This window comes from Euleptes europaea, chromosome 5 (genome assembly GCF_029931775.1).
Source record: "Euleptes europaea isolate rEulEur1 chromosome 5, rEulEur1.hap1, whole genome shotgun sequence".
Lineage (NCBI taxonomy): Eukaryota > Metazoa > Chordata > Lepidosauria > Squamata > Sphaerodactylidae > Euleptes > Euleptes europaea.
This window is the reverse complement of record NC_079316.1, coordinates 38,277,137-38,565,494: the sequence shown is the minus strand read 5'-3', so window position 1 is coordinate 38,565,494 and position 288,358 is coordinate 38,277,137. Positions and strand designations below refer to the sequence as shown.

Genomic DNA, 288,358 nt, shown 5'->3' with positions numbered 1-288,358 from the left:
AACCAAAGGTTGGGGTCTCGGATGAGCCAATTGCCACAAATGCTTCCGGATGTGAGCAGGGAAGCATTTGGGGAAAACATCGGTAAACGATGATACAGCTGTTGTGTGGTAGAGTTCATGAGATGGAGATTGGGTTTAAAGGAAGAGTTAAAAGTACCCCAAAGGTAAAAATGGTCAGAACAAGCAGTATAATTGGCTGCAGTATTTCCCCACATCTGATCAGCAGCAGTCTTAAATGTCCAGTGGGAAAACAGAGGATTGCTAGCATAACAACAGAAACACAACCCAGGTAGGTAGCGATGAAAGCGAAACCTTTGGAAAGGAGTACTGTTCCAGTGCGGGTCAGTGGTGGAAGCAAATAGCATGGAGTGGTTCAAATGTTGGAGTTCAGACAGAACCAGTTCAGGAGAGTTAAAGGGAGTAGGCAAAAAGGACATAGCAGAGGCAGAGAGAGGAGGCTCATAAATCAGAGAAACATTCTTGCCATGAAAAGCAAACATGTAAGAAGCATGACGAACCCATAAGTTCGGAGTAGAGGACTCATGCTTGACCCCCTGCACCCCAGAGCTCAGGAGACAAAAACATAAGACGATCAGAACTGAGTTCACAGTCAGCTGGGCAAACACAGCAGCCAGAAAGTTCTCTGGGGTCATGGGCAGGTGCTGCTTAGCCAACTCCAGTTGAGCTTGCTCAGACAAGCGTTTGATGGCCCCCCAAGTTACTGGAGGGCTCGCTCTGCGACGACCACGACGCCTCTCGGCCATGGGCTCAGGGTCCACCAACTGAAGGCGGAAGCCAGGAATCGGGTTGGCTGGAGGACTCGGGTCGGGGGGAATCAGGTTGGCTGGAGGACTCAGGTTGGGGAGATCCTGCTGCCACGCCATGAAGATCAGGGCGAACACACCGTGCAGGCACCCACAACGGTCCAGTAGATGTTTGGACTGCGGCGTAGCCCCGGCCCCACGTGATGAGAGGCACCGGCCCGTGCCAAAGGGGGTCGGGGAGACGGCGGTAGCGCACCAGGGGCTGTGGCAGCGGCTTGTCGGCCTGGAAATGCCGCTGAGTCCTAGTAACAAATTTTGAGTTAAAAGAGAGAAGGTTAAGATGGTTGAGGGTAAAGAGAGCCTGAGCAAGTAGGCCCTCTTTGTCCAAGAGGGAGAGGCCAACTCCCCCTTGTGTTTTCAATTTTTCAAGCATCCGCTTGAGAGTGCCATTGGCACGTTCCACGATGGCTTGGCCCGTGGAATTATATGGGATGCCAAAGGTATGGCGCACTTGCCACCGGGCACAAAAGGCAGCAAATGTGGAGGAACAATAGGCAGGGCCATTGTCCGTTTTCAGAGCAGTTGGCACACCCATAACCGAAAAGGCACGAATTAAATGGGTACAGACGTGCTTTACTTTCTCTCCTTTTTGGGGAGTAGCAAACAGGTAACCAGAATAGGTATCCACAACCACGTGGAGATATTTCCAGGGAGCAAATGGAGGAAAGTGAGTCACATCCATTTGCCACAATTGATTGGCACCAAAACCTCGGGGGTTGACACCAGTGGAAGGAAAGGAAGCCTGTCCAGAACACTGAGGACATTGCCGAATGATGGCAGAGGCTTCTGCAAGGGGCAAGTGAAATTGTTTCGCCAAGGCCTTGGCATTTTGGTGATGCATGGCATGGCTCTCAATGGGGGAGAGAGCTGCATAGGAAACAAGGGAGTCAGCCCGTGCATTACCCTCAGAAATAATGCCAGGAAAGGGCTGATGACTGCGGATATGAGCAACAAACAGCAATCCAGTGCGCTTTGCCAATTGAGAGCGCAAAGCAATGAACAAACTTAAGAGATTGTCATCACAGGAAGGAGACACGTAGCTTCCTTCTACCTGAGAAATAACATTACACACATACAAACTATCGGAGATGAGATTGACTGCATCATGAAGGAAAAGACCAATGGCAAGAACAGCAGCCGCCAGCTCAGAACGTTGGGGCGACTGCTGGGGAGGAGTAAAACGACTGTTCCACTGGCCTGTGGAGTCTTGCCATGTGACAACTCCCCGGGAGGGGGAGCCATCTGTAAAAAGGGTGAGCCCAGTGACAGGGGCAACGGATAGGATGCTTCGCAGCGGTAAAGGAAGCTGGGCTTGAATTTGAATTCTGGGATCTCGGGGTAAGTGGAAAAGCACTTGGCCATAAAATCCTGCCATGGCCATTTGAAGCTGATCATCTTGGGCTAGTGTCTGCTCCCAGGTAAGAGCAGTAAAAGGAACAACAACACCATGAGGCTCAGAGCCAAATAGAGCCTTACAACGCAAACGACCTTTGGCAAGTAAGCGGGCAATCATCATAGGAACCGTAGAGATGGTTGCACCTGCCGCATGAGCAAGGTACAGCCACTCCACGATGACCACTTCCCTCTCCTTTTGTTGATAGAGAATGGCACAGCACTGCCTCTGAGGCCTCCAGAGAGCCAAAAGCGGAGGACAATCAGGCAATTGCCTATCCACCCAGCGCTGTGCCATGCGCTCTCTCAACAACTGGAGCACTTGAAGCTCGGTAGCAGAGAGGGTGATGAGATCAGAAGGACCCCGGCCTCGTTTCAAAGCCGAAAACAACGGTGCCATATCATCAGTTGTGATTTTGTAATATGGACGGATCCAGTTGATGCTTCCTAAATACTGTTGCAGCTGAACATAAGTAAGGACAGGGGGCAGTGTCAATGTAGGAAAACAAGGGGCAGCATATGCAGAAAGGACTTTGTGACCCAAATACTTAAACGGGGCAGAAAGCTGAATTTTTTCTGGGGCGATCACAAGGCCAAACAGAGCAAGATCAGCTGCAAGCTCCTGTTGCCAGTTTTCAGGCAACTGGGGAGCTGTTAAGGCAATGTCATCCATATAATGCCAAACTCGACAATGGGGAAACCGTTTTCGAAAAGGGTCGAGGGCCTGGGCCACAAAAAGTTGGCACAGGGTGGGGGAATTTAACATCCCCTGGGGGAGGACAGACCACTGATATCGATGAGTGGGTTGTTCACAGTTCAGAGTTGGGACCGTGAAGGCAAAGTATTTTTGATCCTGAGGCTGTAATGAAATCGTGAAGAAGCAATCTGCCAGGTCAATGATAGCCATTTCCCAATTACGAGGGATCATGTTTGGGTTGGGCAAGCCACACTGTAAGGCACCCATAGGTTCAATAATTTTATTGATGGCTCGCAAATCATGCAGTAAACGCCATTTACCAGATTTCTTTTTGATAACGAACACAGGAGTATTGTAGGGACTAGTGGAAGGAACCAAATGGCCCTGTTGTAGCTGCTCTGCAACCAGGTGTTGCAGAGCCTCCAATTTTTCACCAGGTAGTGGCCATTGGTCGATCCAGACATAGTCTGTTGAAAGCCATGACAAAGCAAGGGCACGAGGCTTAGTCATTAGTGACTAAAGTAGCCCCCAACTGAGACAAAAGGTCTCGTCCCCAAAGATTGACTTTAAGTGGGACGACAATTGGAGTCACGTACCCCACCTGCTGGTCAGTTGTGGTAGTGACAAGGAGAGGCCGAGCACTTTGTTGTGCCGGCGTGGAACCCCCCACCCCCCAGACAGCAGCTGACTGTTCTAGAGGCCAGGAGGGGTCCCAATCCTGAGGGGTGATCACAGAAACATCAGCTCCAGTATCAAGAAGACCCCGCAATTTTTTACCTTGCACCTTATACTCACGGATTGGCTTCTGGTGCCAGATGTTCTCGGTGACCAAGGCAATCTGTAAGGAATCAGAAGAAAAATCCCCCTTGTCCACCTCCGAGTGCGGGAGGGGAACAAGGTGCGCACAGGAAGCACCCTCCTGCAAATTCAAAGGAAGAGTGCCCCAGCACTGCAAAACAATAGGCAAGTTGTCCTGGACCACAACCTTGTCCGGCTGCACATTGATCCCCTGTTGCTGGGCTGCACAGGTAGGTAAGGCCAGGTATGTGCCAGGAGGAGCCTCAGCACGCATGGAAACAAGGGCAACCTCACCAGGGAGGGTTTGTTGAAGTGCTTGTGCAACATAGAGGCGGAAGCCAGGCGACTCCTTAGTTCCAGGGCTGGAGTGACGCCCGGGATTCAGTTTCCCTGAACCGCAGCAGAGTCAGTAGTTTCACGACAGTGCTTAGCCCAATGGTAGCCTTTGTTGCATTTGGGCATTTTTGTGAGGGCTTGCGCCGTTTAGTAGCAGCAGAAGTGGCGGCGTCGCCCCCCCGGTAGGCTCCCCCACCGGGGGCGCGGCACTCATTCCGAAAGTGACCGGGCTTTTGGCAATTAAAACAGTTCCCGGTGGGACGGGGGCGCGCTCCACCAGACCCTCCGCCTCCACCCTTCCCACGAAGAGCGGCGGCCAGAAGATTCATTTCATACGTTTTGGTGCCTACTTCAGCGCAGGCTTGAAGCATTTCAGCAAGGGTATAACCAGGTCTATGAACGACTTGTTGCAGAATCTTTTTGCAATCACCATTGGCATTTTCAAAAGCAAGTTTTACCAGAAGTTCAGTTTGTGCTGTAGGATTGTCCAATTGACGGGAGATGGCAGTCTTGAGCCGGTCTACAAATCCCGCATAGGATTCATTGGGACCCTGTTTAACAGCCGAAAAAGATTTACTAGGCGTCCCAGTAGTTGGAACTCGCCGAAGGGCACGACGAACGCAAGCACTAGCTGCTGCAAGGTGAGCATCTGTCAGCTGTGCCTGCGCTTGCAGGTCCTCAAACGGTCCCGACCCATAAGCCTGGTCAGCAGTGACCTCAGCAGTGGCACCGAGCTGGGCAGCAGCACGGTACTCACTATCCCAGACCACATACTGTGAAGGACTAAGAATCATTCGCATCAGATCTTTCCAGTCTCTAGGCAACATATTATAACCAGAACAAAGTCCCTCAATCATTCCTTGAAAGTAGGTTGACTGAAGGCCATTCTCCTTAACTGCTTTATTCAATTCCCGAAGAAGTGAATAAGGCAAAGGAGCCCATTGCATCGTGACAACCCCCTGAGCGTCTTGCTCACGCGTCAATGGAAAAAATGCAGGGGTTTCCCCCTCCCACTCTTCGGAAAGATCCAGGTCCCCTTTGCAACGGGCTGCCTGGATTGCCAGCGCCACTTGTGATCGAGGCGGTGGACAAGCAGGAGAAAGGGGCAAGGGAGAAGGAGGTATGGGCGATGGAAGGACAGGAGCCGAAGCAGCTACAAGAGCCACAGATGCGGCTGCAGGGAGGAGAGCAGGATAGGGGGGCGGTATCACCTCCGTAGCAGGTCTCACGAGCGAGGTGTCCACAGCGGTCAACGCGCAGACAGCTCGATAAACCTTTTGCCAGGCAAGAATATATTGTACTGGAGCACGGGGCGCACCCTTCAAGTCCCTTCCTATCTGCTCCCAGTCCCCTGGTTTGAGAGTGCCTTCCTGGGGATACCAGGGACACTGACAATCAATCTCCCGTAGGAGATCCTTAAGGTCTGCTGTCGACACTGAGTCCCCGTTATGTCTCACCAATTGATAAAGTTCTTCAGCATGCTTTACCTGCTCTGAAGATAATGTTTCACCCATACTTACCAATGGGGGCCGAAGCCGAGGGGGCCGATGAGCCGTGGGAGCCAAAGAGCTGAGAGTACTCGTAAACCTTTTCCAGTCGTGGTAAGCAGGCGAGACCCAGTGAATCACGTCGAATCACGTCGGCGGCACCAGATGTGGGAATTGAGAGAATGAAGACAAAGGACTCGGTGTCAAGGAAAACAGACCTCTGGTCTCAGAGCTGCGTTTTATTTATAGGAAGCAGTAAATACTAACTTGTAAGTTGCAACTGTTGTGAGTAACCATGGTAGCGGCAGAGATAGCAGACTAGGTCATACAAGCCTTTGTCTATTGTTCTACCCCCCCCTCTACAGAGGAGGGGCAGTCTTCAGTGACGTGGTCTGCCAGCCATCACCTGACTGCCCCTTCAAGGCCGGGCATGGTATAGCGGCAGTTTGCCAACTCGCTAAACACGGCCTAGTGGTCATAGCGGTGGTCTGCCAGCGTCGCCAGAGGGCCACAACCCTACAGTTGGCAACCCTACCGATGAGTGAGGTGATGGAAAGAGAAGACCAGCAACTCTTTTATGTGACCATTAGATCTGCAGTCATCACTGGCGCTAAATAAAGTTTACAAGGAGTCAAGATGTGCTTCCTCTGGCGGAGATGTAATGTGGAAGGAAAGAAAAAGACAGCTGTGAAACAAGAGAAAAGTGAAAGGGGGAGTCTTAGGGCACCTTGAGCCCCAAGGCCTATAGATACCTTGTGAGTTTAAATTTTAAGGTATCATTACACTTTTGAAAAGCGATATTGTTGGTGAAACACTATCTTCTGGTAGGAATCCATTTCTTGACTCAAAATAATTGAATTAGAAATGGAATTATCCTGATGGTTTCGAACCAGTCATGTTCAACCTCAAATGTGGAATTGTTGATCAGTTAACAAAAATATGCCGTTTGTCACTAAAATAAGCCTCCATAGCAGTGGATTGGAAAGTAACAAACATAATACCAATTTTAAAATGAAAGCAAGGAGTCAGTCAGGAAATTATAGACCCAACAGCCAGACATTTCTCCCAGGTCAACAGATAAAAAGCATTACTTAAGCTAGAATTATTAAATATATAGACTAATAATCTTAATGATTTTGCAATGTGAAGCGTTGCTGCACCAATCTTTTGGACTTCATCGGTAGTGTCAACACGTGTACAGTTTGGGATGACCCAGTAGATATTGAACTTCCAAAACAGCTTTTGACAAAATCCCTCTCAAAGTTTCCTGAGTAAATTGAGCAATCATTGGATATTTATGGTTTAGCAGATGGTTAAAAAACAGGAAACAAAGAAGAGAATAGAGAGAAGTAAGCAGGGGGTCTCACAAGATATGTGTTAGAATTCATGTTATTTTATTCATAAATTATTTCTAATTGGGGGTAAAAAAGGAGTAGCCAAGTTTGCAGATGACACCAAATAATTCAGTGAGATGAAAGCCAAGAAGATTGTGAAGAACAAAACAAAAATGCAGGTGCTAACTAAAGTACTTATGGTACATAGTTACAACTGATCTTTGTTTGTTGCAAGATGCCCCCATCCCTGGTGCATCTGCAACCTCTTTAGCATAATTCTCCTCTGTCTTCTATCATCCTTCATGGTAAAACACATACTCCAAAGAGTTGTCAAACAAAGGAACCGCTCCCTTTTTCAGACCCACCCCATGTGTGCTGTGAGACCTTCAGCCCATCTGGATGCAATCCTCGGGGCTACAGCCTACCAGACCTGGACCTTCCAATCAAGAGATGTTAACACATCAAAGGACTAGAGCAGGGGTGTCGAACTCATTTGTTACGAGAGCCGGATATGACATAAATGTCACTTGGTCGGGCCAGGCCATGCATACCACAAAATTTGTCAGCTATTGGAGATGCAAACTTTATGGAAGACACAGGCAAAGCATCTCTCTTTTATGATTAGCCTCCCAGTTCAAGGTGAGGGCAAATGTACTTTTAGAGCATGCTTTGAAAGGGCAATTTAAAGTAGAGAAATAGTGGCCAGGGAAATGGTTAAGCACACCTCCATCCCATGCCACTCCTCTGGTCTAAATTCTCCTGCTAAGCCTGTTTTTCATTTTTTTAAAAAAAACAACAACATATAAAAGCTTTACATATGATATGCAGCTTGCCTTATATGGGGTATAGTCTCTTTCTATATTTTTACTTGTAGTAGGAATCTCAACTTGAAGATGAGTTTGCAGAATGTTAATTCTGGTTCTCTAAATATGTGGATCATGAGGAATGAGATGAAGGTTATGAAGGAAAGGAGCTTGATGCACAGAGAAAGGGAAGGAGATGTGCTCTCCCAGGTATAGCAAATAGCATGGTTGAAGGCACACAGACAAACTTGGGAGAAAATGGCAAACATGGCCCAACAGAAGGTTCAATTGAAAGTATTTATTACACAGTTGCAGGCTAAAGTGCAAAATAGAATAGACAGCAGAGACACATTCTGTCCAAGCTAAACAAAAGATGGAAGAGGCAGAATGAGAGCTTCTTCATTCTGTCATCCTCCTCCGAATCTGATGAAACAAAGCCTTGTGAAGGTAAGCCAAAGAAAAAAGGATTGCAGCTTCATTGCAAATATAAGATAGAACCATCACTGGAGTTGGGAGGGGGGAGGAGAGAATCTAATAATGCCATTTGCTCACAACTCCCACTGTCACAGCTACAGTGAAAAGACTGTCAGCATTTCTATTACAGTGCCATATTTCAGGGGCTTATAAGCAGGCCACGAAAAGATGCTCTCTGAAAATTGAATCCAGAACACAGGCTGTCTTTAGCTGCAACTTATATATTACTCTCAGACCTGCAAGGTTGGGTGCCGTGAACATGAAATACGAATCGTAAACAACACATAGCTAAATCATAACAGGTGCACTGATGTGATATTAAGTTAGGGTTGTCACATGCCTGGATGGCTGATCTTTCATTCATGGCCTATTTTTCTCCCCTTTTAATAACAGGACATTGAAAGACTGAGGAAAATGCACAAAAGATTTGAAATATCATCTGGGGTCAAATTTATCACACTTAACAGTGCACTTCAGAACGTAAATGAAAAACCATGCTGTTGTTATCTGAATACAAAAATATAAATTGTTCAGGTTTAATGAAATGCCAGTTTCCAACATTCCGGCACACACTGCCAAACCAAGGAACTGCGTGGGGCTATGCGGAGAGGGACTTGCTTCATTCTCCTTCGGTCCAACTGCATTCCATGGGACTACTGTAGGTTTGTGATGTAATTCCTGTAAATAGGTCTATCGTTCTGGCTTAGCCTAAAACAGGGGTGTCAAATCTAAGGCATGCGAGCCAAATCCAGCCCATTGAGAGCTCTTGTCCAGCCCACAAGTCAGCTGAGGCAGCCACCCTGTGCTATATAGCAATTCTGTGCTATATTGCCAGCATTCAGATGCTTGCTGAATGCTGGTAATACAGCACTAAATTGCTATATTGGTCTACCACTATAGCCCAAAAGTTAGAACAATTTAAAAAAAGACAGGCAGACAAGAACATGCCATTAAAAACCCAGGGAAAAGTGGCATGGTTTGAAATTACCTGAGTACTTCAGACCCAGCTCATTAATGGATTTAAATATACTGTATAAAACCTCCATCCAAATGATACCTTACTTAGAATCGGGCCAACAGCAGATAACAATTGGTTTAGAATGGCAATGTGAAAGGGGCCTTATATTCTGTTTGAATATTTGTAAATAAAGCACTACTGATATGTGTTCCTTTGGATAAGAGAGTACTATGCATCTATGTATCTTAGTAATATTTGTTTTACTCATAAATATACATGCAGAGCATATTGGAAGAAAATAGGCACTCCTCCAGTGGACAATACTCCTATAACAAATACTCTAAATGAGTGAGCACACAACAAGAATGCTTCACTTCAGTCCCCTCACAGGTCTTCCTCATCTCCCATTGTTGTAACCTCTGATGCTTTTCACATATTTTTCTCTGTCACATTACACATAGTTTGTAACACATAGTTTGACTATGGCTTCTTTCCATACACACACAAAGCTAAGTCCAGCCTCTTAGTTGTTTGAATGAATGTAAATAATAAATATGAGAATACTAATATTAAGAATTATGACATTAGTAATAGATAGAGGTAAAACAGAAATATAATACTCTAAAATGAATATCATATTATGAAAATGAGAATTTATTAAGTGGTAAAGGGGATATATGACTTAAGCAAAGATAGGTAATTGAATTTAAATAATGTATGAGACATATCTAACAGTAGCTTAGGACTATGTGCTTTTCCTGCCAGATTCATGTGCAAGGGCTAAGGCTGTTGAAAAAAAAAATCAGTAAAATTCAGATTTGGCAAAATTCGGCCCGTTTTGATTTGGGAAATGCTGAAGTCCAAACTCCCCCGATTCGGATCCATGGAATTCGGTGCCAAGTTCCGAGTTTGGGGAAAAATTTGACCTAATAAAGCCATTAAAAACACATTTGCACCTTTCCGCAGCTCCGGGGGGCATTTTTGGAGGTAGAGGTCCCAAAATTTCAGCGTAGCTTGAGGGTCCCTTCTTGCAAGAACCCCCAGGTTTTGTAAAGATTGGGTCAGGGGGTCCTGAGATATGGGGCCCAGAAGGGGTCCCCCCATCTGCCCATCTGCCCAATAAAGCCATTAAAAGGGATGTACTAAAAGGAATGACAAGTGAGCCCATTGGAAGCAATGGGAGAGGCTGCCCAGCCCATTGAAGATAATGGGAGAGGGGAATGTCGGTTGACTTGCATTGACTCCACTGAAATACATTACAGGGGATTTACTAAAACGAATGACAGGCTAGCCCATTCGAAACAACAGGAGCGGCTCCACAGCCCTTTGGAAATAATAGGAACCAGCCTGAGAGAGACTCACTGACCCACAGTTTACTCCACACAAAGTTGGCAACCGGTGAAAACAGTAGAAAGCACAGTCCCACACAGAGGCACAGTCCCACACAGAGGCAATAAAGCCCACCCCCAGCAGAACAGGTAAACCTACCCCCCTTTGGCTTCCCCCCTCTCTCTCACACACACACATACACAGAATCTCCCCCCCACATACACACACCCACAGGAAAAAATTATAGAGAATTATAGAGAAAAGCTCCCAAATGGGTCTTACTGTGGATAACTTCTTCTCTTCTATCAGGAGCAGCGACTGGGAGGACTCAGGAGTAATCCAATACGATTCTAGCAGACTCACACACACATACTCTGGCACGAGAGGTTTTGCCTTGGATTTGCCGGTCTCTAGATGCACATTAAGGATTGCCTGCTCCCATTCATTCCAATGGGTGGATGGTGGGGGGGACCTCATGGCTCGGGATTAATTGCCTTTTAGTCAGACCCCCGAGCTAGGGTAATGGTATGGCCCAACTGCCAAGGCAAACAGACCCCCAGGCTGGGGTAATGGTACAGCCCAATTGCCAAAGCAACCACCAGACCAGACCCCCGAGCCGGGGTAATGGTACGGCCCAACACGAATGTGTTTTTAAAGGCTGTAATGGGCAGATGGTAGGGGGGACCCCTTCCAGGCCCCATAACTCGGGATCCCCTGCCCCAATCGTCACCAAACTTGGGGGTTCTTGCAAGAAGGGTCACCTCAAGCTACACTGAAAGTTTGGGGCCTCTACCTCCAAAAATGCCCCCCCAGAGCCACAGAAAGGCACAAATGTGTTTTTACTGCCTTTATGGTTATGCTGCTGATTTGGAGCCCCCGAATTTGCTGAATTTATTCGGCGATCGCCCTGAACTCACAGAATTCAGCTCGTTGTTTTCCCTTTTTTTATATTTGGTACCATCCGAACTAGAAACCGCCGAATCGGGGAAAATTCGGCTGTTTTTCGGTTCAAGACAAACCGAATCGACAGCCCTAGCAAGGGCATAGGTCTTTAGGATTGCAGCTCCAGTTTGATGTAAATGTCTTACAGAGAATGCATTGGAGGGTACATGCATTGCTGGTGTTTTGCAGGCCTTGCAAAATTGTCCTTTTCCACATGACTTTTTTTTAAACAAAGATGTAATTACAAGGAACTTTATTCCAATATTCAAGCAACATTTAAAACAGCTTCAAATACATACTGAACAGCAGCATCCTACAGACTTGGTTTAAATAAGCTTTTCAGCTTAAAAAAAAACTCCACCCTGTTTGTTCCCAGCAAAACTTGTTGAATCAACGAGGTCTGAAACGGTCATGGGCTAAAAACAATACGGTTTCCACTGGGCGGGTTTTTACTTGCGCTGTCCACATGACTTTTTAAAGAGCAATGTTCTTTGTCCTAATTGTCAGTTTTTATGGGGCATTTGGATCTTTTTTATTTGTGATCTTTGACCTTTTGAGACCCAGGACCCACATTTAACCCCCAGGTAGCAGCATGGCATCCACTGAGCTACAAACATATGACAGGAAGCCATGTGACTTCACAACCACAAAATATAAAGAGGTGGGGTTATTGTCTTATCTGTGTCAAGGTCAGGATTGTAGACAGCACATCAAGAGAGTCAGGGGCAAGAAACACACATTGAGCACCAAGTATACCATAGAGAGAAGGGTCAGACCCATGAAGGAATTCTCTCTGTCATTAAGTGACCTCACTTCATCCCCCTGCCGCTCCTCTCAGCAAGTGGGAAAGGTAGGAAATCTTGAACTCTTGCCTCTATACATAAGAAAGGCCATGCTGGATCAGACTAAGGTTCATCAAGTCCAGTAGTCTGTTCACCCAGTGGTGAACCAGGTGCCTCTAAGAAGCCCACAAACAAGACAACTGCAGCAGCATTGTCCTGGCTGTGTTCCAAAGCACCTAATATAATAGGCATGCTCCTCTGATCCTGGAGAGAATAGGTATACATACACTAGCAGCAGGTCCTTTCAAAAAGCAAAAATAACAACAATAGCTACTTCTATAGGGGTTTATAATCCAGCAGTTGAGGTTCTGCAGCCCACCCAAGGGCCTTGACTCTTGGACAGAATACCACTGTGATTGTATTTTTACTCTTTTCCTTGTTACTGATTGTGAGCTACCTTGAACCTTGGATAAGGCAGAGTGTTGGTGTTTTAAATGAACAAATAAATATAGTCACTTGTAAGAATATTGATGTCATGACTTCAGGTGCTCTCTCTCTCACTTTAACTCTAATCTTGGCTCAGATAACCTTGGCTGCTTAATATGTTTTGGGAAACTGTTGCCTCAAATATTTTTGTTTTCCAGATTGCCATGAATAATTCTAGACAGATCATGAGCGATCACAGCTCAGCACACTAACAGCATAGACTATTAAAGAATCCTCCATTTCCCCCTAACATATAAGTAGGAAAATGAGTTCACATTAGCATGCATTACCCCCCCCCCAAATTACATATTTTTAAATTCTAATGAACTAGATCCAATATCAAGTTAATGATCAAGACTGAGTGACTGAAATTCCATGAAATGGTTTTTACTGACATAATGGAGACTGATAATTTTCTATATAATGTGAACTATCAGGGGAATTCTATGACTTGCACATTATTCAGAAGATGATAACTGAAGACTATGATGGTCCCATCCTATTTCAATGTAACTAAAACCAGAGGTTCTTTTATTTCCACACACATGGGTCTTGATGATTCTTGTTAAATGCATAAATGCCAAACTTTTAATTAAAACTAAAAATTACAGGGAAATTATATTTACATCCAACAGAAAGTTCAAAAGTCAAGACCAGTTGTGATTGCCAGCACAAGGGAAACCCCTTATTATATCAGTAGTTCCACACACATGCAATGTGTACACGTTAAAGATGTGTGAGGCCGATAATGGGACTGTGATGGCAAACTCCACAGGTCAACTCTGTTTTTGACAAGGACATAGACATATACAAACTGTATGCACATACATCTGACCACAGAGAAGGAAACCCTACTTTTTTGCATGTTTCCCATAGCCTAGGCAGATACAGTTAATATGCACATAGGATCAGTTTAGATAGTGGCTTGGATCCCACAGTAAATTTCCGCTAACAGAAGGCATTTCTGTCAGTGGAACAGTTTCATCACACCCCCAGGTAGCCCAAAATGCTTTCTGAAATGCTGCTATGAGTGGCCAAGAGACACAGTGTAAGTGGCCAATTGGGAGTCTGTAGTGGGAAGGGGAATTGGTGAAAAACAACACCTCCCACACTTCTAATTAACCCACATTTACCATGGAGCATTTACTATGGAGAGCCCTGGGCTAGCCTGATCTCACCAGATCTCAGAAGCTAAGCAGGGCTATTATTTGGATGGGAGACCTCCAAGGAATACCAGGGCCATGACCGGGAGGCAAGCAATGGCAAACCACCTCTGAATGTTTCTTGCCTTGAAAACCCTATGGGAATGCCATACGTCAGCTGTGACTTGATGGGGGGGGGGGAAGATGCAGGTGTTAGCCCGCCCAATGGACTAGCCACCAAAGGCAAGAGTCTGGCTTGCCATCCATTGAGGGGTCCCTGGCATGGTGAAAAACCATGCGTGTGCAATATATATATTGAGACAGGCACACAGGAGACCTATATGGCAGAGGTTTTGTCCCTGGGAGGGAGGGACAAGCTGACTACGGTTCCTTCTAGCCCATGCCAGTTGGAACAGCACTCCCACCCAAGGGGAGAGGTTCAGTTCTTACATGAATTAGTCTGGGACTACAGGGGAACAGCAGAAAAGGTAGAAGAAAAGATGGACAGCACGACTGGCAAGTAGCAGAGGAGGAAGCAGTTCCACCAGTGAGTGTGGGATGGGCAGGTAGACTGAGCCTGGCCCAAAGCCTTCATAGTGGAGAAAGGATGGAACAGTGGTACTAAAATATCAAAGACAGGAATAATGCTTGTTTTAATTTTAGCCACCCCGGTGGCTCTAATGGGGCAAAAAAGGAAGGCGTGCAAATTTTGTAAATAAATGACTTCACATTTAATCCCAGTTGATCCATTAGAATGATGGGGTAGTCATCTACTCCTCCCTGTCCAGTCCTATAAGCATGTTCAGCAGCTTGAGTATTAGGAGATGCACATAAAGCTATTGTTCATGTATCCCCTCCTGGTTCCTGGCATTCACCAATCTCAGGATGCAACATGATAAATAGAGCCTTGCTCAGCTAGCTGTTGGCATCGAAGATGTCTTGGACCGGCAGTGTAAACTTCTGAGACTCTCAGCTCCTATACTCACAAGATTGAGTCTTTTGATTATGGTACTGTATGAATAGAAATACACTTCACAGGCTATGGGTTTCTATTCTAAATGTTTTAAATAAGAAATACAAAATCATAGATGTGCAGGACTCCATATAATGCAGTATTTATATGTTAATGCAAGAAAGCAAAATGATGATTGCCCCAAGAAAATGTTTATAGTGCTACAAAGAAAGCAATAACTGCTTAGTATTGAAATTTAGGGAGAAATTCAATGTGCTCTAGTCGATTGGTATTCCAATCCCTTATCGTTTTTGTTTTTTTAAAAAATGGATATTTCTTTTTAATCTTTATTATAAGCCATCTTGCCAAAAGTTTAAATGATAGTAATTTTTTCCACTTTCTACTGCATTCTAATTGCATGGAGTATAAACTCTGGTGCACAAGCAACTGAATATTGTTTAATCTGTTAAATTATATAATGAAACAGAAATGAGAAACTAAGAGGCCATAATAAGCAATCTGTTTAATAGCATGTACAAACGGAATGCTTGTAGTAAATTCTTCAAAATGTGACAGTTCCAGTTTGAACAATATTATTAATGGTTGCACTTCTATGGCTACTGCCCAGGTCTCAACTGATTTGTGACATAAACTGGCCAATATAATGGTGGAGTAATGGCCCATGGGTTTATTTGAATGTTTATCCCTTCCATTCCTAGGGTTGCCAACCTCCAGGTGGTGGCTGCAGATCTCCCGCTATTACAAGTGATCTCCAGCTGATAGCGATCAGTCCCTCCCCTCTCCAAACCCCGCCCTCCTCAGGCTCCGCCCCCAAAATCTCCAGGTATTTCCTAACCCGGAGCTGGCAACCCTATCCATTCCTCAAAGTGGGTAACAATAGATTTAAAAAACCTATTTAAACCAGGATAGTCACATGTGACCAATAGGGCTGTTGAAAAAAAATTCGGTAAAATTCGGATTTGGCAAAATTCGGCCCGTTTTTATTCAGGAAATGCCGAAGTCCAAACTCCCCTGATTCGGATCCGTGGAATTCGGCAGAAAGTTCAGAGTTCGTGAATAAATTCGGCCATATAAAGCAATTAAAAACACATTCGCGGCTTTCCGCAGCTCCAGGAGGGCATTTTTGGAGGTAGAGGTCCCAAACGTTCAGTGTAGCTTGAGGGGACCGTTCTTGCAAGAACCCCCAAGTTTTGTAAAGATTGGGTCAGGGGGTCCCGAGATATGGGGCCCGGAAAGGGTCCCCCCAAAAATCGCCAATTGGAATAAAGGCATTAAAAACACATTCACGGCTTTCCACGGCTCTGGGGGGGCAAGCAACCCCTCCAAATCACACTCCACAGAGGCAATCAACCCCCCAGCAGAACAGCCCCCCCCGAACCCCCCCCCCCGAATTCCAAACAAGGGAGAAGAACGGGCCAGACAGAGAGAGACTCACTGACATGGGATGTACTAAAACGAATGACAGGCTAGCCCATTATAAACAACAGGAGCGGGTGCACAGTCCATTGGAAACAATAGGAGCCAGCCAGAGAGAGACTCTGTTAAACCACAGTTAACTCCAGACAAAGTTGGCAACCAGTGAAAACAGCAGAAAACACAGTCCCACACAGAGGCAATTGAGCCCACCCCCCAGCAGAACAGGTAAATCCACCCCCCTTTGGCTTCCCCTTTCTCTCTCACATACACACACACACAGAATCTCCCCCCCCTACATACACACACACAGGGGAAAAGTTATAGAGAGAAGCCCCAAAACGGGTCTTACTGTGGATGTCTTCTTCTCCTCCATCAGGAGCAGGGACTGGGAGGACTCAGGAGTAATCCAATACGATTCTAGCAGACTCACACACAGAGACTCTCTCTGTGGCCATTTATGCACGAGAGGTTTTGCCTTGGATTTGCCGCTCTCTAGATGCACATTAAGGATCGCCTGCTCCCAATCATTCCAATGGGTGGATGGGGGAACAGCATAACTCGGGGGGCCCTGTGTGTGATATTCACACAATGCCAAGAGAAGAAGCCACACTATATTGCTTTCACAGCACCAGTATAATAAAGTATCTCACTGGGGCACAGCTAATGACGATACCCCCAGGGTTGCAGAAAAATTACCCCGTCCCCCGAATGGACTGTTTGTCTGCATTCTGGAGCCTTGTTCAGAATCATATAAAGACTGTAGTTCTAATAATTTATCTATGCCCAAATATCTTCCAGCTACCTATAACTAACTCTTTTATTCCCAGCTATAGAGCATAACTCACACTGTACATTGATGCAAAATTCATCAGAAGATGATGGATAAAGACCATAAAAGGAAAGAAAACTAAAGGGGGGGATACAACAGAGGAGATAGGAAATGAGTGGGGAGCCTTGAAACACAGTAGGTTTTTTTATTAAATACTTAACATGTCAGTCCTTGTGGCGAAAATATGTTCCTACCATACTTCAATACATGATGACTTTTTCTACAGAGCGATTATTTCTGTGGAAGTACAATGGATGTATGAAGCAGCCTCATTTTGATGGGATTTTTATAGGTGAACTACCCAGGAATAGTATCCTATGGCATTTTGCAGATTCGCCAGATAAATTGTGAAAGTTAGAGTATATAAATATAGCCACACTGTTTTTTCAATAGAAAATGTATTGTTTTCCATGTCCAGCAGTGTACATTTGAAAGGTAGTTTAAATATATATATATATATATATTTGGTTTGCTCAAACTGTACTACTTCAAAGCTTTTTCATTTGATTTAAATTTAAAATCCATTACTAGATGTACAACAGCTAAGGGGAAAATGCAGTCTTGCAGTGCCACCTAGTTCTTAAATGTGGATATATACAATACCAAACATTTCTGCTTTTTTACAAAATTAGATATTCACAAGAACTGTAGGGAGTTACTATAATAATACAGACTGGAATAGCTCTAGATGATTTAAGACACAACCTAACAGCCCAGTCATAACTACATGTGTTCACAAGCAGGTACAACTGAGTTCCATGGGATCTACTTTCTAAAAAGGACACAGAAATGCAGCTTTAGTGCAAGGAAAGACAAATTTCAGAACCACTAGTTAGTCTGAGACACTGGGAAAGAACAGTGTCCTTGTCTCAGATGTGGCCCGCAGTGGTGCTGGATGAGGCCCGTGCTGACCATATCCACGGACTAAATTTCAGCTGAGTGGACCACTCCACTCAGCATGCTTCAAGGCAGTTTAAACAGCCCAATCAACCCCATATCCTAGGATTTTAAGGACAGGATTTCCTGGGGGGGGGTCTTTAAAAAGTTAATTAACGGTGCCTCCCAGCTGACTTGAAGACTGAAGGTAAGTGACTGGGAAAGAGCTCATTTAACTCTTTCCTTCCATACCCTTTCTACAATTTAAAGCACCCCTCTGAAGTTGCAGTTAGCCCCGGGGCAAGAGAAAAGTCAGGCCCAAGACATTCCCTCGGCTTTCGATCTTGATCCTTTGCATTGAATGCTCATCAGTGGATCACTCCATCCATCGGCTCACTGTGTGCAACTGTTATTTAAATCTTTTCAACAATGCTTGTACAAAAAAGCTAATATTACAGCATGTGTCACAGTACCATGGTAATTTCCATTGCTCTGAAAGACATTTAGAACAATTGGCTTTAAATGTGATCACAGGTGGGCTAGACTTTGATTACTTTATTTGTATTTGGGAACATCTCACTCCGGTAATCATCCTGCTTCCATCCAAAGATATGCTAGGAGAATAGGCTGGTATTCATATTCATGATGGCTTTATGATAATGCAATTGAACTCTTTGAATCTGGCTCTTTGAATCAAGGTTATACCACTAATACCTCAGATGATTTTCCTGCTCTGAAGCATTATGAGTCTCAAAACAATTAATACAACTGATCTGACTGCTATTTATTTATGTTGTTTTTTAACAAAATTTGGACCTTGCCTTTCTGCCCTCATAAGGGCCACCAAGGCAGCTAACAAATTAAAACATATATATTAAAATCATACCTTAAAAGCCATTAATACAAACATATCATCAAAACAATTAAAACCAGAGCTAAAAATGTGTGTATGTGCGAATTGCCATCAAACAGCCAACTTATGGTCATCCCATAGGTTTTTAAGGCAAGTGAGAAGCAGAGGTGGTTTGCCATTGCCTTCCTCAGCAAAGTCTTCCATGGTGGTCTCCCATCCAAGTACTGACTCTGCTTAGCTTTTGAGATCTGAAGAGACCAGGCTATACTATACCATTGCACATCCCTGTGAAAAAAAACATACAAAAACATAAAAAGCAACAATGAAAGCATTAGGAAGGAAGCATCACTGAGGGAATGCCAAACCAATCAGTCTTCACCCACTGGTGGAAGATGGCAAAGAAAGGGACAGCTACATCTCCCTGAGGAGAGAATTCCACAGTTTTGGTGCCATGACTGAGTTGCCACCTGCCTAATTTCAGGAGTCGGGGCACCTGAAGCAGGGCCTCCAAACATGACCATAGTGGTTGGGTAGGTTCATAGGGGAGTAGATAAGCAGTCCTTCAGGTATGTTGGTTCCAAGTCATATAAAGCTTTAAAAGTCAACCCCATCACTTTTAATTGTACCCAGAAACAGACTGGGAGCCAGCGTGGATGGGCACCTGGAACAAAATACAAGACTAGAGTGATATGGTCCCTATGGCCCACTCAAGTCAACATACTGGTTGCAGCATTATGAACTGTCATGGTTTGCCTTCCTGTGGCTGAGTGGTAGAGCATCTGCTTGGCATGCAGAAGGTCCCAGGTTCAATCCCTGGCATCTCCAGTTAAAGGAACTAGGGAAGTAGGTGAAGTGAAAGACCTCTATCTGAGACCCTGGAGAGCCACTGCCAATTTGAGTAGACAATACTGACTTTGATGGACCAAAGGTCTATTTCAGTATAAGGTAGCTTTATGTGTTCATGTGTGTATCTTGTCCCCAGGAAGGGCCACTGTGGTGACGCCCTACTTAGAGTCTCCCTTAGGCCTCAGAATGAGAGGGGAGGGGTTGTGCCACCTCGTTCCTCCTCCTCCTCCTCCTCCTCCTCCTAGCCCAGGGGTCGGCAAACTCATTAGTCAAAAAAGCCAAATGTCAACAGTACAACCATTGAGATTTCTTTTGAGAGCCAAATTTCTTAAACTTAAACTATATAGGTAGGTACACTGTTTATTAACTTAATAAACTTTAATTAAAGTTTTAAGTCTTAATTAAACTATAGGTACACTGAATAAAACTTGATATCATACTTAATAGTGATCTTATTTATTGATAAAAATTAAATTGTAAGTCCCTGCCATTTTCCCCTCCCCGTCCAGAGTCCTCGTCTGGAGGCCTGGTCTACCACCATAAAAGCCTATTGGTAGACCTGGCCTCCGGCTGAGTCCCATTGGGAGGCCAGGTCTACCCATTGGCTTTCTTGGCAGTAGACGTTGCCTCCAGAGGCCCATAAAAGCCAATTGGTAGACCTGGCCTCTGAAGGGGGACTTTTTTCCCCTCCTTGGAGTCCAGGTCTACCGCCAAGAAAGCCAGTGGGTAGACATGGCCTCTGAGGAGGGAAAAAAGTAAGGTATCCATAAAATTAAATCATGATAATGACTGACAAACACTTAATGTGAACAATGTGGGTAAACTTTTCTCTAGATTCACAGACGCAGTAAACGCATGAGAACATAAGAAAGGCCGTGCTGGAACAGACCAAGGCCCTTCAAGTCCAGTAGTCTGTTCCCACAGTGGCCAACCAGATGCCTCCAGGAAACCCACCAGCAAGACCAGTGCAGCATCATTGTCCTGCCTGCGATCCATAGCACCTGATATAATAGGCCTGCTCCTCTGATCCTGGAGAGAATAGGCATGCATCATGACTAGTATCCATTTTGATTAGTAGCCATGGATAGCCCTCTCCTCCATGAACAGGTCCACTCCCCTCTTAAAGCCCTCCAAGTTGGCAGCCATCACCACTTCCTGGGGCAGGGAGTCCCACCATTTAACCACGCGTTGTGTGAAGAACTATATAGGTAGGTACACTGTTTATTAGCTTAATATACATTGACTGGATAAACATGTGCTTGGGTTGTGCTATAGTAATGAAATTCCTAGACAGTGCCAACTAGAGGGGATAGTGATCTTGTACTTGGTTCTGAGTGGAGCTCAGGACCTGGTGAGAGATGAAGAGACTGTTGCATCAGCTGGGAACAGTGATCACAATGCTATTAAATTCAGCATTCATGTCAATAAAAAGTTACCTCTAAAGTCTAAAACTGCAACATTTCAAAAGAGGGAACTTTACAAAAATGATGAGAATAGGTAAAAGGAAGATGATAGAGAAACACAAGAGAGTCAAATCCCTAGAGGATGCTTGGGAGCTATTTAAAACCACACTAATTGAACCTCAGACAGAATGTATTCCACAGGTTAGGAAAGGCACTGCCAAGTATAAAACAATGCCTACATGATTAACAACGCAAGTCAAGGAAGCTATAAAAAGTTTGTCTATTTTTTATATGAATTCTTGGATTTTTATCCTATCTCCCATGCCTGAGGTTTGCTTTTATTTGTTACCACAGCAGATCCTAATCATAGTTCTTCAAGGTTCCATCTCATATGACTCACCGGGAACCAAAATAGCATTTCTAGCAGTGTTGTGCATGATATTTGTTTCTCCTGGGACAACATGAATGAGATCCCAGATCTTGAAAGAGAGACCATTGAATCATTTAATGCCAGGATTTCCATTTTAACCATTGATGAACTGTTCTTGCCCCTTGTGCAAACCCACTGAAGCTATTAAGAACATAAGAAAAGTCATGCTGGATCAGACCAAGGCCCATCAAGTCCAGCAGTCTGTCACATAGTGGCCAACCGGGTGCCTCCACGAAGTCCACAGACAAGGTAACTGCAGCAGCACCATCCTGCCTGTGTTCCACAGCACCTAATATATTTGGCGTGCTCCTCTGATCCTGCATCATGACTAGTATCCATTATAACTAGTAGCCATGAATACCCCTCTCCTCCATGAGCATGTCCACTTCCCTTCTTAAAGCCTTCCAAGTTGGCAGCCAACACCACATCCTGGGGCAGGGAGTTCCACAATTTATCTATGCATTGTGTGAAGAAATACTTCCTTTTATCAGTTTTGAATCTCTCACCCTCCAGCTTCAGCAGTTGACCCCACGTTCTAGTATTATGAGAGAGGGAGAAAAGCTTCTCCCTAGCCACTCTCTCCAAACCATGCACAATTTTATAGACCTCTATCATGTCTCCCCTTATGTCAGCCCTTGGCCCACAGAACCAGAAATCACCACAAAGTCGTATAGAGTCCAAACAGATGGATTTTACTGATCAAATAGGCATACAGTGCAAACGAATAAAATGACAGCTATGAAAGGCTCACTAGCTGGGAGATATTATAAGGCAGGAAAGGCGGGAGATTACACGCAGGAATACAGTTTCCCAGGAGCTGAGTTCCCAGGCTTAGGCTTAGGCATGCGACCTTGGGGGGCAGACAATACAGCACAGAGACAGAGGCAATAACGAAACCGAGATAGCAGCCTGACATTCTGCTCCCCTCAAGGCCCCCTCCCAGTTCGCAAGGGGGCTGGCCTGTTCGGGTAAGCAATGTGAAAGGCGTCGACGAGGTCGGGGGCGGAGACATCCCGTGCGCGCACCCATTCGTCATAGGCAGGGGGGAAATGTTTCCAACGAACTAGATACTGGAGAGTACCATGGTGAATACGGGAGTCAAGGATCTTGGAGACTTCGAAGTGTTCTTCCCCCCCCACCATGATGGGTTGCGCAGGCGGTGGGTCCGGATGCCACCGTGGAGAAGCAACATGGGGTTTGAGGAGGCTTATGTGGAAAACAGGATGCACACGCCTCAAAGATTTGGGGAGAGCCAGTTCCACTGTGACAGGGTTTATGACCCGAGTAATGGGGAAAGGGCCAATGAATTTGGCGCTGAGTTTATGGCACGGTTGGGTGGACCGGAGGTTTTTGGTGGAAAGGTAAACCAAAGCACCCACTTGCAGATCACCCCCGGGGGAGCGATGTTTGTCAGCTTGCGCTTTGTATTTACGTTTGGCCCGGTCGAGGTTGCTAACGAGCCAGGGCCAAGTGGTACGGAGGGCGTGTGCCCAGGAGGCAATGTCGGGGTTCCCCTCCCCCTCTACATCATCTGTAGGAACGATGGGACTGAAATCTTGTCCATACACAGCGAAAAACGGGCTAAAACCTGTGGATTGATGCATGGCATTATTGTAGGCATATTCTGCTAAAGGTAACAGTTCTACCCAGTTATCCTGGTGGTAGTTAACATAACAACGCAAATAACATTCGAGTACAGCATTGACACGTTCAGTTTGACCATCAGTTTGAGGATGGTATGCACTAGACATTCCCTGTTCCACCCCCACCAACTTGAGGAAAGCTTTCCAAAACTTAGAAACGAAACCACTTCCGCGGTCACAAATTATTTTACGCGGAAACGAATGTAAACGAAATATATGCGTTACGAAGAGGCGGGCCAGTTTCTGAGCAGAGGGGATCCCTGCACATGGAATCAAATGTATTTGCTTAGAAAACAAATCAGTAACAACCCACAACACAGTTTTACCCCCACTGAGAGGGAGATCAGTCATGAAGTCCATAGCAATCACTTCCCAAGGTCTGCTGGGCGTTTCAAGAGGTTGTAGCAATCCCGGGGGTTTGCCCTGCGATCGTTTCGCAGCGGCACAAACGGGACAGCTGCGGATGAAGGAGTCAATGTCGGAACGCATTCCCCCCCACCAGAACTGTCTGCGCAATAAGTGAAGGGTCTTCAGAAACCCAAAGTGCCCAGCTGTTTTGGCTCCATGAGCTAAATGTAAAACGTCCTTCCGGAGAGCTTTGGGTACATACAATTTTGAGTCTTTGTACCAGGACCCCCCTTGTTCCAAAACACCAGGAGGTAGGGTATGAGCGGAACGTTCTAAAAGGCACTGGTCCCGAAGGACCGTCAAAAAGGATTCGGAGATGGGGAGCTTGGAGGGAGCCCCCCCGTCGGTCCCGGAGATTTGAGAAATAGTTATAGGGTTATTGCTTACGTGCGGCGGCGCGCAGACTGCAGGCGGCTGAGCGGTCGGAGGGGTAGGAGGGGCGGGAACTCCGGTCTGTTGTGGTGGCGGCTGGGCAGCCGGTTGGGCTGGCGGAGCTCGCGAGTTAGGGAAGGTGTGTTGATGCTGGGATCGGGTTTGCACAGCCAGCATAGGTAGGGCCCCACGTTGCATAGGGGTGAACAGAGAGTTGGTGGGTCTTTCGAGTTTTACCGGATATTGTGGTAAACGGGAGAGGGCATCCGCGAGAACGTTCTGCTTCCCAGGGACGTGCTTCAGGGTGAAACGGAACTGAGCAAAGAACTCCGCCCACCGTTGTTGTTTCGCCGATAGTTTATGGGACCCCGTGAGGGCAGCTAGATTTTTGTGATCGGTCCAAACTTCAAAGGGTACTTTAGACCCTTCCAAGAATTGCCGCCATAAAGTCAGTGCATGATGAACTGCAGAGGCCTCTTTCTCCCAGATGGGCCAGTTTAATTGAGCGTGCGCAAATTTTTTTGAAAAGTAAGCGCAAGGGTGAAGAAGACCGTCCGGTCCTTGTTGGAGGAGAGCCCCTCCCATGGCTACATCGGAAGCATCGACTTGTACAATGAACATTTGATTTGGGTCTGGGTGCCGTAGCACCGGCTCCGAAGTGAAGAGGCGTTTGAGGGCCAGAAAGGCGGCTTGGCATTGCTCAGTCCATAGGATTTTTGCGGAGGGCAAGGCAGCCGAGCTTACTTTTCCCTTAGTTTTCAGTAGGTCCGTAATGGGTAGAGCCACTTGGGCGAAGTTAGGGATGAATCCCCGATAGAAGTTTGCAAATCCCAGAAATTGCTGTACTTGCTTACGGTTGGTGGGGGGAGTCCAATCGAGGACGGCTTGGACTTTGGCGGGGTCCATGCGAAGACCTTGGTGGGAGATGATGTATCCCAAAAACGTGAGTTTGCTTTGGTGAAATTCACACTTAGCTAGTTTAGCGAACAGTTGATGGTTACGCAGGCGTTGTAGAACTTCTCTGACCAGAGTCACATGCTCGTCCATAGTTTTCGAATAAATGAGAATGTCATCTAAGTAGACCACCACCCCACGATATAGAAGGTCATGTAGGATTTCATTGATGAGTTGCATGAAGACCCCCGGGGCCCCTTTTAATCCGAACGGCATTACAAGGAATTCATACATTCCGAAACAGCTAGAGAAGGCAGTGAGGTGTTCATCTCCTTCGCGGATACGGACTCGGTAGTAGGCTTCCACCAAGTCTAATTTAGAGAATACACGGCCTTCCTGTAATTGTCCCAAAATATCCGATATTAATGGGATAGGATAGGCGTTGGTCTGGGTAACCGCATTGAGCTTTCTGAAGTCAATGCACAGGCGAAGGTCGCCCTCTTTTTTCCGGACGAAAAACGCGGGGGCCGAGTTTGGGGCATTCGAAGGGCGAATGAACCCTCTGGCGAGGTTTTTGTCCAAAAAGTCCCGGAGGACAGTGCGCTCGGAAGCGCTCATAGGGTAAATCTTACTTTTGGTTAATGTGCAGTCCTTTACTACTTCAATCGCACAGTCTGAGGCCCGGTGGGGGGGTAAGGCATCACATTCCTTAAGGTCGAAGACATCTTCAAAGTCCCGGTATACAGCGGGTAGAGCCGGTGGTACTGGAGCAGTAGAGGTTAACGCTGGAACGGGCGGAAATGGCAGAGCAAAGTTTTGCCGATGCTGGTCGCAGGTGGGACTAGCGAAAGAAATAGTGTTTGTTTCCCAATCAATACTGGGACTATGTCCTTTAATCCAGTTAATTCCCAAGACTACGTCAAATCGGATAGGGGCTATAGTGAAGTCTATTTGTTCCCAGTGGGAACCAATTCCCATTGCCACCCCTATGGTGCGATGATCAACTGGACCCCCCTGGAATTGGCTCCCGTCCATTTGAGCAAATTGGACGGGGGCGGGTAAAGCCTCTGAGTCGGCTCTGAGGGCAGCAAACGTGGCTTCGTTTATGAGAGTGCGACAGCAACCGGAGTCAATTAGTGCTTTGACGGGGATTCGTGGACCTCCGTTAAGTTGTTGTAAAACTGCATCTACGTAGACGGTGGAGTCCACTTCTTTGATTTTGGTAGGAGCATTCGGTTTGATAGGAAGATCCTGAGAGGTCTGTGGAGATGCTCCATTCACCACAGACCGGAGCCGTTTTTTGACAAGTCGAGGGGAGATTCCAGGTTTAAGGCTGGAGAAATCCAAGGGTTTTCCTCATCCGAAGAGGGAAAGCTGTCCCCCAATGGGGCACTTGTAATCCGAGACCCGGCGGGGTCGTTGGAAGCAGGCAGGGAGGCTGGGTCCCCGGCATGGAGTGCAGAGGGTGTGGGCCTTCCCGGAGCTGCGCTGCGGGTGGCCGCGGTGCCTCTGCGTGGTGGACGACCTCGGGCGCGGGTTGTCGTGCTGGGACGAAATAATTCCTGGCGGCGTGGGCAAACGGCTGCAAAGTGGCCCATTTCTCCGCATGTGAGACAGGCACCCCTCTGAAATCGGGCTTCACGTTCCTGGAGCGGACGTGGGGGATTTCGCGGGACGAGCAGTGGTGCCTTGGGTTGAGGCTTTTGGGTGCCCTTCTCCTTGTGTTTTTGACGGACGAGAGAAATAAAGCGGCGGCGGCTTTCCACTTCCTCGGCTAATAGGATCCAGCCTTCGAGGGTATCGGGATCGCCCCGCATGTAAGACCAGTTCAGAATGTCAGGATGCAAGGCTTCCCTGAAATGATGGATTAGGGTGGTCTCGGGCCAACCTACAATTTTACTTGCCAGTCGCTGAAATTCATCGGCAAATTCCCGAACTGTAGCAGAGCCTTGTTTTAATTGTAAAAGTTCCGTTTTGGCTCTTTCTCCCAGGAAGGGGTCCTCAAACCTCCTTCTCAGGGCAGTCATGAAGTTGTTGAGGGAACGAATCGCACGAGAGCGGGTGTCAAACTGGAGGACCATCCAGTCAGCCGCTTTGCCTGTCAGGAGGGAAGCTACGTACCGCACCCGGCTATCTTCCGTGGGGAAAAGTTGACCTTGTTCTCGCATATAACTGTCCACTTGATGCAAGAAACAAGGCAAAGTCTCAAGAGATCCGTCATACGTAGTCCTCAATTTGAGTTGCTTCCAAGGGCCGGGCGCGGGCTGACCCGGTTGCACGGGTGGTCCGGGCGGAGGAGCAACAGGAGCTCCAGGAGGCAAGGGTGGAGCAGGCACATTAGCAGGTGGTTGCACGGGTGGTCGGAGCGGAGGAGCAACAGGAGCTCCAGGAGGTAAGGGTGGAGCAGGCACATTAGCGGGTGGTTGTACGGGTACCGCCTGACCCGGTATCGGAACGGGCTGTCTCTGAGCTATCAGGGTTTGTTGTAATTGCCTGTTCTCGTGAAGCATAAGTTCCATTACTTCTTGGAGTTGATCCACACGGTCGGAGAGCTCCCGATTCTGGGCTCGTAAAAGATGAACCTCCTCACTTGGGCCCCCAGTAAGATGAGGCTTACTGGTTCGGAAGCTCGTGGCCCATTGAGAGCTATCCCCATATAAATCCTCGTCTTCAGACTCATCTGAGTCTCGACGTCGGTCAGCCAAACGGCGTGCGCGTTGGGTCGCACGCGACGGGACAAACGCCGGGGAAAAGGTTAGACCTGATAGTCCCAGTACATAGTCCTTGGGGCGCGTGTCCACGTTCGCCTGATTCCTAATCCTTGCTGCAGCCGCCCTGGCTGCTTCCGCCGCCTCTCTCTCTCTTGCGACCCTAGCCGCTTCGGCGGCTTGCTGATCCGCAAGAACTTTGGCGTTCTCAAGTCTTAGGGCAGTCTCTGCCGTAATGCGCGGCAAAAGTTCTGTCTCGAGGAGCAAGAGTATGGGGTCAGGTTCCCCGCCCAGCAGAGGTTGTACTCGAACCGCCAGTGCGGATGCCTCGGCTCCAAACGTCGGGGTCAAAACTTGAGCCAAGGTGGCTACCGGGGTGTCCTTTGTACATTCCACAAGGAGAAGAGCGGTGCTAATAGCGACTCGCTTGGCCTCAGCCTGGCAGCTGGCCGCATCCGGGATCAGGGAAAAACCCTCCGGTGGGGCCCCCGCCATGGTAGAAAGAGTTTGTCGAGAAATAAGATTATCCAGAAGTCCAGTTAATATTTGTAAATCCTCAGTCGCCAATCGGGCATCGTCCAGTAATTGATCCAAGTCCTGAAGATCTAAACGAGCATCAGTATCCTCCGATGTTAACATCCAGAGACGTCCTGTAAGAGATTGCCACTGCGCGTGTACCAGTCCCCTCAAGCGGCAAACCTCTCGGTTCGTCCGGAAAAGTTCAGCGATTAAGTCCTGTAACAGAGTAGGGTCCTCTGAGAAGGGCTCCAGGGTAGTAGATCACCTGGAGAGCTGCACAGCTCCCATCCAAGTGGCAGGCGAACCCCCCTGGGCTCCAGCCTGGCTAGGAGAACGGTGAAGATGTATGATAGCTGTCATAATGTCAGCCCTTGGCCCACAGAACCAGAAATCACCACAAAGTCGTATAGAGTCCAAACAGATGGATTTTACTGATCAAATAGGCATACAGTGCAAACGAATAAAATGACAGCTATGAAAGGCTCACTAGCTGGGAGATATTATAAGGCAGGAAAGGCGGGAGATTACACGCAGGAATACAGTTTCCCAGGAGCTGAGTTCCCAGGCTTAGGCTTAGGCATGCGACCTTGGGGGGCAGACAATACAGCACAGAGACAGAGGCAATAACGAAACCGAGATAGCAGCCTGACACCTTAACCGCCTTCTTTCCAGAGATTCAGTTCTTCTAAAAAGCTAAAATAGCCTTTATCATGCTGCTCTCTACTGGTGGAATATTTGAAGATTTTTACTGCCATTATAAGGAAATATTAACAGAGATAAAGTAATCCACCATGAAAAGGTGATACTGTTCTTTTATTGAAAAATTACTATTAAACGTTTCACACAAAAGGTTCTCATTTCCTAACCAAAGACAATGATTATGATAAAGAACATAGAGAAAGAGGAGCTTTTACATACATAATCCAGTGATCAACACAGGACTGTGGCTGGTATGTATTTCAAAGGTGCGTATGTGTGTTTTCTAAGGTTATCTGGATGGAAACAAAACCAAATACTTTGGAAGGAAATATAATTACCGTATCTAGCACAAAACAGCACATGTCTTCAACCTAACGCTTTACTCTTATATTTTGTGCTTCTGCACACTGTCATATGGCTCTTTCTATTGGGTTTCCCTTTCTATACTCACACATTCTCTAAAATGGCAGCACAGTGCTTCATCTTTAGCAAGTGTAGGTTCTTCACAGGTGTTCATTAAAGTGGATTCAATTGTAATGCTCTTAGTATTTAAACAGGCATCTTTTAAAGAAAAAATAAGAAGGCCTCGCATTGGCAAAGTCTTCAGTGTTTAAGACAATTGAAGAACTTTTTTTTAAAGACCACACACACACGCACACATTGCTTGTTATAATGTTCCACTGAAAGGCTTTCGAAACCTACATTTTCTCTTTGAGGTTTCCGAGAGAAAGTGGCATCACAGGAAAACATTCAATTTAACTGTTCCCAATTGTTGGAGACAATGATCTGTCTCAAGAAAAGATAAAAACACCACAGTCTGTAATTTATAAGGATAGGAAGGTGCTATTGTTAATGCCATGCAAGCCTCTTAAACATTGGATATTGAAGGGATATTAAATAACCAGCATTTTAGATACTTGTTAAAATTTAAACAACCCCTTTTATTGAACAACTGAGCCCAGGAATTCATGAAAATAGCAGGCAGATGAAAATCCTATTATCCTGATGGAATGACTAAATGGATGCTGGAAGAGAAAACTCCAAATCCTGCCTGCATTTACTTAAAATCAAGTTCTGTTAACCTCAAAGGTGCTTACTTTCAGGTAATTGATGCCATTAGTATCTTTCATTTTCTCATTTCATTTGGTCAATACTAAAAACAATACAGTCTCATAGAAGTCTGTATTTTTGGTGTCAAGGATTACAAGAAGCAGACTTTGAAGTTGCCGAACCACTGCTGTAAAGTAAGCAGATAAGAAAATGGTTCTCATGCATGTGGCAGCTCAAGAAAGCACAGTGGTAGTGATAACAAATAATAAAGCTCTTGGATAGTTACATGGGTCTGCCTATTCATTAGGGCTGTCAAAAAAAATTCGGTACAGTTCGGATTCGGCCGAATTTGGCCCTTGTGGGTTCGGTACGTGCCGAAGTCCGAACTCCCCCACTTCGGATCCGTTCAATTCGGCGGGAATTCAAAGTTCGGGGGAAAAATTCGGCCGAATAAAGCCATTAAAAACACAATCGCGCCTTTCCGCGGCTCTGGGGGGGCATTTTTGGGCTTAGAGGTCCCAAACTTTCAGCAGAGCTTCAAAGGACGTATATTGAAAGACTCCCCAAGTTTTGTAAAGATTGGGTCAGGGGGGGCTGAGATATAGGCCCTGAAAGGGGTCCCCCCACCCTTAATGTGTATCTCTCAGCAGAGCTTGCCGCCCACGCACAAAGCTCCCAGCCCTGACAAACAGCTGATGAGAGCAAGGGCGGGGCAGGTGCGAAGAACTTTGCAAAGCAACACAACTGAAAAGCAACACCTTTGCAAACATGCAAAGGGCGGGGCAGGTGTGAAGAATTTTGCAAAACAATACAACTGCAAAGCAACACAAGCACGCAATGCAACACCTTTGCAACAGTGCAAAGCAACACCTGACACCTGGGAGTTTGCATACCATGGAAAGGGACAGAGGCAGCTAGCTATGCATAATGAGCAGGAGGGGGTGGAATTTCTCCTTTTGCACATGACTTGGGACCAGGCAGATGCATTCTTTAAGTCACCATTTGAAAACCAGTTTTGAGCAAGCATCAAAATAACCTAACTGATCTTATGAATGAGGAAAAACCTGAAGAATAAAAATGAAGCCCCCCCTCAAACCAGGGAGAGAGAGACTGGAGGGGGAACACACACCCCAGGCAGAACCGGCAAAAGCCCCCTTTGGCTTCCCCCCCCACCCACAGAAACTGCTCCCTCCCCACAAACACACACAGACTCTGCTTTCCCCCACACACACACACAGAAAAGAAAAATTATAGATTAAAGCCCCCAAAGGGGTCTTACTGTGGCTGTCTTCTGTTCCAGCAGGAGGGGCTGGGAGGCTGGGTAATCCATTTGTATCCAATATAAGATCCATATGTATGCATCTCTCGAGGGTGATCCATTCATCCCAATAGGGAAAAGGGGAAAGCCCATATCTCGGGACCCCCTGACCCAATGTTTACAAAACTTGGGTGGTCTCTTAAAAAGCCTTGACTGAAGCTCCGCTGAAAGTTTGGGGTCGGCACACCCAAAAATGCGCCCCCTGCAGCCACGGAAAGAGAAAAGTGGGGAGCCGATATTTCAGCCCCCACTGAACCCATCTTTACAAAACTTGGGTGGTCTCTTAAGAGGGATTCTCTGAAGCTATGATAAAAGTTTGGGGGCTGCACCCCCAAAAAAGCGCCCCCTGCAGCCACGAAAATGGAAAAGGGGGGAGAGGAAAAAAAGGTGGAGCCCATATCTCGGGACCCCCTGACCCAATGTTTACAAAACTTGGGGGGTATCTTAAGAAGCCTTGTCTGATGCTCCGCTGAAAGTTTGGGGTCGGCACACCCAAAAATGCGCCCTCTGCAGCCATGGAAAGAAAAAGGGGGGAGCCCATATCTGGGGACCCCCTGACCCAATGTTTACAAAACTTGGGTGGTCTCTTAAGAAAACTTGTCTGAATATCCCCTGAAAGTTTGGGGTCTGTACCCCAAAAAATGCGCCCCCTGCAGCCACGGAAAGGAGTGAATGTGCACAAGCACCCCCTCACACACACATGAGGATTTCCCTCTCTCTCTCTCTTTCCCGGGCCGGCCGCACATCAGCTGATTCCTCCAGTACTCAATCCTGACTGATTGGCGAGAAGAAGACCCAGCTTGGCCACCGATTGGCCGGGGGAGGAGAATGCTGCTTACTGAAGGTTATGCTGCTTACTGACGGCCCCGAATTGGCCGAATTTATTCGCGAACTCCCGAACTCGCTGAATTCGCCCCCCCCCCGGTTGCCCGCCAGTTTTGAGTTCGGTTCCTCCCGAACTAAAAACTGCCGAATCAAGGGAAATTCGGCTGATTTTCAGTTCGGGCCGAACCGAATTGACAGCCCTACTATTCATATGTAAAAGAAGTTTATTTTAAAACGCAAACAAAGAAGCAGGCTAGCAGAGTCAAGCCTGGTTCCTCCTTTATAGAATCATAGAGTTGGAAGGGACCACCGGGGTCATCCAGTCCAACCCCCTGCACAATGCAGGAAATTCCAAACTACCTCCCCCCACAACCCCAGTGACCCCTACTCCATGCCCAGAAGATGGCAAAGATGCCGTCCCTCTTATGATCTGCCTAAAGACATAGAATCAGCATTGCTGACAGATGGCCATCTATCCTCTGCTTAAAAACCTCCAGGGAAGGAGCACTTACTACCTCTTGAGGAAACCTGTTCCACTGAGGAACCGCTCTAACTGTTAGAAAATTCTTCCTAATGTCTAGATGGAAACTCTTTTGACTTAATTTCAACCCATTGGTTCTGGTCCGACCTTCTTACTTACCTTGCAGTGTGAGAATGTTTGAAGCCTTTTTTTCTACTAGCCAAGTTCCAATCCAAAAGGTGAGCCAAACTGGGAAGAAAATTAAGGTTTCCAGCTGGCCTGAGGGGGAAATGTCCTGCTCTTTTAATATGTAGAAATCTGCAGTTGATGCTTTTCATAGCATGGAGGAAAATAGCATCACCTGATAATCATGACAGATCAAACTGATATTAAAAGTCGGCAGCTCTATGGAAAATGCGGGAAGAAACAGAGTCTAGCAAGATCAAGCCCAAGAGGAAGAAGGGTTTTGTCCATGCAATCCATTTTTTCTTAGAATAGATTCCCATCCATCTTCTGCTTTCTTGACACCTATAAATACACACGGATTTCCCAACCTATCTAATTGGACATTTAATTAAATTTAAAAAAGGTTGTATGTTTTTTTTTATCCTGTTTTTATTCCTGTTTGCATAGCCATTAGCAACCGCTGTGTGCATAGCTAACGCGCGGCTGTAATTTTGCATGGTTCTTTGAGGGGATTCTTCGTGGCGGGGGCGGAGCAAAGACAAAAGGTCGCATTAAAGAGGCTCTTAAGAAATGTGAAGCAGGTATGCGCCAGCTTCGTAGTCACTTCCTGAATGATGGTTCAGCGTGAAAAACTCAAAACAATGTGCAGTGCAATTCAGCCTAGAACGCGCTGCTAATTACCAAGCATAAATGGCCATAGAGAAAGTCGGCATATAACCAACTCTTCTTCTTTTTCTTTTCCCTCTTCTCTCCCACTTAGGCTCAGTCAGTGTCCACCTACAAAACTATTAGTTTGCTGATATACCAGAGTGATTTAGATTCTTACGCTCCCTGCATTTGTACATCCCTCAGCTATTTTAACTAGGCTCTGCATCATCAAGCCTCATGGCTCTTTTAAATCTCTAGAAAATTACTTAAATTTTAATAGCTAGCCTGACCTTTTAAATTTAAACTGTACATAAAAAGCCACACATCTAATGGGACAGGGATTCTTACACTACCAAAGTGATTAAAGCCGCTCCCGAATAAACTAGAAACCAGATATTTGTCAGCCTTTTTAAATAATGAGCTCAGTTATATGATGAATGTGCCAATAATGCATTTTCCGAAACAATGTATTTCAAATTGTGAGATCACAGCAGGGATTTGTATTTGTGCACAAATTACTCCGAGCGCTGAAAAGCATCTAAAATTAATTTCCCTCATTAGCACAGGGCTGTTAATCATTTAAGTGAGGGTGCTGCTGTTCGACATACATAACATTTTATTTAAATTTGCAGTTTAAATAAAAGGGCTTAACAAAACCATGACGCTTTTCTACTTTGGGAGTCACCCACCAATCGTTTGTCCAACTAAGGCCTTAATAATTCATTTAGTGGGGCATGCACAGGGAGAGTATCCTTTTTTTGCATTTTGCTCTGCTAGCAAACTTGGTCAGGGAAGCCTCTGTTCCTGGGAAGAATTAAACAACTGGTGCAAACTGGAGGAATTGCCTCAAAATTACAAACCATTTGAATCCTAATAAATTTATTGTGGCATGAGCTTTGCTGAGAAAGAGCACTCTTCTTCAGAAGCATGCACAGCAGCCGCTCACATTGCTGCGCAGTAGTCACAAGAGGGCAGTCTTCTTCCAGATTATCACAAAAAGCAAACCTATGGGTCTTTTGCAGGACTTCCAGGGTAATCCTAAACAGTTTTATACCATTTTAAAAGCCCTGAAGTCAACAGGCATGGAAGAGTGTAACGCTGCTTAGGACTGCACTATAAATTAGAAAACAAACGCTTATCTGAAAATTTCTGGTGCTGTCTAAATAGACAGAGCAGCAATCGTTCTGGTGAACTAAGAAGTATATTATAGTATTGGGAAAGGTGCAAAAAAAGACAACCAGGGCGTTGGAGCATTTTCACCACAAGTAAAGTGTGAATGCCATTTTGGGTGAGAGAAAAATACAACTGGGGGGACGACACATAACATGATAGAGCTATATAGAATGATCCATGGTTTAAGAAACAGGTGGAATTTCTCCACAAATACTTAACCCTGGAGTACCAAAAGGGCCATTGATTCAGAACAGACAAAAAGAAAGCACGTCTTTACACGATGCATTAACTTGTGGGACTCACTGACACTTGATATAATGATGGCTACTAGTTTTGTGTGTGTAAAGGGCTGTAAAGTCACAAATGACTTATGGTAACCCCATATGTTTTCAAGGCAAGAGATGAACGGAGGTACTAGATAGCTTTAAAGAGTGATGGAGAATAGGTCCATCAGTATCTGTTATCTGTGAGGGTTAAATCCTTTGTTTGGAGACAGGATTCCTCTCTGTTGCATGTTTATCCTGAACTTTCTACAAAAAGTGGGAAAGAAAAACAAAGAGGGGGAATGCTTTGGCTTCTGTACTCCTCCTGGTCCTTCCAAGGGCATCTGGTGGTCCATTGTGGATTCTAGATTTGAGATATGATTGATCTGATCCAGCTTGGTTCTCTTACCTGTAGTGGTGCAAAGCAGAATATTCACGGCATCTGTTTTAAAAGCCATCTTTTAAAAAAGCATTTCTGATGTCACTAAAATTCAAGTGAAAAGGCAATTCTGCATTGGATCCAAGGACTTCCTTGGATGAATCAAGAACAGAATAAATCGCCTAAACATATATAATAATTATAACAAAGAAAAGGAATAAACTTATTAACAACATGAATGGATTCTATGCACAACTCTTCACTTACTGCCAGTCTATAGCTAGAGGAAGGGGACTTTCCAGCAGATGACAGAAGCATATCTATGCATGCAGAATGCAATCTGTGTGACAATCTTAGATAGGAGATCTGGACGGTTTAAACCTTGGAAAAAGTTCAAGCCAAAAGAAAAAAGTTCAAGCCAAAAGAAAAAGACTTTGTCTGTGCTTTGGGCTGCTCCTTGCTTTTTTTCTTTTGGCTTGAACTTTTTCCAAGGGTTAAACTGGGGAGATACAAGCTGAGGAATGGTTTGATTAAACAATCTAGGCCTAGAGTGAATTCAGGGAGTGCAAAATATAACCTTCAAGTCAATTATAGAGCAGCTCTGGACTAGCCAATCAGAAAAATGTCAACAGGACAGTTACCTATCTATTACATTTTTATCCAGCCCTTTATCCAAGTTGTCCAGGGCAGCACCCTCTTTACCTACCTCATTTATTTCTGCTGTATAAACTCAGTCTTCTGTTCTCCTGCTAGGACTGTTACAGACAGAAGCCCATGTAGAACCTCTCTAAAGGCACAGGAATCTTTGTTGCGGCACAGCTTTCAAATATACCGCTGACAGATATTGACCTACCGGCTCCATAATTACTATAATGTAAACAGTATGATTTTTGTGAGGGGGGAAAATTAAACACAAACAACATGCTGTGCAAGATACAATTACCAAAGGGAGAAAAATTCTTCATTCTCTTAAGACCCCGATCTCCAATCTAGACTGTGCTGGGATCATCTCTAATTGAAATGTTACTTTAAAAATGTAAAACAGACTCCAGGAACAGAGTATTGGGGAAGCTCATGATGTCTCTCAGATAAACCGCTTACTCATAGCAGAGCCATTATAACTCATTCCATTCAAAAGAAGGTTATAGAACTGTCAAAATGTCCATATTCCTATTTTTTCCAATACAAAGGCCTGTGGGAAGGAAGTGTATATCTAATTTACATAATTCCAGCTAATTATTACAAGAGAAACTGTTTACTCATGGACCTGTGTCTATTGAAATATGGACAGGGAAGATAAAAACAGAACATAAGGAAAACATGGGGGGAAAGAAACTGCAAATGTTTAAATTTTCTGTCAGAAACATTTACTCACTGAAATTTGTCAGTAAAACATCATCAGATTAGAGAAGCTTCCAGTTAAAATAAAATTTCACATTTATTTTTACAACTGCACTGTCAGAAGCTATTTTAAGGAAATTCATTTTGCCATTACTTTTTGTGACAAGCCCAGCCAATGCATCGTTTATGATGCCTTATATTTTCCTTTCAGATGCCCATAAATGACACCGAATGAAATTAACAAACACCTCCTTTCCTCTACGTACACATCTGTCCATGTTTGAGGGTCACCCTTGCCTTCTCCAGGACTCAGTGAACGAGGCAAAGGGTTGTTTCGTTCAGCCCATTGCCCCTTCTCCACTCTGCTCCTGGCTAATGCTGCTTCTCCTCATTCCATTCCACTACCCCTCTTAATACAGCATGATTTATTCATGCTCCCTTCATTTTCCATCGCCTCATGAGGATTCCATCTCTTACAAGAGGATAGGACATGATGGGTAGCCATGTTAGTCTGTCATGAGAAGTAGAAAAGAGCAAGGGTCCAGTAGCACCTTAAAGGATTTCTGGCAGGTGAGCCACAGCTCACTTCTTTAAAGGGTAGGAGAGAGATCACAATGGGTAGCTGTGTTTGTCTGTAGCAGTAGAAAAGAGCAAGAGTCCAGCAGCATCTGAAAAACTAACAAAATTTCTGGGAGGGTATAAGCTTTTGTGGGTCACAGATCACTTCTTCGGAGGGTAGGAGAAAGGCAGCCATGGTTGGTATTGTAGCCAGATCACTGCAGCCACCAGAGCCACCACCTGGTTCCCTTTCACCTAGCTTGGTTCCCGCCCCCCAATCTCATGCATATGCTGGAGCTCACTTCACATCATGAATATTGCCTGGGCCTCCAGACACATACACACCATAGAGAGTTGGTCAGCTGTGAAAGGTATTGCTTTTCAACATACTGGAAATGTAGCCAGAATTCATGCTTGTTTGTTTCCATTTACAGAATCACCTTTCTAACTGGGATACAAGGCAGATTACATGTATGATAGACCTATTCAGTCGATCAGTAAGCTGATGACAAAATATGACAACAGTTGAATGATAAAATTTGAATCTAACAGCAAACTACATCATGCAGTAGGGCTGGGACTGAAGGACTGGGACAAAAAAATCCACATTATCCGTACACAGGTCACCTCCCAATTGGATCTATTACATCATAGCTATACTCTCTCTACAAGAACGATCTCCCAAACAATTTGATATTGTCCGTTTTGTGAAACAATAGCAGTGTGGGGTCTTCCAGGTCCCCTGCCCACTTTACAGCTGTGTGTGTGTGTAAAGTGCCGTCAAGTCGCAGCCGACTCATGGCGACCCCTTTTTGGGGTTTTCATGGCAAGAGACTAGCAGAGGTGGTTTGCCAGTGCCTTCCTCTGCACAGCAACCCTGGTATTCCTTGATGCTCCCCCATCCTTTCCTTCCTTTTATCCCTTAGAAGCTCCTTGATCAATTGATCTTGAGCAGCATATATCTAGTGTTGGAGGGATATAAGGACTGAAACAAATCTTGCCACTGACAATGTAGCCTTGGGGTCCCTATCACTTAGTGAAAAAAGGCATTATGTCAGTCACAGAGGCATTGGATTTGTATATTAAAAGGGGGAAATATAGTGCGATCGAAGTTCCTCGTAAAAGCGGCATTCCAAAAGGGCATGGGCTAATGAGTCAATAGAGCCAGAAGAGCAAGGGCAGATCCTGTCTGAGTATGGTATATTCAGAATTCTGCTCTGCATTACCATAGAAGGGGCTCCCCCATCCAAATACTAACCAGAACTGACCCTGCTTAGCTTCTGAGATCTGATGAGATCAGGCTAGCCTGAGCCATCCAGGTCAGGGCACTTTACAGCTAGAGCTACCATTTCTGCTACAGAATAGCCACAACTACTGAAGGCCCAGCGAGAATGTAGCAGCTATTCGTATCATTACCTGACCACCACCACCCCAGCCAGCTATAGTGATGTTACTGTGGAGCAGAAATCAGATGATCAGACCCTCTAGTTGCATTAGGTACTAGCTGCAGATCTCCTGCTATTACAACTGATCTCCAGCGGATAGAGATCAGTTCATCTGGAGAAAATGGCTGCTTTGGCAATTGGACTCTATGGCATTGAAGTCCCTCCCCTCCCCAAACCCTCCCCTCCTCAGGCTCCACTCAAAAAATATCCCTCCGGTTGTGAAGAGGGACCTGGCAACCCTAAATTGTATGCTGCTCAATCATGAAGGAAGCAAGATGATTAGGGGACTAGAGCAACTGTCCTATGGGGAGCGGTTAAGACGCTTACGGCTGTTTAGCTTGGAAAGAAGGCGGCTAAGGGGTGACATGATAGAGGTCTATAAAATTATGCATGGTTTGGAGAGAGTGGGCAGGGAGATTTTCTCCCTCTCCCATAATACTAGAACTCGAGGTCATCTGTTGAAGCTGGAGGGTGACAGATTCAAAGCAGATAAAAGGAAGTATTTTTTTCACACAACGCATAGTTAAATTGTGGAACTCCCTGCCCCAGGATGTGGCTGCCAGCTTGGAGGGCTTTAAGAGGGGAGTGGGCATGTTCATGGAGGAGAGAGCTATTCATGGCTACTAGTCAAAATGGATACTAGTCATGATGCATACCTATTCTCTCCAGGATCAGAGGAGCATGCTTAATATATTAGGTGCTGTGGAACACAGGCAGGATGGTGCTGCTGCAGTTGCCTTGTTTGTGGGCTTCCTAGAGGCATCACTCAGCATTAACTGCTGAGTGATCTAGGGATCTTTGAGCTTTTGTAATGGGCTTATTGTCATCAGATGTCTTAGGCCAATAACTGTGGTATAAATAAATGTTTGCACTTCTCACTTGTAAGTCAAATGTAACGGCTACATTTAGTTTTTGAGGAGCTCGGTTATGCTTTCTAGCTAGCAGCATGGTGTAGGAATTAGAGAAAGACACAGGTTTGGATCTTCCCTCTGCCATGGAAGCTTGATGGGTGAACTTGGACCACTCGCACGGGATTTGACTCTCTTGTGTTTCCCTATCATCTTCCTTTTACCTATTCTCATCATTTTTGTAAAGTTCCTTCTTTTGAAATGTTGCAGTTTTAGACTTTGGAGGTAACTTTTCATTGACATGAATGCTGAATTTAATAGCATTGTGATCACTGTTCCCAGCTGGTGCAATGGTCTCTTCATCTCTCACCAGGTCCTGAGCCCCACTCAGAACCAAGTCCAAGATCACTACCCCCTCTAGTTGGCACTGTCTAGGAATTTCATTTCTATAGCACAACTCAAGCACATGTTTATCCAGTCAATGTGAGGGTAGTTGAAGTCACCCAGTATCATAACATTATATGCCTAAGTCACCTCCCTTACTTCCTTCTCCATCTCATAGGGTTGTTGTGAGGATAAAGTGGAGGACAGGAGAATGATGTAAGCTGCTTTGGGTCCCCACTGAGGAGAAAGGTGAGGTATAAATGAAGTAAGATTCAGATTCAGACACCTTTACTGGCATAGTAAAAGAGCAACGAGGGAGCATAAATACCCGCACCCGCAAGGATTCACATACAACATGACCAAAACTCAGCCATATAAATGAAGTAAATAAACAAATAAACAGTGACATGTGTGAACCAGTGTAGTATCATGGGTTAGTGTTGGATGGGGGAGATCCAGGTTCAAATCTCAGCTGTGCCATGAAGAAGATGGTAGTGGATTGCTCGATGAAGATGTCAACGCAGTGCGTGGCTACTGTGAAAAAGACAAATTCCATGCTGGCCATAATTAGATGAGGAATAGAGACTAAAACAGCTGATATACGGCTCTTGTACAAATCTATGGTGAGACCTCACTTGGAATACTGTGTACAGTTCTGGTCACCACATCTAAGAAAGAACATTGCAGAGCTTGAGAAAGGGCAGAAAAGAGCAACCAAAGTGATCAGGGGACCAGAGCAACTGCCCTATGAGGAGCGGTTAAGACGCTTAGGGCTGTGTAGCTTGGAAAGAAGGTGGTTAAGGGGAGACATCATAGAAGTCTAAAAATTATGCATAGTATGGATATTGGACAAGGAGAAGCTTTTCTCCCTCTCTCATAATACTAGAACATGGGGTCATCTGCTGAAGCTGGAGGATGACAGATTCAAAACTGATAAAAGGAAATATTTCTTCACACAATGCATAGCTAAATTGTGGAACTCCCTGCCCCAGGATATGGTGATGGCTGCCAACCTGGAAGGCTTCAAGAGGGGAGTGGACATGTTCATGGAGGAGAGAGCTATTCATGGCTACTAGTCAAAATGGATACTAGTCATGATGCATACCTATTCTCTCCAGGATCAGAGGAGCATGCTTAATATATTAGGTGCTGTGGAACACAGGCAGGATGGTGCTGCTGCAGTTGTCTTGTTTGTGGGCTTCCTAGAGGCATCCGGTTGGCCACTGTGTGAACAGACAGCTGGACTTGATGGGCCTTGGTCTGATCCAGCTTGGCTTTTCTTATGTTCTTATAAGATGCTAAATGGATGAACTTATACCTAGGGCTGTCGATTCGGTTCGTCCCGAACCGAAAAACAGCAGAATTCGGCGGTTTTTAGTTCGGGATAAATCGAACTCAAAAAAAGGCAGGAAACGGGGGAGCCGAATTAGCCGATTCGGGGTATTCGGTGAATAAATTCAGCAGATTCAGGGTTCGCCCCCCGCGCGCGCCTTCACGGGGCTTCCATGAAGGCGCGCGGGGGGCTCTTTAAACAGATCTGCCCCTCCCAGCCGGGAGGCACAGATCTGTTTAAAGAGCACCCCCCCCACACCTTCATGGAAGCCCCATGAAGGCGTGTGGGTCCGAATTTTCCCCCGAACTCCAGATCTCTCGCCGAATTTCACGGATCCGAAGTGGGGGAATTCGGACTTCAACACATTCCGAATTTAAAAGGCCAAATTTTGCCGAAGCCGAACTTTACCGAATTTTTTTTAACAGCCCTACTTATACCACACTACAAAATGCAAAAAAGCAGGAGAGCGGGAATTGTGGGAAGATTGTTTTTCTCTCTCTCTGGTTGCAGATACTGAAAGTGTGGGTGTGGCTGGGGGTGCAAGTCAAAGGGCTCTTTGCTCTTGGGTCTTAGCCTGCTGCCTGATAGACCAACCCAGACCAGGATGTTTTGTGTACCTTTGGGTTTTTCATAAGCCACTTTGTATCCCCCATTCAGGAGAAAAGTGGGATCAAAATACATTAAATAAATGCATCAAAATCAGACGTCAACTCAGATTTCAACTGACAGTGAAATGCCCTAGGCCTATATATTTTTGGAACGGTATTCTGTAAGGTACTTCACCTTTCTAGACAAAAGAGCTGTCCTAAATGTATTACAACAGCTTGTTTCAGACAGTGAAAAGGAAAAGACTGAGAGCGCAACTTGACTGGAATGCTGTTGGCCTCTACTATGTCTTGCAACACTCTGCCTGAAACAGCCTGTTTTTGTCATCACATTAACAACTTTTTCTAATCAAAAGTTAATCCAGCTCAGAACAGGATTAGTGAGGAGGACAGCACTTTTCTTACATTTAATTATGTCATAAATATTCCTTATTTGGAAATCTTGAATCCTGGCTATCTGCATGTATCTAGAGCTGCCTACGTGCATCCATGCCCATCTGATCAGATCACATTACACTTTTTCCTAAGAAGGAGCTTTGCTTTGAGACTTATGGACTATAGTTACTGAAGAATTCAGGTCTGACAAGCATGACATTTCTACAGGGCTGGATGGAGAGCTTCCCTTGAATTCCTGTGCATATTATTTCTATCCTTCATAAATTAAATCCATCCATTGTGGATATTAGGGTTGTGCAAAAAAGAAATTTCAGTAAATTTCAGGTTCAGGTTTTTTCAGCCCAATTTTTTTCAGTAAACCGGAAATAATCTAAATACCCATACTGGTAAATATGGGTATTTGGCTTATTTTCAGGTTTCCTGAAAAATTCGGACCCATTATAGTCTATGGGGATTTTTTCAAAGCTCCTGGGGGGGCATTTTTGGAGGTAGACTCCCCAAATTTGCAGCCTGGGTGCAAGGGTCCTTCGACAGTCCTTCGACTGTCACCAAAATTTGGTGAAATTTGGGACAGGGGGTCCAATTTTATGGGCCCACAAAGGGGTTGCCCCCATTCTCCAAGCATTTCCAAGCCGAGCTGTCCATCAGGTTCAAAAGTTCAGTGTTGCTAAGGACTAGTTGAAAGAAGCGATTCCAGGCTGGCACCTCAAAGTCTGGGGTCTGCCTTCTTTTCTGTGTTGCTTTGCATGATGTCCATGCAAATGAACTTCCAAACGGAGGAAAAAGTCTTAAATGGAAGAGTAATAAGGTATGGAAAACATTTCTTTTGGTGGCAAATGACATGCTGTGAGCAGTCCTTTATTGTGATCATGAAAAATCAGATTCCAAGAGATGGTCACAGTGTGGGGAAATGAAGCCTCTACTCAGGGCAACCTTCTTTTGGTAAGCAGGTTTTCATGAGGGGGGGTGATAACGGAGCAGACTGAAGTCATGACCACAGGGGCTGCCCAATGGAGATTGCTCATCCACGTGGATGAAGAAATCTCCTTCGGAAGCCTGGTGGTTTTCAGCTGTCTTGCTCTTTTTATTTGGGGGATTTATCCCCCCATCTTTTAAATAACCTTATCTCAAAAGGGCCCCAACTATGGGGCTCTAACAAAACCAGTCCAAAAAAGGAAGAAAAGGGGGAGAAAGCACAGAGTCATGTCTCTGAGCAAAGGCAAATAGCCGAACCCGAAAAGCCAAATATCTATTTGGCTTTTCCGGGAATCGCCTATTCAGCTTTGGCTTAATTCCCAGGTTTTGGAGTTTGGTAAACCCAAATCACGGAATTTACTGAAATGGCTAATTTCGGATTTATTTTGGGTTCGGCTTTATCGATATGCACAACCCTAGTGGATATAGTCAAGGAATTAGGCAGATATATCCTTAATACTCCACAGATCTGCCTTTCTCCTCCTGGACCACCATTACTATCTAAAAACAGCTCTTCCTCACAACTCCCAGCCATAGGCTAGTTTTTATGCTCGCCAGGCTGAATGTCCTTCCATCAGCTGAATCGAGCAGTCGGTTTGATAAAGCCACATTTTCAGATAGGCTATGTGTCTGTGCATCAGGAGCGATTGAGACAATAGAACACCTTCTGTTATTCTGTGATCTATGGGCTATACCCAGGGCCATCTCAGGAGAAGAGAGACTTTCTGGATTTATACCATCTGGACTGCACCCATTTTATCAAGACATCATCTTCCTGCTGACTCTTGGGTGGTCCCATTTCTGTTGGGTGATGTTGTCCCAGAAATAACCAAATGTGTCGCGAAATATCTGGTAACAGTAGTTTTGTGAAAGGCACGATAAGGTTAAACTATTGTTAACTAGAGATGTTATTATTATTGTACTTACTGTTATGCTTGAAGTAACTCAATTTTTGGTTATTGTGATTTTTATTTTAATGTCTTTCAAGCATTTTAATAATTTAAAGTCATTTCTGTTGTACATTTTAATAATTTATAATGTTAAAAGTATTTTATCCCATGCATGTTTTGCTCAAGACCTCTGGTCAGATGAGCCTGAAATAAAAAGAAAGGAAAAACAGCTCAGTTTTTTAAAACAATAAAACAGCTGCTAAGTGGAGTGTGTCTATAGATAGTGATTCCCCTAAATTGAAGGGATTTGATGGGCCTCTGTCTGGTTGAGAGGCAAATTTCTCTCCATCCATCTGTAAGTCTGGATGGTATCTACTGTTGCCCAGTGGCACTAGGATTGGGGAGTATCAGGACGTCTCTGAACTGGATGACTACAAAATCTTTCTTGTAGATGAATGAAATCAATGAAGAGTCCAGTTCTCTTCTTCTATATGTGAAGCATTTTTCTTAAAGTGTGTTTTCTTGCTTAACCAAAGAATATAGCATAAGGGAGCTCTGACTGGAATAAACGGTAGTCTTTAAGGTGCCTTCTGCTTTATTTTGCAAAAATCAAACAGCCACATTTATGAAGCTGTTTAATGACACCAGACAAATATTTTCTAGCCCATGTTTTTGTTTTTGTTTTAAAAAAACATATAAACTTAAATACGACATCAGAAAGAATGGGGATGGACAGCTCTGCTTGATTTTGCTTGACTACTCAAGGCGAGTTCACATGTGCATGTTCAACCATTGGAGATCTCAAGGGCAGCTTTGACTATAAGCAACAACAGCCATCACAGGCCAAATATTAAAAAGGGTGGACCAGCCATTCAATTTATAGGGAAAGTTCCTGGTGGGCTTCTGCCCTGGAGGGGACACTGGTAGCCAGGAGTAAGCAGGTTCAAGCCTCATTAGCTGTGCCAGTACTGCAGGGGGTTCTTGGCTTCGACCATTCAGCAGCAACTCTGATCAGTGTGGGTTTACCAACTGCCTCCTCCCAGTTTATGGGAGGAGGTAATAAGCCAAAGTCCATTGTTGCAGGTGCTGATCAGTTTAGCTAGTTCCTGAACTGTTTTAATCTGCCTGTCCATCCCTGAATCCTACAGAGCTTTTGGATCATCTGACAACATCCCTGATATGGTATTTTCCACTGGAGACAAATGGTTAAGTGTTGAGCAGTCAATTAATAAAATACTGGGTTGCACATCCATCTGTGAATCACTGCTAAATTAAACAATCTGATGTTCAGTATGGAAATACTGAATGATGACACTGGTTGAGCTTAATCCAAATTTGTACTGATTCACTATATCAACATATTATCAGGACACAGGTTGGAACCCACATGGAAGAAGAAATGGTTATAATTGCACCCCCAGGGGCAGGGGATGCTAACAATTGACAGTCTGCAGGTTATTTGGCATTTTAATTTCTGACATTTAAACGTGTAATCTGATTTTCAATGAAGTAATCGCCCAGCGAGTGTGAATAAATGGCAGGTTACAACACAGAGAACAAGATGCCACACCTGAGCGAGCTAATGTTACTAAAGAACTATTATCTATAATCAGAAGAATATACTGAAATGGTTATTTACATGTAAGATTAAGCCACCTGCCCTAAAACTGCTTTGTAGGAACTTGTTCACTGATTCTTTTTTCCTTGCCTTGGACAGATTGTGTAATTATTTTCGGTCATACTGAAAATGATGGGTGAAACTCAAAGCTCAGGGATAGGATATTTGTGTAGGCTGAAAGACTGACATCTTAATTGAACAGTTCACACCTCTGGTGAGGTTTGGCACATTATTAGTGCCAATGAGCATGGAAACCCACAATGCTAATATTTCAAGTTCTCCTAAGCAGAATAAGCATTTTAAAATAATTTCTCCCTATTTAATGTATTGCACGTACATTCATAGCAAAAAATCTCAAGAAGTGGAAATGTTACAGTTCTCCTCTCTACATATGAAACACTTTTCATGTCCTCACAGAATGTCCTTTCCCTTCTCTCTCCCTTTTATATTATGTGAACCTACAGACATGACCAAATCTCCCGAGGATGAGCCCTCTCATTCCAGAGTAGTAGGAAATGAACATCAAAATGCTCTTTAAATTTAAAGTATATTTTTTTCAGGTTAGTAGGAGTGATTTTGTAAGTTTCACCTTTACACCTCTGAAACTAACTGTATTTATTTATTTGTTAAAAGCATTTTTATGCCACCTTTCCACCCAATCAGGGTCTGCAAGGCAGTAAATATACAAACATTATAACATTTAAACAATTACAGTAAAATATAAAATTTGATTAAAACACATAAACAAACAATACTAGAAGGAGGGCCATATACCATTATTTACATATGACAGATCTGTTCACTTTTACCTATTTATAGTGACAATGTCTTCATACTGTAGACCAACATCTTCATACATCTTTGTTACTTCCCAGATCTCCAGTTCTGTATGAAATGATCATGGGTATCAAACAGTTGCATTTTCATACCTCACTAATCAATGAGAAATCACTGGGCCATGTACAGCACGCACACTCCTTACCAAAGTACCCTCTGGTATCTGAAGAAGTGAGCTGTTACTCACAAAAACTCATACCCTGCCAGAAATCTTGTTAGTCTTTAAGGTGCTACTAGTCTCTTGCTCTTTTCTATAAAGTACCCTCAAGAGACTCTCCCTCAGGCAACACTCACTATCTGGCCATCAATGAACCGTGGCAAAACTCAACTTTTCCCAGCCCAGCACTGTAGTAAATAGTGTATTTTACTACACAATCTGATTCAGCTGCAGTACTAAAGAAGGCGGCATTAAAAATCAAATGTTTCTCCTAGCTATTCAATCAAGAAAGGTAGGTCTTATAAGCAACCTTTCGCTCTATTTCCCAAGTTCCATTCTTTGCGCACCACCACATTGAGCTAGATTCAAAATTCATCCTATCTACTCATGGCGAGAACCCCCCTTGTGATGAATCACAGATTGAGAGCAATGGCCTCAAATACTAATAAATAATTTGTCATTTACAAATGCTCAGAACTTCTGTAAATTGAATTGTAAAATGTTGGGTGCAGTGCCTTTTTGCCTTGCGTTCCCATGGCTGTCTCTGTCCACCTACTCCATCCATGGCCTGCTTAATCCATCCAACAAGAAAAACAAACAAGTTACAAAAAAGGAGTTTTCATTGGCTATCTTGAACCTGCTGGAGAAGGATGACAGAGGGCGGAAGCTGTGCTGCTTCTCTCTCTAATATTCTAGCCTTGCCATTTTGCTTGCCTGCCTCCCAAAGCAAAGAGTGTTACCATTCTAAACTGCATCACATATACTTAATATGTACTCATATTGTCACCTGAAAACAGTAGTTAAGTCCACTGTATTCTGAGCATGCCGTAACATAATGGATGCTTCCAGCTGATTAATATCCTTGACTACACAGGTCCAAAAGCAAAAGCAACATGTACATTTGAAAGGGAGCTGATGTTAAAGTATCCATGACCTGCCCATGATGACATTATATGTATATATATATATATATATATATATATATATATATATATATATATATACACACACACACACACACACACACACACACACACACACACACACATATATATGCAATATAAACCCCCAGCAAGCCAGTAAATCAGTTGCCATGCTGAATGTCACCACTGTAGAAAAAAACTACTCAAACAACTGCTCATTTCAAATTGCAAATGAATCATCAATGAGCTGCCAAACTTAACAAGCAACAGGCCTTGACTTGGATCCAGCCATGCATGAGCAGAAAGGAAAATGTATTTAGCACAGTTCCACTTGTGCAAGCAATAGTACAAGGACTGCAGAGCCACTTAGCGCTTCAACATAATTTTAAACAAAATAACAGATGTGCATCCCATTGCTCCAGACACATAACAGAAGATTTGTATGCTGTGATTTGTTTTTCAAATTGTATCAGAAGAAATACCTTGTACTAAGTCCTGTGGTCTGCCCTGACCTTATTGGCCCAGGCTAGCCTGATTTTGTCAGATCTTGGAAGGGCCCTGGTTAGTATTTGGATGGGAGACTACCAAGAAATACCAGAGTCGCTACGCAGTGGAAGGCAATGGCGACTCACTTCCAAAACAACTCTTGCCTTGAAAACCCTACGGGGTTGACATAAGTTGGCTGCGACTTGATGGCAATAACAAAAAGTTCTGTGGGAAAGCCACTAAATAGGGCTACAATTTCATTCGTTTAACATAGAAAGCAGGGAGAAATGTTTAGCCCTTTCGCATGTACAAGAACTGCACACCGTCTTTAATGGGATCCAACCCACTGTGAACGAGTTAAGTTTCATTTCAAACATCTTATGTATGAAAACTGAATGATCTAGTCTGGCCTAGTTCTTGGATGTTTCCAAATAGAGTAGGGGGAAATGAACCCAGCCTATGACGAAAACCTTAATTGTATAGCCAGTTAAAAATAAAGTTCAAACAATAACAAAAATTCCTTCAAAGCTCTGCAGTGAAGCAGAGACAAGGAATTATCTCTGCAATGATATAATAAAAGCTATCGAATAACCAAAAAAAATAAAAAAAAACCAGATGGAAAGCTACAACCTGTCTGTTCAGTGTTCTCATGGAATGTAGCAACATTTCTTCACACAATTCACTTTGCCTCTTGCTGATTTGCAAAGTTGGGGAGCAGTTTCTAAATGTGTCTTACTTTGTCAGATCTAACCCTCCTTTATAATAACCAAATATTTAAGAAAAAATATTATCCTTCCCACGTTCATCTTTGAAACAATGCAGGTGTCATCCTGCAACATGAAAGCATTTTAATAAGTCATTCAGAAGGAGCCAGAGTTTCTCACCAGAATGTTTTGGCCTTCTTTAACTATCATGGAATGCTGCAGTGCCAATGACTGAACAATGTCAGGCTTCTTAGACCTACTTCAGATTTTACATATTAAAGTGTACACCACAGGACCAAACTACACATTACAAGCTGAGAATTTCTTTTTGCTAACACTTGGTAAACAAACAAACAAACAAACTGAAAAGCACCTTCCAAAGTACCACCCGTTCATCATTTTATTTTTCATGTATTTTGCATGTGCATACAGCTTGGTAGAGATAAACGAACCCTGAAAAATCCTGTGTTCTGTCTGCACATACCAATGTTGTACATGCATCCAAAAAATGCACATTGTCCCCTGTTCAAACAACATGGTAGTCATGCATATCAAAAGGAATTATATGCTTTGGGGAAGCTCCCAGCACACCCAGTTATAATATTTGAAAAGGATGACACTCCTCACTGAATCAGCTCTCTGCTGTCAATACAGTCTATGTAGTGTGTGAAATGGCCCCTAGGGCATGGAGTAGGGTAAGAAGCACGGGTTGGCATCTGCATATCCCTTTGGCTAAGTGGGAAGCCTTTATCCAGCAGGGGAATCCGCTTGCTCTAACAGCAGAAGTAGCTCATCAGTCTGGGTTCAAAATGCTAAATCCAGACAAAAAATATTGTGCACTGATTGATCAGAAAATATTGGAAAATATTTTGTGTCACAATATTTTGTTATATCCCCATTTCCAAATTTAAAGCTTTCTTGCACTATCAGTGTTTAGTGTGATAAACATAATTGTTATTCCTTTGATACATATGGTCCACACAACAGCCCTCAAAGCTGCCAAACAGCCCTATGAGGTAGGCTAGGCCATGTGAGAGAAGGAAAGAAAGTAGCTTGAAGTCACCCAGAAAGTGTCAAAGGTTGAGTAGGGATTAGAGTCCAAATCTTCCCACTCCTGTTCTTCAAGCTAACTAACTAACAAATAAGCTGACTCTTATCTGATAGCTGTGCAGTCCTTTTCCCTTGTGCTGAAGCATACATCGATCCATATAAAATTAGAAGAAAGGGTGAAGAGTAGCATGGCTACAACAAGGATATCTTTTAGTTCAATTGGTGGCATTGGTGGAGATCCAACTAAAGCTAGTAAAAGGCACTGCTTCAGTTTGAACACTTGATGGCACTGGCTGTTCAAGCATTACTCTCTCCTCAGGACTTCATTGCATTGTAGAAAGTCAAAGACAAAACGAGTTAAGGTTGCTCTTCTCTATGGTCATCTTAGAGTATGCACTGCAGAATTTCCCTGCTTGCACGATCTCTCCAGTTGGGTCCCTGATCCTGGGGCTGAGACCAACGACAGGGGAAGCTAAGCAAGCTCTTGGTAAAAGACAGCAACTGTCTGAGAACCGTAACATGAAAACACAAGGCTTGTACAGTTAGAAACGTGCATCCAGCTTGTCCGAGTAATTTGGTATGGCACATAATGACTTGGGGTAGCAAGTCCATTATTTCAGAATGTCCGTCTGAGGGCAGATTTAAGAACTGCCAAATAGCTTTGCAGATGGGCAGTAGCTACGGTGGCAGGCAGCACAGTTTCATTTCCTTCTGCCCTGCAGTCATTTTTCCACCTCCACAGTAGGTGACATGAATTCTTTCCCCAGGGTCATGGAGGGCTTGGTCAAGTAATGACATCGAGGAGAGGGGAGTACAATTTTCAGAAGGCTGTACATGCACAAAATAGCACGGATATCACAGAGTTAATAAGTTGGAGAAAAAGAAACTGTAAAACTTCTTCTGTAGTTCTGTAATCACTATGGGAAACTCTGGACCAAGCAGGGATTTTGGCCGATCTCCTATTGCTGCAACCCCAGGTGGTTCCACTTAAATATTTAAAACAGCACAAAAAATACCACAATTTAAAGTCCATAATAATAACATAATTAATATTTCTCTTTCTGTCTTCTGGGTATTCAAAAATACCTCATTTTCTCCTGTAAACTATATGGATAGGTACAGAGAAGCTAGAGCCAAATTAGGATGATTTTAAAAAATAGAGTAAATCTTGAGAAATGAGATCATGGAGACCTGAAAGCATAAAAGAAGGCACTTTTAAAGCTCTATAGTTCATAACGGTAGTGCCCATATTCATATAATTTTGAACCAAAAGGCCTAGAAAGGAGACTTCCTCTTTTGCCATCAAGCTCTTATTGACAGAGAAAAAAGAACGAAGTCTATTGACACAAAAAACACTGAGTTCTGAAGCTTAGATACTATAGATGTGCTTTCTGTATGATAACAGCCTGTCCCTGAAGGGTGGGGGGGGGGTAAATTCACAGTGGCCAGGAGCGGCGCAACTCTGCCACCTCCACAGAGGCTTCCTGACTGCTGAAAATTTTTTTTAAAAGTTTAAAAAGAGATTTAAAGAAAATGGCCCCATTGGAAAGAGCAAGGTTGTGCCACCAAAAAAGGTGGTGTGGCAACACCACAGCACGAGGGGGTGTTCCCGGGGTGAAAGGGGTTAGGAAGCTGCCTAAAGGCAATTCCACCCCCATGTACGCCCCGGGAACACGCACACACCCCACACTGGTGCGGGCTTTCGCTAATTCCATGCTGACGTGGCTGCATTGGTTGGGGGGGGGGCTGGCAGAGCTCTGAGGCCCCCCAGTGCCAGCAATTTTGCCCCGAGATGGTGTAAGTGTCCATTATCCCAGGATAAATAAGCACATACACCACCACGGGGTCACGCCAGCTCCTAAGGAGCTTCATCCCCCTCCTTCGGGATTGCAGCCTGAAAGTTTGAAGTATGTTTTATTTTATGTATATTTAAATGTATAACCCATTTTTCCACCAATGCATGTTTAAAGCAGATTACGACAGAACAAACTAGTTAAGCTAAGCATTTCACCCCAATACAATTAAGGATAAAATGGCTCTCCACAAGACTGGCTTAACTAATTTGTCCATTAGGCTGCAGATCCAAGATGACTACCCAGAAACACATGTCAGTAAAGAAAGCCATAGACATCCTTATTAGCCTTATAATTTGTGATGTGCATCAAACTATTTTAATTCTTGGATCCACATGAACATCTGGTGTGAACTTGGGCTAGTTTCAGAGGAGCATTTTATGGCACGGTCTTAGCAAAGATCCCTGCTATATAAACAGAAACAGCAGGACAAAACCATGGATGCTACTTTGTTTGAAAGCACAGATACAAGCAATGGCAGTCTTGTGGTGAGCCAATAGTCTTGTTGGACACCATTGTATGACCAACCAATCTCACTAAAAATCTCGATAACTTGCTGCCCGCAGTGGAAACCTCAAAGACATCCCCGTGGGACAAAATCAAAAATTCCTAATCAGCTTGAAGCACATGCCAAAAAAACTGTGCTTGCTGCATAATGGAATTGTTCTTGGAAGGGTATATGCCAACAAAGTTTTCTATGGATGTTATCTTATAAAGGACTAGGCAGTCACTACGCACTATGGACATGTAATCAAACTCTACCCACAAGACCATTGCTTCAAACAATGCTCATGCTTCAATAACTGTAAATCCACAAACTCAGGGGCAGCTTCAGAGTACTGTGGTACTGTTAGTGAATCTGTGATGATGTCTTGGTCCAACATATTGCATTTATACAGTTACCCTATATACAGATATTTGTAATATTTTACCATTTTGTTTTTGAATGGGTTTTTAGATAGTTTACAAGTCATCTTGAAAGTTACAGCTGAAAGGTTGGATATAAATATTTTAAATAAATATTTGTTAACAGAAGTTGCTGGAATCTCCTGCCCTTCTCCTCATGGAGATACAATGGATAAGCAAATTATTTCTCTGGATTGCCTCCTTGAAAGGGATACATCGGTTATATTGGGGGCACCTAACCCTTCTTACCTAGATAACCAGTTTCAGAAGGTGGTATTGAGGACAGCTGCTCGACATATGGCTTTTAAAATATGGGATACAGCATGATTCTCTTTTATCCCCCATGCTATTTAACATCTATGTGGAACTGCTGAGGGAATTCATCCAGAGATTTGTACAGAGGTTTCATCAACATCACATGCACCTCTATTTCTCCTTCTTCAGTCAGGCAACACAGAAAATGTCCTGAATAAGCGGGTTGGAGCTCACTAGTATTTCTGCACCCAATTATTCTCCTCAGTGCAGTTCCTGACCCATGGGGCTTGCGTCAATCCCAGGTTTAGCCTTTATGGTGGTCAAAAGGCTCCTCCCTTTTTCATTAGATGAAAAGTTGATTAGATCCGACCCAGTGCTTGGAAGCAGTATTGGGTGAGATGAGGCAAATAAACTGAACTTGACCCGGGTAAGATTGAGATATTGCTGATAATAAGCCAGTTGAGGTTTGCAGATATTTTCCTGGATGGAGCTAGAATTCCCCTCTTAAGAAACAGGTACACAGCTTGGGAGTGCTTTTAGCTGTGGGGTTACAGATGGGCTGTTTACTAGCTTTGGCCACATCACTGCATGTGACGGACAGTGTAGGTTCTGCCTCTCCTTAAGAGCAACCAATGAGAGCTCATGAAATGTTGGGAGAGTTGAAAAATAGTAGCTGGGGAGTTGAGAGAGGAAAGGAGGATGTCTGACTGAGTGATACTGCACAGAAGAGCTGCTTAAAGCAGGCTGAAAAGAGTCAGTTTGTAACCAAAGGATCTCACTTGCGGGAATAAGACCACAGATAGAAAGATCAATGAAAGTGAAGTTTTGCAATGTCAACCTTTCTTGAATGTTATGTTAATACCATAAATAAAGGTTAATTTCTTGTTTTGTTTAACTCTATGGAGTGCACGTCTAAGGTAAACAGCAATTTTTTGGTGTACATTTTCAGTTGGGGAGTTCCATTATGCACACCTCTACTTGACGAATGAAGACCAGGTAGGTCACACCATCCAGAGAATTTATATTTCATAGGAACTTGAACAGAGCCATCTTCTCTCTGTTCATCTATTAAGCAGAAATATTTATACTCAAAGCTTCAAACAATGGGAGAGGATGTTAGAAAAATAGGCCAGAATATCCAATCAGAACAGTAATCAATCTACTTGTGTGACCCAGTGACCTCGAGGGAAGAGAATTAAATTCTGTTGAAGTAGATGAATAGACAACCATGTCCACAGCATATCATGCACAGTTCTTTGTGTGTGCTAAAATTACAGTGCAATCCTCTTTAGAGTTACTCCTATCTCAGCCTATTGAAATCAAAGGGCTTAGACTGAAGCAACTAATGGTTTTCAATGGCTTTTGGTTCTCCCCTCTTCATTATTTAAATAATATAGGGGAAGGACATACTATATTGTCTTTAATTTTTTACAAACATTATTCCAATAGAATAATTTTGTTTTAAAAATTTGAATGTAACATTTTAAATCACACTAGATTGTTTTCCCCCTAATCATATATTTTAGTTCAAGCATTTGTTCCTAATGGAACATAAAATATGGGGCACCTCTAAAGTTTAGTTTACTCAATTCAAGACAAAATCATATATCTAATCCTGAACTAGGCCATTAGAGTGTGGATTAATAGATTCAGAAAGTCAAAGTAGGGACAAATAGGAGGGATTTCTCAACAAACCGGAATGAAGTCCCAAGTTTGCAGACAAATCTGAAATCTTTTACAAAATACAGTGGGGATTAAAACTCCCCAAAATAATAGAAACAATACTCATAGCTTTAAGAAAAGAAAGCACACAAGCTGTCATTGGTAATTTTGGAGGTTGTTAGGAAACAATATTGCTGATCCTTCCAAGGCTTGGTTTCTGTAAAGTCAAGCCATGCGGGGCGGGGAAGGACTTGGAGGCCAAAACAGCCCTGGAAAGTGTTCATTCCCCTCCCTTGTCATGTCTCCTGATGGAGAACGACTCACTGAAGATACAGGGCCAGCAGCAACCACTAGAGACTCACTCTCCATACCACTCAACCCGGCCCAGTGCTAGTGGCCACTGCACAACACAATTTTCCCAAAGAAAGGCTGCCAGGGGGAGGAAAGGAAGGAAAACTTAAGACAGAGGAGCAGATAAAAGTAGGTTGGCTGCTGGGTGGGAAGAAGACAAGGAAGCAGGAAATGGGAATGGCTATGGGGACTGCCAGGGAATAATGATGGAGGGGACAAAGGGTAAAATGAGATGCCCCCACAATTCCTTTTGGGGGCCCTGCTCATTAAATGCTGCCATTCTCCTGGTTTTCCACAAACTCTGCAAAACTATTCAAGAGGGCTTTTCTACACAGGTAATAGGGTTGCAATGTACAAAATGGTTTTACAAACTTGCTTGGATAAATTATTAGGGATTGTGTATAGCTTATTGTAAGTAAGATCCTATTCATGTAATTTCTGTACTGCTTAATTTTTCATGTGAATACTTATGCTATGCTTCACTTCTTTCTGGTAGTTCCAGACCTCTAAAATTCTGATGCATTGGTTATTGAATATCCTATTTTGTTGATTGTACTGACTCACTATGAGTAATCCATTTTAAGTCCCTGTGAGAAGGGTAGACTATAAATAATGTGAATAAAATAAAATGAATATGCTAAATCAGAACACAGTCTATTCACCACATTGGGAATTTTTTCCAGAAAACCCACATCACTGGTTTTATGTTTCAGAAGTGCAAAATTGTTCACATAGTGTTACAATGGACAGACATAACTTCTCTAGAAGTGGATTATTGGGAAATGGTCATCCCACAATCTAGCCCCAAAATTATTGCAATGCAGCATTCACCTAGGACTGGAGAGATACAGGTTCAAATCCCCCCAGCGTAGCCTATGTAGCATGGTTGTTCTGAGAATAAAATAGAGGACAGGGGAACCAAATACACCAGCCTAAGTTTCTTGGAGGAAGAACAGTATAGAAATGTAAAATGTGGGTTGACAGACCTTGGGCATCTGGCACTTCAAATTGCAATTTAATTTAAATCACTACACAAGGAAACTTTAAGATATTGGCTTATATTTATATCTTGCAGTTTCAAATGGACTTAAAATGCAGGTGTCTCCTTCCAGATCTAGCTTTGCTTCAGAGAACCAAATAATGTTGGGAGCTGAAATGCAATCCTTTTTGCTTTCAGTAAGCTACAGAACTGTGCAGCTGAGAAACCTGCTGAGACTCCTAGAGGACTGTGCCTGGGGCACTACCAATGAGAAGACAGATACTCATCACACAGCCACTTGCTCTATTCCCTATACTTTATTTTTTTTCTTTTACTTTTTATCTAAAGCACTTCCTTTTCATATTGCCTAAGTGCTTATGTTAAGCCTTTCAAACAAATACGATTAACTTCCAAGTATGATTAAGATCCCATTGCAGGGCTGCAGCATGAAAAATGGAAATGTTAAGTGCCCCCCAATTTTGTTGTGTGAAAATAGTGTAAGACTCCAACTAACACATGGTTGTTAGATTTGGAAAATGCATAGATTACCAAATAATATCACAATCACAGTCTCAATATAAATAGCTCACAGTGGGTAGCCGTGTTAGTCTGTCTGCAGTAGTAGAAAAGGGCAAGAGTCCAGTAACACCTTAAAGACTAACAAAAATATTTTCTGGTAGGGTATGAGCTTTCGTGAGCCACAGCTCACTTCTTCAGATATCAGATATCTGAAGAAGTGAGCTGTGGCTCACGAAAGCTCATACCCTACCAGAAAATATTTTTGTTAGTCTTTAAGGTGCTACTGGACTCTTGCCCTTCAATATAAATAGGGTTGCCAGCTCTGGGTTGGGAAATACCTGGAGATATTGGGGGTGGAGCCTGAGGAGGGTGGGGTTTGGGGAGGGGAAGGACTTCAGTGGGGTATAATGTCATAGAGTCCACCTTTCAAAGGGGCCATTTTCTCCAGGTGAACTGATCTCTGTCTCCCTGAGATCCGTTGTAATAGCGGGAGATCTCCAGCTACCACCCTAAATATAAAGCATTTTCTTAATTAAATGCAGGACAGAAAATGTGAGATATTGCACTTGCTTTGCCTTCCTTGAATATATTTTAGCAGGGTCATTTTGCATTACCAGCAGGCGCCTATGCATACTGGCTGAAGGAGTACATGAGTTAGTTACTGCGAGCGAAAAGCAAATTCGGACCACTGGGCTTTTGCATCTATTACTCTTCACAGTCCAGGCAAGCTCGGTTCTTTGAGAGCACACCTGTGAGTTCATATTTGTTTTGAAGTTTAGTCTTCCCATGGTGTTGTCAGTTAAAAGCCAGTTCGACCTGGCAGATATATTGGACGACAACAAGTTTGCTAGAGGCCTGGCAAAGTGGTGCAGCAACTGCAAGGTGCCAACTGTGAAGGTGCCATGACTGTGCATATGTTAGCATTCGTACTTGTATTACAGAGGTCAGACAGGGTCACTACGAAGACCAGAAGACATTTATAGACTTCCATTTTTCCATGTTCCTAAATATATTGCCCGTGGCAAGCATGGTTTTCTCCTGTGCATGTCAGTGTGCTGGGGAATGCTTTTAAAAAGTTACCAGAATCAGCAGCATTGATCTATCCTCGCTGTTTTTATGGACACCATGAGGATAACTCTGCACAGACCGGACCCTGTTGAGCAGAAGCAAGTCACTGACTGGGCCTCTCCACCATAACATGAATCATGTCACACATCTTTGATTTTACCGACAGCTGAGTTCTCAGCAGCATCATACATCATTACATTTTATAGCATCACTGGGCAGGCAAAGACCAAAGGGGAATATGTGATACCTTTTACTAGACCAGCATTTCCATTGTAACGACACTCTTTTTGTACACACATACACAACACACAGAAGTTGGCCTCAACAACTAGTAGCAGGTCTACTTGGTATACCCACAAAGTATGGTCTTACATGATCAAGAGAAAAATATTTCTGTATTTTAACACAGTCTGGATTTCAGTTCTTTCATCCCCAAAGGATAGTGGGTTACACCAGGGCACCGGCTTCCAGAGCTAGTAGAGAGTGGCTCTTCTAGATTTGTGTGATTTTTTACGCAGAGTATAAGGGACCCATGGGCGTAAGACTCATATGATCGGATAATGAAAATAGATGGCTCTTATTGGAATCCCTATAGCGGTAGCGTACTGATAGCTGGGGCAAGCAACCAGACATGTTCTTCATAAGAATAAGATTTTATTTACAGGGTAATAAGCTTTGACGAGCTAGAGTCCACTTCATCAGGCAAGAAAGTGACTGCACAAAAGGGAAGAATGGATATTATTCTTTAAGTGAGAACAAAAGGTCAAGAAACACAAGATATAGCTGCAGGCGAATCACACGACTGTGCAACCCAAAGAAATGATATCCAGTCAGCATGGCTGTGAGCTAACATCTTTTGGCAACGTCTATATATACGTGGCACAATGTATTCATTACATGTTAAATTATAACAAGACTATTGTTTCTGCTGTATCACACAAATGGGGCTATGCCTCTGAGAGAGCTTAACCTTTCTCTTCCACTTGCAGTCCAAATTCCCCCCCCCCAAAAAAAAATGCTGAACAGGGAAGACAGGGGACCCTAGAAACAGCATGAGGGGAGAGTGACAGGTCTGTAACAGGAAGGTGGAGATGCTGGAAATCAGCCCCCTTCCATCCATGGAAGTCCTCCAGTGGAACCAAGTCAATAGTTAGACCATTTTCCTTTATCAGGACACAAAAGTATTTACCGTTCTCCTAAAAGTTGTAATAGAATTTTGAAGGTTGTCCAGACCTTTGTCAAATCAAAAGTTATAAGGAAAAACAGGCTCGAAGGTTTGCATTACATTGCACTGCTGTTGTGTGAAAAACTTGAAGATAAGAAAGATGAATATCAGGACCAAGATGCTGACATTTGCCCAGCTGCCGTAACTTGGTGGATGCAATTATCTCTGGTTGCTAGGCGAGAAGACCACATTGTACATTTATAGTCTCCAGAGCTGGCCAAGCTAAAAAAGAGACCTCTCCTAGAGTGTGGTTGGAAAAAAGTATACAATATTTCTATTCTTTTCTCTAAAGGCATACAGTAGATTTTTCAAGGAGATAGTCATTTTGCATTGGATCATAAATTAACTCAGTGGACATGCCAAATGTCCTGAAGCATGGCTTTTCAAATGGGGGGTCTTCCGGTCTCTTGAGGTTTAGTGGGGTCTGGCAAAGACATGTGAGATATTATGATAGGTGGAAACTTTAACCCTTGCTTTGAGCAACTTAGCTGTAAAAGTCCAAATGGCAGAGGTACCTCTGTCTTTATCAAAACCTTCTTGGTGAGGAATAGGCAATCGTGGCGCCAGATATTTTCCCCTGTAAATTGGTTAAGTGGAGGGAAGGATTTCTCAGCGGCCTTTAGGACATTGCACTGGCTACTGGGATGCAATCAGGGCTGATCCACAAAGTCCATGTAATGGACGTATGGACTGGCAGTAGGTGTGCACCTGAAGTTCTATGCTGGGAACTCACTTCCAGGCACACAGGGGCCTGCTTTAGATCAGGACCATGGCACATAGGAAGGAGGGCCACAGGTGCCATTCTTCCACAGTCCTGCAATAAAAAGTTAAATTTCTACATACCGAAATACATTTTTAGGTATGTGAGCACCCAAGAATTTTCTAGTACTACTAACCTACACAAAGTACCACACTGATAAAGTTGTAGCCATACAGCATTTTAACAAGACAATTTCCCCAAACACTTGCAATGTTTCCCTTATCAGTTGACATGTAGCTCAGGCCACTATTAATGCCATTAAAGGTGACCTTGAAATACATTTGTAAGTTTTGGAACAATGTGTTTACATCTTTGTTAGGTCACGAATGTTATTTATGAGTTCATTTTTTTTTAAAAGCAATTAAAAGCAACATGTCTGTGTTTAATATGATGGAAAACCCAAGACAAATCCCTCACGGCTATTGAATTGGTCAAAAGTTGTGTCCTTGGATGTGCATGCACAGTAAACATTAAAGTCAATGGGAGCCATATGTGTCCATCTGCATGTGACTTGCAAAGTATCTTGGTCATTGCTGAGATCAAAACAACCAAACTGGTTTGAATTTGTCATACATCTGTTTCCAACCGTTCTAAAATAGGGGAAAGTGTCTGATAAAACATCTACTCGGCTAGAATTAGATGGAACATTGCTAGCTCAGTCTTCAGTGATGATTAAAAATCAGTTATTTCTCTTTTGGACTAGTTTATATGCCATTTTTAAATGTTCCATTTTCTAGCAACAGGTGTCTTAAACCTTTGCCTGAATCCTGGGATTTTCACAATTAGCAGGATGATTGAGTCGCCAGTTCATGGCTATATTTTAGCTTATTGAAGAAAGGATGTTATAACATTTGTTATTTTTGTACTTTCATAAAAGAGTATAATCAGCTTTGACATCAGCTCCTCTTCCTTGCAGCAAATTAGGACAATTCTATTGTTTGTTGTTATTTGCCATTGTAGTTTTTCCTAAATATCTCTAAACAGTATTTTGTAAGCTTTTTAAATGCAAAATTTGACCAAGATGATCATAAAGCATACTGGGTAAAAACGTGTTCCATAAAAATTCTGCATTTCAGCCACCGTATAAGTAATATTCTACAAAACTGCATTATTCCTGCTGTTCAAAATCATATGTTATTGATTCTTGTGATAAATTTAGCTTTTGACTGACAAAAATAACAATTAGGAATTGGAAATATCTAGAGCGCAGTCTACTGGAAACTCCTCTGGTGAAAGGCCCAATGAAGAGAATGGAATCTGCACAAGAGCCCCACTGTGAGTCTTGTAGCAGTGGTGGTAGGAACAGTACTAATCTAAGCAGCAGTCATATTAATGTCTCCCATTTTCCAAGCAATGTTTCAGTCCCATGGGCTGCATGACACAGACATCAGCCAAAGTCTGCAAAGGCTTGCAGGCGACTTGTTACCTATCCAGCGATCAGCAATGTCAATGAGCTCATTTAGACATATAATATAACCTAAATTGTGAAATTTATATGTTTGGGTTATAGATCAAATCAAGCCTGAACTGACCCCAGAAGCTAAAATGACTAAACTGAGACAGTCGTACTTTGGACATATTATGAGAAGACAAGAGTCCCTGAAAAAGGCAATCATGCTTGGAAAAGTTGGAGGCAATAGGAAAAGAGGAAGACCTAACAAGAGATGGATTGACTCTATAAAGGAAGCCACGGCCCTCAGTTTGCAAGATCTGAGCAAGGCTGTTAAGGATAGGACACTTTGGAGGACATTGATTCATAGGGTTGCCATGAGTCGGAAGCGACTTGACAGCACTTAACACACATATACACAAATTGTGAAAAGGGAATGGAAAACCTGTTCAGGTTGGCCATTCTCTGAGTAGGAAGCACTGCCCCTCCCCTTTGAATCCACACTTATGAGAGCTGGCATGTTGTACAAAAGAGGCACTCTGCATATGCTGTCCTTTACTGTAATTCAACTGTTCAGTGGTTGAGCCTTGTAAATCTGGATCCTGGTATTATGAGTCAAGAAGAACCCCAACCCCAACTGGGGGCCAACCTGGGGCAAGGCAGCTGAGGGGCTGCCCCTTTAAGCAATCACTGCCTGAGCTTCAGCTGACCAGCAGCATCTCCCGATTGGGTCTGGAGGAGTGGGGCCAGAGACCCCAACCAAAGGGCCGCTTCCTTCTTGCAAGGACAGCTCTTCTTGTATGATGCAGAGACTGGCCAGGGAAGTATGAACGAGTTGCAACACTACCTTCAAAGGGGCTTGGAAAGGGGTTACTGCAGAGTTCCCTACTAACCCTCTACAGGCTTTAGAAGAAGGGAGCCAGCAAGATGCAGAGAGACCAGGTCACTTAAACCCTCTCTTCTCTCTCTTTGGTCTTTTATGCATGGGCACTTTGACTTACTTTCTCCATCAGTCTGACTTGGTTTCTCATTGGGGTTCTGCATGTGTTTTTCATCCCTTAGAGATGACCTCGCACCCAGCCCATGCAATGTCCGGGTATTCCCAATCCTGCTGTAACACAATTCTTTGATCTCCCATGAGATCAGACCAGGTCAAATCATCCCCATTTCCATGCATAAGCCAAGGCACAGGAGAGAGGAGTGGGGGATGACATTTTTCTCACAGTAAGATGGGGTTTTTAATGGTGCTTGGGTTTCTCCCACCACCACCACCACCCTGTTCCTTTTAAAGAGCTCCATTTTGTAAAATGGGTTTTAAAACAGCACTTGGGTTTCTGCCAGAGGGAGGGGGAGCTGGGGGGTGATGTTTTTCTCACAGTAAGCACTACAGCCAATTACAAAGCAGCATTTTTAAGAGGCGGGGACTCAGACACTTCCAGATTTTTGTTGGTTATTCTGCACTACTCCGAAAACCCCAGGACTTTCTCTAGGGCAAACAACAACATGCATAGCATTTTTAGGATTTGGAACAGAAAAGTGTGGGTCAAGAGAGCCTTGAACCCCAGGTAAAATGCTCATGCAAAAAAGACCCCTCCCTCTCTTTCTGAGGCCACCTGGCCCAAAGCAACCAGCTGGGTGGGACTGGGATACACCCTCCAGCCTACCCCACACCTGGGTCAAACAGAGCCCTTCATCTACTTATCAGCTGAGATACGACAAAGTATATGAAATTTCATCAATTATCTTGTTCTGAGAAATATATCACAGGCAGGAAGGAAGAGTTGTCACTAAGAGCCAGCCTTGCTGAAGGAATTGGCCTGCGATTTACCAGAAACAAAGATGAAAAACACTGTCTTACAAGCTGAAATTGGGGTCTGCCAAGGAATCAGAAATGGCTCCTGCTTAGGGCTTAACAATTAAACTCAAGAGTGAGACAGTTTTCCAGGTAAACATGCTCCAGTGAGTCTAGCCTAGGAAAGCAACTTTTTATTTTGGACTGGAAGCGCCAAAGTTGTCGGAATACTGGAAGTATACCAAGTACTGCAGCTGCCACCTGGATGCCCGCCAGCCCCTCCAAAGCTGACACCAGAAACGTGCCTAACTCTCCTAGATGAGCTTAGGGCATCAGCTGGGGGCACCTAGTTGGAATCTCAGCAATCTTTGCCATTGGCTACACACAAATACGAAGATAGGCGTACATTGACTGAAATCTTATTGACGACCAATAAGCGGCTTATATTGTTTTGTTAAAACATTCTTTCAGCTACACGCAGACAAATTCAACTGTTCCCTCTATTTTAGTTCCCAGATTCTTCCTTTGCCTTTATTAGGTTTCGCTGTGCTTAGGAAAGAAAATAAGTTTAAAGCAGTGAACTCTACAGGGCCATGACAGAGAGCTAAACATATCAGCTCTGCTGATTACATCATGAATCTATTTCCTTTTCTCAAGGCTAGGCTACTCTCTGTTGTTGGGAGTTTGATGTGCCAGGAGCAGAAATTGGAAAACACATCAAACCAAATGTCTGGGGTGGGGGGACAAAGTATGCAGCATAGCTCTGAGATGTGATTGCTTATTGTATAAACAACTATGCAAATATAAAACAGGTTGGCTGGAATATTACAAGTTTGACACATAGCAATGGCTAGAGTAAAGACAGGGTGCTATTTTACAGAATAGGGGGAAAGTATGCTTATTGCAGTGTAGGAAGAAGAGACAGAGCTTCACTAGTGTTATTGGACTTACAGCCAACCTCAGGGAACAATCCTAGGCAGATCTACTCAGAAGAAAGTCCCAGTTTAGTCAACAGGTCATACCCTCAGGAAAGTGTTCTGAGAATTGCATATTCAGATTGTTTATTCTCCACTGGATATTACTGTAAGCAACTGGCCACAATAAGACATGGGAAAGAGGGCTGGGATAAAGGTATTCAACAACAACAACAACAATCAGTGAGAACCCGAGAAAAACTTTCAGTAAAGGTATATATTAGTATTGATGGCCAAAAATCTTGTCTTAAATACATAGTACAAATAAAAGAATTCAAACAAACTGCAGGTGCTTGTGAGTTTCCCATAAAACAATAACAGAATGCCATACAGTCTATCCTCAAAAGCTGCCATTTTATCCCAAAAAAGTCATCTCTGTAGCCTGGAGATTAGTTGTAATTCAAAGACATCTCCAGGCCTCAGAGGGAGGCTGGCAAACCTAATTGTGTTACAAGGTTCCAGGTACTTGAGCCTGGCCTCCAAGAATATAGGCAAACATAATGTGATGTTAACAATTCACATAGTAACTAACTATACTCATAATGGCCAGGAGGGGAATCAGACACCACTAGGGTTGCCAACCTCCAGGTACTGGAATTCAAAATATGGCACAAGACAAAAATTTCCAATTTAGGAAAACAACAACAATGCAAATCTTGCTTTTAGGAAAATATATTGAGAACAAATTACATACAGTCACACTTCTAGAGCAACAACATATGTGACAATGGGTCAAAACATGATCCCAAAATTAACACAAAATAGTGTGAAAATATACAGGCACAAAGGCTCAGTTCTTATCAGATTCCTTTCAATAGAGTTCATAGATATTGCATCACATGAGCAACGGAAACAACACGTAATGCAATGGAGATCCGGTATAATTCCATTTCGTGTGAACTTTCTCAAGCCTTCAGTCTTTCCGTGCACAATTCATTCAACGCATAAAGGAGTGTACCTTTCCTATGTATTTGGACGGCAAAGGTAAGGTTGGCAACCCTATCTGCCCCAAAAACCTCCCACCGGTAGCGAAGAGGGACCTGGCAACCCTAGGCACCACACAGAGGCCATTTTCAACAGAATGTGTTCCAGTCCTCACTTTTGCGACAGGTTTGTTGCCTTTCTTTCTGTGGGCATGATTTACACATACCTGATGATCTACTGTCGAAAGTCTCCGCCCAGTTGAAATGTTGGGCACCTGTGCATACCTACTTTCCCTTTTCCTGTTCCATACACCAACTCATGAAAAGAATTGTGCTGGCCTTGCGCTCCTGACACATACGACTGTGTGGGAGATTGTCACTGTACTATGAGCCAGTGGGTTGTTGTTGTTGTTTAATTTAATTTGTGCAAACTTAAGAGAGGTCGGTAAAATGAGTACCCAGCTTGCTGGGGGTAAAGGGAAGACGACTGGGGAAGGCACTGGCAAACCACCCCACAAACAAAGTCTGCCTAGTAAACATCGGGATGTGACATCACCCCATGGGTCAGAAATGACCCGGTGCTTGCACAGGGGACCTTTACCTTTTAAGAGGCTGTACCTTGGAAGAAACCAATGGACTAAGCTGTGCCATTAGGCTGACATTTATTTATTTCTAGGGTCACCAAACCATGAAACAAATTGTCACAAGCAGGAATAAAAATAAAGAAGGTTGTTAAGTTCAAAGGGGTAGTAGGCCAGTGTTTGTGGAAGGAACTGAAGCCTACAGCCACTGCCTGAACTTTCAAGTTACCAGTGATGATAGATTGGTTGATTAGATCTCTCAGGGGTTAATCAGGGCAAGTCTCAGTGGGACAATGATCCTTTCCCTGCACTGTATATGTTCTCGCAGTAGATACACAAACAACATTAGATTATCAAAGGAACTTTTTCTTTTAACCGAAGCTTCTTTGGCTGGAGCAGGGCTGCTTTCCTTTGCATCTTTGCAGAGAAGGGCTACGACATGAGCTATGAGCTCTCGAAGGGAAAAAGAAAAACACTCGAGGACGCTGCGTTGAGTTTCAGCCCTAGCGTGGCTGGGTGGTTTCGCGGCCTACCGATGAAAGACAAGACATAAAGGGTAAAATGAAAGGTTAGGAGAGGAGTGGAAAATATTAGAGCCCAGGGTCTTCACCTTCTTCCCCTGTGTCAGCATCTCTGAGAACAAACAGCCTCCAGAACATGATGCTGCTCATCAGAAACATGCCCCACAGACAGCGGTTCTCAGGGGAGCCATCTCATTTCGCTCGGCTATTGCCTGCCTATAAATGGACAGAGTGTGAAATCAAAACAGAGGCCCCAGCAAGAGAGCCTTGAAGAAGAGTGGGCAGCCAGTTATGTGCTATGGTTGTTCATCTGAGACTGATCAAACAAAACAGTTATCAGCTCAGAAACAGAGAAAACAGATCTTCCTGAATACACAGCTACACAGGGGGAAAATAACTCTGTTGCTGCAAACAGCCTTATGCTTCTCTAGTTTGAAGCAAATTATCAGGAAGCTGCAATATCAGTGGAACAGACTTCCTCGAGAGGTGGTAAGCTCTCCTTCCCTGGAGGTTTTTAAGCAGAGGCTAGTTGGCCATCTGTTAGCAATGCTGATTCTATGACTTTGGGAAGTTCACGGGAGGGAGGGCATCTTGGCCATCTTCTAGGCACGGAATAGGGGTCACTGGGGTGTGTGGGGGAGGTACTTGTGAGTTTCCTGCATTGTGCAGGGGGTTGGACTAGATGACCCTGGTAGTCCCTTCCAACTCTATGATTCTATGATTCTATGATTCTATGAATATAAATACTTCTGTTTAGGCCAACTTAAATGCTAGAAGCAAGATTTCAAATCATAGAGTACTCGTCCTCTGGCTTAGCCATTCAGAATATGTAACATGGGCAAGTGGGAGAAAGTAAATCAATAAATACGCTTGCATAGATTTAAAGAGGCCTTCAAGAACTAGCTTCTGATTCCCCCTCAAAGCCTGTATAGGAGGGGCCTCAAATGTGACAAATGAACAGAGTTAGCAAAGCCTAGGGTTGTCAACCTCAAGGTACTAGCAGAAGACTTCCATCTGTTACAACTGATCTCCTGACAATAGAGATCAGTTCACCTAGAGAAAATGGCTGCTTTGGCAATTGGACTCTATGGCATTGAAGTGTCTCTCCTCTCCAAACCCCACCCTTCTCAGGCTCCACCCCAAAAACCTCCTGTTGGTGGTGAAGAAGGACCTGGCAACCCTAGTGAAGCCACTCCTATACAGGGTTTGAGGGGGAAGTGGAAACTAGTTCTTGAAGACTTCTTCAAAACTACTAGCTCTGTTCAGTTGTTACATTTGACCATGCATTCAGGACAAATACTCTACACATTATCCTTCGGATAATTGCCATTGATTGCCATTTCTTCTGAAAGGACAGCATGTGTATCAGACCCCTCAGCACCAGGAAAGGGTGGGGTAGGGAGGGGGGAAAGGCATCATGGCATCCAATGCAATGTCATTTCTGATGATAATCTCACAATTCCTTGTCGGAGTGATGCTCTAAGGCCCCCTGAAAAAACGTGGTTTTACCATTGAGATTGGGGGGGGGTGTCCTATAACCTTATACTTATGCAGTGACATCATTTCTGGGGTTTTGCCAAAAATGACTCCCCTTCCCCTTTTTCTCTGCCACCCTGCAAGCAACAGTGGAGACAACAGGGGGGATTGCAGGCTGATACGCCTACTGCCAGGAGTGTAACAACTGAAAAGGACTACTTGCCTTGAAAGCCCCTTGCTGAGGTCTCCCTAAATCGGTTGTGACTTGATGGCATTTAAGTATGTACATACCAGCCAGGAGATAATCCACAATGAAATGGTAGCTTGGAAATTTTCTAAAGGCACCACTATTTAGCAAGGGCTCATAGATTTGTAATAGTGAGAACTTGGAATGGTCAAAGAAAGTAAGTTTACAGGACGTGAATAGAAGGACATTGCAGTCCCAGTACAATCCTGTGCAAAGTTAATCTATTGATTTCAGTGGGCTTAGATGGGAGTAGCTTTGCACAAAACTGCATTGATGGTAGCTTTGGAAGAACCTTCCAGTGTCTTTTTCATATAACCCCATAAACTTCAGAATATAATCCAATCGCATGAATAATATTTTTTCCAAATTCAGCATTTCTTTGTGTGTGTTTTTTAATTTTTAGAAGTATCTTTCATAACAGCTACTCTTAGTTACTGCTTGTCATGGTTGATTCCCATTTTCTTTAACGAGGAAAGTATTGTCAGGAACATTGTTCTTTTACAAGAGTTTTATGAGCTATAGAAGCAAAACCAATTAATTCCAGAAAGGAAACATCACCACACAGAAGCACTTGGAGATGACACTTTTTAAAACAAAATTAATGCTAAAAGGCTATGTGTAGCTACATTTATAATAAATTAAACTCAAATCACAGCACCATGAGGAAAAGCAGGGTATTAGTATTCTAATTAATAAATAAAAATAAACAGGATAAGAAAACAATTCCTTTGTTCAAAAGGATGATTTTTAGTTTATTAATTTTAATTAATTTAGTCTCAGTGTCATCACATTCCATTTATGCCTCAGATGCTGTTATCTGGAATTCTGGAGATACACACAAACACTTGTTCACAAACATACCTCCAAATTTGCAGGTCAAGAGATCTTTAGTCTGTGTTGGAATGGCACAGACATAGGCAGTACCTCAGGTAGAGATTTGGAAAAGCAGACAGCGAGAGAGATAGTACTTGAGTGTTAATCTTTTCTGAATATTAAAATAACAGGTGAGAAGCAGGAAAATGCAGATAGATTGAAAGAGAAGAAGAAGAGGAAGACCCATATTTTCTCTACTTTTAAGGCGTCTCAAACCAGCTTAAGGGAATTGCCTTCCCTTCCTCTCCCCACAACAGACCCCTTGTGAGGTAGGCGGGGCTGAGAGTTCGGAGAGAATTGTGACTAGCCCATGGTCACCCAGCAGGCTTCATGTGGAGGAATGAGGACACAAACCCAGTTCACCAGATTAGAGTCCACCGCTCATGTGGAGGAGGTAGGAATCAAACCTGGTTCTCTGCTGCTCTTAACCACTACACCTTGCTTGCTCTCGAGAGCAATCTAAATTACTAAATTTGGGGATTTACTGAGCTGCGAGTAACTAGAGAGGATGCCAGCAGCTAGAAAGTAAGTAAAGATGCCTTCCTGTTCTTTTTCATTCAATGCAAATGGAAGGCAGGCTTAATGCCTGGTGCCATGCAATGACCATGGCCCAACCCTGTCTGTAAATGACGCATACCACAGTGCCTTGGTTTTAATTGTGCTCTGATGGGCAATTCCAGGGGAGTTATTACAATGACAGCAGGAATCCTCCCTTCATTCTAACAACAAGACCATCGGGCGTAAAGGCTACCTGATATAACAGTGGTTTGTACCCTGCTCTTCCCCCGCACTTTAGCAACCCTTCTCTGTAATTTCACACCATAGGCTCCTATTAAAGGGTTAAAAATTGACAAAAGAGCTGATGGTTCAATGAAGAAAAGTACTTATTGTTCAGGTTTAAAAAAATCCCTACGCATTTCACATAGAGCTGCTTTATGGGACTCTGTAATACAATACACAATTCTACGGGTTGAGTTCCCATAAAAGCTATTACATTATCAAATGCAAAATGTATTTAAAAACAAGTGTAAGGTAACAGGGATTAAAAAGCAATCAGTAAGAAAGAGCAGCTACCGGTACTTAAAACAATTAGAACGTATTCCATTCTTATCATTGTAAATAAAGCAGAGAAAGAGTCTGGAGATCAATTATAATTCCAGAAGACCTCTAGCTATGACCTGGATGTTGGCAACCCTATTTTCCCAAGCACACCAGGAAGCTTGAAGCTAGGAGTCACAAGATGTCATGCACTACCTGTCTCTTTCTTCTTCATTTTTTGCCATCAAGTCACAGCTGACTTATGGTGACTCTGTAGGGTTTTCAAGGCAAGAGACATTCAGAGTTGGTTTGGCATTGCCTGCTTCTACGTAGTGACTGTGGTATTATTTGGTGGTCTCCCATCCAAATACTAACCAGAGCCGATCCTGCTTAGCTTCTGAGATCTAAAGAGATCAGGCTAGCCTGGGCCATCCAGGTCAGGGCACCACCTGTTAACTCACTCTCATAACCCAGGTTTGGGTAGTAAGCAAGTGGCAAGTTGACCTTGAGGTTAGAGGAGCAGGCATGAACAGTGTGATCTGACTAAGTTGCTTCCCAAAAATGTCACACCAACACAACTCTGCAAACCATCATGAACACACTCCCATGCTGTCTGCCAGCCTGGGTAGGGCAACAAAAGCCGGTGTTAAGGTTGAAAAAAGTAAAAAAAAAGAAAGCCCATTACCCCATTAGTCTACCTCAGTGGTTCCCAAACTTTTCAGGCCACCGCCCCCTTCGTTCCACAAACTAAACCCCAGTGCCCCCACCCTATCCAACAACACAGTTGAAGGGGCCCGCCTCTAGAGCCCACTACTGCCCCCTTGCCTCTTAGTGCCCCCTAGGTAATCCCCCCAAGGAGGTGCTACTGCCCACTTTGGGAACAACTGCCCAGCTGAAGCCATGCACTTCAGGCAGGCATACAGCCACACAGCTAAAGTCTCTGAGTTGAGGGCCAGCTTAAAAATTCTTTCTCTGAGGCTTGTCTCCAATGGTGATTGGATGGAAGTGCTATCCTGATCTTTTGCAAGGACCCAATGGAAAGGGAAAAATGCTGTTGCCCAAGAAATCAGAAGAATCAATGAAAAACTAGATGCTGCCAACAACAATTAAACATCTAAACACACAAAAAAAAATGCATGGATTATTTTGGGGAGGGAGTGTTTTCAGTAATGCTTTACTCAAAGTAATGCTTCAGTAATGTTTGTGTGTGTGTGTAAAGTGCCGTCAAGTCGCAGCCGACTTACGGTGACCCCTTTTGGGGTTTTCATAGCAAGAAACTAACAGAGGTGCCAGTGCCTTCCTCTGCACAGCAACTCTGGTATTCCTTGGTGGTCTCCCATCCAAATACTAACCAGGGCTGACCCTGCTTAGCTTCTGAGATCTGACGAGATCAGGCTAGCCTGGGCCATCCAGGTCAGGGCTCAGTAATGTTTACTATACTGGAAATCATGGTAATGATCTGCAACAGCAATTTCTGTGTACTTTGGGGGATCAGGAATTTTGGGATGGATACCCCTATGAGATTTTATTTGCACACAAAGTGACTATGCCATGCCAAGAAATATTTTGCTGTGAAAACATCTAAAAATGAATGGAATCTATCAAAGCTGTATAAGTAGCAAGACATAAAATCAAATAATCAAAGTTTTAGAAAGATGTTACACAAAGCTCACAAAACAGAAGCCACAATTATGAGTACCGTATTTTCCGGCGTACAAGACGACTGGGCGTATAAGACGACCCCCGATTTTTACAGTTAAAATATAGAGTTTGGGATTGTCCCGAGTCCGCAGCCTGGGGCCGGCCCTCGGGACTGCGCCCCAACCCCACGGCCACCCCCGGTCCTCCTGGGGCGGGGAAGAAGAGGGGGACGGGGGCGAGAGTAAGGGCCCTCGAGAAGGGCGAGGCTAAAGGCAAGGGGAGGACTGAGCCGACGGCCCGTGGAGGGCGGGGCTAAAGGAGGGTTTGGAGGGGAGGGAAGCCCATAAAGACGGAAGCTGAAGCGGAGGCCGGGGAGGAAAGGGGGCATGTTGGGTGTGCTAGGCGGCAGCCAAAACACCCTGTGCCGGGAGAAGAGAGTGGCCACCCCAGCCCCGGCCAGCCAGCCGCATGCCTGCCTTGCGCTGCCGCTGGAGCACAGCCGAGCACTTCCCTCCGTGCACCCCAGCGCACCTGGCTCCGACTCCGAGCTGGGCAGTGAGCGCCCTCGCCGGGCTCGCCTCCCCTCCCTCCTCTGCCGGACATGGACAGAGCGGAGGTGGCTCCCCAGGCAGATTCTCCACTCCGGCTCGGAATTCAGCATCCGGCGTATAAGACGACCCCCGACTTTTGAGAAGATTTTCCTGGGTTAAAAAGTAGTCTTAAACGCCAGAAAATACAGTATGTTTGGTTCATTTTTTTAAAAAAAACACAGTTCATCAGTAGTGTAGCAGCTAGTTGTATTAAAGGCACTCATAAAAATTTTATGAGACCTCATAATTTTCCTGGACCATTTTTTAAAATGAGAAACAACTAAAAAACAATCCGGCACAAATGAATATGATAATAAATTCATCTTGTCTCTATATTTTGTTTGGCTTCTTTCTGGTCTCATATTTTTGCTCCAATGTTTCCAACCCAATTGATTGTCAGCAGATGATATCATTCAATAAAACAGGTTCTAATAATAGTGCAGTAAACATGCCTTCATTATCAGACATGATCTAATATGTTAATACCAAGAGGAGTAATTTACTAAGCACTACAACTATGCGGGTTCTTAATGTTTCATTGGGACCTACAGCAGAATATGATTTGGCAGGGGTAAGTGCATGATTATGAAGTCACAGCAAATTGTTTTAAAGAGGGATGAGGCCAATTTTCTACCAGAAAAGCAGAACACATTCGAGGATACAGAAATCTCTGCCTGCTGCTCCCAATCCATAGGGCTGCCAGGTCCCCCCTCTTTTCCGGTGGGAGGCTATGGGGCTGAGGTCAGGATTGCGCATGCGTGTCACTTCCGGTTTACAACTAAGAGTTTGAGTGATATAAGGCCCCTTGCGAGGCGGCACTTCCGGTTGTAAACCGGAAGTGATGTGCACGCGGTGTGTACAAGTGCGTGCACATTTGCCCACTGACCCTCAGGTGGTCGGCGGGCAGAGGGGCGAATTGCCGGGGGGTTGCCCACCACCACTGGGCACCTGGCAACCCTACCAATCCACCACCCCAACCTGGTAACTCCTCTCCTCAATTATTTCCCCTAGCTATGGAGCAGAATGATTTTGTGCTTACACAATCTGACTGTGCTGTTGTCTTACACTGACCTATTTTCATATCATCCTATTTTATGTTCCCAGACATAAAATCCACAGCTTTCCTGTGTTTTTTTAAATCATGTGGGAGATATCTTGATGGACACAATTTTAAAACATAACCATCCAGATACAGAAAATTCATGAAGACTAATAGGTTTGTTATGGAAAATGTTTACTGTTAACTCAAAACTAAATGAAAGAGCACCATTAAAGTATTTCAAACAAATGAAATACTTGCTCCTTCATAATGAGTGTAAATACCAACAGTAAGCATGAAAATAATCTGTTCTACTTTGGGTGGTGTACAAATCTCTGGAGCTCCAAGCAGTTTATGACCAGCCTTTCTGTAAATTATATAAACTCGGCAGCTAGTCAGATGACAGCTGTCCTGTTTACTGACTACTTTGAAAATGGATTTGGCAGTAATCTTTTTCAAGAAGATGGCACAAGGAAAAAAATGTCTCCATTAACAGTGTAGTTTGAAACTGGAAGTGAAAATGTTATTTCTAGTTCAATGCTATTTCCAAAGAACCTACATTGTGAATTTATGCCACAAAATAGGATATCAGTTTAGCTATTTAGGGTTCCAATAGAGAATTTCACACAAGCCTGCTCATCATAATCATCCATTAGCTTCTTTAAAAATCTCCCCCTTTCTCCAAGGAGCTCAGAGTGGTATAATCCTTCTACCCTCCCATTTTAGCCTTAGAACAACTTTATGAGATCATTTCAGGTGAGTAGCAATGTTGAGTCCAGTAGCACCTTACATACCAATAAGATTTCCAGGATATAAGCTTTCGAGAGTCAAAAAGCTCTCTTCGCCAGATAGCTGAGGAAGGGAACTTTGGCTCTCAAAAGCTTATATCCTGGAAATCTTGTTGGTCTGTAAAGTGTTACTGGACTTGAAACTTGCTATTTATGAGACAGGTTAGTCTGAGAGAAGTTGACTGGCTCCAGGTTTCCTACTGACCTTCCTGGCAGAGATCTGAGGGATCTGAACATGGGTTTCCCCAGTCATAGTTTGACACTCTAGCCACTATTCTATGATAAACCCAAGGATTAAGTGACTCTCTCCTCAGCAAAACACATGAACAACAGATCTGGGATACAGCTCTTCAGGCTGATTGAACTTGGGCACACTTCTATCTGGTGGTAGGGAATCATCGCCAAAACTTTGTGCCAGCAAACTATCTTTACGCTTTAGAATTCCCCGAATACCACAGAGCTTTCACCCTGGCCTGTTTTACCTGCCTGCCCTCAGCACTACTAGAAGGGAGATACTTGTGTATTCCCTGTTCTCAAAGTCTGTGTTCCTGCCAATTGAACACAGCTGAAGCAGTGGAACATGTTATTATACTATCCATTTTATAAGTACATCCATTCCACATATCTCCTCCCTTCTCTAAATTCCCAGGAAGATCTGGAAAAAATTTTTTGTGTATCTCCTCCTTGCAGACCGCTCCAATGAGACCACTTCTAAGTGGCCAAATTCTGTGCTGAGACCTTGTCCATAAGAAAGCAGATATTCCAAACGATTTAATAACTTCGATGTATAATTAATTTCAGCAAAATGTTATGAATTTTAATCTCTATATTGATTTTATATGTGTATGTAAATTGCTGTTAAACTGATGTTGATCTTTTGCTCATAATAGATGTTGATTGATAAATGAAGTAAATAAATCATAAATGAAGCAAGTAAATAAATACATTCAGTTTGTGAGCTTATTTTTCTTCCACAGAATGCTGGATTTCCAAATCTTTTTGTCTGCATATGGAACACGCTAATTCTGAATCATCTTTTATTTATTTTATTTCACTGGTTTAAATTCCATGCTACCTTCATTTAGAAAGTCATTGTTTAAACCTCATTAGTTATTGCTTATGGGTTCCAACAGAGAAAACCAGGAGTCTTTTTCTCGAGTACACTGAGTAACCCTATTGAAATGTCTGTCTATTTCACAGTCCTCCTTGCCCCATTGCTATGCTTATATGAATACTAACACTTTGACAGCCAAACAGCCTTCATAGCAGGTTACAACAGACACATAAAACTTAGGTTGAACAAAAGGCCCCAGATCTTCTCCAGCCATGAAACCACACAGTCATCACACAAAATTGTAAGTATATGAGTAACTTTCATTATCCTTTTTCAAATATCACATGCAGTATGTGGGGACGTGGACTTGGAGCATTTGGATCTTTCTAGCAAAGACATCTGATTCTGCCAATATATAGGGTTGCCAACCGCTAGGTAGTAGCTGGAGATCTCCCGCTATTACAACCGAACTCCAACCAACAGAGAGATCAGTTCCCCTGGAGAAAATGGCTGCTTTGGCAATTGGACTCTATTGCACTGAAGTCCCTCCCCTCCCCAAATCCCACCCTCCTCAGGCTCCGCCCCCAGAATCCCCAGGTATTTCCCAACCTGGAGCTGGCAACTTTACCAATAGAACTGGCTGTTGTATCCAGAAGACCAGGGTTCTTAAGCACAAGAATCAGGAGGCTGCAGATATAGAATGTCACAGGAAGATTCCTTCTCTGTAGCAACAACTGAAGGAACCTGTGACATTTTATCCTTGAGGGTGCCCCAGCAAAGCCTTTTCAGGGGGCATATGCAGGTGCTATGTTAAACGGAAGATGGGAAGGTGCTCATGGTTCAGAGCATACAACCCATTGTTCCCATTGTACTTGTATTTGCTGGCAAAGGAAACTTTCAGCATACCTAACTGCAGACAGAAGCAGAGTTGCTTGTGGGCTTCCGCTGCTTGTGGTTTTCCTGGAGGCATCTATATGATTATTGTAGGAAGCAGGATGACTATGAGATGGACTCGTGATCTGATCATCCAGCATTGCTCATCAGATCTTAAGAGGAGGTTATCAAGTGTGTACAGCATCAAGGCTGCAGTGACTCTCGCTCACTTAATTTATCTGGAATATAGCAATGGTAATTACCATGAAATTCTGCAAGCATGTGTAATTATCCCAGTAATGCCCTTTAACATCTGCAGAGGCTCGAATATTTCAGGATCAGCATCTCCAGGCAAGATGAACTAGAACTTTTAAGGGCAAACAAAATCACTCATTCGAACTGTGTATGCTTTTAATGCCCTGTTATTTCTAGCGTAAAGAACACCGACAACACCTACAAGTCGAAAACCCTAAATCTGAAAGGCTATTGTGCCGTGAATATGCAATAAGTGAAGCACCTTTTTTCTTTTCATTTTAAAATGTCTCATTTGCTGAAAATGCAAGCATACATAAAATTAAGCAGGTTTCTTGTGATATTTTCCACTGCCCAACAATATGTCATTTTAATCAAAAAGCTAATTGTCTTAACTTTCCTAAACTAATTGACAGAAGGCGGAGTATCCTATCCTTTTCTGCAGTAAGCAAACAAATAAATAGGGTTGCCAGGTCCCTCTCTATTTTTGGGACAGAGCCTGAGGAAGGCAGGGTTTGGGGAGTGGAGGAACTTCAATGCCACAGAGTTCAATTGCCAATGCGGCCCTTTTCTCTCTTGTGGAGATATAACGAAAAAGGCATAGCTCCATGAGGGAAGAGGGAAGAGATTTACTTTAAATGAAAACTGGGCATTCAGACAACCTGCTTAAGCTGTCATCACAACACTACAGTTTTATATTAATATTTTACTGCCATTTAAAAAAATAAGGTGGATGCTCTGACAACACAGAATGCACCAATGATGACAGTACCTTTCCTTGAAAATCCTCATTATTTAAGCCACATGCAGAAGAAAATATAAACTGACTCCACAACTGTAAAAATGCACAAGGAGGGCAGATGTACTACAGAAGAACCCTGTCCAAACTGATTTCAGTATTTGTGGATTGACTCCCAATATAATCAGGAGCAACTCCAGTGTGCGGAAATGGTCTCGTACTGAGTATCCAGTATATGAGTGGTGTAGTTGTTAGAATGTTGGAGTAAGATTGGAAAGAGTTCAAATCCCCACTTAGCCTTGAAGCACACTATGGGGCCTTGGGCCAGTCACACATAATCAGCCTAAGTTGTGAGGAAAAGAGAGGAAAAGGTAAGTATTTCTTTTCATACAAGAATAAAGTATTTACTCAGATTTCTCAGTGAAGAAGTTCATGACATCTTTCCTGTCCTTTAAAGACTCCTCTTTCTTTGACTAGGACTGAGACTATTACTATTGGGGGGGGGGAATGTAACACCACATGATTAATTGTTGATGGCATATGGCTGTTGAAAACATGAATAATTTCATATTTACATAATTTAATATAGAGTACGACATATAGGCCTGGACCAGGTGCAGTTCTATGTCCCCTCCCCCAGAAATTGAAAAGTCCATGTCCCTGTATTTAACTATCACAAAGAAGTGTCCTGACCTGGGTAGCCCAGGCTAGCCTGATCTCTTCAGATCTCAGAAGCTAAGTAGGGTCAGCCTTGGTTAGTATTTGGATGGGAGACAACCAAGTAATACCAGGGTCATGTTGCAGAGGCAGGCAATAGCAAGCCATCTCCCAACATCTCTTGCTTTGAAAACTTTATGGGGTCGCCATAAGTCGGCTGTGACTTGTCGGCCAAAAAAGAGGAGTAGGATTGCCAATCTTCAGGTAGGCCTGGAGTTCTCCTGAAATTATAACTCACCTGCAGACTAAGAAAATAAGTTTTCTAGGTGAAAATGGCAACTTTGGAGGGTGGACTGTATGGCATCACATCCCTACTGAGCACACTCCTTTCCCCAGCCTATACCCTCCCTAGGCTCTGCCCCCAAAACTCCAGGAATTTCCCAGCCAGGAGCTGGCAATTCTATTTTAGGTGAATATACCATGTGAAAACAAGAAGTGTGGGTAGCAATTATATTCTGAAAAGAACAGAACAGAGGTAAGGAAAAGAAAAATAACTTCTTTTTACTAACTAGCAGGCACCAGATGGCCTCAGCAACAATAGTGTATCAGCAACAGATCTTACCACAAAAAAGGAAAAAAAACCTTGATTGAATTACAAAATTAGGGCATGAAGAGAAAGTGGTAGATGTAACATATTTAGATTTGAGTCAAACCTTTGATGCAGTGTTTCATAAAATCTTACTCTTGAAATGAATTCAAATTGGGTTGAACAGGAACACACTCATGTGGCCTAAAAACTGGCAGGAGGATCCTAAACCATGGGTAATCATAAACAGCCAAACATGGGAGGAAGGGTCTTAAAACAGGGACTAGTTGGGTTCCATTTCTTTACTGATAGCTTAAAAAGAGACAATTTCTTAAACCGAGCAAGATATTAGATACTGGAATGGAGACAATAAGTCAGCACGGTGTAGTGGCTAGGGTGTCAAACTAGAATGTGGAACGTTGTAATCATCGCTCCTCCATGGAAGCTTGCTGGGTGACCTTTGGCGGCTTGGCCAGTTACACACTCAAGCCTAAACAACCTCACATGATTATTGTCAGGATAAAATGGAGATAGGGAGAATGTTGTAAGCCACTTTTTGTCTCCCTTGGGGAGGAAAGTGCGGTATAAATGAAGTAAATACATAAATACATTAGATGTTTACATAGTTGTGCTAAACTTTACACTGTGGTAGAATAGCACTACCCTCTACTACAAGGTATGATGAAGCCAGATCTGCACAGAGGCCCAGACTATAGGGTTGCCAGCTCTGGGTTGGGAAATACCTGGAGATTTTGGGGGTGGTGACTGGAGACAGTGGGGTTGGAAGGGGGGAGTGACCACAGCAGTGTACAATGCCATAGAGTCCACTCTTCAAATGAGCCATTTTCTCCAAGGGAATTAAATTATACCTGTTAAACTAGGGGTGCCAGTGAAATAAGAAATATTGAGGTGGATCCATCCATGCTACTTATCCAATTTTAAAACTGTCCTCCAATCTAAGGAGCCTTCCTCAAACTTAAGTGGCTCTTTAAGTTGTAGGAAGACTCCTTAGGTTGGAGGAAAGCTTTCATCTTGGATGAGTAGACAACTGGACCCACTCCATTGCATAGCTATGACATCCTTCTGTTGAATTTTAATGTTCTGAAGGATCCTTATTTCTGTCGCATCATGGGCCCCAACCTTTTTGAGCCTGAGAGCACCTTTGAAATTCAGGCACAGTGTGTTGGTCGCAGCCACAATATAGGTGCCGCCGGAGGCAGAGCCAGCCACAAAATGGCTGCTGCATAGTCATACAGCGACTATGGTGGCAGCTGCTGCCAAAGCAACATTTAAAAAAAAAATCTGCACAGGCAAACAAAACTCCAGTGGCCAATGAGAAGACTTGCTGGGATAAAACCCTCTGGCCTCACCCACTTCCTAAAAAACTGTTGGTGGGCACCAGGAAGGGTGTCGTCAGACACCATGGCACCCACGGGTACCACATTGGGGGCCACTCAACTAGAATGTTCATTAATTTTATTAGTTTCATACCAGGGCAATCCTGAGGGGTGTGTGAAAGTGCTCAGGGACCTGACTAGCCAATGCACTGCTGTATCTCAGAGATAGGAGGAGGAGGAGGAGGAGGAGGAGGAGGAGGAGGAGGAGGAGGAGGAGGAGGAGGAGGAGGAGGAGAAGAAGAAGAAGAAGAAGAAGAAGAAGAAGAAGAAGAAGAAGAAGAAGAAGAAGGGCTTTAAGAGGGGAGTGGACAAATTCATGGAGGAGAAGGGTATTCATTGCTATTAGTTAGAATGGATACTAGTCATGCTGCATACCTATTCTCTCTAGTATCAGAGGAGCATGCCTATTATTTTGGGTGCGGTGGAACACAGGCAGGATGGTGCTGCTGCACTCGTCTTGTTAGTGGCTTCCTAGAGGCACCTGGTTGGCCACTGTGTGAACAGACTGCTGGACTTGATGGGCCTTGGTCTGATCCAGCAGGGCCTTTCTTATGTTCTTATGTTCTGTAGAAGAAGAAGAAGAAGAAGAAGAAGAAGAAGAAGAAGAAGAAGAAGAAGAAGAAGAAGAAGAAGAAGAAGAAGAAGAAGAAGAAGAAGAGTTGGTTTTTATATGCTGACTTTCTCTGCCACTTAAGGGAGAATCAAACCGGCTCACAATCACCTTCCCTTCCCCTCCCCACAACAGACACCCTGTGAGGTAGGTGGGGCTGAGAGAGCATGACTTGCCCAAGGTCACCCAGCTGGCTTCGTGTGTAGGAGTGGGAAAACAAATCCAGTTCACCAGATTAGCCTCCGCCGCTCATGTAGAGGACTGGGGAATCAAACCCGATTCTCCAGATCCGACTCCACTGCTCCAAACTACCGTTCTTAACCACTACACCACGCTGGCTCTCTTCTGTGCTGTGGCAGGGCCCCACCAGAGCCCTGCCAATGCAACCTTCTGCACTGGCAGGGGAAGAGGCAGGCCTGGGTGTGTGACAGAAGTTAGTCAGCTCTTTAAGCCATCCCAGCCTGGGAATGTCCCACAGAATCAGCATAAAGTTATGTCAGGGGAAAAACGCAGTGTAGTATATAGGCACTCATACAACAGAAAAGGCAAAATACCCCCCCACACACACACACACACACACACATGACCAGTACTGCCTGGTATAGCATAGGATGCCATCTATTGCCAGAGCCAGTCATAACCCTCTCCAGTGGCAGCAAACCCTTACCCCTAAACCCAATCACATCACACACACCCCAGCACGCCCCATAACTCAGATTACAGGGAGGGGGGCATGAGACTCTTCCTCTAAGGTCTCTGACATACGCACCTAAAGTGCACAATGTTTCATCCTGGGGGCAGCAAGTGCATGGATAGTGCACTGAGGTACCACAAGGGGGCGCTTAGCATTTACACCCAAGGGGGAGAGCAAACCTCCTTGCTGTGTGACTAACATATCTCATTTCAGAACCCAATCAGTCACGGTTGAGTGTGTGAGCCCAGCTGCTGTGCGGCCCGGGAAGAGAAAGAGAGAGTGTCTGTTTGTGTGTGAGAGAGATCCCCATGGGGGGGGGGGTGTGCATGTGCACATTCGCGCCTTTCCACGGCTCTGGGGGGGCATGTTTGGAGGTAGAGGTCCCACACTTTCAGTGTAGCTTGAGGCCTGGAAGGGGGTCCCCCACCCATCTGCCCGGCCGGGGGTCTGGCTGCCTCGGCAGTTGGGCCGTACCATTACCCTGGCCCGGGGGTCTGGTTGCCTCGGCAGTTGGGCCGTACCATTACCCCGGCCTGGGGGTCTGACTAAAAGGCAATTAATCCCGAGTTATGGGGTCCCCCCCACCCACCCATTGGAATGAATGGGAGCAGGCAATCCTTAATGTGCATCTAGAGAGCGGCAAATCCAAGGCAAAACCTCCCGTGCATAAATGGCCAGAGAGAGTCTGTGTGTGTGAGTCTGCTAGAATCGTATTGGATTACTCCTGAGTCCTGACTCCCAGTCCCTGCTCCTGATGGAGGAGGAGAAGACATCCACAGTAAGACCCATTTTGGGGCTTCTCTCTATAACTTTTCCCCTGTGTGTGTGTATGTAGGGGGGGGGGATTCTGTGTGTGTGTGTGTGTGTGTGTGTGTGTGTGTGTGTGTGTGAGGGGGGAAGCCAAAGGGGGGTGGATTTACCTGTTCTGCTGGGGGGTGGGCTCAATTGCCTCTGTGTGGGACTGTGCTTTCTGCTGTTTTCACTGGTTGCCAACTTCGTGTGGAGTTAACTGTGGGTTAACAGTCTCTCTCTCTGGCTGGCTCCTATTGTTTCCAATGGACTGTGAAGCCGCTCCTGTTGTTTTGAATGGGCTAGCCTGTCATTCGTTTTAGTACATCCCCTGTAATGTATTTCAATGGAGTCAATGCAAGTCAACCGACATTCCCCTCTCCCATTATCTTCAATGGGCTGGGCAGCCTCTTCCATTGCTTCCAATGGGCTGACTTGTCATTTGTTTTAGTACATCCCTTTTAATGGCTTTATTCCAATGGGCAGATGGGGGGGATCCCAGGGCCGGGGTAATGGTATGGCCCAACTGCCGAGGCAGCCAGAACCTCGGGCCGGGCAGATGGGTGGGGGGACCCCTTCCGGGCCCCATAATTCAGGACCCCCTGACCCAATCTTTACAAAACTTGGGGGTTCTTGCAAGAAGGGTCCCCTCAAGCTACACTGAAAGTTGGGACCTCTACCTCCAAAAATGCCCCCCCTGGAGCCACGGAAAGCAGCGAATGTGTTTTTAATGGCTAAGCTTTATTGCAATGGGCAAATGGGGGGACCCCTTCTGGGTCTCATAACTCGGGACCCCCTGACCCAATCTTCACAAAACATGGGGGTTCTTGCAAGAAGGGCCCCCTCAAGCTACACTGAAAGTTTGGGACCTCTACCTCCAAACATGCCCCTCCCCGGAGCCACGGAAAGGCGCGAATGTGTTTTTAATGGCTTTAAATGGCCAAATTTATTCATGAACTCTGAACTTAGTGCCAAATTCCACGGATCTGAATCGGGGGAGTTCGAACTTCGGCATTTCCTGAATAAAAATGGGCCAAATTTTGCCGAATCTGAATTTTACTGAATTCTTTTTTTTTTCAACAGCCCTATGTGGGAGTGAGGGGCCCTCAGTTCATGTGTATCTCTTGGGGATGCACTGTTTCTGGGTCTTTCCTCCCTGTCCTCTGCCCTTCCATGGTGGGGTGAGTAGCATTGAGGGCTGGTGGCTGCATCAGCAGGTGGTGATTGCCTGTGCCTATGTGCACCACTCAGAGGGATGTCATCAAGTGCCACTACCTGACTGGTGGGTGTTGCTGGGTTGCTATGGGATCCAGCACACAAATCTAGTCCTTCAAGCAGTGAAGATGGAGAGTCTGCATAGAGCAGTGAAGCTCACTGGATGATCTTAGACCAGTTACTTTCTCTCATCAAAGCCTTCCTCACAGTGTTGTCGTGAGGATGGGAAAATCTTGTGTATGGCATCCTGAGCTCCTTGAAAGAACGGTAGGGTACAAAAATGATAAATGATAAGCTTGAAAGTATATGGGCAGCGCCTTGCATATTCTCAGAAGCCAGAAAAAGTAGCTGAGCAGAACATCCCGTGGTCAGTAGACACAAGTCTGTGTGTGTGTGTGTGTGTGTGTGTGTGTGTGTGTGTGTGTGTGTGTGTGTGTGTAAAGTGAGGTCAAGTCACAGCCAACTTATAGCGACCCCCTGGTGGGGCTTTCAAGATAAGTCATTAAACAGAGGTGGTTTGCCATCACCTTCCTCTGCAGAGCCTTTCTTGGAGGTCTCCCTTCCAAGTACTGATCCAGTTTAGCTTCCTAGATTTGCTCAGGTCTCCCTTCCAAGTACTGATCAGTCTCCCTTCCAAGTACTGATCCAGTTTAGCTTCCTAGATTTGCTCAGGAGTGCAGACCTATACTATACCATTCCACATTAATACCATTGACTTCAGCCAGATCTAAGCATATCCAGCTATGAACAGATCGTAGGCTAAAAACTTTGCTTCCACTAACTCCACTGATATTAGAAAAAGTATATTTTCTATAAACATGAATTATCCCTCCACCTTTCCATGAATGATCACTTATATTTGATTAATGATGCTTTTCTAGTTGTTAACTAATGCATTCTTTTTTACTGGCATGAATATTTGCAGAAAAACAGAAGGGAAGATGATTTTTTTAAAAGAAAAAGCCCAACACAGTTTGATTAACTGCCCTTTATCAGTTTCAAAAATGTGAAATTTTTCTGCTGTCCTACACATTCTTTGTTCTTTATCGAGGGAACTACACAATAGAAATACAAGCAGATTCGTAACAATTGTGTGACTATTCCAATTGTCTATTTCATTTTTAAAAGATCCATTTTTACAGCACCTTAAGACATTTTCTTATTATTATTTTAGGTTCCAAGGATTGTTGGACCTTTCTTTGTTTCCCGATGAATGTTTCGTGGGACATCTATTTCAAGGTTACACATGTAATCGTTTACTTCTTTGCATCTTTAAAGTCACTTTCAGTTAAAAAACCAGAAACAATATCTTGCACACTAGTTGTCTAGACCGTGTAGTCTAACTGGCAAATCAAAAAGAAACAAGAAAGCTCATATGCTAACTGTCATATTAACCTGCTCTGAAAAAGTGATCCAGAGCACAGACTTGGAAATAAACTCTGTTCAGATCACTGGGACTTGCTCCACATAAATGTCATGTCAATAGTTTGGATTATAATTCAACTGAACAAAATGTCTTAATTTTTGAAATAGTTCAGTTAAAAAAATGGAACATATATCTAGATAAAATGATAGCTATATGAATACAGCATTAAACTACATTTAACTTTATAGGAAATGTGTGTTCTAGAATCTTCTCTTTGACTGTGTACGAATTGTATGAAAATGCTGACCTATTTCCTCCTCTAAACATAACGCAAAACAAAAACAGAGAGATTTTTTGCAATGTGACCGACATACATCATGAGATCCAAACAAAGTGTCTGTGTGTGTGTGTGTGTGTGTGTGTGTGTGTGTGCAGAAATGATTACATATCAACTCTTGTTTTCACAGCACAAAAACAATGAACTATCATGCAGATCTGTGTACTCTCTTGGCATGCTAATAAGCAACATGTTCACTACAGTAAATCTGAATAAGTAATTGTATTATATTTATTAATATGTGCAGTCAATCTTAAAAGGAAACAGCACACTGGTTTTCCAGAAAGTTAAACAATATTTTGGCTGAATTGGACTTCAGAGAGACATTTTCTGCCTTACATATGATCAGATATATTGACCACCAATTAAGGCTAGAAAAGAATGAGGCAGAACAATCATAACAACAGACAGCTGTTTCCACCAAATGTTTCTTTCATTATATTTTGTAAACACGCTTTGGAAATATTTGCCGTGGTATGTAAAAATTAAAATGTGAAGATCGAAGAGGTGTTAAGTACATAGCTAACAAAATTAGGAAAGTCAAATATGCCCTTCTGATCAGATGGCAGTCCCAACAAGAAAGATTCCCACATGCTAAAAATCCTTTGGAAGATGTCTCCTCTTTTGTGAGTGTGATGTGTGTGTGATGTGATGCAGATGAGTACAAATCCTTTCTCCTTCCTCAGCTGCAGTCATAAAGGCAGTCATAGAACAGGATGGATTTTAGAGATTGTTTCTTCAACTATAATCGCAAGCTGTGCAGCAAACAGCAACGTCTCCCTTTCATTGTACAAAATAAAAGCAAGTACATACAGACTCCATTATCTCTGGGGGGGAAATGGCATTCCACAAAACAAACACATTTCCATTGCTGGGGAACTTTTTTGTTCCATTACCTACTTCTAGCCAGTGGTTTCACTTATGTGCTGGACGTCATCGAAAGAGATGTGTTCAGACCTTCTTTTGACATGTAGACGACACAGACAGTCCAGTATAGTTTGCAAAGTATTTTGGTTTTCAGTACTTCAAAGAATGCTCTCCTCTTCAAAGTCAAATTTCACCACCACTGGCCGGCTCGTGTTCCACTTCTTGCTTCGATCCTTATCCTCAATGAACTCCTGGTAAGGATCTTTCTTTGAAATGGCTTTCTTGGAGCGGACATAACCGAAAAAGACAGTCAACGCCAGGAAAGAGTAAAACAACATGACAAAGAGAATGAAGAAATAGGCGTTGTCATATGGTTTGTGTTTGGGTGTTTTCTCCTTCGTAGCATTTTTCCCTACATCCAGGTTTCTTTCCAGAATCTGTAGGACACACTGAGAGATGAGAGATGCTAAAGCTGTCCGGTTCATCTTGCCGTTGTTTTCCTTCAGGAATTAAAAGTGTGCATTGTAAAAAGGCAATGAGTGACTAGGGACCTGATCCCATACGTGTTGCTGCTCAGGAGAACTTTTCCCTATTGCCCTGTCTGGAACTTGGATCCATCCCTTGCTTGTTTCCTGTTTTAGCAAGGAATGCTGTGAAGCACTTAGTAGGTCTCAGTCACCTGATAATGAGGCATTTTTCAAGATAGGCAAGAATCCAAAGTAAAGTGGCCAGTATAGAGAATCACCATCCTAGTCAAACTGACCTCCAATGTCTTTGTCACAGATGGTACTTGCATTTGAGACTATTTAGACTCAATAGGCTGAATTCAGTTTACACACAAATAGGAGATTTTTGACAAGGTGTCCTGAAAATGCATTTCTGACATATGTTGAGGTCACAGCATACCACAGCCTATAAAGTAATCCCTATAAAGTGAGCTGAGACAGAATGTGGTGAGTTGAGATCTTGATACTGGCCGGCGCATTCTCAGACAAGTTCACCCTGGCAACATCCAATCTTCATCCTGCAGTTACTGGAAATTTCACTCAGAATAGTCATATGCACTGGTTTTTCACCTTACCTTGGTCATAAAAAGGAACCATGACATGACATCTAGGGTTGCCAGCTCCAGGATGGGAAATATCTGGAGATTTGGGGGGTGGGGCCTGAAGAGAGCATGGTTTGGAGAGGGGAGGGATAATGCCATAGAGTCCACCTTCCAAAGTAGCCATTTTCTTCAGGTCAACTGATCTCTGTCGCCTGGAGATCAGTTGTAATAGCAGGAAATCTCCAGCCACCACCTGGAGGTCGGCAACCCTAATGACATTGCATATGAATGTATATAATAAAACTCCACTGACTGATTTTAAAAAAAATGAAGAACAGCATTGGAAAGGCAACTTGGAGTGCAGATGCAATGACAGGAAGGCTACAAGCCTTCTTCTGCGCATCATTTTTCCCTTCAAGCACATGTCTGGAAGCTGAAATCTCTATGTGAGAAAAGTGGGAAATGGCCAGCAGATGAAGAGTTAAACACATTTCCCACCATCCCTTGCCTGCCACTGCTCCATTCATAACAGCATCTTTTAAATATGCTTTTATTTATTTATTTTAAATGACCAACAGAGCTTTGTTACATGGCCTTGTATGTAACATGTAAATTGTCCCTGAGTTGCATGGAAATTTTTGTAAAAGAAACCTATGAGTATGGAACTCTAAACCTTGATTTAAGAAAATAGGACTGTTACACTTAGGGTCTCAGTCCTAAGCATGTGTACTTGGCAGTAAGCTGCTTTGAAATCAACAGGATATATTTGCAAATTATCATGTTCAAGACTGAACGGTATATATATTGACTATTTTATTGTTTTCAATACAATTATTCACATGCTAAAATTGAAAGCAGTTTCACACATGTGTTCCAGATGTGGTGGTTGCTGTTATTCCCTTGGCATGATGATCCCCACTGTTCAGAGCTCTGCTGTAATGCAATGGTTGGACCATTGCACTGGGATGGGAGAAACCCAGGTTGAAAATCCATAAACAGCTCTGGAACTTATTGGATGATCTTGAACAAGCAGTTATTTCCCAACCTTACCTCTTTTAATTCATTCATTCATTCATTCATTCATTCATTCATTCATTCAAACATGTATATCCTACCTTTCCTCTTGGTTCAGGGTGGCTTATAATAATAGTTAAAACATCCTCAGCTAAAACCAAAGATGAAATAAGAAACTTCAAATCTCCCCCACTTAATAGATATCTGCTATTCAAACCCTCTCAAAAGGTCTGGCAAACAGGCAGGCCTTGCAGCATTTCCTGAAGAACTCCAAGGAAGGAGCCCCTCTCATCTGTTCAGGGAGCCCATTTTACAGAGCTAGAGCCACAATGGAAAAGGCCCAGGCCCTGGCCAATACCAAATGGGCTACCCTAAGTGGTGAGATAGCCAACAGGCAGCTGCCTGATTACTATAGTTGTTGCATAGGGACATATTGAAAGAGACAGTCCTTCAAATATGTAGGTCCTCGGTCATGAAGTGCTTTAAAGATCATAACCAGCACCTTGAATTGAACTCAGAAACAGACTGGCAGCCAATGAAGTTGTTTCAAGATAGGCAACATATGGTCCCAGCGGCTAGCCCCAGACAGAAATCAGGCTGCGATCTTCTGGACCAGTTGTAGTTTCCAGGTAGTCTTCATGGATAGCCCCACAAAGAGAGCATTGCCAGGTCCCTCTTCGTCACCAGCGGGATGTTTTGGGGGTGGAGCCTGAGGAGGGCAGGGTTTGGAGAGGGAAGAGACTTCAATGCCATAGAGTCCAATTGACAAAGGGGCCATTTTCTCCAGGGGAACTGATTTCTGTTGCCTGGAGATGAGTTGTAATAGCAGGAGATCTCCAGCTAGTACCTGGAGGTTGGCAACCCTAGTAGTAATCCAACCATGAGGTTACAGAAACATAGATCAGCATGGCGAGATCAGCTGAGTCTACGTACCGAGAAAGTTGGCAAATCAGATGCAGCTGATAGAAGGCGCTCCTGGCCACCATGCTACCCTATTTTTCAAACAGCAAGGTAGAGTCCATGAGCACCCCAAGCTCTTAAAGTGCTCTGAAAAAGCCATTGTTACTCCATCTAGGACAAGTGGGGTGAGTACCTCTAGAATATCAGCCTTCCTGACCAGCATTACCCCTGTCTTGTCTGGTTTCAGCTTCAGTTTGTTGTGCCTTAGCCACCTGACCACAGCCTCAAAGCACTAGTTCAGAACCTAGACAGACACATCTGGAGGCTTGGATAATGAAATATAGGTGGATAAGAATTGTGTTGCCAGCTCCAGGTTGGGAAATACCTGAAGATTTGGGGGATGAAGCCTGAGGAGGGCAGGGTTTGGAGTGAGGAGGGACTTCAATGCCATAGAGTCCAATTGCCAAAGGGGCCATTTTATCCAAGTGAACTGATCTTTATCGGCTGGAGATCAGTTGTAATAGCAGGAGATATCCAGCCACCACCTGGAGGTTGGCAACCATAATAAGAATGGAGTGGTGCTAGAAGTCATCTTAGGTACTAGATTCTCCCCACCACCACCACCACCACCACTAAGAGCATTAGGCTATGCTGATAACCTCCTGGCAGTCCCTGGTCTGAGAAATATCTGGCTGTCCCTGACCAGCCTGGTGGAACATATATATAGTTTTAATATATACATTAATGTATAAATATAGATATTGTTTGAATGTATAAATTATGGTATTACAGTTGATGTGAGCTGCCCTGAGCCCAGGAAAGGACAGGGTAGAAACGTAATAAAATGAAAAGTAAAAATAAATCTGCCCTAGTCAGAATGGGAGAGAGAGATTTTGTCAGCAAATAACATTTCAGAAATATCAAAGGTGGGGGCCAAATTTTGATGGCCTGTAGAGTTGGACTTAGGTGTTATGAAGTCATGAATCACTTTAAACTGTTGAGCTGGGCAAGATTCTGCTGACACAATGATGGCAGAGAAGAATGTTTTCGCTGCTTTCACTACCAACTAGGTTTGCCAGAACCCCCATTGCCACCAGTGGAAGCTTTGTTGTGGTGGGGCTGGGTAGACGATCTCCACTCATGCAGCATGTGCACTGCGATAACATCACTTTCAGGTTTCAGATGGTTTCCATAGAGTTTTTGGAGAAACGCGCTAGAGCATCTCTGTCGCTTCCAGGGAAATGACATTATTGCGGCACATCCCCACACACGCACATGTGCATGGATCACCACCCCTTTACCTGGCCTGCTTCTGCCCGCCAGCCATCTGAGGGGTGAAAGGCAGGCCCATTAATTGGCAGGCAATTGCCCGCCATTACTGGGTATCTGGGAACCTTACTGCCACCTCATAAGCCTGCAAATGGGCTTTTTGATGTGCTCTGTCTGATTCATCCCAAGTCTTCCACCATTGTTGCTCTCGTCATCTTCCAGTCCTCTTCATGTCACCTAGCTCCCTGGTAAACGAAGGAGCTGGGGGCTTCACAGAGAGTGGGAAAGGATGTTAAGGAGCAACTGTGCCCCAGTCAGCCCATCATTCCATGCAGCTGCATGGGGCTCCGCAGATATATCAGTGAGGCTCCCAACATCCCCCAATCTCCTAGGGTGGTCCATCTAAATTGGCCTACTGCCCCTGCAGGAAGGAGGCAGCAAGCTCAGCCATGCCTTCAGAAGATACTTATCCAACTGCTACAAGGGCCAAACCTCCAGCCCCCTAATCAGATCAACAACAAGCTGCTCAGCACAAAAAAGAATATCCAACATATGCCCTTTTTCATGTGTTGGGCCTATTACAGTCTGAAACAGACTCATGGTTTTCATAACGACCATGAGATCCTAAGCCCTACCTGACAAGGAAGCTTGGCAGGTAAGCTGAAATCCCCAAGGACAATCATCCTCAGAGTTCTCAGCACCAAGTCCAACACCACCTCCATCAGCTCTTTCATTTTATTGTGGACATAAAATGTCATTCTGAGATCCTTAGAGAATGGGAAGGATTCAAATGTAACAATTTGTAGTAAAAAATAATTAGAAAAATGGGAATATCATTCTCCAGATATGCTTTCCTCTACACATGTTGAAATTAATCAATTCTAGGTTAAGGTTTTGCAAAATAATGATGAAATGATAGGTAGCTGAGTTGGTCCATAGAAAAATAATCCAAAAATAACAATTATATAACACCTTTTTATTAGGCCCAACCAAAATATCACAAAATAGAGAGCATAAGATTTCAAGTTTTGTAGAATTCTTCATCAGTTTGTTAAGCCTAAAACAGCAAAAAGAAAAGGGGTGAGGAGAAAAAGCTATTTAGTGTGAGATGGAAAAACCCAAAGAGTGTCTACCATGTCTTCTGGTCTCCATTTTAAGAAAGTTACAAACTTCACACGGACGTTCAGCTTTTACACTATTCCCTAAACAGCTTTTTCTTCTCACCCAACTCTTATAATTTTTTGTGCTTAATATCCAACAAGATAACAATGTTCTTGGAAACCCAAAACCTTATGTTCACTTTTTTGTGTTATTTCAATTGCTCCTAATTAAAAGGTATTACATTACTGTTGTTTTCAAAATAATCTGTGACATGTTAATGTCCATGCCAACCCTAAACTGGCACTATTGTTCAGCATTTTCACTGACTAGTAAAGCATAGTAAAGGTGAGGCCCATGGAAAATCTTTGGCCACTGCCTGAACTGCTAGCTACTGCAAATCACCCAAAAAAATATCAGTTGTAAGGTGAGTTACAAAGGCACTGGAGGCAGTGGAAGTGGAAAAACCAACTAATGTCAACATTTTTAGCTAGACAGTAGTGAGTCCCTATTAAAAGGTAAAGGTCCCCTGTGCAAGCACCGGGTCATTCCTGACCCATGGGGTGACATCATATCCCAATGTTTCCTAGGCAGACTTTGTTTAAGAGGTGGTTTGCCAGTGCCTTCCCCAGTCATCTTCCCTTTACCCCCAGCAAGCTGGGTACTCATTTTACCGACCTCAGAAGGATGGAAGGCTGAGTCAACCACGAGCCGGCTACCTGAAACCAACTTCCGTTGGGATTGAACTCAGGTCGTGAGCAGAGCTTGGACTGCAGTTCACCACTCTGCACCACAGGACTCCTGAGTCCCTATTAGGCAGGGTTTTTAAACATTTCTTCTTGGAATTAATTAGTAAAGAAAGAGGTACCTGGGGAAAACATTTTCTCAGTTGTGTTTTTAAAAGTGGGGTTTAAAAATCATATAGTGAATTAAAATTTACAGCTCATTCCTGAGCTGGGAGGCCGAAAGTCTGTAGGAGGTGGGCAAGGACCCACAATGGTGTCCAAACCACGTGCACCAGTGCCCGGGCCACGTGCGGTGCCGTGGCAGTGCAATCCTGGGGTGGTGGTGCATCCTCCCACCGGTGTCCTGAAGGCACACCTCCATTGTCCCAGGTGCACTGTCATCCCAGGGAACATTCCTGGAGCATTCTGGAGGCAGAGCTGCCTTTAGGTGGTTTCATAACCCCCCTTCAGGCCGTGAATGCCCCCTTTGCCCTTACCTGCAGTTACGCCTCCTTTTTAGGTGGCATAGCCCCATGAAATGCTATGGAGCATTCCATGGGGCTTGCAGGTAAGGGCAAGGTGTTGGCTTCGGTGAGGGGGAGGAGGCAAATCCTCCTTTGGAGGCTGTGCAGCCTCCAGTCGACAGCTCAGCCCTCCCCCTCAGGAATGGGCTGCCCTTGTTTGGTGTTATATAATTCCACTGATTTATTCCTTTATATATGTCCATATGCTTATCTATAATTTCTAAAACAATTAATATGATAAAATATTGTATTACACCATGAACATTAAATAAACTATGGCCTTAGTGCTTGGAATAGATAGTAGACTTAACTGTATCCCCAAAACCAGCAGTACTTTTGTAAGAGGGAAAAATATATTTTCTCAAAGGGGTCCTCTTCCATACTATCCTTTCTAGTTTCTTTGGAATGGAAACTTTAGCATGTTCCTGTGTCAATAATTAGACAGTCTTTGAAAATATCCTACAACATGGGCATAATTCTGGCCCACGACACAAGAAGCCTTCAGGTGTGGGCAATCGTCCCTAAAAATTATGAATGACTTTGTGCATTTAAAACCTGAGAACCCCACAGATGAGAAGGACTGCATGTTCATTTTGCATATTAGGAATGAGGGTTTATAGCTGTGCTCTGGAGTGCCTTGGGAATATTTAAGGAAGAAATAACCTCCGGGAGAAACGCCGGTAAATATTTCTTGGGAAATTAAATCCATGACTGTCAGCGACAAGTGGGTTATATGGAGCGTTTTGAGAGCGAGAGCACGGGGTTAAGTTTTCCTCACTGCGGGTTGTCACAGGTCATGGCTACTTGCATGATAATAGCCAAGCATGGGAGGCTGTGTGGATTCCTGCTCTCTATTGTGTTTTACAGGCTTAAGTCATTCTAAAGTAAATTGTTGTTTTACAAAGAAGTGTAACCTTATCTGCCTGGGGTGGGGGGATGAGTTTGGCTGCCACAAATGACAATGGCAGCTGTTCCTTCCTGTGATCTGAATTCTAGGGAGCCAGCCCAAAGACTTTGAAGTGGAGAGCACCTCAGCCGGCTAGCACTTGGCCAACCACGCACTGTTTCTCTAAGCCTGACCCCTGAACTGATTGTATGATGACTAATTCACATGCTAAGATCGCTGGTATATCGGTATCACTTATACGGCCTGCATTTGTCATTAGGGGCTTGTTGTAAAAAGGGAGATGAAAGTGAAGCATGTAATGTTATATGAGCAGACTGTACAATTTATAGAAGAAATGCACCGCCTTACATTTTAACTATTTGTTTTAAAATTAGCCTTTTAAAATGATGTAAAATCCCTATAAAGAACAAATATCCCCCCCAAAAAGAGACCCTCTCGAGAAGGCAATGCCAAACTTTGTTCTCTTCTAGGACAATGTTCATCACACTTTACTCATGAATGGTGCCTCTTTTGTAGTGAGTGGGACAAGGAGAAATGAATGGTTTTCCCTAGGACAAATCAAATCTAAGATTCAAATTATTTCATAATTACATGGGCTTTAACTGAAATCTGAGTCTTGTTTTAAGATTTATGCTTTCCAAAGTTTTGCTAGATTATTTTAAAAAATCACAACTCCTTTCTACAGAAAATATATGGCTTTCCTTGGGGATCACCATCCAGGGATAGCAGGGGAGTTTCGTAGCAATACAGCTATGGAGTTTGGTAGGCTTTTATAACTCTTGCTAGAGTATAGGCAAGGTATTTTTTTTCCACATCGAGAATGGAACTGTATGGCAGCACAGGCATAATGTTTTTCAGGATGCCTGAATGCAGGCATCATGATAAACCATGGTTTGCTTGAGATGTGGCTTGTACAAATAAGTCTCTCAGAGGTAGATTACAAATCCCAGTTTCTGCATAAACCCCCCTTTGTCTGCTGCTTCTTCTTTTTCCCTTTCTGCCTCCCATTTGGGACAACGTTCTCCCAATCTGGCCATCCCAGTGGCTAGGTGGCCATGCGGAATGGTGCTACTCAATAAACTGTGAATTCAGACACCACAACATACCACAATTTATACAAATTATAGCTAACAAGTCTACTACAGACTCTAGTGTGAAATCCTGATTCGGTGCCAGCCAACAACCTCTGATTTGATGGACTGTCTCCATCACAAGCAGGCTGGGTTTGATTATAACATGGTTTATTAATCAGGGCTTATTACAATGTCTTGAATGCATCCTCAGCCTTAGCAGTTCCAGATAAAAGTTTGTAGTTTGGATAACAAACTTGCTTGCTTGCTGTGCAGTGTGCAATCAATAACTTGTAAATAATTGGCCCAATCAAGGCTCATTGCATTAGCAAATGAATTTTTGGGGATGGAGTAGACCAATGTAGTAATGCAAAGGATGGTGCTAAAAGGAAATTGGAGAAACATACGCTAGTGCAAATTTGTTTGGCTTTGGGTGCAAATTCCATAGAGAGGAGGCACAATTCCTGTCACATGTACATCACTAGTGGATCAGTGGTTTGTGTTTAGGGCACGATATGGCTTCAGGGATTGGATGCTCAAAGCTACACATTTGGAAATGAAAAATAAGGCTTAGGATAATACCCCCCATTGGAGTTTCCATAGGATGCTTAAGGGATAAGAAATTCCTCCAGTGATGGCAGGGATAATGAATGAAGATTAAAAAGAGAGTATAAGATTAAAAGAGAAATGAACATTCAGCAGAGGGAACCAAGATCAAACAGTGGATTAACCATGTTACTTGTTGTTCCCCAGAAATTAAATAAATATGGGGGACAAAGAATTTGTTTCTTTTGGTCCTCGAAAAATGCCAATTATGGAAGCTCAACTGCTGGGATCACATATCAGTCTGCTTTGGAAATGTGAGAAATGGATGGGAAATGTAAACACAAGGCAATAGCTTACAGTTGTGTTATGAATTAAGCTTGAAAATGTATCAAGATTTAGTCACTGAATAAACTGTCATAGCTAATCTCCCCTGATGTATATGAGCAAAATCAGAATAGAAGCAATAGTCCTGTCATTTGGTGGATTATCATTCCCATGAGCTGAAGCTCCTGAGCCTTACTATCCGTGAGTCTATTACAGACGTTAAAGCAGAGATGGGTACACCAGGAGCCAGCTGAGGTCCTGTCAGTATGGTGGACTATGTGTGAAAACCCTTCCTTGGCTCTCCCCCTTCCTCCACCAGCTTCTGTTCTGTCTGATTGCCCCAACTGCTCTCAAGAGGTCTCATCACTGTTGAAATCTCTTCATATATCCCTGTACCAATGGTGGTCTTATGGCTGAAATCTACAAGAGGCAAAGGAACCTTTGTAGTAACCAAGGGATCATGCAACAATGTGGCAAACGATCATTGTTGGTGTGTGGGGTAGGGTTGCCAACCTCCAGGTGGTAGTAGTCAAAAATAACAGCACTCAGCTCATACATTATTCAAAATTATATTCAAAGCTAGACCACAAATTCTTAGCCACAAAAATAAATGAAACACCAACTGAGTCAACAGTAGCACAACAACAGTATTCTAAATAGTAAATACTATATAACCTCCAGGTGGTGGCAGGAGATCTCCTGCTATTACACCTGATCTCCAGCTGATAGAGATCAGTTCACCATGAGAAAATGACCGCTTTGCAAATTGGACTCTATGGCATTGAAGTCCCTCCCCTCTCCAAACCCCACCTTTCTTAGGCTCCACCTCAAAAACCTCCCAGTGGCGAAGAGGTACTTGGCAACCCTAGTGTAAAGTGATGCATATTGCAACAAAAATCCTAATTTTAAATTTATGCTGATGTGGCCTGAACAAAGAGACTGAACAAGATCTTGAGATTGCTGTGAAAAGCTGTTGACCCAGTGTATGGCAGTAGTGAAAAAGAAAAACTCCATGCTAGGAATTATTAGGAAAGGGACTGCAAATAAAAGAGCCAATATTGTAATGCTGTTGTATAAAGCTATGGTGCAGCCTCATTTGGAATACTTTGGGCGGAGCTGGAAAAAATACAAATGAGAGTAACAAAGATGGTTAAAGGGTTGGAGCACCTTTCCTACAATGAAAGGCTGGAGAGTCTGAGCCTTTTCAGTTTAGAAAAAAGATGGCTAAGAGGAGACACGTTTGTAAAAATTATCACAGGCTAGAAAAAGTGGGTAGAAGGAGCCTTTTCTCCTTCTCCCATAATACTAGAACTTGGGGGCATCCAATCAAATTGTAGGCAAATAGGTTCAGGACAGACAAAAGGAAAAACTTCTTCCTCAATAGATAATTAAGCTGTGGAATTCACTGCCAGTGGAGGTAATTATGGCCATGAGCATAGATAGCTTTTGAAATGGTAACACCAGATGCATGGAGGAGAGGTCCATCAATGGCTACTAGCCATGGTTACTGAAGGGAGTCCCCATCTACAGACAAAGCAAACCAATGAATGGCTGGGCTGGGCTGGGAGGCAGGAACCAGAGAAGGCCTCAACCTCTGTGCCATGTTTATTTGGCCTTCCAGGGCAACTGGTTGGCCTCTGCTCTAAACAGTATGTTGGACTAGATGGGCCACTGGTCTGATCCAACAGACTCTATTTCAATTCTTATATGTCCTTGTACCAATTATAGTCCTCTGGTTTCTACCTTCTGGCCATCTACCTGCTCAAGAACGCCCACCTGGCACCTATTAGAGCCTGTTCCTTCTCAATGGCATCTCCTACTTTATGGAATGGGCTGCTGAGGAGACGAAGGGTTTTTAGATGGTGTTGCACTGCAATTTTGATTGATTGGTTGGTTGATTGATTGATTGCTAGGCTGTTTAAGGGGATTTGAGCTACATATGTTGAGCTACATAAAAGCTTTTTATTGAGCTTTGTTGCTGTTTTACTTATGAATTGTAAGCCACCTTGAGCTACAAAGGGAAAGATGGTGTATAAATAAACATCATGTCTCCTTTGTGGTATGTTGTGAGTTTAGAACTTAGTTCTTCTGAACTATAAATGGCCTTTGATGAAACTGCAGTACATAACCAAGTCCCTAAAGTCAAGAAAACTTATCAAAAATAACCCGCTATTTCAGTTCGCTTCAGACCTGCAACAGACTCTCTGATCTCACAGTAGGTCTTTGTTACCCTTGAAAGAGTGTCACACCCTCTGGCTGCCATTGGCTCAGTAGCTCTGATGACACAGCTTAAATGAACTCAGCAGCCTTGAGCTATATAGCTGATTACTTCAGAGAAATGGGAAGTCCTTTGATTCTGAATCTTGAGGTTTGTCAGTAATTCTTGGGCACTTTGTTGGGATAAATCAGTTGACTGTTCTCACAGCATCTCATCATAGTCTTCACTTGCTGTCTATAGAGCAGCATGATACCTGGTTGGACATTTTCCTCTGAAGAGACCAAAAAAGGTTATTTTTTGCTATCACAGGGGTATCTAAGAGCAACGTTTAATTTCCAAAATGTGACACCACAATCAAAGTATGTCTTCTCCCCTTGAGTCTTTCTTGTTAAATCTTGTTAAATTGACCCAGTATGCAGCTGCTGTGAAAAAGATAAATTCTGTGCTGGCCAGAATTAGAACAGGAATAGAGAATAAAACTGCCACCATCATACTGCACTTATACAAATCTATGGCGAGACCACACTTAGAGTATTGTGTGCAGTTCTGATCACTGCACCTGAAAAAGAATATTGAAGAGCTTGAAAAGGTGCAGGAAAAAGCAACCAAAATGATCAGGGGGCTAGAGCAGCTGCCCTATGAGGATCGATTAAAACATTTGAGTAAGGGAAGACATGTCTATAAAATTATCCATGGTGTGGAGAGAGTGGACAGGGAGAAGCTTTTCTCCTCCGATAATACTAGAACCCAGGGTATTCCACTGTAGCTGAAGGGTAGGAGATTCAGGACAGACAAAAGGAAGTACTTCTTCCCAAAGCATATAGTTAAATTGTGGGACTCATTGCCACAGGATGTGGTGATGGCTGCCAACTTGGAAGGCTTTAAAAAGGGGATGGACAAATAAAAAGGGGATGAGACTATCAATAGCTACTTGTCATGATGGATATCCACTCCCTCTGGTACCAAAGACAGTATGCCTCTTGATAGCAGTTGCCTAAGATCCCAGGTTTGAGGATGCTGTTTCAGCCATCCTGTTTTTGAGCTACATGAAGCTGGTTGTGTGAGAAGAATTCTGGACTTGATGGCCTTTGACCTGATCCAGAATGGCTCCTCTTATGTTCTTATGGCCTTATGTGTGAGGGCTCCTTTCAAGAAAAAAATACCACTGATATGCTCAAAACTGTGTTCTTTCATACATCTTATGTCAGACCACTACAGTTAAAACATGAGTTATCACATGGAGAGCCCTGAATCCCTTGAATCCCTAAAGCCCTGTTCAAGCAGCAATTTTGTACTTTGTGGTTAATCTGTGTTCAATTTTTGGGGAGTGCTGACAGGATATAGGAAAGCTGAGATTTGATTCACCTGACACTTGGGCCAACTGAAATTGCTACAAATGTCAGTTACTAGACCTTGACCATCTAACAAGACAGTGTTATGTATCCCACTGCATACCCAAAATCGCAAGAAAATCATGCACACACAAAAAAAAACCTTTAATCGTGTGTGGCCTTTGGGCATGAGGCCTCACAACTGCTTGGGGAGCAAATAAAAAAGCACGGTTGAAACAGGGTTCTTTAAGCTAAATAACATGCTGCTGACCCAACTTATTCTTTGACTATTTTCCAAGAGGAAGTAAACCATAATACAGACCTGTGTAAAGACAGTCATTAAGAAAAGTTCATCATATAAAAATCCTCTCGGAGGTCAATCAAGAAAAAAAAAGTTGTGTGCATCAGCCCTAAATTTCTCTGATTTTCCCATTCCCATATCCCTGGGGCTGGGGTTTTATATATACTATCATGATTAACGCTCACATTCTTGACCATGAATCATAAGGGCTGTTTTTAAAAAAATACAATTCCTAAACCATATGATTCCACCCTGCTAAACTAAACAGCCTTCCTCAACCAGTGGCACTCTCAGAGCTATGTTTATTTATGTATTTAGAACATTTACATACCCACCATTCTCCCAAGCAACTCCAGGCAGATATTAGGGTAACACTGTAGAATTCCATTGAATTATTACCTTGTTTTGCAAACCAGCACAATTTTGCATTCAAACCGGAGTTGTGAATTAGATTAATCAGACAATTAATATTCTGAAACAAGCTTATGTTCTAGAGGTGCACCTCTCCTTCCACATCATAAGGGGATATGGGTTGCCAACTAACCAGAAGAACTGGCTTCCCCTACTTTTGCACGGTTAGCTGCAGACAGCAGCTGCTAAAGCTTTTCATGCTCATTGAGCTGGCTTGTTGCCCATGTAACTCAAAGGGCTGCTTGGGGTGTCCAACTGGTTTGGGGTATGAGCGTGGCATGGAAAGAGGAAATGAGTGGGGCTTGTATTGATTGTCACCTCTCACAAGACTCACACCACTGCCCTATGGGTCCAAAGCCATGCCTGCCTTGGACCTGAGGAGAGCTGCATGGCAGGAGGCACCCCATCAGCCACTTGAGTCAACCCTGAACTGTAAGACCAGCTGAAGAGTACCTCTGCAGCAGACCTCGAAGTCCACAAGGGCTGAATAGTAGGATTCATGCCCCTCCATGTGTTCCCATAGGCTAGTAGGCCCAAAGGAGGCACAAGTGTTGGTGTGTGTCCCCTACTTCTGCACAACAACTTGAGTTCAAAGACTTGGAGCAAGAGGGGACAACACTGAGACTTGGGGCTGCACAATATGTTGAGATGGCCTGGCATGCATGGAGTTAGGCATTATCACCTACTGGTATATTCAGATCAAGCTGCACAGGTGGATGGGCCCATAAAAAATTGGGCTATACTTAGGGTTGCCAGATCCCTCTTCATCACTGGCGGAAGATTTTTTGGGTGGAGCCTGAGGAGGGGAGGGGAGGGGGAGGGGAGGGACCTCAATGCCATAGAGTCCAATTGCCAAAGCAGCCATTTTCTCCAGGTGAACTGATCTCTATTGGCTAGAGATCAGTTGTAATAGCAGGAGATCTCCAACTTGTACCTGGAGGTTGGCAACACTAGCTATACTGGATGTGAAATCAGAAATTTCATACACGTGAACCAGGAAGTCTTATCTATTTCTAACTGGCAAACTGGTTCCAAGGAACCGTAAAAATTGTGAGGAAGCTGATAACTGCTAGTCCTGTTACAGATGTATGGTTCCGAGAATTACCTGGGTTACAGCAAAGGTAAATAAATCAGTACAATTTTGTTGTGTGGGGTGTCCTGAACCCCCACAAGCTGCAATACTAGGCTTCCAATTTTCATTCACCGTTAAATCATAAATGGCTTCCTGTTTCATGCACCTCAGGTAGGAATGTGAATGGGATCTAAACCATGGAGCATAATGGCTTATAAAAGATTTTGCAGCGTGACAACTGAAGAGTGATGCTTAAGTTATTATTAGGATAAATGATGTATATTTTTATTTGAAAAGAGAAATAGTAAGATCATACATCCATGCGCACTGTGTACACTCATAATGCCACATGGATTTCAGTCAAGGTGATTTATATTATTATTCAAATCACCAGAAGAAAAGGCCTCCCATTTTGTAAAGCATGCACAAAATTAAAATATACTAGCTTGCAACTAATGAAATAATGCCTTTTACTGTGTAGGAGCATAATTCACAACCTCTGGGCATGCAGCCTACCTGACAAGCTGTATTATATTCCGATTCCATTGTAAACCAAGCTGTTTTTTTTTAATAGTGTCATCTAATATTACTGAAAATGTAAAATATTTATGACTCCTATTTAATTTTTTTAATTTGAAATATCTTATTTATATACAAAAATGTATCGACTATGTTTATGTGAGCCTTTACTGTAACTAAACTGATGGGAATTATTCCAGAATCTTTGCCTCTGTGCAAAGAAGATAGGAATTGTGATAATTCAATAAATAAGAATACTAAGCATGTAAATAATGTTAGGTCTTATTTTTTTTCTATTTGTGTACAAATACGTTTTTCAAGCAAAGGAAGCAAAGTTACAGGAACAAAACAAATGAAAATGGTCTAAGGATACTGAATAGTTAACAAAGACTCTGAGCTTGTTCCAAAGCCAAGACAAGGAAGCTTTAGTTCTGTCCTTATCAGCAGATGTTCTTTCATATTTGTATATCTGGCTGGCTTTATTAAATTAGTCTGTAAAGGTCAAATGAGATATGTCTTCCCATTTGTATTTTAATTTTTCATGACATTGCTTGAGAGGCTGGATAACAAACTGTGCCCAGTCGCAGAACTTAAGATACGTGAAATTATATAACCTCATGGGATCATATATTTTTGTGCAATGCAAAATCGTTTTTGCAAAAAAAAATTTTTGCAAGCAATGTATTTTAGTTTCTTCCCTTGGCTCTCTCACTGCCACTGGGGCTCAGCGAACAAGATCTGTCGACGTGTCTTCTGGGAACAGGGCTAAACCACAAAACCTATTTGCTGGGCCAGGTCTCTGGGACATGTAATACGGGCATAAAGACAAAAGCAGTGCTGGGTGCATTCCTAGTGATGTTCTACTGAGAAAGTACAACTAGCACCCACACATCTGGGATTACAGTTCCTAGGGCAAGGGCAAAACTTCTCAGCAGTTGTTGGTTGATTCTCGTTTCCTCTTATTTTAGAGAATGTTAGAATTTCCTTCTAATACTGCAATGAACAAAGCCAACCTAACATTAAATGTGAGCTTGTAGAATATCATGATAAGAAGAACATCAGGAAGATGAACCAAAATGGGATTTGATTGGTTGGTGCTTCCTATGGTTGTACATCCAGATAAGAAAACAAATTTTACTTGAATTAAATCTCATGTTCAAAATAGACAGTGAGTAGCTATGTCAGCTCAGTGGGGGTCGGGCTGCCAGGTCCCTCTTTCCCACCGATGGGAGGTTTTTGGGGCAGAGCTTGAGGAGGGCGGGGTTTGGAGAGGGGAGTGACTTCAATGCCATAGAGTCCAATTGCCATTTTCTCCAGATGAACTGATCTCTATCGGCTGGAGATTGGTTGTAATAGCAGGGGATCTCAAGCTAGTACCTGGAGGTTGGCAACCCTAATGGGAGGGAGATTGAAAAAGAAAACCCATATTATAATAGGACCAACCAAAATAACACAAAACTGTGCACAAATTTTGCCATCTGGGTGACCTTGGGCAAGTCACTATCTCTCAGCCTCATCTACCTCACAGGGTGTCTGTTGTGGGGAGGGAAAGGGAAGGTGATTGTAAGCCGGTTTGAGTCTCCCTTAAGTGGTAGAGAAAGTCGGCATATAAAAACCAACTCTTCTTCTTCTTCTTCTGTGCTGGATAGAGCTGTTATCAAGTTGCACCTTCATCTTTCTGGAAACAAGAAAAAATGGCAGTCTACAACTGAACATAAAAACTAGTCACTGGTCAAATGTCTCCTCTAGCACACAGTGGAATACACAGGTCCCTGAAAGGCTGAGCAAAGAGGGAAAATATGGTAACCTGAGATTAATTTAGATGACAGACTAGGTAAAGAGTCAATAGAAGCCAAATTGGGTAATATTACCTAGCCCTGAGGGGGGGGGGGGGTAAAAAAACTGTAATGCTAAATCTCTTCCCAGGTCTTAATCCAGGTCTTAATCCTTTTTGTACAGCTCCATGAACATTGAACATTGATGGTGCCATACAAAATGAATACTGATCACAATAATAATGCATCATGGAAGTCCATGTAATCTGTTCCCAGTTCCTGTAATCTGACCATAAACAATGAGCACTTGGCAAGTTTTCATAGCTGTTTATTCATTATAAATAGTAAATATTTACTGCACTTTTATATGAGACTTTTTTTTACAACACGTATGTTGTTGGTAGAGGCTGTAACACAAAGATAATATTCTTTTGTTCCATCACCCTTTAAGACCAATGTGCGAACTAATTTCTGTACTATAGTCTAGTCTTACTAAATCACTACTTCCCTTGACTTGAATGCTAAAAGGAATGTATTGGTGTCCTACCTCATTCATGGTTCCAAGAATAAAGAAAAATAAATAACACTGCCTGCCATCTTCCTGTTCCTCCTAACATTTCAAAACACAAATTTATTGACATTTGAAAATGTCACAACACAAAATGCATGTAAACCTTGGTTGTCATTGGATATAGGATGCCATTGTATAATTTAATATAGGATGCCATTGTATAATTTAAAACAACTACAGAGACATAGCTGATATATGTCCTGTATTTCACTAATGTAAACATAAAAAAATTCTAAATGTATTATTGACCCCGAATGGTCTTCTGTCAAACTAATAAACTGGATATCTATCATCTAACAAGAGATTGTGACACTTCAGCATTGTATAATAGTGAATTATGTACTGTAAAAATAAAAGTACCTGGAAAAATATAATTCTGATTATATATATCATGCTTTGGATGTTACCAAAGCTTGGTGAGGTACGCCATATTGCACATTGTTAAGCAGTCATGGAAATCAAAGGTATTCTGTATTTTTGTTTCTTCCAGGAGGTAACATGGACATCACACACACAAAAAACCCTTGCAACATTTTTCTTCATGTTACACAATATCTCTTTTGCTGTAATGCAAGAAGAGCCCCTTGCATGTGACATTTACCAACAATATGATTACAAAGAACAAGAAGATAACCAATAAGTTATTTCTGGAAGTCTTCAAACATCTAGTCTAGCTTCCTATAGACCTATTTTCTTTCGAGGTCAATTTCCAGTGTGTTAAAACAATGTTCTCCCGCCCATGCTTTGCAAACTGTGCAGAGTTTAAAGTCGGGATTGAATGTCAAAGGAGTTTTGAGTTTGCAGCATTCAGCTGCCATCTTTACAAACACTGTGTCCAAATTAATCCATGCTTCTTCAGCAACCTAAAAATGGAATGCTTACGTCAGCCAGCAGTTTGAAACACCCTCCCCCACTTAATACAAATCAGTGCTGAACAGTGCTGCATTTTTATGTTATTGCTCGCGGTTGTTGTCTTGTTGAGCTGCTTTACCCAACATGTCCAAACGTCTATTAAAAGGATTGATTGGAGAAAAGAAAACAACACTCCCATTATCTCTAGTTGGATCGCTCCATTCTGGGCCTCATTTTGGTGGGAAGATCACTCCATTCCAAACATTGGAGTGAGACCAGAATCAAGACTGGTTTTAACTTGAAGTGGACAGTTCATTTATGCAATATCTGGCTTCAGATAATGAAAGGCACCTGTTTAAGAAAAAAAAAGCAAAAGAAGCTTTTAAAGTCATGCTGTGACAACCTCATAGTAAGGGTCAGTGTCAACTACAGGTTGACATTGTCATATTTAATACTGATATATCAAAGGAAAGGGACTAATATTTTTATTCTTAGGACAAGTTTAACAAAACTCAATGTATCTGGGATTATATACTATAATGATTCTTGAGCTGACCTCATTAAGAACATGTGTTTCTAATAGCAGAATGCCAGTGGTTATTTCATTTTGGACAACCCCTATGTTTTACCTAATGGCAATCAGGTTTCATGTCTCAGCAATTAATAACATCAAGATGTTGTTGACATCACTTTTGAAAATAATTATGCAGCAGAAATCTTGTTGGAACACTCTGCTATTTTAGCAGCAAATGTCGTTCTACAATGAAAAGAACTCGGGGTTTGTTTGTTTTTAGAATCACTCTTCACCTTTCAGTATTATTGTTACAAATAAACATTTTAATCCTCTTTCAGTCATTAAAAGTCATGCATCACTTTTAAGATACGAAATGTGCATCTTCTTTTCCTAATTTTATAGTGGATTTAATGGTTTCAGTTGGTGATCTGTACTTCATTATTTTAAGTAACCCACTTTGGGATTCCTTCTAAACTCACAGGGAAGTAGAAAATAAGAATCTAACATTACATTCCTGAAGGGGGGGCGGATGCTCTTAGGAGTCGGCGTGACCCCTATGCCAGCGTCCGTGCCACTTGCACCATGCAAACTGGCACGGATGCTGGCATAGTGCCACTTATGCTGGCCCCCTGGACCGCAACAGGAGAGCAGGAAACAAGGCTGGTTTCCCATCAGCGTTCTCCCAGCACAAATCCCCACACCTGCGTCCCAGGAGGCATTCCCGGGGTGTTCCAGCATCCCAGGAGGCGTTCCCGGGCCGTTCTGGGGGCAGAGCTGCCATTAGGCAGCTATCCAAACCCCTTTCGCCCTGAGGGTCACCAGCCGGGATGGTGGTGGTCCTTCGCCACCCTTTCATGTGACGCAGGCCCGCTTTCTCCGATGGTGGGGGGAGCCTTTTTTCCTGGTTTTACTTTGGAAAAAAGGCTTTTTTCCTCTTTGCGATGACCAGGAAGCCTCTGAGGAGGCTTCTCAGTTGCAGTGAACACAGTTTCACTTATAAGGAAAATATATTTCTTTGTCAAACTTAGAAATGTGGAAGATTCCACACCTCAGCTTGATGGTGGGTTAGATATACCTGCGTATTAGACTTTTTGCAACTTCCACACCTCAGATTTACATTTGGGGGGGGGGCTTTATACATAACCCCCTAGCTACATGTTCTATAAACATCTTTATTACATGGCCTGCTCACATGTCAGGATGTATGGTAAGTGTGTTCTCTCCCTCAGGCCACTGAGGGAATTCTAAGCTAAGTAATTCATTGGGATTTGGGTCTCCCCATCCCAAGTCTAATTTTTAGGTGTCCTTCTGATTAAACATTTTTTTAAAATAAATTAGCAGAATACCCATCATTAAAACAGATGTGCATCTACATATTTGAGAGAAGGCTGGAAGCTGTGCTCAGGGCAGGAAACTCCCCCCACCCCAGCTGTGGCCAACCTGGCACCCCTTTTACTTTTTGCTTAGGTATCAATGGATACTACTGAGAATTCAGCACAACCCTGCCTACAGAGCCCAACTGTAGTTGTTTAATCAAATCTCGAATCCCAATTCTTATTTTCGCTAGAGGGTAATGCTAAAGGGTGGCAATGAACACAAACGCCCCCACAGTCTAATACTCACTTTGTCCATATTGTCCATACTGATATCCTGTGACAGGGTCCATGCTATAACCGGTGGTGCTGTATGTCGGTGGGCAGTACGACTGGGATGAAGGCAGACTGTCTAAACTTTTCATATGTTCAAGTCTTTGACTGCAACTAGCTGATACTGTAGTGGTTGGTTCTAAGCCCCCAGTTAAAGGTGACAAAGCATAGTCAGTTTGGGGCTGGTGAGGTACACCACCATGGTTAGTCAAGAGGCCCATTACCTGAAACAAAGAAGGCCGAAAAAAAAGTTTAGCAGGCTTGAAAAAAATAATATTTTGTACAATGCATAAGAGAAAATAGAATTATGCCTAAATAGTTACTTGTGCATGCCATTCTTAAAAGATGGATATATGTTGCATATAGGATAGCTCTGCTCTCATTTGGATGGATGAGCCCGATCTCATCAGATCTCAGAAGCTAAGACCACCAAGGAATACCAGAGACACTATGCAGAGGAAGGCAGTGGCACCTCTGTTAGTCACTTGGCTTGAAAACCCTACTGGGTTGCTTTAAGTCAGCTGCAACTTGGAGGCACTTTACACACACACATGGGATAGCTCTATGGAATAGCTCAGACATTTAAAATATTCCAGACTATATTCTTGAAACACAACATTCCATATTTTTTAAAAAGACTGACTCTTGTCTAAATTCACTGACTTCAAAGGCCTAGAATAAATCTTCATAGGATTGCAATGCAAATTACTTAAATAGGGCTAAAAACAACCTCTACCACATAGTGGGGTAGATCTTACCCCTGCCTTACCACGTAATTGCACAAGGTGTGAAGCCTTCCTCCAGCCTAAGGAGACTTCCCCAACAGCCAGGGTGGTGTAGTGGTTACAGTGTCAGACCAGGATCTGGGTGAGCGAGGTTGAAATCCCCACTCTGCCATAGATAGGGTTGCCAGCTCTGAGCTGGGAAGTACCTGGAGATTTTCGGGGTGGATCCTGAGGAGGGTGGGGTTTGGGGAGAGGAGGGACTTCAAAGGAATATAATGTCATAGATCCCACCTTCCAGAGCGGCCATTTTTTCCAGCAGAACGGATCTGTTGCCTGGAGATCAGTTGTAATCCCAGGAGATATCCAGTCACCACTTGGCAGTTGGCCACCGTAGCTATGGAAGCTGGCTTGGGCCATTCCCACACTCTCAGCCTAAGCTTCCTCGCAGGAGTTTTGTGAGGATAATATGGAGGAGAGAGGAATGATGCTAGCTACTTTGGGTCCTCATTAGGGAGAAAGGCAGGGTATAAATGAAGTAAACAAACAAATTTGCATACTGCTGGCTTGGTGAAAATGTACAGTTTGAAAAGATGTTGAAAGTAAATGCATCAAAAAGAGGGAGCAGTCAACCCGTCTATTTCTGGAAGAGCAAACCTTTGGAAGCTTTGAGTGATGATGTCAAAAAAATAAGCATGAAATCTATACTGCAACTTTCCTTACACTTGATTGGGAAATGATGACTTTATATTTACAAGGGAAACTAAAACCAGTTGTGAGATCAAACATAGCCAGAAAAACTAGCAAAGCTTTGTTAAAGTTCAAGGAGAGGGTTTTTGTTTTTTGTCAACAGGCTCTCAGACATTAAAGAAAGCAAAAGCCATTATAGATACAGTATTTTTAAAAAACACTTGAACCTTACAAATGAAAATATATTTATTTAAGGACAAGTTGTGCTTTCAGGTGACCATTGCAGATTTTTAATCAACTGTTCCTTAGTTTACAAAGTAATCAAATATTTTATGTAGTTATTTGTGACTTCTCTTTTGCATATCTTCCTGTTTTGCAGACTTAATGCACGTGATCACAAATACATTTATTTCAATGCAAGCCTCATTGATATCAGTAGAATAAGTGTGCTCAGAATTGCATCCTCACACATTTCAGGTTAATCAATGCCAGTATTTTCCCTGAAGATCATTATAACAAGTTTTGTGGTAAAAAGACATGCCGATTTAGTGTAGCATGAGCTATGCCCCAAGAAAAGTGTTAGTTTTTAAGATGTCACAAGACTCGTCTTGTTTTTGCTGCTACATAGTACTACTCCTCTGGAATCCAAAAATCATTATTGCATAGTACCAGATAAAGAAAACAATGTATATGGAGAATCATGTTAAGTATATTCTAATACTGAGACATATAGTGTTTGCTCCCTACTAATAGCCTAGAAAGAAAAATCCACACAATGCCAGCATTGCATTAACAAACTAGGTTTCACAGTAAACAAACTCTCATCTCTTCCAACTAAAGCCTGTTCAGAAATAAAACACCCTATAACTAAAGTCCATATCTGATTGTGAGAATAGGTTGAAATCTTCCTCCCAATTCCCCAAAGTTTGGCTGGTGCGGCACAGTGCTCACAGGAAAGATTTATGGTTTGTGAAGTCCTCAGTCAGATTTCACCTCAGCCACAAACACTGGGTGGCCTTCCTCAACAAGCCACTCTCTCTTGGGGCTTTTCCCCATGGTTTTGTGTGTGTTTTTTGGTCAGATCTAACCCTGTCCTGCTTCAGTTTATTCCCTGATTTCCACATGCATTTTTATGCCTTTAATTTTCACGTCAGTTGTTTTTTTTCCTGATTTTTTTCCTGGCTCTTTTGAGACCGATGTTTTTCTCGAAGCCAATTTTAAGTAATCTTTTTCTTAATGTGCAATGTTTCTCTTGGTTTTCGTTGTCTCACCCACCTCCAGGCCACTTTTCAATGATTAGACTGTTGTCATAGTTAAATCACTCCCTCTTCCCACCAGACAAGTTATTTCCATTTTTTAAGTCTCTAAAATAGTGATATAATGCTGAAAGGATGTGAGGGAGATATGGCTGAGACATTGGTCACCCCATTGATTGCTAGGGTTGATTTGGCAGATCTGGCTGGCTAGGCAGGTGTCCCCTACTCCCTCACTGCTCCCAAAGCTGCGCACTTGGTGGAAGAGGATGGCCATCCCAGACAGAAAGAGTGTACCATTCTTCGGACAAGGGTATATGATATAACACTGCAGTGTTATAATGATAGTGTAAGCAGATTCTCTGAATTCCCAGCTTTCATTTTTTTTAAAAGGAAGTCTCTATCCTTTTCCCTCATAGAGATATGCCTTTTCCCTTATATCTCAGTGAGGGAAGAGGATAGAGATTTGCTTCTTCTTTTTCATTTTTTGATGAAAGCTGGCAATTCAGATAACCTGTTTAAACTATGATTGTTACACTGCAGCATTATATCAGTATTTCAGGTATTAATAGGCAACCTCAATTGTTCATGAACCTTTACTCATAGCCAACACATCAGTGCAAACATCGGTTTGTAAAGCTTTGCATTATCTAAGGTAATGATTCTTTAAACTCCTGTTCTGGTTTGCTAGTTCTGTCTGGATAGCTATATTGTCTTACTGCCCAATCCCAATTGGGGGAGGGTCTTAAAAATTGAACCTCCATGTTTCGAGGTAATGTACCTCTGAATATTAGTTAAAAGGGGAATTTCTATTGCTTTCCTCCCCAGCTTAGGGGCTTCCTTAGACATCTAATTGACCAGTGCAGAAAACAGAAGGAGTTCAGTTCAGTTGACATTAAAGAAGGCAGGGCTTCTGGTCATGGAATGCAGCCCTCATGTATATATTTTATGTACATAGATGCCATGTTCATGTCCTGGAGATCAGTATTCTCATTCCTACTCTCCCTTAACACTTGTTGAAACTGACACATGTTGACTGAACTGGGTCGGTATGGTATAGTAGTTAGAGAACTAGGACTAGGATCTGTGAGAGCTAGGTTCAAATCCCCATTCTGCCATGGCAGCTCACTGGGTGACCATGGGCCAGCCCTACTCTCTCAGCCTAACCTACCTCCCAAGGTTATTGTGAGGATAAAATGGAAAAGGGGAGAATGTTGTAAGTCACATTGGGTCCCCATTGGATGGAAAAGTAGGGTAAAAATGAAGTAAATAAATATGATGTGAGACTAGATGGACCACAAGTGTAGTCTAGCAGGGTTCATTTTGTGCTTTTAGGCAGGGATTAATAGATTTGTGCCTACCCAGAGATATTTGTCAGTTGAGACCCCACAGTTCAGCACAGTTTGCACTAGAAATTATCAGCAGCCTTTTTCTTTTATTAGGTTATAGAACACCTGAAAGTGAACTATGAACCACTGATGGTTTTTAGGCAGTAGAAAGTGTGCAGACTATTATAAATACATATACTTGGTTTCCTTTTATGCAGCAGAACACTATAAACCCCAGAGCAATAGTAGCTCCCATCTATACTGCCTTAGAGACACAGTTTCCAACAGTGCAGTCCTAAACAGAATTATACCCTTCAGAATTCATTGTGCTTACAAGGATGTAAGTCCAATTAAGACTGCACTGTCAGCTTCTTCCCAATCATTACCATAAGATCATGCTATGTGACAGAGCACCAGGGTGCTTAGCCACAGGAGGTCATGTTATATAGCCACATACCTTCCCGGCTACTGGCATAAGAATTCTAAGGATCATCTCCTTTGAAATCCAAAACCTGAATACTAGGAAGTACAGTGGAGCCTATCTCTGAGCAAATACGGTTAGGACTGGGCCATTTGTTTTTCAAGACTAAGAAAATAACAAAAAAGAAAAAGAATATTCATTTGTGGCTTGAGTTAACATTTACATTCAAAATGTCAAGGCTGGGATATGTTTACTTTGGCATAAACTTCATGATTTGACTGGAGTCTAAACTAGCACAGATTATTTATCAGAAAGCTAAAACTGTTCAATGAACTGCGTAAACCTACAGTCTCCATTCTTGTGAACAATGGCCTGATTCGTAGTATGGAGGAAGGGCAGTCTACTTGTACTTGCCAACATCCTTTTGAAACAGCTGCTTGTTTAAGCAACTGGTGCAAAGAAAAAGTACCAACATAGGCATAATATTAATAGTGAATCACCAGTCATGCTTGATCCTGTCTACTGTTATCATTTCATTTTTATGGGTTGTTCTTATTGCTGCTGCTGGTTGCAGAACCAGACCCCACCCACCCCAAAGACTGGCGGGCCTGGTGATCCCCCAGGATTACAACTGATCTCCAGACAAACGAGATCACTTCCCCAGGAGAAAAATAGCTGCTTGGGAGGGTGAACTCTATGGCATTGTATCCCTGCTGAGGCCCCTCCCCTATCCAAACTCTGCCCTCCAAAGGCTCCACTCCAAATTTCCAGGAACTATCCAGCCCAGAGTTGGCAAAACTACCCACACCCAAGTAGGCAGAGCAGGCATAAATTGGTGGTTTTTCCTGAAGGAAGCTTGAAGTATTTCTGTCTCTGTGCTTGTTCCCACATTCCAATCAAAACCACTCCAAACCTCAAAGTGGTTTCTTGCTGGTGGTTAGCAAGTCAGTAGGCATAGGCATATCTGGTTCTAAGGAACGGCACATCTTTTCTCTTATTTGGTTTTTGATCCAAAATGCAGCAGAAAGCTTTCTGGTGTACCGCCACATTAAGCAGTTACCCCATGCATATCAGAAAGTTAAAAGCCAGCTATCAAATCCATCAAAACCATTGGCATCATATGGCACTACATACTACCGACGGTGGAATGGCACCTCACAAGTCAGCCTGTCATGCTTGCCTTGTGTGGCCCTAGGAGGCATCATCCAATGGCCACAGAGTGATTACTGGATGAGGAGCTTCCTCATCATGGGTCACTGTGCAAACTTCAGAAAGTTATTCTTGTAAAGCCCTTGGCATCTACCCAAGTAGAAACCCAGTCTATCACACTTTTACCCTGCTGTTCTTCCAAGGAGTTCAAGATGGTGCCCGTGGCTCTCCTCTCCATTTCATCCTCAAAACTACTGGCTGTCCAGATGACATTCCTAAGCTGGACTACCTGGTACTGCCCTCTCCAAGCACTGCTCTCTCTTCAAAAGGCCTCTTGGGCTCTCTTATGGAGGACAGGGCCATTCTCTCCATGTACACCCCAATGACAGCATATCATTTCCAGTTTACTCAAGTCAACATCTTGGCAGGCCAATTGGGGATACAATGCCAATATATTTAGAAATTTGTTTAAATTTCAAATTAACTCAAGTGACTCCCAGATTAGATGATACCTAATGTATCAGAACTCAGCAAGCACCCTACACCACTCATCTTTGAGGCTAGCTGGAAAAAAAATATTAAGTCAAACTGTCATCTCAAGAAATATTTTCCGACTTTTGGATTCGTGCTGCAGTTGATTAACATCTAGGTAATTTGATTTTGGGAACTTTCTCTTTGAAAACTATAAAGGAAGTAGCCTGAAGGCAGAAATTCTCTCTCTCTCTGGTATGTATCATGACCTTATAGCACCAGTACAAGGAGTTACAGGAAGGACATGGCTGGCTTCCACCTAATCACTTTGTCAGAAAAGCTATGGAAGGTCTTATTCTGAGATATGCTAAGCATTTACAATTCCCACGGCTTTCAGGGGGAATAAATGGCATAAAATAGGAAACTGACATAATTTAGACTTAATTTCTTCTGATGTCAGTTGAACTGCAGTGGATAGATAATCGATATTTTACATGGTATCTGAGTAACATATGATATTTGAGAGTCAGTGTGGTGTAGTGGTTAGTGTGCCAGTCCAGGAATAGGAAGTACCAGATTCAAAGTCTCTGTGCACCATGAAACTCACTAGGTGACTTTGGGCCAATCACATATTCTCAGCCTAACCTACTCACAAGGCCATTAAGATGATAAAATGAAGGAGAGAAGAAACGTGTACGCCACCCTGAGCTCCAATCAACTATAAAAGAAGGGGGGGAGCCATAATCCTCTATAAAGCACCATAGTGTTTCTTTCCCTTATTCTTTCCCAGCAAATCGTCTTATTTGCATGTGCAATTATGTTAACGCATAATTTTAACTTGGTAGCTAGTTGATGAAAATATTTTGGCATGTATGAGCTTATGTCATTGCTGTTTTACTGTAGTGTTTATTATATGCTCTAACTGCCCATTCCTGAGGCTGGGGGCGAATCGCCTTACGAGGCAGCGTGACCCCTACGCTGGCATCTGAGCTATTTGTGCCATGCAAACTGGCATGGACACTGGTGTGGGGCCAGCGTGGGGCCTGGATCGCGGCAGCAGCGCGGCCCTCGGATGCCAGCATGGCCCCTCACTGGCATTCTCCTGGGGCAAGCCCCTGTGCTGGCATCTTGGGAGGCATTCCTGGGCCCTTTTGAGAGATGGAGCTGCCTTTAGGCAGCTTCCAAACCCCTTTCACCCTGGGAATACCATCTGGAATAATAGTGGTCCTGCACCACAGTTTTTGGTGGCGCAGGCGCGCTTTCCCCGATGGGGGGAAAGCCTTTTTTTCTGATTTTTATGTTGAAAAAAAGAGACTTTTTCCCCCTCTGTGTTTTTTTATGTTGCATATAATTTAAGGTTTTTTTCATGCCAGACATTCTTTGACTATAGGTTTGAGATTATATAACTAATGGTACCATGCATCATTTGTGCACAGTTTTTGTTAACTAGCTTCAAATGTTCTCTGGGCTTTTATCCCCCACAGTGTGGGTTATGGTAGATGTAGCACATCAAGTAAAGTCAATGTAGCACATCATGGAAAGACCCCAAAAAAGCAACTCAAATTATTCCAAAAAACATCCACTGGTACTGGTTTGTTGTTAAAAGCCCAAGCAAAATGAAGCTCTGATGTGGGAGACAAAGAACTATTAGGAAGAAGAAGAAGAAGAAGAAGAAGAAGAAGAAGAAGAAGAAGAAGAAGAAGAAGAAGGAGGAGGAGGAGGAGGAGGAGGAGGAGGAGGAGGAGGAGGAGGAGGAGGAGGAGGAGGAGGAGGAGGAGGAGGAGGAGGAGGAGTTGGATTTTATATGCTGACTTTCCCCCTACCACTTAAGGAATTCTATTTCATTAAAAAAAATCATTTAAATGAAATGCAATGCCACTTAACATCACTGGCATTTTAGCAACTCGGACCCTACCGAAGGTATCATAAAATCCTCATATGTTTTAATTCATTTACGCATGCCTGCATTTAATATGCTGTGTGACCATGTCTGCAATTAATATGATTTATGAGAGAAAAGCATGTGCTATATTTGAGGTGCTACAGTGATACATTTTTTTCCTGCTTTAACCTGATTGAAAGATTTAATGAAACAGCACAAAGAAAATTGTTGGCTGTTAACGTATTAAGTTGAACTGACAGGCCCATGAGTAAACTTCGGTGGAGTTAATGATATCCTCTTATCTGACCCTGACACATTTGCGGCATGTAATTTACAGAAGCTCTGTCCAGGGAATCTTGACAAATGCTCCTAACGATGTCAGAGCAATGTTCCATTCTAATGTAAAACAGATGTGGGTCAGATACCCTCATTCATCACTACACTGAACATTTCAAACTGCTGCTAAGATGGATGGCATTACCTGCTGTTAACTCTTTTCACTGGGGAAAAAAACTATCTTCTGTAATGTCCCACTCCCATCACCAGAAAATATACCCAAAAGACCACATCCTTTGCTTGCAGTCCGCCTCAGTTAATTCTGAGGGGGAGGTGCTGTGGCTTATTTTTGTAGAGCATCTGCTTGGTATGCGGAAGGTCCCAGGTTCAATCCCTGACATCTCCAGTTAAAGGGACTAGGCAAGTAGGTGACGTGAAAGACTTCTGCCTGAGACCCTAGAGAGCCGCTGCCGGTCTGAGTAGACGATACTGACTTTAATGGACCAAGGGTCTGATTCAGTATAAGGCAGCTTTCATGTGTTCATGTATTTTCATGGGACTGCAACTCACCTCAAGGATTTGCAGCTTTAAAAGTAATAGTCTCACCCCAGCCATAAACTTACTTAGGCAGTAGTTAGCAAGCCACTGTCTTTCAGGGTATGGGCATAATAACGCTGAATTTTTTGCTAAGAAAATGTGCACAACACATTCTGAAAACTCCAAAAGCATCATATAATTAATATGATTAGTATTATTAGTCCTCCTACTTTAACACATGCTGGGGGGGGGGGCTGCCCTTAAAGATAGTTCAGTTGGCACAAGATGCAATTGCTGGGGTCCTGGATGGAGCTCAACAACAACAATAAAACATAAGTAGGTGTCCTGCCAGTGGCACTGGATTCCAGTCTGCTTCTGGGTCCAATTCAAGGCCTGGTTTTAATTTTAAAGGCCTAAATAGCTCAGGTTCACCAGTATCAGCTGAGCTCAGCCTTGAGATCCATGCATGGGACCTTCCTACAGAAACCTGCTGCAGGATGCAATCTAAAGATAATATCTAATAAAAATAGAAATAACAGTTACCTACTCCTATTACTACTTTTATTACTAGATATTAAATGCCCATAGCTGGCATCCTGCATTCTGGGAACTGGCATGCCAGACACCCCCTGAGGTCTGTGCCAATGAAGATGAATGCAAAATGGAATGTACTGCAGCTCTGTTTGGAGTTAAAGAACCTGGACATACAGTCCCTAAAATGACAATGATGTAGGATAAGGTTGTCTGTTTCCTACAGTATCAATAGGAATCCTTTCAAATATTTATCACCACTTTTTGCTAACCAGTTATCTAAATTAGAAAGCAAATTTCAACATATAGGCAACCTAGGTGATAGCAAAAAAAGGTCCTCTCCCTAGTATAATCTAACGACAATCCTCTCTTATTCTGATCTTTCTCATTCTGATCTTTCCCTAGCACATACTGAACAGTTTAGATTTCTCTGGAATGAATCTGTTTGCCTAACTGCGTTACATAGCCCTTGGGCTCGGGGAAATGGAAAACCCTATGTGTGAGCTTTGCTAATCCCTCTAAAATCAACTACATACTTGGTTTTTGGGTTCAGGAGTATTTGTTCATTTGAAACATGTATAAACCGGCATTCGCCTCAGATGACTGGGATCCATGGGGTGTAACAACGATGAAAATGGCACAAAGAACCTAATTCCAAAAACTACAACATTGAAACAATAATGAGAAAAACCTTTTCACAATACACCAACATGCAGTTGGTGCTGCTGTCTTTCAAGACTCCTGCAAAACAATAGTTTTGAGAGCCCAATGCTTATGTAGGATCATATGCCCTAATTTGAGTTTAAATGTTTGCTAATCCAGGTGTTCTGTTTTCATAAATTCATGTGCCAGGCTGGCAACAGCAGCAATCTCTGTTTTCCAAATCCCAGACTATAATCTTGGTAGTGCAAATTCTTTGGAATCTTTTCGCATCTTGCCTGTCCAGTGGCATGTCCGTATTCTCTTTGAAAGAATTCTGAATGATCCGAATCCTCAGTGTTTAATAAAACTAATATTCCAAACAGGCAACTTCTGAATGTCAATGGTAAAGTTTCAAAAGTGATAAGGCAACTCCAACATCATGAGATTTTTGCAAGAGTGAGGAATACTTTTTCCCTCCTGGCTGAAAAGATACTTGAGATGTATGTTTTAAATAAATAGGGGGGCCTATCGCACTCATTCTGGGAAACGTTTTGCAAATGCCTTGAAGATGGTAGTGTTGGATGCGAATTCAAATTTCCCCCTCGCACCATGTTATTTTCACTCTGCTTCTAACATCAGAGTGCACCTCCCAAAATACCTCTACTCCCCATTTTAAGAATACCTCTTTTGCACACTGGAACATGTATATTTGAAAAAAAAATTAAGAGCAGGAGGAAGGGGAGGGAGATTGGGAATTCTCTGTGTGAGATTGGGATCCAGGCAGCGGTTGAGCATATCCTTCAGCACTGGTTCTGCACCGGGAAAGTGTGCGAGGGGAAGGGAAGGAGCCACACTGCCACTGTAGCACAGAGCACTGAGAGAGTTACAAAGAGGAGTGTTTGTGCGTCGGTGGTAGAGCCCTGACTTGGGACTGTATGCCTGCCATGATTTTGTGTGTGTGCGCTCTCTCTCTCTCTCCCCCCCTCTCTCCTCCTGCTGCATTCCCCCCACCCCATCAAGAGCAATTTTGGCTGGTTCTTACCCCCCGCTCCCCCCCCCGCCCCAGTCCGAAGCCTGAAAACTCAGCTGAAAGTACAAATTTAAGCACAAAAAATGGTAGGCCCAGACAGGAGGGGAGGGGGGAGGTGGAATAGGAGGAGAAAGGCTTTGATGCAAATGTGGGTGGTACCAACAGAGGGGTGGAGAAATGAAAAGTGTATGCAACCTTTCACACCCCTTGGATTGCAGTCTTTGAAACGGTGTATGAAAATACATCGTCATATAAGGGTTTCTAGAACACACTGATATCTGCCGCTATGAAAGCATTTTCAAGACAAACGCTAGGTCTGGGGTGCGTTGAGACAACGATACAACGTTTCTACAGACGATTTATTTTGTTAGTGCATTAACCCCTAGGGTCTTTATTCCCTCATACATTGCCTCTTACATAATTGCACTGCCATTAGCACCAACCCCATTGGGTAAATGTTGTGCTTAGGTCAGCTGTGTCAAAAAGCTGGGAGTGGGGGAGGAAGCGAGCAGGGGTGTTTGTGTGGTGGAGATCTCCAACTACTACCATGGAGCACCAGTGAAGATGAAAGGGGATTTGGTACCTTTACCAGAAGACATCAAGAGGTGGCGATGAAGACACCAGAGCAGCTTCAGCAGAGCTGTGCAGGCAGGGCACACAACTACTGCATGGATAGCAGAACCCAGCACTTGCAAGGGATGCCCTGCTGCACTCACACCAGATACTATCATACCCTCAGTATTTATGCACCTGCGCAGGGCAGCATCAGCGTCCCTGGTATCTGTGTCACCACCTGCTGACCCCTTCCAGTAAAAGCACAGAATCTCCTTCCCCATTTAGAGGACCTCCTCTCAAGCCATTCCTGGGGTTAGAGGCAGATGGTGCACAGTTGTGCATTCTGCTCCTCTGCTGTTCAGAACATACAAGACAAAACCTCCTTGGGCATGTATAACTAGATGCACTATTCTTTGGTGGACAGGCATATGCCAGTATTACCCAGAAGACAATGAATCCTAGGGCTTATGGTTAAGAATATTTCCTACTTTATCTTAAACGGTACAAACCTATGACAGCATGTAACTCTGTTGCACAGTTTTAAAGTTTTGTTCTGGAAAGGACATCCTGACATAGTTGCTGTTCAACATTTTAAGGTGGTAAACATGGAAATTGACATGCAGAATCGGAAGTTTCCTTGAGCTAAGTGCAGGACCATAAGTAGTTAGACATTCTTCCCTATAACTTTCAGAAATAACATGTCTTTGTCAAGAAGAAAGTCAACCGCAATCTGATTTGTAGGAAAGCAGTAATAAATATTTTCCCAGGAAGAACAGGCAGATCAGATGCAAAATATGCAATTTACATGGATTACACATTAATAATCTCAATTTTGACACTGTGGTCTTTGAAAATGTCATTTCATTAGTTAACAGGCTGAATCTGAGAGGATTTTCTTTTTTAAAAAAATACAAATACAGACACTGTTTGACATTAGATCTTGATACCATTAATCACTTTCTTGTTCCTGTAAAGATCAACCATTTGCAGCAGAGGAACTCTTCACCACCATCGGTAATAATGAGCAAAGCAGACAGCAGAGAAATACTCAATCAACCTGATGAGAAATGCAGACCTGCTCTGAGTTGGAAAGGAGCTAAGAGCAGAGGACATTTCAGGGGATTGTGTGTTAAGAAATAGGCCTGCCATTTCAGCCCATTCAGTTTCTCAGTGCATATTGTGGAGTACTGTAATCATTACTAATGTACATATCTTTAAAAATTTATGTAAGGCCTTTGGCATCTGCCTTGAGTTTCAGTAAGAAAGGAAGACTATAAATAAATACAATTAATAAAACAAAATAGAACGTGTGTGGTGCAGCCTATGGCCCTGATCCAAAGATGTACATGCACCACAGTGAATTGTCTTCATCTGTTTCTTTTTTTGTGCCATCAAGTCACAGCTCACTTATGGTAACCCCATAGAGTTTTCAAGGCAAAAGACATTCAGAGGTAGTTTGCCATTGCCTGCCTCCATATCGCAACCCTGCTATTCCTTGGAGGTTGCCCATTCCAAATACTAACCAGGGATGACCCTGCTTAGCTTCTGAGATCTGACAAGATCAGGCTAGCCTAGGCCATCTGGGTCAAGGCTTCATCATTTTAGATGAGCATATTCAGAATGAAGGTCATGCTTGACAGCACTGAATACTTGTTTGGGATTAATGGGATGATATTCGGTAGGTAGATTCAGTCCCCTGCCCCCTCATATCACCAATGGGCTACTTTGCTTTTTCTGAAATGTTTATGCAGCATGATAGCATAAGATCCCATAAAGGGATCTGCAGGCTGCTCTTAAAACACATCCCAAAGACTTCCCAGTCCAATTTCTGGGCCCCAATATAAAGGAGAAAGGATGGACAAGGCACATTCCTTCTTATCCCCTCACATAAACTTATAGGAAATGTAGGGCTTTCTCCTTACCTCTTCCACTAAACCACCATTCCTCTTATACCACAAATGACTGCCACTAGATTGGAAAGCACCAAATACTTTGCCCTCTAGCACCTTTCAAAGTATTGCAGATTTTCTGAGATAAATTAGACCGGATGTTCAGAAATGCCAGATTTTTAAAATTTCAAATTCTGAATTTGAAGAGTCCTAACTCTGAATTACAAATCCTGATTTTGGTCTAGTGCACATCCGTATTACTGGATTTTCCAGGGCTGGACCTTCCTTCCTTCCATCCATCTGCCCATCTACTCACCCACCAATAGGGACTGCCAATCAGTTTTGAGCACCAATAGGGGAGAAGAGATGTTTAACCCTTTCCCCATGCACAGTTTTCCCACATAACATCTCATTTGACCTTAAGACTTTTTAAACAAAAAGCTTGAATGAACACATAAATATTAGATTTCATCTGCAAAAGCATCATGAGTATAGTTCTTCAAATAAAATGCATGTGGTAAGCTCTTTTCACAGTATGTCAATGTAGAAACAAAATAAGAAAAAGTGTTACTCAAAAATACCATGCTGCTTAGAAATTATGAGCTACATCATCACCTGCAAAGAATCAAAATCAGAAGGGGATTTAGCTGATTTGTAAACTTAAGAAGTGTTCTTGTGAATATGAAAGCCAGACATTGCCTTTCCTTTTGCATACAATCAGAAGAATTTGCCATAAATTCAGTAGTACAACTTATGTCGTGCAAGTCAGGCTCCTGTGGCGTTTCCCAGAAGGGGATAATGAATGGTGAAGAACACACACAAGCGTTCCATAGAAGGGAAAAGCTCTTCACTAGATCACAAGCCTGCACTTTCTCATTTATTCTTTCTCTTGCAGTCTTCTACAAAATCACATTACTTTCTGTGTCACAGAAATGGTATTTTTCTTTCTTGATAAAGTCCCACACACAAAATCCTTGAACACATAATGTTATGCTTGATAAAGTTCCACACACAAGATCCTTGAACAGATGCATAATTTTATGCTTTGCTAAGATCCAGACTCAAACCCAACATTTACACATCAGAACTGCTCCAAAGGAATATGAAACATACATAATGCATCAAAAATGACCTCAGTGCACACTTGATAGAGTCCAGTGGCACAAAACTTCAGCTCTGATATATCATATCTTACTATATTTGTAGAATTTTTATATGTTGGAGGTGTGTGCTGTAAAAATGAACCAGAGATCATAGAGGTTAAGTGGAGTGGTTAAGAGTGGTGGACTCTAATCTGGAGAACCAAGTTTGATTACCCACTCTTTCACATGAAGAAGAAGAGTTGGTCTTTATACTCCAATTTTCTCTATCTTTAAGCAGACTCAAACCAGCTTACAATTGCCTTCCCTTCCTCTCCCCACAACAGACACCTTGTGAGGTAGGTGAGGCTGAGAGAGTTCTGAGAGAAGTGTGACTAGCCCAAGGTCACCCAGCAGGCTGCATGTGTAGGAGTGGGGAAACCAACCCAGTTCACCAGACTAGAGTCCGCTGCTCATGTGGAGGAGTAGGGAATCAACCCCAGTTCTCCAGATTAGTGTCCACTGCTCCTAACCACTACACCACGCTGGCTCTCCTTGAAGCCTGCTGGGTGACCTTGGGCCAGTCACAGTTCTCACAGAACTCTCTCAGCCCCACCTACCTCACAATGTGCCTGTTGTGGGGAAAGGAAGGGACTGTGATTGTAAACCACTTTGAGGTTCCTTAAGGTAGAGAAAAAGGTGGGTATAAATACCAACTCTTCTTCTTTGCATGTAAGGATTCTTAGCAATTGCGTATTGAATATATCCATTCATGGGTTTTGGAAAATTGTTCGGTAACAAATTTTCTGGAAAAGAATGTTGTTTCCCCTGCCCTGCCCCACCACTGAAGACTGAAATGGCATCCCTGACCTATACCAATGAATCTTCAAATAAAAAGATCAGTCTTTATGGCAACAAGCCACAGTCTGTTCCATATTTATGAATTCTAGGCTTTCTGCTTGGTGATGCCAATAGGTGACTGGTTTATTGAGTGACAAGATGGCCTTAACCGATTACAGCTGCCCCAGATTAGACTCAGTGACAGAGGACACTTGCATGCAGAAAGTCCCAAATTCAGTTCCTGACGTCTCTGGTTAATGGCTTTTGGGCCACAGGTGTTAGGCCAGACCCTTCTCTTCCTGGGACCAAAGAGAGAAGCTGCTAGTTAGAGCAGTGAGCTAGATGGACTAATGGCCTGTCTCGATACTAGGAAGCTTCATATTTCATAAAACCATATTTGATCCAAATGTCACTAAAGCTGTCCACCATTGCCTTTAATTTTCTTTCCACAATAGAATAATTTTGTTTCCATTTCAAGGTACATTTTTCTGACTATATATGATGATGCCATTTGCTGAGTTTGATGGATTAATTCTGAACTCCAGAAGTGTTTTAATATTTAAATTGCAGCATTGCACACTGTGAATCTGACTACAAAATAAAATGTCAACCCTTTTGTTGAGAATCATATTTTTTTTAAAAAAACCAGATTCCTCAAAAACAATATTAATTAAAGTCTTACTGGAAATACATCCACTTGTTTTTATGTTGGCCCTTTTTTCTACTAAAGCCATAAAGTTTTGCATCCTACTATGGTGCTATAGGAATCTCTGAAACTTAATTACATTTACTGTTACAAAAAAAGGGTTTATGAACTCTTGCCTTTAGGCAAAAATGTTTATTTCATTGCCTTTGCTATTCATTCTTTTCAACTCTGGTGCCTTTGAACTCTTCAGCTGCATAGAGTTATCACTGTGGAGCAGAAACCAGGAAGTGTACTCCCGAGATGTAAACCACAAGTGGAAGCCAACGAAGGAGGGAAAGATATAGGGAGTCGTTATTTTGGCCACCCTTTGTGCTATTAAAATCTCATTTTCTGCCTATTAGAATGCCCTCTCACTGCTTAGGCAGTGGTGATAGTCAGTGATTAGTGTGTAATTGAGTATAATTGTCTTTTCACTTTTCATTTGTGTCATTCTGAGCTTCCCTCTGTTTTTTTAATATAAAAAAACCACACAGAGGAAGAAAGAGCAAAGAGAAGATAAAGCCATTAAAACTCTCACTCTCGGCCCTGAAGAGATCCCCGATTGTAATTATAGATTGCTTTCCCCCCGTCATGACATTTGCTCAGGATTCAGTGGACAGCTCTCCTAAACACCTGTGCCTAAACCCACACTAATAATAAAAAAAACCCTCCTACTGAATATTTTTGCAATTGCTAATAATGTCAAGCCCAAGGCAGATGCCAGGAGTAGAAAATTTAACCAACCTTTTTGACACTCAATTATCAAGGCAATTTATTAACACAGGCATCCAAGAAAAGCTCATGCAAATTAGGAAAACAATTATGGCCTCCCAGTAGTTATAGGCTTTCTGTGAGCGGTAATGTTCTTAATTTATGTATTTATAACTTGATTATAGCTTAGCCTGATGTGCGTTGCTCATCAGCTGGACCAAGAGTAACTTGTCTTCTACTTGTAGGGCTGTTAATTTTTTTAAAAAACTCTCGTATTTCTTTGAGCTGAAAAGGATCAAGGCAAAAATCAGTGGCTTTGGACTGTGTTTTTAAAGCCAGGGTTTTTTTAAAAAAAGAAAAGCAATACAGCCCAATGCTTTACAACTGAACGCGACCAGAAAGACTTCATGATTACATTATAAAACATTGCCTAAAACTAAATATAAGCTATGACTTTTGATTCAGTCAGTAGGAAAAGGGAGGGGAGGGGAGGAAACTAGCAAACTGAAATCATGTGGCTTATATAAAGAATACTTTATGGTTTAAATTTGGCAAATCATTGTACTATGGCCTTGGGGAATAGACAATTTAGTTTGGGTATACAGCAAATCCTGTGTCTGAAAAAGCAGGACTGACCTGAGGTGAAAGGCCATTGCCAATGGCAGGGTTCATAGGATTTGAGGGCCCAGTTGGAGGCACAAAGCTGTCCGTATAGCTGGAAAAGCCGTGCCTTGTGCTCGGGAGGCAGTACGCAGAACTGCTCTCGGGGTTCGAAGGGAGGCTGCTTTGGTGTACGGTGCTTGGTGGAAGAGGCTGAGGTCTGTGAACTGTGCTGCTTGGGTCTGACACCGCTGCAATGAAAAGGGACACTTTTGCAGGTTTTCCAGATTCACTGTGCAAAATTCAGACGCTGAACATGACGAAGCAAGTAAGAAATGATCAGACCAAATATTAATATTTAATGCTGTGCAATAGTTAAGCAACTCGTGAAACTCTGCAGGCAGCTAACACGCAAGAATAAGAATCTTAATACGCTAGGTGCTGGAACTGGAAAATAACATAAAATATGTATCAGTTTAGCAGTCTCCCAAAGTGATGTAAAGTTTCCCGCCTTCCAGATTGGTTTCCAGCCACAATGAAACACAGTATGTATTTAATGAAGATATGGTGCATAAGATGCTGCACTATAGTTATAGTCTAGCTTCAAGCTGTAAGACCACTAACATGAACAGGTAAACATAGTTATGACTGTGCTGTTAAACTACTGTCCCCATGGGACTCTGTGAATTGTTGTTCTATGAAGGTGCTTCAGATTCTTTGTTAGATAATCATACCAATCCAAAGATTTTTTTTAATGCCCGCTTTACCACCTCTGTTCTCTGTTCCTGCTCTCCCTCCTTCTGGACTGTTATTTCATCTTTGTTCTTGTTCCTTCAACCTGTACTAGGGTTGCCAGGTCCCTCTTCACCACCAGTGGGAGTTTTGGGGGGTGGAGTCTGAGGAGGGTGGGGCTTGGAGAGAGGAGGGATTTCAATGCCATAGAGTCCAATTGCCAAAGTGGCCATTTTCTCCAGGTGAACTGATCTCTCATGGCTGGAGAGATCTCCAGCTAGTACCTGGAGGTTGGCAACGCTAACCTGTACCTTGTTCAGTGTCACTGGAAGTAGACCCCATTGTGTTCACGGAAAGGAACGAGTTTTTAGGTTTAGGTAAAGGAATGCAGGCTTGTGGTTCGTGTTATTGATTGTCTATTTTAAATATTTTTATCAAATTCCTCCACCAGGAATGGGATGGCTAACAAATATATATTCTGAGCTGGGGGCTCCCAGTGGAAGGAAAGAAAAAAATAGCTGGGAAAATGTCTTCTCCCAATACCAGAAAATGTCCTCTTCCTCCTACCTCACTTCTGAAAATGGGGGGGGGGGGAGACTGGGCCTCAGATAATGGTAAGTTTTCTTATGATGATCTCCAGTATGCATTTCAAACTTTACAACATAAGAATCTTTAAATAAATAACTCTGGTCTGGTATGGCCTGCTGCAGCTTTCCATCTTATCTCCAGCACAAGTCCTTCCTGAGTCCATATTTTTCATCTCTATGCACAGCTTCCTGAGGCCCAGTACTGACAGCTACTTGAGGAGTCATGTAGAATGGGGAAGAGGGCACGCAACTTGTATCCAGACCTAGAAATGACTTCTTAGTTCTCTGCGACCTGTGAGGTGCCCTACCTCTTTGGTGTCCAGTTGCCAAATCAATGCTAAGATTTTAATTTAGATCAACCACACCTGCATTAACTAGGGTAGCCAGGTCCCTCTTTGCCACAGTGGAAGGTTTTTGGGGCACAGCCTGATGAGGGTGGGGTTTGGAGAGGGGAGGGACTTCAGTGCCATAGAGTCCAATTACCAAAGCGGCCATTTTCTCCAGGTGAACTGATCTCTATCGGCTGGAGATCAGTTGTAATAGTAGGATATCTCCAGCTAGTACCTGGAGGTTGGCAACCCTAGAATTAACAGAAGCACAATTTTCAATATACACAAGCAATTATTAGAAGTTATGCATGGGAAGATGTTTGAAAACTGGCCTTGTCACTTTTTTTTTTTGCTTTATCAGTCCAGTTAGTTTAGAAAAAGGCACTGTGGGATTTTTATCATTTGAAGTCTATTTCAGAAGTATATTCCACATTCCTTTGCTGTATTTATCAGCTGCTCTCACAGAATGCCAAATAATCAACACTATGTTCAGATGTTCACAGATGAGGCACAACTGGGGAAAAGAGACAAAACATCACTTTTGCCAATCTAGCACCTACTCTGTGGCAAACTGAGATTGGTTTCCAATTTAGGCCTTTAATACTGGGATCAGATTATAAACCAAAGGTGAGCCTGATCCACTTGAACCAATGTACAACTGAACCTGGGATTAGTCATGATGCAGAGGCATGCCCTAAACGGTCACGTTAATGTTTTCTTTTTTTAGTAGATTACAGTCAAATAGGAGCCCCATGGCGCAGAGTGTTAAGCTGCAGTACTGCAGTCAAAAGCTCTGCTCACGACCTGAGTTCGATCCCGACGGAAGTCGGTTTCAGGTAGCCGGCTCAAGGTTGACTCAGCCTTCCATCCTTCCGAGGTCAGTGAAATGAGTACCCAGCTTGCTGGGAGTAAAGGGAAGATGACTGGGAAAGGCACTGGCAAACCACCCCACTAACAAAGTCTTCCTTGGAAACGTCGGGATGTGACGTCACCCCATGGGTCTGGAATGACCCGGTGCTTGCACAGGGGACCTTTACCTTTTAGAGTCAAATAAAAACATAGTAAAGCACCACTCAAGAGAATGTCCTGCTTCCTTCTGTACCTTGAGGAATAGAGGTGGGCTGGTAGGAGGATTCTGACAGTTGGTATGTTGGCAGAGTCGGCATGGCAGTGGGTGGGAATCCACCTGGGATCAAGTGGTTGAAAGCCATCAGTTGATTGGCCCCAGCTTGCTTCCTCCATCTAGCTCGACGATTACTAAACCAGACCTATGAATGGATGAAAACACAGAGGCATGTGAGATAGTACTAGAATCAGTTTTAAGAGTATTCAACAACTGAAGCCCATTTCTACCACCCACCTTATATTTTCAATGAAACCAGCCTTTTAACTTTAGAGCAAGTATTCTCATTCTCAAACTTTGTCACAAAGAGCCTGTGTACATCAGGAATAACATCAGCTCATGCTCTTTCCCAAACATGACCGGTACAGGGTAGAATCAAAGAGTTCTGGGAGGATCTTTTGAAGATCTATAATACTGTCTGCATATACACCAGGTATTTTTTGGCTCTCTGCATGCACCCCAACACACAGCTGTTCATCTTTACTCAGCTGCCATCCCCCCCCCTCTGTATATTTGGCTCGGGAAAGAAGGGTGATACAACACTAATGAAAGGAAGCATATAAAGACTGAAAAAACGATGAAATATCCCCCCCCCCAAAAAAAAGAGCAAGCAAATGAACTGGAGCATCAGAAAATGTGAAGCCCACAGGAGATGGCTTCGGCTACAAGGCAGAGAAATGATATCTGGGTGAACAACAAGAAGAGAAACTATAATCAATTATGCACCATATTCATCATCCCTAGCTCATGTTTCTAAACATATTTCAGCCATCTATTGAGCATTATGCAAACAGAATTATAAATGTTGATTGTCCAACAGCTGGACAATAAATATCTGTCACATATGTGGCTTTTCTTCACCGTCTTCTTTGTGGTATTGTAGCAGTAAAACGTCCTCTACGTTTTGCTCTTATATCTTTCCTGAGACTCTACCCTTAGCTCCCTTAGAATTCATAACTTTATCCCTTCGAAATCCCCTCCTTTTCTAGTTCTCACTCCCCTCCTCTCTCACTCTTTTCATGTATGGCCACTGAGCGAGCCAAAAATTAAATAAATAATTCTGGTATACAACAATGAAGGAAAGGGAGTACATTTTCTGGTTTAAATTAGATGTGTCTTTATCAATGCACCAGTCTTTTGATTTGATATGTATTTGGCATTCATCCTTGTAAAGCCCGGACTCTGTTTAGAGAAAACTATCCTCTATTGTCTTGCTGAATTCCTTTTTTTCAAACTGTTCGCCCATTTGAAGAAGAGATCTTGTTGCCTTAAAAGCACATGGGAAACTCTCTGTTTGGGATAAGGCAGTGGAACTGTCAAGGCCAATTTCACTAAGGCAAGCCTTAAGGAAGGAGTGTAGCTTTGAAAGAATAACCGGCCAGTGCTCTGGAAATATGATGTTGCCTTGTTCAGTACAAACTACTTGGGGAGGGAAATGATAACAAAAGGCAAGATATAAATATTGGGAGTCTGTGATGGAAAAGGTCTACAAGGTCATGTCTTTTTTTTCTTTTCTTTTCTTTTCTTCCCAGACTGGAATGTGCTTAACTGATTCGTCCAGTCTAATTTGGATACCTTGCATGATAGTAAAGACTCTTGCCCACAGTGGATTGATCTATTGCTCGCTGTAATTAATTGTTTTTCTAAAAAGTTCCTTGTTCTAAGGCTGCATTTTTCCTTCTCTCCCTAGAGCCTAGGCTATAAAGAAATCATCGGTTATATATCCCTAGTATCTAAAATATACTTCTAAGCAGAAATGCTGGCTTTATATGGTTAGAATAACATCTGACATTGGTTAAAAACTATGTGTTTTCTGTACTTGAAATATTGTATACAGAAGTTCAGGACTGATATGTGCCTCAGGCACCAAGGTGGGCTGTAACGTACATTGACAATTCTGAAATGGTCCTAATGGAGCGTGTTCCTTGCCAGTACTCAACAAAAATGAAATTAATTTGACCCATACGTTGTCCTCAAATCCTTTTTTGTGAATTTCAGTGTTGAATATTTGTCAGATATTTGATATCTGAGTTCCATATTATAGTATTTTATATCTGAAAATTGATTTTTGACAGCTAATATTTAAAACGTCATAGTGTAAAATCAACAGCACGGGCAGCCCAATCCTAAGGAAGGGGGGTAGTTAGTTGGGGGACATGGATGGTGCAGCCGCGCCACCTCTTGAAAGGCTTTCTGGGCTGTAAATAAAAATTTAAAAGGGACTTTTTAAAAAAAAACATGAAACTCTCCCATTGAGGGTCAGCTATTTTGCTCGCGTAACTTGACGCCTGCAACATGGTGCGTTCCAAGGGCGAAAGGGCTTTGGAAGCTGCCTAAAGGTAGCTCTGCCACTGGGAACGCCCTCCCTGGCCACCGGCGCGAGCAATCATGCATGAAATACATTGCCAGAGACGCAGCGCCAGCGCATGAGGCTCATGCTGCTATGTCATTCCTTGGAGCCGGTGTAAGTCACCCTGCACCGGCATCCATGCCACTTTAGACAGCACAAGCGGCACAGGTGCTGGCACTGGGGTCACGCCAGCTCCTAAGCGGCTCTTGCCCCCCACCCTCAGGATTTCACAGTTCATATAGTTATAGTTCTTTTTTTTTACCCTTCTTCAAAAGAGCTTAGGACAGCATACATGCTTTCCTCCATATCTTTTTTATCCTCACAAAACTTCTGTAAGGTAAGAGTAGGGCTGAGAGAAGTGACTGGCCCAGGGTCAACCCGTGAGCTTCATGGTAGACTAGAGTTTTAAATCTGGATCCCCATCCTAGTCCAACAATCTAGGCACTACTCTATACTGGCTCTATACAAGGTAAAACTGGGCCAAGAGGAGAGGCGGAGTATAGATATTTAAATAAATAAACATTATGTTGATTATTTGACAACTGAAGTCAATGCCCACCATGGACATTGTGAACAGGGATTGAGATATTCAAGGAAAGAGCTGGAATCAGCAGAGAGAAGAGTTGGAATATAGGAATAGGGCAGTAAATCTGGATGGATCAGGATATAAAGCATTGATCTATCTTTGTGTGACTTTTCTGGAAAGTCTCTTGTGCCTTAAAGAGTCCCATAACAGGTGGAAATTAAATAACTGAAACTTGACCATCACTGCATTTTGTTTTGCAAAAAAAGCGCAGTTGGGTTATTTCTTCCAGTCATGTGGCTATTAAAAGGTTAAAGAAAAGAAATCAGTCTATATTCAGTGTCTGAATACATGTCCTCCTGTAAGAAGGTAGCCAAATCCACATAGGCCTTGGTTTGAGTCCAAAAACATGTCCACTTCCTGATCGAAACCCATCTGATCTTCTCCACCAAATAAAAGTAAGTCGCCCTACAAAAGGCCAGACTCATTCAGATTGAACTGTAGCAGAATGAAGCTCTTGTTTTATACTCTGTGTAAGCCTTCAGTGAGCACATGTGACAACAGGTGACAGAGGTGGACTTGCTGACTACCTCAGCACTGGGAAGGCCTTACACAATAGTCTGAATCCTGCTTAGAATGCCCACGGAAGGAAGGAAGAGTAATTTTAGTTGATTTCCCCCCTCCCATAGCATACCTCTGATTATCTCCCCCAAGCTGATGAGGGAACTAGCTTGTTCTCTGTTGCTCCAGAGACTAGGACACGGAGTAATGGATATAAACTAACAGAAAAGCGATTCCACCTAAACATTAAGAAGAACTTTCTGACAGTGAGGGCTGTTCGACGGTGGAATGTGCTGCCTCGGAGGGTGGTGGAGTCCCCGTCTTTGGAGGTCTTTAAGCAGAGGCTAGATGGCCATCTGTCGGGAGTGCTTTGATTGTGGGATCCTGCATGGCGGGGGGAGGGTTGGGGTCACTGGGGATGTGGGGGGAGGTAGTTGTTAATTTCCTGCATTGTGCAGGGGGTTGGACTAGATGACCCTGGTGATCCCTTCCAACTCTATGATTCTATTCTATGATTCTAAGCTATTCCTAAGGGACCCCATTCTTCAGAAGCATCACTGGGGGGAGCATTTTTTTTTGCCACAAGGGGGAAAACTGGCAAAAATCACCCTGCTTTATTGTACATGGAAATTACAGGTAGGAACCAAGTTATAGTTTTGTTTTGTTTTTAAAGACTATAGAGACATACACCATCACAATCCTTATTGGCACTTCTTGTCTAAAACTGAACTGGTTTTCCATTTTATTTTCCAACACAAATAGGATATGCACCACATAGCTAACAAAGTACAGAGTGATACTATTCTGTGTGCCTAAAGAATCATTCCCAATGTCAGTATTCAGTTTGTTTTGAAAGTTATAGCTCATTATTATTTATGTGGTGGCAGCAGGGCACAGGATGCTTTATAGTCTTATAATGCAACCAAAAACAGACAGATATGGGGTCACAATTAAAATCTAATATTGGTGATGAGAAAGACAAGAAAAGAGTGGGGTGGATCCAATCATCCTACAAGTCTAAGGACCTTCCTCCAACTTCAGTGGTTCTTCTTTCAATGGAAGATCCACTTCAGTTGGAGAAAGAGGCTGTCAACTTGGAAGAAGGCTTCAGACTTTACTGAGTAAAGTGGTTGGATAGGGATGGGATCCATCCCACTGACGGGACCAGAATGTCAAAGAATGGATGTGAATAAATGAAGGTTGAGTGTGAAATATAACTATGGCTCTACATTAATTTTAAACCAGTTTATAAAAGTTGAGTTAATATATGGTATAGGAAGGGAAATCACAAAAATAGTGATGCTCAAGAAAATAGTGGATTGTGACAAAATGGATGGTGTAATGGGATCCAAAGCCAGGAAATAAATGAAATCAGGAGAGTAGTCCAGGGAAGAAGGACAAGCATAAGTATATAAACAGCAGTCACAACAACGTTGTGGAATAACAGCCTAAATACGCGACCATCTGTAAAATGAGAGGTGCTAAGGCTCACATTTGTGTGGAACACATCATTCATAATCATGAATGGGACCTGCTCTAGAATTTTCATTAAGGTCAAAATGTGCTATGGAGATTTTCTACCAGTATAATCCCAAGGAATGGTCACATAGCTAGTGATTTGACAAATAACCACAATGCTGAAAATATGTCCCATTATAACCCTATTTCAAATTAAGCCCTGTCTGAGCCTGAAAACACATCAAGGACCATCTAGCACACTGGGGGAATACAGGGGTGAAGGAAGCTTTATGGAAGTTAAGTACCCAGAGGCCAAGCTATAGGAGCTAGTAGGCATATGAGTATCAGAAATTGTAGCATCCCTAATAACCCAGACTAGCTTGATATCATCAGAGTTCAGAAATCAAGCAGAGTCAGCACTTGGATGAGAGACCACCAAGGAAGGTGCTACGCAGAGGAAGGCAATGGCAAAACCACCTCTGCTCCTCTCTTGCCTTGAAAATCCCATGAGGTGGATCTTCATGGGGTCACCATGAATAGGTTGAGACTCAACGTCACACTTTACCTTATCAGAATTGATGCCAAAGTGGGGTACCAAAAGAATATTTGCCTAAAGAGTCAAAATGTCTAAGCCCAGCCTGTTTTGCCTGTTGGCAAACCTGTTGCCCCAGTTCTGATTTTCCCTCCATTCAGGTTTTACTGTTAATTTTACCTCCTTGCCTCTACCACTGCCTGTACCTTCTAAGATTCTGGATGTTTGCCAGACCAAATCTAAATGTTTTTCTCTCTCAATGTCCATAAAGCCCCATATTTTACGATCCATATTATGCAAGTTAAGTGTATTTAGGCATACCGGTATATATTGCATAATTTATTCTAGGTACAGAATATGAATTTCCTTAACTTAGATCTAGGAGATTTTTTAAGGTGGGTGGTTTCCTATCATGACCATTGATATCATTCCTATGGGGTGCAGAGAAGCAGTGATTGCTGTTAAGACAAAACTGAGGGCAATCTCCCTAGAAACATTCTGTATTGGTTATGTAAATTACAAACTTCAACAAGTACCCACAAGTTAGGCCACTTTAACTTCAGTTCATCTTGAATTTTCAGAAGGTATCGTTCTGGTATTTTAATCATTGATTGACTGGGCTTTTTATCCTTCCATGCTGTTTTAAGCAAAAAGTCCATATGTTCAACATAGTAGGGAATTTGCTAGGCTGTAGATCACAGAAGTAAGTGTGAGACAAGATGTGTCTCAAGGGAACCCAAGGAAGCCATAAGGAATGTAAAAAGTCACAGGGTTAAAGCCACATTAAGACAGCTGTTATGTTAATGAGACTTCTGCTTTTCTTGTAGCTGTGGGTCACCACTTAAAAAAATATGAACATTCAGTGTTGCTTTTAAAGCTCGCACATCCCAAAATTGCATACACAAGAAACTAAAGGGTCTATTTCTGATTAACGGAGTTTGTAAAAATTCGTAACCAAACAGTTCTCAGTTGCCACACAGACATCCAATTCCTTTTTGAACACCCATCATCTGTTGCTGAAACATGTCTTTCAGCTAATGTTTGTGAGATTATGAAACCATTCCCATTGAATTTCAAAATGCAGTTCATACTCACATTAGATTTCCCTTCATAGTCCACATTAGAAGAGTTGTGAAAAAAGAGAGTCAAATGAATAAAATGTAAGATGTCTTGAAAATAAACTCAGTGGGTAAAACTGTAAAATGCATTGGAAGTTCAGATTGTGAAAAGCCTGAAACATTTTAGCATTTAACTTTTCAAAATCTAATGTCCAGTTTTCCCCATGGTTTTGCTGACAGATGTATTTAATTCCTCTTTCAAGACATATTTAGTTTTGTACATTTTAAATATTGTCACATATACTTGTAGTGTAGCAAATGATGTTGTGAGATTTTGTTGTTTTTCTGGTATAGGCTATGTATCACCCTACAAAGTGCATGCATTCAACTACATCAGTTCTGTCCAAAACTTAATACCCAGTTATTAAGAGGGTGGGAACCCCTGTAAGTCATTTACATCTGATTTCAGATCTAAATTTTGAATTAAATTTAAATATTCATTGTTGGTTATGCATGTCTTACAGTGTAATCCTTAGCAAAATTATACCCTACAAAGCCAACTATTCTTCACAATTAAATCTGAGCCAATTTTCACAACACTTATTTTGCGTATAACGAAAAGGGAATTAAGTCTGATGAATAAGATGACTCTCGAAGAGCTCAGCTTACCATGTCCTGGTTTAACCCAGATCTTGAAGACATAAAGTTAGATCTTTCATAAGAAACCAAATGGGCAGCCCATTCCTGAGGGAGGGTGGACCCGCAGCGTCCAGGAGCGGCACAGCCATGCCGTCTCCTCAGAGGCTTCCCGGCCGTCAAGGAGAGGGAAAAAAGCTTTTAATTAAAAAAAATAGGAGGAAATGCCCCATTGTAAACAATGAGACTGAGCCACCGAGAAAGGTGGCACAGCCCCGCCACAGCTCAAGGGGGCGTTCCTGTGGGGCAAATGGGGTTATGAAGCAGACTATCATCAGCTCTGCCCCTTGGAATGCCCTGGGAACACCCCCAACACCAACGCGGCCTGCCGCTTATGGGATTTAGGTCCCAGTGTGGTGGCTGCAGAGTAGGGTTGCCAACTGCCAGGTAGTAGTAGGAGATCCCCTGCTAATTCAACTGATCTGCAGCCAATAGAGATCAGATCACCTGGAGAAAAATGGCCACTTTGGCAATTGAACTCTATGGCATTGAAGTCCCTCCCCTCCACAAACCCCTCGCTCCTCAGGCTCCACCCCAAAAATCTCACGCCGGTGGGGAAGAGGAACTTGGCAACCCTACTGCAGAGGCCCGCAGTGCTCCAAGGCACCCAGGCGCTGGCGTGTGTACCACCTGGGACGGCATAAGTACCCATTATCCCGGGTTAAATGGGCACATACGCTGGTGCAGGGTCACGCCAGCTCCTATGGAGCTTTGCCCCCACCTCAGGAATGCGCTCTTAATTTAGCAATTTTTCCCAGAATCTACATTTCAGATTCTTTCGGAATCTAGATTTAAATAATCTAAAATTCGATTTCTCGTTCAAGCATGCTACATACTATGCTATACCACTCATTAATGAAACCATTCAGGGTGGTTACACAAAGGGAAAAAAATGAAAATTAAATGTAGGACTCCATAATATGAGCAGGAAGGGGGGGAAAAGGTCTAAAGACTGAGTCAGGTGACTCATTTCCCACATCTCAACCCTATGAATGCCACTCCCAAAGAAAACCACATTCCATTGGCAACTGAGCAAGGACAGTACTTGTGGAAGGGCTATGGTTGCTAAACGATGCATATATAGAATGGACTGGATCAACCCTTTCCCCAAAATGGAAAATTTCTTCTCTATTATGAACTTTGAACAGACTTGGTATCTCCATCACTCTCTTTGCCAAGAAAATGCATCCATATTAGAATGCTACAAAAGAGCATCAATATTTCTGCTCATCCCCCAATTAACAGAAAATGAACTGTTCAAGAATCTTCTAAGGAATACTTGCCTGAACCCGAGCTTCAGTGAGTTTAGCCCTTTGCGCAAGTTCCTCCCGGGTGTAGATATCAGGGTAGTGGGTTCTCTCAAAAGCTCTCTCCAGCTCCTCTAATTGTTCTGCTGTGAAGGTTGTTCTACTACGGCGTTGTTTTCTCTTTAATGGTAAATCTGGTTCTGAATCGATGTCGGACCCTTCATCTGACTGAGGAGCTGAAGCTAAAACCAAAAAACAAATTGAATCAATTAGTATTTTGGCTAGCAGAGGGGGAATCAAGAAATGGTACAGAAAAGGAGGAGGGACTGAATGAAAATGCTTTATTCAAATACGTTCAGATCATCCACTGAACCAAACAAGGACCATCATTGTCTGAGAGAGCTGCAGCATAGTTCATTCAAATGAGTGAATAATTCTCAATAGTTTCTTCAGTGAATATGCTCACTTTTCTTCCTTTTGGAATATTTCCAGCCAGATTCCAATTTGCTTGCCTGGGTTAAATATTCAAATATATTCAACAAGGTGTTTTTTTTTTTTTAATTCAATTCTGCTAACAGGACATAAATATTTGAAATCTATATCATGTGGCTTCGTTTGGGGGAAAAGCCGACAGGAGCTGAGAAGCATCCGGTTCGGGCAAATTCAGTGCAAATGGACAAAGGGAAAATTACTTCAGATTGCCCACATGGGAATTACTTGTTCTATCGGCCCCCTGACCAAATGGCTCAGGGTGATCTTGAGATGGAGAATGAAATTAGGGAAGCATGTAAAGGTAATGAAGTAGTAATAATGGGAGACTTCAACTTCCCTCATATTGATTGGATAAATGTATGCTCCAGTCAAGCCAAAGAGATAAAAAATTTTAGACATCCTAAATGACTGTGCCCTCGAACAGTTGGTCATAGACCCAACCAAAGGGGAGGCGATCCTGGATTTAATACTCTGTGGTGCTGCCAGTGATTTAGTGCGGGATGTGGATGTAGTTGAGCCAGTTGGCAATAGTGATTACAATGGCATCAAATTTAATTTATATGTAAGTGGGAAAGTGACTGGGAAATCTCACACAATTACCTTTGACTTTAAAAGAGGGAACTTCTCTAAAATGAGAAAATTGGTAAAGAGGAAGTTGAAAGGAACAGTTAGGAGGGTTAAATCTCTTGAAAAGGCTTGGGGGTTACTCAAGTCCACATTACTAGAGGCTCAGCTAGCCTGTATACCGCAGGTCAGGAAAGGTAGTAATAAGTCCAAGAGGTCACCATCATGGCTAACAGGTAAGGTGAAGGAAGCAATTAGAGAAAAAAAAAGTCTTCCTTCAGAGACTGGAAGGTTTGCCCAAACAAGGCAAACAGAAGCAAACACAAACTTGCACAAAGGAAATGCAAGCAGATAATTAGAGATGCAAAAAGCAAAAAATTAGAGATGCTAAACACATCAAAACAAACAATAAGAAATTCTTTAAGTATATTAGGAGTAGGAAACCAGCTAGGGAAGCGGTTGGACCATTGGATGACAATGGGAGTCAAGGAACTCTAAGGGAGGATAAAGCGATTGCTGAAAAACTAAATGAATTCTTCTCATCTGTCTTCACTGTTGAAGATACAGGGCATATTCCTTCTCCTGAACAGAGATTTTGGAGAGGGGAAAATGAGGAACTGAGGCAAATAGTGGTAACAAGGCAGGAAGTCCTAAAACATCTAGGAATACTTGCCTGAACCCGAGCTAACAAGTCACAGGGATCAGACGGTATTCATCCTAGAGTTCTTCAAGAACTCAAATGGGAAATTGCTGAACTTCTAACAAAGATATGTAATATGTCCTTTCGATCAACCTCTGTACCAGAGGACTGGAGAATGGGAAATGTAACACCCATTTACAAAAAAGATTCCAGGGGGGATCCAGGAAATTACAGGCCAGTTAGCTTAAAGTCTGTACTGGGTAAATTAGTGGAAAGCATTATTAAAGATGGAATTGTCGAGCATATAGAAAGGCAAGGTCTGCTGGGCAAAACCCAACATGGCTTCTGTAAGGGTAGGTCCTGTCTCACTAACCTATTCGAGTTTTTTGAAAGCGTCAATAAGCATGTGGACAGGAATGTGGACAGGAATGTAGATATCGTGTATTTGGATTTCCAAAAAGCTTTTGACAAAGTCCCCCACCAAAGACTGCTAAGCAAACTTCATAGTCATGGGATAAGAGGACAAGTCCTCTTATGGATTGAGAGCTGGCTGGAAAATAGGAAGCAGAGAGTAGGAATCAATGGTCAGTTGTCCCAATGGCGGGATGTGAGCAGTGGGGTGCCTCAGGGATCTGTGTTGGGACCGGTGCTTTTCAACCTGTTCATCAATGACCTGGAGTTGGGGTTAAACAGTGAAGTAGCCAAGTTTGCAGATGACACCAAATTATTTAGGGTGGTTAAAACAAAATCGGACTGTGAAGAGCTCCAGAAGGATCTCTGCATTCTGGAAGAATGGGCATTAAAATGGCAAATGAGATTCAATGTGAGTAAGTGTAAAGTGATGCATATTGGGACAAAAAATCCCAACTTCACATATACACTGATGGGATCTGTGCTGGCAGCAACAGACCAAGAAAGGGATCTTGGGGTGGTAGTGGATAGCTCAATGAAGATGTCAACCCAGTGTGCGGCTGCTGTAAAAAAGGCAAATTCCATGCTGGCTATAATTAAACGAGGAATAGAGAATAAAACTGCTGATATCATACTGCCCTTGTACAAATCTATGGTGAGACCACACTTGGAATACTGTGTACAGTTCTGGTCACCACACCTAAAAAAGGATATTACAGAGCTTGAGAAGGTGCAGAAAAGAGCAACCAAAATGATTAGGGGACTAGAGCAACTGTCCTATGGGGAGCAGTTAAGACGCTTAGGGCTGTTTAGCTTGGAAAGAAGGTGGCTGAGGGGAGACATGATAGAGGTCTATAAAATTATGCATGGTTTGGAGAGAGTGGACAGGGAGATGTTTTTCTCCCTCTCCCATAATACTAGAACACGGGGTCATCTGCTAAAGCTGGAGGGTAAGAGATTCAAAACAGATAAAAGGAAGTATTTTTTTCACACAACACATCGTTACATTGTGGAACTCCCTGCCCCAGGATGTGGTGATGGCTGCCAGCTTGGAGGGCTTTAAGAGTGGAGTGGACATATTCATGGAGGAGAGGGGTATTCATGGCTGTTAGTTAGAATGGATACTAGTCATGCTGCATACCTATTCTCTCTAGTATCAGAGGAGCATGCTTATTATTTTGGGTGCGGTTGAACACAGGCAGGATGGTGCTGCTGCACTCGTCTTGTTAGTGGCTTCCTAGAGGCACCTGGTTGGCCACTGTGTGAACAGACTGCTGGACTTGATGGGCCTTGGTCTGATCCAGCAGGGTCTTTCTTATGTTCTTATGTTGTCACTGGAATTAGCTGAGTCAAGCACAATGATTGCTCCCAATGCAAATAAACACATATGCTCATTAATTTAAACATTCAAAATGCATTTTCAACTAATTAAAAGTTATGCATCTTGACAACTGAAACAGCTACATTTAGCAAGTGAGTCAGAGCCAAGGATTACCTATCAAGGGTTCCAGTGGCTTCTTAATGTCCACTGCTCCAGTGGCTACTTAATTCCACTCGTGTCCTAGAATAAACTCACTAGAAACCCAATTTTTAAAGTATTTGCTCAAAGAGTAGCATTCAAGTGTAACTAAGAACACAAAGCCAGAACAGGAATCCTGGTTGTTTTTTCCTTCCGAAGAGATCATCTTGTTCAGTTCCAGCGGTTTTACATATTCAGTATTGCTGAATCTGTGTTTGAAATACACCTAATCTGTTTACTCAGCCTTACACAGGAGAAAAGACCAAGTCCTTTTACAATCAGCTCAGCTGATAAATATCTGGAAACATATAAGAATAACTGTTGCTGACCCAGAAACACTCAGCAGCCCACTAACCATTCAGATGTCAACATGAATTCCAGCATTGCTAGGATACAACTTTTAGATTAACTCTAATCTCATCCGCAATCCATCTCAGTTGTCTAACCTCTGTAAAGGATCCCCCACCCTGCCACCTTTCAGTCCTGACCAGCCAACAGTTTCATGGATTTATTATCAAGGTATTGCAAAGCCTCCATGTCATCTCACAGCACCTTAGTCAGAAGAAGGAAAAACTGTTTGAAGTAACCTGCTTATTTTGGTGGGGTTTTAAAAAAAAAAAAATCCCACAGTAGGTTAGTATAATCTATTAATGCCAAATCTGAACAAAAAAGAATTATGGATTGGTAGCATTCCTACTGGAGTTAATATACACAGCTAATCTGCTGTTAAGGTAGGCAAGAAACACGCACCCAACTCTGCTTCCCCTTTCACAGCTAGTCCTTGATCATACAAGTGTAATAGGAAGCCCATATACATATCCCCTATTCAGTAGTAGTAGTAGTAGATTTATTGTACACGGCCATAGGCCTTTACAATCTAAAACATTATTACAACAAGTTAAAAATTATAAAACTAATAAGATCCAGGAAATGATAAGATTCTCAAATTACACACAACATTCCATTTCTCATTAAAGCAATATATATAAAATAAGGAAAACAAAATTCATTTAATGGCTTTCTTTGCCCTAATTTTCCTGGTCGCCAAAGCAAGAAGCACCATTTTTCGAGAGACAAAAGAATCCACACATCTGATATCAAAAATATTAATCTATCAGCATCAGATAAGAAGTGTACACCTATCCAATAGTAGGTTGAACCCAATGCTGATCCCTCCCACTCTTCTAGCTGTGTCCATGGAGAGAGACTGCATCTATCATGACTAGCTTGTGTTATGCACCTGTGATATACTTTGCAAGGCAGTAAAAACTCAAAAGAGGCTATCTTTAATCATCACAGCAAGTATTGTGAACTAGATTAGGTTGAGAAAATGTGCCTGGTCCAGAAGAAGAGTTGGTTTTTATATGCAGAATTTCTCTACCACTTAAGGAAGTTTACAATCACCTTCTCTTTCCCTCCCCACAACAGACACCCTGTGGGGCTGAGAGAGAATGACTAGCCCAAGGTCACACAGCTGGCTTCATGTGTAGGAGTGGGGAATCAAACCCGGTTCTCCAGATCAGACTCCACTGCTCCAAACCACCACTCTTAACCACTACAGCACGCTGGAAAAGCATTGCTCCCAGATAACTTAACAGCAACTTTTCTCTTGGTACTGGCCAGGGATTGAGGGCAGGATATAAGTCCAAATAAATAAATAAATACTGGTATTTAAACTGAAATAAAGTTGATTCTGCATTGTGTATGCTTGCAAGAAACACATCTGGCCTATGAACTTGAGAAAACTTAGAAGAATCTGCATTGTCTAGAGACTCTAAATTCCTTTCCAGGCAATGTTTTTTTGTTTGTGCAATAATTACACAGTTGTTACTCAGTTGTTACAAGGGATGCTGACATCGTTCCTCAATGTGCTGCTTCTACAGTGAAGAGGCCATGTTTTTCTAGCACTCAGCAATGTTTTGTTCTTGACAATTACAGTTCTCCCATTCCCAAATTATGGCCATTAGGAATGCTGTGTGGCATGTGGTTTTAAACTAATTAGGAGGAAATCCTTTTGCCTGTCCAAGTATTGAACACACAATGTGGTAGTCATGCAAAACATATTACATGTCTGGATATGGGGAGAGCTTCATGTTATTGCCCACATTCCCTGCTGATGTTTCACAGATTGTGGGGGGGGGGAGAAATAGGGGGTGCATTGGTGTTGCAGGGATGCACTGGTACCAGACATCACTTTCAGCGACAACCAGAAGTGATGTCCAGGTGATGATGTAGGATTTGCCCAAAACTCATATTGTTTATGGTTAAACCACAGAGTTTGGGTCAAATTCTATGCATCCTTCTAATAGAATGACATCACTTCCAGGTTTTCATCAGAAGTGACATTATAAGTCAGCATGCCTGTCCCTGCCCCCAATTCCTTCTAGCAGTTGCTGACTGAAGCTGGTAACCCTGTCGGGATGCTGTGCAAAAACTGAGTAACAACTATGGGACATTTTTTAATTTTTCAACACCCTGCAATTTTGATCTCCCAAAATTATTTTTCAATCTTGTTTCTTCCTTGTGCAAATAGAACCGATGATTCTTTGTTTTCATGTCATTTTCTGTTCCCTCACACTAATTTTTTCCCATAAAATGAATGCTTCAACATTATTTGTGCTGATACATTAGCATTATACTTATTTATTTATTTACTTCACTTTTACCCAACCTTTCTCCCCAATGGGGACCCAAAATGGCTTACATAATTCCCTCCTCCATTTTAACCTCACAAGAACATTGTGAGGTTGATTAGGCTGAGAGTACATGACTGGCCCATGGGCACCCAGTGAGCTTCTGTGGCTGAATGGGGATTCAGACCTGGCTCTCCCAGATCCTAGTCCGACACTCAAACCACTATACCACACTGGCTCTCATTAAAAGCATTACAAGAAGAGACCTCCAAAGACTTGTGGGGGGCATCTCATTTCCCTCTTCACCACTATTTTTTCTTTCCCTTCCCTGAAAGCCCTCATAGCCCCTCCCATTACTGCTTACTTTGCTCCTTCCCGCCTACCAATTTCAAAGTTACTCAGTGAGCTTCCATGGAAGAGTGAGGATTCAAACCTAATCCTAATCTGAAAATCTAACCACTACACCACACTAGCTATCATGTAGTGGCAGCTGTTGAACAGTTGCAAGCAGCCAGGCCTTGGTGAGTTTTGCAAGTTGCATATTAGTGAGTTGCTGGGTGGTTGCTGTTAGGCCTTCCTCCAATGAATCCTCTCTCAAAAGTCATAACAGCCCTGGAAAGGGCTCTGCTCCCTCCTCTCTGCATTTTACTGACAGAAATCAAGGCTTGAAAGCTGGCATGGCAATATTGTTGTGGTTGCCTAGCAGTGGCCACTAAGAAATTTCATTTCGTACAGCTACAGGCACTGCTTCTGTCATTTTGGGGGTTTTCTCCATTATTATTATTATTATCATCATCATCATCATCATCACTATCATTTCAGATTTTTTTGCAAACATGGGAATTCTCTCAATTTTGTAGAAAAATCTGTCTTGTCTGCCCAAGGCCCTAATCTGCAGATTTACGAATCCACAGATAAGGCCATGTTGAGAATTAGATATATTGATGATAATGATGGATTGAGTCCAAAGCACCATCAGCAGACTGGACTGACCGAATGCCTTCCCTTTCCTGATGCAGCCCACTGAGTCCTGTCCCCCTCAAGATTCTGCTCCTGAAAGTAAGGACCTCCTCAACAACAGCATAAAGGACAAAGTTAGGATCTACAGTGATGTGGGCAATCAGGGAAAATAGCACCCCCTCTTCCATCAATAAAAGTGCTATTCCATCCAACTTTGTACATTCATTGTATGTATTAATGATGTACATTTTATATATACATTCATAATTTACATCGCTTATAAAAACTATACAATGTTATAAAAATTGTACAAAAATCTACAAAATCATTAGCAGAAACTGGAGAGCTGAAGTATAAACAAATATAAAAAATAGGGAACATTTGCCCGTTTCTGCTTGATTCAGACATAATGTGAAACCATTGTTTATTTTAACTATGGTTAATTATTGAAACAGGGTTCAGCTCATAGACAATTGTTCAAATCCTCAATAAATACTGGTTTCATTTCTTTCTCTCTGTTGCCTGAGAAGGCATTGCCAGAAAACAAATCAGGATTAAATCAGAATTAATTTTTTTAAGTCTATATTCAGGCTTTATTCAAAAGCACAATTAAAATTAAATAAATAAATAAACCAACTTCAGATTGTGGTGTCAGATCCTGGTTGAGTGAACTCTAACTAGCCATTATTAGTGGGGTTATCTACATTCAGACAGTCACACTAACCACAGTTAGTTTAATTTAGCCATGGTTGCACATGGCCATTTCCACACATGTTATTTCCCCTAGGTTCAATGCTGTTGGGAAGCAGGGCTTTTTCCTGCTTACCCATTATATCATGATGCATTTCTACATCTCCCAGAGTTTCCCCAGTTTTTCTCCAGTCTTTCTCAAACCTGCTTTGCTGTGAAGTTTTTAGAAAGACAGCAATAAAACCTGGATGGCAGCTGTGTGAGTGGGAAAGTTTGGATTTTCCCACCCTTGTAGCAGTCATTCCCTTTGCCCCTGTCCCTGTAGTGGCCTCCTGGTGAGTGGGGAGTTTTTTAAAAAACAAATTCAATATTATTTACTGACATAACATTATAATAATCTGTGTATCAAGTTCTTTGATTTCCTAGCCTTCATTTTCCTAAAAAGGTAAGTCTCTAGCCCCTTTTGTTGCAGATATATAAGGGGAAAGCCATATAATGCTATATTGATATATAATTGCTATTTTAAAAAAAAACTGGAAAAGCCCCAGAGGCCCAGGAGAAGGGGAGGATAGTCACTTCCGGGCAACTAGGGCAGGGAGGGATGGGGTCACTGGGGATGTGGGGGGAGGTAGTGAATTTTCTGCATTGTGCAGGGGGTTGGACTAGATGATACTGGGGGTCCCTTCCAACTCTATGATTCTATGATTCTATGAAAGTGCAGGGAAACCTGTCATACGGAAACCCCAGTACCCCAATGCTGTATTCAGCCACAGTGGCAACAGAGAAACTACACAAGCCTGTCCTCATATGAAAACCATCACGATAGCTGAACTGAGACAACATAATAGCCTAATGACCACCCTTTGTACAGATAATTGTGACCTTATTGCATTTTCACTGTGCAGGAAAAAATTGGATATGAACAATATTTGATAGACAAAGGGACAGAACTACAGCAAATGAGCAGGACTAGAGTGTTTTTTCCCAAGTTACCTGTATTACCCAAAATAAGATTATGATCCAACCAAATGTAAACAGTTTATAGCCAATCTTAATTTAATAGCCAGTCTGAATTTAGCCTTCCCCATGGAACTTAATGGGGCTTAATTTACCTTTGGCTGGATCGTGCCCTAATCTTTAAAAAATGTTCACCTACACTAACACACAAACACTTCCTCTAGAGATCTTTGAATCTCAACTGACTCATAGTAGAAGAAGAAAGGGGAACGCAATCAGTCTCCAGAAAGATCAAGTACAGAACAACAGTCAGACTCCGCAGGATTACAAATTCCTCCTTTAAGAATGGGAGGAGAAACCCATAAGCACTAGCCACCAGTGGAATAGCCATGAAGTTTAATTAAAGAAGGAATTACAGAATTAGAAAGCAGTTCTTTGTCCCTTAACCCCTCATGACCCATTTGGTGGCCCCAGAAAATACTTCATCCAAGTTAACACTATTATACATAAACCCTTTGCACAATTTCATAGGGATTTGGTCACATGGAATTCTGTGATTATCAGTTCCCCAACAAACATCATAAACAGACATGCTAACACTGAACAATAAATAATGCACACAAACACTCAGTCTGTTCATTGTTTCTACTCTCAGCGGGATGTTTTATTTGAATAATTAAAAAAGCAAATCATGACAACCATTTTAAAACCATATATTTATTGCAAATACAATACAATTCATTTTACAACTATCTGAATAAAGAATTTATTTTTCTTTTAGGCTTGAAGGGCATAGCTTCATCAGCAAATATTCAGTGTTATCTTTGGAAATTAAATGCTCTCCTTTCCCTCTTTCATACCAGTTTTGAGCTGCTTTAATATAATGCGGGATTATTTCAAACACATCACTTTTACATATATCTCTTGAGATACATTTTCTACTGTTCATTTTCTGTCCCAAGTTATTGTTATCCACACAACTAGCCAGGACAACTCAATGTTTAATGTAGGTCCTGTATTAAGTTCAGGCTATTCTATGACTCAGAACTTTTCAACCAATGGAGAAGATGCTACAACATGCCACCCAACATTTCTGCTTTGTTTACAAGTCGATGATGTGCTCAGTTGTAACTAATACTGTAATGCAGAGCATTTTTTTTTTTGTTTAAAAGAGCTGCCTGATTATATTGATATTCTCCAATGCCCTGATACACCTAGGGGGACCACCTTAAGGCAACAGAGAAACTATTCCGCACTGGTGAGTACCCCCACAAAAAAAAAGCCCTACTGTAACGTATCTTCTTGCTGTGCTTTTATTTGGCTGGTAAAATTCCGTTTGCTTTACTGAGAAAGCAGGATGTCACAAATTTGCTAGCATGAAATAGAGTCTGAAATTCTGATTAATTTACAATTTTATCTTTAAAAGAGTTATACCTTTTTTAAGTCCTCCAAAATCAATTGGCTTAGAAAGGTATAACTCAGCTTGGTTCCGTTTATGGGGTTACAAGTAAATTGTAGTATATTTGGGGGGGGGGATGATAGGACATGCAACTCAACCACATGGAAGCAACCGGCTAATTTGGGCTCATCCCTCTCTTATGATGAACCCCTTTTACACTTCAGTTCCATAAAACAAATACACCTATTTCCCTCTGTCAAATGTTGGAGGATATGTAGTGGGCCTCTTGCCTGCTTTCTGTTCTGAAGTATCCTTTTTGTAGTGAAATCTATGTGAGTGACCTCTATCGTGTTTACTCGGGTGCAAGGCAGGAGGAGGAGTGCAAGTAAGGCTGATACCCCCTCACGGGCTCACAGTAAATGACAAATGACACTCTCCCTTTGTGATCTTTGGGATTTTTTTGTTGACTTATTTAGCGGCTTTTGTTGAGCCCTTAGAAATGGCCTGTGGCTGAGGCCTATTCTACCAATTTCCACGCTCCATCTGTGGTATCCATCAACCGGGCCTTTTTACTCGCATTCAGGGCTCTGACACCTGCCTAGCAGGATGCAGGAGACACAAAGAAAACTGAAGTGGATGAGAAGGGGGGGGGGTTGTGTGGATTTCTTTTTTTAAAATTTTTTTAAGAGGAGGTTGAACTGGATGCTCTGTAGGGGTTAATCCATGTCTCTTCAGTCCAGAGACTTCAGCACCTGGACGCTTCCTTTCAAAAAAAAAATTTTTTTTTATTTCCATAGCAATAGAAAAGCTAGTGGAGTTTGAAAATGTAAAACTTTAAATATACAACATTAGTATTTTAATAGGCATACAGGAAAAATTGTCACAGAAACAGAAACTTCCTAATAAATCACATTTGGGGTAGGCGATACTAGCCGTAGCTGTGTTGCTTTTAGGTCCTTGTTTGTCTTAACCAAAAGGTTTCCCCAGCTGCTCTTTCTCTGTAGAGAAATGTCCTGAGGAGTCCGTTATGGCCACTGGAGGGGAGGATGGGGCAGGAGGAAAAAAACATCATGAAGAAAAACAAAATGGCCCCCCGAACAGTTTTGTAACAAGCACTTCCATTTAAGGAAACATTCCCTCTGGAATCTTAAAACATAATTAAGAATTTAGAGACAACCACTCCACACAGCTTCTTTCCAGCCTAGGGCTGCTTCTGCTTCTCCCCGCTCCTCCTCCCAGTAAAGCTCTGCCATGCCTCTCCTCAGACTCCTTTTGAAAGCTCAGCTTCACAGCAAGGGGTCATTAAAAAGAAAATAAACCCCTGCCAGGCCTGGGCTAATCAAAATAGTACAAATAAATTCTGACACTTAGCAACTCCCCAAGTGCTCACAACCCTGGGAGGAGGGTACAGATTACTTATGAATATGGTAGGCAGCAGGAGACAAATTCAGAAGGTCTAATGTCAGTATGCAGCCACCTGTGTAATGTGTAAGCCTCCCCACATACATGATTGTGTGTTTGTTTAAGATAAGGACGCAGGAACTCATTGTGCAGCTTGCCGCAATGCCTAGCTCATTCACTTCAGCAAGTAGTTTAGATTACTTGACCAGCCTTTCGAAGTTGTCATTTAATCCCAAATCTGTATGATATTCCTTTCCCTGCAGAGTTCGGGCTGGCATTTCCCAAGCACTTGCTCGGAGACAATCATCCTAAACTACTGACAATAGCATGTGTTTTTTTCATATTCTGCTGCCTAACATCTTTACCTTTATTTTATTGTTCTGTTTTGCATTATCATCTTTGGCAGTTTTTAAAAATACCGGAGACAAAAAAAAAGAGATAGGTCTGTAGATCAGAGGTCTACAAATGGCCACTGGCCACTTTCCACAAAATTACCTGTCATCTGCTGGGATCTTACAAAGAAAGCTTAACTTGAACCCTGGTCATATCCTTAACTGTCAAGATTTTATTTTTAAACCTCATGGAATGTTTTATAGAGAAAGGTAACACACAAGACTAAAGTCAGGTTGCAAGACTAAAGTCAGGTCATCCTGGTGAATAAATGATAATTTTATTTAAAATAGCTAAACAGACGAAGACAAGTGCAATTTAGATGGTGACAAGTACGCTTGTTCACATATTCGTAGGAGTTTGAATATGCTATTTCCATGGGATCCATTAGCTGTATTCCAGGAAGCTTCAATATATAAAACACCTTTCACTGCCACATAGAAAGCACAGGTTTTAATCCAGTGCATGTTTCCATCAAAATGATGTGATTGTTAAGCAGCCGTAACTGTTTGATGAATTACATATACCTACTTAGTTACTATAAATCAATATCTAAAATAGTTTTAAGGTGCCAATCTACCTGAGTTGCATAACTCAAATACCTGTGTAATTTCTTCTGTCTACAAAAGTTAGGCTGGTTTACATGAGGTTCCTGAATACCACCACATTAAGGTTATGGCCTACTCAGCTTCAAAGGCAGAATGGCATCTTTCACATACTGTTTCACTCTGATAAATTGTTCATATGCGGTGTTAAAGCAGACAAGTGTAAAAAAATAATTGCAGATATATAGGTTTTATTATTAGGGTTGCCAGGTCCTTTTTCATCATCAGCGGGAGGTTTTGGGGGCAGAGCCTGAGGAGGGCGGGGTTTGGGGAGGGGAGAGACTTCAATGCCATAGAGTCCAACTGTGAAAGCGGCCATTTTCTCCAGATGAACTGATCTCTATCAGCTGATCAGTTGTAATAGCAGGAGATATCCAGCTAGTACCTGGATGTTTGAGCAACCAAAATAAAAACCACTGCACTGTTACCAAAGGTAAGGAAGGAAATGCAGGATAGGCTGATAATAATGGACCAACAACATAATAGTGTAACAAAGTGTATGGAGTGCACAACTGATAAACACAAAACTATATACACAAAATTCTTAATAGTCCAATCAGGTACAAAACGCTTGTTATCAAAATAGTTAGAAAAGTATTCTTCATGTAGAATTTGCTAGAGAGGAAGACGATGTACAGTCGTACGGACGATTTTACCAAGTTACTTGCATTATCCCGTTGGGAATAGTCAAATTGGTAAAATCGTCCGAACGACTGTACATTTGGAGAATGTTGGAACCTTAATATTTTGTATACAGTCGGCATTCTACTCTGTGAGAGACCGGATTAATTTTGGATATTTGTATGTGCATATATGGAAATTCTAACTAAATGGAACTGATGAAGAAATAGAAACGATCGTCTTCCTCCCTAGCAACTTCTACATGAAGAATACTTTTCTAACTATTTTGATAACAAGTGTTTTGTACCTGATTGGACTATTAAGAATTTTGTGTATATAGTTTTTTGTTTGTCAATTGTGCACGCCATACACTTTGTTGTTAGTACCTGGATGTTGGCAACACTATTATTTATATAAATTTTCCATAGTTGAATTCAGATTTGGAGTCCCGCTCCTGGATCCATCCAGAAAACAAAGTCAGCTACCTCAGTGAAACATTGCCACTTATGGACACTTAAATAATCCCATCAAAAAGTAAATCTGCAAAAACAAAAGTATTGCACGGAAAATGGCATTATTTTGAGGATACTCCCAGGCAAGCTGATTCAGACATTATAATATGAAGAAAGTGAGAGCCACTTCCATGTGATCTTGACTTAGCTGTACAGCGAAACCCCATGGGTGGAAAAAACACTTCTTTCCCGGATTTCCCCTATCTAAGCAATTGGCATGGAAAGAGGACACATTATTCATCATCTGGCTATTGCAATACCACATTAAAGATCAGCTCAATCATTATTTGTTTTAAACTATAGGTCACAACAAGGCAGGAGACTTGATGTACAGTATATAGATTAAAATACAAAGCACAGAATACAAAAGACCATTTTTCAAGGTTTTCTCACAATAGATGTCACCTTCAGAAAATCCTATCAATTTTGTTCCGGCTACCAGTGCAATGACAGTAACTTTATGTATATTTGCCCTGGTTGTTCAACAGAAAGCCTATTTTATAAAGGGATCTTGAGATCTTGTTCTAGCTAGCAGGACAGAATTTTCCCCAAAACAAACTAATCCATAAGGCAGAACTAGAATGGGTAATAATACAGAAAATGAGCTAGAGTATCTATTACCCTGCTGTACAAAATACAGTCTGCCATCATGAGAGTGTAATGCATCTGCTTTCAGGGACTATAGAAAGTTTGGTTAGTTTTGACACTAAGAAGGAAAATCTAAGGGTAGAATCTGGTTCCAGCCTATAATAATAGCTCTAAATTTAACCCTATGACGATCTTGTTATATCATTTCTCTCTTAATTTACAGTCCAAATACAGTCTTAAAAACAGCTTCCCACCACCACCACCACCATTACTGGATTTTCTGGAAACTTGATTCTCCTCTGATCTGGAAAATACCTTCCTCTCTCTAGTCTCCAGGCTTATATCCATCTCTGGTAAACTTGTTGATGGCCTAAGTCATAGTTTCTTGACACTTAATGTTACTGAAAATTTCCCCCCTAGCCCTTATTTCCCCATACAATGGCTAAGGCCTACAGTGGTGGATCTACTATGAAACTAATGAAGCTTAAGCTTCAGGGCCCCTAATGCCAGAGGGGCCCTGAAGCCACTTTTTTTTCTTAAATGAGTGGATTTTTCAACAAAATTGATGTTCTTTAAAATGTTTGTTAAACAGAATCATAAGCCAATAGGTTGAAGTACTTAATGTTGATCTTAGAATATGCTCCAGTACCCATTTCATATGGCCTCAAAATGTCCCTGTAATTGGTCACATTTCAAAATTTTCTCAGGAGCTTGCAGCTCCCGAACCCCCAGCTGTATGGGCTCACTGAGCTCGCTAGAATCTATTCATTGATAGCCTCCATTTTGGCAGCTGAATCCTTAAATCCTTCGATGGTGCACGGCTTAATAGTTCTATAGTTCAGCCCTTAGGCTAGAGCCAATTGGAACCATAAAAAGGCATCTGAATTCTCAATTCAGGCTGCACTCAACGCATTTGTGCATTTTAACACCAAAAATCAGATTGTCGCCTCTTTATCTAATGAGCTCCCTCTGATGACCTTCTGCCTCTCTATTAGAAAATAAACCAACACATCTGCCATAGAACAAGCCTATTGAAGAAGATAACAGTAGTTACCCAGACCTTGTTGCTGGTGGAAAGGGGCTCACTGTATGGCCCATTTTCAAGGACTCCACCCCACCACCCTGTTCTCCACCATTTGGGCCTCGAGGTCCTTGTAAGGGCAGCAAGGCCCTTTGGACCTTGTTGGATGTTGCCCTACTGTTGCTGGTTGCGAAGGGCCCCCCATAACAGTTTAAACTTCAGGGTCACAAAAATGTAGGTCCACCACTGCAGGCCGAGGCCCATTTGTTTATTATGCAAAAGTAGCCTTGGTGTTACCTGACCACTCAGACAACATTCAAAGGCTTTGTTTATTCTTGGCTCCTACTTAGAGTCCAGGAAACCGAGGGGCCCAAGCATAACTGAACACAATTATGATTATCATGCAAGGAGAGAGACTTAGAGATACAAAACTATGTGTGTACAAAATGTTCAGTTATGCTGAAGCACCTGCTGAATTCAGATGCATCAATTTTGCACAATTACACTGTTTTTTTCCGCAGGATTAGATGGCTTTCTTGCAGCCACCCCAACTGCCATTGTCACCTCTAGTGGTAGAAGACTCAGTAAAAAGAGGAGGGTAGGTTTTTTTTTTAGTTGAAACTTACTATTTAGGTGTCTCTATATGTCTTTGGAATGTCTCTGTATGTCTTAAGCAGTGTTTTCTCCAGTGTTTCATTCTGGCCACTCCTATAATAAGTACTGCATTATCTGAGACTAGGTAGGATCATTTCCAAATTTCGGTAGCTTTTACTGGGATCTGACCCAGATGTTTCATCAACAGAACACCATTCCCACCCCAGTTTCTCCTAAACAGGGGAAGATTCAAGAAACAATATACTGCTGAAGGCATCAGCATCGCTCTGCTGTTTGTCAGCCTTATAGATTGCCTTAATTCATAGACAGCTGATGGCAAAGCCCAACACTATGGTCAGCTTACTACCATGATTGGCACAGTTGTATTTTCATTAGGAGCTTGTGTGTGATCAGCTAGAATAATATAATAAAGGGCTTCTGGTACAAATGCTGGTGGAATTTCTTAACACTAATGGCCAGGCTCTCATTTTACACTGCAACAATTACTTGATCACTACTGCTTTACTCCCTAACAGACATAATTAAATGGGACTAGAGCTGTAATCAAAGTAACATTTAGGAACTAAGGTCCATTGAAATCACTGAAATTTACTTCCATACAAATGTTTGTATTTTACATTCAATAGGTAAGCATAAATAAAAGGATTTTGGAAAAACTTTTTTTTAAAAATAGCTTCACTGTGACAGACAAATAACTATGCATGAGGGCCTGGTTGGGGAGATGCATTTTCTCGTTTATTTCCATGTTAAAAAATTAACTGAAAATTTGTCATTTGCCTCAGTTACAGTAGGAAAAGGAGGGGGGAAAGCAGTTTTGTTGTTAAGTAATATCTTGAGGCTTAGAGTCTGAAAATTTTTTACAATGATAACATGTAACTAAGCTTGTAGTTCTACAATTAAATTCTGGTAATATACAAAAGCCTACTCAACTATCTAAGTAAAGCACAGTTGCTAGAATGACATTGATTCAGCCTTGTAGATTGCAATGGTGTTAGATATGATTAAATTCAAATACTTCAGCTTAAGTGATTGTGGATTTGGCTGTAAATTACTTTAATCCTTTTAAAGTATGTTACTAGATGTGCAGTGCAATCCAGCTCCCACTGATCTCAGTGGGACTTACTCCCTAGTAAGTGTTTAGTTAGCATTTGAAAAACTCATCCTCCCTGCTCTAAGCAAAAAAACTCTCTCCTAATAACCTTAACAGCTCAGAGCTTAGAAGAGAATGGCTGAACGCTGCCATTTTTCACCTTATTTCATCAGCTATTTCACTGTTCTAGTACTGAGAATCTGTCATTTTTATGCTATTTTGTCTTTTTGGTCACTCCCACCAAAGCCAATGGCTGAATGACAGCATACAGATTTTCTAAATAAAATATTTTTCCCTTTGAAAACTATTAGTTGTGAAAGACGTGCTTATAACAACATTTCAAATGGCGTAATATATTTATATGGTGAAATGCCATAGACAATGTTTTCTCAGAGAAATCTCACGAGACAAGAAAAAGTGTTGCCATTTAATTAAATATTTTGATTGATTAATTATTTATTTGCCAACATCTTGGTAAAATAAATTCACCTATTAAGCACTCTCAGCTTTGGCCTCAAAATGCTTAGAATTAAATGGGAAGAGTTGTTGGCTCAGCTGTAAATGGTATTTTGTGGAGAAAAAGGCCTTTGAGCAATGAATGTGCTTTGGACAGGAAGGTGAAAGGAAAAACAGTAGCTGGGGCAAAAGAGAGAGAGAAAACCCTCCAGTGATTTTTATTTACAATTGCCAAGAGACAGCCTATTATTGCCCATATGTGCCACAATCACTGCCCTTATCATGGGCTGGCCATCACGACCACTGGGAGCTGTTAATGAACTGGGTAATTGAGCTGCTGACATGTGTTACCAAAACAAAACAATAGGAAGAAGAGACAAATGAACATTTTATTTGCCAATCAGAGGAGGCGCTGCTTTTCAGAAGGTCGCCGCTAAGTAAGTGGCTGAATACATCAAGCAGTACATTGAAAGCAAGCAGATGCGCACACAATAATAGTTAACTGACAGCTTACGGCCCATCTGTGCGTTAACATTTTGTTAAAGAAATTACTTGTCTTGCTAAAGAGACCAATCATACAGCTGCCCACAGCACAGCAGTGGAAGAGATAAATCATTAGTTAAACCATTTCATGCTTAAAATGACTATGCATATTAACAGTTATGCTGTGGCGTTTTGTCGGCACAGTTGGACGCAGTTACAACATACCATTTTTACAAAATAAAATGTAGCAGCTCGCAGCTTTGAAGAATGGCATCAGAGCACAAACAGTTTAAATGAGCTGACAATGGGACCATTCAAGTTGTTCTCTTAGGATGTGTACACAGAGCATCTTAAATCCCAAAATAATACGCAAAGGCAAAAAAGAAGGTTGCGCCCAGAGTACTATTAATCTGCTCACATGCACTCTAGTTGATAATCAGGGAGCATCAAAAGGTAGATATTTTATTTTAAATAAAACAGCTGCAGCTTAACTGCTCATGAACAGTACATGATTTTAAACATGAAACTACGATGATGTACAACCACAATGGCAAGAATCAAACAATTTCTCACCCTTTCAGCTGTCCATAGTCTGTGTCTACATGGAATATTTGTCACATATTATACACAGAGACGACCAAGAGAAATGTTCTTTCATGGTAGGGTTGGTATGTTCCCAGTAGGAAAGACGGAAAATCAGAAAAGATGTTTAGTGAGGGATAACCTGCACAACTTTGAAAAATCCCTCTGAAATAGGGTTGCCAGGTCCCTTGTCGCCACTGGTGGGAGATTTTTGAGGTGGAGCCTGAAGAGGGTGGGGTTTGGGGAGGGGAGGGACTTCAATGCCATAGAGTCCAACTGGCAAAGTGGCCATTTTCTCCAGGTGAACCGATCTCTTTCAGCTGGAGATCAGTTGTAATAGCAGGAGATCTCCAGCTAGTACCTGGAAGTTGGCAACCTTACTCTGAAACTTACATTCAAGCCATGATGCATGTTGTGAAATTTTGAAAGAAATGAATTTATTGCACTGCTGAATGTGAAGCACACTTGCCAGTTGCTCACATTCTGTTGATCCTAACCATTCACACCATAGAAGAGAATAAGCTCAGTCGCTTCAATTGGTGTTTAATTATGAGAATGGGAGAATGTTACCTTTGCTTTTTAGGGTGACACCTCACTATACAAATAAAGCATGGCTACACAATGTTCACTCTGATGTTTCTTATAGTGAACTCATAAAGTATAAATGGTGTACACACTTCAATAAATGTCTGTTTTTGGGGAACACTAATCTTATTAGGGATTGCAGGTGTTTCAAGATAAATGCTTGTTATTTACAAGTTTGTTGCACTGCTTTATCTACAATGTTTGCCATATAAATTTTGGTTTATCTTCATTGCATGAGAGAGAGGTAGGGCTGCCAAGCCGCTGATGCGGACGGGGAATCCCCTGCTCTGATCTCCAACTGCAAACAGCAACAGGGCGGGGGGAATTAAAGATTTAAAGCACAGTTCAACCATAGTGTTTCTTGTGATCTCTAGAGCTACCCGCCATTTCCCCCAGAAGTGATGTCATCATGCCAGTGATGCTGGCCTACGTTACATCTCTGCCCCCAACCCTCCGGCCAGTTGCCAGAGAATCTCAGCTGATATATTATACTCATCCACTTTGCTCAACACTTCCCCTCCTTCCCACCTCCAGTTCTCTAAATTTCTGTAAAAATGAAGTAGTTTCTTTCTTCCCATTGTATCTGAAGTGAGCTCTGTCTAATGAATGCTCATAATAGAATAAATACTGTTAGTCTTTTAAGGTGTCATTGGACTTCTGTTTAGTTTTGCTACAACAAACTTGATTACCCCACTGGAATTGTTATAGAAATTCGCTTTCGTGGTTCTTCCTATGTGCTTCATGTATCTCTACAGAGTCATTCATCCTTGCTTTTCATGGAAATTGTAAAATGCCCCCATGCAATGAACCTAGAAATCAGGGGCAATTCAAAATGTTTTGCACACTGCTTTTAAAAGGATTGCCTTATTATAGAGGTAGCCCTACTAGAAATCAAAGGATGCTACTGTATCAGTACAATACAAGTAGGGTTGGGAAATTTGGAGATTTGGGGGTATAACCTAGGAATGGTGGGGCTTGGGAAATGGAAGGATTTCAGTGGGATATAATTCCATAGAGTCCACTCTTCAAAGCAGTTATTTTCTCCAGGCAAACTGATCTTTGTAGTCTGGAAATCAGCTATAATTCTCAGAGCTCTCTAGGCCCCACATGGAGGTTGGGAACTCTAAATGCACGTGGCATCAGCTTCAATATCACCATTTTAAATAGCTGTAATGGCACTGGTCTTTATTAAATACAAAATCCTTATATCTATGAGAGCGCAGGGTAGGTCACAACCATTTAAAAAGCAACTTTAGTTATATAAAAGAACAGTAGATTGAACACTTTTCCCAGACATAAAATACTTGCTTCTAATGAGAAATTTTATACTACTTGTACCTCACTCAACCTCCAAGGATCTTAGAGCAGTAGAGTTGTTTCCAGGCAATCTGCCATCTACAGCTCAAACACTTGTCAATCAGGTTTGCGTTGGATTTTTACAAAACTGACAATGCACAAAAAAGCTGCTAAGCCAAGCAGATAGGCAGCCATTAACATAGCTAAGGACTACTTACACAAGCCCTGACCTGGATGGCCCAGGCTAGCCTGATCTTGTCAGATCTCAGAAGCTAAGTAGGGTCAGCCCTGGTTAGTATTTGGATGGGAGACCACCAAGGAATACCAGGGTTGCTGTGCAGAGGAAGGCACTGGCAAGCCACCTCTGTTAGTCTCTTGCCATGAAAACCCCAAAAGGTTTTTGGGGTCGGCTGTGACTTGAAGGCACTTTACACACACACACTTACACAAACACTGAAAGGTAGAATTGGTTTTAAATGCAGCAATTATTTATCATTTATTTCTATGATTTGGGACTGATAATTGTCTATTTAAACTACTCCTTGCTGAGGAAAGCAGCAGATCAGCGAAGATGGGTGAAATAGAATTCCATCATGACAACTGTCATGCATGAAAAGTTGGTTGTGTTGTACAGTACTGAGGAAGGAACAGTTGAAGCAGCCTGTCAAAAAGCCATGATGAATGGGTCAATGAATAGACCACGGAAAAATTGCCTCCCAGTTCACAGCAGGCATGTGGTCCAAACAGGCAGGTCAGCTCAAACATTAGGGGGATCACTAGAACTATAAGCCCAATCATGACAATTCTCTCATGGCCATCCATGGATCTCTGAGCCTGGGTAAAGAGAATGAAAAGCAGTCCTGCAGCTAGACTCTATTTCAGGCTAGATTTCTTTGTGTTGCTGCTTGCTGTGGCTGCTCTGGTTTGTGCCTTAGATTTCTGCTGCCTGCCTTGGAAGACCTGCTTGTTCTGTGCCTGGACAACTTCAGAACTGGTTTCCCCACACTGGACTTAGTTGCAAAATATTATTTCAGGTTTTTCTGTGTGGGTTTGCCTGGGGGTTTATAGTTGGGGTGTCTCCCCCCCTTTTTTTTGTTCTTTTAAAAATAGTTTTCCTTGGTGTTGTTTTAAGCTAATGTAAAGGGGTTTAAATAGTGTGAGCTGTTGGGTTCTTTTCTTTTTACTAATTTTAGAATTTTAAGTGTTTTGCAGTTTATTTGTTTCTAAAAGGTTCTTAATTTTTAAAGGAGTTGTGCTTGGGTGTGGTGGGGTGGGGGTCCAGGTTGGATTCTGTGGTTTGACATAGGTTCTGTTGGACTTGCAACAATGTTCCTTTCCTATGTTGTTTGGCTTGAATTCTCTGAGTTGACATTGGTTATGTTTGACTTGCCCCATTGGCCTGTGGTTCTGTGGGAATTCTCTGGTTTGATGTTACTTCTGTTGGGCTTGTTGATTTTGTTTGCATTTGGGGGGCTTTGGACCAGTGGTTGCTTTTGTGTGTTTGGCTATTGGTTTCTTTGCCCTGGGTAAAACATGATTTCCCCCCCCCCCCAAGAGGAAACGTGGAGACAAGTGAGATGGCTGGTGGCTCCTTTTTCATGAACCTGTAGAGTTGGACCCCTTGATCCAATCTGCTTGAAACTTGATAGTGGTGGATTAGTATACAGGCAGTACTAGGTTTCCTGCAATTTTGATGCATCCAGGAGGAGACAGAAAGCCAGTGCAGAGATTTGGGGGGTTCTATGTGTTGGTCTGAGGCTTTAGACTTAAGTCAATGACATATCCATATAATATGCTATGGATGAAGGGTAAAAAAAGAATTGTTCCACCTCAGTTTCTCTGTCTTACAAAAGGGCAATTCTAGGAATAAAGCTGCAATACAATAAAGTTTCCAGAAGACTTAATACAAAAGAACACTTTTTCCTCTTCAGTCATTAGAGAAAAATGTTGTGAGGATTAACATTTTGAATTCACACAGAAGACCTTAAGAGGAAATCTAAATACCTATTATGTACTTGCCAAGAACATACATAGAATAAGTTGGCTTCACCTTTTCAATGTGAATATCAGTTGATGAGAAAACAGTTTGCGTTTGAAGGGGGGAAAGCAAACAAAGAGATTTAATACAGTGAGAAATACAGTTTGCACCACAATGAACCACACTGTAGAGAAACAACAATAATGACTAAATAAATAAAATTATAGGTATAGCTGAATTGTCACAGAGGGCAAAAGTTAAATCGATGGGATAAATCTAGATTTTTTGATGTTCATGTATTGATCAATCAACTCCAGTTGATTGATGTGACCTTGGATGTTTTTATAGCTGATAAAGTTTCTGAAATTTCAAAGAAAACGTTTTAAAAATGTACTTGTTATTTGATTCAATTAAATATAGTTGCAGTTTGGAATAATATTTTCACAAAACTTGATGATCCAAACAATGGTCCTCTTGAGATGGACCAGAGGTTCTATTCCTTCTGCCATATTAAGTATGCCCAACTGTAACAGAATCAAATACAAGCACACAACTTGTAACTAGGACCAAACAGTTCAATGGAAAGGGGCAAGGGTTAGGGTTAGCCCAATAAACCCAAACCCGAAATTTACCCCCCAAATTTTTTTGGACAACCCTATTCTAGACAGAACATTCTCGACTACACATACAACATTCTAAAAGTGCTCTATAAATAGATCTCTCCTGCATCACATTAATGCTCCAGTGTTCTGCAAGTTTCCATCTTGTCCCTCATGCTATGTAACATATACATGAAACAATTGGAAGAGATTCTTTGACATAAGTATCATCAGTAAACCAACATGTGGGGCAGTGGATGTCCAAAGCAGGTCTTTGTGTATTACTTACTAGTAACCAGTTATAATAAACTGAAGCTCAGACTTAATAAGGTAGAAGTATGTGATTCAACTGACCATTAAATGGTTTTAATCCTGTAGTGGTGAGTGTCACAATCCCCTTTAAAGATTAAGTTTGCAGTTTGGGGATACTGTTACAATAATCATTTGTTTTGCCTTTACTGATTTTCCTGGTTTTCACCATGGCTTTAGTTGTCAACCATGATATTCTTCTGAATCACTTGTCTAGTACAAGGATACAAGTCAAGTGGTTTTCATAGCATGACCGCTCTTTTATCTACTTAGTCTGATATACCAGCAGTGGCTCATCTTGGATAGATATAGCATGTTGTACACATCTCAGTAACATCTAGAATAGATTACTGCAACATGTTGCACATAAGACAGCCTTTGAAAGCTGTTCTGTAATTTGACCCAGTTTATAGTACAGCTGCCAGACTGTTGACTGGGACTTGCTGTTCCAAAGTGATCTCTCTAGTGCTAAATTATCATCACCAACTTCCAGGCTATCTCTCCACACAATTTCAAGTTCTAACTGTGATGTAAATACTCTAAATGGTTTAGAACCAAAATATCTGAAGGACAGCCTGCTCCATATGAACCAGCACAATGGCATAAGTCCTTTTCTGAGGCCTTATTCCAGGTGTCCCCTCTTGCCACTTTCTGAGATTTGGCTTCCTGTATGGTGGAATAACCTCCCCAGAGGCAATCTTGATAGCTCTTCATTACTATAAAGATGGGCTATCATGTTTTCCCTCTGCATTCCAAAAGGACAACAGCAAATCTGACATTATGCAGATATCATGGACTGGATCTCTCAATATTTTGGATTTTACATCTTAAAAACACTCATCAAAGGCTGCAAAAGAGAGGGAGAGAGAGAGAGAGAGAGATCAAGACAGCATTGCTAAGAGACAGGGTAGTAATCCTTCCCCTCATGCTTTTTTCTGATCTAAATGGCACCCTTACTGAAAAGACAAGATAACAAGCCTCACTTCATTTATAACAGCACTAAGTCTAGTATCATCTCAAAAACAAATTCTGAGCATTCTTTTCTTCTTAATGTCATAAATGCCCCTGCTTTGTCTGCATTTATTTGCATTTTGTAAACAGATGCTGAAAGCTGTTATTTCCCTTTGTTCAAAATGTAACTCTTGTAACCAGCAAGAAAATTAAAGGCAGGAGAATACCTATTAATAATTATGAGAAAACAAGCATATTACTTATCACAAGAGATTCTCACATGTCACAGATGCAAACAGGGATGCCCTTGTATTCTAGTAACATACCTATTCTCATACCAAGAATTACTGCCTGAGTGCATGCATGTCAGAAGGCTTGTTTGTGTATTTTTTATTTACCTCATCTCTATCTCACCTTTCTCCCTAATGGGGACCCAAGGCAGCCTACATTGTTTGCTTCACCACTTTTTCATCATCACAACAACCCTGTGAGCTGGGTTAGACTGAGAGTATGTGACTGGCCCAAGGTCACCCAACAAACTTCCATGACAGACTAGGGATTTGACCCTAGGTCTCCCAGATCCTAGTCTAACAATCTAACAACCACAGAACACAAGATATCCTCATTCATGTACTGCATTCATGTAGTCTGCCCCGCACTGGGCTCAGAAGTAAGGTTTGTTATCAAAACATTGATTTTTCCAAAAATATAAGGATCTTTCATAAAATGGATGCTTGGACATTAACCCTATGCTTGTTTACTCAGAGGCAGAAGTATATAAGATTGCAGCCTTTTTTTTTGGTTTTCATTTCAGGATAAGGAGTCATCACGGCTGCAATCTTGTGTACAGTTGGGAGTAAGGCCAACAAATTTATTTATTCATTCATTGCTCCCAGAACCTCACACACACCAGTCAGCACTTGCTCTCTAAATTGGAAATTCCTCTAAAAGTGGTTACAGTTAACACCACCATTACTTTAAAGAGTTGTACAGATTTCACCAGCCATTTCTCTTGCCTCAATAGATAGGAAACCACTGCAAGGCAAAGACTACCAATGTGAATCATGTTTTGTTATTGGAATTCTGCGCCATTTCTAGCCAAAGCCTTTGCAGCAGACACTAAAACATAATATACAGAACATTAAGACTGGAACACAGAAGTAAGCATCCTGAGAAGGAGGCAACTAGGGTTGCCAGGCAACTGGCAGGAGTCTTGGCCAGAGGGACATGGTGGGGCCACATCCTGTGCATTGCTCCATCACTTCCCTGGATAACCCAGAAGTGGCCCAGGGTAAGCTCCAGGAATCAACAGCAAGTAACTTTATTACAACTACAAAAGGTACATCAGGAAGAGACCTTGAACAGAACTAGATGCTAGCAAAAGCTGAAACCGGGAAATGAAACTGCTTTCTTTAAGAGACAGTCTGAAATATATTTGTACAAATTGTAAATCTCCAAAAGGGGTCCAAAATACATAAGAGGAGAGCAAGATAAAGTGCCAAACGTCTGGTTTTAAAAATGGCAGTATAGTACACATGATTTGTTCAGCAAGTCCAGAGTTAAGTTAGAGCTCTGCAATTCAGAAGATAGCACCCCACAAAAAAGTTAGACCTTTCCACGGCTTCAAAGAAATACATATTAATGCAGAACTCTTCTTATGGGAAAGATAAAAATCAAAATGAACGCAGTGGTTTCTGCATTTCGCCTGAAAACACAAGGAATTCTATTGAAGCTTTATGCAGAGCCAGACAAGAAGCCTTCAAAGTAAACTTTCCGTTCCACCAAGCTGATTGGCTCCTCCTCACCACTGTTTGAGTCAGACTGCAGAGGCCTCCGGGCACGCAAGCAAGCTGACTCTCTCTGTCCCTGCCCTTTTGAAAATTCTCCATAAGAAAATGGGCAAGGTATAAACATATTCCATTAGTACTGATAGATCTAGACAAAACAACCAAGGTAAGGAGTAAAATATGCACAGTTTTATGAAGCAAGAGTAACTGAAGAAATAACTGCCCAAAAGTGGGGTGGGGGAAACAGGACAATTGATACCATTGCCATTTTAAAAGTTATCCTTGTGTGATTGCACAAACGTGACGTTGGGGTTGGAGGGTTGGCTCGGACAAAGCTTTAATGTCCACAGGAATGTTGAGGAAGGGAGTTTGAATGGCCTTCTGTGAAAAATGTCTACATTTTTGAAGGAGGGAATTGAGTGGGAAACAGAAAAGGATTAGAGAAGGAAAGTGGCTGCATGCAACAGTGTTAACTGAGCTCCCAACCTCGGAACCTGTATACAGGTGTTAGGAGTATTTATTTTGTATTTTTTCAAACATTTATATCCCCCCTTTCCACTTGGTTAAAGCTCTTAACAGGATGCTTATTTGTCTCACAGACAATCCTAAGGGGGGGATAGTTGTGACAATAGGGTTGCCAACTCTGGGATGGGAAATACCTGGAGATTTTTGGGGCAGAGTCGAGGAGGGCAAGGTTTGGAGAGGGGAGGGACTTCAATGCCATAGAGTCCAATTGCCAAAGCAGCCATTTTCTCCAGGTGAACTGATCTCTATTGGTTGGAGATCAGTTGTAATAGCGGGAGGTCTCCAGCTACTACCTGGAGGTTGGCAACCCTATGTGATGAGCCCAGAGATGGTGCAGCCACACCGACTCCTAAGCCGCTTGCAGGCCTGGTGCTGCAAGCTGAAAATGTTATTTTCCCTAAACCCCATGAAACTACTCCATTGTTTCATGGGAGGGGAGTGGGCATGTTCATGGAGGAGAGGGGTATTCATGGCTGCTAGTAAAAATGGATACTAGTCATGATGCATACCTATGTTCTCCAGGTTCAGAGGTGCATGCCTAATATATTAGGTGCTGTGGAACACAGGCAGAATAATGCTGTTGCAGTCATCTTGTTTGTGGCTTCCTAGAGGCACCTGGTTGGCCACTGTGGGAACAGACTGCTGGACTTGATGGACCTTAGTCTGATTCAGGGCCATGTCCGCATTGCACGTTTGCAGCTCTGAATTCTGCTGGCTTTCCCTGCATGTTCCCACCAACTCACCAGAAGGATTCCGAGGACGTCTCCAGAGCGCAATTTCGCCACGTTAAGCACATCTGCTTATACGCAGAATTAAAAAAATAAAGCGTCCTCCACACCCGGTGCCTTTAAGTGGGAACATGCAATGCGTGTTCCATCCACTTCCTGCTGCCAGCCAACCCCCACACTCCCTTACTAACGCAGGACCAATCGTCGTCCTTGCTTGGAGCGCCGACTGGGCATGCATGGAGAGAGTGCCGGTCTGGGCTTATCAAATGCAGCGGTCTGGGCTTATCAAATGCAGCAGAGAAAGGTGGCGCGGTGGGAACAGAAATTTAAATTCGTCTTGGATCCTTTCGTACTGGACGCGTGTAAATTGCGAGGTAAGATGCTGGTGCGTTCACAGGCCAGCATGGCTTTTCTTATGTCCTTATCATTTTTTGCTGTCACCATTTTTGCTGGCGCAAGTTCATGCTGGCATATGTGGGCTTTCCTGGTGTGAAAGGGCTCAGGGAGATGACTAAAGTCAGCCGCAATCCCAGGAATGCACACTGCCATGACTGCTGTGCTAGCACCCATGCATTGTGCTGCTGCGCAGCTCCCCAGCACTGGCGTAAGTGACCCTGCGCCAGCATTAGGGCCAATTTAGCCAGCACAACTGGCATTAATGCCAGTGCAGGGGTCATACCTAACAAGCTTTTCACACACCAAAGTGATTCTGAATTGCAACAGGAATGCAAGAGAGTTGTTCGCTACATGGACTGCCCATATCATCTTGAGTTTCCGCACCAGTTTCAGCTTGATGTGGATGCTTCACATGCAGTAGAGGTGATCCACATAGGGAATGGCAATTCATATGTTATGGCCACCTTGTGGAACTGTCACTGTACAGAGGATTTCCAGTGACTTAGTGGAATATGTGAGGACAATAATGGTATGGGAGCCATTATCAGAATACATTACGGCTGTAGCTCTTTTAAAAGAAATTAGAAACATATACTATACCCTCTTGTATTAGAGCTTTTGTGTGCACACATTCTATAGGGCTGATGGCTATAGCTGTTAAAGAGGGAAGTAAGGTCAAGGCTACAGCAGAATTCTGTCTGTGTTGTCAACCATCTTTAGTTATGCTTATATTTGGGTAAGTACATATCTTAATGTGAGGAGCAGACCATAATATGAAGGAAAGACATGAGCTTCTGTTCAAGTCTATTTGGAGAGAATGGACAAACCTATTTGAAGATCAAAAATGTGTCCTGGTGCTATGAACCTGCAATGCCACTCCTTAAGGTGGATTATCATTATATCTAATTATCAGCATGGCCCCATCTGTGGATACTTAAATCCAGAGCGAGTGCAGCCATAAACAGACAAGATTTCTACAAAACTGAGAAAAGCCCCAGGTTTGCAGAAGAATATGAAATCTTTGGTTGGTTGGTAGGTAGGTAGGTAGGTAGGTAGGTAGATGATAGATGACAGACAGACAGACATCCCATAAAATAATAGAAGCAGTGCCTATACCTTTAAGAAATGAATGCCTTCTGAGACTTCAGTGACCATTGTGCGGGTTGCTACGCAACCACAATATCACCAACCTTCAAGCCCTGGTTTCTATCAGTAGAAGGCAGAGGAAGGGGAAGGAGGCATAGCACTTTCCAGGGCTATTTTGGCCTCCCAGTCCCCCCTGCTCAACTTCCTCCTGCCCTGGGGGAGGCCTTTTCAGGGCCAGGGTCAGTAGAAACCACCAGGCAACTTGCTACTATGCAATTAGCACAACTCATCAAGGTATGACAATGTCTATGACTTGATGAAAAGGGCCCAGTTATCAGCCTCCATACAACTTGACCATGCCTGACAGTGGCCATCACATCACTCTCCTGAGTGACTTGCTATCATAGAACTTTTTTAACTTGGCCAAACTTTTCCCAGGGAGAGGTGGTCAGGGGGAGGGAAGGAGGGAAAGCTGAGAGCCAGTCTAGTGTGGTGGTTAGCGTGTCAGACTAGGCTCAGGGACACCTAAGTCCAAATCCATGGAAGCTTCCTGGGTGATCTTGGGCCAGTCACTCTTTCACAGCCTACTCTACCTCATGTGAAGGTAAAATAGAGAAAATGAGAATAATGTCTGCTGTTTTGTTTCCCCATTAGGGAGAAATATGGGGTATAACAAAAACAAATAAATAATAAAGCTGATAAAAGAAGCAGATAAAAGAAAGGTTGGTTGGTGAGTGGGAAGGAGAGAAGGAAGCAGGGAAAGTGGGGAGTATATGGATTCTGCTGGTAGCTGAACGAAGAACTAGACCAGGGAAGGTGATACAGGGAAGAATGAAATGATCGCCACAAATCCTTACAAAGTCTCAACTTGTATTATTTTTAATTTTAAAGCACACGTAGAGTGAAGCATACAGTTCAGTATCTGGCACTTGTTCAGTTGGCATAAATTTAATCAAATGTCTAAATATTGGGGTGGGGGTTGAAATGTCTAAATATTGGGGTGGGGGTTAATCTATTATTTTTAATGAAACCAGTGTCTACTTTTAAAAGCTGTTGCATCTCCGACAGTCTCACAACCCAAATTAGGGCTCTCATAAAGTTTAACAGGAAAATAATAGTCTTGCAAAGCAAGGGCTTGATTGTAATATTATACTGTAATAGACATTTAACAAGTGGAACACATATCAACACTGGCATGCTATCCATAAGCCTCTCGTATAATCCATTGGTACTCTTGCTTGTGCTGGACCCTGTGTTATATCCATGATACCCTTACTAATGTTGTATATATACAAAAAAGCGGGTTTAATAGCAAAATATGTTAGAGTCAAGCTTTAAAAAGAGAGGGCATGATCCTGCTAACGTTAAATAATTTTCAGTCCCGTTCATTTTGGTCGAAAGTTAAGCATGTGCTTAAATCTCTTCCATTGAAGTCAATGAGGCTTAAAGGTGCTTAATTTCAACTAGATTATGCCCTAAAGAGGTAGGAGTTATAGAAGCACTGCTATTGCTGAAAATCAACAGAAGACATTACCATTTTTATGAGCACCGTGAGGATTCCATTATGCTAATAGTCAACTCCGGAGTCCCGGACTCCTCCGCACATCATGTTAAATAAGCAGTAGGAAATAGTGTATTCACCATACCACTGTAAATAACTTCCAGTGGAAGATAATTTTTATTAGCAAAGTGGGTGTTATCAAGGACCTTTACATTCCTTGTTAGATTCTCATCACTCATGATTTTAAAAAAATCATTTTAGGAAACAACCCAATTTATTAAAAGAAATTTCAAATTCAATATTCAGGTTATTTTATAAATTAATCCCTGCAATGCCAGGGCAGTGTTCTCCAAAAACCACTGGAATGAAATTATTGAAAAGGATTTTTCTCCTGTATTATCATTGTGTTTTTGATTCAATAGAGAGAATCTAACCTGAAAGCACAAAAGATTGTGAGGATTTTCTGCAGCCAGGACTTGTCAAAGAAATGGGAGGCCTTTGTGGGCTGTTGCACAGCAGGGAATTCTGCCAGGCCTCCTTTGCTGATCACCATTACCCTGAATTCGGGGGTTCCCACACTAAAGGCTGTGGGAACAGGGAGACATAGCATTGTCAAATGGGGTGAGCTGACAAGCCCACTTCTCAAGGAGTGCATAGCTTACAGTAAGGTCACGTGGAAGGATTTGCACTATCTGCACATCAAAGGCTTGATATTTGTATTAGTCTATTGGTTGAGGCAAAAAAGACACACCCATATTTTTAAGTCCGGTACACTTTGCCTTTCTTAGCTAGCAGAGTATCACAAAGCTGGTTCAGTGAACACTGCAGAGATCAGCATATTTGTCTAATGGTTTTTAAAACCATTAAAAAAATAATCTCACAGTTTCATATTCTCTCTGTCTACAGTACCATCTTTGAGTTGCCATTCATCACAACAGTATTATATAATTAATCTAACAAGGCCTATTCCCTTACAATATATAGTGAAGACAGACAGGGAGGCATACAACTGCACCAAGATAGCTTTACAGGTACAGTCTTATTTCAGAGTTCAGACAATGAATCAGTGACTCTTTGGCACACAATGGTATATTAGACCCAAACGTATATTTGTCATACTGTTTGTCAACACTTCCAGCGCTTTCACACATGCTGAATAATGCACTTTCAATCCACTTTCAATGCACTTTGCAGTTGGATTTTACTGTGTGAAATGGCAAAATCCACTTGCAAACCATCACTATCGTGCACTGAAAGTGGATTGAAAGTGCATTCGTCAGCATGTGTGAAAGCAGTATACTGCTTAAGATGACTTGCTTCCTTTACAGACTACCATTGGACTCCTGCATTCTAGTCATTTCCCCATGTTGTTGACTTGGCTAGCAATGATTTCTGACCCCTGGATTAGATTCAAGGTCCTGAGCATCACTGAGAAGTAGAAAATATGTATTACATAATGATCATATTCTTTTTGTTTTTGAACCACAGGATTGTCACACATTTTCCCTATTTTTTTCCATCTGGCCTAATTCAGTGGTGTTTTGTTTCCTTAGTTACAGAACTACATTCAAGGCCTTAAACGTATAATTCACTCTGTTAAAACTGGAAGGCTCATAATGTTTGGGATTCTTATGCAAACTTCAGGTCAGGGAGTTATAAATTCAACTTTTGTGCTTTGGAATTTCAGTACAATTCTAGAGCAATTTATATAGACAACAGCTTATGTATTTACTTCATTTACACCCCCCACCTTTCTCCGCAATGGAAACAAACCATAAAGAGGTTCACGGTGTTCTCCTCTGCTCTATTTTATTCTGCAAAATATCTTCTACTGTAACTAACACCTTTACCAGAAGATAAGTGTTTCAGTCCAGTGGTTCTTTGAACACTTGGGAGCCCTAAGCATATAATGGGTTCCCACATATACAGCAACTTTTTCTTTCACTTTAACAGAGGTAGCAATTCTATTAATGTACTTTGAGCACCTGTGGAGCAGTCCCTTCTATTTAAGTAAATGGGACAATAGGTTTGCAAAAGAGCTTTTGGGGAAGATTTGAACACTGAAAATTATGAATCTATCTCATTGCTAGATATCAATGGAGCCCAAATAACTGAAGTTTTAAAAGCATCTAGATTTAGGGTTGCTAACCAGTTAGAAACTAACAGACTATCTAGCTGGGTTGATTAGCAGTCACATATAAAGTCCGTTGCTTAAAGTAGGGTCATGCAACTAGGTTATATTTTAATTTTTCTTTTAATATTTAGTGAATTTTATTTTCTTAAATATTAGTCAAGAATTTTAACCAGGTATCGTCTTTTTAAAATCTATGTAATCTTTTGTCTCATGTATAGATGATACAAATGTTTTATTGACATATGCCGTACTAATAAATCTGATTCTGATATCTAGCTGGGTTCTTTTAAAAAAAACTTTCAGCCTGTTGCCAGAATTATTTTTAGTAAAGTCCAAACTTTTTGGAATCAGCAGCAATACTTTCATTTGGTGTGTATGCTTAAGCTGTACAGCCTAAAATCAGGTCAATAAGCCCCAGGCTATCCTGTTACACATCCACAATACGTATGTATGGTTCTTCCAAAGCTATTCTTTGCAGACTTTATTGAGCCAAGGAATGCAGTGATTGTAACAGTGGAGTAAGAATGTGGAAGCAGCAAAACTGCATCCCATTCTAGACCCAAATTCAGCCTTGGCTGGCCATGTCTTGTTAAGTCCGCGTGGGGAGGACACACGAGGTCGAGACGGAGTTCCAACAACAACACTTTATTGTAGTACAGAACAGAACTGGGCATACAGTGGAAATGGCCCTGCTTATATGCTACCCTGGCCACCCGCAGCCACTCCCCCTAATCTGTGATAGGGGGTAACAACCCCTGGGTACCAATAGCGTGTGCCGGCTTAGGACCAATGGCGCTTGCCAGCAGGGGACCAATCGCGTGTGCAGGGTTTAGGATCCTTCGTTCAAGACTCAAGCTCCTCCGTTCCCCTGCTTGTCTGCCAACTATGTACATACACAACAGTCTCCCAGGATCAGGCACATAAAGCCATTCCTATTTACCCTGCTCGCTGATCCCGGGAGTTTGTCAGGGTCTGCTTTCCTGTACTGCAAAGTACTTTAGCCATCTTCAGACACTGCAAGCAGCAGCAGTCTTGGGGATTCTGGAGCACTGTGCAAAAGTCTAGGATGAGCTCACTATCACCCTATTGCCATCACCCCTTTTGGAGCAAAGCAGGGGTGGCCTCCACCCTGTGCAAGGTAGGCATGAGCCACTACTTCCCCTGGAAGCCAGCTGCCTGAGCTTCAGATGAGGGAGGTGCAAGCAGTAGCAGGAGCTGGGAGAAAGCATGGGCATTGGCTAAGACTGCCTCTGACTGGGGGGGGGGGGATCACTGTGGCAAGCTCTGGTCCTGACCTAAGTGTGTTCATTGTGACATAAGCATAGCAACTATGAATGCATAGGTGTACACTGCATTTGTCAGGCCACACCTGCAGTACTGTGTGCAGTTCTGGAGGCCTCACTTTAAAAAGGATGTGGACAGAATGGAGTTGGTGCAGAGGAGAGCAACGAGGATGATCAGGAACCTGGAGACCAAGCCCTATGAGTTAAGGGCTGAGGGACATGGGAATGTTTAGTCTGGAGAAGAGGAGGTTGAGGGGGGACATGATTGCTCTCTTTAAGTATTTGAAGGGCTGTCACTTAGAGGAGGGCAGGGAGCTGTTCTTCTTGGCAGCAGAGGATAGGACTTGCAATAATGGGTTTAAATTACAGGCAGAAAGGTACTAGCTGGATTTTAGGGAAATTTTTTACAGTAAGAGTTGTTCAACAGTGGAATCCACACCCTAAAGAGGTGGTGAGCTCCCCCTCACTGGCAGTCTTCAAGCAGCAGCTAGACAAACACTTGTCAGGGATGCTCTAGGCTGATCCTGCATTAAGCAGGGGATTAGACTAGATGGCCTGTATGGCCCCTTCCAACTCTATGATTCTATGTTTCAGTTACATATATAGTTCTGTGTGCATGACGAAGAAGCCTGCATGAATGGTGGTGTTATTGGCTGAGGAGACTCAGGGTCAAATTCCAAGTCAGCCATGAGGGTCATTGAGTTGCCTTTATCACACTCTCTCAGACTAATTGACCTTGCTGGGTTGTTGTGAGGATAAAATGAAGGAGGGAAGAACTGTGTATATGCCTCTCTAAACTTCTTGGAGGAAGGGCAAGATAAAAATGTGATAGAGAAAAGTAGGGTTTCTGATTGCAGAGTTGTATTCATTATGCACATAGACTCTGTGCTCAAATTCCAATGAACATACACCATTTGGGGTAGAGCTTGCCATTGCAAGTACTCAGAAATTCATTGCATGTACTTAGAAAAGGTCTAATAGAAAGTGAACCTTAAGAGGGGCCATGGGTGACTCAGTGGTAGAGCATCTGCTTGGCATGCAGAAAGTCCCAAGTTCAATCACTGGAATCTCTAGTTCAGGGGTGGGGAATGTTAGCCGGGGGTGGGGGCGTTTAAGGCCCGCAAAATGATTTGGTCTGGCCCTTTGTAGGTCCTGGCAGATCTCTAGCTCAGAAGGATCTAAGACAGGTGATCCGCCCCCCTCCCGCAGACAGGAATATCCTCTATTCAAGGCAGATGTGAGTTTGTTTTGCCGAGAAAAGGAACCTTTTCCCCCCCTTGCAGAAGAGTTGTTAGCTATGGAGCTGCTAGGATCGCCCAAGAAACTGTGTTAACCCTTTCCCACCTGGGCCACGGGGAAACGTATTCCCTCAGTACTACATGAGGGCTGGGGGCAGCTGTGGCGACAATGGAGGGGTTAAAGGAGGCAGGGCCACAATGCGCAGGGGAGGGGTGAGTTCTTAGCCAGTGTGTCCTCATTTCATCCCTGCAGCCAGAGGTAGCAGGAGCCAGCTGTAGAATCCACCCCCGACCATGTGGAGCAGGAGCAACTCTGGTGTGCGGCTGGACAGCTACGCCCGGCTGGTGCAACAGACCATCCTGTGCCACCAGGTGGGCGAGTGCGCCGCTGGTTGGATGCCTGCCTGCTTGCCCGAACGCAGGGGGGTGTCATCTGGGGCAGATGCCTGCTTGGGGCTGGGTCAGCTAATTTTTAAGTTGATAATTTTGTATGGCCCGCGAATGATGCTATAAATATACAAATGGCCCTTGGCGGAAAAAAGGTTCCCCACCCCTGCTCTAGTTAAAGCATCTAGTTAAAGTAGATGATGTGAAAGACCCTGGAGAGCTGCTGCTAGTCTGAGTAGACAAAGGTGGCACTGGAAGAAGGCAGACTTGATATGCAGTAAAGCGGCCATGAAACGTCTTTGCTGCATATTAGCACTGTGGGTCCACATACCCTCGGTGTGCATTTCTGAGTATGCATTCAAGGCCAAATGCTAACTAGTCAGAGGACAGGTGCCAGACTGCTATCTGATTCAGATCACCAGGAAGGAATGCTACAGAGATGGTAAAATGAAGGGATTCCAGTAGATCCTGGTAACATCCGATACAAGTCAGATACAAGTCAGTCATCCATCTGTAAAGTGTTTTGGAGGGGAAAAAATAATGTGTGTGGAATTGGACTTTTTGATGCGTAGCTCCTTTTTGGAATTGATTTGAATAGCAACTCTTAGTTTTTATCACTCCTGCTTAATTCAGGTGCTTGATATTCAAACATACTTGGCATTGGTTCTTGTAGGTTATCCGGGCTGTGTGACCGTAGTCTTGGTATTTTCTTTCCTGACGTTTCGCCAGCAGCTGTGGCCAGCATCTTCAGAGGAGTAACACTGAAGGACAGTGTCTCTCAGTGTCCAGTGTGTAGGAAGAGTAATATATAGTCAGAAAGGGGTTGGGTTTGAGCTGAATCATTGTCCTGCAAAAAGTATCACAGGTAATGTGCTAATCATTGTCCTGTAAGTATCAAGATAATGTGCTAATGAGGGTGTGATATGTTAATATGGAACCAATGTATCCTGAAGTGATCTGTTAATGTGTGAAATCCAAAGCTAATCTTCATGGCTATTGTGGATTGTAGTCTTTGGCATTTCCTTTCACTGCCTTTAAACTTTTACATGATGTTCTTACTGCTCAATTTCTTTGAACTATCAGTGACAATTTCCATTTTAAACATTAAGTCTTCTTTTGAACGGAAAAGCCCCGCTGCAACAGACCTACTAGTTCAGCATCACACTTCCCACATCATGTACATGTGCTGTCAAGTCACAACTGACTTACGGTGACCATAATGACCAACTTATGGTGTCCCCAGCAAGGGGCTTTCAAGGCATGTGAGAAACCATTGCCTTCCTCTGCACGGTCTTCCTTAGTGATCTCCCATCCAAGTACCAACCCTGCTTAGCTTCCTAGATTTGACAAGATCAGGCTTCACTATGCCAGCTTCCCTCCCTGCCTCCCACATTGGCTGACCAAATATACTACGATGGCAAGTACACAGAGGTCAAAGCATTCACCTGTCTCTGCTTTCCAGCAGCTGATATTCAGAGAGACACTGCCTCAAGAATATAGAAGTTCTATTTAGCCATCATGGCCAAAGAAGGCTTCAGTTGCCACCTGATAGCTGGTGTCAGCAACACTAGTTAACTAGGCTCTGTTTTGCAGAGGTGAGGGCTACAGAATATAATGGCTTCAGAAATATCCCCTCCAGAATCAAGGATGATTAATCACTCACTTGCTTGATCTATAATTGGTACACAAATCATGATGAGCAAAACCAAATTTTCAAAAAACTGTTAATTTGTATTCCAACTTTTTACACATGTTCAGTTATTATTGTAAATAATGCTGCAATGCCTAGTTTGAGTGTGCGTAAGTATGCATGTAAGTACATATGAGGAACCACTGAACACCAATAACTTACACATTAACTATAAGATCCTGAATTGGCCTTTTTGCTTTGTATACTTCAAACACATTGACCACAAGTGTTCTACTTAAAAAATAAATCACACACCACTGAAGTCACCCCACCAGTAAGTTAGGAAAAGGCACTAAATTTCAAACTGAAAGGGTTTCTTTCTTTCTTTCTTTCTTTCTTTCTTTCTTTCTTTCTTTCTTTCTTTCTTTCTTTCTTTCTTTCCTTTTCCATGATTTTTTGAGCAAAGCTTACAGTCAAACTACACGTGATCATGAGTGTCCATTAATGTATCCTTAGGCATGTAATTCAACTGCACCATCATAACTTTGACCAGACAGCCTTCCCACAATTACGATACTCTAAACCTCACTAGGAGAAAAGATACAATACAGTTATCTGTCTTTTCCCCCTACCAGGGCTTAATGCAGCTAAAAAGGCCTGTGTGCAATATGGGAAACAGTGTGGACTAGAACGATATAAAATAGACCTTCTTCAGCACGGCTGCCCTAATCCATATTTCCTCACAACAAACCTTCATTGCTTTGTAGCCAGATAACACTTCAGATAACACTTTGTAGCCAGATAACACTACATGATACACTTTTATGTGGCCACCCTGTGTCCCAGCAACCAGATGCGCCCTGGGAATTCCATGCTGAAACACAATTCTCAGATATATAAGGACCCAATTCAGATTGGGACTGTGGGGAGAAGGGGCTCAAAACATGCTAGTTTCCCAATCCAAAACAGCTCCGGGGAACCAGTATTTGCTCAGTTAAGAAAACTTCAGGTAGCCTATCACTGCACATAAATATCCCCACAGACACCAGGCAGACCCATAAAACTATTATGAGTAGTTAGACACTCAAATTACAGACCCTTGATGTTATGTGTACTTCACCCCTTCGTGCTGAGAAACTCACACCATGTGCTTGGTGCAGATTCAGAGTGGATGTGACCAGCTCTCCCTTAGGCTATGTAGCACATACTGCAGCACAGGAATTATTCCAAGAGAAGTTATCCTTTCGGCTGAAACTGCCCCACTTTCACAGTTGTGGGGGGGAGATGATCTAGTTCCATAATTGGTAGCCAATTGTGCCGAGGTAAACACATGTGATGTCTTGCAGTAGCACAAGCAAGGAGTAAACCCTAATTTATATATTTTTATGAGTCCAGTGCTCATTCAAGGCATAGTCTCAGACTCTGAGCTATCAGGGTTGAGGACTTTTTAAGTGGTAATTTGAAAGACATGTGTCGTTTTCTCCTGTTGCTCTTTGCTCAACCTGTAACTGCCAAAGGTTTTCTTTCCAAGTGCATCCTTATGGATGGTGAGAGAAAAGATTCTCTTTGGGCATAGTCAACTGGAGGCATTTTCTGGGACCCAGTGCACTGATACAGTGTTTCTGGTCTCAGCAAACCACATAGTACATATGTAGAGCTCATTCTGATCTCCCACATAACAAGGCAAGAGAACCATGAGGTCAATTCCATCTAAGAATCTAATGAACAAAATCTTGCATGACAGTAACAGTTTCCCCTTTTGGCATTGCCTCTCCTATAGAGCCAAGTTATGAGAGTAGTGAAAATCCCAGTGCAGATGTGTACCTTAAATTAAACTGGGTTGGATCATGCCCTTGCAGAGCACTAGAGAAGTACGCGTTGAAAGGGGGGGGGAGGAAGATAGTGGCTTTGTATAATTAGCCCAGCTGGAATTCCTAGACAGTGAAGTGTTCATACTTTGCCACAGTAAAATGATCTTGTAACAAGCTTTGAAATTGTCCCTGGTTGTCTCATGAATGTTGGAATTCCTTTTTTGATATTCCAATAGCAATATAAAAGGGATGTTGACATTTATTAGCTCACATAAATTATGGCAAAGTACTTCTGCTCTTCCTTGCTGTATTTGTTAAAAACCTGTTTTTAAACAGCTGTGGGTTAACTTCCCCACCAAAAACAAAAAACAAAAAACCACTAACACTTATCATGCAGGGTTTTAATGGTAAAACCCATGACTGATACATTCAGTGGCTTGTTTCAATCAGTTGGACTTTACTCATAAGTAGCAGTCAGTATAATAAAAATAGGTATATATTCATCAATATGCTAATAAATTAATGATAAACCATTAATTTAAGAATTTTCTGTCTGAAAGATTATCGAAAATCTCAGGCTCAAAATGAAACAATAATTTAGAATAGATAACTGAAAGCAATATAGCAGGTACTGAAAATCATAGCTGTATGTCTCTAACACAGAAATAATGTCAAAATTCAGCACCTACTGGTACATATCATATCAGTGTTTGACTACATAGACTGATCTTGCAGCTGTTCAAAATTAAGTCAAAATTAATTTTAGTTGTACTAGGCCCCAGACAATGGACTAGATCCAGACATGTTTCCATATGCAGCACAATTTTTCCACCTTCCACAGCAGTCCCAAATGTCTCTCCCCTTCCCAAATTCTTGTTCCTGGGATTCATGGGACAGTTCAGGTTGATATGGGAGGAAGGCAGGAAAATTGCACTCCATCCTTGCACCCTTGGAATCATTAATCTGGATTAGGGTTGCCAGGTCCCTTTTCACCACTGGTGGGAGGTTTTGGGGGTGGAGCCTGAGGAGGGTGGGGTTTGGGGAGGGAAGGGACTTCAATGCCATAGAGTCCAATTGCCAAAGCAGCCATTTTCTCCAGGTGAACTGATTTCTATCGGCTAGAGATCAGTTGTAATAGCAGGAGATCTCCTTCCACTACCTGGAGGTTGGCAACCCTAATCTGGATCCAAGCCAGTAATTGGCAGTTGATTCAATAAGCCAGTGACTCTGCCATTCTCAGCTCACAAATCGTAAGCAGAGTCTCGCCATCCGTTACTGAAAGATGGAGATGGTCATATAAATCCAAGAACTGCTATATGTGGGATCCACGTTCTTCAGGACTGTCATTCTAATAAAACCCAAGCACTGTTTTTATTCAGCATTATCCTGAAAACACCCTTCTGACAAAGCTGTAAATTTTACAACCGTGGTTTTTTGAAGCAACAGTGCATTTCAATTATGCTTAAGCAAGAGAAGTCACAAACAGACCATCGACATCTTTGGGGCTGAAGTAATCAAAGTCCTCCTCTGACAGATACATGTTCAATGCATTCTGCTGGGGCTGGATCTACACAAGTACAAATTGAGTTGCTTGATTATTTGCAAAATAATGTATTTCCTTTTGTTGATGTATCATTCTAAAAAAACACCTGTTTTTACTATGCTAAGGCAATAAGTGTTGTGCAAATAATGATAGACATTACAGAACAGTTTCGAACTGCCAATGTGGAGTTTAGTTTGGAAAAAATGACTTTCTGGAATGATTTGTCATATATGCAATATATACAAAAACACATTATATACACACATAAATAGTGGCAGGGATAGAAGTTTGTAAGTTTTACACAGCTGCAGTTGATTTGCAAAAAGTTAATAGGTTGGCTCCTACAATTAAGAACATAAGAGAAACCATGCTGGATCAGATCAAGGTCCATCAAGTCCAGCAGTCTATTCACACAGTGGCCAACCAGATGCCTCTAGGAAGCCCGCAAACAAGACAACTGCAGCAGCATTATCCTGCCCGAACATGTCCATTCCCCTCATAAAGCCTTCCAAGTTGGCAGCCATTACCACATCCTGGGGCAGGGAGTTCCACAATTTAACTATGCGTTGTGTGAAGAAATACTTCCTTTTATCTGTTTTAAATCTCTCACCCTCCAGCTTCAGCAGATAACCCCACGTTCTAATACTATGAGTGAGGGGGAAAAGCTCCTCCCTGTCCACTCTCTCCATAGCATGCATAATTTTATAGACCTCTATCATGCCTCCCCTTAACCGCCTTCTTTCCAAGCTAAACAGCCCTAAGTGTTTTAACTGCTCCTCATAGAGCAGTTGCTCTAGCCCTCTGATCATTTTGGTTGCTCTTTTCTGCTCCTTCTCATGCTCTTCAGTATCCTTTTTTAGGTGTGGTGACCAGAACTGTACACAGTATTCCACATGTGGTCTCACCATAGATTTGTACAAGGGCAGTATGATAGCAGCAGTTGTTCAAGTGGAAGAAGCTCACACAACAGGATCTACCCTCCTAGGAACAGTTAGGAGGGTTAAATCTCTTGAAAAGGCTTGGGGGTTACTCAAGTCCACATTACTAGAGGCTCAGCTAGCTTGTATACCGCAGGTCAGGAAAGGTAGTAATAAGTCCAAGAGGTCACCACCATAGCTAACGGGTAAGGTGAAGGAAGCAATTAGAGAGAAAAAAAGTCTTCCTTCAGAGACTGGAAGGTTTGCCCAAACGAGGCAAACAGAAGCAAACACAAACTTACACAAAGGAAATGCAAGCAGATAATTAGAGATGCAAAAAAAGATTTTGAGGGGCATATTGCTAAACACATCAAAACAAACAATAAGAAATTCTTTAAGTATATTAGGAGTAGGAAACCAGCTAGGGAAGCGGTTGGACCATTGGATGACAATGGGAGTAAAGGAACTCTAAGGGAGGATAAAGCGATTGCTGAAAAACTAAATGAATTCTTCTCATCTGTCTTCACTGTTGAAGATACAGGGCAGATTCCTTCTCCTGAACAGAGATTTTGGAGAGGGGAAAATGAGGAACTGAGGCAAATAGTGGTAACAAGGCAGGAAGTCCTAGAACGTCTAGACAAATTGCAAACTAACAAGTCACAGGGACCAGACGGTATTCATCCTAGAGTTGTTTAAGAACTCAAATGGGAAATTTCTGAACTTCTAACAAAGATATGTAATATGTCCCTTCGATCAGCCTCTGTACCAGAGGACTGGAGAATGGCCAATGTAACACCCATTTATAAAAAAGGTTCCAGGGGGGACCCAGGAAATTACAGGCCAGTTAGCTTAACGTCTGTTCTGGGTAAATTAGTGGAAAGCATTATTAAAGATAGAATTGTCGAGCATATAGAAGGGCAAGGTCTGCTGGACAAAACCCAACATGGCTTCTGTAAGGGTAGGTCCTGTCTCACTAACCTATTAGAGTTTTTTGAAAGCGTCAATAAGCATGTGGACAGGAATGAGCCTGTGGATATTGTGTATTTGGATTTCCAAAAAGCTTTTGACAAAGTCCCCCACCAAAGACTGCTAAGCAAACTTCATAGTCATGGGATAAGAGGACACGTCCTCTTATGGATTGAGAGCTGGCTGAAAAATAGGAAGCAGAGAGTAGGAATCAATGGTCAATTCTCACAATGGCGGGATGTGAGCAGTGGGGTGCCTCAGGGATCTGTGTTGGGACCGGGGCTTTTCAACCTGTTCATCAATGACCTGGAGTTGGGGTTAAACAGTGAAGTAGCCAAGTTTGCAGATGACACCAAATTATTTAGGGTGGTTAAAACAAAATCGGACTGTGAAGAGCTCCAGAAGGATCTCTGCATACTGGAAGAATGGGCATTAAAATGGCAAATGAGATTCAATGTGAGTAAGTGTAAAGTGATGCATATTGGGACAAAAAATCCCAACTTCACATATACACTGATGGGATCTGTGCTGGCAGCAACAGACCAAGAAAGGGATTTTGGGGTGGTAGTGGATAGCTCAATGAAGATGTCAACCCAGTGTGCGGCTGCTGTAAAAAAGGCAAATTCCATGCTGGCTATAATTAAACGAGGAATAGAGAATAAAACTGCTGATATCATACTGCCCTTGTACAAATCTACGGTGAGACCACATTTGGAATACTGTGTACAGTTCTGGTCACCACACCTAAAAAAGGATATTACAGAGCTTGAGAAGGTACAGAAAAGAGCAACCAAAGTGATTAGGGGACTAGAGCAACTGTCCTATGGGGAGCTGTTCAGCTTGGAAAGAAGGTGGCTGAGGGGAGACATGATAGAGGTCTATAAAATTATGCATGGTTTGGAGAGAGTGGACAGGGAGAAATTTTTCTCCCTCTCCCATAATACTAGAACACGGGGTCATCTGCTAAAGCTGTAGGGTGAGAGATTCAAAACAGATAAAAGGAAGTATTTTTTCACACAACGCATAGTTAAATTGTGGAACTCCCTGCCCCAGGATGTGGTGATGGCTGCCAGCTTGGAGGGCTTTAAGAGGGGAGTGGACATATTCATGGAGGAGAGGGGTATTCATGGCTGTTAGTTAGAATGGATACTAGTCATGCTGCATACCTATTCTCTCTAGTATCAGAGGAGCATGCCTATTATTTTGGGTGCGGTGGAACACAGGCAGGATGGTGCTGCTGCACTCGTCTTGTTAGTGGCTTCCTAGAGGCACCTGGTTGGCCACTGTGTGAACAGACTGCTGGACTTGATGGGCCTTGGTCTGATCCAGCAGGGCCTTTCTTATGTTCTTATGCTTTCCTCCAGCAGTCCCTTGGATACTTCAAAAAGCCTCTGCTGACAGCCAGGGGACCACATGACACTAAGGCATGCAGTGAAGAGGTGCAATCCAGAAAAATTATAATCCCTTGCTCCTGCATCTGTACAGAACACTTTGAGCAGAGTAAACTCCTGGTTCCTCCTGTCCACTGCAGCCTCCACTGCTGCATGGCACTCCACAAGAACCCCCCAACCCTCAGAAGAGGATTTTTTGGAGCATGTGGGCAGCTGCTGGTAGAATGGGAGGGGGAAGATCCTGCTGTATAAACTCCTTATGCTCATGCAATTGTAAAATTCAACCCAATGGGCACAATCCAGACTACACATATTAGGCTGTATGCCCAATAATGGGAGTTAGTCCCATTAAATTTGCTTCTGAATAAACATGGATAGAACTGGGTTAGGGTGTTGGTCTCAACCAAACTATAGAATTTTGTTTATCTTTCTCCTTGACCAGCAGAGGAGATATACAGTTTCCATTTGTCAGTATGAGAATGGAAAGCATGACCTCTAGCATTCCATCTGCTATAGCCAGTAGGAGTGTAGCCTGTGGTTTGGATCCTACCCAGAATTTCTGCAGACGCAATTCATTCATTGACTTTTGCCCATTCCCCACTTCTGCAAAAGACCTCTGATTTTCCCCAAGCCAAGGGTCCCCCCCCCCCTCAGGAGTAGCGTTTGAGAGCTGCTGCAGAGCAGGAATTAGCCAAAATCACCCCCCTTGTACCCACAGAAATTCTAGGTGGGATCCATACCTGTATCTTCACTTACTTTATGTTCCAAATATAACAATATGCCCTCAGCTGAAGAACACATTGCATAAACCCATTGCTGTTGTTTCTCATTCTCAGTTGTCAACATAGGAATAATATGGCCAATGAAAGAAGATAAAGATTTAAATAACTTTGAATGGCTTTGTGAAAAAAGCAAGGAGATGCACTTGTGACACAAAAGTCCTCTGTCATTGTAAAAGCTGGTCCAGATGCTAACTTTTCCAAGCCCCAGTTAATTTCTCCAAATGAGATTTCACCGTTCCAGCATAACTTTTCCAAACAAATACCACATGATTCAAAGTTATCGAGCAGTGAGTTTTCCTATCCCTAGTCCATGTCAATAGCAGCCGCTGATGAGAGCCACTGAGGGAAATTCACCACAGGAAGCCAGGCCTTGTGGAGCACATTTGCAGATGATATGCCTGAAAAGTGAAAACTCAACACAAGATAGTCGCTGACGTTTGGAAACCACCTAGACTACCTCGAAGCCCTCCTTTGTTTTAGAACGATGCCAATACATATACTCTAACAACAAGACAATAAACACATTTTTATACCTAGTGTCTTATAAACATGTTTTTATAACCAGTGACTATAATCTGTCTGCTGTTTTATGGGGAAGATCCTTCTGTGAGAGGAACTGCATCTACTTCAGTGTGTTTGGATTTTAAAAATTGGCCCTGTGGTTCTCATTTAATCTGAAAAACCAAAATAAATTGTGAGTGGAATCTTGCCCTGTTGCAGTCTTTTAATGAAGACAGGCCTTGGACTATATGTACTTCAATGACTTGGCTTTACCGACGCTGCTATGGATGGACAGGGCCTCCACCGAAACTCTTAGGCTCTTTGTTGTGGGTTAAAGTCTGAGCCTTAGTATCGTAGGCAGTTTTCAAACTCTTATTTCTTAAATAAAAAAAAAACTTCTTTGGGCTTTGCAAATGTGTTTTTCTTTAAGGCCATTGGAAGCCATGCGTGCTCTATATGAAAGCAATTGCAAGAATTTCAAACGTGCTAATGCTCCTATGAGGAGGCTTGGATTATTTGCTTTTCAGCTGGTTTGTTGCCTTTGTCTGGGGCTGAATTTGCCCCCCTTTTTTTTCAAACTAGCCTACAATATGGCAGTACACTACCCTTTATGTATATATGTTGCATAATTATGAAGACGCAAGTATTTATCACCTTTTCTGAGCACTAAGCAGAAAGAAATACAATACTATTACTTCCAGCTACTGGCTTTCCCAAGATAATTAGATAACACAGTGGACTGAAGCCTTGGTTAGTCCAATGCTTTTCAAGTTAAGTGATTGACATGCCTCTGTCTGGCTGCTCTATTAACTGTTTCATTTTGTTGCTATTTGCAGTTTGCTTGGCTAATACTTCGAACAAATACAGACTGTTTCTTTAGCCCCTTTTTTTCTCTTTGACCTTCTTCTGCCCATTTTCTTTGAGTCACTTCAAACTGCCTTGAAAAGGCCTGTTGAATGTGGCACAGTCCATCAGAGTCCCAGGTTCATCCCCTTCCTTGCCCTGAATGCTTGACTTCAAAGATGGGCCGCATTCTTTAATTGCCCTTTGAATTAATATCAAAGGGTCACAATGCGAGTGCCAAAAGAGAAAGAGGCTTTAATGAAGCAAAGAGCTGCCATTCATTTGCAGATAAGCAAGTTTTTATGCCTGAGCGGTCACCATGGCTAAATGCTTCGAGAAGAGGAGACGGGGCAAGGCAAAAGGACCCTTACTTAAGTGGTGGTGATTAGTTCAAACAAACGAGAGTAAACAAATTAAAAAAAAAACTGCAAACATCCCTGGCTAGAGAAAATAAGTTAATATGGCGGGATGTGTTCAAAGCCACAACAACAACAACTTGAAGGGGCCCTCCGCTACAAAAGAAAGTCACTTGCTTCCTAGGGATGCGGCTCTACCTCCATTGTCTCGTCCCTGTTTGTTTATGGACTCGAGGGCCCATGTCCCTCTTTTGTTCAGAGCTGTCTCAAATTTTCTCTTTTTCAACTGGAACTTTCCATGCTTGAGGTGAGGCTGAGGCACTTGAGATGATCCTTAGGTACAAGTGAAAAGTGCTTTTTAAACACGGGTTCATTTGGGACTTTGTTTTTCCGTTAACCAAGAGGGGTGTATTGCCCTATTTTATTTGGAAATAAATGTTGCACTTATGCATATCGATTCATTTGTAGTTAAGGGAATGCCTGAAGGAAGGACTATTGTTTGTAATAAAGCCAAAATAAGGCAACATGGATATCTAGTATTGTTAATTTCTTATGGATATCATTGCAAAACACTACAACAGAATATTTGCCTTTGTTCAAATCTGGTTTTCCAAATGCATGATTGTTTTCTTCAAAGGAGCAAGAGTTGTTGTTTTTTGCTTAAGGTGCTGAAGACAGTGTTCAATCCCAGTTGTTCTCCTTTTGTCTCATAAAAAGAATATGTTCAAATTAATAATGTTACATATTAATTTATATGATTCTAAACAAGTCAAATCCAGTGTTGGATTTCAACTGCTATTTAGCTGGGTTGTCTGCATTATTGGACAGTTACATCTCATTGAATTCAGTGGGATTTAGGCCTTAATAAATTGTAAGCAGGGCTGCAGTCTTCGTCAGATTCCCTTCAGATTTTTGAGTGTAGTAGAGTGGGAGATCACGCTTCCTATCAGTAGAAACACCTTGAATAATACGCCCCTTTCCTATGGATGATACCTGTTGTCACAAATAGCAGGCATCTCAAATCTAAGCACATTTCTTGGATAATCGAAGAAACAAAATTCACTTCCAAGTGCATGTGTATAGAATCATACCCTAAGACTCAAATCCAGAAAACATGCCGCCTACATAATCCCTTCATACCAAAAGGTAGCCTGCATGGGTAGAACATTTTTAAAACTGAAAAACTAAGCACTGATCCCAAGGGTTGAATTTAGTGCCCATAGAATTAAGTTGTCCTACTGTGATTTTAAAAAATCTGATTCTACTCTAATTACAGTTTTCTGTAAATCTTGCTAGAGGAACCAGAAAATGAAACAAATTCTTTACAAGCTTAGCAACCACCAAACTATACATTAAGGTTTATATGATTATTGATTTTAATGGCAGAAAATGATTGATTTCACCTTCAGATTTTAACACCCCAATCTGAAAGGTGATATACTTGTGGCAAGTTAATTCCTTGCTGAGACCTAAAGGTGGGTTAGCATCTCTGTATCTGTAGCCAAATCCTCCACAGAGGCGTCTTTTTCATACCAAAAAAACACACTGGCAGTACAATCCTATGCAGGGTTACTCCAGTCTAAGCCCATTGATTTCATGCCCATTGAACTTGCATAGGATTGTACTGTTAAAACTCTAAGAAATACGTGAAATTTGTTGTTTAATGAACCCACAAAGATGACACATATCATAAAATCCAAATGTACAAACAATGGGTTGGCTTCAAAGATTCCCTTCTACATCTGGGACATATGCTTTGCTCATGGGAGATCTGTTTTACCTGTTGCACTAGAACCCCGTTTGAACAAAAATAAAATAAATGCAAATCAATCACCCACAGGATCAGTTCCTAGCTCTCAAGTTGTGACCACCAGAGCTGAATATGCAATGGCATGGTTGTCTGTGTTTGAATAGCTCAAACCTGTTCAATTATGAAAAAATATTACTCCGCATGGGCAATGACACACTGATATGCTACAGCCTGGTACTATCTCCAAAAGCTAAAGACACTTTGTCAGAAGGAAAGAATATAAGAACAAAACAACATTTTGAGACGGGACACACTTACTAGCTGGTGGTTCTCTCTGGGTCTCTTATGGCAGTGTCACTTGATGCTTGTTAAAAGGTTCTAAGCTGTTCAGAACTAATTCGTACGTGCACATTTTCACACAGTTTCATGGGAACTGTAGTTCACAAACACACACACAAATCTTGTTTTTCAAACATTTGGGCTAATTTAAAAGTGCATCTTGGGGCTTATTTTTGTCATGGTATTGCTGGCATAGAACACCTAGGAGAGCCCGTGGGGCCGCTGGTCATTGGTATGTATATATATGTGGTTCTTTATTAATAATAATTTTCTTAATTGGAATTGGGATACAATGTGGTTCTGTTGGATATATTTATTTATTACAGAGGTCGTTGTACCCTTATGAAAATTGATTAATCAACTGAAGAAGTTGAGGTCGTTGTACCCTTATGAAAATTGATTAATCAACTGAAGAAGCTCTTTCCAGGCGAAACACACTCAAATACGGAGGTGTTGTCTTGGATTTTTGGATTTGTTGGACTTTGGACCTTGATGAACTCTGTTATTATTGCAAGTTTCATACCAGATGGTTTCTGGATCTTCCCGGAACCAGTTCATTTTCTCTCAAGAGGACTCAGTATTGGACTTTGATTTGAACTCGAATTGTACATTTTGGACTCTTATTTCATTTTGATGTTTATAATACTTTTATTTTTCATTGGTGGGGTAACCTGTGACACCTTGGTTGTGACTGTTTTGATTATATCAATGACAAATGTACAGAATAGTACACCAATACTGAATTATTTTTGAGTAATCATTATAAAATTCAGTTTGATTATTGTTAATTGGAGCTGGTGCTGTTTTTCCCTTTAACCAGTGCTAGAACCTGGCAGAAGACTCTGGGAATTGTGGACCTATCCAATTGGCATCACCGCAATGCCATGACATCACTTTTGGCACAAATCATCATGTCAACATGGTACTCTAAGATGCAATGAAACCTCTGTGATTTAACCCTAGGATTTGGGGTGAATCCTAGAGCATCTTGCTGATGGGATGACATCACTCCCGTTTCTCACCAGGAGTACTGTTGTGGTGTTGGCATGACATTGAATGACTGCCCCCATTTTCCCATTACCATCTTGTGGAGCAGCAGTGGTGACTGGGAGTCCAAAGTGGGAGGTCTCCCAGTACAGCCCTGCCTGATTAAGATAAATGTGTATGGGCATGTTCTCACAAGCAATGTATCCACTGTAGGCCATTCATTTTAGCAAAGTTGGGGAAATAATCCAATCCCACATGGGTAGAGTTACTTTCAATAAAGTTTTCAAATAACATTAACTAACTGCCTTCCAGAAGCACAGAGATATTCAGGATATTAAAGTCCTTACAAGCAGAAAAACACTGGTGGGGGAAAGAGAGAAACATTCAATAGGCTCTGAATGGTACATATTACAACTCCCTCTAGAGTTCAAATGGACTAAATGTGCCCCGTATCAGTATTTACTGAGCTGGTGTGACTAACTATAATTTGTGTGGTCCCGATCCAGTGAGATGTATTCATTCAATCCAGCAATCTCTTGCAAGTTCAAGAGCAATATTTTTAATCTCCTGCCGGTGGAAAATAGCCTTGGGTTTAACTCACGGAGCATTTTTCCCCACATGAGCTTTCCTAGGGTTGCCAACCTCCGTGTGAGACCTGGTATTCTTCCGGAATTACAACTGATCGCCAGACTACAGGGATCAATTCCCCTCAAGAAAATGGCAGTTTCAGAGGGTGGACGCTACAACATCACATCCTCACTGAGCTCCCTCCCCTCACCAAACTCCACCCTCCCCAGGCTCACCCCCAAATTTACAGGAACTTCCCAACCCAGAGTTGGTAGGTAAATCTACACTCAGTGGAGAAAGGATTGAAGTCATGGGAAATAATTCAGTTTTGAACTGAGGATGTTATGCAACAGACATAAGAAGAAAGTTCCAAAAGAGCTACTTCATAATTAATATACTACTCAGGAACACAGGTACTCAAATCCAATTTAACTTTCACCTTTGCCCTGTCAAACCACTTAAAGCCGATGTAAAGTGTAACCCTTACTCTACAAAGAAAGAAAAAGGAAACCTGTTCACATAAATCTTGCACTGAAACATATGACCCAAAATAAACTCAATATCCTATATTTTGGAGTCCGTTTAGTATGTGGCTCATGCCTTAACCGCACTGTGATTTATTTTTTCATAATTGGTTATAAAATATTTGTAAATATGGAATGAGAGTTTCTTAGAGTAACAATAAACTTCCTAAACTTCCATATATCTGGGAAACTTCTCTTCAGCAAATTACTATATAAAGTAATTATATCGTTTTGTAGAAATCTCACAGTTATTTTCACTAACTTCCATACAAAAATAATATACCGTAGGTGTACAGACAAACAATACTAAACTATTTCTAGCACAAAAATCAACTTTACCTTTGTTCTCCTTGCCTTTCGTGCATTTTACATAAATGTTCTTATATAATTATGTTAATAAGTTTTAATTGACTTTACCGATATAGACAAGTAGTAGAGAATAGCAGGAACTCAAAAAAGATTATTTGACGGTCTAAATGTTTAGTCAGAATTATAAATCCCAAATCTAAAATGTTTTAGTGTGATTTACTTTCAAAAGCTTATAAACAGCCACTTACAATGATGACAGTGATAATAATGATTCACCTTAAATTCAAGTCAATGTACTTTAGTTTTTAAAGCTTACATTCAGCCCATAGTTAATAACAAGAAAGCATTTTGAGTTCACAACACTTCCTCCCAAGTAAGTATGCCCAGAACTGTATCCTTAATGAATGACAAGCAGCTGCACCTTTTTGATGGTACACTTCTAGAAACCACATACCATCTGGCTCCTATATAATACTCATTATTATTATGTGTTGGGATGCACAGAATGGATAGAATATCAGAAGTGAGGCTGTCTTGCCAGTAAAATGAGAACAGAATACTTCCTTGCAATTCCAGTTCTAATAAATCCATCAACAACAAAAAGAAAGGCAAGACCATTATTTTTCTATCCATGCAGATTATGTCCACCTTTATGCAGTTACGTGTGAGGGAAATGCTTAATAAAACTTCTTGTGACATTTAAGGACTTCTTTCTGTAAACCCTTATCCAAATTTTTGTTCTGTAATTATGTACATGAACAAAAATCTTCATCCTAAGCACACACAAAAAAAAACTTCACCATAATTATAATTGAGACATCATTGAAAAGATACTGCATTCTTATTGAATTATACCAAGATGCCCTTAGATAAACTTGACCCAGCAGGTTACCTATTAAAGTTACAATGAATGCCACATAATACTTGCTACAGGTTTTTTCATTTCTAATATATTAATTTTATAGCTCATGCATGTAACATCCTTTTCCTTAACATTGTCACCAAAGGTTTCTACACCACGATGACAGTTATCCTTTAGTATCCTGTAATATCATATGTGACAGCCCCATTGGGACAGTGATTTATATCCCTTTTTTAAAAAAGTAAAGGTAAAGATCCCCTGTGCAAGCACCAGGTCATTGCTGACCCATGGGGTGATGTCATATCCTGACGTTTCCAAGGCAGACTTCTTTGTTTTGCGGGGTGGTTTGCCAGTGCCTTCCCCAGTCATCTTCCCTTTACCCCCAGCAAGCTGGGTACTCATTTCACCGACCTCGGAAGGATGGACGGCTGAGTGAACCTTGAGCCAGCTACCTGAAACCGACTTCCGTTGGGATCGAACTCAGGTCGTGAGCAGAGCTTTTGACTGCAGTACTGCAGCTTACCACTCTGCGCCACGGGGCTCTTTTTACCCCCAAAAAATCACAGTCTCAGATCATTAAGCCTTTTCTTCTATCATAAGTCTTTCATGTAGGACAAAAACATCCAATCCAGTGAAAGTCAGGCATACCTGTGTTCCATTAACTTACACAAGTGCCCATTTACTTGCCTTGGCCATAAGTGAAAAATTAAATGTTCACATACCGCATTTATTTATGGATTTTTTATTATTAGGGTTTTTGATTGTATGCTGCCTCAAGCAGGACTCTAAAGAGACAGCATAGCAATACTCTAAATACATAAATAACACATTTTTATCCTATCCTTTCTCCGAGGAACTAAGGGTGGTACACATGGTTTTCCTTTTCCCATTCATTTTAATGGGGCCACTTCATGAAGTTAGCAGGTATATCAATATACACTGTAACATAGGAGTAGAAAACACAGCTATTTTCAATGTGTGCACACCAATATGTATACACTGAGTTGACTACTGCTGGTTTATCCTACCAGATTATTTCATAACTAGGGTTGCCAGGGTCTCTTCGCCACCAGCAGGAGGTTTTTGGGGTGGAGCTTAGGAGGCTGGGGTTTGGGGAGGGATTTCAATGCCATAGAGTCCAATTGCCAAAGCAGCCATTTTCTCCAGGTGAACTGATCTCTATCAGCTGGAGATCAGTTGGAATAGCAGTAGATGTCCAGCTACTACTTGGAGGCTGGCAACCCTATTCATAACATGAAAGTCAATGAACAAGCATAGACTTCTACCAATGCCAGAAAAATGCCTACATTAGTATGTATTTGGCTGAGCAATACAGCTGCATGCAGTTGAGCAATACATTTGAAAGGGTGATTTTGAATATTATGGTCTCCATATTGATTGCCATCACTGAGAGAATATTTCCAATGATCTCTGTATATGGGAGAACAGAAGTCTGCAGGACAATTCTACACATGATACAGATCAAGACCTTTTAAAACATCCAGCCTGATGAAGAGCACTGGAGAACTTCAAATCTTTTACACTGTTTTCTGTCATTTTGGTTAATTGTGGCTACCTGGAAGCTCTACTTGCTTTCTCAGGAAGGCCTCAGAGGTTATATGCAAACAAGGAATGTTCAGAATGCCTCATATACTTATGCTTTTGGTGTGTCTAGTGTCATCACCTAAGAACTCAAAGGATGCATAAGGATGTGTGAATTTTTCATAACACTGGTTTCACATGTTTCAAAGAAATGTAACAAGATTCCTTGTTTTTTTGGTGGGGGTGGGCATTCATGGGACACCAAGGGGGACAGTATGACTCATGTATATGTCCTCTGTTAGCACCTACTCAGAAGGTGTATTTAAGCAAATATGCTGATTGATTTTACCACATAACTTGCAAAGCTTCTTCAATATATGGGGGAAGGCTCCCATCCATTTCCTCAGAATTTGATGGGGTTTTATTTTATTATGGGTTGAGTAGACCCATAATGCTCAAGGTGGCAATTTTCACTGATACCCCCTCATGTGGCTGACCTCCAATTCTCCCCTCAAAACTCCATCCCCACAGCGACTGTGCAGCTGTGAAGTTGTTTGGCAGCAAGCCTAGCTGGACAGTGGATAGGTAGGAAGATCTGAGGCTTAGCTCATGAATTATAACTGATGTTGGAAACAATATGTTTGCCTACTGAACATGTTCACCATAAAATTTGCAGCATGTCTGTCCCAAGCTAGATACCTTTCACATACAAAGTTCCTGAACAGCACAACAAGAGTTCATGGAAAATAGCCTAAAGTATCCCAGAATATAATCTTTTATTTATCGTTTCTTTAACATTATATATACAAAAGCAGATAGGGTTGCCAACTCTGGGTTGGGAAATCCCAGGAGATTTAGGGGTGGAGCCTGGGGAAGGTGAGAATTGGAGAAAGGAGGGACCCATAGAATTCTCCCTCCAACACACCCATTTTCTTTAAGGGAACTGATCTGTGTCATCTGGAGATCAGTTGTAATTCTAAAAGATATTCAGGCATCAACTGGAGCTTGGCAGCCCTGCATTTTCTTCTCACTATTTCCTCTTTCCTTTTCATGAAAGCCCCCATAACTTTTCCCTCTTTCCTGATTCCTTCTCTCCTTCCATCCACAAGTCAACCTACCTTTATATGCTCCCTTGCCTTCAGCTTTCCCTCCCTATGGCAGCCTTTCCCTGGGGAAAAACTGGCCCAGTTATGTAGTTCCAGCCATTGGGCTAGGCCAAGTATTGTGGTGCTGACCAGGCTATTCTCAGTTGCATAGTGGAGAACCTGCAAAGACTTTTGTGGTGGGAACACCACTTTCCCCTTCCCCTGTATGTTTCTCCCCACACTATTTCCTCTTTCCCTCCTCCTGGCAGCTCCCATATCCTCCACTTTCCCTTTTTCCTTCTCTAGTTCCCATCCATCAATCAACTTACCTTTAACTTTCCCCCACATCTTCTGCTGCAATTATTTATTTACTTCATGTACACCCCCACCTTTCTTCCCAATGGTGAATCAAAACAGTGTACATTGTTCTCTCCTCTGTTTTTTCCTCACAACCCTGTGAGGTATATTTGGCTGAGAGTGAATGACTAGCCCAAGGTAATCCCAGTGAGCTTCCATGGCAGAGAGGTGATTTGACTGTGGGTCTCCCAGATCCTAGTCTGGAACTCTAATCACTACAACACAGTGGCTTTTGTGGGATGGCTGCTATTGAAGAGTAGCAAGCAGCCTGTCCTGGGTAAGTCATATAAGTCATGTGGTAGTAAGTAGCCTGGTGGCTGGCTTCTATCGCTTTGGGGAGGTTAACCCATGCTCCCCCAATGTATTTTTCTGTTTAAATTTCAGGGGTTCTGTTGTTGTTTTAAACCTGGGCTTTTCTCAGGTTTGTAGAAATATATTTCTTGTCTGCCCATAGCTCCAGTTCTGGGGGGGAGGGGGAGGGGGAGTTGGAGGAGTTGGTTTTTATATGCCAACTTTCTCTTCCATTTAAGGAAGAATCAAACCGGCTTACAATCACCTTCCCCTCCCTACAAGAGACCCCTGTGAGGTAGGTGGGGCTGAGAGTGTGACTAGCCCAAGGCACCAAGCTGGCTTCATGCATAGGAGTGGGAAAACAAATCCAGTTCACCAGATTAGCCTCTGCCACTCATGTGGAAGAGAGGGGAATCAAACCCGGTTCTCCAGATCAGAGTCCACCACTCCAAACCACTGCTCTTAACCACTACACCATGCTGGCTTAAGTAATTACAGATTGGGCCATGTTGAGAATTAGATGTATGCTGAGAATTAGATATATTGATAACTTATAAATTATTTGCAAAGAATCATAGCTCTGTGACAGAATGAATTTTAATAAGAACCCAATTGTTCTTGCTTAAAAACAAAAAGTAATGTTGATGCATCTCAAAGATTAACAGATTTGTTACAGAATAAATAATTGCTGAATTAGAATTTATCAATAGATTTAACTGTTTAACCAGATCTAAAATACAGGCAACACATTTTCACTCACTACAGGCATTACATTAGTTTAACATAACAAGGGATCCATTTGTTATGAATGATCATTGACTGTACTCATCTTGTACTTTTGAGTTTTGCACAAAAATGTCATGAATGATACACCTTTCCTAACACCGCTATTTGGAATTCTCCCACTATAAATACTTGCACATGGCTTTATCTGTGACAGATTCACTTTGTGCATTTGATGAAGTAAGCTCTAGCCATGGCGGTTTATGCCACAATAAATCTGCCAGTTTTTAAGACGGTACAAGATTCCTTTTTGGTTTTCATACAACAGAGTTTTTGGTACAAAATATATTATCAAGGAAAAATGCACAAAGACTATTCCTGTAGCCAAAAGAAATGAAAAGTCTCAATGGATGACTGATGAAACTCTTAAAATTGCTAAAGATAGACAAGAAGCAAAAGTAAAAGTTGACAGAAATAGAATCAGAAATTTAAATGCATTCCAGTGACTAGCATGTGTAGACAATTACAATAACCAATGTAAAGAAATAGATGAGAATAACAAAAAAGGAAGAACAAAAGATCTGTTCCACAAGTTCCAAGAAATCAAGGGGAAATTTAAAGTACAGATAGACATGCTGAAAGATCTACATGGAAATACATTAACTGAACAGGACAAAATAGAGAAAAGATGGGAACAGTACACTGAAGAACTACAAAGAAGAGACGAAAGCATGACAGATTTATTTCAAGGATAATATTTTGAAGAAGAACCTGCAAATTTAGAAAGTGAAGTGAAAGCTGCACTCAAAGCAATTGGGAGAAATAAATCACTAGGAGTAGGTGGGATATCAATAGAGCTAAATTCAAGCCACAGAAACTGAGTCCATCAAAATCTTAACACAAATATGCCAATAATTATGGAAAACAAAACAATGGCCCACAGACTGGAAACACTCAATCTATATTCCAAGCCTGAAAAAAGAAGACGTCAAAGATTGAAGCAACTATGAAACCATGGCATTAATTTAACACATGAGTAAAGTGATGCTCAAAATTCCATATGCACAACAAGAAATGCCAGATGCTCAAGCTGGCTTCAGAAATGGAAGAGGGACTAGCAATCATAGAAATTACACCACTTTAAGGCTGACAACGAAGAAACTGAAATTGCTAAAGATTGTCTATTCCTTGGCTCCATCATCAACTAAAAGGGAGACTGCAACCAAGAAATCAGAAGGAGATTGAGACTGAAGGGCAGCCTTGAAGGAACTAGAAAACATCCCTATGTGCAAGGATGTGTCGCTGATGATCAGGATCAGTCAGACTATAATATTCCCCATTACTGTGTATGGGTGTGAAAGTGGGACAATGAAGAAAACTGACAAGAAGAAAGTTGATTCATTTGAAATGTGGTGTTGGAAGAAAGTTTGACAAGTATCATGCACCGCCAAAAAGACAAATAAGTGAGTTCTAGATCAACTCAAACCTGAACTGTCCCTAGAAGCTAAAATGACTAAACTAAGGCTATCGTATTTTGGTCACATGATGAGAAGACAAAAGTCACTGGAAAAGACAATAATGGTAGGAAAATTGAAGGCAGCAGGAAAAGAGGAAGACCTGCCATGAGATGGATTGACTCAATCAAGGCTGCCACAGCCTTCAATTTGCAAGACTTGAGCAAGACTGTTAATGATAGGATGTTTTGGAGGTCATGAATTCACAGGGTCACCATAAGATGGATGGAATTTGACAGCACTTCACACACACACACACACACACACACACAACAGACTAGCATGGCCACCCCTTTGGAATTTCTCTCTGGAATTTCTTCATTGTACTAATTCTTCACCAGGGCTTAGCCCATGAGTAAGTTTTCAATGCTGTCACTGAATCCTGCAAAAATGTACCTCTGCTCATGCACAGCATGCCTTTCTTTCAACATAAGAGCAAATTCTTGCCTCTCTGCATGCTTAATAATTCCGGAACAGGTTGCCTCCTCTAAACACAAGCTTAGGCAGTATTTTTAAACAGGAGAGCTGAGTCCCCATCTCCTTAGTGTGCAGCCCTTTTCCTTGCAAAACTGGCCATCACAGTCCTATGGGTAGAGAGAATCAGAGGATTTGTTTTTAAAAGTCATGCTTTAATCATTAAAGGAGCATTTATGCAGCCTTGGAAAGCATGTTCTGATGTCATGCACTTTTGAGGCATTAACTCACCATATAGAGTCCCCCTTACGGCCACTGAGTCCAGTGGGAGCCGACTGGCTTGTAGACAGACTATAATGAGAGTCTAACTTCCTTTTCATTCACCACTCTGTCAGTATTAATGGAAAATATTGATCCTATTCCAAACATATATCCTAAATGTAATTAACATACCATACAAACATTACCGTGATGAATCTGCTCACCGGATCAATGTGGTATAACAATTGTAGCATCTGAGTCAATAATATTGCACAAGTACATTACAAGAGGAATTATTATATTCTATGCAAGCACTCCTTTTTTTTTTTTTAACAAATCAGTACCCAGAACCTATTATACTTTTTCTAGATACCAAGCAGGCTGCAGAGCTCATGTTAGGTCAGCTAATAGACTTTAAATAAAATAGTCACTGAACAGCCTTTCCAAACAGGCATCCTGCTGTAAGCTTCAGCAGAAAACATTTGGCATGAAGTAACCGGTATTTACATAATTTTGAAGAAGACATTTTTTGTTTTGGTTTCAAAGTCATTCTCTTTTTCACCTGCTCAGGCTTTCGGTGTGCATGGCTTTGGTTAAGGTTTGTTGATGGAGGCTCATGTTGAACCGACTGTTTTTAATTTACAAATTAAACTTGTCAGAAGTAGAAATCCTTCCCTTGGAACCCTTCCAATATGTCAAGAATTAATTCTAATGAAAACGGTATTGCTTAAATGCAGGATGGCCAGTTACTTACTTTATTTACACAAAGTCCTTCTCAGTTTCTATGATAAAAGCAGCTAAATCTTTTCCCTCTTTCATGTTTTGTCAGCACTTGATTCCTTTTGTCCCCTGGCTATTTGCCTAGCTGTGGACAATAAGGCAGGAAGAATGGAAGCAGATTGTTGGAGTGGCCCTCAATAAACCTAATTATGACATGTTGACTGCACTCTCCATGACATATTCAGGGGATCCAGGCTTATTCAATTACCCTTGCCAGGTTTCCCTTTCAGACCTAAAGTTATCCTTTGACTATTTGTATTTCTGAACAGTATTCATGTTCATTGTGAAAGAAAATCCCTTGGACTTTAGTTTTTTTTTTTTTTAAGTTGCTGCTGTTAGTGTAGCTAATTTTTATTAACTGAATGATAACATGATAAAGAAATAGACTTTTTGTTCTGTAATAAGAACAAATCAGTGTGTGCTTAAAAGTTACACCTTGCTTTCCTTTTTCTCCCCAACAGGACACTAATGGTGCATATTAACACGAGCTAATAAAGGGGGAAAAATTCCTTCACCTAGGTTTATTTTTCTTTCTCTGACCCCAAACGTAACTTTACACAGAAATGTTTGGAAGAGGAAAAAATACTTATAAGATTCAGCCCAACCTCTCCTCCCCCTTCCTCCCGGAAGTGCTTTTCTCTATGAGCAACAGAAAGCATCCAATGCCTTGGAACGTGGCCCTAAGATGCCAATAGCTATTTCTTCAGCTGTTTGAAATACTTCATACAGACAGCGTTTAATTAAATTCTTGACTCTTCAGTGATCATCCAAAATGTTCCTGCAGAACCACTCAATAGAAACTCGGCGGGTAAGAAAGTTAAATTGAAGAATGAAGGCAAGAATGAAAAAGTACTGATCAAACTTTGCTTTTTTTTGCCAGTTCTGACAGTTAACATTGATATTTCATTTCAACGAAGATGTATGTTGAATACATTTAACACTGCAGAAGGGGTATTTTCAAACAATGGTTTGTTTATTTCTTCTCTTTGGGATTTTAATTTTTTTTTACTTATAACTTTGACTAGTTAAACCCTCAGAAGTCAACAGATGTTTTTAAAGCATTTCAAACAATTTTTAAAATCACTGTAGCTCATTGTTGTTTTTCTGACACAGTAAATAAAGCTTACATTAAAAAAGAAAAGGTGGAGTTTTTTGGCATTCATGTCAGCAGGCGGGAGCTCTAGTGGAGTGAATTTAATTTGAAAATGGTTCTTTTTGCAGCTAGAATTTAAAATGGAAATCAATGCAAATCTCAAAACGCTCACGTTTTCTACAAGAGCTCTTTTTTTGAGGTTGGTTGTTAACCTCATTCCTCTACCACTTAAGAAACTATTTGCCCAGTATAAAAGAAAGTTTAAAGCTTTGGGACAAAACTGAAGTAACCCCCTGACAATTACCATAGAGAAATTCAACAGCAGTAGACAAATAAAATGATGTTATTAATTTTCAAAACTTTACTATTTGTCGATGCATTAACTTTTGTAGGATCTCAGTAGAGATTTTGATAGCCATTCCATTTTAGACTATTAGAATTTTCATAATATATACTTTGCCTTTTAATGTGGTTTAGTGCAACATGTATAGAAAATATTTATTACCATTGTAATATCCATGAGCACTGATACAGTCTATTAATGGCTGCTGTTGCCATTCACCTCAATGGGATTTGGGCAGGATATTGATATTATCAAAAGGAGTAAGATGTGCAGCAGCACCAATGGCTATCCATACAAAATGTGCTCACACTTGAGTTTAATGGGAAAGAAGAGGATTTAAATATTTCTTTGCTTTATTTGTGTTTACTCCATTTTGTCAAGCATGTGACCATATACTGCAATCTCCAAGGATGCCAAATTTGTGCTTTGTTAGGATGCTCCTTCTATTTTTGTGGCAAATCAGCAAAACTGTTTTATATTTGATGGGGAAATAATTTGACAGTGCAGTGCTAAAAAAATATAAGATGGAAAACTGTTGTGACAAGTCTATTATATATATTTTTTAAAAACTTCAATATCACCTCCAGGAGGCAATTAACAGTATGATTCTAAACAAAGTTACACCCTTCTAAGCACATTCACTTCAATAGATTTAGAAGGGTTTAACTATCCTTAGAATGCACTGCCACTAACCAATGATATTAAAACTGCTATTTAGCAATAGGGTTACTCCAGTACAAGCAATAGAATTAAATGATCTCTAATTATTTCTTTTATATTGACTTAATAGTAAGACAAAGACAAATTGATTCCTAACATAATTTCATTGAAATATTTGCCCATATCTATATACAAAATAACCTCTTTTAATCACAAGGCAAAACACTTTCCCAGTAGAGATGTGATGTATGTAATCAGAATGTTCCTCTAATCAGTAAATGTAACTTTCTAGGCTATTAAAGTAGGCTTTACAATAGTATCTGCATTATAACGACAAAGAACTCAAAACATTTTAATTCAAAGCACATGTGGAGTTCTATTCCACAACTTGGTTTAATGTCTTCTGGAGTTAAACAGAATATTAACTCATCCTCAATCCTCTACCAGCACTCCATTTAAAGAAAGGACTTAGGGAAGGAATAATTACAGGAAACAAAATCCTGTAATGGATGTTTTCAAACTTGGCTACATGACCTTCCCTAGGGAAAAGTCTCTGAATTATGTATCAAATATAAGGGAGGGTTCAGAGCTGAGTCACAAACTGAGCAAATCTAAGATATTTCCAACAGTGGACTTAACACCAAATTTAAAACGACTTAACTACATCCAGAATATTTCTTTTATAATGTGATTCTGAACTCACAGTCCCTGGCAGTTTGTTGGAAAGAAACTGAATGCATGTTTCCAATAAAGTTGTTTGGGCTGAATAAGGAAGTCCTACCAGTTCAATAATGGGCCAAGCAACCCTGAGGGCCAGCAGCACCATGGCGGCCGGCTGTGGCACAACTAGCCCGCTCCCTGAAGGCTTTCTTTGTGTGGTGACAGACAGGGAAACGGAAGGCTTTTTAGGCCATCTATGGGCACGACCGCATTAGCGTCCCTAGCAACTGTTCTGTGGCAGCTGTAGTAGTGTTGTGGAGAGGTGGTGGTGCTCAGATGGACAGGGCAGCTAGAACCAATCAGGAGTCATAAGGCATGGGGGCCAAGCCAAGCCCCTGTCAGCGCCCTGTCAGTGCCCAGGGGCAGAAAGGGGTGTGCCCAGGAAGGCTAGCTGGGTGTCAGTGGCACACACCTAGGGTTGGGTACCCAAGGTTGGGTGAAAGGAAAATATGTATAAGTCTATGTATAAATACTAAATGTATAATTTATTAGAAGCGCTATAAAAAAGTTAAAATTATTTAAAAGCATTAAAATAGCACAATGGCATTTCCTGAGGCTGATAACTATAACCACATACCAAACGCGTTTCGGCCTATGGGGACTTCATCAGTGGTTAATTAAAACTCGTTGTAAACCTGCACACATTTACAGAAATACATTAATGAATACAAATACAAATACAAAAGGTTCAAACCCAATGAGGCATGTGTATATGTTGTAAATTCTATTCTCAATTACTCAGACATCTGGTATAATAGGTTCTTGTTGTAATACTGGTTAGTATAAGTCTCTCAAATACTATGTGTGCAGATATCAACCTAGTTGCAGGTATCAACCTAGTTGCACAGTGTTGGCAGAGGCTCCAGCATTCCCCCATAAACACCCTAAGCCAACCCCCCGCACATTAGTGAAAGCGGGTATAGGAGCACATCTAGCGCAGAAGGTGCCCTGCCGCCCAGGACGGCCTTCATAGTCCTGCACCCTCCAGCACCCTTGGGGAGAGATGAACCACCAGCCATGGTGGCCCTTGGTCTGACCCCCAGTTGTTGAGGATCAGAAGCCAACCCCCACACACCACTCCCCCCCCCATTCCCAGCCCCACACTGCACCTAGGACACTTGCTGAGTGTCCCTATTTTCAGGGAGGGCTTCCTTCATATACACCCCCCCCCCGTCAACGACCCCTCGATTTGGTATCCACACAGTTTGGTATCCACACACCCCAGCTGAAGTCACGGGGGCGGGGGGGAACCGTGAGCCACGGCACTGACCCCTGCAGCCGCAAGCCCCTGCATAGGCATATGTCACCCTGAGTTAGCCAACACAGGAGAACACAGGGGATGGCCACTAGGGCTGTTGATTTGGTTCATCCCGAACAGAAAAACAGCTGAATTTCCACCAATTCGGCAGTTTTCGGTTCAGATAGAGCCAAATTCAAAAAAGGCGGGAAAACGAGGAGCCGAATTTGGCGAGTTCGGGAGAATGTCGAATAAATTTGGCAAATTTGGGGGCTCCGAATCAGCAGCATAACCATTAGCTAGTAAGCAACTAGCAGCCTTCTCCCGCGGCTAATGGTGGCCAAGCTGGGTCTTCATCTGGCCAATCAGTCACGGTTGAGTGCGTGAGCCTAGCTGCTGCGTGGCCAGGGGAGAGAGAGAGTGTCTGTTTGTGTGAGAGAGAGATCCCCGTGGGGGGGGGTGCGTGTGCGCATTCGCACCTTTCCGCGGCTCTGGGGGGGCTTGTTTGGAGGTAGAGGTCCCAAACCTTCAGTGTAGCTTGAGGGGACCCTTCTTGCAAGAACCCCCAAGTTTTGTGAAGATTGGGTCAGGGGGTCCTGAGTTATGGGGCCTGGAAGGGGTCCCCCCACCCATCTGCCCATTGGAATACAGCCTTTAAAAACACATTTGCGTTGGGCTGTACCATTATCCCAGCCCAGGGGTCTGGTTGCCTTGGCAGTTGGGCTGTACCATTACCAATTAATCCCAGCCCCAAGAACCCAGCAATTTCTCAACTTATTACACTCCTCTCCCTGTAGCACCTGCAGCCATTTCTCGCGCTTTCGGCTGAGGGTCCATGCTTCAGCAGCAGAGGGCACAGCACCCCAAGGTGTGCCCATGCAAATATGTCACCATCTTTAGCAAGAAGAGCTCCATCCACTCCATGGGGAGATTGCAACATCCGTGGTGCTAAATCGAATCAGCCTCCTCATCCACCCTCCAACAACCCCCAGACACACACACACACACACACACACACACACAATGACTCAGTTTTTGTGGCCAGTGAAGACACTTTATTGAAGGGCTGTAGGGGCAACAGAGCAGAGAGAACCAAACTCCACTTCAGCTTCACCTCTGGAGAAATGGATGTGACTCTCCTGGGGTGGCTTCCAAATCGGGCGGAGGACCAAGAGGGGCATTCACCTGCATACAAGGGCAGGCATGTTCTGTGACCAGGTCTTAGTGTGGCACGGAAGGTCAGCGGTTGGAGCTGGAGCTCTCCCTGTTGGATCTCCATCTGCAGAACAGAAAAACACAGATATGTGCATCAACAACACAGGGTTGAAAGCTCCTGGTGGGCACTGACAGGGGTCACCAAGGAATCTACTTGGCAGCCCTTGGGCAGCACTCTGCTACAAGTGCTGCAGGGCTCCCCCCTCCCAGCAAAAGGCCCTCACCATCCAAAACACCCTCATCTGTGTGGTGTTCATGTCCACAGCAACAGCACATGAGGGGTCCTCCTTGGCATGTGCTCCACAGAAGTCCACTGCTGTAAGGGAATAGTCCAGGGATGGTGTGGTTACCCACTCCACTCAGCATGGTGGGGCTCCATCCTCCCCTTGCGCCCTTGTCCAAGGGGGGGGGGGGGGCTGGCAACTGCCTGAGCTACCAATCCAGCGCAGAGCTGACAGCTAGGGCCCCCTCCTCCGGCAGGTATTTCAGCCTGGTCCCTACGCCCCTTGTGTGCAGGGCCTATGGTGGGGAGGGGTCTGCCGGATTCCAGGTTTGGGTATGAGAGGTAGCTTTGCTGGGGCAGCTCCCAGCCAGAAGGGAAGGGAAAGGTGGAAGGAGGTTGAGGAAACAGACCCCTGCTTACCTGTCGATGCGTGGCTGCCCCTTTGGGTCCTGGCTGAGGAGATGGAGTACCTGTTTGGGTTCAGAACTGGGAGAGGTTAGCCAGAGTGTGAAGTTTGCTCAGCCTGTTGGGCGCTTGTGCAAAGTGCTTGCCCAGTAGTGCTAAGTACCCTCTCTGTGCTTTTCCCACCACCAAGGTGCCTCTCCTCTCACTCTCAGTCTGCCCAGCAGGGAGCTGTCAGACAGCTTCCCATGCCACGCACCCTACCTACTGAGATGTGGGGCATCCTGGCTGGGGTTTTTGTAGGGTTGGGAGGCATGATTTGTTGCTAGGCAGGGGATTGGTGGGCCCAGGGGAGGGAGACAGTTGGTTGCATCCTTATTTAGCATTCTGAGCTGATCGGAGCCTTTTTAGCATGGTGGAAGGCACTTGAAATTTCCCTTTAATGGGCTGCTCCATTTTTAATGGCATAACTTTGTGCCTCTCAAAGGGGATATTACTGGGCTTAAAGGGCTCAGGGAGTCAACTAATGCCAACCATACCCCCTAAACCACCCACAACTACGCCAGTGCAGCACCCTGCATCTGTGTTGCGCTGACACCCTAAAGCAGCGCAGTAGCACTGGGGTCCTACACTGGCATAACTAGCCCTTACACTGGCATATCTTAGAAATATGCCAGCATAAGGGTCAGTCTGTTCCCTCTGCCAATTCAGTCCCCCCCCCTTAGAAGTATGCTCCTAATCAGTTTTAATATTATTTCAGAAGAGAGACTAGAAACTATGATGTACAACAGCTAGATAAAACGTCTTAGATTTGGTATTCCATTACTATTTCAGGTAAGCCCATGGTAGAGAGAATTTTTGATGAAGGACCAATTCGCTGCAAGAATCTACAGCATAAGCATTTTATCTGATACATTTTCAAATGCGTATATTACAGCTGCAATCAAAAGAAGCAAAATGTATGCATTCAAGGGATAATGATAGACATACATGGGCTTTGATATTTCCTCTAAAGCATTTTTAATGCTTGAAGAGAGGCTATTGTGAAATTTAAAAGTCACCTTGTCTGTTTGGCAACATTAAAAGAAAAATCTCCCATTGTGCACACAATTGCGCTCTTCTCTGCGTATGAACACTGCTTTGGATTGCAGCCCATATCTATTCCTGTACATGACTGTCACTTACAGGTCACTCTGGAGTTTGTGACATAAAATAAAGACAAAGCAATCATACTTGGCCTGTTCCCATTCAGGCGATTGATTTTGATTAGATTATATACTTCAAAAGCTTCTGGATTCAAAAGTATAATTTCAGGATTTCCAGTTCCCTTAACTGAAAGTTATTTTATCTGTGACTGGACTGGTGCAGACAGTGAAAACAGCATAGCAGGGCAGGCTATTTGCTATCAACATTTTAATGTCTCATGGAAAAGGACTCTGAAACAATAATAAGGTCTCATAGAGACCGCATAAACATTTCTAAATACAAAATTAAGAAACCAAATCATAAGAAAGTTGGGCTAGACAAACCCATGAAGTTGGAAATGTATGTGATACAGAGAGGGGGGAAAAGCACCAATCTACAGAGAAGCCAATGAGACCAGAGATCCACAACCAATGGAAGGCAAGGATGGCAAGCAGGGAAAGTCCATGTCCATTAGTTCTTAACGGTGGGGGGGGTTTGTTAGTCGGAAATTAGAGAGGGGAGTTTGGTGAAAGCATAAGAGAGTGGTTCTCAGCCTTTCATATCTTATGTCCCACCAAACACTCTTTCAAAGAACCTGGGTCCTGCCACAGTAGAAATTTAAAAGCGCACATTTTCATAGAAGGACTTCTATATGCAAACTGGCATTCTGTTATATTTACCATTTACAGAAGGTTTTAAGGACATAAAATGTGCACCGTATCTGATGCAGGTATTTAAAACCTGGCCGTGGGCAGGAGCTCTTCAGCAGGGAGAATTTTTTAAAGTGTGTTTTTGTAACACATTTTGGGTCCCCATGGGGGGGGGGTAGGATAAAAATATACTAAATAAATAATTGGATAATTTCGGGCAATTAGGGTTGGTAGGAAGCAGCACGTTGAAGACACTTGCTGGTAGCAGGGGAAAGAGGGGATTGGCCAAAACACTTAAGTGTCCAAAGTTACTACTAGCATGCCAAAAGGCCATAGATGTATAATCTGTGACAGGTAGGTAGGGACAGCAGATGGCAGATTTGTCAGGGAGAAGCAGGATATAAGTTCAATAATAAATAAAAAATAATAACAAACCATGCTTGCAAGTGAACAAGGGAATCAAAGTAATTATTACATAATAATTATAAGAGCCCCGTGACGCAGAGTGGTAAGCTGCAGTACTGCAGTCCAAAGCTCTGCTCACGACCTGAGTTCGATCCCAACGGAAGTTGGTTTCAGGTAGCCGGCTCAAGGTTGACTCAGCCTTCCATCCTTCAGAGGTTGGTCAAATGAGTACCCAGCTTGCTGGGGGTAAAGGGAAGATGACTGAGGAAGGCACTGGCAAACCACCCCATAAACAAAGTCTACCTAGGAAACGTCGGCATATGACATCACCCCATGGGTCTGGAATGACCCAGTGCTTGCACAGGGGACCTTTACCTTACCTTCATTATTATGAAAACAGGCATAGGGCTCAATGGGCCAGAGGACAGGAAATGGGGGGGTTTGCCAGTGACATGATGACATCACATCCAGCACAACCTAGAAGTGATGACACCCTGTAGGAACGACTCTCTAGCATAGTTTGGGGCAAATGCTAGTGCTTCATCCCTATGCAGTGACATCACTTCTGAGTTGCACTGGAAATGGCATTGCCAGAAACATTAGGTTGTTGCTAGAGAGGGCTGCACCAGCTGGTGCATATGGAAAATATTAGGTTAGTGCCTTTTGCAGCAGGCTTTCTGTTTCTTTAGACAACTTTTTTCCAGCATGAAGACATGTATAAATGCTTTCAGGTTCTGCCACCAAACTGAAACAAAATGCTAAACAATAAAGGTAGAATCGCTTGCAGGGTAGATTGAATTAGGTTCTCAAGTGATTGGGCAGATCTTGAACTAGTCTGAGACAAAGCTGACGTTCATCTGTGTCTGATAGAACCAACCATGACCACAGTATGACTACAGGGATGTCTGTTACAGTATTTTTCTCCCAAACTACTACTTAGCTGATGAGATTCTTTATTCTGCTAGTTTGGCAGCATAGTTTCTCAAGTCAAACTTGAACCGCTGGTCCCAAATACATACTCATTAGAGAATTTACACCTTCAGACCAATAGTTTTCAATTTCTACTTCATCACTGAAAGAATTTGGATCTTCACCCCATTCCCCTTATCTCCATTTTTCAAGATACTACAAACCCTTAGAGCACAATCCTAATGGCTCTTCCTATCTTTCTCCTGCCTTTGACTTTTCCCAGCATTATTGTCTTTTCCAGTGAGTCTTCTCATGATGTAACCAAAGCACAATCGCTTCAGTTTAGTCATTTTAGCTTCTAGGGTAAGTTCAGGCTTGATTTGATCTATAACCCACTTATATGTCTTTTTGCCAGTCTATGGTATCCATAAAACTCTCCTCCAACACCACATTTCAGATGAATCAATTCTCTTCCTGTCAGTTTTTTTCACTATCCAACTTTCAAAGTTCAGTTATCAGGTACTAATAATAGTCCAATAACAATGTGTGAAAATATATGAAAACAATTCTTTTTTGGTTGGGGGGGGTCATTAATAAGTAATTAAGTAATAAGATATTTGGAAGTGTTTATCATATAGAGGGGGAAAGCAAATAACAATGCTTCATTCATAAAGAAAACACTAAATGTTTTTAAAGAGGCAATATAAATCCTTATGTAAAGTATAAACCAAATTGTTTTCATAATAAAAAGTGGGGAAAGAAAACAGAGGCAGTCATGAGGTAAAATGTCACTCATGAAGGGGGAGAAATGTCAAGTTCACTTCTAGTTAAGGTACAAGGCATTAATCATTTCAGAGGGTAGCGGTGTTGGTCTTCAGTAGAACAGTTAGGGCGAAAACGCACGATCGCTTTAGTCTCCTTTATTCCCTGTTTCAGCCAGGCGTCAGCCAGGATCGAACACACGTCCGGCCAATACGCATGCATTCGATCCTGGCTGAATCCTGGCTGAAACAGGGAATAAGGGATGCTGAAGCGACCGTGCGTTTTTGCCCCTAGTCTTCTGTCCAGTAGCACTTATAGACACCAACAAGACCAAGACATTAATAACAGCCCAAAGCAGAGAGACATAAAAATGCGAAGAAAAAATAAAACTGAAGGGGGGGTGAAGTGAGAGGAATGAGTATTTGTAAAGCAAATTGATAATAAAGTTAAAACTGTGTAGTCCTGTATGCAGTAAACAGACAGTGCATTTTATATAATTTTTCTGAGGGAAACTGAAGCGTTGCAGGTGGCATATATATATATATATATATATATATATATATATATATATATATATATATATATATATATATATATGTGTGTGTGTGTGTGTAAGGAAACTGCCTAAATCAAATAATATAGGATGCCCACATTATTTATAGTTTGCATGATTAGGTTTTTTTTTTTTTAAAAAAAAAATTCAACAAAGGTAACCCAAACAAAAAGGGGGCATAGGGAAATTAGCTTGCTTAAGCCACGGACAGCCCAGTTCTAATGGAGGGGGAAGGGGGTTGGAGCTGGCATTACCCCAGCACCAGCAATAGCGCCCCTTGTGCCGGCTAAAGTGGCATCAACGCTGGTGCTGAGGCAAGTGTGCTGGCTCTGGGGAGCGGTGCAGCAGCGTGAGCCTCAGGCACAAGCGCAGCCTTGCTGGCAGCATTTTCCCAGCACAGAGGCTTGCGTCAGCATCAAAGGGGGCATTCCTGAGGGTGCAGCTGACATTATTCAAGGACCGCGTGGTTGTGTCGATGGCTCTCCTTCACTTTTTCCTCCCAACCTTATGATGAAGGCTAGAGCAAAAGAAGGTGCCTGATCCAAGGCCATCCAGTGTATGGCTGGGTGTGAACTTGAACCAAGGTCTAGCAAGTCCTGTAACAGGCACTGTAAAAGGCACTGTAACAACTATACAACAAATTAGACTCATAGCCTTTACCTCCTTCGGTTTCTGCAAATTATTTTCTACCTTTAAACAACTGATGTTCCAACCCTGCACATTTGGTCTACGGGGCTCTAACTGCTAGTGTCTTATTTTCTTCTTGTATATTCTCCCTCAATGTACAATGTTTTCTTCTTTAGCACTTTTTACTGTTTTGCTCTTTTTCCCTTTTATGTGATTTTTAAAATTTCTCTGCTGCCTGTTTTATATTACTTTGTGGCTACAGTTCCCCTCAGCTTGCGGTTCAGACTGTAGCTCTCTCCTTTTCTCTCACAAATCCTACCCCAGTTCTAAGAAGTTAACAGCAGTTTCTTGAACTAAATGTCAGTTTCAGCTGTTTCTAATTATTTCCCCAACTGCCAGTTTTCCTTGCATTGTTGTCAGGTGTTTTAACTGTTCCTATAGAGGGCTTTGGGGGATTTTTCTTTGCTTGTTTATTTTTTTTACAAATATTTTTCTATAGACTGAGAGAATCCTTTATGTATTCAGAAAGCCCTGCTTTGTCTGTGGATGCTTGTGTTTCATTGCACAGGGTCACCAAGTTTGCTGTTAGAGGGAACAAGCTAAGGGTGTAAAGAATCACACCTCCTAAAATTTCCTTCTCCAGAGTTCTCTAAGCTCTGATCTTTTCACTTCCATACACACAGTTTTTCTTTTAACTGACACTTATCGGATCTGGACATTCTGTCCCTTTTTCTGCATATCTAGTCCCCCTATCTAGTCCCCATCTAGTCCCCATTGAGGGCAGCAGGAAAAGAGGAAGACCCAACAAGAGATGGACTGACTCAATAAAGGAAGCCACAGCCCTCAGTTTGCAAGATCTGAGCAAGGCTGTCAAAGATAGGACATTTTGGAGGACATCGATTCATAGGGTCGCCATGAGTCGGAAGCGACTTGACGGCACTTAACACACACACACACACACAGTCCCCATCAAGCCATGGGGGAGGTGCTTCTAGTGAAACAGTAAAATCTTATCTTTCTTCATACCTGAGGAGTCCCTGGTGCAGACAGGGATTAATTTATCTGTGGGTAATCTGTTTTGTTGTTTTATCATCCACTTAGGGGCCAGCCTGTGTACTATTAGATATAGTGACCCTTCTATCAATATTATTTAATTCTTACAATAACCCACAAAAGGTGGATTTTTTTCTCAATGGCAACTTGGGGAGAGCAGGCAGTTTGCCTTAATAAACATCAAATATACATGTTGCAACTGTAGCTTTACAGGAAACTGAATGGACTTGTGCCATCTTTGAACATCTTGATGTTTGGAAGTCCCTTATGGGTATTAACTGATTTACAATTTTAAAAAAATACATAAAACCTTATTCACAGCATTACTGAAAGCTTTAATATAATAGTTTTCATTATGCAAATTTCAGTAGCCATATTAGTAATATTTAAAATGAGGAAGAGGTCAGGCTTGACCAATATATGCTTCATATCCTGCCCCAGGAGGTGGTGATGGCTGCCAACTTGGAAGGCTTTAAGAGGGGAGTGGACATGTTCATGGTGGATAGGGCTATCCTTGTCTACTAGTCAAAATGAATACTAGTCATGATGCACGCCTATTCTCTCTAGTATCAGAGGAGCATGCCTATTATATTAGGTGCTTTGGAACACAGGCAGGATGCTGCTGCAGTCGACTTGTTTGTGGACTTCCTAGAGGCACCTGGTTGGCTACTGGACATGAAGGGCCTTGGTCTGATCCAGCATGGCTTTTCTTATGTTCTTATATGATATAGCACATCTGAGACTCCAATCCTAAGCATAGTGACTTGGAAGGAAAAAAAATACATTGTGTTCTCATAAACTAGAATTATAGTCAGTTCTAGAATTATTGCCTTAGGAATACATCTTGAAAATTAATACCTTTTACATTTTTTAGCCATGATACCTCTTTCCAGCCACATGCCAAATGGGGGTTTCATCTTATTAGTAAAGGCATACGCTCTATAGCATAGTGTACATCTCACTGAAGGTGAATTGGACATGCTGCAACCAGGAGTTGTGTCAGGAGTTATTTCACCACTGACAATTGTTAGTATATTGTTGGGCCAGTTAATGTTATTACCTGGTATTGCAGAAGGAGCTGAAAAGGAGTTTCTATTAAGTTTGGAATTCATTGAAATGCCTTAACTTGGAGCCACCAAATTCACATTACAGAAATGTAATGTTTAAAATCTGAATTCCATTCATTTGTTTTTAAAATGGTATTCAGATGTTGGCAGTTGCAGACTGTGCCAAAATACATGTTGTTGATATTTGAACTTTGCCATTTGTTTAGATACATAGTTGAGTCTCTTTCATCCAAGTCTCCCCCATAATAATTTGCAAAATCTTAAAAAACAAACAATTTTAGACAGCCACTTACTGTTTGTAATATAAAACCACAAAATGAACCATCAAGTCAATAGCTTTAGAAGGGTGTAACTGCTTAGCACTCAATTGTACTCATTCAAACATGTAAATTCCAGTTCGCTCATGCCTTAATGTAGGGATTTAAAAAGTGTGAATTTGAGAAAATTAGAGATATCTAATATAGTTCCTCCTCTATGTAAAAACAACATACAAACATATATTTAGATTACTGATAGTCAAGAAAGAAATGGCACCTCTGTATTGTGAAAAGAACTTTGAAGTTCTTCTGAGGCTGACACTGATCCAGACGTAACTAAAGTAAAAGCATTCTATTGTGGTCAAGCATATTATGCTCAACACAAAGGATTTATTGGCAACATTTTTAACACACCTCATTTTAGGGCACAGTAAACAGCAGACAGCTCTTTGCATCAGCAACTGATGACTCCTAACTGATGAGCTACTTTATTTTTTGTAGGCTGATAGAGAATGACAGGAGGTAATCCAGGAGATACATAATGTTTGCTGGCCAGTTGTCTACTTTAGATGCAACTTTTCTAACAGACACAATGAATGAACAACTAAATATTCATTGGCATTGGTTAATTTTATTCTTTTCACAAACCATCTGGAGGTAATATAAGAACATATTTGTACGAGAATTATCACCCTGCATCAAGAAGTTATCAGATTACCTGTCAGTTTCTGTCAGTAAAAGTCCAGGTTATTTCCAATAACCACTGTGTCTTGGAAGCTCACTGGACAACCTTGGGCCAGTGACATATTCTCAGCCTAACCTACCTCACAGGGTTGTTATGAGGATAAAATGGAGGTCAGGAGAATATATAAGCAGTTTTGGGTACCCATTGTGTGGCATAAATTAAATAAATAAATAATATAGCTGAAGACAGAGGTGCAGATAAAAGGTTGGATGGGTGAGTGGGAAGGCAAGAAGGAAACAGGGAAAGGGGAAAGGATAAAGCCACTGCCGAAAGGAAAGAAAGAGGAAATAGTGTGGGGAGGGAGTTATAGGTGAAAGTAAAGTGTCTCCTTGCAAGCCCTTGTAGGTTCCCCACCATGCAAGTGTCCAGTAACCAGCGCTACACATTAGGGCTGTGCAAAAAACATTTTTGTTAAATTTCGGGTTTATTGGACCCAATTTTTTTCAGGAAACCTGAAATAAGCTGAACACCCATACCAATAGATGGATATGTTGGCTTTATCTCCAGGTTTCCCAGAAAAAAATGGGGTCCATTAAACCATATGGGGTTATTTTTAGGAGCTCTGAGGGGGCATTTTTGAGGTACAGTCACCAAATTTTCAGGGTAGCAGCAATGGACTCTCCTTGCATGAACCTCAAAGTTTGGTAAAATTGGGGCTAGGTTGTCCAATTTTATGGGCCCCCGAAGGGATCACCCCATTCTCCAAAGGAAAGCATTGCAGAGTTTACAAAGCTTTTCTATAGAGGAGGGGGAAACCCCTTCAGGGGCCCATAAAATTGGACCCCCTGTCCCAAACTTTACCAAACTTTGGGGTTCATGTAAGGAGAATCCCTTGCAGATATGCTGCGAATTTGGTGAGTCTACCTTGAACCCACCCACTCCCAATGCCTCAACAAAAAATCCCATAGGGAAAAGCCTGGGGAAAGCCAAAGCCAAAAAAAACCAAATACCTAGTCGGCATTTTTTGGCAATTGGCTATCCAGCTTAGGCTTGATTCCCAGTATTAATATTTGGCCAAAATTAAACCTGAAAGAAACCAAAAAGGCCTTTTGGGGGTTTATTTTTGGTTGGGTAATGCAACTTGAAGGCACTTTACACACACACAAACCCAGTATGTATAGCCCTACTACACAACTCAGTGGGTGGGGAGGAAAGAATTAAACAGGAAAGGGGAGATGCTCTGGGGCCTTTCAGAGAAGAGAAAGAGGAAATACTGGGGAAGGGTAAATGAGATTCCCCCCACAAGTCCTTGCAGGTTCCCCACCACACAGCTGGGGCTGGTGGCTAGCACTGCTCACCTGGGAGCAGCCAAGAGGCTGGCATCACATAACTAGACCATAGTTTTCCTGGGTAGAGGCTGCCAGGGGAAGGGAAGAAGAGGAACCTGAAAACATGGGACAAATAAAGGTAGGTTGGCTTGGTAGCTGGGAAATAAAAAAGGAAGCAGGAAAAGGAAAGAGGCTATAGAAACTTTCAGGGAAAAGGAAATTGTGGGGGAAAGGAAATGAGATGCCTCCTGTAAGTCCTTGTAGGTTCCCTGCTTATTTATTTATATTTATGTGAACATTTTTAGGCAGCTGTTTTCCCTGAAGAGACTCAAAATGGTTTACAGAAGTTTACAAGTTCCAAATTACAAAAAACGAACAAATACAAGGAGGAGAATGACAAGCAAAGACTGGCAAAAGGAATGTGGGTTCAAACAGAGAGAGGCAGTCCTTCAGATATAAGGGCTCTGGAGTGTTCAAGACTTTTGTATGAAGAACCAGCATCTTGAATTGAACCCAGAAACAAACAGATATGAGCTTTATTCATACCAGTTCATACCAGCCAAAATATGGACAGGCACATTTTGCAATTTTGCTCTAATTGCGGCTTCCAAGTTGCTTTCAAGGAGAGCCCCATTACGATAGTCCAACTTAAAAGATCTTGAGTATCAAAATATTCTCTGCTAAATTATCAGCAGATTTAGCATGACAATTGCTGTTATCTCCTTTCTTCATATATTCTACATGCCTAGTTATTCACATGCCAGTACAACTTTTTATAAACATTCAACCACATAATTATCTCAATCTTGAGAAAAAATCTATATGCTGAAATGAATCAACGGGGGGAAATAATATTGCAAACAGAAAAATCAAATTCAGTAGCACATTCCTGTGGTGAAAGAAGAGGCATCTGTTGAACTTTTCTCTGGTAGGCAGCTCTTGAAAGCATAAGAACCCTTGCACTTTACTCTGAGATAGCAGATTTCTTCACAAGGAAGCTAATTGTCACTGCCGCCAGATAAGGGTCCTGAGCAAACAGAGAGAGCGCTCCTGAATATCACTTTGCTAGCCAGGGTAGAGAGAGGAATAGCACAAGTTTCAATCCTCGCCTATTCACAGGGTCATGTTACAAAGCTAATGTCTAGGGGATGGTGGGGAGGTTGAAATGCCAACCTGAACAAGAACAATATACAATCTGTCAGCCAAAGATAGTTACAAAGGAAAACCAATAGAAAGGAGAACATGTTCAGAGTCACTCTCTGCTATTGCTTCATATGCGCAGTGGCTCTGAATTCCATAAACTAAGCCTTTTTCAGACTTACCTAGACTAAAACCTGTGTACGGTATTTTACTGATGTTTTAATGGGTACACAGTCGACAGAATAGGAGTCGGAGAAGACAGATGCTGGATTGCTCTGAGAGGCTTCCATAGCTGAGGAAGGGGCAAGTGGGAGGGGAAAGGAAGAGAAAGCCAGGCTCTCATACCCTTTCCTCCTTTCTCCCCTAATTTGACCAAGCACAGATTCTCCATGCCATTTCCTCTGCAAATTGTGTAGCGGGATTTTATACTCAACAATGTTATCTAATTGAACAATTAAATGAATTCCATTGATGAATGGTCTAAAAGGAGTGGACAGTGTACCAAATGTGCTGCTGTTATACAAACATGTAGAGTAATCCATACACACAAAATATTATATCATAATCATATCATTATTATATCATTATCACCATGGGTCCCATGCAGGTCAAAGAACCCAGAGAATGGACCCAGGTTCAGATACAGGGTAGTGTTCTGCAGATTGCCCCTCCCAGGTTTGCAAAAAAAAAGTAACACCCCCCCTCAAAAAAATGGCAGAGACAATGTGAAGGACCACCCCTATGAAGCAGCTGTGGGATGGGTGGAAGAACAGGCAGGTGGTTGGGCAGAGGAGAGAAGGGGGGGCTATACCAACTACTACATGACCCAGGCAGGCAGAAATGGTGGTGCTGTTGATGGGTGGCAGTGGCTGGACACACACAAACCTTACAAATAAAGGAACCAGATCAACAAAGATAAGCTTTGACTATATCAGGAAATACTACTTATTAAGCAATAACACCAGTTTCTGTATATGAAGTTTCTGAAGGCAGAACAAATTATCGACCCATAGGAAAGAAAGTCGCTTGCTTTGAGACAAAAAGAGGACAGATTCTATATGGTAGAGGTTGTATTTGTCATAATATATATGACAAGCAGGGACATGAGATCATTCAGTACATCTTCAGTAAAAGAAATAGCAGCAGAGGGCTGTGGATAACATTATACTAAAAAAATGTATATACATTAAAAACAACCATTGGTACATCTCTGACAAAATAAGTTGAAATAATGAGATGAGAGCCAAAGAAACCCGAAGAGCTTGTTCACTGATACTGTGATAAGGGAATCTTCACATGCAATGCTTAAATTTGATTTTGCTCACTGAAGATCTGAAGTAGACTGGAAAGTCAACGGCATTGTTCATAAAATGGCTCTCTCTTCCATGTTCCGCCCTGAAGTAATAACATTGAAAAATGGCCTTGGAAAAAACTTCAAACATTATTTTTTGCATCATGTGCTAAAATACTCTCAGTCAAGAGTTTTGATCACTGTCAAGTAAGGAAAATATCCACACAGCAAAATTTCTCCTGGCAATTATTTATTCTTCATTTGATAATACTTACTGTGGTTATCTAATAAGTCCCATGCAAGAATAACGAATAGCCTTGTTTTAGTGAAGAGATGCACAGTGAATGCAGCTCAGTGGAAGAACCCATGTACTGAATACACAAAATTCTGTACCCAACATCTCCAGTTTTAAAAGGATCTGAAATAATGGATTAGGAGGAACTTTCTTCTGCCAGTGATAATGGGAGAGTCAAAACCTGCAGTTATCCACACTGAGCTAGACAGACCAATGGCCTGACTTGGTATAAAGCAAAAGTCTTATAATAGGCAAGTCAGCCAAACAAAACAAAAACGTAAACATAAAGCAAAAACATATATTACTGGTTTCTTGGGGCACTAGAAACACATGAAACCAAATCCAGGAAGTAGTGTGTATGTGTGTAAAGTGCCATCAAGTCGCAGCCAACTTATGGCGACCCCTTTTGGGGTTTTCATGGCAAGAGACTAACAGAGGTGGTTTGCTAGTGACTTCCTCTGCACAGCAACCCTGGCACTCCTTGGTGGTCTCCCATCCAAATACTAACCAGGGCTGACCCTGCTTAGCTTCTGAGATCTGACGAGATCAGGCTAGCCTGGGCCATCCTGGTCAGGGCCCAAGAAGTAGACCAGCCACTTAATAGTGAAATCCTGTGTGGAAACCAGTGATTTTATGAGGTCAGACTGGAGCAACTCTACACAGAATTGCACTCTTAGTTTAACTTCTACAACACTACTTCCATTAATTTCCAGTTAAATAGCTTAAGATCACACGTAGAGCAGCAATCTTACACATCCCTACTAGGAAATTAATTCTATTCACATCAGTAGGACTTGCTTCCAAATGATTATGTACAGGGTTGGGCTGCATGTGGCTTTAAAAATCAATGGGGACCATCCACTCAAAGATAAGCATTTTTAAATTTCATTGACTTTAGTGGTAAGATTAAGCATATTTTAAACTTTCTACATTTGAAATGCTTGGTTTTAGCTAATCATGTCCCAACTGCTTAAGTGGCTTTTGAGTAAAGCTTTGAAATGGAGTGTCTTTTTTGAGGATTGTTAACCACAACTTATTGTTCCATTTAATATTTGTAAAAATTCTAATGTTCATAAAGCTTATGTTTATGTGAACAGCCACTCACAAATTCTTGCCAGGAGCTCCGTTTTGTTGGGAGGATGTGCAGAAATTACATTCATAATTTAAACATCGCTGTGTTTAATACTGACTTGAAGAATTTGTTTACTTGGCTGCCATTTGAGAACTGAAGTTCTTCCCCATCAAATTTCCGTAGCCATGATTAAAGTTCTCAACTATAATTATAAGGACCTGAGTCAGCCTACTGGTCCACATCCATTGCTAACTGACAGTGGCTCAGCAAAGTTTCAGAAAAAGATCTTTTGTAGCCCTGTTTCATGAGATCTGTTTTCACTGGAAATTGCAGGGAGAGAACTGGGATCTTATACACGCAGCGGATATGCTGTTCCCTTAACTGGCCCCCTGCCATACTTCTGAGAAGAAAATTTGCCTCTCAAATTCTGTTCTACCATTTAACCTCAGTCACATATTTGCAAAAACAAAGAGCTGAACTTTATATATTGTATAAAGCTGTACTTTAAAGTTGTGATTGCAAAATACACGTATTTCGTCCTCTCCCAGATGAATGCAGCTTTGTGTTGTAAAGCTTGTTTACTCTCCAGTGCTAAAACCTGTTTGTTTTTCACATGACCAGCCCTGTAAGCTCTGGCACATCACTCTACAAAGGGACAGTGCACAAATCCTTAGTAAACCATACAGACATGCATACGGGAGGGAATGCTAATACTCTGTTGAAACCATATACACAAGCAACATGCCCATACTCCCAAAGTGACTGATGCAGAGCACGGCTGGGAACACTGTGGTCGTTTTTTCACGGAGGTTTGGCACAGTTTCGCCTTTGTTTTGCCTCGCTGCAAATTTTGATTTTTCATGAATGCTTCCAGTTTTAGCAGAAAAAACGCGTCAACTCCGCGTCTTCTCAAACCTGTGTTGGCCCGTTCTTTGTGGTTGCTACGCGTTTTTTTCTCACTCCATGAAAAATGTTCCTGGGTTCGGACCAATTGTCCCCGCCCATGTCAGCTAATTTCTCCTCCCCTGTGAATGGTGATTGGTTGGGAGAGTTTCAAGCCCGGGGGACAGCCTCCCTCCAAGGCAGGACAGATCTCCCTCCTGCAAATCCAAGCCAAAACTCCCGTCACCCTTCTGAAGAGGGGCAGCCAGTCTGCTTTGGGTCTCCCTCCTGCTGGTGCGATCCTGTGTGCGTGTGTTGGGGGGGGGCATCCTGAGAGCGGCAAATCCAAGCCAAAACTCCTGTCACCCTTCTGAAGAGGGGCAGCCAGTCTGCTCTGGGTCTCCCTTCTCTATCTGGATGGAAGTTCCTGGCAATGGATGGCTGGAGCTCTACGGGGGGGGGGGGGGCACAATGATGACCGTCTGTCAAAGTCTGGGAAAGGGGGTATGTGGCCAGGTATGGAGCATGGTAAATAGAAAAGTTATATAAGGATACTGGAGGGACTGGCGCTTTTTGTTTTGGCTGGGGCTGTGTCCACAGAGGTGAACTGCACTGGGTAATCCGCTGGGTGGAGTTGGGGCGGAGTTGGGGGCGGGCATAAACCATGAGTTTTTCAGAAGGGGACAGACCAAACCGTTGTAGAATACTGCTTGCTTTGTTCCCATGAAAAACCAAAACTACTTCTGGATTGACGGGAATATGAAAACATGAATTTAAATCGCTTTTTCTTTCTTTTTTTGCTCTGCAGCCTGTGAGTCCTGGAGCAAAAGCAGGAATCTTTCCCTCAAAATCCTCCACACACATTACCAACAAAAAAAAATCCTCAACTAAAACTGATCACTGCACTTTGCCTATGACTGTTCTGAACTTGCCTCATCAGCAGAGGAAAGGGACTGTCGTAGGCTGATTCCCCAGGGCATGTGAACTACACTAGCACATCTGACCCCAGAAATGAATGTAAAAAACCTAGACTAGCAGAAGATAAGCATCCCACCACCAACACATCTCTTTCTGACAAACACTCGGCATGGACAGTTCTGTCCTTATATTACCATACACTTCCTAATGTAACCATCAAACTTCTTCCATAACTGATTGCTGCCCTTTTCACTTAGGGACCCAATACCCAAAACATACCTAGATCCTGCCCGCCCACCCCCATCACCACATGCAGAGTTCACTTGTTTCATTAATACCCAGTGGATATCTCTTCCACTGAAGTGAATACGGCTCATGCAGGAAATCTCTATGTACATTTAATAACATGGAGCTTTGGGGACACAAAATGCCAACATTTAAGTGACTTGAACACTGTGATTTCCCCTTCTATGTGGCTGTGCTCCACACTGTTCTGGTGATGTTCAAAATCTGAAGACAACATGAAAAGGGCCTGGGATATTATTACTTCCCTTATAGTATCATTGGTTCAAAGGGACAGCATGGCCTGTCCCGCTTGGTTTCAGCGTATCGTATCTTACTGAAGCAGCATGGGCATGTTCATATGGGCATGTTCATATTGAGTTGCCAACCATTTTGCCCAGGTATCAAATGAATTGTCTCTGTGCCCCTTAGCTAGGGCTGCCAACCTCCAGGTACTAGCTATTACAACTGATCTCCAGCTGATAGAGATCAGTTCACCTGGAGAAAATGGCCGCTTTGGCAATTGGACTCTATGGCATTGAAATCTCTCTCCTCCCCAAACCCTGCCCTCCTCAGGCTCTGCCCCAAACACCTCCCGCCGGTGGTGAAGAGGGACCTGGCAACCCTACCCTTAGCACATTTATTATTTTATTCATTTGTACATCACATTTCTTCCCAATGGGCACCCAAAGTGGCTTACATTGTTCTCATCTCCTCTGTTTTATCCTCACAACAACCCTGTGAGGTACTTAGGCTGAGAGAATGACTGGCCCATGGTCACCCAGTGAGCTTTCATGGCATGAGTAGGCATTTGAACCCGGGTCTCCCAGGTAAATATCCAGAATTCTTAACCACTACACCACACTGGCTCTCCAGGGAGTTACTAGGGAGTTAGTCCCATTGAACTGTTAGATTTATTTTTGTGTAAACCCCTTTGGGATCCTAAATACACACCCTGCATGTCTTACTGACTTCAGTTTAAATCAATTCTATTTAGAAATAGGATGCCAAAAGCAACTGGCAGATCAACGTTTTTAAAAATGTTAACTCAGAAGTAGTTTCCACTGCAATCAATTGAACTTTTCTCTGAGCAGACACATTTAGAATTCCTGTTAGATTTCTTGCTTCCCCTATTCCTAGTGCAAAGGGCAGATTAGACCAGTTAAAAATAAACTTGACAAAATATAACCTGATGGTAATTACTTGCCCAGTTAAAACTCTTAATTCCAAAATTTAACAAGGGGAAGAAACTTTATTTTATTTTAAAAGTCATTGGGTTGCTAGGCACCATTATCCTAAATAAATTGCATTAACGTTGAATAACATCAAATACCTCAATTTACTGGCCTACGTACAAGGCGTGATGGCAACCTTACTGTAAAAAATGAATGCTATATATACGGAGTATATTTAATCTCATAGATCTCCATAGCAAATGTGGTCATTAATCCATTGCAGACACAAAGAAGGATTTTCTAAGACAGATAAATTGAAATGACTCTGCTTTGATCTCAGAACTACAATAGAGGAAGGACAACAATACAGCCCTGTTAGGAGCAATGGTAGCATCGCCAAACTAGTACTCAATCAATTATTGGCCAAGACTGCTGAAAATTTTCCTTTTCAGATCTTAATCCTTACAACAACTAAGGAGCACAAGATAAGATATCCAATGGGGCTGCTTAATTGTATTTTACTGCACTGTCAGTTAAAGGTGTCGACTTTTAATTACTCTGGAAACTTTTACTCCTCTACAATGAATAAGTTGCCTTTTATGGGCATCTTGGTCTGCACTAGATACGCACCCCACATGACTCTGTTGAACTGTAATAGGACTGCAGTGATATTTCCATTTAATAATATTTCCATTTTATTTCCTCTAGTAAAATGGATTTCAACGGAGTTAGATTAACAGCGTATGGTAGGAAAAGAAGAAGAAAAATGACACTCATAAAAAGCCTTGTAGGAAAGAGTCTCGCTGTGCATCCCTGAAATTGGGAAAGAATTTCTACTTCTTGCAAATTGTGCTTGTCTGTTGAGCACTTGTGTTTGTTCCATGCAATAGAAGGTGACATTTTTACAACAAGAAGCCTACACTGACAAGATTGGTCTGATTTATTGCTTTGTGTTTCACTCAATTTCTTCTTAAATTAACCAGAGAGCACTTTGTAGTTCTGCTTCATTTCCCCATTGCTGGTTTATAAACTAGCCCTGGGGGATGCCCGATGATCTATCAAGCTCAGCTTTGCTTGATCTCCTCTCCCCAAAGCATATTGCAACATTAAGCAGTAAAATAAATCTAATCTAAGGTGAGCTGGACTCTAGCCCTGCATTTGTGTGCTAGATATTCTTGGTTCAGAAAAGATATAAAGTTTCAAATTACCTCAAATATATAAATGTTTCAAATCACCCCAGAAATGTCTGAAATTCTCATTTTTGTTTTTATGAATTTATTGCATGTTTTTAATTGGGCTTTAAAATGTTGTCGCTTAATCCTGTGTACTGCTAATATTGGCAGATAAGCACATGAGATAGAAAAAGAAGAGTTGTTTTTTATATGCCGACTTTCTCTACCCTTTAAGGAAGAATCAAACTGGCTTACAATCACCTTCCCTTCCCCTCCCCACAACAGACACTCTGTGAGATAGGTGGGGCTGAGAGAGTGTATCTAGCCCAAGGTCATCCAGCTGGCTTCATATGGTGGAGTGGGGAAACTAACCTGGTTCACCAGATTAGCATCCGCTGTTCATGTGGAGGAGTGGGGAATCAAACCTGGTTCTCCAGATCAGAGTCCACCGCTCCAAACCACTGCTTTTAACCACTATGCCACACTGGCTGGGACATGATTGGGCCATTCCACAAGTTAGTGTTTCTTGCATGGTTTCCCTGTTGCACCTCCCTCAACAGCAACAGGGTTTCCACAGGGCAAGTTTCTCTGCCCCAGCCACCAAACCGGAGTCATTCCCCCACCCCATGCCACCAGGGCTTTTCCCATTATTGTTTTTTTAGTTGTCCGTTGAACATTGTTATAGCATTAAAACAATCTGTGTATCAGGTTCTCTGAATTCCCATGTTTGTTTGTTTAAGTCTCTAGCCCCTTTCATTGCATACATATGCCTTTCCCCTTTCCAGCTGAGTGTATATTTTAAGGCAAACAGGTTATGGGCTGCATGAATCATGGTTCATGTATATGTCACATTTTTATATGTATACATAAAGCTATAATGTTTTGACTGAATCATGTCCTGGCATTGCAGTGCCATTGCATAGCTGAACTACGACTTTGCACAGGTGAAGTGCTGGGGTAAGCAAGTAATACTGAACCAGCAGCAGTCCCTGTTTACAGAAGCAGTAACATACAGAAGGATTGTAAAGCATTGAACTGGACAAAGTAGGATACTTTGGGCATAGGGTTGCCAACCTCCAGGTACTAGCTGGAGATCTCCTGCTATTACAACTGATCTCCAGCCAATAGAGATCAGTTCACCTGGAGAAAATGGCCACTTTGGCCATTGGACTCTATGGCATTGAAGTCCCTCCCCTCCCCAAGCCCCGCCCTCTTCAGGCTCCATCCCAAAAACCTCCCACCGGTAGTGAAGAGGGACCTGGCAACCCTATCTGGGCATGATAGGGGATGTAAAGGGGACTATAAACCACCCAATACTGGCACAGCTCTACAGAAATAAGACACAGCAGTAAACTTCTGGAAAAGATAACAGCAGAATGGACTTGCCATTCTTACCAAGTATAGTTGTCTTCATAACGTGAACCAGTCTGTATGCTATTATAGCTGTACATAGTAATGGGACTAGGAGGTTAGTGTCTCTGGTGATATTGCTTTGTGAAACTATTCTGAATTAAAATAGTTTGGTTAGGATAGCAAATAAGGTCAATTCAACAATGTAGATGAAATATTGTAACATGGTAGATTTACCTTCTAATAATCAAGCTAGCTTGATCTCATCGAATCTCGGAAGCTAAGCAGGGTCTACCCTGGTGAGTGTTCAGATGGGAAACCACCAAGGAAGACCTGAAGCAGGCAATTACAAACCACCTCTGAACATCTCGTGCCTTGAAAACCCTATGGGGTCACCATAAATTGGGTGAGACTTGACAGCACTTTCCACCTCCACAACCTTCCAACCTTCCATTATAAATTAGTAATGTTGCATACTAGATGAGGGTGTTGAGTGCTAAAAATAACTCATACAGACTGGGATTTGAAGATTTCCATTCCATAAAGCATACATGAAGACATTCTCATTTTCTAGGGTTGCCACCCTCCAGGTAGTGTCTGGAGATCTCCCGCTATTACAACTGATCTCCATCCAATAGAGATCAGTCCACCTGGAGAAAATGACCGCTTTGGGAGTTGGACTCTATGGCATTGAAGTCCCTCCTCTCTCCAAACCCCACCCTTTTCAGGCTCCACCCAAAAAACCTCGTGCCGGTTGCAAAGAGGGACCTGGCAACCTATCCTTTTCACTTTTATTGCAGCCACACATGGGATGAGCTTAAGAGTGGCTTTTACATGTGAAACTGCTGTAAAAAGAAGGGTTTTTTTTGATGCCATCAATAAGTTCATGAGTTAATAGCTAACTGCATGAACTGACCCATTCAGAGGCCCTGGAAAAAACAGGAGGGGAAATCAGCTCCCATCCAGTAGCACTTTTAAAATCGCTGATAAACACTTAATAAAACAATTTAAAAGGGTTAATGACATTCTGGAACCTGATTTGTCAGCTCAGTGCTTCGTATCAAATCATTTATCATTTTTTATAGTCTCAGACCCATAGTCAGCAACCAAAATCTAAACATCCGATCATCCATCTATCCCCAAAAGCCCCTTAGATCATGTGCATCCACTTCAAAGTCAGCATATCAAGCCAGTAATTGTAACATTGCTTCTAAATATTTGAGCTAGAGGCCGGTAGTCGCGTGTCCCATTTACAGTCAGCATCTGTCCTCTAATTCCATTAGAGTACAAAGCAAAAATGTTTCCCAAAACTCACAAACAGGAAAAGCATCACCCCAGCTCAAGAGGCAGCATCAGCCCTTTAGTTACCAACTGAGTGGGGCTTTTGTGTTCACATCTTCCTTTTCTCTCAAAGGCACCCCTCCTCCACTCCGCGCGCGCGCGCGCGCGCACACACACACACACACACACCTTCAAAACAGGGGTGGATGAAGAACTTGCACAAATGCGAGCCTCGGGCAAAGAAGAAATAAAGAGAGGAGAGGGAGGGCTCGGTCAGAGATGAAAGTGAGAGAGAAAGAAAGGAGGCAATTTAGCCGGCTGCGGCCTGAATTGCTCCCCCACTGAAGCCCAGGGTAGAGGGCTGGGATGAGTCGGGCTCTTTGGAATAGCGCACATGACTGGGGAACAATTCATTGTGATCATGCCTGTAGGCCAATTCCACTGGGCCAGAGAACAGAGGGCACCATTCAAGCGCTGAGCAGGAGGAGTCACCCAGCAAGAGCAACAGCAGTGTCTCCCAAGCACAAGCTCCAGAAGGGGCTGTGGGAAGGCCTGCATACGTTCGGTGTGTGTGTGTTTTCATTCCCTGTTAAAAACCATCGTCTTACCGACTTGGCAGCAAAGAGAAAGGGGACTAACCAGCAAACAGAACAAAGCAGGAACATACAAGCGGCCTTCGTGTTTCCAAAATAGATTATGCATTGCACCATTTCGCATTGCTTCGCGTTTGTCCAGGAAGGCTTTCCTCCAACTTTATTTCTGTACAGCCTCTGTGCTGCTGCAACAGATGAGCCAGTCTGCATACCACATGCTCACACGGGCGGACCATGTGCAATAGACTAGGTCTGGACAGCTCTCGGCAATCATTCGGCGGCAATGATGTGATTGCTATGTACACAATTTTGCATTTCCCCTTTCCTTAGCAGTGGGAAATTACGGGCAGCCTCCACAGAGTACTGGAGAATTAATATAATTTATTAAGAATTACAGGTTTACAGGATATAGGGGTGGAGAAACAAAAACGCAGACCACGCGGCGTTCAAACAACCATTACCGCGCTCAGTCCTAATGAGAGTTCCTCAGCCAGATCCAAATACCGCTTCGTCTTTTTTGCAACAGAATGAGTCAGAAGAACTGGTTTCCAGCCCTGATACAGGTGCCCTTCACAAATTACTATAATGACATGATAGCTTTTATTTGGGGGGGTCATTCAATTCACATAACATTTAATGGCCCAGCCTCACATAGGCAGAGCAATCACATGGGGCCTCCCACACAGTTGCAATCCAGTCAAAGTCTGTGACTAGATGGCGCTGAACGTTTAAGTGTTAGGGCAGCAGGAAGGGGTAAAGTAGGTTATAAGCAGGTTCCCTATTTCATATACTGCTGCAGTAATGAATGACTCGTATTGCAGATATTTAGAACTGCCAAGTGGCTAATGTAGGGTTTTCAATAGGGTTGCCAACCACCAGATACTAGCTGGAGATCTCCTGCTATTACAACTGATCTCCAGCCAATAGAGATCAGTTCCCCTGGAGAAAATGGCTGCTTTGGCAATTGGACTCTATGGCATTGAAGTCCCTCCCCTCTCCAAACCCTGCCCTCCTCAGGCTCCACCCCAAAAACCTCCCACTGGGGGTGAAGAGGGACCTGGTCACCCTAGTATTCAACAGTCGACGCTCCTCCCCTGGACTCCCAGAACAAGCAGGGGCAAAGCTATGTGTGGTGAGCCAAGGCAAGAATGGACTGTCCAGTTCCTGCCTTAAGGTTAAACTTGAAAAGGACTCCAAAATGCTGTCCAAGGCTACACTTTTATCAGCATCTCCATAGGGTCTGGTATGCATTACATTTTAATCCCCCCTCCCTTCTTCTAAGGAACTCAGGAAAGCATACAAATAAGTTTCCTTATTTTATACCCACATCAGTCCTGTGAGGGAGGTTTTGACTCAGAGAAGGTAACTAGCCCAAGGTCACCTAGCAAGCTTCATAACAACGAGGAATTTGAACCCAGATTTCCTAGATCCTAGTCTGACACTTTAAACACTGGACGCTATACCACCCTGACTCTACACACACTGGCATGCTAGTGTAAGTGTACCGTATAACTATCCTACGTGGCAACAACAGTCTTAAATCAAGCTCCTAAATGAACTGAGAAGTCACTTATCAAAACTGTTGCTGTTTAGCCAAAAGCTGTAACAATCCAAAAAAGGTCATGATAGAAAGGAGAAATACAAACTGACCAGCGTCAATAATTAATAAAGATGGCTCGTCGTAACTTTCAAAATCAATAGCATTAGTTTTAACAAACTGAAATCTACATTCAGCTGCTGCCACATAAAATAATGCTACTGTCCTAGGTAAGAATGAACCTAATTTCAATCAATCTATACCTTCATTGGCATATTGGTTACAAAAGCAATCGTATAAAAGGATATCCAACAAATAAAATAAACAATAAATAAAAACCTAATTCATGGAATATACACTCCAAAAAGCAATTCTGCTAAGAATATCAGACAACTGTTTTCAAGACAAATACAGAAAAGCATTCTGAAAAGTAATGGGTACATTTTTAACAAGGTCCCCAAATGCACTCTGATAAGACACACACTTCTACATTCATAGATGATGTGGCATGAAACCTCTGAGTACTAAATCTTCTCTATAATTCATAGGAAACAGGTGGGGGGGGTTTGTGTTTGTTTGTTTTGTTTTTTAGTGTGTCTCAAGATTAGGGGAACGTTTAAAATAATTATACCATATAGCAACTTTGAAAGACTGTATGGCTGTCAAATCCTGTTGAGTTGCCAAATCACATATCCTATTTTTAATTTGAGCTCCTGAAACAAAAATATCTTTTGTGATCAAACTAGCGGAACATATCTCCACTTAAATGTGTTTAAGGTTAATTATAAATCATCTTGAATCCACGCACTCTGGATTAATTGATATACATGCCACATACATCTGTATAAATATGCCAGTCCCTACCAATCAATACATTGTAGTTTTGTGTAACTTATACACAAATATTTTGTCTTGTGATTCATTTGTACTAATGTATAGGTGGATGAGTCTTTTCTCTGAAATCACTCAGGTCTGGAATGTGAGGTAGAGAAGCTAGCCTGGGGTGGGGGAAACATGGAATTTACAAGGAAACTCTGTAAGTTTTTTAATGGCGTTATATTTCAGTCGTACTTCCTTGTCTTCTTTCGTGGGAATAAATAATTGGGTCACTGTAAAAATGTAGAAAAAGAGACTGAATGGGAATGATGCAACCTTTTTCTGACACATCATTACTAAGAAAATAAGCAGGAAGATTCACCCAAAATCATAACATCTAAGACCTTATGTGACTGGGTTATCCAAATCCTTACACTGTGAAATATTTAATCACTTGTGCATTATGCCCTTACTCCATGGTGGACTTCATTTTTTATATATAACAGTCCGGCAAGCTAGTTAGGCTTAACATCTGTGACTTGCCACTGCAGGCAAGTCAGGAATTTGAAAATTTATTGTCCACATATGAAGTGAACAAAGTATTTTGGCAACTAAAAGTATGGTGGTCCTTCAGAAAGGGGACAAAAATCTCTATTTAGTTTTCCCTCACCACTCAAAATGTTTGATATCACTATCAAATCTTTAATTGGCTACTTTAACAAATATCTTAATTAGATACCGAAGAGAGAGGCAACTAATAAATACATTGTACAAGCAAAATATTTCAACCATCATTTTACAGTACCCGCATAACATCAGGATTTGGGGAAAAACATGTAATTTTCTTTCATCCCTGTTTTTAATTTAATTTATCCCATAGATGGGTACATCTCTGACACAATTTTAACACGAAAGATTTAGCCATGCACTGTACTCAGAAGATTCCCTGACTCATAACTGTTCTCTTTCCAAAAAGTACTGTTTACAATTTTAGAAATGTTTGGAATTACAGAAAGCCAGGTCTTATTGAAAATGGTGTGGCCAGCGTTCTTCAAGAGGTCATTTATCCCCCCCCCCAACTGCACCATTCGTATTACTAACAGGATAAATGAGAAGTTACAACAGGCCCTACCATTGGATATTACCTTCATTTATAGATATCTAAAAGAAACCAATGCACAGTTCTTGAGAATAAATCCCACTGAACTTAACAGCATTACTTCTGAGTAAACATGCATAACGTTTGTCTGGATGGGCCCATGATGTTCTCAGTATAAACCCACTGATAATGCTTCTTTTGAGAATTCAGAATCAGAAGTAGCAATTATTAAAGACAGTTAAAACAAATTCCTTTCTACTGATACATATTCTTTGAAAATTGTAACATTATTGACCTTTCATTTACCTCATTGACACTTGTAGCTTTTATCAGCACTAGAGTTAACACAGTACATTAAGCAGAAGGCAACAAAAAATATACTCTGGAGAACATAAGTTTAAGATTTTGTTCTGAAGGAATGGAAACATGTACTATCAGATGTTCATCAAACAAATAGCAAGCTTTGTCCTCAATTACCCAATTGGAGGTATAATTAAACTCTTTGAACATATAGTTTGAAACTCGTAACAAAAATTATTTGTAACTTGGAGGCAAATATGAAATGCCAGATAGAAAGAAAGAAAGAAAGAAAGAAAGAAAGAAAGAAAGAAAGAAAGAAAGAAAGAAAGAAAGAAAGAAAGAAAGAAAGAAAGAAAGAAAGAAAGAAAGAAAGAAAGAAATCTGCAATATCCTTTATGTTTGACGTCAAACACCAAAAGATTTCAACCCAAACATTCAAATCCATTTAAATCAACGGAATTTATTTTCAGATAAATGTGTTCAGAGTTTGGGTGCCATGGGAGTAAACCAGCAGTACCTCAGTCATTTCCATTTGTCTGAACTAAACTATAAAACTGGTTACCTTTTTTTTAAAAAAAATGTGCTGGCCATTAACTATTCTTCCATAGCCTATCCATTTTCTTTAACACTATATTTCATTATTGTTAAAATGTATTGGATGCAATTCTCAGGACACTTGCCTGGGAGTAAGCCCCATCGAATAATGTGGGCTTATGTCTGAGTAGACCTGCTTAAGCTTGCTCCCATGGAGTGGAAATCTACCTTTGATGCAAAGGCCTTAAAATATCCATGAACCTGCCAGTAGTGTTTTCTCTGCCTCTCAATGTGTGCAATTAAAAAAATAATAAATTTAAACACCATGAAGCTGCAGCTACCTTTAACTCCATAGTAGGGTATTTTCTTTCTCCTTTGTTTTGAATGTTGAGAGATACTACAGCTTTAAAGAATGGTTTTGCTTATCTATCCTGAAGGGCTGTCCGTTATCTCTAGCTGTTTAGAAAGGCTAGAAACATTTTGTAGGTGAAAATAGCTACTTTTTCCACTGTGGAGAGTCCATAAAACTCCACAAGAGCATTGCCTATTGGGGCTCATTGAATAATTCATCCCTCATTGCAAGACCATAAAGTCTTTTCTGGGCCTTTTGTGGGGCCAGTTTTCTCTTCTTTTCTCCCTGAATTCTAAAAAGGTTGCCTTCTTTTGTCCACATCAAGCTGCTGCTAGCTGAACCTTTGTCTGGGCAAAGCTAAAGTGTGAGTTTCAATGGACTCTCCCCTCTTTGTTTTCCAAGTTCATCTCCAAGTGTAGATTGTGTATAGAAGGCCTTCTTTGTAAAAGCTGGAAAAGTTGTACAAATGTTTGACCAGCTCATTTGGGACTTTTGTCTCCTGCTCTCCAGAGCCGATGGTGGACGCGCAGGGCCAGCTTTGGAGGAGGAGCGCCAGAGGAACCTCAAACAACAAAGTCAGCCAGCGCTGGAAACAGCCTGTCTGCTGACCCAAGCGACAAGGTCTTGAAAAACTAGTTAGAACCACCAGCAACAGGCAGAAACCTCTAGAGGACCGGATTAGGTTTCCTTCCTCCATTTCGGTGGCAAATGCAACTTGAACTACTCATAAAACCCTCTGGAAATCAACACAAATCTACCTGACTCTCTTGGAATGCGCTGAAAGTTAAGTCCCACTGACTTCAGTGAGACTTCAAGGAGCATGCATGCTCTCCAAGTTTCCACACAACATGCAAGCGTCATGCGCACCTAACAGCGGTCAAGTCTCAATGAAGCAGGGCTCACATGTGCACAGGATTCCGCTGTGTTCAGAATCACAAATTCCATAAACCCTATTTCTTAAGTGACTTTTTAAAAATTCTTGCATAATTAGGTTTCTTCTTTTTTTAAAAAAAAAAGCCAAAATGTTTCTCTCTCTCTCTCTCTCTCTCTTTTGCTTCTGCTGTAACTCTTGTGAGAACAAAAGGGAGAGGGGAGAAAACCAGTGATCACAACAGACTAGAACAAACTTTGAACTAGAACAAACTTTATAGGAACATACAACCTCTTTCTTCGCCTCAGATCCACAGCCACCTTCACCGTAACTAAACACATTGACTTAGGAGCTCTATTAAAATCAAGGGAAGACACATCTAGTAAAAAAAAAAAAAACTGTCCCCATCATCAGGGCCCTATCCTACTCCACTGATTAGAGGGGAAGAATCTTTCATTTGACTTGAAGCCCTGGGGGGAAAGGGGCAGGATCGTGACCTCTCTCCCCCCCTTCCCTTCCCCCTTTGCCTCTTTTTTTCTCTTTAATTACTTCATCTCGACTAACCCCAAAACACTGCTCGATTTAAGAACACTGAAAAAGATGGGACTAAACAGCTCCGCCCCCCCCCCGCCCCCCCATTGAGCAACTTGGCTTTCCACGACCACTTCAGATGATGGCCCTCCCTTTTTGGCCTCCATTGGGAGCCTCTTTCCACAGATCGCCAACTCTCCCCAAATGAATACTGGGAGGCTGGGTGGAGACATATGGGGAGGGGTCTTTATCTCCTCCTTGCTTCACAACGTCAGTTTTGAATCTGCAAATCCGAAAGCCACTTTCTCAAGCGGATCAGGGGTTCTCCAGAGTTCAGAGCGGACCAGCACCCAGCCTTGAACCCCCCCCCCTCCGCCGCCAACACCCTGCATGGGGGCCTATTGTTGAGTTTTGAGAATTTGGTTGGGGGAAAATGTGCATCTAGAGAGCGGCAAATCCAAGGCAAAACCTCCCATGCATAAATGCCCCCTGTTTTTCTGTGGTTCCTCCATCTTCAGTCTGGCTTTGGGCTCCAAAAAAATGCATTGCGTCGGATCAAGCATTTCTGCAGCCAGATCTACCACGCACTTGTGCCGGAACAGTTTTTTTTTTTAAGGTGACCTGCCTCTCAGACTGGCCACAGCAGTCGATCGGTGTCCCGTGGGGCTTCCCTTTACAATCTCATCCGATATATGTTTTCCCCGAAGGAAGCCCCACGAAGTTCGACAGACTTTGTTTCTTTCTATCGAACTATGCGAAGGAGCCCAAATGTCAATCACAAACCTAAGGGCCCCTACTTCAAAATAAAACGCCTGGAATCCGTTGGGGTTACTTATTCCCAATGTAAACGTCGATAGACTAGGAGTCGGTTTTCAAAGGAGAACTACATCTTATCTTTTCATTTATACAGTACCATGCTGATCTTTAAATCCATGGGAAATAAGTGCCACGAAATCAAAATATTGATTCCAATTCTCGTGTGTGTGTGTGATCGCAGTTATATATATAGGATCGCATACACACACACACACACACACACACACACACACCTTATGGGAATCAATGGCATTTACTTCCAGGTAATGTAGAAAAGATTGTGCTCCCTACTTTACTGATTTTAGAAGGGGTTACCTCCAGGTTATTCTGTTAAAGATTAGGACGGGGTACATTAATATAGAGGTAAATGCCATGGTTTTACTAAGGATTTTAGAATTGCAACCTGAAATTCTGAACACGCTGGAGGGAGGTAAAATCCATTGGGGGGAACGACTTTATTGCAAACCGTGGCCACAAATCAGTTTCCGTGGAACTTAAAAAGTGTTCTGGGTTGTAGGTAGTGTCTCCAGGTCTGAAATGGCAACCCGGCTTTTTGAACAAAGGAAAGGCTAACATTTAACCCACTCTGCCAGTTGTTAGGATTGCCATCTTTGGCCAATTATGCATGGGAGATTTTGCCTTGGATTTGCCACTCTCTAGATGCACATTTTCCCCATCCAAATTCTCCAAACTCAATCATAAGCCCCCATGAGGAGTTTTGAGAATTCGGATGTGCATCTAGAGAGCAGCAAATCCAAGGCAAAACCTCCCATGCATAAATGGCCTTTCTTTCTAGCCTGGCTCCTGTGCCTTGAATACTCACCTGACAGACAGAAATGAAGCAAGTAAAACTTTTCTCATGACTCCCTAGCCGTGCCAAGCAAAGCTTCCCCTGCTTCACTTCTAGGAGCCGGGCAGCTGCGGTGAGCAAAAGCAAGGCAAGTGAGCAAGCACTCCTAAGGACACTTGCCTGTGAGTAAGCCCCATCAAAGAACGTGAGCTTCCATCCCAGGAGACCTGTCTCCCTAGATAACATTACTCTCCCTCACTGTCAGAATACTATCACGACCTTACAACTTGGGAGGAAAGTTCCGTGGATTTCAGCGGGGCTTCCATTCAGGCCAAGCGCGTTGCTTTGGATAGTCCTGCCCTATCCAGAGCCGCCTGGCAGTATTAAAAGGCGGCCTGTCGAATTCCAGCTGCTGCTGCTGACCTTTCCAGGTGCCGCCACTGGATTCCCCAAAACTCCCGGGGCAATCTGTTCAGAGGACTAGGTTGGCAGCTCAGACCAGCCTCTGCTATACACCCTGACCTGATTTTTTTTTTTTGACGAATAGGAACCATCTCCCCCATTTTTCTTTCTCCACGGGGAACCTTTCTCCAGCTCCGAAAGCCTTTTCAGTCTGATTTGACTCCCGCATCCACAGAATGGGCCCAAGGTTTCACAAGGTTTCACAACCGGGCCTTCTCCAACGTTTAGCGGATCTCCCTCCTCCCCAAGCCACAGAGCAAAGACCGAGATCCACACACATGTAACGCACTTCCAAGGGAATTGCAAAAAAAATAAAAATAAATTAAAAAAAATCAAAGTCACCCTAGATTCTCTCCCAAAAGCCAACCTTTGGCCTTGAACAAGCCGGTAATGTTTACAATGCCCCCGCCAAAGGGGAGACCACCGGGCCTTACCTCTCTCGCTGAGGATGCCGTCGATGCTGTGCTTGGCCTTCTTCTCACTCTCTTCCGCCTCCTTCCTCTCCAGCTCGGCTTCTTCTTCTTCTCCTTTCCCGAATTTGCTTCTCAAAATGCGGCTGATGGAGCTCACTTCGGAAAGAGAAGGAAGGCAAGGCAGACGTGAAGCAGAAGCTAGAAGAAGCGGGGACTGACGTTTATTTTTTGGAGGGGGAGGCAAATCTCGTGAGACTCCTACACCCAACGCTGGGTTTGCTTCTAGAAAACTCAGCTCTGATTCCCTTGCATATCCCCCTGATTTGAGTAACCAAGGGCCACTTATGCATGGGAGGTTTTGCCTTGGATTTGCTGCTCTCTGGATGCACATTTTTCCCATCCAGAATCTCAAAACTCTGCATGGGGGCTTACTGTTGAGTTTTGAGAATTTGGATGGGGAAAATGTGCATCCAGAGAGCGGCAAATCCAAGGCAAAACCTCCCATGCATAAATGGCTCAACTAGCATTTTTAAAAGAAAAGGCAATCACCCCATGGTCTATACAGTGATCGGTAATGAATCTACTGGCGGCCAGAAAATCAGAACCTCCAAGCTGGCGGTGAGACCTAAATTCTGGTTTCAGACAAAATCGGGGTCATCTTCTGAAACATGCTGATTTCGCTGAGCAGTCAGTTCCATTGAGTTCATATATTCAGATCACCCAGCCTCAGTTGCAACGTAAAATATGTGGAGAGACGGGGTGTCAGGAGCGCTCCAAGTGGATTTCATTCCCATTGGTTGGAGTAGGACTTAGTTTGGGCGCTTGTACACGTTTGGAGCCTGTATTAACTCAGATCAAAACTACCAAGACCGACTGAGGGTCAAATTGTTAAAATCTTCCGCTACTATCGGCAGGGAACTTGCCTGAAATGGGACATGTCCGTACTTGGACGCTGCTGTCTAACCATGGCGCACCGTTTGAGAGACGTTGCTTTGAAATCACTTAAGGATTCCTCCCAAGCATCCACGTTCCCTAAGACTTTGCTAACACCACTTGGGCCATTTATGGATGGGAGGTTTTGCCTTGGATTTGCCGCTCTCTAGATGCACATTTTCCCCCATCCAAATTCCCCCATCCAAATAAAAAATAAGTCCCCATGTAGAGTTTTGAGAATTCAGATGGGGAAAATGTGTATCTTGAGAGGGGCAAATCCAAGGCAAAACCTTCCATGCATAAATGGTGTCCTCCCCCACCCCACGTGCTATTCTCCACCCCACCCATTATATGAGAAGGCTTCCGTCCACATCAAAAGTAAAGGCAGGCAAAAGTAAAGTCCCTAGGAAGTGTAGACTGCGAAAACTCTTCCCACAAGCCACGGACCATGAAAGAAAAAAAGAAAGAAAGAATGCGCCGGGCGGAAAGCTAGACAGAACAACCGCGTGTATGCAAAAGCTCTTTCCCTTTCCAAAGAACAAGGGTCCTTATTTCTTATAAATTATGCCAGTTTGTGTTAAGGATTTATATTTTCCAGATCCCTGGCCGGCTAAACAATCCCGTCCCCGGAAAGCCCTCTCCGGAGCAAAAGGAAAAAGGAGAGGACAGAGAAAGCGCTGGCCGTCGGGTTTTAATTAAAAGCAAGCCCCTTCCCGGCTCCCCGCCCCGCCCGCTAGATGCATCTGCTGAAATGGTGATTAATCGGATCGTCCGGATTTATGAACTCGGGGGAAACGGGCGATCCCTTGTCTTCTGGCCGCTTTTACAAGGCCGCGCCAGCCGACGCGCACCCGCGCGCGCGCTTCCCCCCCCCCCCCACGCCAGGAGATCCCTTTCCCCCACCCCCACCCCCACCCCCGGCCTTTCATCTCGTGCCTATAAGATAAAGCAGCTCTTCCAGGCCCAGGCAGCCAGCCCCTCGCCGGGACCTTAAAAGCCTCGGGAGGCTCCGAGCAGCGTCGTTTGATGTCTCGCAAAAGGGGGCTGCAGACGAAACGCAGAAGGGGCCGGCGGAGTCCTCGGGTGAGGGGCGGGCGGGCGGCCGCCCGAAACGCCTTCGCTCCGGAGGGAAGCGCCCCGCAGACGGAAAGACCGACGCACGGCAGGGTTTGCCTGGGGTTTGCCGCTCGCGAAATGCACATTTTCCCCAGCCAAATTCTCAAAACGCAAAAATAGCCCCCCGTGCAGAGTTTTGAAGACTTTAGATGGGGGGGGGGAATGTGCATCTAGAGAGCGGCAGACCCCAGGCAAAACCTGCCGTGCGTTTTCGCCCTTTCCCCAAAGAACCAGCCCGCCTGGCCCACTGGTTTGCAAGGGATTAAGGGCGTCCTGCCCGAGGGGGTGGAAGGAGCTGGCTTCTGAGGATCGGTGTCGAGGAGGGTCTGCCTTAGAAGGCAGCTGCGGGGCTCCGGGTTTACCTGACGGCACGGTGTTCCGATCGCACACGCCGTCCTTCAGCAGCTTGTCCCGGATCTCCCAGCTGAACATGCCGGCGTTCTCTCGCTTGTATTCCTCGATCTTCTTCTCGACGTCCGGCGTCGTTACCTGCTTTAATGCAAACGAGCCAGAAAGAAACAATCGGTTTGCCCACGTTTGAAAGAGAGAAGAGAAAGCGAGCCAGGAAAAGAGCATCTAAAAATCTAGGGCGGGTTCGATCTGCAGCGTCTTAGCGGTGAAGTCGCTCCGGACAGATGCTGTTGAAAGTCAAGATAAAAATCCAGCATCGCTTCCTGACAATACTTAATCTCTGCCGCTTTCCGAGTAGATCCCCGGGGTGTCAATCTGAAGCCCGACAGCCCAGGGGAGGTTATGCAGTGACTGAGCCAGGAACTTTGGAAGTAGTCCCTCTCCCTATAAAAATGAAGGATCAGGACCCACAAGAGAAACGGGCAATCCGTAATATAAAATAGGATCAGAGAAACTGGTACCCCACGTCCCAAGGCCCCAACTTGGCAATAAATTCCATTGTACTCAATAAGAGTTTCTCCCAAGCAATGTTAGAGGTTTCCGTCTGTTTGGGGTGGGGTTTTTTTTAATTGGGGGGGAGAGAGAGAGAGACAGAATCAATGGATACAAAAACACAACCCGTCCCTTTAAGGAGACAGCGAAACGTCATTAAAAAAGTTCAGAAAGTTCATTGAAACTCGAGTCAAGCAAAAAGCCACCCTCGGAAACTTCCCAAGAGCGACGCGAAGTGCTTTGGCGCTTCCACCTCCACGGAGATCACGATGGTTATTTTGCTCACGCAGACCCCAGGGCCCTAAACGAAGGGGGCACTTAAACCCCTTTTTGGGGGGTGGGAAAGGTCAGACATTAAAAATTAATATCGGGCCTTTTTTTGTTTTAAGCAGCTCTAGAAAACACACAGGACACGCACAGATGTGATTTTCGATGTGGTGTATTAGCGTTTGGGATTTCAATCTGTTTAGTTGTTTACTCTTTAAAAAGAAACCGAGCGGCGGAAAGAGAGAAGAGAATCGAAATTCAGAATATTCCAAGCTGTGAATTAACTTTTGGAGGGAAACCGCCTTAGAATCGAGGGACATGACCTTTGGAGTCAGCATCAGTTAAATTTTTTAAAATCTGTATATAAAGCTTGGGACATTCCTGTGGCAGGTATTTTCCAGAGAATATATCAACTGTTGAACTGAAAATGACGAAGGGTCAGTTCAGTGGGGTAAATAATGCTCCAGGACCTCTAAAGAGTATTGAGGGCCCTGGAGTTCTCTTCACCAAACAATCTTGATCCAGTAAAAGCAGCTGTTATCGTAGGGTTGGCACTATTATCCCAAGAACATTATTTGAGAATCCGACCGAGTCCTTTCAGGCTTCTTTTAGGATGCCTCAGTAAAACAGTCGTCCAGGGGCACCTTCGAAACTGACAAGCTTCGGAGAGTCCCCAAAGGTGCTGCTGGATGGATGCTGCGGCGCTCCCGTCACAGCTTTCAGTCGTGTGGGCCTGAACCGGTTCCGGGCCACTGGCAGGCACCGTCCTCCCATGCTCCGAGGAACCCGCAGGACATCAATCCAAACTCAGTCAGGCCACTGTGGCCGGGGTTTAATTTTCCTTCCCCCCACCCACCCCCCAAAAAAAATCCTTAAATTGTGTAAGGCATCTAACAGTCGCCCTACACACTAGAAGGAGGTTGGGAACAGATATAGGAAAGGGTGGGTAAAGGGGAGCAAGCCGAATGTGGGGAGGGCACAGATCAGGCTTGGCTCTGAGAAAGAAACGGATTCCCCTCTAGGAGTGGCATTTTCTCCCGCACGGTGCCCTGCCTGTTTGCAGGCGTAAATTATGAACACCATAATAAGCCGACGCTACCTTTACCAGGCCTACGAGGTGCATCCTACCTAATATGTCAAAGTAAAGATCGAGACAAGTGTGTGACTGGGGTGGGGGGCAGCCGCTGTCCTCTCTCTCCCCCCCATTCCCCCCCCCAGAGCAATTAGGTGATATAGTGAAGCCTAGTAACAGTCCACACGCAAGCCAGTGACCAGACATTACTTAGAAACGAGAGAGAGAGAGAGAGAGAGAGAGAGAGAGAGAGAGAGAGAGAGAGAGAGAGAGAGAGAGAGAGAGAGAGGAAGGGTTTGCCTTGGATTTGCCACTCAATAGATGCACATTGTTCCCACCCGAATTCTCAAAAGTCAAAAATAAGCCCCCATGCAGAGTTTTGGGGGAAATGTGCATCTAGAGAGCGGCAAATCCAAGGCCAAACCTTCCATGCATAAGAAACAAACAAACTTTGGAGGCAACATTTCCCCTGTTGCTGGTGTTCATTCATATTGTGCAAAGGCACACAGGTGGGGCCCCTGGCTGTTCTGTCCCCTGGAGGAATAAATACAAAAAGCTGCCAACTCCCTTCCCTGCTCACACCCGCTGCACCGGATTAGAATCTCCGAAGTGCCCGAGGAGTTTGCCCTTCGCCCCCCCAAATTTTCAGGGCTTCCAGCTGACTCCGTTTCTCCGTGCTTTGGCGACGGTCTTCCCGCCCTGGATGCCCGTTCCTCACCTTGGGTTTGCTGCCCCCGATGGCCCCGGGCCGGATGGAGCCGGTCTCTTGGTACCGGCAGAGAATCTTGGAGACGCAGCCGTGGGAGACCCGCAGCTGGCGAGAGATGACGCAGGGCCGGATGCCGTGGTGGGCCATCTCCACGATCTTGTGGCGGATGTGGTTGGGCAAAGGCCTGCCGTTGATGAAGACCCCTCCGAGCTGGTTGACTCGGCCCTGGCCCAAGGGAGTCGACACTGGAGGAAAGGGAGACAAAAGGAGAACACATGCGGCTTTTGGAGCGGGCCAGGCAGCTCCCCCCAAAAACGTAGGACCCAGAGAGCCAATTCACACGACACAGGGAGGCACGTGTGTTCAAAGTAGCTCCGGCCCAGATATGCTTGGTGGGAATCCTTCCTGAACACTTCCCTTGGCCCTTTCAGTGCATTTTGTTCAAGACACGAGTAATTAATCCGTGTTAAGGTAACACTCTTCACCGACTCAGTGGTACTCACCCCAGGAGATAAGGCGTGTGGTTTTCTTATCTTTGCAATGAGTAGATCTGAACGAAGTGGGACTTGGAAATCAGTTTTGAAAGAGGTCCTCGCTAAACCAAGAAGTCGTGTTTATTCTGGATCGGTGGGGTGGATGCATTGCGGTCTTATGCACGCAGTGCGAAGAAACCCATTATTCCTGTCAATGGGAGTTCATCCCAGCGACAAGTGGGTTTCAGTCTGATCCATTTCTCCATTTCGGCAGAGTTTCAGACTTCCAAACACATGCCGAGGTTGACATCTGGGACTGGTTTGCCCACCATAAATGGATTCATCTTATTAATTACTCCTTCTCCCCACAAAAGGAAAACATGCATTCTTGACTAGGGCTTCAGCTTAACAGGGGTACATTGTCCCTCCTAAAACGCCTGTGGGGTGAGAGACTCCTAAGTTTAAAAAGAAAAAAAAATATTGGGCGTGGAGGGGAGGGAGAGAAATGGTCTTTCTGTAAACGGCTCTGCTTTCTTACGATCCACTGTATGCAGAGAAGAAGAGGGCTCGCTGGCATTTTGCGAACTGAATTCTACTGGACCGTTCCAATCTATGACCTTTTAAATAGATACCTTAAAATATTTCCTATGCGTAGAACACTTGGACGGGTTTTAACGGGGAATGTAGGTAGAGAAGGGAAAGCGGTACCATAAAGATTTAAAAATGTCATATGGTTATATTATTGGGAACATCTGGGTTTAAATGGAAGACCGGGATCTGAATTTAGCAACATATATTTTGGTTTGTTGATCCCCTCCCCCGCCGCCGTATTTTGTCCATTTCTGCCAACCATACAACCTATCCTAAAACAATCCCTGCAGTCTTGTTCTCTGGTTGTGTTGCCACATTTCATGTTTCCTCGAGCATGACGAGGGTCATGTGCGTTCAAGCTCTCAAATCAACAGGCTAGAAAAGTTTCACCTGCTTTCCTCTCTGTCTCTTCCAGGTGGGGACAGGACTGTTCTCACACTTGGATCAAATGCTTTTATTAAAAACCGGGGGGTGGCGGGAAAAGAGAAAGCCCAGGAACGTCCTCGAAGGTTAAGGGGTCGACCGACATGAGGACTTCCGATTGCCAGTGTCCACATGAATCCTTACTGTTGCCGTAAGCGCGTTACCTGCATGCTTTTGACATAGTTTGGGTGTTGCGTGGCCAAGGACCGCAAGTTTGGCAAACGGGAGGGTGGGGGTTGCGTTGCAAGGACAAGCGATTTCAAGGCAGTTACTTAATATGAATTTGACCCTATCGTTGCAACTGTTTTGGTAGCTTTAACAGTAATGTAGTAGTAGGGCTTCCAGTTTTGTGGGGCCGGCAGTAGCCGTGTCGACAGCTCCAGTCCCCAAAGAAAGCAGAACAACAACCGAAAGGAGGTCCTCGTTTTCAGTACCTGTCCTTAAGTGAAGGGTGTTTGGGACGGTTTGGATTTCTTGGAGTCACATCGTCTAAAATTACAGACGGGTTACTTAGTAGTTTATCTGCAGATGTTTTCTGGCCCAAGGAGATGCCAATTCTAACTCCGCTACAGTGAAACTGACTTGGAAAAAAACAGAGTGAATGGACTAGAACCGATGACCTGCATTTACATCACTGGATTCCGGAACTTTTAATTTCCAAAAAGTTAACAAAAAGAGTATCATCTATCTATCTGTCTGTCTGTCTGTCTGTCTGTTGTGGTGCTGCTATTGAGGTGAGGGGGGTGCTTAGTGTACTTTTCTGTGCTGTTTTCCACACTCTAGTTCTAATCGGGTTTACCTGGAAATAAACAACCCTTAATTTCAGTGGCACCTGCCTGCGAGCCAGACAGCTTCCTGCACCTTTCAGTCTTCGGAAGTTCTCAGTTACTACTTTTTCCACAGGCATCCATTTTCCAAAACTTGTCCGTCCCCCCCTACAGCTCCACTGACACAGGGTCCAAAGCCCCCCCCCCCAATCGGCCTCACACAAATCCGGAATCCACTTTTCCATCCTCTTGCTCGACGGTCTTACCTTCTAACGGGAATCCGCTGCGGGGGTAATTCTGCCCGGGAGCTGGTCGCATCATTCTTGGGACAGCTCCAGCCAGAGTTGTCATGTTGGACGCAGCTTGGCTCGCTTCACCTTATTATATCCAGAGATCTCGGAAATGGGGGTTGGGGGGTGGAGCAGATAAACTCCGCTCAGAGATCCCCGCAAAAAATAAGGAGGAACGTTACCCACAGCAAAAAAAGAAAAAGAAAAGACGTGTGCCCAACGGAAAGGAAGGGAGGCTGGGGGAAACTCTAGGAAAAGGGGGAGGGAAGTTCGCTTTTCCTTTCTGTTTGTCAGTCCCGACTCGCTGTCTCAAAGCAGAGAGGGGCAGGCAGAGATGGGGAGGGGGGGGGAGAATAGGAAGAGAAGTTTTGCCCCGAGAAGAGGGACCTGCTGCAGCAGCCGGCCGGCTCGCGGGCCCCCGCGGTGGGATGCGCTCCCTTGGCTACGGACCGGCCTTTGAGTGGCAGGCGAGGGCTTCTTCCTGTTGTTGATGACCGAGTGAAAGGAGGCTCCGCTCGGGAGTATTTATTAGTCCTTTTCACCCCCCGAAGCTTCCTTGGGATCCCCGCGCCGCGATTGGCCAGCGGGAGACCGTCCCGTCTGGAGGGAGCCCGGAGCTGATTGGACGGAGGCGCCCAACTTTCTCTTCTCCGCCCGACAATCGGCGGCCCCGCTCGCGGAGCGTGACCCGGCCTTCGCCTCTCCTGGCTTGATGGAGGGGCCTTTCTTTCAGAGGAAGGCCGGACAGGGGGGCATGCAAGGAGGAGCCGGGGAGAGGGGAGCGGCTGCAGGGGGGACGGGGCGGACGGGGGGGACGGGACGGTCCCTTCTTTTTTACAATCCTCTTGGCACAATGCCACTGGGGAGGGGAGGACAATAAGGAAGTCGCCAGCCCTCTTGCATGGCTGGGCGTCAGCGCCTTGCTCTGCCCCTCTCTGTCTCCAGCCGCTTTCCCCCCCTTGCCTTTCTTGGCCGGGAGGTTGTAAACGTGCAGCTGGACGGGACGGGAGAAATGAAAGAGAAACTCGGTTTCTCTCGAGACGGGTCTTTTGTCTTCCGCGCTCCAGACGAGCTTCCCCCCCCCCACCCGAGTGCGTGTCTGGCACCCAGCAAACCTCTCTTCTCCAACCCTCCCCCCCCCCAACACACACCCCGCCTTCCCCGTTTGGAAACTTTTCAAAGCCGCGACAGCGCTGATCCCGGTCGTCCTTGGATCGAGGCTCAAAGGCGGACGATGAGCCGCCGCGGGAATCTCCGCGGATCCCCGAGGGGGGATCCGCGCTCTTCAGAGCCGTCGAGGGAGGCGGGAGCGCGCGGGGAAGGGAGAGCCGCCTGTCTGCGTGCAGATAAGATACACGCGCGCTCCTCTGTCCCTGCGCGTCTTCCAGTGGCTCTTGCTAAGGAGCGGTCGTTCCCAGGAATTTATTGTAGCCCTGAAACCAAAGTGCTGGGGGAAGAAAACAAAATAAAAGAAGTTTAAAAAAAAAAAACCCTGACTAGGAGCTGAAGTGACCACAGCAGGATATGACGCCAGGAGTGTTGTAAAGAGTGTCTGTCTTTAAAGAAGGTACCATTGTGCGTGTCCTTTTATTTATAACTTGGTAAGTGCCAGCAAACTCGCCCCCTTTACACTCTGAAGTGCCAGGCCGGCTTTCCACAGGGCTCTTTATTTGCAGTCGTCTATTCAGCGACTGTCACTCTTCAGCCTCAAGTTATTCAAGACCTTAATCAATCAAAAGGATGAGAATCGTTCAGGTTCCCCCCCCCCGCTTTGAAATAGGGGAAACAATGAGTTTTAAGCTTAAGGTCCAACCCCCCCACCCCACATGTATACACACACATGCCCAACTTTGTGATATATTTTGGATTTAAAAATATATTAAAGGAAAGAAAGAGAGAAACTAGTTGCTGGTCGTTTTCTGTCTTGGGACGGAGAGCCATTTGAGAATCTCTAGTCTAGACTGTCGTGAAACAAACTCAAATCTTAGAAAGGCGTCCAGGTTTTTGCCAATGGATGACAAAATAAGATAACTCGGATGGTGAGGAAAGATTTCCGGAAACTAGGGAAGTTTCCAGACGGATTATGAGACCCGAATTATGATTATTTCGTTTTTTAAAAGTTAGGTGTGTAGATAAGCATCACACCAATATTTTCCTTTGCATTTTGCTTTGATGGTTGAGAAAAGGGTTTGGAGCTCAGTTCCCGCTGGCTGACAACGGATCACTGGGACGCCTCCTAGACATTTGGAGAAAACTGCATCAACAGCGGTTCCCAATGTGCCTTGTGGAGCATTGTGGGCCCGGGAGGTATCGCTGTGGCCTTTGAAAGTCGGGGGTTGGGAAGCGTGGCGCTGAAAGATCAGAGGCCCTCTGCATTTGGAAAGAAGAAGAAGAAATCACTTGTGATTGTACAGTTTTCCCTCAACGATTCCTGGGCTGCGGTCGGGCCCGAAGTACTCCATGAGCTTTATTTCCCAAAAGTGTGTTTAAGAGGTGGGAGGGGGGTACCAGTTGTTAAATGGGCGAGAAGCTCCAACAGGAAGGACATCTGAAAACGGGAAAAAGGTCTCCTTCTCAAAGAAATCTATTTTTTAAAAAAACAATAAAGATCGACTTCACCGTTTATTAATTAATTTTCTGATCAGATTGAAAATAGGATCAATGATCTCTCCCCTTTAAAGATCGGAGAGAGCTGCGCTGGCCCAACGTGGGACCAGCTTGACATTTTAAAAGATTAGGTCCAGCCCTAACAAAGCAATGGGCAAGCTTTCGGCTTTCTCAGTATTCTTCATCAGACCGGATGTAAGTCCCCCAACCACTCAAAAAAGGGAAGGGGGGGAATTTTCAGAACACGATGGGAAACCCAAGTCTGTACCCTGGATACTTTTAAATGGAGTGCAGATGGTGTTACATATTACATTAAATTACATGTACACCTACATCAAACATTCTGGAAGTGGCAGACTTGGGGCTTCCTGCGTCTGATGCGTGTCATCTTTTTTCTCCACCCCACCTTTTTGTTGTGTTTCTCTTTGGGATTGACCCTGGTCGGATAGGGGCGGCCCCCAGCCTGATAAAACCTGCCGGGGAACTCTACAGCTTGCTGCCTGGGCAGTGACGTTTGAGTCGGCCCTGTTTGGGGACGGCCTTTGCTGAAAACCGTCCCAAAAGTCGGCGAGTGACATTGTGCGAGAAACAGACTGTTTGAAGGGCCTTGGAAGGAGGAGCGCGGCATATATACGTAGAAGGAAAGATACCAAGACCACGGTCACACAGCCCGGATAACCTACAAGAACTGATAGAATTGAAAAGCTTCCTCAACATAGGCTTGCCCGAACCGATAAAACTGAGCTTGAGATCAGGATAAACACGTTGTTACATCAAACAGATATGTTGGCTTTGGGGTGGGTGGGAAGGGAATCTAAGGCCATTTATGCACGGGAGGTTTTGCCTTGGATTTGCTGCTCTCTAGATGCACATTTTCCCCATCCAAATTATCAAAACTCAAAAATAAGCCCCCATGCAGAGTTCTGAGAATTCGGATGGGGAAAATGTGCATCTAGAGAGCGGCAAATCCAAGGCAAAACCTCCCGTGCATAAATGGCCTAAGAACATTAATTTATTTGACCCATTCTCTCCAGTACGGTGATTTTGGGAGAGTCACCCTCCTTCCCACACCTCCTTCTTCCAAGGGAAGGGGGATAAAAACCTGTGGAAGTTTTGCCAGTGACGGGGGCCATCCCAAAGTATGGCAGCTATGCGTGGCTGGGTTGCTGGCTAAGAAAGTCCACTGATCCTGTGAGGGTTTTTTTCCCCCACCTGGATTGTGTCCCGCGTATCCCGGTGGTCTGCGATGCGCGCCCCGAGTCTCGAATCGGTTAAAGCCCGCGCGCCTCTGAACTACGCGCAAAACACAAGGGAAATCCATCAGTTTCCCACCGTGATCCTAAACGATTTACTTCCAACGGATTTCCGTGGAGTGTCTTTGGATGAGGGGGAGGGGGAGAGGAGAGCCTGTAAATGCGATAGATTCTGCCGCCGTCTCGCGCCGTTTGAGAAAGAAAATGGTTATAATTTGCTATTAGTTACACTCCAGCGGTATCTCATTGCTACCGACGGTGCCCCCCCCACACACACACACACACTCATACATAGAGGGGTGGCACACAGAATCCACCTATCGCGGAGTACAGAGGGACCTCATGGAAGAAGAAGAAGAAGAAGAAGAAGAAGAAGAAGAAGAAGAAGAAGAAGAAGAAGAAGAAGAAGAGTTGGTTTTTATATGCTGACTTTCTCTACCACTTAAGGGAGAATCAAACCAGCTTACAATCACCGTCCCTTCCCCACAACAGCGGATCTATATTTGCTTAAAGCTTTAACTAAGTAAAAGAATGTCCGGACTGCATCTTGAGGCCCTTAATAGTCAACCTCCGCTTCTTCACTTGGGACGCGATCCACCAGCGGAGGGACCAACAGGACCGGCTTAGTACTTTTAGGCGACTCCCATTCATTCCCGAGAAGGCAATCTGTCAGGGATTCCAACTCCGGCCTTTTCACTAGGCGCCAGAAGTGTGAACTCCTTGTCCCTCCTGGGGGTGTGGGGGGAGGTAGTTTGGGATTTCCTGCATTGTGCAGTGGGTTGGACTAGAAGTCCCTGGTGGTCCCTTCCAACTGTATGATTCTATGAATCTAATACAAAACCGAAGCTCAATGAAGAAGCCCGCGTTTGCCCGTAAGAGTTCGTAAATCCAAATACTTCAGTCTGACCGAGCGCCAGTGGAATTGGCTGCTTCCGCTAATGATGCCATCCCAAACAGATTTGCACCTTGATTTCAGTAGGCTTAGAAGGTTGCGCCTCTGTTTAGGATTGCACTGCAAGAAGATTTCCCCTGACCCTAAACATATGAGACACCAATTCCATCGTCTGTGTTACCCGTGCATCCATCGCAAGATTTAATCATACCCATCTAGGTGGAACTGCAATCCATTTATTTCAATGGATTGACCGAGTGACGAGAGAGTTCAGCCTTGCTGGGACCCTTGGCAGGGAGTAAATGACAGATCCTATTGCAGGGCATGGCGGGAATATTGAAGTCCAACCCAATTAAACCATTGCGCGTTTAAAACAAACACTTGAACAGGTGAAAGTCGGTGGGGTTTACTTCCAAACCCCCTGCAGCTAGGAGCAAACTGCCAGTCCCAAATCGCTCGAGAAGCAAAATCCCCCGAAACGGAACCCCAAGTGTGAAAGGAAGGCAAAGGCTGTCCAGGAAGCTGGGCAACAGAATCTCCCCTTTGTTCCCCCGAGGGGACGAGCAATCCCACCGCCTCTCTTGGGTCCAGCTCTCACCCAGGCCAGTTCCTGCCCCGCCGTCCCAAGCTCCAAAAGTCCCTATAGAAAACGACCCACTCATCCTGGCCAGGCGGGTTGCCCGCTCCGGCCACCAGGCGCTGCTTGCGGTCGCCCGCCGGGTCTGGTTGGGCCTCCCTCTCCAGAACCAGCAGTCAAGAGGTCTTCGCTCTCAACCGCAGTGGCCTGGCCGGGAGCAGCGCGGCGTGCCTGAATAGCTCCACACAGCCCAGCCTGGCTGGAGCTGGAGTTTCTAATTGGAAAATTGTTACCCTTTAGGCCCCTCCGAACGATTTTTATTTTGTTTTGTTGTAAAAAGGGTCTCCGGCTGGTGGGCATGCAGCGTGAAAGCTCAGCACGCTGGAATTCCAACAGAGCCTCGGAGATATGCACAGCCCCAAGTCTCTTCCAAGAAAGCCAGGGTTTTTTAGTGGTTCAGGAGGCAGGCGCCCCAGATTTTACATTAGAACAAGGGGGGCGAAACCTCAAAGATCTGTGTGATGTCAAGGGTAGAAAAATAGCTAAACCCCGTCCATCTCTAAATGAAACCTTTATGCATGGGAGGTTTTGCCTTGAATTTTCCCCATCCGAATCCCCAGAACTCAACAATAAGCCCACATGCAAAGTTTTGAGAATTCGGATGGGGAAAATGTACATCTAGAAAGCGGCAAATCCAGGGCAAAACCTCCCGTGCATAAATGGCCCTTGAAAAAAGACACCTTGAAAAAAGACGAACAAAATCAGTTGCAGCAGAAGATGTATCGGATGAGGTGAGGTCTGAGTGAGGAACCCACGTTGAGGTATGTTTTGTTCGCCTTTCAGGTGCGCTGAAACGATTCTCGAGATCTAGTGATCTAGCGACTCCTCAAGCCAGCGCAGACTCATTTCTAACTACCAAGTTTTTTAAATCGCTTTCAGTGGGAGAGAGTCAGCTGTCCCTCCCCTCTTTCTGAATGACACCAGGGAGCCTCCAAAATGGGTTTAAATCACGTTCCCAAGAGAAACTTCATTGATTTGTGTTGTCAAGCACATCCAAGATATGTACAGATAGTATCTTTCTTCTAGTCAAGTCTACCCTATAAGCTACCCTCTATCGTTCTAAAAAAGAGCCCCCCCCCCCAAAAAAATTTTTTTTACTTTCGAGTAGTCGCAGGCATGAAGCAATGGAAGACCTCGGCCATTTATGCACAGAAGGTTTTGCCTTGGATTTGCTGATCTCTAGACGCACATTTTCCCCATCTGAATTCTCAAAACTCTGCCTGGGGGCTTATTTTTGAGTGTTGAGAATTTGGATGGGGAAAATGTGCATCTAGAGAGCGGCAAATCCAAGGCAAAACCTCCCGTGCATAAAATGCCTACTTTGAAAAAAAAATCTGATGATTATGTATAATATAAACCTGTCTAGGGTTTTGGTTGGAATCCAGAACTATTAGAACCAATTCCGTCATCGACTTGGAGGGGACCTGGAAGGATTCCGAGACAGCTGGGCCAACTGAGACGGATCTCTCTTTCTAAAGGGAGAAGTTCGCCGAAGCCCGTCGTGGCAGAGCTGAGGGTTACGTCACCTGACAAACAGGCGCGTCCGCTTGTGACAGCAAAAGCAACTAGGCGTTTCGTGCTACCTTCGTCTGTTTGGCTAGTATATTTTGTATCCCGCCCTTCCTCCAAGGAGCTGGGAGCGACAGACGTGGCTTTTCCCTCCCTGGCAACCGGGAAAGAGTGGGTACTAGAAGTGGGTACTGGAGCCTACTTCATCAGATGTAACAGTTGGGAATTGACATAAACCCCGGCAGAAAAAAACGACAACAGCAAACGTAAACAGTGGAGCCCGAGGATTGGGAAAGACAAGAGGTCCAATCCGTTGTTTCTATGCAAAGCCCTAATGCGGGCATGAGATTCCTACGTGCTCCCCTAATCCGCCAACCCAGAATAACATAACATGTCCTGCGTCAGCTGAAGTCCCAAGAATGGTGTTAGTCCTTAAGATGCTGCTCGGCTCGCGGCCGCTGTCGCCACCCTTCCCGTTTCCAAAGCAAGCCAGCGAGGCGTTCCGTGGAGAGGGAACTGTGGCTCAGTGGTAGAGCATCTGCTTGGCATGCAGAAGGTCCCAGGTTCAATCCCCGGCATCTCCAGTTAAAGGGACTAGGCAGATAAGTGATGTGAAAGACCTCCGCCTGAGACCCTGGAGAGCCACTGCAGGTCTGCGTAGGCAATACTGTCTGTGTGGGACTAAGGGTCTGATTCAGTAGAAGGCAGCATCATGTGTTCGTGTGGAGAGACACAGAGAGCTCTCTCTCAGCCAGTTCCCAAAGGCCGAGCAAATTGCCGACGACACTGGCCTGGCGCCATCAGGCCTCCCTTTCGCGGCGCTCCACGAAACGGGTGTCAGGGGGATCCCAAGTTGCCCCACCATCCAAAGAGTTGGGAAAGCAGGAGAAAAGGGGAAAGCACAGGTCCAAAAGAGAGGAAAGTTGGCGATCGCGGGCCATAGCATAACGACTCCTTGGTGACAATAGCGCGAACCCAAACGCGAGGCCGTTGAGAAAGGACGCCCTCCACCCCTCGTGTAGGAATCAAAGGATCCCGCAGCGAGGGCAATTGGGGGGGGGGAGAGGGGGGCATTTCTCTCTGAACTTTCCAAACGCTTCAACGGGCCGAATCAGGCCCTCTCCGCGTCCCAGAGGCTCTCAGCCCGCTTCCTCCGCCTCGACGTGAATGGCTTCTCCCCGCTGCGCGGAACAATCCATTCGGCAAGCCACCAGCGCGCCCTGGGGCCCCGATCCCGTCCCGGCTGGGCCGCTCGGTCCGAGGAAGGGCAGCCTCGGGGCGGGGGCTTGTCACCGTTTCCCCAGAGGAGGCCAAGAGTCCCTCGACGTCCGTCTGCCCCGGAACTGTCCGCATTCCAGGCGGACGATTAGCCACGAATGCCCGGACCCCCGTATTAGCCCAGCGGAGAGGATTTCACGCCTCTCCAGTGGAAATAGCTCCAAACGCTCCTGCTAATTATAGAGCTCTTCCAGGCCAGGTGCTCTTTTAATTGGATTAGTAAGTGCTCTATATTAAACCTGCCGCACATCAAATGGGCAGGGAAAATTAGAGCTATTAACAACACCCAGGCAATTATGTATGGACGGTAACATTAGTGTGTTTCTTCCCTCTTCGGGTGGAAAATATCAATTATGCTATTTACGAGGCTTTTTCCCCCACAGCCCCGGCAGGAAGTTTTCCAATTGCTGTTTCTCCTGATTTTCTTCTTTTTGTATCTGTAAAGCTGATTCTAAGCTGTCTCGGACAAAAATAACTTGCTAGATTTCCCTCCCCTCCCCCTTACTTTAGTTTGGAAAGTCTTTGGGTTTCAGTACAAAGCAATTTCTAGATACCAGCCTGCATACCCTTACTTGGGAGGAAGATCCACAAAAATGGGGAGGGGGGGAGTCTAGACAGATGCGTTCAGGATTGGACTACCAGAAGGAAAGAACTGAAATTGCCTGTGGCGTAGTTTGTCTTGCAAAAGATTAAGGCCATTTATGCATGGGAGGTTTTGCCTTGGATTTGCTGCTCTCTAGATGCACATTTTCCCCATCTGAATTCTCAAAACTCGGCATGGGGGCTTATTTTTGAGTTTTGAGAATTCGGATGGGAAAAATGTGCATCCACACAGTAGCAAGGCAAAACCTCCCACGCATAAATGGCCATATAAACTGGGCAGTAGGTAGCCCTGCAAAGGAAGAATCGGATTGCTGAAACAGACCTCCATCGAAGTGAAACACGTCCGCCTGCCACCCTGAGTGGGCTTACTTGAGAGTAGGTGCCACTAAGTGGGACTTCTGAGTAAACCTGTATAAGAACGCCCTGTTCAAAGACACATTTATTTCAGCGAGAGTTTTCAGCCTGGGTTTCTCCCGTGTTCATCTCCCCGGACATTTAGGACCGCAACCTTGTGCATTCCTGCTCGGGAGTAAGCCCAGTGAACAAAGCGAGTGGAGAAAGTTCTGAAAAGCACTGGGCTGCGAAAAGTTTAACTTGCGCCATTTATGCAGGGGAGGTTTTGCCTTGGATGTGCCGCTCTCTAAATGCACATCCCCCCCCCCTCCAAATTCTCAAAACTCAACAATAAGCCCCCAGGCAGAGTTTTGAGAATTTGGATGGGGGAAAATGTGCATCTAGAGAGCGGCAAACCCAAAGCAAAACCTTCCGTGCACAAATGAAGGTCTGGATCGTGCCTCTAACTCCTGAAAACTTCAATAGCTTCTTTCTCTGGCTTCTGATTCTGTTGCCGGCGTTGGACGAAAGATGGGGTTTGTGTGCGACTGTATTTGGTCGTAACTCGCTTTGCTTTTGTTCCCTTGAATTCACCGCCATAACAATGGAGGGCAACTTCGGGCCAAGCAGGGCAGATCGGAGAAGGCTGAGGAAACTTAAGACCACAGATGTCGGTCACGTGGAGGTGTCTGCTTCTTGCGGAGTTCAGGAGGTTCTTCAGCGCTTGAGTTCGCTTCGGTGGGCTTGGCATTATCGCCTCGCCTAGAATTATTTAACGACTGCCCATGTTTGGGGAGATAAAATGGTGTGGCTCCCTGCAGTTGCCAACCCAAAGGCTCGGCTCAGCAAAGGTCAGCACCTCTGGACCGAATTATTGGCACCTTGTTGCAGGCGAGCAAAGCGGTTTTTTTTTTTTTTTTTAAGCTCCCAGTAGAAAGAAAAATGCGATTGAAGGACTGATATTTGAATGTAGCAACGCGCCAAAGAGAATTCACCGCCGGCTCTGCCGATCCATTAAAAGTGGGAGAAGTGGATTGAAACCCTTTGATCCTGGTCAGGGCCCACCAAATCGACGTTAAAGGCCTCAAGCAAATCCCACAGTGGTACTTCCAAGTAACTGGCTAGAATTTGCACTCGAAATTCTTTCAAATGTCATTGGTGTTTTTTTTGTGTGTGTGTGTGTGTTTTTTCAGAAGGGAAGTCTAGAAAACGAAATTTAACATCTGCCTACTAACAGCTAACTCCGAATTTTACAAACACTTGAGATGCCCCAATGGTGATAAATAAATAATGAAAATGCCACCTCCAAATAAACCTGTTTTGGGATTGGGACGACAGACATCCTGGAGAAGTGTCTCTTCGCCCGAAAACGCGCCCTCACTTCCTAGCCATGAAGCTTAAGTTACCAATCAAGCCAACAGACCCCGGTTCTAATGAGACCTCCGCCCCAATTCGAAATGCCTCGCTGGCAGCGAAGAAACCCTGTGGATTTCAACCAGACTTGCCTCTAAACACTCTATTTGGGATCACGGCTTTACCATTTCTAACCGACTTCCAGGCAGATCCTGTAAATCGTATTAATAAAACTGGTTAATTTCGGTCGAAGAGTTTTGTTTATTTACTGCAAATGAGTTTACTGCCAGCCAGATGCATGGGAAGAGATTGCGCCCTAATTAAAACACTCGATCGTGTTTTATCTGGAAACGAATCAATATATATTGGGTTTGCACCAAAGACAGGTCCTGAGTCCTACAGGTCCTGAGTCCTAAAGACACTTAGACAGCAAGTCTAAGCCCATTTATGCATATGGGAGGTTTAGCCTTGGGTTTGCTGCTCCGTAGATGCACATTTTCCCCATCCAATTTCTCAAAACTCAAAAATAAACCCCCGTGTAGAGTTTTGAGAATTCAGATGGGAGAAATGTGCATCTAGAAAGCAGCAAATCCAAGGCAAAACCTCCCATATGCATAAATGGCCTAAGTTTTGTTAAACACATAAGTTTCGGGAATAAGTTTCGTTAAACGGCGGGGCTTTGTTCGGGATAAATATCTCCGTTTGACTGGATCCCGCTTTTCCAACTGTATTCTAAACTCACCTCTTTGGAAGGAGGTTTCATGGAAATCAACTGAATGCTTATGAGGCTGGAGGAGGAGTCGCCGTTCGGAGCATGCTTACCTGCGAGAAATCCCTACCGACTGTGGTTAAAGTTACTTCTGAATAAATGTGTAGGATCGAGCTGGACGGTGATCAGCCCAGAACAGTAGATTCTGAAGCGAGGCCCGCTGAAATCAATGCTCAAGATGTTTCTGGGTCATCCTGATCCTCACACTCGCCCTACTGGGAAAACTTTCTAGGAAGCAAATTTTACCCGGGGTGGGTGAGTGGGGGGGGTGGGGGAGTGGGGGGGGTGGGGGGGTGGGGGGGAATCCAGCTTAACCGACCATCGCGTCAGGCTGTTCAGGATCCGAGTGTAAACGTGAGTCCTCTGATGGGGTCAGGGTATCCGAATCTCGCTTTTGACTGGCGCACAAAAGGTCCTTGGGGAGAAGGAGAGGGAGAAGTAACTCTCCCGGCCGAAAATCACGATTAGCGGGGCTGTAAACGGAACTCTTTTCGCTTGTGCCGGTCCGTTTCCACCACGCGTCGACGCCCCGCGGGAGCGCAGCGTTTTATGACTCTGGTCCAGCGGCCGCGCCGTCGAAGGCCAACCAAGCGAGAAACGCGGCTGCCAAAAACTGCCGGGCGACCAGCTCGATCCGCCACGCTTTTGAGCCGGCGTCCTTGGAGGATTCCAGACCAGCAGAGTCAAGCGGGGACAAAGGTGCCGGACAGCGCCACTGGGCAGGAGGAGAGCCGCCTTCCCGTTGCGCCGAAGGGCTGAAGGCTTCTCAGCCCATCGGGTCCAGCTGGAGAATCCCCCGGCGGGATCCTATGCATGGTCACCGAGAAGCGCCCCACTTTACCAGGCCTTACGGAGCACTGATTTCATGGCCGTTTGTGGCTGATCATAGAATCAGAGTTGGAAGGGACCACTAGGGTCAACTAGTCCAACCCCCTGCCCAATGCAGGAATTTCACATTGCAGGGCTGTTTTTATTATTTATGGTATTGGTTCCCTTTGTAAGCCGCCTTACAAAGGTCTCCGGAGAGGCGTCCTAAACTGTTTCTAAATAAACAGGACTCCGGGCTTCCTCTTCCTCAGTCCTGAGCACGTTTACTTGGGAGTAAAGCCTACCTAGAATTGCATGAGAGTTTGCTTCCAAGACATGCAGTGCATTCCTAAGGGATGTTACTCCAGTCTAAGCCCATTCATTTCAATGTGTTTAGACTGGAGTAATTCTCCTTGGGAATGCATTCCTGAAAACGTGTGAGGAAATTCCCCTGCAGTGAATGGGACTTTACCTCCTCGCAGACTTGTTCAAAGCACTCCCAAAGACAGGCACCTGACAAGGTCTAGGACTTAGAAGTAAGGCAGAATGCTTAGGGCCGATGGAGTTATACGGGACTTACTCCTGAGTAAATGTTGGAAGGGTTGCAGCGTGAAAGTCCTGCTGTACAGCGCGCTGCCTATGGAAAACAGACTCCTAGGGAAAGGCAAGGGGCCGCTGCCCCCGGCCCCCAAATCCCAGAACAAGGGGTGGTCATCTGTCGATTGCCCCTGGTGGATCCTTCAGCAGAGTTCCTGCCCTTTCTGCCCGACTGCATGCTTCCTCAGAAGTAAGGACCTTTATGTTCGACGCAGATTACTTTTAAGTAAGCATGGACAGGCATTTGATCCTGAAGACAAGTCCCAGCTGATATACTTGCACTGAAAAGTATATCCGGAGTTCAGTGGGATTGTTCACTGATAAATGCCCTCAGGCCTGCCCCCTTGAACAGAATCCACCCCCACCCCCACTGATTTCAGTGCTGCTGCTTAGGATCAGAACCTTTCCAACAAAAACTTTTGCAGGTTTACAAAGTAAGATATCTGATCGCTGCAAAGAAAATGACTCAGAAGACAGGAATCCTGAATTCCGTGGGATGTACTTTTGAGCAATGATGGAGGGGGTTGGGGTATTTGTTGACAGCCCGGGATGCTTAACCACCACCCCTTCTTAAAAAAAAAAAAAAAATCAGCTAACGGCGGGGTTTTCAAACTCTGCCCTTTGGGACAGGACAGTCTTGGACCGGATTTCCTCCTGTGCCAGTTGGTTCAAGGATTCCCCCCCCCTTTGCGTCCTGGTCCTGTCTGGTGTAAATGTGACCCCCAAGAAGGGGAACCCCCCTTTTGGTCTCGGAAGGGCTTTGGAATCAAGTAGCCTGAAGATTAATTGTTCCCTCCCCTCCCGCCCCAGTCCTCGAAACATAATATGAGATGGCGAGAGCAAAAAAAACACACTCACATTTTTTAACAGTCAGGGCCTAGAGAAAGATTAACATTTGGAATCTTATGAAATGTAATCTGCATATCTAATTGATTCCCAGCATATCAGTTTAAAGGATAAAGATGTATATCTGCGCCGGGGAGATCGCATTAATGGCCACATAAATAAAGGTTGAGAAGTCGTCAGGGAGTCCTTTGATGCTTGGGCCGTCGCTTTTATGGCCAAGGCACACTTGGCAGCGCCGGCTGGAGCCCGGCTTGCCTCGTCTCTGCTGTTTGAAAGGACTTGGCACTAAAGATCCAGCGTAATAAAAGGGCAGGTTAGACATTGTAGCAAGAAGCCCACCCCCTCGCTTGTGGGGTGCGACACCAGGCAGGTGCCTGCGAAGGACACAGGTGACCCCGGGTGAAACCCTTCAGTCCAGGCCCTGCTGTGAGCAACTCTTAGGGGGGAAAGCACTTTGTCTCCAAGAACGTTTTAAGCAATCAAGAGGAAACCCCCAAAACATCATAAACAGAGCAGGACCAGAGATCTCTGTGAAATTTGCCCTGAAATTCAGGGAAGCCCCCTCCTCCAGCATGGCTCCTCCAGGGAAGCCCCTCCAGCTTGGTGAGATGGTTAAGAGTGGTGGTTTGGAGAGGTGGACTCAGTTGTTTCTCCATTCCTCCACATGAAGCCGGCTGAGTGACCTTGGGCTAGTCACAGCTCTGTTAGAGCTCCCACCTACCTCATAGGGTGTCTGTTGTGGGGAGGGGAAGATAAGGGGATTGTAAGCAGTTGGATTCTTCTTTGAGTGGTAAAGAAAGTCGGCATATAAAAACCAACTCTTCTTCTTTTCTATGAAGACAGCTTTTGTTGAAGAAATTTGGGTTAAAAAAAGAAAAAGAAAAACAGAGCCCTGGGCCCCGCTGAATTGGTAAGGAGGGAGAACAGACGTTGGACACAGTTCAAATGCACATGTGATGTTAGGTGGTGGTTCTGAGCCCATCCTCATGCAGCCTGCCCCCCAACCACAGATATTCTGAGGCTTTCCACAGCATTTACTTCCAAGCAAGTATATTCCAAAAACCCACCTGCTGCTCAAAGGGAAGTCCCAAGCAGCTCAGTGAGTGCTACTCAGAGTAAACATACCGGGGCATGAACTTAACTGTGTCTGCTTGTATTGTCTGCTCAGATTGGCAGTGGCTCTCCAGGGTCTCAGGTTGAGGACTTTCACATCACCTACTTGTCTAGTCCCTTTAACTGGAGATGCTGAGGATTGAACCTGGGACCTTCTGCATGCCAAACAGAACCTCTTCCACTGAGCCACAGCCCCTCCCCATCATTTGCAGTGAAAAGTCCTGAAGTGAAAGATCAGCGCGAGCCTCTATTGGGTGGCCTCTGCAGAACCCCCCCCCTCTCTCCCCACCCCCTGTGTGTACACTCGAGAATTCAGCATTATCTGGTCCTTGAATGCATTTGGCTCCTCTAAGAGGGGGATGATTGTTTAGCAGCTATTGAAAGCCAAGTCTCCCCCAGTTATAGAATTTCATCACCACAGGATCTGGAGAGAATCGTTTTTATGGAAAGTGAGGGGTGGGGAGGCAGGAGAGAGAACAAGACTTCCCCACAGAAGCCCCACAACCTCCCATGCTTAAGGCAGACATTTCCTCCCAGAAGCAACTCCCAGCATGCCATGCCAACCTCCCCATGAGCTCTGGCCCTTTCTTCCTACCCACCAGCTGAAGGTCCTGGAAACCTGCCCAAGAGAGCCCAGCACAGCTCGCCCAAAGGCCACCTTTAGCTCAGTGCTCTGTTCATGGGAGAAGCCGTGCAGGGTGGGATCTGCTGGTCTACGTGATTTTGAAAGGTAAAGAAAGCCCCTGGAGGAGTGCCTCTTAAGTGGCTGGGCAGCCATTCAGGTGCCTGTAAAGCATCCTCAGCCTTGTACTGCGGAAGAGCGAAACAACTGCTCCCCTCCCCAACTGTCTCCATCCCCCCTTGCCTTCTCAGAGGCTTGCCTGTGTTCTGTGAAGTCTTATGAAAATAAAGCATGTCTGTGGGATAACCTTGCCATGGAAAGCAATCGAATCTCTTTTCTCTACTGTTTGGAATCTCTCCTAAGCATATCAATACCACCAAAACAACGGAAGGGTTAGGATTAGGATTCAGCCCCTTACTGTCATTTGCCAAACGTAAAGGCTCTTTGAAGAGTTCTCCGAAGGTGCAGGTGCAAAATGGGCAAGCAGGACAAGGAGATTTGCTAACACTACTCTTTCATGGGTCCCGCCCGACTATTTTGACCCGTTCCACTGCAGTCTTAAACCATTAGGAAGCAAGTTTGGCTCAAATAATTGGATTTGCTATCAAGTAAACCTTCTTAGAATTGTAGGTTGTGTCAGGGGGGGGGATGTAACATTCTCCATGGTAAGCTAGTCTGGTGGCCCTAATCCACCTTAAATCAAGGTGGATGGGGCTGAATATCGCAGGATTCAACCAGCAAGTACAATGGGGCCCATCCTGATACTTTAGACATGTAGGATCAGTTATAAAGCTAAAGTCAGTATCAGTAGATCTCCCTTGCTAGAATGGGCATGCTGGAAGCCAGAACTAATCCGGCCACTAAATCTCCCTACAGTCTATCATGCCTCTCTTTCTGGGAGCAGTGGCCAGTGCGAACACAGTAACTGATCTTCTTTAATGACTACTCCCCTCAGTGGATTAGGACTACCTAATGGGCCATATGTCCACTAAAGACCTAACCTGATCCTTTTTCTGAATTCCCCCTTCACTTTGCAGAGCAGCACCAAACCTCAAAGGGGGTTGAACACTTGGCAGAGGTCATGACCTGAAATCACAAACCAATTCAAAATGTTTATCTTAGTATCACACAAAGACAGGAGACCGCAGTGAGGCAGCCATGATTTACAAAGTCCGCCAGAAAACCACAACTGTGCAATCAGAAGAAACCAAACCGCATGGGTCACATAGCACATGGCTACTTTTGATATGTGGCTTGATCTGATGCAGCTCTTCAAAAACCAACTTCTGCAATACCCCTTCCTGAGTTTGCCTTGCCACCAGCCCATGCTGCTAGCAACAAAGATAAAAGCAGCTCTCAAGTACGAGCGAGAATGAAGTACAGCGAAAGTTTTTGCTGGCCTGCTCCTAGGACTCTTTATTAGGTTAGGACTGTAGTCTGGGAAGAAATTACCCAGAGTTCCAGATTGCTTTAAATCTAAAATGGATAATGTTGCAGAAAATTAAATATGGGTTTTGAATTGGAGCTGTCTTGCTAACTTAGAAGCCCTTGATTTTCATGGAATGTTTCTAGGTCATTCCAAAAGCCTAAAGCTGCAATCCTAAAAGCAAAGCCCTAAAAGCCCCGTTACGTTTACTTCTGACAGGAGCGGAGTTTGGTTTATCCTGAAAGTTCATTGATTTCAGTAGGACTTCTTTTGCATGAGCATGACTAGGACTTGAGTGCTCAAACTAAGTTGCAATAACACTCTTCTAGGTCCCGCATCTCCCAGGGGATGTGTGGGAGATCATGGCCTGAAAAATCTACTTTCCCACTCTTCTATCTTTTAAAAGTTTGTAACATCCTGTCTGATGAAGTGCTTTGGTGAACTGAAAAGGTTGCAAAATGTTTTTGGGTCAATTATTTTGTTACCAACAAAAGGTATTGCATGCATTCCATTCTTTTGAAGGGCCATTGTGGTGTAGTGGTTAAGCAGCTGGACTACTTCTGAGGCACTCTGGGCTCAAATCTTCCAACCTGCCATGAAGGCTACTTGGGAACTGATGGCCGACAATCATCTGTGAACCTAAATTACCTCACAGAGTTGGTGTGAGAATACAGTGCAGGGGAGAGGATATATATACTGCCCGGAATCCCTTGGTGGGAAGATGGGATAATAAATGTAATAAATGTAATAATTCTCCATGGACTATTTAGCTGTTTAATTAGAACTGCAGGTCCACCAGTAAGTAACATCTGTATACTGTGCACATGAGAGTGCAAATGGTTGCTGTAGGATTGTCTATCAAATGGAAGTTAACTGCATGGCACTCACGGTACTTTCATAGAAGGAAGTCCCACAGATTTCCGTGGAGCCTTCTTAGAAGTAAATTTCAAATTGGTAGTCATGTTAGTCTATAGTAGTAGAACAAACTTTGAGCCCAGAAGCACTTGAAGGACCAGCTAAATTTTTCCAGGCATAAACTTTTGTAAATCAAAACTCACATTGTCCAGACACTATAGGAAATGAATTTTGTTGTTAAAAGTAAGTGTATTTAAAACTTTAAGAAGTAAGTGTGGCCTTATAATGAGAAAAGAAGTCATAGTTTGCTTACTACTAGGAATTTTAGTCATTAAATTAGGGATAGTCTTAGTCGTAAATAAAAATATGATTTTTTTTTCTGGTATTGAGAGACCGTGAAATCTCGACTCTATCCAAGTCAATTGCAAAATTCCCTTTGACCTCTGGTGGGGTCACAATTTCACCCACCCTCTGTCCCTTCTGTCTTTTAAGGACAGGGCATATTTTAAAAGGATTAACTGTGTAATCTACACGGCTGCTGGACTTTCTGCTTCTTGAGTTGATTCCATCAACCTGGCCCCTCTTTGTGATTTTTAAATCCCAGTAGAAGACAATTGCCTCTCAGTTTACTGAAGAAAAAAAAGGAGTCCTAAACTTGGGAGTCTATTTCCAGGTAAAAGCAAGTACTTGGCATGTGAAAATTCTGTTCCCAGTTTTCTAATACCTCTTCAGCATCAGATAGATTAACATGATATTTTTCAAACCTTTTAAACTAAATAGAAACAATATTGGTTTGTTTGCATGACAACTGTCATGCTCGGTGTTATATACAATGCAGCCTGCAGAGTGCTGGTAAACAGTATTCATTCACTGAACATGGGTGTAACAAATGTGATTGATACAGGCCATCTATGATGACAACCATCATCATAGCAAGTCAACAGATGGATTTCCTGCCTAATTAATTAGGCTTCCAAGGATCTGAGGCACTCTATTGGGTAATCTAAGGCCTAAAGTATTTTGAATTCACCCCATGACAGAACTATTTGGTCAACAGCAGAAATAACATGTTCAAGACAGATAAGAGCAGTATGATATTGACTTGTATTCATGGAGCCACAGATGAGGATGAGTTTGAGATCTGATGAGATCAGCTTAGCCTGGGGCTATCCAGGTCAGGGCATGAGAGATAGTAGAACAGCAGGCAAGGTTTATAGAAAGGGAAGTAAGAAGAAGAGTTGGGTTTTATATGCTGATTTTCTGTACCTTTTAAGGAGAGTCAAACGAGCTTAACAATCTCCTTCCCTTCCTCTCCCCACAACAGACACCTTGTGAGGTAGGTGGGGCTAAGAGAGTCCAGAGAGAACTGTGACTAGCCCAAGGTCACCCAGCTGGCTTCATGAGTAGGAGTGGGAAAACCAATCTGGTTCACCAGATTAGCATCTGCCGCTCATGTGGAGGAGTGGGGAATCAAACCCTGTTCTCCAGTTTAGAGTCCATCACTCTTAACCACACCACACTGGTTCTCATCTTGGGTGGGGCCAGATGGCTCTCAAGTAGATGGGGCCAGATGTGGCTTTGGCCCAGCAAGGCTTCTGATTGGCTGTTGGCTGTACAGGTCTGTTTTTTTAAGTTTCTTTGGTAGCAACTGCCACCACAAGGTCTGAAGGTAATTGTGTGTATGCAATAACATATTTTTAAACAATATGTTCAGTTTTAAAAGTATCCTTTTGGAGCATCTGCCTGAAATGTTGAAGAGTCATTACTAGAGTTATGCATAACCTCACTCCCAGACATTTTGTGGTTAGATCGGCCTCTTGTGACAGCCATTATGTGGTTGCACACACCATGCAGCATCAGAATTCCAAAGATGCCCGCAGCCTCAAAAAGTTGCAGTTAGATCCTCTCAAAGGCCTGACTTTTCAGTAGAGAGAGATGAAGAGTTTGAGTGATCTGATCCTGCTGGGCTCTTTTTCTGTTCTTATGTACTACCGGGATAATAAGCCCCTCACAGTGCAATCCTAAAAACACTTTTCTGTGAATAAGTCCCATTGAATAGACCTGAGAACAATTCTGAGTGGACCTTGGTCAGGTGCCACCGTTTGGCCTTCTGCAGTAATGAACAGTCCTTCATTTTCTGTTGAGGAAGGTTCTGGAGTTTAAATCTGCCTGAGCATTAAGTCTCTTTTGCCCTTTAGCCCTAATCCTGGATCTTGTAGGAGGTAAAGAAGACAGGGGCTTGACAGTAGTTATTCACTGATGAGTTACAGGTGTTCTAAACATGCCCAGAGGCATGTGTTCCCTTTATGCAGGCAAGTTACAGAAAGGTGGTTTGCAATGAATGATTACAGACAGCAGGCTGAATGAAACTGGGCATTAATTTTTCTGCTACTGGCCCCCTCCTGTGCCTAGAGTTGGCAACTGCCTGGGGAAAAGGCACCCGGTCCTATAACAGAGACTTCATGGGATGCCAGGTAATGTATTTACCTCCATGCCATGAAAGTTTCAGCTGCTCATTTCCCCACATTAAGCCTCTGTTAAGTGGACAGGGCATCCCCCCCGCCCCCGCCAATCAGGCAGTTGGCAACTCTACCTGTGGTCCTTGCCTGCTCCTGAGGCAAATTTCCTTTTGCAAACAGAGAAGGAACCCCCAAAATAAATGTTACTCTCATTTTTTGCCCAGCTGCGGTAGCTTAGAGGTTCCCTTCCCCTCCTTCCTTCCCAGGCAATTCCAACAATAACTGCCTGCACTGTCTCCCTTATATCTCAACAATGAACAACTTACATGTTTTTCTTTAAAAATGTAATTGAGGTGTGGGCACAATGTATTTCTGGGGGGGGGTTGCCTCATATACCCCCCATAGCTGAAGGGTCTGATGAGAATTCAACAAACAGGGTGCCATCACAGAAACATTAATCTCTCTTGCTGCCACCCACCTTACTTCAGATAGTGGAAGCAGACAGAAAATGACCTGTTCAGAATATATTGTCAAATTGGAATGTATAGGAAAAGTTGCTTTACTAAAGCAGCTGACTCAGAAGTAAAGGCAGAGTTAAGACCAAAAAGATTGCTTGCAGCCAGACTTATGACCGTCTTAATGTTGATTTAAGGATGAATATATACTGACATTTATTGAACAATATACTTATGATTGATACTAACTTATGACTGCACTTAAGGCAGAGAAATACAAATCTAAAAGACTGGCTGGTACACTGATCCCATGAGACATGGTAAAAGTCTGCAAGTTTTGCCAGGAACATGTGGAAAGCATACTCACTGTAGACTCATGTGCAAAATGAAACCTTTTTTGTGAACCCTGTAGTGAATTAAGAGTGTAGTTTCCATCAAGCTATACATATATCTGTGTAATAAAAGGCCCCTGCCAGAGGCTATAAGAAGAAAAAATACTGAAGAACTTTTAAAAATACAAAAATAACACTCATCAAAGAGAGTACCGTAGATGGCCCTGGAGGGGGGCATAGAAATGCACTGAATGAATGGATGGATGAACAAGCAAACCAATAAATAAATAAAACATTTAGCTAGCAATAATAATAAAATTGTGTGTGTTACTTTGTTAATAGACTGGTATGCTGTTTTGGTGTCCTTACAACTTGTTGTTGCCTCTGGTCTTGTGTTCTCATGAATAAGTGAATTTCTACTTTGGGTTAGTGTACAAAGACTTTATATGCAAGGCAAAGACTTGAGCACGACAATTCGTACTGATTTAAGAGATAACAAGAACAGGTAAGTATGATGCCTGTCCTGATAAATTTTAAAGTGGTTTGTCAAGTGTAACTTAATATTTTGTAATGACGTGTATATATTTGATACAGATTTACTTTCATACAGATTTGATACAGATTTACAGATTCTTTTTTTTTAATGAAATTTTTATTTTATTTTTCCAAATAATCATTATACATTCCATTGCGCATTTTAAAAAGTATAATTCTTTGACTTCCCCTCCCCCCTCCTCTGATCTTTTAGTTAACATTTTTTCCTCTTTGTATTGTTTTTCTAATTCAATTATAACACAGCCATCCATGCCCAATACATCCTTTCTGAATTAGATCAAAATACATTTGTTAATATCACATTTAAGTTCATCTCTACAATAATTAATCCATGCCTCCCAATCTTTTGCAAATTCATTATCATCCTTTTGATTTACCGACGCCGTAAGTTTTGCCATTTCTACTAATTCCATCATTTTTTCAATCCACTCCGATTTGTTTGGTATATCTGTCATTTTCCATCTCCTAGCATATACCATTCTGGCGGCAATAGTAGCATACATCAAAAAAGGTCTCTGGTTCACTATAGTATCAGGTATTATACTCAATAGCATCATTTCTGTTGTTTTAGGGATATTTTGTTGTAATATCAACCTTAATTCATTATAAATCATGTCCCAGTAATTCTTAGCCTTCTCACATAGCCACCAAACATGATGAAAAGAACCCACTTCTTTTTGACATTTCCAACAGTTCGGTGACATATTACCATACATTTTGGCTAATTTCTTTGGTGTTAAATACCACATATACATCATTTTATAAATGTTCTCTCTCATAGATTGTGAATATATATATTTCATATCCTTTAACCAAAGTCTTTCCCACTTATGCATATGTATATCATGACCCAAAGTTTGTGCCCACGTTATCATTGTTGGTTCAGATTTACAGATTCTTAAAATACATATAATCCAACACTGAGAGCAGCTTGTCTGCTCCTTTATTAGAACTTGGACATTTTTGCGCTTGAGAATTCAGTTATGGCTTTATATTTATGCACATGATCATGGATTTTTTTTATTCATTCATTCCCCATTTTTCTACCAAAAAGGGACTTCAAGTGGCTTACAACACACACAAAAAACCATGTATAGACAAACAAACAACAAAACACAAACAACATTTTGGGCCAGTCCTACTCATTTGCTCACTCATGCTATAAGCCATGAGCCATAAGCCATGAGCTTGTATTTTGATTAGTGTTAGATCAGCGTTGGATGGTCCCATAACATTTATGATTATAAAAAGCATATAACTAAATTTATTGTTTCCCTTATTATTGAAATGCACAGGGAATCTATTGTATCAAGCAACTGAGTATAGTTTAAAACTAAGCTAAATCCATAGCTTAAACAAACTTCAACTGCGGCAGCGGCTCTCCAGGGTCTCAGGCTGAGGTCTTTCACATCACCTACTTGCCTGGTCCCTTTCACTGGGACCTTCTGCATGCCAAGCAGATGCTCTACCACTGAGCCACAGCCCCTCCCTCCCCCCAAAAAAACCATAAAAAACTGAATGCTCCTGTTATTTGCCGAAAACGTGTAAGCAAACATAGCCAAACAGGGAGGACAGCGACCCCAACTAGCCACCACCACCTATAACCCGCAAAGAGCCAAAAAGGGGTGTTCTAAATCAATTGATTAAGGTAGAAATGTTATTCAGATTAATGATTTAGATTATAAGAATTGTAATCCAATTTATATATGAAGTATTGTATTGAATTAGAAATTAAATGCAAAGGCGACAATAAACTTATCAAAAAGATAGAGGAGAGGGGAGGTCAATGTAAATAGATGAATTCATTAGTTATATACAATAGAGAAATACTGTTTATATCATGTAATCATCTGAATGAATGTTGGAAACTACTGTAATATAAAAAAAATTAAAAAAAATGTTATAAAAGAGCCAAAAAAGGGGTGAGGATGAGGAGGATAGAGGATCAGCCGCCTGCCAGCGCTATCTTGAAGCACCGGAGGCGAAGCGTCCGGTTCCGGCCTCCAAAAGGCGCGCTCCACGACGACCTCCAGCAGCCGGGGGTGGAGGGGCAGGACGCGCGCGCCGCTGCTCCGCGGGGCGGTACTACGCCTGCGCAGGGGGCACGTGACGGCGACGTCGTGCTCTGGGCGTGGCGGGGCGGCGCGCGGTGGCCGCCGGGCGAGGCGCTGCTGGGGCTGGCGGCGCGGCCCAAGCGGTCGCTGCAGACGCGGCGCTCCGCCCTGGCAGGCTCCTCTTCGACGTCGGCTGACGTCATTCCTGGAAGGCGGCTGCGGCTGACGTCATTGCCAGGCCAGCCGTAGTGGCGTCTCTCGCGCAGAAGCCTCCCTCCCTCCGCGCGCCTGGCCTTGCTGCCAGGGAAGGGCCGGCGCTGCGTGACGTGGCTGGGAGGGGTGTGGGGAGTTCCCGGGGGCGGGGGCGGGGCTTTCCCGCGGCCTCTGCCTCGGGGCGTGTCCGGCGCTGCTTGCGGCGGCGTTGATTGGTTCGCTTGCTGCCGCGTCGCACCCCCGCGCCTCTCCGCGTGACGTTGGTGCCACTTCCCGCCCGAGGAGTTGCCGAGCAGGCAGGAGCGTCAAAACTGTTGGGTCTTCGGTAGCGAGTTTCATTGTATTTCAGGCAGTCAAGGGTTAAATGGTTTGCAACCAAGCTGACCAGATCAAAAGGTGATGTGACCTACAGTATGTGTCAACTAGCTATTGGTTAAACAGGACAGTTGTAAAAGTATTTGCATATTAGGAGCTTCTTCTTTGTTTAGCAAGACGAAGTCACCACCATTGTATTTTAGATCTTACTATGTGAAGATGTGAAGCTGTAGAAACTCCCAGCTATGAATCTGGGAAGTGATAGGAAACTTAGAATGTAGTAAGGAATTTGTTATTTTAAACTCAAGTTACCCTTCCCTGATGTTAGTAAGTAAAGTTGATTTTTGCTAAGAAAACAGACTGCGAGTCTTTATTGTGTGTGTGCAGCCTTAATTAGCTTCTACCGCTCATACCATTAATATTCAATGATCCATTTCCTCTGACAAGGGTATCAATTCCCATCAAAAACGCACACGAGCGTCGACTTCGTGGACCCCTGCCCATCAACCACAGGCCCTGCCAGCCAATCGAGTCGGAGAAGAAAGCTAAAAGCTGAGCTAGGGCGGGGCCTGTTTTTATTGACGGTTAGATTTCAAAAAAGGGAGACCCAGTCGGCCTAGGGTTGCCAGGTCCCTCTTTGCCACCAGTGGGAGTTTTTTTGGCCGGAGCCGGAGGAGGGCAAGGTTTGGGAAGGAGGAGGACTTCAGTGTCATAAAGTCCAATTGTCAAAGCAGCCATGTTCTCCAGGTGAACTGATCTCTATCGGCTGGACATTAGTTGCAATAGCAAGAGCTCTCCAGTTAGTACCTGGAGGTTGGCAACCCTAGATTGTTGTCACTATTTTAATCTAGTATTGTTAAAACGTAGGGCTGCGATGGAATTGATTTCTCAAGTTGATTGACAATCTATTACACCTTATAGTTCACATTAGATTGTTCAACTTTTTATCTTTTTTTTTCTTCCCAAAAGCTCATCTTTCTTCCAGTGTCATCTGTCTGCAGCTTGAAGGAGGGTGGAGTGGGGAAGGGCTGGGGAGAAGGGGACCCTGCCTAGCATCTGGCTGTGAGCGCCTCTCAGCCCATTTGTGCCGGCCTAGCTCCTTGGGCAGCTGCAGAGGAAGGACTGCCCAAGGAGGCTGTTCTGGTCACAGGGACCCATGGTGGGGCTCTCCCAGCTGGATCCTCTGCATAGGGCAAACACAGCCTCCGTTTTCCAAGGACTGTTTGGTACTTTAATAGAAAATACCAGGCATTTATATATTTTTTAAAAAGTACTGGACCATCTGGTTCAAAACGGGATACCTAGCAACCCTTGGTAGAGCGTGCTGCCTCTTTCCACTTCTTGGTTCTACCCTGTCTCCTCTGTATACACAACACTCCTACGTTCAGGCTCATTCCTTTCTCAGAACCACACTGTCTTTGTACCAGTGCTTCCCCTTTATTGACAGAGATGTACAGTGCCACCCTAAACAAGTCATCTCAGAATCCTACTCACATCTATTCATTTTGGCTTACTCCCAGGAAAGTGTTCTTAAGATAGTACTGTTAATGTTTCCAATGACACAAGTATTCCCCTCTACCTTTCTTGTGTTGTTTTCATGTGAAGGTCTGCCTCTTTCTGCATAAGTGCCATGCGATCTGGTGTTTCTGAGGAAAAATGCTGGTTTGTGCACTACTTGGATTGCCCAAACTTTTTAATGTTATCCAGGAGTACTGATTTTAAAAATTGCAGCAACCCCAAACAAAATACAGACTTTAACAAGACAAAGAAGGGTTAAGAGATTTCTGTCTCAGCTTTGATTACAATCTCTTATTTGGTATAACTGTCCTATTTCTTATGTTTTTGGGTAACATTTCTACAGCAGTTTTGCATTGTTCCTTGAATACTTTATCTCCTTAACAAAACTATAAACAAATAAAATTAGACTTGACAGTGTTACCTATTTTCCATGTTTTCGTCTTTATGGAAACCAGTCGACAAAGACGTGAATGAGCATGTGGCCAGATCTTGTGTATAAGGTTTTGTAGTTATCACCAACTATCCCTGTCATGATATGCACACTATCCATCTCTTTTTGTGTGATTCCATGGAGCTATCTCTTCAGCTCCTGGGTCCTTATAAACTATCTACAAAGACAAGGGGTGCATTTTGGGCTGATTGGCTAAAGGATGAAGAGAAGAAGAATGGAACTGTATTACTGCCTTTAGGGATCAGTGTTTATCTGTCCAGAAACCTGAGCATGGGTACAAAATACCCTGTCTACTTCCCCAATCGGAGCATACAGGAGACATCATGGCTTTATAGAACCTCATTAATCATTAAACCCCATATAATGAATGCATTGAGTTGCAAAGCTTTGGATAATCATTACTCCACTGCAACTGTTTTTAAAATTCTAGTTAGTTCACCCACATCTGTCCCCACACCGTGGCTAGATATTGAGAAAGTTCCAACACTAGATCCAAGTGTAAAGGTATTGCTGGGTGGTTGAGAATAATGATGGCACCAGGTAAATGTGGGCTTTACAATCTCATCTAGCAGCCTCATAGACTCGTGTTCAACAGGACAGAGAAGAATCAAGTAATCTTTTCAGATCACTTACTCAGAAATATACCCATAGACACATATGCATAACTGACTCAAAGCTCATATATTCTTGTCAGTCATTCCTAATAATAATTATTTTAAAAGTTTTCAAGGTACCATATTGAAATATCTTGCAACATAAACAGTACTTTCCTATTAAGTGTTATTTAGCATGTTGAACAATTAAAATGTTGACATTAAAAAACAATGTTGACATTAAAAAAATTACACTCATTGCATATGAAACAGGGAACTTAAATTTAAAATCCGAAGGTGAAAAATACAAAAAGGGTTTCACCAGCTTGCATATAAACGAAAAACATCAAATGATTTCTTGACATATTTCAATGCTAAGCAACTATAAATGTCCAAGTAATGCTGTTGCGTTTCACTGTTACTATACCACTTAAAGCCAAGGGCTCTGCTCCAGCTCTTGTCCCATGCAAACAGGAGATGAACACACAATTAGTTGCAAGAGCATGAGGGGATGGGGACACACATTAGAACATGAATCCATTCAAAGCAACACAGTGCAAGGAAACTGCATCCCAACTCAAATATTTGTTCAGAGGCAAATTGGACTTTCCCTGGAATCCCAAGTCCAATAGAAGATATCCTTGCATAAATTAGCCCGTGGATCTCCTTGAAGCAGAGATGTTAACACAATTCCTTTCACACTGTAACAAACATTTAACAAACAGGCAACAAGCTAGTAAACTTTGCCACAGCGCTTTTTGGCTAGGATTTTAATTGATACCAATAGCATCTCAATCCAGAAAAAAGTCTTACCACTTGGGCAGAGCAATCCTCGGGGGGGGGGGGGATGCCCTGAGGAGCCGGCGTGACCCCTGCACCGGTGTTACTGCCACTTGTGCTGGCTAAACTGGCACTAACGCCAGCGCAGGGCCAGTTACACCAGCAGCAGGGAGCGGTGGGGCAGTGTGAGGCAGGGGCACCAGCGGAGCCTCGCCAGCAGCGTATCTCCGGCGCCAGGCTTCCTGCCGGTGCCAAAGGGGGCGTTCCTGCGGGCGGGGCCAACTGTAGTCAGCTCCCAAATCCCTTTCGCCCCAGGAACACCACCTTTTGCAGATGCAAACTTGTGCCTGCTAAAATCATGGTGCAGCCCTGTGAAACCCTATGGAGCGGTTTAACTGGGTTTTCTTTAAAATAGCATTTTCAGCTTGCTGCACCTGGCAGCAAGCCACACAGGAGGTGGAGTGGCTGCGCCATCCCTAGACGCTCCTTAACCCCCTTAGGATTGCACTATAAATTGCTTATATATGATTAACCAGCCATTTGCCATCACAGGACTGGGAATTTTAAAAACTTGCTTTTTAAGCAAGAATAAAGATGGAATGGCTGTACCTCTAGTGCATTGGGGGAGGGGGAAATCAGTGCAGTTTCTCAAGAAAGGGGTTTACTTAGTCATGCTTTTGGACACACAGTACAAAATTCCGTTAATATTGTGATTTCACTCTGCATGAAATTAAAACAACCAACTAATTATGTTCCAAATAGGATCAAAGGCCACATTTAACCTTGACTCCTGCAGAGAACATCAAGTATGTTACAAAAGTACAGAGATTGTATATAACCTGTTCCCTAACACTTAAACGTGAAGGGATGGCTTCTTTTTAATATAAGAGAATACTCCAGCATCCCATCTTTAATACGAAGGGGAATAATTCTAGAAACAATCAGTTTTAACCCCTGATCTGCTCTACATGTAGTTTAGCTACTTTTAATACTGCTTTGCATTTTTCTCCACCAATTGTCTTATCTCAGGTGCTTCTTCTATGTAACAGGTGCAATCCAACAGAATTAACAGAAATCTCATTGATTCCAATGGAACTCAGTAGCGCCCTAAACTGCAGTGATCTTCGACCTATGCTCACAAACAGCAGATGAGAAAGTCAATATGTGCCTGGGCAGTAACATTTCAGACTGCAGGGGAAGACTCCCATGATGGAATGTTCCTTCATTAGAGAAAAGTATCCTGCACATGGAAAACTAGGTCTGATGTAATTTTGAGTGGGTAACCATGTTAGTCTGTAGTAGTGAAACAAAACTGGAGTCCAGTAGCACCTTAAAGACCAACCAAGTTTTCCAGAGTTTCACGAGCCAAAGCTCACTTGATCAGATATGAATGAGAATGAAGCTTCATCAGCCCTTGTATCCAGGTCAGCGGGTGGGAAGGGTGTTGCAAAGAAGTGCCACTTGGAATGAAGATGCAAGGGCATGAGGCAAAATGTAATCAGCTTTATTAGAGCTAGCAGGCAGGCAAAGAAGTAGGGCGCAGCAAATTAGCATCTGTGACGAAATCTGTAGTTTGCAATGTGCCTCTGCATCCTAACTCCAATAGGACTTTCTTTGTAACACCCCCCTCCCCATCTTCTGACTTGGATATAAGGGCTGATGGATCTTCATTTTCATTTGTATCTGAAGTGATCTTTTGCTTGTGAAACCTTATACCCTGAAAAATGTTGTTAGTCTTTAAGGTGCTACTGGACTTGAGTTCCTTCTAGATACAAGAGAGAATGGGGGAAGCCTTTCCTTGAGCAGCTAGCTTTCCATACCACATCCAGAGATCTATCTGTATGTGCAGAAGAGCATTCAGTCTTATGAGAACCCAGCTGGAGTAGTGGTATAGCCCAGAATCAAGTTGCCCTCCTCCTGTGATAATTTGGCCTTGGGGTAGAACTACACACGGTTTCCTGAGTTGTTTCCCAAATATTCTCTCCCCTCACCACACACATACACAGAACTTAAAGTCACAGAGGCGGCAGTTTAAAGGGGCAAAGGAGGGCAGAGGACATTCAATGATTTCCCTGATGCCTTTGCCTCAGAGGCTAATTTATTAAGTTTTCTGCAACGGGGATATTAGTAACATGGAAGAAGAAGAGTTGGTTTTTTATATGCCGACTTTCTCTACCTTTTAAGGATAATTAAACCGGTTTACAATCTCCTTCCCATCCTCTCCACACAACAGACATCTTGTAAGGTAGGTGGGGCTAAGAGAGTCCAGAGATAACTATGACTAGTTCAAGGTCACCCAGTTGGCTTCATGTGTAGAAGTGGGGAAGCCAACCCAGTTCACCAGGTTAGAGTCTGCCGCTCATGTGGAGGAGTGGGGAATCAAACCTGGTTCTCCAGATTAGAGTCCACCCCTCTTAACCACCATGCTGGAGGGGAACGACAACTAGCCCCTCTCCAGCAGGGCCCCTTTAAATCACAGCTTTTGCAGGCAAACTGTAACAAAAACCTCATACTCACAAGCAATAATAACAGAACTACTACAACTTTCACTCTTTCTTAAAAACATGAAAAAATAAGACAAAATGTTTAAATAACTTGCCCAAATACCAAAATAACGTAGCAGCAAAGGATCGAAAATTCTGGACCCACTATCAGAGAAAATGGTCCTACCCTCCTAACACAAGGTATGTGTCCTGACACCAAACCACTTTCTTCATTTTTGTTAATCACTGTCACTTACAATCTGTAAGAGTAACAGGTTCAAGCATGGATGGTTTAAAAAGTCAGTCATCAGATGTGTAAAACGGCCATTTTTGATGCTGTAGTGGAAGCTCACAGCCACCGAGGTGCCTCTTTGTAAGGCCTCGAGACCAATCTACCTTGACTATAAACTGAAAACGGGACCCTTTGAAATAGCAAAATCTGTTGCTCACTTCCAGCCTCTTGCACATTACAAATGCATGCAGCTTCAACCACAGCCTAACCCACTTTTCTCATTGTCAAAATACATGAATATGGGAATGTAATATCAGATGGGATTCTGCAGGCAGGCCTACTTTAAATGGTATATCCCATGTGTATTTAATTTGTTTATTTAATTCATTAGTACCCTGCCTTTCTCCCCAATAAGGACCCAAAGAAGCTTACAGCGTTCTCTCCATTTTATCCTCATAACAACCCTCCAATCTTCTCATGGAAAAAATAAACAACAACAAAATCCCTAACAATGTGGTTTATTCTGTATCCCTGTAAACTATACAAAATACCTGGAGAAGTGTGGTGTATTCTACATGCTCTTTAACTGAGTGCATAACCCTGCATTAGGAGCCCCGTGGCGCAGAGTGGTAAACTGCAGTATTGCAGTCCAAAGCTCTGCTCACAACCTGAGTTCGATGTTTCAGGTAGCGGGCTCAAGGTTGACTCAGCCTTCCATCCTTCTGAGGTCGGTAAAATGAGTACCCAGCTTACTGGGGGTAAAGGGAAGACGACTGGGGAAGGCACTGGCAAAACACCCCGTAAACAAAGTCTGCCTAGAAAATGTTGGGATGTGACATCACCCCATGGGTCAAGAATGACCTGGTGCTTGCACAGGGGACCTTTACCTTTTTATAACCCTGCATGGGCTAGGAAAGTGAGGGCTTCTCTGCACGGAGCTTGCACCCTTTCTACTAAATAGCCGCGGCCAACTAGAGAACTTGTCCCAATGAAGTGCTGAGAAAAGGCACTCTACACATGCTCAGAGCACATTCACACATTCTTGGGCTGAATCTTGGCACTGTGAAATGGCGTCAGAGCTGACTTAACACCAACCCTGAAAGTATGGTCACCAGCCTAGCACCTGTCCTTCCAACCTAGCTTTTCTCCAGCAAGGCTATGGGGGTGGGCTGCATCCCCATACCGGCCATCTAAGGGCCTTTTCCATCTGAGCCGACTCCGCCACAGCCTCCGCACGCTGTAAGGCTTTTACTGTCGTATTATGAACCTACCCTACGCCCATTCGGAGCCTTGCCCCAACTAGGCCAGTCCTGGCTACAGCGCTCCCACAGTTTTCCTGTAACTGAAAATGATGGGGGTTGAACCTACGGCCTGCATGCAAGGCGGATGTCCTACCGCTGAGCAACACCCCTCCAGACACGCGCACCCTCATGCACACGTTCAAGACACAGGGCCCCCCCCGCCCAGGGAAAAGCCCACCGGCCTTCTCTATATACACTGGCTGTGCGCTCGAACAGTCGCCCCAGCTGGTTGCCCGGCTGGCGAGCGACCCCAAGAGCCCAGGAGGCGCAGCCGGCGGACGGCCCTCGGTGCCCAGGAGGCGCGGGCAGGCAAAGGCGAGGGGACGGGCCGGCCCCAGCCCGCGCCCCTCTAGCAGCGGCCTCTCCTGTCCGCCGCCGGCCTGCTGCGGGGGGAGACGCTCGAGGCCGCCGCCGCCGCCCCTCCTCCCGGGCCCTGGGTGCCCCCCGGCTCCAGCAGCGCCGCCGCCCCGCGCCGCCCTCGGAAGCCGTGGCGGGCGAAGGGCACGGTGGAGACGAAGAGGAGGAGGACGGCGACGCCGATGAAGATGGAGCCCGTCAGCCAGTTCATCCAGGCGAAGAAGAGCAGCAGCATGGAGAGGACGCAGAAGACCGCGCCCAGGCAGCCCAGGTTCGCCGCCTTGCGCCGCCAGCCGGGCTCGCGGGACGAGCAGCTGCAGCCGCCGCCCAGGCCCCCGCCGCACCGCGGGCCCGGGCCCTCCTCGGCGGGCGAGGGGGCCCCGCCGCGGCCGGGCGGGTTGGGGGGCGGCGGGGGCAGGGGCGGGAGGGGCGGGAGGGGCTGGCGGCGGGCGCCCCAGGCGGCGCGCAGGGCGGCGTGCTCCAGCAGCTTGGTGTTGAGGGGCAGGCGGCGCACGCTGCAGTCCGGCAGGGCGGTGCGGTGGCGGCAGAGCGGGCAGGCGATGGCGGCGCCGCCCTCCCGGCGCGGGCTGTGCGCGGCGCGCAGGTGCAGCTGGGCGAGGCACTCCTGGCAGAAGGTGTGCAGGCAGGCCAGCAGCGTGGGCGCGCGCCGCCCCAGGTCGAAGCGGTTGTAGCAGATGCGGCACTCGCGCTCCTCCCAGCCGCTGGCCCGGCCCGGGGGGGGGGACGCCGAGGCCGCCGCCGCCGCCGCCGCCGCTTCCCCCCCCTCCTCCTCCTCCTCCTCCACCACCACCAGCGTCGCGGCCGCCTCTTCGCCCTCGGCCATCTTCTCGCCCGGCCGCGCCCCCTTCTCTAGGCTGCTGCTGTCGCTGGCCTGCTCGGCCATGGCACCATCACCCCTGCCCGGGAGGACCCCTTCCCTCTGGGGGCTCGCTCTGCAGGGGGTAGGGTCGCCTCCGCTGTATAGGCGGGCAATGGGAGCCCCGCCACCCCCGGGCGGCTGGCTGGCTGGCTGGCTGTCTTTGCCGCCCTCGCTTCCTTTCTGGCGCGGCCTGGCGGGCCCTGCCGGCCGCAGCGGGGCGTGCTTGGCTCGCTCTTCGGCTGGCCCCGCGCCCCTCCGGGTCCCCCCCCCGCCCGGCCCGGCTCGGCTCCTCTCCTCTCCTCACCGCGGCTGCATCACCGGGAGGCTCTTTTGTCCTTTTTTCCTCTCCGCTGGCTGGTGATGTCACGCGGGGTTCCTCCTCTGATCGGGCAAACCGGCGCCGGCTCCCGGATCACTTCCCGACGGCGATCGCCCCGTGATCTCGCTGGGGCTCGAGAGGGAAGCGGGAAGCTCCGCATCCCGAGGCCTGATTTTTTGAATTTCTGGTCGGCGGAGTGGGGGTTCTCGCTCAAAAGAGCTTTGCTAGGCTCGTGTGCGTTTTGGGGTCTTCTGTGACACCCCGTGGCCGTCCCAAATGACAAAACAGATACATTTCTCTACTAAACAATCTCTCAGCAGCCAGACGGCTTTGGTTTAATGCAGTCTAGTGATCCTTTAGAACACTGGTTCCCAACCGGGGGTCCGTGGACCCCCAGGGGTCCGCGAGAACTAAATTAAGGTCCGCGAAACAAAGTTATAAACCCATAATAAATTAATATTTTCAATTAAAAGTTCTCTATTATAAAAGTATATATTCAAATATTATTCTAAGTTTAATGTTTAACTAACAGTTATGATTAAAGTTTATGTCCAAATTCTCTGAATTTTTATTTTGAACCTTGGGGTCCCTGCACCGAATAAAAAAGTCCTAGTGGTCCCTGGTCAAAAAAAGGTTGGGAACCACTGCTTTAGAATGAACTGTATTTCTTTACAGGATCCACTTTTTAGAAATTTTTTAATCATAGTTCTTGTAGGTTATCCGATCTGTGTGACCATGGTCTTGGTATTTTCTTTCCTGACATATACCAAGAGCATGGTCACACAGCCCGGATAACCTACAAGAACCAATGAACTCTGACCGTGAAAGCCTTCCACAATATTTTTAATCATGCTTTATTAGACTATAACTTTGTGCCAACATCAATTAATTTTCACTTAATATATTGATCTTTTTGAACATCTGACCTCCCTCATCTTCCAATAGGTGTAACTGCTAGTTCTGTTGATTTAGAACAGGACTCGCCCCTCACCTTTCTACATCTATTCCTCCTTTCCCCCTACATTGAGAATTTACACTTGGAAGACTCATGGTATAAATCCTACCAAGCCGTGGCTCCTCCCCCAACCTTCCTGATAAGATTTCCCAGTACGATTTCCCCTTCACGTATCTGAAGAAGTGACCTGTGACTCATGAAAGTTCATATTGAAGTAAATGTGGTTAGTCTTTAAGGTGCCTCTGGACTTTTATTTTGTATCCCTTTAGCCCACTGGTTCCCAACCGGGGGTCCGTGGACCCCCAGGGGTCCGCGAGAACTAAATTAAGGTCCGCGAAACAAAGTTATAAACCCATAATAAATTAATATTTTCAATTAAAAGTTCTCTATTATAAAAGTATATATTCAAATATTATTCTAAGTTTAATGTTTAACTAACAGTTATGATTAAAGTTTATGTCCAAATTCTCTGAATTTTTATTTTGAACCTTGGGGTCCCTGCACCGAATAAAAAAGTCCTAGTGGTCCCTGGTCAAAAAAAGGTTGGGAACCACTGCTTTAGAATGAACTGTATTTCTTTACAGGATCCACTTTTTAGAAATTTTTTAATCATAGTTCTTGTAGGTTATCCGATCTGTGTGACCATGGTCTTGGTATTTTCTTTCCTGACATATACCAAGAGCATGGTCACACAGCCCGGATAACCTACAAGAACCAATGAACTCTGACCGTGAAAGCCTTCCACAATATTTTTAATCATGCTTTATTAGACTATAACTTTGTGCCAACATCAATTAATTTTCACTTAATATATTGATCTTTTTGAACATCTGACCTCCCTCATCTTCCAATAGGTGTAACTGCTAGTTCTGTTGATTTAGAACAGGACTCGCCCCTCACCTTTCTACATCTATTCCTCCTTTCCCCCTACATTGAGAATTTACACTTGGAAGACTCATGGTATAAATCCTACCAAGCCGTGGCTCCTCCCCCAACCTTCCTGATAAGATTTCCCAGTACGATTTCCCCTTCACGTATCTGAAGAAGTGACCTGTGACTCATGAAAGTTCATATTGAAGTAAATGTGGTTAGTCTTTAAGGTGCCTCTGGACTTTTATTTTGTATCCCTTTAGCCCACTGGTTCCCAACCGGGGGTCCGTGGACCCCCAGGGGTCCGCGAGAACTAAATTAAGGTCCGCGAAACAAAGTTATAAACCCATAATAAATTAATATTTTCAATTAAACGTTCTCTATTATAAAAGTATATATTCAAATATTATTCTAAGTTTAATGTTTAACTAACAGTTAAGATTAAAGTTTATGTTCAAATTCTCAGAATTTTTATTTTGAACTTTGGGGTCCCTGCACCGAACAAAAAAGTCCTAGTGGTCCCTGGTCAAAAAAAGGTTGGGAACCACTGAGCCACTCTGAAGGAACAGCTATATTCTAAACGCCTGTCATTGTTTATCTGTTAGGGGTCAAGTGAGCTCCATGGAATTCCTGTGGGGATTCCTCCCAGGTGTAGAACGTAGCAAGAGGTAGAAAGGCCCTTTAGCAACCCCCACGGCCTTCTGGATATACTGGATCAGAGATATAGTAGGGAAACCCCAGTACTGCCCAGAAGAGGTTGAACCTCATCGATTATGGGAGTCCTAATATTAGTTGATCGTCACAACCTTTTTTGTGGTCTGGGTTCCATCTCAATTATTCTCACCCTCCTCTCTTTCAGCCTGTAAATTCTTTCAGGACCGGTCTCATTGTACTCTATAAATCACATTGCACGTTTATGGTGATGTATAAATAAATAATCTGACCACTGTAGAAGCTGCTAAAGTAGCAAAGCCTGTGCCCAATGCAATGGAGAGACAAAGCTGCCTCTCATGAGTGCAATGGTGACGCTAAACACAATGGCTTAATAATCCAGACTTAATGGCAAAACCACAATTGGATGGATCCTCAACCTTGAATGATCCCTTCTCACATCATGCTCAGCCAGATAAGTAGATAATTCTGGAATGACTGCAAGTTGTTTGTTGGCCTGAACAAACTGTGAAACTATAATTTACAGTTTCCGTGCAACGGGATTGTAAACCATGGTTAAACAACTGGTTAGAATCATGGCTTGCAGAGAAAATGCAAACTACGGGTTGCTATTTCAGGCATAATGGCAAAGGATGGCTCATCACAAATGGTGAAACTCTAATTATTGCTGGACAGAGGTGGGGCAGAAGGAGTACATTTGCTACATGATCTGCCAGGCTCATCTACTATTTGCTGTTATACCTGAATCCAGCCAGTTTTTCCACGTGATCTCATCCATCACCAGCCTCGTACTGAATAGGATAGGGATGGGAACAAAACCAATCTCTATCACTTAAAATTCAGAACTATACTCACACACATAATTGAGTCAGAGTGCATATATTGACATTTTATACTTTCATTCCGGATAGATTAACAGGTAGATATCTCTATATCGCTATAAATCAGAGTTGGGGAAGATACAAAAATGATTACAAATATGGGTTTCTATAGCTTCTGTATAAACTCAAAATATGAAATCTGTCATGAAGGAGGAAGGAGACCCGTGGCGCAGAGTGGTAAGCTGCAGTACTGCAGTCCAAAGCTCTGCTCACAACCTGAGTTCGATCCCGACGGAAGTTGGTTTCAGGTAGCCGGCTCAAGGTTGACTCAGCCTTCCATCCTTCCGAGGTTGGTAAAATGAATGGTAAAAAAAACTTGCTGGGGGTAAAGGGAAGATGACTGGGGAAGGCACTGGCAAACCACCCCGTGAACAAAGTCTGCCTAGTAAACATCGGGATGTGACATCACCCCATGGGTCAGGAATGACCCGGTGCTTGCACAGGGGACCTTTACCTTTACCATGAAAGAGGAAGCGTCCTAATTGCACATCATATATGTGCAAACGGTGTAACATTCTGCTTATATCACTGGAAGTAAAGGGCCTTGATCCAGCTCTAATTGTACACACTGATGATGTAAAGCGCTGTTCACATCCCAGCTCTAGCCAAAACTGCTTGCCATCAGAGAAACGTCTCCAATGTTTATTTAGAAATTGGTTTGGCAGCCCTCTGAGGACTCCTAATGCTTTCAACAGCTGCAGCGCAGGCCGAAAATCTTTCCCTTTGAAGTAGAAGAGTGTTGTCTGTTCCATTCCAGCTCGTCCTGAAAACAGCCAGCCCAGCTGGGGAGGGGGACAGACAACCCAAAAGCGGTGACAGTTATGGCAAGCCCTTCCTTTCATCCCAATGGGAAGCAGTGAAGGTTGGCAACCAATGTTCTGGCAGGGCTTGGTTGCCTTTTTAAATAATAGTCTGAAAACTCAGACCCAGAAAGGGGCGCTCTCTCTTGACTGGGGGGCGGGGGGGAATGGCTCAAGTAACTGAACTGCTATTTGTTACACCGCCCGCTGTGCACAGGAGCCCTGCCAAGGAAACAACCATCCCAGCAATTCCATTGGGGTCCTCTGAATCGCAGCATCCCGGCATGGGGGGTGGTGATGCTGCTGGGGAAGGCCTGTATTGAGAGCCTAGGGTTGCCAGCTCCAGGCTGGGAAATCCCTGGAGATTTGTGGGTAGGAGCCTGAGGAGGGCGGGGTTTGGAGAGGGGAGGGACTTCAATGCCATAGAGTCCAATTGCCAAAGTGGCCATTTTTCTCCAGGTGAACTGATCTCTGTCACCTGGAGATCAGTTGTAATAGCGGAAGGTCTCCAGCCACCACCTTGAGGTTGACAACCCAATGAGAGCACCTGATGCCAGCTCTTTGCTGAGTCCTGCATCGGGCCTCAGTGCCGGCGAGGAGGATAAGAGCTGCCAGCAAGGCGAAGAAGGCCACCCAGATTTGTGCCAACGCTATGGCTGTTTATGCTTGGTAATTAGCAGCGCGTTCCAGGCTGAAGTGCCCTGCATATTTTTTTTATTTCTTCACGCTGAACCATCATTCCAAACATCACTGCAGCCGGCGCATACTTGCCTCACATTTCTTAAGAGCCCCTTTAACGCGACCTTTTGTTTTTGCTCTGCACCCGCATTGAAGCATTCACTGAATGAACCGTGAATAGTCACAGTCACAGCTTAGGTATGCAAACGACGAGATCGCTGCGAACGAAGGAGCAGGCGAGTGGTAGGGGGGTGGAATTTGTTTGAATTTCTCCTCTTGCATCAGGACCGTGAATAGTCATTTTAAAGGTCACTTTTAAAAAAGGAGCTTTGAGCAAGCATCAAAATTGACCCTGCATAAATGACCTGTGGTCATAATAACTTCAGCTTCTCTGAAGGGAGGGCGGACAAGATTCCCAACCGCCGTCCTGTGTGTGTGTAAAGTGCCGTCAAGTCGCAGCCGACTCATGGCGACCCCTTTTTGGGGTTTTCATGGCAAGAGACTAACAGAGGTGGTTTGCCAGTGCCGTCCTCTGCACAGCAACCCTGGCCTTCCTTGGTGGTCTCCCATCCGAATACTAACCAGGACTGACCCTGCTTAGCTTCTGACTGACGAGATCAGGCTAGCCTGGGCCTTCCAGGTCAGGGCAACCGCCCTCCTACTGTGCGTGGAAGCACAGCCCTCAGTTTGCACGATCTGAGCAAGGCTGTCCAAGACAGGACATTTTGGAGGACACTGATTCATAGGGTCGCCATGAGTCGGAAGCGACTTGACGGCACTTAACACACACACACACACGACCTATGAACGTGAGGAGAACGCTTAGCAAGAAGCGGCAGAAGGTGGCCCGCAGGGATTTGTGCAGCAGCACCGAGAGCGCAGCTGGCTGGCTTGACCCTTGACGGGGGCAGGTGACGGCGCCTGGCTGAATCCCACCGCCAGGGGCCGCTGGCGAGCTTCGAGAGGCAGCTGCGGGGGGAGGTGACTTCGAGGTCGCGGGATGCGTGTGCGGATCGGGCCCGAGGCAGGCGCGGGGCGGCGGCCACGTGGCGGCGGCGCTGCGCTCTTGGCCTCGCGGGACGGCGTGCGGGTGCAGATGGGGCCTCCCTGGCCAGCTGCTCTCCGGCCTCGGTCGTCCTCGCGGTGGCCGGGCTGCTCAGTTGGGGTTGTGGTTTGCGGTCCTCTCTGCTTTCTTGGCCATAATAACCCTGAAGGGGCTGCGGGCAAGGCTCCCAACCGCCGTCCCCCTGTGCGTGAAAGCCACGCAACGTTGCAAGGCGGTGAGACAGCAGGGTAGGCTTCCCCTGACTATGGAAGATCCACTGATTTAGCAATTTGCAATAATCTCTTTTCCTTTCTGTAAAATGTATTGAAATGTATTAGGACAACCAGGGAATAGCTTGTTGCTGGGTAGGATATCTCTGTGTGTCTGTGTGCTAAGGAATTGGGGCAAGAGTCATGGAGGGTTACAATAAACCATAACAAGAACTGGGTGAAACGGTTACTATACTGCCGCCTCCATGTCTGGAGTGCTGTCAGCTTTACCTTGAATGTTGATGGGTTGTCATATCTTGAATTTGGATAAATATCCCTTCCTCAGTACAATCAGGGCGCAGAGATTTTTACTCAGTAGAGTGCTCTGGGTAGCAGCTGCTCCGAATAAATAACTGTTTTCTTGCAAACAACGGTCTCGGGTCTCCTTCTCCTCCACGAACCTCCTTCTCCTCCACGAACCTCCTTCTCCTCCACGAACCTCTGCATCAGCAGAGCGGGGTGGGAGCTGAAGAGGGGGGCAGGTCGGATCCGGGGCCAGGGCGGTGGCCGATCCCCTTCCCCCTGCCCTCTCCCTCTTTAGTGCATTTTCACCACCTCTTGCACGATCAGCTAGCCGCTGTGGTGCCTGCCTGGTTCTCCTGCCACCTCCTCTGTCTTCGCACCTCCTCTCGGATCCTACCACGGTACCTCTCTCGAGTGGCCACTTTGATGTTCTTTCCTATCGGTGATGTAATGTTCGATTGCTGCTATCAGCTCTTCCTCTCATACACTTTGGCCGTTGATGCATGGGAGGTTTTGTCCTGGATTTGTTGCTCTCTGGATGCGCATTTTCCCCAACTGAACTCTCAAAACTCAACAATAAGCCCCCATTCAGTTTTGAGAATTTGGATGGGGAAAACGTGCATCTAGAGAGCAGCAAATCCAAGGCAAAATCTCCCATGCATAAATGGCCTTAATGACAATCCCATTTCTGCACGTTAGTTTGACAGGAAAGCTGGAAACAGTAGATTTCTGCAAGGCCAGCTTTTAAGCTGTCCATTTCATTAGCAGGAGAACCAGGGTGCAGTTCTGGGAGTCTGCCCTGAAAGAGGACCCCACTTTTGAACCCCACCCCCCTCTTGCATACTCCTCTATTTTGAAGAAAGAACAGAATGTGAATGCTGAGAACTAAGTGAGTAGGTTGGTTTGACATTTAGGGGCTTGATTCTCTCATTCAGAAAAAGAAACAACATTTAATGTAGATGATACAAAAGCAATTCGTCTTTACTTTCTGGAATAACACACACTGTTCAACATTTTAAGGCTTGGAAGGAGCCTGAAAGCTCACCTTATGGGCTGCTAGTGTGTGTGTGTGTGTGTGTGTGTGTGTGTGTGTGTGTGTGTGTGTATGTGTGTGCGCGGGTTAGCACTGACAGGTCTCTTCTGACTTATGGCGACCTTATGAATTAATGATCTCCAAAATTACCTATCCTTGCTCAGGTCTTGAAGACTGTGGCTTCCTTGACTGAGTCAATCCATCTCATATTGGATCTTCTTCTTTTCCTGCTGCCTTCAACTTTTCCAGTGACTCTTGCCTTCCCATCATGTGACCTAACTACAATAACCTCAGTTTAGTCATTTTAGTTCAGGATTTATTTGACCAAGAGCCCATTTATTTGTCTTTTTGGTGGTCCATGGTATTGATAAAACTCTCCTCCAGCACCACAATTCAAAGGAATCAACTTTCTCCCTATCTGCTTTATTCATTGTCCAACATGCACACCCGTATATAGTAATAGGGAATACTACAGCACGGATTATCTCGATCTTGGTTACCAGTGACACATCCTTACACTTAAGGATCTTTTCTAACGCCTTCACGGCTGCCCTTCCGAGACTCACAGTACAATCCTAAGGGGGGGGGGGTAGTTGTGACGGGCTCAGGGATGGCACAGCCATGCTGCTTCCTGAGCGGCCTGCTGCCAAGTGCAGCAAGCCAAAAATGTACTTTCCCCATAAAGACCCTGAAATTCCTCCATTGAGTTTCACGGGGCTGCACCACCACTTTTGGTGATGCAAGTTTGCACCGGCAAAAGGGGGCATTCCCGGGACAAAAAGGCTCATGGATCTGACAGCCCTTGCGCTGGGGTAACAATGCTGCGGTGGCTGTGGCGGTGCCTATGTGTGGTGCTGTTGCATAGCTCCTCAGTGCCAGTGTTAGTGCCACTTTAGCCAGCGCAAGTGGCCCTAATGCTGGCGCAGGGGTCACTCCGGTTCCAAAGACCTCCCCTCCCCCCGAGGATTGCTCTGCCCATCTCCTTCTGATTTCTTGGTTGCAGTCTCCCTTTTGGTTGATGATGGAGCCAAGGAATAGAAAAAGAACCATTTTAATTAATTCATTGTCAGCCTTAAAGTTGTCTAAATCCCCAGTAATCATTACTTTTACCTTTTTTGACTGCTAATATCCTAGAATTGGAATTGTCTCATACAAATGTTCCTTAAATGTTAACCTGAATGCTTTCTGTCTGATGGACACACAACAAGAAGGCCACCATAAAGGATGGATCTCTGCTCTGCTCAATCCCTGGGTTCAGCCACCCTGTCCCTAGAACAGCTGCCCCTTTTGCATTGTTTAAGCTCTTTTCCCTTTCCTAGCTTTTAGTCAAATCCTCTCTCTCAAAGACATGTCCCTTTCTCAAGCACCCCAACCTCACCGTAAAAGGCCTTTCCACTGCCCCTGATACCCATCAATATCACTTCTCCATCCAGTCTTGTCTGCCTAGTAATGACTGTAAAGCCCCTGGCCGGGGAGCCCTTCTTTCATTCTGTACTGCACCAGCACAAATTTTGATGGGCTACTTGCAAATTAGTAAGATAAGACAAGGTGTGTCTTGAGGCAACAGTAGGTGTAGACAAGCAGATTCACTTCAAGGATCCTCAGCAGTTGAAGGAGGTGGGCGGCAGATGTTATCTTTCTGCCCAAAATATTATCTTTTTCTATCCCTGATGAAGTTAGCAGATGCTGTGGTCATATTTGGGTCGGCAGATAGGCCAAGTAGTTCAGCATAGATCTTGGAGGTAAAATTCTAATTCGTGGTGTTAGTGTTAAACGTCAACAGAGCTGAGGTGTTGGGTTTGGCCTCAGTTTCCCTTCTTTAAGCTGGAATATAATATACTTCCTTCAAGGTTTTGGTGAGGATGAATAAGAAGTGTAAATCATTTTTAAAAAATTTGTGCGCAGTGGGTAAGTACAGTGAAACCGTTCCATTGTGAGGTTAGGATTGGAGTGTTAACAGTTGCAAACCCCTTAAAACCAAGGTTGTTTTACAGTAACTTCGATGGAACTGGCTTTCAGGTCCTAAACATTTGCACTGGCCTCCATTATAATAGATTTATTTATTTACTTCATGTATACCCCACTTTTCTTCCCAGTGGGGATCCAAAATGGCTTACAACATTCTCCCCTTCTCCATTTTATCCTCAGGACAACCCTGTGAAGTAGATTAGATTAAGGGCTTGTGAATGGCTCAAGGTCACCCAGCAAACTTCCGTGGCAGAGTGGGAATTCGAACCTGGGTCTCCACTACAGCACTCTGACTGTGGCAAGACATTGTTCCACAGTGGTCTATTCTTAGGCTGCGATTCTGTGCTGCTATAATAGGGTTGCTTTTCATTTTAATCTGAAATACGTGCTTGAAACTAGGAACTGGAGACCGACTTCAGCCTTGTCTTTACCTGTAAAACCAATGGCCATGTTGCTCATTACGTTATCAACATAAAGGTTTTCTGGATGGGCAATTAGACCTGCTATCTTTTGAAAGGTGCTTCCATTACAAATATTGAACGGGTCCTGTGTAGTGATTGTGAACTATAGTTTTTGCATTTTGAGATTCTAACAATGACTTTCCACTATGAGAGATTGATGTAATCAAGCAGAATACATTCCTGAAGTATATGACTGCTTTGGCAGTGAAATAAACTAATGAGATTATATATTTTAAGAGTAAAATAAAAAAAGGAATCCATAAATATAGATGTATACAAAACACAGATCTTGGTTTGAGTAATACATAAAGCATATCTAAACATTAATTCAGTGAGTCACATGGGCTATAAATAAAGATATCCCTGATTTTAATGCCTGCTGACTCATTTGTTCATGAATTTATAAAATTATGTTGGCCTTTATAGATTTTGATGTTGTTTGCTGCCTTAGGACCATGACAGTTGAGGGGTAGCATATAAATAATAAAAATTAAAAATGCAATAAAAATTGTTCCAAATGAATATTTTGGAGAGAGCCCAGTCCACCTACAAGGAAGATACTGTTAGGCTACATAGTTTTATTACAAGAGTTTGCTGCACAGCTGCCTTAATGAATCAAAGCTGAAAGTCACATGATAAGGGGATCTTGCCTTCTCATTCTTTCTTAAGTTGCCTTCTGTTCATTCACGAGTACTGACTGGATCAATATTTTAATTCTGCCTATTATGACTCCTACATGATCAGTTTCCCTTTTCTTCTCCAAATCCATATACTTCTGAATAATTTATAATTAAAATGCCTTCATTCAAAATCTATTCATTCTTTTAGAACACTGGAACACACATTCAATGCTGAATTTATAATACAAAAAAAAACAATTGTGATGACGGAGAATTAAATTTAGTGCTATTCCCACAAACCCCTCATAACAATTATATCATTAAATGCATTCTCATATCCATGATGCAATTTAAATAGAACTACAGTCTAGCCTTATTTTCCAGTCCACCCCCTGTACACCCAGAACTGACATAATTAAATGCCTACGTAAGTGAAAAATGTCCAGGTTCTTCGTTCTAAAGTAATGGCTTGGAGTTTCCCCATGAAATGTTCTCATCCATCCAAACAAGTTGTATTTGCACTCATTGCATATCAATGTGGGATTTGCTAGCAAAACATGCAGAGAAAACATTTGTCATTTCGGTTCTCAGGACCTGCAATTTGTCTTTTTCATTTGAAAAGCAGTTGGCTTTATCCGCTGCAGAGAAAATCTCAGATAATGACTTGAACGTCTAGGCTTAGGAGAGGCATAATAAAAAGAAACATGCCAGTTTTGGGGGGGGTGTTAAAACGGTGTGCTTTCAGAGCCAGCGTCTTGATCAGAATAGCAACTTCATTATTTTACAAGTTTGAATAACAAGCCTGTGCAACACTGCGGCATTGCCTATGCTGCATCTGTTTACTTTCTGTGGCCTTCCATCCTTCCGAGGTTGGTAAAATGAGTACCCAGCTTGATGGGGGTAAAGGGAAGATGACTGGGGAGGCACTGGCAAACCACCCCGTAAACAAAGTCTGCCTAGAAAATGTTGTGATGTGACATCACCCTATGGGTCAAGCATGACCCGTTGACAAGGGACCATGACAAGGGACCTTTACCTTTATGCAGAAAGTGACAAAAGAGTTGAACAGAGCATGTGTATTTATAGTGGGGAATGTCCCTGTCATAAAACAAAACTAGGGGTGTAGTGGGTAATAGCGGCAGCCTCTAATCTGGAGAATGGGTTTTATTCCCCACTTCTCCACATGAAGTCTGCTGGGTGATCTTGGGCTAGTCATAGGTCTCTCACCAGCCTCACCTACCTCACAAGGTGCCTGTTATGGGGGGGAGGTGATTGTAAGCCAGTTTGAGACTCATTTTGGTAGAGAAAAGCCGCGTATAAAAACCAACTCTTCTTCTGAGAAGACAGACAATATGTGCTGGACAGACAATATGTGTTTCATCCCAAGAAGAACAGTGTTTGCATAAGCATAGGTGCCTGTTCCCTCATGCATTGCCCACAAAGTACTTTTATTACTCAATTGAGGGTTTGGACAGGCAGAACTAACTAGCCCAAAGCAAAGGATGCTCATTGCCCAAGACTGAACTCTTTGGCTCTTGTAAACTGCTTCCCCTCCAGCCTTCAAACAACCATGGATTTAGAATTACACTTTGGCATTTCATTCCTTCCCCCCAATCTGATTCAAAGTCTGGGTCTTACCCCAACCTCAACAAAGGGGTGTGTGTGCCCATATAATAGGACATGTTAAGCATTTTGTATGCAAATAATTGCATGGACCCTATACACCACATGAAGTTGAAAATTAAACAGTGTTCTAACTAGCCAGATTATCAGACAGTGTCTTAAATGGCTAGATGGCTGTTAAAAGCTATCTTGATGCTCAAAGCAGGTACTTCAAACATGGGTCTGAGCCCCATTATTTTCCAAGACTCATAACCAAAATCATAAATATCCAAATCTGTAAGTCTTGTCAGGTGTGATAAGGCAGGCAAAGAAGTCAAAGGCTGAGGATATGATTGCAAGAATGAAGAGGCCACGGAGCAAGGAGAGGGGAGCATAAATACAGCTCATCGTACAGACTCCTCTGGACTTGTTTAATTAATTTTTTTAAAGTTTGTAAGACTTCCATGTTCCTTCCACCTGAAAAACATTAATCATGACTGCAAAATTTATGTGTTTGTGTCCACTGCTTATGTACAACCCAGTGGAGTCAATGTTACTCTTTCAGCTGATATTTATCAGCTGCCTATGAATTACCTGTAATTTGAGTGCTGTGTAGAGTTCCTGAAATTCCTTTAAAATAACAGCAGCACTGACTATAAGCATAATTCACTTACAAATGCAGTTGTTTAGAATGAAAGAAAATGTAGAAAACATAGAGGATAGAGGAACCAACATGCAAACAGAAAATATAGTAGAACAAGTTTGCCAGGTTTTTTAAAAAGAACCTTTAGTTCACTTTCTGAACAGTAGAAATGAGATTATGCTTTATTCTACAAGATGTGTAACTCCACTAGACTGCCTTGAACAGATCAAGACAGCTGTTGATGACACTGAATGTTTTCTGCATGATAAGGATACATGGTAACTGGTAAATTTGCTGCTAGATTTCCTGGGGTATGAACTTAACTCCAAGGGATTTCCCACCCCCAATCCCATTAGAATTTGAAACCTGCGTTCATTGTGATTAAGTCTGGTTCTTATAGCATGATGAATAAGTGATATTTCAAATACTGGTACAATTCCCGATATAGACAAGATAAACTATGATTTGTCTGGACTATGACTAGGCTTGTAACTGCCAATTTTGACTCCTGCAGTGTGCTCTATGTGGCGCTGCCCTTGAAGACAAAGTGGAAGCTTCAACTGCAGCAGAAAGCAGCTATTTGATTCTGTCAGAAGCAGGAAGGCATATGCATATTTAGCCTGGACTGGGTCAGTTTTGTTAGTTACCAGTTTGTTGTTTGGAGTTGTCAGTTTTAACCTTTGAGAGCCTGGGACCTGTATGCCTCAAGGGCTATGTCTCTCCCTGTGAGCTCATATACTAGTTAAGATCACAGAAGCACATTAGTAACAACAATGTGTGGGGTTGATATAAAAATGAATTTCATAAAATAATGTCAATAACTTAAAAATGATTAGCATATAGATCAAATAAAAACGGCTATATAATAGGTGTCCCCTTAATATTGATAGCAATTATGTTGTTCTATGACAAATTGTTATATGATCACAAAATGCTTCAAAGATTGGCTTCCTTGGGACGATGTAACATCTTGAATGTATGTGTTGTATGTAAGTTTTATTTCCTTTTTAATAAAAGATTACAGAAGCACATTATTAATTGTTATTGTTTTATTGTTGTTAAACATTTTGAACTTCAGAAAAGTGGTCCACATATTTTTAAAGAAACAAAGTTATGAATCAGCTGTTGTGGATATATCCTGTTGCTTTCGGAATGGTTCAGATCCAAACCATTATGAGTCAGTTTGAATTTGCTAGCCATTTGGCAGAGAGATACCAATACGGTAATTGGTTAGAGGATAAGGGGGGCAGTTCACATCACATCACAGAGTTCAATGACATGATCTAACATGTCCTCTAACCAATTATACCTTGTTTCCACTTGCGCTTCTCTTTGCCCATTGGAGGAACAATCCTCTGACCTCCTCTCATGCCAGGCCCTGCCTGGTTGCTTGAAAGCATTGGCCTTGCATGAATGGAAGTGCCTAGTGTTAGCTGGGCCCTTATTTTGCATACAGATTTTCACCAGAGACATTGTCCATCCCCTGCCAATCAGGATAGACAGCACTGGGCCAGACAGACTGTGTGATTTAATTTAAGACAGTTTCATACATTTATACTATTATCATGGAAATATTTTATCTTGAAACATTTATTATCCAGCATTCACTTAGTGTTTCAAAAGTATCTGATAGAAAAGTAGTTATGGAATCTGTGCTCTGTAGTCCTGTTTGTAAGCCCTAAGTGATCCAAGTAACATAACTGGCTACGGGCACTTTTCAAGAGAACCTCTATAGTGTGAGTTGCTTGCATCAGTTGGACTATAAATTAAAGCAAGCTTTATGGGAGTGTGAGTCCCCGCTGTTCACCAAAACAGGCTCTATGTGGGGCTGCCCTTGAAGACAAAGTGGAAGCTTCAACTGCAGCAGAAAGCAGCTATTTGATTCTGTCAGAAGCAGGAAGGCATATGCAAAACATTATTTTAAAAACCAAAACATTATTTTAAAAACCAGACATTGAAAGTACGCTTTAAAAAAAATCTCACACATGCAAGTTAAAAACAAAAATTTTCCCATCTATTGCTATATTTATGCTGATTTTTTGTTCAGAATAACCATATTGTGAAAGAAGTTAGCTACACTTGTTGTACCTCAGCTGAATTCATAAGAAGCTGATACAATACATGTTCATCAAAAATGTTCCTGGACTGTGTAAGATCCACGTGTAATTCCAGTGTAGGGGATGTCAGTGTACTGTGGTTGTTTTCAATGGAACACACTCAGACGTGCTTCTAAATGTGCATCCAGTTGAAAGCAATACAGTACAAATGGACAACATCTGCACCCAGATGCACTTCAGCTGAACTGGCAGCCCCTGCCAGCTGTGGACTTATGCCTACACACTACTCTTTGCTGCTAATGTTCACTGGCAGCATGAGGGTAACATGCATGAGCAGACTTTGGCCTACATAGTGAGGGACTTCCTGACAGTTTGTTCCCTCTTTCCCTACTCAGTGCATCTGTAAATGGAACATCCTCTTTCATTAGGCAGAGTGATGATAGTAGAATATCAGCATCTCTTTTTTTGTTCAGATCTCAATGGTATTCTTATGATCCTATCTTAGATGAGTTTTCCAGAGATTGTAATTCAAATCCTGTAGCTGTGCATATAGTTAATCCAGGGAGCTCAGCCTTGGCTAAAGCAGCATTTTTGTAGCGATCCCTTTGGTTTGAGTGTTGACAGACTGGCCAAACAGTGTAACATTAGATGACAACCTCAGAGCAACAGCAGCAAAGACAGGGAGTCATTTACAAAAGAAAAGAGACAGGCACTGCCATGAGAAAGGGAATGGTTTAAGTTAGTGGCTCTCAAATATCTAGTTACTAAGAGTATTGGTCCCTACGCACAGAGGGGAGAGAGTGAAGGCCTTTGACCATGCAAATGGACCCTGGGTGGGGGGCTTATGCTGTGCCACTGACATCTATATCCAACCCTCAAGGCCCTATTTATGTGAATACTCTCCTGCTGTTCCTGGCACATACCGTCAAAGCAGCCCTTGGCACACCAGTGGCAGCCCCTCCATACCTCTCAACATGGAAACCAGTCACCTAGCTATTAATGTGGTCTCCTTATGCAGGAGGCCTCTACTACTACAGGTTGCTATCACTAGCGTTGCCAGTCCATGCCTGGCAACAGGTGGGAGAGTTACGGGCAGGGACATCTGGGAGGCTGGGACATCCTGTGTGACTACATCACTTTTGGAGAAAACCTGAAAGTGCCTATTATCTTAGGTGCTGTGGAACACAGGTAGGACAATGCTGCTGCAGTCGTCTTGTTTGTGGCCTTCCTAGAGGCACCTGGTTGGCCACTGTGTGAACAGACTGCTGGACTTGATCGACCTTGGTCTGATCCAGCATGGCTTTTCTTATGTTCTTGTGACGTAGGGTAGCTCCAGGAATCACCAGAAACTCTATAAGACATGAGTCTATACTACACACCTAAACCAGTTCCCAGTACAGGGCACACTAGGTAGTGGAGAGATGATGGAGGCCTCAAGACACAGTAAGACATTTTCAAGGCAGACAGACACTAAAAAGAGAAGGCTGCTCTCAGCCACCTTCCTCTTGGGTTTTTCTACATTTCCCTTGGTCAGGAGCCACACCCCACACCTTAGAGGTGGGGACAGAGGCATGGACTTAATTTTCCCTTTATTAATTGTTTACTTTGAAACCCAGGGAATGAAAGTCCCCATAATATCTTCCAGTATCCCAGTCAGAGCGCTTATCATTCATGAGATTGTTCTAGTTTGTCAAAAGATGCAGGTAGGCATTTATCCTGGGGACTTTTTGCTCTCTCAGCAACCAGTAGTGCCTTCTGGGGACATTACAAGACAATTGTCAGTCTCGAGTCCAAGGAATGGCACCCCTGTATAGCATGGTTGTGCATGCCAGCCATTTTGGGGAAGTTCCCCTTATGTATGGGACCCAGTCTTGTACACGCTAGTTGGCTGGAATGGTGGTTTCTGATATGTCTGGAACCTAGAGACTTCTCTTGGTATCTCAGTAGCTGCCAGAGCTGGAGGAGGAGGAGAAGGAAAAGGAGAAGAGTTGGTTTTTATATGCCGACTTTCTCTACCACTTAAGGGAGAATCAAACTGGCTTACAATCACATTCCCTTCCCCACAGGTAGGTGGGGTTGAGAGAGCTCTAAGAGTACTGTGACTAGCACAAGGCCACCCAGCTGGCTTCATGTGTAGGAGTGGGGAATCAAACCTGGTTCTCCAGATTAGAGTCCACTGCTCCTAATCACTGCTCTTAACCACTACACCACGCTGGAGCCTGCACATGGAGAAGAACAGGGACAGTCATATTGACAAGTACTACTTTCAGGCAGCAATCATCATGAACCCATCTACTTTCTCCATTCAAGCAAACCATTGCTAGGAAACTCTGCATGTCATTGTTGTCATGCTGAGCTAGAGTTTACTCTCTCCATGTGGCTGAATGTGGAGGAGGATGCTCAAGGTGGCGCATTTTGCCGCCTCTGAGCTAGGATTGGTTGTGACTTTGTGTCAGACATGTTTACCATGCATCAGATATCAGGCAGTCATTGAAAATAAGTTTAGGTTAAAAAAAAAAAAAGCTCACCCATCTGTTTTTATCATTGTTCAGTACAGCTTAGAAAGAATGTTTAAATTCGGTAATTGTGCATTAGTCCTTGAGATGGTTACTGTTTCTCTTGCTTCCAGCCAACTTCATTCTGCTGATGTTCTGTGCAAAAAAATCATGTGCTACGGATGTCCGAGGACATTTTGAAAAATTTGTAGAAAAATCTTTCAGAATTGTGACAAACTCAGCTATCCATACTTGTAGCGTGAAAACAATTTGGAGCAAATTAATTATTTTAAATAGCATGCAACACTTCAGTGGAAATTAGCAGTACCATTTCGTTCAATGCAAATCATACATAATTACATAGCATTATCTGGTTACTTACCACATAAATAGGAAAGTTAATTGCTTCTATCCAAAGCAGATAAATTTGCGGCAGGCAGCTTCTTTAGTGGCTGCTCTTTCAGTAATTTGCAGACTGTGCTTTCCTCCCGCTAGTGTTCAATTCCTTTGTCTTTATGGTACCTAGAAATTCAATTCAGAGCCAAAATACAGAACGAGCATGTTAATGAGCAGAATAAAAATATTGTATTAGATTTTTTTTAATGTAAACTATTTAGTGTCCAGATTTATATTTGTAAATGAAACCTTTAAAAAGCTGGCACCAACTATTGCACATCTATTTGACTATTTCAGGATTCTATCTTTCAATCATTAAATACACTGATGAATACTGAGTGAGTTGCAGAAGGCTGATTCAGGCAACCATAAATTGGATTGCTAGTTGGTCAGTCTGCATACTGATGCGTCCTCCACAAACCCACTGTGCTGAGGTGCACACAAAGACCATGTAGTTCCTTACGGGTTCACTAGTGTTCTGGGCTTCTGACAGTCCATGGAGGCAACAGATTGGACATGTGGTTCTTGTAGGTTATCCGGGCTGTGTAACCGTGGTCTTGGAATTTTCTTTCCTGACGTTTCGCCAGCAACTGTGGCAGGCATCTTCAGAGTAGTAACACTGAAGGACAGTGTCTCTCAGTGTCAAGGGTGTAGAAAGAGTAATATATAGTCAGAAAGGGGTTGGGTTTGAGCTGAGTATTGTCCTGCAAAAGTATTGTCCTGTAAGTATCAAGATAATGTGCTAATGAGGGTATGGTATGTTAATATGGAACCATTGTATCCTGAAGTGATCTGTTAATGTGTGTAATCCAAAACTAATCTGTATGGCTATTGTTGAATGTTGTCTTTGTCTGGAGGTTTTTCAGGGCAGGAAGCCAAGCCTTATTCATTCTTAAACTCTCCTCTTTTCTGTTAAAGTTGTGCTGATGTTTGTGAATTTCAATGGCTTCTCTGTGCAATCTGACAAAATAGTTGGTAGAATTGTCCAGTCTTTCAGTGTCTTGGAATAAGACCCTGTGTCCTGTTTGTGTCAGTCCATGTTCAGCCACTGCTGATTTCTCAGGTTGGCCAAGTCTGCAGTATCTTTCATGTTCTTTTATCCTTGTTTGTATGCTGCGTTTTGTGGTCCCGATGTAAACTTCTCCACAGCTGCAAGGTATACGATATACTCCTGCAGAGGTGAGGGGGTCTCTTTTGTCTTTTGCTGATCGTAGCATTTGTTGTATTTTCTTGGTGGGTTTAAACACTGTTTGTAGGTTATGTTTTTTCAAAAGTTTCTCCATCCTATCAGTGACTCCTTTAATAAATGGCAAGAATACCTTTCCTATGGGAGACTGTTTTTCTTGAGTTTTCTGATTTTTGTTTGGTTCAATGGCCCTTCTGATTTCATTCTTGGAGTAGCCGTTTGCTAGCAGTGCGTGATTTAGATGGTTAGTTTCTTCCTTGAGAAACTGTGGTTCACAGATCCGTCTTGCACGGTCCATTAATGTTTTGATTATTCCTCTTTTCTGTCGGGGGTGGTGGTTGGAGTTCCTTCCCTTTCATGGATGAAAACAAAACATTGACTGTTGGTTCTGAAGGTAAAACTTGTGTTATGAGACAAATTCAAACTTCACTGTCCAGTGTTTGCGCTATAATTCGAAAGGTTATTCAGTCCAGAGAAAGCATGCTGGTCTCTTTCCTTGCCTGCCAGTTCTACCTGCAAAAGCACCATGACCAGTTTTCACCAGCTGGGTTCTGAAACCAGAAATGAACCTTATTGAAAAGGAGAACAGCCAGAGATGCATTGTCCCTTGCAAATCAGTGGATATGGAAAGAGTTAAAAGTGGGTATGGAAAGAGTTAAATATTATCTCCAACCCGCTGCTTCTTGTCTACAGACTCCAGAACATACACATGCACACGTGTGAGTATGCACACATACAGTCATATAAAATCAGCAGTGAATGAGATTAGGAACCCAAGCTGAATTAATGCACGCTTCTTCCCTGAATGACTGAGTGAATATATGTATTATATGCGCAAAGTAGAACAGAAAGTACAGCTCTCTCTCTCTCTCTCTCTCTCTCTGTGTGTGTGTGTGTGTGTGTGTGTGTGTGTGTGTGTGTAAAGTGCCGTCAAGTCACAGCCGACTTATGGCGACCCCTTTTTGGAGTTTTCATGGCAAGAGACTAACAGAGGTGGTTTGCCAGTGCCTTCCTCTGCATAGCAACCCTGGTATTCCTTGGTGGTCTCCCATCCAAATTCTAACCAGGGCTGACCCTGCTTAGCTTACGAGATCTGACGAGATCGGGTTATACCATGCTGCCTTCCCTCTTACAGCCATATAGCTGCTCGCCTCTTATTACTGTATGAATCATGTTACACTGTGCAGACATGGTATATATTTAGTGTGGGCCGTGAAAGCATTAGCTGAACGCTGGGATCTCTTTATATTATATGAACTCTATCACAGAACTTTTATTTCTCTACTACATATTTATCCCAGTGCTTCTCCAAACAACTTACAGTAGTATACATAGTTGTACCCTGTTTTATTCTCACAACTATCCTGTGAGATGAGTTGGGGCGAAAGAGAGAGTGATTGGCCCAAGTTCACCCAGTTAGGGCTGTCGATTTGGTTCGGCCCGAACCGAAAAACAGCTGAATTTGCCCCTGATTCAGCGGTTTTTAGTTTGGGACTTCTTTGCAAACTCGGTGGGAACACGGGGGAGCCGAATTCAGCAAGTTCGGGAGTTCACGAATAAATTTGGCAAATTCGGGACGCAGCAGCATAACCGTCAGTAAGCAGCATTCTCCCCCGACCAATCGGTGGCCAAGCTGGGTCTTCTTCTGGCCAATCAGTCAGGATTGAGTACTGGAGGAATCAGCTGCTGCGCGGCCCGGCCGGGGAGAGAAAGAGAGAGAAATCCTCGTGGGGGGGGGGTGAGTGTGCACATTTGCTCCTTTCCATGGCTTCAGGGGGCGCATTTTTGGGGGTAGAGACCCCACACTTTCAGCGGAGCTTCAGATG

General features: G+C 43.3%; 1 protein-coding gene across 2 annotated transcripts; it reads right to left on the bottom strand.

Annotated features, from left to right (window-relative positions):
* Window positions 1-102,978: 102,978 nt before the first annotated feature.
* PAX3 (paired box 3) lies at window positions 102,979-234,966 on the bottom strand. Of its 2 annotated transcripts, none has more exons than XM_056849444.1 (9): window positions 234,838-234,966; window positions 232,327-232,562; window positions 229,729-229,858; window positions 227,339-227,473; window positions 133,551-133,756; window positions 125,069-125,234; window positions 122,355-122,569; window positions 105,005-105,251; window positions 102,979-103,218 (listed from the first exon to the last, which is right to left on the bottom strand). In XM_056849444.1, the coding sequence occupies exons 1-9, from the start codon at window positions 234,920-234,922 to the stop codon at window positions 103,184-103,186; spliced, it is 1,455 nt and encodes a 484-aa protein (XP_056705422.1). In that variant the 5' UTR covers window positions 234,923-234,966; the 3' UTR covers window positions 102,979-103,183. The 2 variants fall into 2 exon arrangements, with proteins under 2 accessions (XP_056705422.1, XP_056705423.1); XM_056849445.1 differs by having other exon boundaries at window positions 229,729-229,855.
* Window positions 234,967-288,358: the final 53,392 nt, after the last annotated feature.

Bases quoted from the DNA above. Each gene is read 5' to 3' on its own strand.
- PAX3 (XM_056849444.1), bottom strand. From the start codon at position 234,922: ATGACAACTCTGGCTGGAGCTGTCCCAAGAATGATGCGACCAGCTCCC. The intron at 229,859-232,326 runs GTGAGGAACGGG...TTTGCATTAAAG, and splicing joins TCGGGGGCAGCAAACCCAAG to CAGGTAACGACGCCGGACGT. The intron at 103,219-105,004 runs GTGAGTATTAGA...TTTCTTAAACAG, and splicing joins GTATGGACAATATGGACAAA to GTGCCTTTCATTATCTGAAG.